We start from the raw sequence: 205172 nt of genomic DNA on the forward strand, positions 1-205172 counted from the left end.
TAATAATTTGCCAACACAGTGCTCTGCAAAGTATGGTAGCATGCTTCAATGCAGTTAACTATGGACATGCCCCTGTGCAGACATTCTAAGAATAGACACTCCCAGTAGAGAATGATCCTGTGCAGGACTCCCAGTACAGACACCTCCACTTGCACAGACCCCCAGTAAAAAAAAGCCTCACAGCAGACATCCCAGTACAGATGCCCCAAAATATAGACTCCCCTCAGTAAACACATTCCAGTGCAGACCCCACACTAAAGACTTCACTACAGACTCACCCAGTAAAGACAAGCCTCAGTAAACGCACATTCATTATACTGATGATGCTCTGGTCAAAAAGGTCCTGCTGTCTGTCCTCCGTAAAGGGGTATACCTTCTTCCCCGTTTTACAGTCGAGACAGCGCACACCGACGGGACAGCAGTACAGAGTTCCAACTCTTCCAGCCCACTAGAAGGATCGACCTCACTATGGAGATGATGCTCTGGTGAAAAAGGTCCTGCTGTCTGTCATCCGTAAAAGGGTATACCTTCTTCCCCGTTTTACAGTCGTGATAGTGCACACAGACGGGACAGCAGTAAGGGTGAGGGAACAGTATAAAAGCTCCGTAAGACTTTCACATCAAAGATATTAAATGCTTAATAATTTGCCAACACAGTGCTCTGCAAAGTATGGTAGCATGCTTCAATGCAGTTAACTATGGACATGCCCCTGTGCAGACATTCTAAGAATAGACACTCCCAGTAAAGAATGATCCTGTGCAGGACTCCCAGTACAGACACCTCCACTTGCACAGACCCCCAGTAAAAAAAAGCCTCATAGCAGACATCCCAGTACAGATGCCCCAAAATATAGACTCCCCTCAGTAAACACATTCCAGTGCAGACCCCACACTAAAGACTTCACTACAGACCCACCCAGTAAAGACAAGCCTCAGTAAACGCACATTCATTATACTGATGATGCTCTGGTCAAAAAGGTCCTGCTGTCTGTCCTCCGTAAAGGGGTATACCTTCTTCCCCGTTTTACAGTCGGGACAGCAGTACAGAGTTCCAACTCTTCCAGCCCACTAGAAGGATCGACCTCACTATGGAGATGATGCTCTGGTGAAAAAGGTCCTGCTGTCTGTCATCCATAAAAGGGTATACCTTCTTCCCCGTTTTACAGTCGTGATAGTGCACACAGACGGGACAGCAGTAAGGGTGAGGGAACAGTATAAAAGCTCCGTAAGACTTTCACATCAAAGATATTAAATGCTTAATAATTTACCAACACAGTGCTCTGCAAAGTATGGTAGCATGCTTCAATGCAGTTAACTATGGACATGCCCCTGTGCAGACATTCTAAGAATAGACACTACCAGTAGAGAATGATCCTGTGCAGGACTAACAGTACAGACACCTCCACTTGCACAGACCCCCAGTAAAAAAAAGCCTCATAGCAGACATCCCAGTACAGATGCCCCAAAATATAGACTCCCCTCAGTAAACACATTCCAGTGCAGACCCCCCTCAGTAAGGACTAGAAATTCTGAATGAACCCTGTGCCCACTGCTCTGCACCCTTTCTAAAAAACTTTCAACAACAGGGATTTTTAGTTCACATGTATTTCAATACATGTTTAAGCTGGCCAACTGCGTCAAAGTAATCCCTCTCTGGCCAGGCCCTACTCTACTCTGAAAAATAATAATGCTCTAGTAAATATAGGGCAGATTGGCACAAGCTGTAGAAGAGCTACAGGTGCACTTCTGGCTACCGACCTAGACTATGCAAAAAAGGCCCACCTTGTATAGATTCTTCCCAATCAGAGAACTCCTCCATTAGTATAGACCCCCAGTAACCACCACTACAAATACCCCTCAGTACTAATACCCCAGTAACCCCCCCCAAAGTATAGACACTCCTCAGTAAAGACATCCTTGCGCAGACCCTCCTCAGTAAGCACTCCCTCAGTACAGTCCCCTCTCAGTACACATCCACAATACAGATTTCCCAATACAAAAAAGCCAAGTAGAGCCCCCCTCAGTTTAAACCTCCACAGTACAGATCCACCCTGGGCAGTCCACTTCAGTACAGACCTTTCAATTGACATACCCAGTACAGACCCCACACTAAAGACTTCACTACAGACCCACCCAGTAAAGACAAGCCTCAGTAAACGCACATTCATTATACTGATGATGCTCTGGTCAAAAAGGTCCTGCTGTCTGTCCTCCGTAAAGGGGTATACCTTCTTCCCCGTTTTACAGTCGAGACAGCGCACACCGACGGGACAGCAGTACAGAGTTCCAACTCTTCCAGCCCACTAGAAGGATCGACCTCACTATGGAGATGATGCTCTGGTGAAAAAGGTCCTGCTGTCTGTCGTCCGTAAAAGGGTATACCTTCTTCCCCGTTTTACAGTCGTGATAGTGCACACAGACGGGACAGCAGTAAGGGTGAGGGAACAGTATAAAAGCTCCGTAAGACTTTCACATCAAAGATATTAAATGCTTAATAATTTGCCAACACAGTGCTCTGCAAAGTATGGTAGCATGCTTCAATGCAGTTTACTATGGACATGCCCCTGTGCGGACATTCTAAGAATAGACACTCCCAGTAGAGAATGATCCTGTGCAGGACTCCCAGTACAGACACCTCCACTTGCACAGACCCCCAGTAAAAAAAAGCCTCATAGCAGACATCCCAGTACAGATGCCCCAAAATATAGACTCCCCTCAGTAAACACATTCCAGTGCAGACCCCACACTAAAGACTTCACTACAGACTCACCCAGTAAAGACAAGCCTCAGTAAACGCACATTCATTATACTCATGATGCTCTGGTCAAAAAGGTCCTGCTGTCTGTCCTCCGTAAAGGGGTATACCTTCTTCCCCGTTTTACAGTCGAGACAGCGCACACCGACGGGACAGCAGTACAGAGTTCCAACTCTTCCAGCCCACTAGAAGGATCGACCTCACTATGGAGATGATGCTCTGGTGAAAAAGGTCCTGCTGTCTGTCGTCCGTAAAAGGGTATACCTTCTTCCCCGTTTTACAGTCGTGATAGTGCACACAGACGGGACAGCAGTAAGGGTGAGGGAACAGTATAAAAGCTCCGTAAGACTTTCACATCAAAGATATTAAATGCTTAATAATTTGCCAACACAGTGCTCTGCAAGGTATGGTAGCATGCTTCAATGCAGTTAACTATGGACATGCCCCTGTGCAGACATTCTAAGAATAGACACTCCCAGTAGAGAATGATCCTGTGCAGGACTCCCAGTACAGACACCTCCACTTGCACAGACCCCCAGTAAAAAAAAGCCTCATAGCAGACATCCCAGTACAGATGCCCCAAAATATAGACTCCCCTCAGTAAACACATTCCAATGCAGACCCCCCTCAGTAAGGACTAGAAATTCTGAATGAACCCTGTGCCCACTGCTCTGCACCCTTTCTAAAAAACTTTCAACAGGGATTTTTAGTTCACATGTATTTCAATACATGTTTAAGCTGGCCAACTGCGTCAAAGTAATCCCTCTCTGGCCAGGCCCTACTCTACTCTGAAAAATAATAATGCTCTAGTGGATATAGGGCAGATAGGCACAAGCTGTAGAAGAGCTACAGGTGCACTTCTGGCTACCGACCTAGACTATGCAAAAAAGGCCCACCTTGTATAGATTCTTCCCAATCAGAGAACTCCTCCATTAGTATAGACCCCCAGTAACCACCACTACAAATCCCCCTCAGTACTAATACCCCAGTAACCCCCCCCCCCAAAGTATAGACACTCCTCAGTAAAGACATCCTTGCACAGACCCTCCTCAGTAAGCACTCCCTCAGTACAGTCCCCTCTCAGTACACATCCACAATACAGATTTCCCAATACAAAAAAGCCAAGTAGAGCCCCCCTCAGTTTAAACCTCCACAGTACAGATCCACCCTGGGCAGTCCACTTCAGTACAGACCTTTCAATTGACATACCCAGTACAGACCCCACACTAAAGACTTCACTACGGACCCACCCAGTAAAGACAAGCCTCAGTAAACGCACATTCATTATACTGATGATGCTCTGGTCAAAAAGGTCCTGCTGTCTGTCCTCCGTAAAGGGGTATACCTTCTTCCCCGTTTTACAGTCGAGACAGCGCACACCGACGGGACAGCAGTACAGAGTTCCAACTCTTCCAGCCCACTAGAAGGATCGACCTCACTATGGAGATGATGCTCTGGTGAAAAAGGTCCTGCTGTCTGTCGTCCGTAAAAGGGTATACCTTCTTCCCCGTTTTACAGTCGTGATAGTGCACACAGACGGGACAGCAGTAAGGGTGAGGGAACAGTATAAAAGCTCCGTAAGACTTTCACATCAAAGATATTAAATGCTTAATAATTTGCCAACACAGTGCTCTGCAAAGTATGGTAGCATGCTTCAATGCAGTTAACTATGGACATGCCCCTGTGCAGATATTCTAAGAATAGACACTCCCAGTAGAGAATGATCCTGTGCAGGACTCCCAGTACAGACACCTCCACTTGCACAGACCCCCAGTAAAAAAAAGCCTCATAGCAGACATCCCAGTACAGATGCCCCAAAATATAGACTCCCCTCAGTAAACACATTCCAGTGCAGACCCCCCTCAGTAAGAACTAGAAATTCTGAATGAACCCTGTGCCCACTGCTCTGCACCCTTTCTAAAAAACTTTCAACAGGGATTTTTAGTTCACATGTATTTCAATACATGTTTAAGCTGGCCAACTGCGTCAAAGTAATCCCTCTCTGGCCAGGCCCTACTCTACTCTGAAAAATAATAATGCTCTAGTGGATATAGGGCAGATAGGCACAAGCTGTAGAAGAGCTACAGGTGCACTTCTGGCTACCGACCTAGACTATGCAAAAAAGGCCCACCTTGTATAGATTCTTCCCAATCAGAGAACTCCTCCATTAGTATAGACCCCCAGTAACCACCACTACAAATACCCCTCAGTACAGACATCCTTGCACAGACCCTCCTCAGTAAGCACTCCCTCAGTACAGTCCCCTCTCAGTACACATCCACAATACAGATTTCCCATACAAAAAAGCCAAGTAGAGCCCCCCTCAGTTTAAACCTCCACAGTACAGATCCACCCTGGGCAGTCCACTTCAGTACAGACCTTTCAATGACATACCCAGTACAGACCCCACACTAAAGACTTCACTACAGACCCACCCAGTAAAGACAAGCCTCAGTAAATGCACATTCATTATACTGATGATGCTCTGGTCAAAAAGGTCCTGCTGTCTGTCGTCCGTAAAAGGGTATACCTTCTTCCCCGTTTTACAGTCGTGATAGTGCACACAGACGGGACAGCAGTAAGGGTGAGGGAACAGTATAAAAGCTCCGTAAGACGTTCACATCAAAGATATTAAATGCTTAATAATTTGCCAACACAGTGCTCTGCAAAGTATGGTAGCAAGCTTCAATGCAGTTAACTATGGACATGCCCCTGTGCAGACATTCTAAGAATAGACACTCCCAGTAGAGAATGATCCTGTGCAGGACTCCCAGTACAGACACCTCCACTTGCACAGACCCCCAGTAAAAAAAAGCCTCACAGCAGACATCCCAGTACAGATGCCCCAAAATATAGACTCCCCTCAGTAAACACATTCCAGTGCAGACCCCACACTAAAGACTTCACTACAGACTCACCCAGTAAAGACAAGCCTCAGTAAACGCACATTCATTATACTGATGCTCTGGTCAAAAAGGTCCTGCTGTCTGTCCTCCGTAAAGGGGTATACCTTCTTCCCCGTTTTACAGTCGAGACAGCGCACACCGACGGGACAGCAGTACAGAGTTCCAACTCTTCCAGCCCACTAGAAGGATCGACCTCACTATGGAGATGATGCTCTGGTGAAAAAGGTCCTGCTGTCTGTCGTCCGTAAAAGGGTATACCTTCTTCCCCGTTTTACAGTCGTGATAGTGCACACAGACGGGACAGCAGTAAGGGTGAGGGAACAGTATAAAAGCTCCGTAAGACTTTCACATCAAAGATATTAAATGCTTAATAATTTGCCAACACAGTGCTCTGCAAAGTATGGTAGCATGCTTCAATGCAGTTAACTATGGACATGCCCCTGTGCAGACATTCTAAGAATAGACACTCCCAGTAGAGAATGATCCTGTGCAGGACTCCCAGTACAGACACCTCCACTTGCACAGACCCCCAGTAAAAAAAAGCCTCATAGCAGACATCCCAGTACAGATGCCCCAAAATATAGACTCCCCTCAGTAAACACATTCCAGTGCAGACCCCACACTAAAGACTTCACTACAGACTCACCCAGTAAAGACAAGCCTCAGTAAACGCACATTCATTATACTCATGATGCTCTGGTCAAAAAGGTCCTGCTGTCTGTCCTCCGTAAAGGGGTATACCTTCTTCCCCGTTTTACAGTCGAGACAGCGCACACCGACGGGACAGCAGTACAGAGTTCCAACTCTTCCAGCCCACTAGAAGGATCGACCTCACTATGGAGATGATGCTCTGGTGAAAAAGGTCCTGCTGTCTGTCGTCCGTAAAAGGGTATACCTTCTTCCCCGTTTTACAGTCGTGATAGTGCACACAGACGGGACAGCAGTAAGGGTGAGGGAACAGTATAAAAGCTCCGTAAGACTTTCACATCAAAGATATTAAATGCTTAATAATTTGCCAACACAGTGCTCTGCAAGGTATGGTAGCATGCTTCAATGCAGTTAACTATGGACATGCCCCTGTGCAGACATTCTAAGAATAGACACTCCCAGTAGAGAATGATCCTGTGCAGGACTCCCAGTACAGACACCTCCACTTGCACAGACCCCCAGTAAAAAAAAGCCTCATAGCAGACATCCCAGTACAGATGCCCCAAAATATAGACTCCCCTCAGTAAACACATTCCAATGCAGACCCCCCTCAGTAAGGACTAGAAATTCTGAATGAACCCTGTGCCCACTGCTCTGCACCCTTTCTAAAAAACTTTCAACAGGGATTTTTAGTTCACATGTATTTCAATACATGTTTAAGCTGGCCAACTGCGTCAAAGTAATCCCTCTCTGGCCAGGCCCTACTCTACTCTGAAAAATAATAATGCTCTAGTGGATATAGGGCAGATAGGCACAAGCTGTAGAAGAGCTACAGGTGCACTTCTGGCTACCGACCTAGACTATGCAAAAAAGGCCCACCTTGTATAGATTCTTCCCAATCAGAGAACTCCTCCATTAGTATAGACCCCCAGTAACCACCACTACAAATCCCCCTCAGTACTAATACCCCAGTAACCCCCCCCCCCAAAGTATAGACACTCCTCAGTAAAGACATCCTTGCACAGACCCTCCTCAGTAAGCACTCCCTCAGTACAGTCCCCTCTCAGTACACATCCACAATACAGATTTCCCAATACAAAAAAGCCAAGTAGAGCCCCCCTCAGTTTAAACCTCCACAGTACAGATCCACCCTGGGCAGTCCACTTCAGTACAGACCTTTCAATTGACATACCCAGTACAGACCCCACACTAAAGACTTCACTACGGACCCACCCAGTAAAGACAAGCCTCAGTAAACGCACATTCATTATACTGATGATGCTCTGGTCAAAAAGGTCCTGCTGTCTGTCCTCCGTAAAGGGGTATACCTTCTTCCCCGTTTTACAGTCGAGACAGCGCACACCGACGGGACAGCAGTACAGAGTTCCAACTCTTCCAGCCCACTAGAAGGATCGACCTCACTATGGAGATGATGCTCTGGTGAAAAAGGTCCTGCTGTCTGTCGTCCGTAAAAGGGTATACCTTCTTCCCCGTTTTACAGTCGTGATAGTGCACACAGACGGGACAGCAGTAAGGGTGAGGGAACAGTATAAAAGCTCCGTAAGACTTTCACATCAAAGATATTAAATGCTTAATAATTTGCCAACACAGTGCTCTGCAAAGTATGGTAGCATGCTTCAATGCAGTTAACTATGGACATGCCCCTGTGCAGATATTCTAAGAATAGACACTCCCAGTAGAGAATGATCCTGTGCAGAACTCCCAGTACAGACACCTCCACTTGCACAGACCCCCAGTAAAAAAAAGCCTCATAGCAGACATCCCAGTACAGATGCCCCAAAATATAGACTCCCCTCAGTAAACACATTCCAGTGCAGACCCCCCTCAGTAAGAACTAGAAATTCTGAATGAACCCTGTGCCCACTGCTCTGCACCCTTTCTAAAAAACTTTCAACAGGGATTTTTAGTTCACATGTATTTCAATACATGTTTAAGCTGGCCAACTGCGTCAAAGTAATCCCTCTCTGGCCAGGCCCTACTCTACTCTGAAAAATAATAATGCTCTAGTGGATATAGGGCAGATAGGCACAAGCTGTAGAAGAGCTACAGGTGCACTTCTGGCTACCGACCTAGACTATGCAAAAAAGGCCCACCTTGTATAGATTCTTCCCAATCAGAGAACTCCTCCATTAGTATAGACCCCCAGTAACCACCACTACAAATACCCCTCAGTACAGACATCCTTGCACAGACCCTCCTCAGTAAGCACTCCCTCAGTACAGTCCCCTCTCAGTACACATCCACAATACAGATTTCCCAATACAAAAAAGCCAAGTAGAGCCCCCCTCAGTTTAAACCTCCACAGTACAGATCCACCCTGGGCAGTCCACTTCAGTACAGACCTTTCAATTGACATACCCAGTACAGACCCCACACTAAAGACTTCACTACAGACCCACCCAGTAAAGACAAGCTTCAGTAAATGCACATTCATTATACTGATGATGCTCTGGTCAAAAAGGTCCTGCTGTCTTGTCCTCCGTAAAGGGGTATACCTTCTTCCCCGTTTTACAGTCGAGACAGCGCACACCGACGGGACAGCAGTACAGAGTTCCAACTCTTCCAGCCCACTAGAAGGATCGACCTCACTATGGAGATGATGCTCTGGTGAAAAAGGTCCTGCTGTCTGTCGTCCGTAAAAGGGTATACCTTCTTCCCCGTTTTACAGTCGTGATAGTGCACACAGACGGGACAGCAGTAAGGGTGAGGGAACAGTATAAAAGCTCCGTAAGACTTTCACATCAAAGATATTAAATGCTTAATAATTTGCCAACACAGTGCTCTGCAAAGTATGGTAGCATGCTTCAATGCAGTTAACTATGGACATGCCCCTGTGCAGACATTCTAAGAATAGACACTCCCAGTAGAGAATGATCCTGTGCAGGACTCCCAGTACAGACACCTCCACTTGCACAGACCCCCAGTAAAAAAAAGCCTCACAGCAGACATCCCAGTACAGATGCCCCAAAATATAGACTCCCCTCAGTAAACACATTCCAGTGCAGACCCCACACTAAAGACTTCACTACAGACTCACCCAGTAAAGACAAGCCTCAGTAAACGCACATTCATTATACTGATGATGCTCTGGTCAAAAAGGTCCTGCTGTCTGTCCTCCGTAAAGGGGTATACCTTCTTCCCCGTTTTACAGTCGAGACAGCGCACACCGACGGGACAGCAGTACAGAGTTCCAACTCTTCCAGCCCACTAGAAGGATCGACCTCACTATGGAGATGATGCTCTGGTGAAAAAGGTCCTGCTGTCTGTCGTCCGTAAAAGGGTATACCTTCTTCCCCGTTTTACAGTCGTGATAGTGCACACAGACGGGACAGCAGTAAGGGTGAGGGAACAGTATAAAAGCTCCGTAAGACTTTCACATCAAAGATATTAAATGCTTAATAATTTGCCAACACAGTGCTCTGCAAAGTATGGTAGCATGCTTCAATGCAGTTAACTATGGACATGCCCCTGTGCAGACATTCTAAGAATAGACACTCCCAGTAGAGAATGATCCTGTGCAGGACTCCCAGTACAGACACCTCCACTTGCACAGACCCCCAGTAAAAAAAAGCCTCATAGCAGACATCCCAGTACAGATGCCCCAAAATATAGACTCCCCTCAGTAAACACATTCCAGTGCAGACCCCCCTCAGTAAGGACTAGAAATTCTGAATGAACCCTGTGCCCACTGCTCTGCACCCTTTCTAAAAAACTTTCAACAGGGATTTTTAGTTCACATGTATTTCAATACATGTTTAAGCTGGCCAACTGCGTCAAAGTAATCCCTCTCTGGCCAGGCCCTACTCTACTCTGAAAAATAATAATGCTCTAGTGGATATAGGGCAGATAGGCACAAGCTGTAGAAGAGCTACAGGTGCACTTCTGGCTACCGACCTAGACTATGCAAAAAAGGACCTCCTTGTATAGATTCTTCCCAATCAGAGAACTCCTCCATTAGTATAGACCCCCAGTAACCACCACTACAAATACCCCTCAGTACTAATACCCCAGTAACCCCCCCCCAAAAGTATAGACACTCCTCAGTAAAGACATCCTTGCACAGACCCTCCTCAGTAAGCACTCCCTCAGTACAGTCCCCTCTCAGTACACATCCACAATACAGATTTCCCAATACAAAAAAGCCAAGTAGAGCCCCCCTCAGTTTAAACTTCCACAGTACAGATCCACCCTGGGCAGTCCACTTCAGTACAGACCTTTCAATTGACATACCCAGTACAGACCCCACATTAAAAACTTCACTACGGACCCACCCAGTAAAGACAAGCCTCAGTAAACGCACATTCATTATACTGATGATGCTCTGGTCAAAAAGGTCCTGCTGTCTGTCCTCCGTAAAGGGGTATACCTTCTTCCCCGTTTTACAGTCGAGACAGCGCACACCGACGGGACAGCAGTACAGAGTTCCAACTCTTCCAGCCCACTAGAAGGATCGACCTCACTATGGAGATGATGCTCTGGTGAAAAAGGTCCTGCTGTCTGTCGTCCGTAAAAGGGTATACCTTCTTCCCCGTTTTACAGTCGTGATAGTGCACACAGACGGGACAGCAGTAAGGGTGAGGGAACAGTATAAAAGCTCCGTAAGACTTTCACATCAAAGATATTAAATGCTTAATAATTTGCCAACACAGTGCTCTGCAAAGTATGGTAGCATGCTTCAATGCAGTTAACTATGGACATGCCCCTGTGCAGACATTCTAAGAATAGACACTCCCAGTAGAGAATGATCCTGTGCAGGACTCCCAGTACAGACACCTCCACTTGCACAGACCCCCAGTAAAAAAAAGCCTCATAGCAGACATCCCAGTACAGATGCCCCAAAATATAGACTCCCCTCAGTAAACCTTTTCCAGTGCAGACCCCCCTCAGTAAGGACTAGAAATTCTGAATGAACCCTGTGCCCACTGCTCTGCACCCTTTCTAAAAAACTTTCAACAGGGATTTTTAGTTCACATGTATTTCAATACATGTTTAAGCTGGCCAACTGCGTCAAAGTAATCCCTCTCTGGCCAGGCCCTACTCTACTCTGAAAAATAATAATGCTCTAGTGGATATAGGGCAGATAGGCACAAGCTGTAGAAGAGCTACAGGTGCACTTCTGGCTACCGACCTAGACTATGCAAAAAAGGCCCACCTTGTATAGATTCTTCCCAATCAGAGAACTCCTCCATTAGTATAGACCCCCAGTAACCACCACTACAAATACCCCTCAGTACTAATACCCCAGTAACCCGCCCCCCCAAAGTATAGACACTCCTCAGTAAAGACATCCTTGCACAGACCCTCCTCAGTAAGCACTCCCTCAGTACAGTCCCCTCTCAGTACACATCCACAATACAGATTTCCCAATACAAAAAAGCCAAGTAGAGCCCCCCTCAGTTTAAACCTCCACAGTACAGATCCACCCTGGGCAGTCCACTTCAGTACAGACCTTTCAATTGACATACCCAGTACAGACCCCACACTAAAGACTTCACTACGGACCCACCCAGTAAAGACAAGCCTCAGTAAACGCACATTCATTATACTGATGATGCTCTGGTCAAAAAGGTCCTGCTGTCTGTCCTCCGTAAAGGGGTATACCTTCTTCCCCGTTTTACAGTCGAGACAGCGCACACCGACGGGACAGCAGTACAGAGTTCCAACTCTTCCAGCCCACTAGAAGGATCGACCTCACTATGGAGATGACGCTCTGGTGAAAAAGGTCCTGCTGTCTGTCGTCCGTAAAAGGGTATACCTTCTTCCCCGTTTTACAGTCGTGATAGTGCACACAGACGGGACAGCAGTAAGGGTGAGGGAAAAGTATAAAAGCTCCGTAAGACTTTCACATCAAAGATATTAAATGCTTAATAATTTGCCAACACAGTGCTCTGCAAAGTATGGTAGCATGCTTCAATGCAGTTAACTATGGACATGCCCCTGTGCAGACATTCTAAGAATAGACACTACCAGTAGAGAATGATCCTGTGCAGGACTAACAGTACAGACACCTCCACTTGCACAGACCCCCAGTAAAAAAAAGCCTCATAGCAGACATCCCAGTACAGATGCCCCAAAATATAGACTTCCCTCAGTAAACACATTCCAGTGCAGACCCCACACTAAAGACTTCACTACAGACTCACCCAGTAAAGACAAGCCTCAGTAAACGCACATTCATTATACTGATGATGCTCTGGTCAAAAAGGTCCTGCTGTCTGTCCTCCGTAAAGGGGTATACCTTCTTCCCCGTTTTACAGTCGAGACAGCGCACACCGACGGGACAGCAGTACAGAGTTCCAACTCTTCCAGCCCACTAGAAGGATCGACCTCACTATGGAGATGATGCTCTGGTGAAAAAGGTCCTGCTGTCTGTCATCCGTAAAAGGGTATACCTTCTTCCCCGTTTTACAGTCGTGATAGTGCACACAGACGGGACAGCAGTAAGGGTGAGGGAACAGTATAAAAGCTCCGTAAGACTTTCACATCAAAGATATTAAATGCTTAATAATTTGCCAACACAGTGCTCTGCAAAGTATGGTAGCATGCTTCAATGCAGTTAACTATGGACATGCCCCTGTGCAAACATTCTAAGAATAGACACTCCCAGTAAAGAATGATCCTGTGCAGGACTCCCAGTACAGACACCTCCACTTGCACAGACCCCCAGTAAAAAAAAGCCTCATAGCAGACATCCCAGTACAGATGCCCCAAAATATAGACTCCCCTCAGTAAACACATTCCAGTGCAGACCCCCTACAGTAAGGACTAGAAATTCTGAATGAACCCTGTGCCCACTGCTCTGCACCCTTTCTAAAAAACTTTCAACAGGGATTTTTAGTTCACATGTATTTCAATACATGTTTAAGCTGGCCAACTGCGTCAAAGTAATCCCTCTCTGGCCAGGCCCTACTCTACTCTGAAAAATAATAATGCTCTAGTGGATATAGGGCAGATAGGCACAAGCTGTAGAAGAGCTACAGGTGCACTTCTGGCTACCGACCTAGACTATGCAAAAAAGGCCCACCTTGTATAGATTCTTCCCAATCAGAGAACTCCTCCATTAGTATAGACCCCCAGTAACCACCACTACAAATACCCCTCAGTACTAATACCCCAGTAACCCCCCCCAAAGTATAGACACTCCTCAGTAAAGACATCCTTGCACAGACCCTCCTCAGTAAGCACTCCCTCAGTACAGTCCCCTCTCAGTACACATTAACAATACAGATTTCCCAATACAAAAAAGCCAAGTAGAGCCCCCCTCAGTTTAAACCTCCACAGTACAGATCCACCCTGGGCAGTCCACTTCAGTACAGACCTTTCAATTGACATACCCAGTACAGACCCCACACTAAAGACTTCACTACAGACCCACCCAGTAAAGACAAGCCTCAGTAAACGCACATTCATTATACTGATGATGCTCTGGTCAAAAAGGTCCTGCTGTCTGTCCTCCGTAAAGGGGTATACCTTCTTCCCCGTTTTACAGTCGAGACAGCGCACACCGACAGGACAGCAGTACAGAGTTCCAACTCTTCCAGCCCACTAGAAGGATCGACCTCACTATGGAGATGATGCTCTGGTGAAAAAGGTCCTGCTGTCTGTCGTCCGTAAAAGGGTATACCTTCTTCCCCGTTTTACAGTCGTGATAGTGCACACAGACGGGACAGCAGTAAGGGTGAGGGAACAGTATAAAAGCTCCGTAAGACTTTCACATCAAAGATATTAAATGCTTAATAATTTGCCAACACAGTGCTCTGCAAAGTATGGTAGCATGCTTCAATGCAGTTAACTATGGACATGCCCCTGTGCAGACATTCTAAGAATAGACACTCCCAGTAGAGGATGATCCTGTGCAGGACTCCCAGTACAGACACCTCCACTTGCACAGACCCCCAGTAAAAAAAAGCCTCATAGCAGACATCCCAGTACAGATGCCCCAAAATATAGACTCCCCTCAGTAAACACATTCCAGTGCAGACCCCACACTAAAGACTTCACTACAGACCCACCCAGTAAAGACAAGCCTCAGTAAACGCACATTCATTATACTGATGATGCTCTGGTCAAAAAGGTCCTGCTGTCTGTCCTCCGTAAAGGGGTATACCTTCTTCCCCGTTTTACAGTCGGGACAGCAGTACAGAGTTCCAACTCTTCCAGCCCACTAGAAGGATCGACCTCACTATGGAGATGATGCTCTGGTGAAAAAGGTCCTGCTGTCTGTCATCCATAAAAGGGTATACCTTCTTCCCCGTTTTACAGTCGTGATAGTGCACACAGACGGGACAGCAGTAAGGGTGAGGGAACAGTATAAAAGCTCCGTAAGACTTTCACATCAAAGATATTAAATGCTTAATAATTTACCAACACAGTGCTCTGCAAAGTATGGTAGCATGCTTCAATGCAGTTAACTATGGACATGCCCCTGTGCAGACATTCTAAGAATAGACACTACCAGTAGAGAATGATCCTGTGCAGGACTAACAGTACAGACACCTCCACTTGCACAGACCCCCAGTAAAAAAAAGCCTCATAGCAGACATCCCAGTACAGATGCCCCAAAATATAGACTCCCCTCAGTAAACACATTCCAGTGCAGACCCCCCTCAGTAAGGACTAGAAATTCTGAATGAACCCTGTGCCCACTGCTCTGCACCCTTTCTAAAAAACTTTCAACAACAGGGATTTTTAGTTCACATGTATTTCAATACATGTTTAAGCTGGCCAACTGCGTCAAAGTAATCCCTCTCTGGCCAGGCCCTACTCTACTCTGAAAAATAATAATGCTCTAGTAAATATAGGGCAGATTGGCACAAGCTGTAGAAGAGCTACAGGTGCACTTCTGGCTACCGACCTAGACTATGCAAAAAAGGCCCACCTTGTATAGATTCTTCCCAATCAGAGAACTCCTCCATTAGTATAGACCCCCAGTAACCACCACTACAAATACCCCTCAGTACTAATACCCCAGTAACCCCCCCCAAAGTATAGACACTCCTCAGTAAAGACATCCTTGCGCAGACCCTCCTCAGTAAGCACTCCCTCAGTACAGTCCCCTCTCAGTACACATCCACAATACAGATTTCCCAATACAAAAAAGCCAAGTAGAGCCCCCCTCAGTTTAAACCTCCACAGTACAGATCCACCCTGGGCAGTCCACTTCAGTACAGACCTTTCAATTGACATACCCAGTACAGACCCCACACTAAAGACTTCACTACAGACCCACCCAGTAAAGACAAGCCTCAGTAAACGCACATTCATTATACTGATGATGCTCTGGTCAAAAAGGTCCTGCTGTCTGTCCTCCGTAAAGGGGTATACCTTCTTCCCCGTTTTACAGTCGAGACAGCGCACACCGACGGGACAGCAGTACAGAGTTCCAACTCTTCCAGCCCACTAGAAGGATCGACCTCACTATGGAGATGATGCTCTGGTGAAAAAGGTCCTGCTGTCTGTCGTCCGTAAAAGGGTATACCTTCTTCCCCGTTTTACAGTCGTGATAGTGCACACAGACGGGACAGCAGTAAGGGTGAGGGAACAGTATAAAAGCTCCGTAAGACTTTCACATCAAAGATATTAAATGCTTAATAATTTGCCAACACAGTGCTCTGCAAAGTATGGTAGCATGCTTCAATGCAGTTTACTATGGACATGCCCCTGTGCAGACATTCTAAGAATAGACACTCCCAGTAGAGAATGATCCTGTGCAGGACTCCCAGTACAGACACCTCCACTTGCACAGACCCCCAGTAAAAAAAAGCCTCATAGCAGACATCCCAGTACAGATGCCCCAAAATATAGACTCCCCTCAGTAAACACATTCCAATGCAGACCCCCCTCAGTAAGGACTAGAAATTCTGAATGAACCCTGTGCCCACTGCTCTGCACCCTTTCTAAAAAACTTTCAACAGGGATTTTTAGTTCACATGTATTTCAATACATGTTTAAGCTGGCCAACTGCGTCAAAGTAATCCCTCTCTGGCCAGGCCCTACTCTACTCTGAAAAATAATAATGCTCTAGTGGATATAGGGCAGATAGGCACAAGCTGTAGAAGAGCTACAGGTGCACTTCTGGCTACCGACCTAGACTATGCAAAAAAGGCCCACCTTGTATAGATTCTTCCCAATCAGAGAACTCCTCCATTAGTATAGACCCCCAGTAACCACCACTACAAATCCCCCTCAGTACTAATACCCCAGTAACCCCCCCCCCCCAAAGTATAGACACTCCTCAGTAAAGACATCCTTGCACAGACCCTCCTCAGTAAGCACTCCCTCAGTACAGTCCCCTCTCAGTACACATCCACAATACAGATTTCCCAATACAAAAAAGCCAAGTAGAGCCCCCCTCAGTTTAAACCTCCACAGTACAGATCCACCCTGGGCAGTCCACTTCAGTACAGACCTTTCAATTGACATACCCAGTACAGACCCCACACTAAAGACTTCACTACGGACCCACCCAGTAAAGACAAGCCTCAGTAAACGCACATTCATTATACTGATGATGCTCTGGTCAAAAAGGTCCTGCTGTCTGTCCTCCGTAAAGGGGTATACCTTCTTCCCCGTTTTACAGTCGAGACAGCGCACACCGACGGGACAGCAGTACAGAGTTCCAACTCTTCCAGCCCACTAGAAGGATCGACCTCACTATGGAGATGATGCTCTGGTGAAAAAGGTCCTGCTGTCTGTCGTCCGTAAAAGGGTATACCTTCTTCCCCGTTTTACAGTCGTGATAGTGCACACAGACGGGACAGCAGTAAGGGTGAGGGAACAGTATAAAAGCTCCGTAAGACTTTCACATCAAAGATATTAAATGCTTAATAATTTGCCAACACAGTGCTCTGCAAAGTATGGTAGCATGCTTCAATGCAGTTTACTATGGACATGCCCCTGTGCAGACATTCTAAGAATAGACACTCCCAGTAGAGAATGATCCTGTGCAGGACTCCCAGTACAGACACCTCCACTTGCACAGACCCCCAGTAAAAAAAAGCCTCATAGCAGACATCCCAGTACAGATGCCCCAAAATATAGACTCCCCTCAGTAAACACATTCCAGTGCAGACCCCACACTAAAGACTTCACTACAGACTCACCCAGTAAAGACAAGCCTCAGTAAACGCACATTCATTATACTCATGATGCTCTGGTCAAAAAGGTCCTGCTGTCTGTCCTCCGTAAAGGGGTATACCTTCTTCCCCGTTTTACAGTCGAGACAGCGCACACCGACGGGACAGCAGTACAGAGTTCCAACTCTTCCAGCCCACTAGAAGGATCGACCTCACTATGGAGATGATGCTCTGGTGAAAAAGGTCCTGCTGTCTGTCGTCCGTAAAAGGGTATACCTTCTTCCCCGTTTTACAGTCGTGATAGTGCACACAGACGGGACAGCAGTAAGGGTGAGGGAACAGTATAAAAGCTCCGTAAGACTTTCACATCAAAGATATTAAATTCTTAATAATTTGCCAACACAGTGCTCTGCAAGGTATGGTAGCATGCTTCAATGCAGTTAACTATGGACAAGCCCCTGTGCAGACATTCTAAGAATAGACACTCCCAGTAGAGAATGATCCTGTGCAGGACTCCCAGTACAGACACCTCCACTTGCACAGACCCCCAGTAAAAAAAAGCCTCATAGCAGACATCCCAGTACAGATGCCCCAAAATATAGACTCCCCTCAGTAAACACATTCCAATGCAGACCCCCCTCAGTAAGGACTAGAAATTCTGAATGAACCCTGTGCCCACTGCTCTGCACCCTTTCTAAAAAACTTTCAACAGGGATTTTTAGTTCACATGTATTTCAATACATGTTTAAGCTGGCCAACTGCGTCAAAGTAATCCCTCTCTGGCCAGGCCCTACTCTACTCTGAAAAATAATAATGCTCTAGTGGATATAGGGCAGATAGGCACAAGCTGTAGAAGAGCTACAGGTGCACTTCTGGCTACCGACCTAGACTATGCAAAAAAGGCCCACCTTGTATAGATTCTTCCCAATCAGAGAACTCCTCCATTAGTATAGACCCCCAGTAACCACCACTACAAATCCCCCTCAGTACTAATACCCCAGTAACCCCCCCCCAAAGTATAGACACTCCTCAGTAAAGACATCCTTGCACAGACCCTCCTCAGTAAGCACTCCCTCAGTACAGTCCCCTCTCAGTACACATCCACAATACAGATTTCCCAATACAAAAAAGCCAAGTAGAGCCCCCCTCAGTTTAAACCTCCACAGTACAGATCCACCCTGGGCAGTCCACTTCAGTACAGACCTTTCAATTGACATACCCAGTACAGACCCCACACTAAAGACTTCACTACAGACCCACCCAGTAAAGACAAGCTTCAGTAAATGCACATTCATTATACTGATGATGCTCTGGTCAAAAAGGTCCTGCTGTCTTGTCCTCCGTAAAGGGGTATACCTTCTTCCCCGTTTTACAGTCGAGACAGCGCACACCGACGGGACAGCAGTACAGAGTTCCAACTCTTCCAGCCCACTAGAAGGATCGACCTCACTATGGAGATGATGCTCTGGTGAAAAAGGTCCTGCTGTCTGTCGTCCGTAAAAGGGTATACCTTCTTCCCCGTTTTACAGTCGTGATAGTGCACACAGACGGGACAGCAGTAAGGGTGAGGGAACAGTATAAAAGCTCCGTAAGACTTTCACATCAAAGATATTAAATGCTTAATAATTTGCCAACACAGTGCTCTGCAAAGTATGGTAGCATGCTTCAATGCAGTTAACTATGGACATGCCCCTGTGCAGACATTCTAAGAATAGACACTCCCAGTAGAGAATGATCCTGTGCAGGACTCCCAGTACAGACACCTCCACTTGCACAGACCCCCAGTAAAAAAAAGCCTCACAGCAGACATCCCAGTACAGATGCCCCAAAATATAGACTCCCCTCAGTAAACACATTCCAGTGCAGACCCCACACTAAAGACTTCACTACAGACTCACCCAGTAAAGACAAGCCTCAGTAAACGCACATTCATTATACTGATGATGCTCTGGTCAAAAAGGTCCTGCTGTCTGTCCTCCGTAAAGGGGTATACCTTCTTCCCCGTTTTACAGTCGAGACAGCGCACACCGACGGGACAGCAGTACAGAGTTCCAACTCTTCCAGCCCACTAGAAGGATCGACCTCACTATGGAGATGATGCTCTGGTGAAAAAGGTCCTGCTGTCTGTCGTCCGTAAAAGGGTATACCTTCTTCCCCGTTTTACAGTCGTGATAGTGCACACAGACGGGACAGCAGTAAGGGTGAGGGAACAGTATAAAAGCTCCGTAAGACTTTCACATCAAAGATATTAAATGCTTAATAATTTGCCAACACAGTGCTCTGCAAAGTATGGTAGCATGCTTCAATGCAGTTAACTATGGACATGCCCCTGTGCAGACATTCTAAGAATAGACACTCCCAGTAGAGAATGATCCTGTGCAGGACTCCCAGTACAGACACCTCCACTTGCACAGACCCCCAGTAAAAAAAAGCCTCATAGCAGACATCCCAGTACAGATGCCCCAAAATATAGACTCCCCTCAGTAAACACATTCCAGTGCAGACCCCCCTCAGTAAGGACTAGAAATTCTGAATGAACCCTGTGCCCACTGCTCTGCACCCTTTCTAAAAAACTTTCAACAGGGATTTTTAGTTCACATGTATTTCAATACATGTTTAAGCTGGCCAACTGCGTCAAAGTAATCCCTCTCTGGCCAGGCCCTACTCTACTCTGAAAAATAATAATGCTCTAGTGGATATAGGGCAGATAGGCACAAGCTGTAGAAGAGCTACAGGTGCACTTCTGGCTACCGACCTAGACTATGCAAAAAAGGACCTCCTTGTATAGATTCTTCCCAATCAGAGAACTCCTCCATTAGTATAGACCCCCAGTAACCACCACTACAAATACCCCTCAGTACTAATACCCCAGTAACCCCCCCCCAAAAGTATAGACACTCCTCAGTAAAGACATCCTTGCACAGACCCTCCTCAGTAAGCACTCCCTCAGTACAGTCCCCTCTCAGTACACATCCACAATACAGATTTCCCAATACAAAAAAGCCAAGTAGAGCCCCCCTCAGTTTAAACTTCCACAGTACAGATCCACCCTGGGCAGTCCACTTCAGTACAGACCTTTCAATTGACATACCCAGTACAGACCCCACATTAAAAACTTCACTACGGACCCACCCAGTAAAGACAAGCCTCAGTAAACGCACATTCATTATACTGATGATGCTCTGGTCAAAAAGGTCCTGCTGTCTGTCCTCCGTAAAGGGGTATACCTTCTTCCCCGTTTTACAGTCGAGACAGCGCACACCGACGGGACAGCAGTACAGAGTTCCAACTCTTCCAGCCCACTAGAAGGATCGACCTCACTATGGAGATGATGCTCTGGTGAAAAAGGTCCTGCTGTCTGTCGTCCGTAAAAGGGTATACCTTCTTCCCCGTTTTACAGTCGTGATAGTGCACACAGACGGGACAGCAGTAAGGGTGAGGGAACAGTATAAAAGCTCCGTAAGACTTTCACATCAAAGATATTAAATGCTTAATAATTTGCCAACACAGTGCTCTGCAAAGTATGGTAGCATGCTTCAATGCAGTTAACTATGGACATGCCCCTGTGCAGACATTCTAAGAATAGACACTCCCAGTAGAGAATGATCCTGTGCAGGACTCCCAGTACAGACACCTCCACTTGCACAGACCCCCAGTAAAAAAAAGCCTCATAGCAGACATCCCAGTACAGATGCCCCAAAATATAGACTCCCCTCAGTAAACCTTTTCCAGTGCAGACCCCCCTCAGTAAGGACTAGAAATTCTGAATGAACCCTGTGCCCACTGCTCTGCACCCTTTCTAAAAAACTTTCAACAGGGATTTTTAGTTCACATGTATTTCAATACATGTTTAAGCTGGCCAACTGCGTCAAAGTAATCCCTCTCTGGCCAGGCCCTACTCTACTCTGAAAAATAATAATGCTCTAGTGGATATAGGGCAGATAGGCACAAGCTGTAGAAGAGCTACAGGTGCACTTCTGGCTACCGACCTAGACTATGCAAAAAAGGCCCACCTTGTATAGATTCTTCCCAATCAGAGAACTCCTCCATTAGTATAGACCCCCAGTAACCACCACTACAAATACCCCTCAGTACTAATACCCCAGTAACCCGCCCCCCCAAAGTATAGACACTCCTCAGTAAAGACATCCTTGCACAGACCCTCCTCAGTAAGCACTCCCTCAGTACAGTCCCCTCTCAGTACACATCCACAATACAGATTTCCCAATACAAAAAAGCCAAGTAGAGCCCCCCTCAGTTTAAACCTCCACAGTACAGATCCACCCTGGGCAGTCCACTTCAGTACAGACCTTTCAATTGACATACCCAGTACAGACCCCACACTAAAGACTTCACTACGGACCCACCCAGTAAAGACAAGCCTCAGTAAACGCACATTCATTATACTGATGATGCTCTGGTCAAAAAGGTCCTGCTGTCTGTCCTCCGTAAAGGGGTATACCTTCTTCCCCGTTTTACAGTCGAGACAGCGCACACCGACGGGACAGCAGTACAGAGTTCCAACTCTTCCAGCCCACTAGAAGGATCGACCTCACTATGGAGATGACGCTCTGGTGAAAAAGGTCCTGCTGTCTGTCGTCCGTAAAAGGGTATACCTTCTTCCCCGTTTTACAGTCGTGATAGTGCACACAGACGGGACAGCAGTAAGGGTGAGGGAAAAGTATAAAAGCTCCGTAAGACTTTCACATCAAAGATATTAAATGCTTAATAATTTGCCAACACAGTGCTCTGCAAAGTATGGTAGCATGCTTCAATGCAGTTAACTATGGACATGCCCCTGTGCAGACATTCTAAGAATAGACACTACCAGTAGAGAATGATCCTGTGCAGGACTAACAGTACAGACACCTCCACTTGCACAGACCCCCAGTAAAAAAAAGCCTCATAGCAGACATCCCAGTACAGATGCCCCAAAATATAGACTTCCCTCAGTAAACACATTCCAGTGCAGACCCCACACTAAAGACTTCACTACAGACTCACCCAGTAAAGACAAGCCTCAGTAAACGCACATTCATTATACTGATGATGCTCTGGTCAAAAAGGTCCTGCTGTCTGTCCTCCGTAAAGGGGTATACCTTCTTCCCCGTTTTACAGTCGAGACAGCGCACACCGACGGGACAGCAGTACAGAGTTCCAACTCTTCCAGCCCACTAGAAGGATCGACCTCACTATGGAGATGATGCTCTGGTGAAAAAGGTCCTGCTGTCTGTCATCCGTAAAAGGGTATACCTTCTTCCCCGTTTTACAGTCGTGATAGTGCACACAGACGGGACAGCAGTAAGGGTGAGGGAACAGTATAAAAGCTCCGTAAGACTTTCACATCAAAGATATTAAATGCTTAATAATTTGCCAACACAGTGCTCTGCAAAGTATGGTAGCATGCTTCAATGCAGTTAACTATGGACATGCCCCTGTGCAAACATTCTAAGAATAGACACTCCCAGTAAAGAATGATCCTGTGCAGGACTCCCAGTACAGACACCTCCACTTGCACAGACCCCCAGTAAAAAAAAGCCTCATAGCAGACATCCCAGTACAGATGCCCCAAAATATAGACTCCCCTCAGTAAACACATTCCAGTGCAGACCCCCTACAGTAAGGACTAGAAATTCTGAATGAACCCTGTGCCCACTGCTCTGCACCCTTTCTAAAAAACTTTCAACAGGGATTTTTAGTTCACATGTATTTCAATACATGTTTAAGCTGGCCAACTGCGTCAAAGTAATCCCTCTCTGGCCAGGCCCTACTCTACTCTGAAAAATAATAATGCTCTAGTGGATATAGGGCAGATAGGCACAAGCTGTAGAAGAGCTACAGGTGCACTTCTGGCTACCGACCTAGACTATGCAAAAAAGGCCCACCTTGTATAGATTCTTCCCAATCAGAGAACTCCTCCATTAGTATAGACCCCCAGTAACCACCACTACAAATACCCCTCAGTACTAATACCCCAGTAACCCCCCCCAAAGTATAGACACTCCTCAGTAAAGACATCCTTGCACAGACCCTCCTCAGTAAGCACTCCCTCAGTACAGTCCCCTCTCAGTACACATTAACAATACAGATTTCCCAATACAAAAAAGCCAAGTAGAGCCCCCCTCAGTTTAAACCTCCACAGTACAGATCCACCCTGGGCAGTCCACTTCAGTACAGACCTTTCAATTGACATACCCAGTACAGACCCCACACTAAAGACTTCACTACAGACCCACCCAGTAAAGACAAGCCTCAGTAAACGCACATTCATTATACTCATGATGCTCTGGTCAAAAAGGTCCTGCTGTCTGTCCTCCGTAAAGGGGTATACCTTCTTCCCCGTTTTACAGTCGAGACAGCGCACACCGACAGGACAGCAGTACAGAGTTCCAACTCTTCCAGCCCACTAGAAGGATCGACCTCACTATGGAGATGATGCTCTGGTGAAAAAGGTCCTGCTGTCTGTCGTCCGTAAAAGGGTATACCTTCTTCCCCGTTTTACAGTCGTGATAGTGCACACAGACGGGACAGCAGTAAGGGTGAGGGAACAGTATAAAAGCTCCGTAAGACTTTCACATCAAAGATATTAAATGCTTAATAATTTGCCAACACAGTGCTCTGCAAAGTATGGTAGCATGCTTCAATGCAGTTAACTATGGACATGCCCCTGTGCAGACATTCTAAGAATAGACACTCCCAGTAGAGGATGATCCTGTGCAGGACTCCCAGTACAGACACCTCCACTTGCACAGACCCCCAGTAAAAAAAAGCCTCATAGCAGACATCCCAGTACAGATGCCCCAAAATATAGACTCCCCTCAGTAAACACATTCCAGTGCAGACCCCACACTAAAGACTTCACTACAGACCCACCCAGTAAAGACAAGCCTCAGTAAACGCACATTCATTATACTGATGATGCTCTGGTCAAAAAGGTCCTGCTGTCTGTCCTCCGTAAAGGGGTATACCTTCTTCCCCGTTTTACAGTCGGGACAGCAGTACAGAGTTCCAACTCTTCCAGCCCACTAGAAGGATCGACCTCACTATGGAGATGATGCTCTGGTGAAAAAGGTCCTGCTGTCTGTCATCCATAAAAGGGTATACCTTCTTCCCCGTTTTACAGTCGTGATAGTGCACACAGACGGGACAGCAGTAAGGGTGAGGGAACAGTATAAAAGCTCCGTAAGACTTTCACATCAAAGATATTAAATGCTTAATAATTTACCAACACAGTGCTCTGCAAAGTATGGTAGCATGCTTCAATGCAGTTAACTATGGACATGCCCCTGTGCAGACATTCTAAGAATAGACACTACCAGTAGAGAATGATCCTGTGCAGGACTAACAGTACAGACACCTCCACTTGCACAGACCCCCAGTAAAAAAAAGCCTCATAGCAGACATCCCAGTACAGATGCCCCAAAATATAGACTCCCCTCAGTAAACACATTCCAGTGCAGACCCCCCTCAGTAAGGACTAGAAATTCTGAATGAACCCTGTGCCCACTGCTCTGCACCCTTTCTAAAAAACTTTCAACAACAGGGATTTTTAGTTCACATGTATTTCAATACATGTTTAAGCTGGCCAACTGCGTCAAAGTAATCCCTCTCTGGCCAGGCCCTACTCTACTCTGAAAAATAATAATGCTCTAGTAAATATAGGGCAGATTGGCACAAGCTGTAGAAGAGCTACAGGTGCACTTCTGGCTACCGACCTAGACTATGCAAAAAAGGCCCACCTTGTATAGATTCTTCCCAATCAGAGAACTCCTCCATTAGTATAGACCCCCAGTAACCACCACTACAAATACCCCTCAGTACTAATACCCCAGTAACCCCCCCCAAAGTATAGACACTCCTCAGTAAAGACATCCTTGCGCAGACCCTCCTCAGTAAGCACTCCCTCAGTACAGTCCCCTCTCAGTACACATCCACAATACAGATTTCCCAATACAAAAAAGCCAAGTAGAGCCCCCCTCAGTTTAAACCTCCACAGTACAGATCCACCCTGGGCAGTCCACTTCAGTACAGACCTTTCAATTGACATACCCAGTACAGACCCCACACTAAAGACTTCACTACAGACCCACCCAGTAAAGACAAGCCTCAGTAAACGCACATTCATTATACTGATGATGCTCTGGTCAAAAAGGTCCTGCTGTCTGTCCTCCGTAAAGGGGTATACCTTCTTCCCCGTTTTACAGTCGAGACAGCGCACACCGACGGGACAGCAGTACAGAGTTCCAACTCTTCCAGCCCACTAGAAGGATCGACCTCACTATGGAGATGATGCTCTGGTGAAAAAGGTCCTGCTGTCTGTCGTCCGTAAAAGGGTATACCTTCTTCCCCGTTTTACAGTCGTGATAGTGCACACAGACGGGACAGCAGTAAGGGTGAGGGAACAGTATAAAAGCTCCGTAAGACTTTCACATCAAAGATATTAAATGCTTAATAATTTGCCAACACAGTGCTCTGCAAAGTATGGTAGCATGCTTCAATGCAGTTTACTATGGACATGCCCCTGTGCAGACATTCTAAGAATAGACACTCCCAGTAGAGAATGATCCTGTGCAGGACTCCCAGTACAGACACCTCCACTTGCACAGACCCCCAGTAAAAAAAAGCCTCATAGCAGACATCCCAGTACAGATGCCCCAAAATATAGACTCCCCTCAGTAAACACATTCCAATGCAGACCCCCCTCAGTAAGGACTAGAAATTCTGAATGAACCCTGTGCCCACTGCTCTGCACCCTTTCTAAAAAACTTTCAACAGGGATTTTTAGTTCACATGTATTTCAATACATGTTTAAGCTGGCCAACTGCGTCAAAGTAATCCCTCTCTGGCCAGGCCCTACTCTACTCTGAAAAATAATAATGCTCTAGTGGATATAGGGCAGATAGGCACAAGCTGTAGAAGAGCTACAGGTGCACTTCTGGCTACCGACCTAGACTATGCAAAAAAGGCCCACCTTGTATAGATTCTTCCCAATCAGAGAACTCCTCCATTAGTATAGACCCCCAGTAACCACCACTACAAATCCCCCTCAGTACTAATACCCCAGTAACCCCCCCCCCCCCAAAGTATAGACACTCCTCAGTAAAGACATCCTTGCACAGACCCTCCTCAGTAAGCACTCCCTCAGTACAGTCCCCTCTCAGTACACATCCACAATACAGATTTCCCAATACAAAAAAGCCAAGTAGAGCCCCCCTCAGTTTAAACCTCCACAGTACAGATCCACCCTGGGCAGTCCACTTCAGTACAGACCTTTCAATTGACATACCCAGTACAGACCCCACACTAAAGACTTCACTACGGACCCACCCAGTAAAGACAAGCCTCAGTAAACGCACATTCATTATACTGATGATGCTCTGGTCAAAAAGGTCCTGCTGTCTGTCCTCCGTAAAGGGGTATACCTTCTTCCCCGTTTTACAGTCGAGACAGCGCACACCGACGGGACAGCAGTACAGAGTTCCAACTCTTCCAGCCCACTAGAAGGATCGACCTCACTATGGAGATGATGCTCTGGTGAAAAAGGTCCTGCTGTCTGTCGTCCGTAAAAGGGTATACCTTCTTCCCCGTTTTACAGTCGTGATAGTGCACACAGACGGGACAGCAGTAAGGGTGAGGGAACAGTATAAAAGCTCCGTAAGACTTTCACATCAAAGATATTAAATGCTTAATAATTTGCCAACACAGTGCTCTGCAAAGTATGGTAGCATGCTTCAATGCAGTTTACTATGGACATGCCCCTGTGCAGACATTCTAAGAATAGACACTCCCAGTAGAGAATGATCCTGTGCAGGACTCCCAGTACAGACACCTCCACTTGCACAGACCCCCAGTAAAAAAAAGCCTCATAGCAGACATCCCAGTACAGATGCCCCAAAATATAGACTCCCCTCAGTAAACACATTCCAGTGCAGACCCCACACTAAAGACTTCACTACAGACTCACCCAGTAAAGACAAGCCTCAGTAAACGCACATTCATTATACTCATGATGCTCTGGTCAAAAAGGTCCTGCTGTCTGTCCTCCGTAAAGGGGTATACCTTCTTCCCCGTTTTACAGTCGAGACAGCGCACACCGACGGGACAGCAGTACAGAGTTCCAACTCTTCCAGCCCACTAGAAGGATCGACCTCACTATGGAGATGATGCTCTGGTGAAAAAGGTCCTGCTGTCTGTCGTCCGTAAAAGGGTATACCTTCTTCCCCGTTTTACAGTCGTGATAGTGCACACAGACGGGACAGCAGTAAGGGTGAGGGAACAGTATAAAAGCTCCGTAAGACTTTCACATCAAAGATATTAAATTCTTAATAATTTGCCAACACAGTGCTCTGCAAGGTATGGTAGCATGCTTCAATGCAGTTAACTATGGACAAGCCCCTGTGCAGACATTCTAAGAATAGACACTCCCAGTAGAGAATGATCCTGTGCAGGACTCCCAGTACAGACACCTCCACTTGCACAGACCCCCAGTAAAAAAAAGCCTCATAGCAGACATCCCAGTACAGATGCCCCAAAATATAGACTCCCCTCAGTAAACACATTCCAATGCAGACCCCCCTCAGTAAGGACTAGAAATTCTGAATGAACCCTGTGCCCACTGCTCTGCACCCTTTCTAAAAAACTTTCAACAGGGATTTTTAGTTCACATGTATTTCAATACATGTTTAAGCTGGCCAACTGCGTCAAAGTAATCCCTCTCTGGCCAGGCCCTACTCTACTCTGAAAAATAATAATGCTCTAGTGGATATAGGGCAGATAGGCACAAGCTGTAGAAGAGCTACAGGTGCACTTCTGGCTACCGACCTAGACTATGCAAAAAAGGCCCACCTTGTATAGATTCTTCCCAATCAGAGAACTCCTCCATTAGTATAGACCCCCAGTAACCACCACTACAAATCCCCCTCAGTACTAATACCCCAGTAACCCCCCCCCCAAAGTATAGACACTCCTCAGTAAAGACATCCTTGCACAGACCCTCCTCAGTAAGCACTCCCTCAGTACAGTCCCCTCTCAGTACACATCCACAATACAGATTTCCCAATACAAAAAAGCCAAGTAGAGCCCCCCTCAGTTTAAACCTCCACAGTACAGATCCACCCTGGGCAGTCCACTTCAGTACAGACCTTTCAATTGACATACCCAGTACAGACCCCACACTAAAGACTTCACTACGGACCCACCCAGTAAAGACAAGCCTCAGTAAACGCACATTCATTATACTGATGATGCTCTGGTCAAAAAGGTCCTGCTGTCTGTCCTCCGTAAAGGGGTATACCTTCTTCCCCGTTTTACAGTCGAGACAGCGCACACCGACGGGACAGCAGTACAGAGTTCCAACTCTTCCAGCCCACTAGAAGGATCGACCTCACTATGGAGATGATGCTCTGGTGAAAAAGGTCCTGCTGTCTGTCGTCCGTAAAAGGGTATACCTTCTTCCCCGTTTTACAGTCGTGATAGTGCACACAGACGGGACAGCAGTAAGGGTGAGGGAACAGTATAAAAGCTCCGTAAGACTTTCACATCAAAGATATTAAATGCTTAATAATTTGCCAACACAGTGCTCTGCAAAGTATGGTAGCATGCTTCAATGCAGTTTACTATGGACATGCCCCTGTGCAGACATTCTAAGAATAGACACTCCCAGTAGAGAATGATCCTGTGCAGGACTCCCAGTACAGACACCTCCACTTGCACAGACCCCCAGTAAAAAAAAGCCTCATAGCAGACATCCCAGTACAGATGCCCCAAAATATAGACTCCCCTCAGTAAACACATTCCAGTGCAGACCCCACACTAAAGACTTCACTACAGACTCACCCAGTAAAGACAAGCCTCAGTAAACGCACATTCATTATACTCATGATGCTCTGGTCAAAAAGGTCCTGCTGTCTGTCCTCCGTAAAGGGGTATACCTTCTTCCCCGTTTTACAGTCGAGACAGCGCACACCGACGGGACAGCAGTACAGAGTTCCAACTCTTCCAGCCCACTAGAAGGATCGACCTCACTATGGAGATGATGCTCTGGTGAAAAAGGTCCTGCTGTCTGTCGTCCGTAAAAGGGTATACCTTCTTCCCCGTTTTACAGTCGTGATAGTGCACACAGACGGGACAGCAGTAAGGGTGAGGGAACAGTATAAAAGCTCCGTAAGACTTTCACATCAAAGATATTAAATGCTTAATAATTTGCCAACACAGTGCTCTGCAAGGTATGGTAGCATGCTTCAATGCAGTTAACTATGGACATGCCCCTGTGCAGACATTCTAAGAATAGACACTCCCAGTAGAGAATGATCCTGTGCAGGACTCCCAGTACAGACACCTCCACTTGCACAGACCCCCAGTAAAAAAAAGCCTCATAGCAGACATCCCAGTACAGATGCCCCAAAATATAGACTCCCCTCAGTAAACACATTCCAATGCAGACCCCCCTCAGTAAGGACTAGAAATTCTGAATGAACCCTGTGCCCACTGCTCTGCACCCTTTCTAAAAAACTTTCAACAGGGATTTTTAGTTCACATGTATTTCAATACATGTTTAAGCTGGCCAACTGCGTCAAAGTAATCCCTCTCTGGCCAGGCCCTACTCTACTCTGAAAAATAATAATGCTCTAGTGGATATAGGGCAGATAGGCACAAGCTGTAGAAGAGCTACAGGTGCACTTCTGGCTACCGACCTAGACTATGCAAAAAAGGCCCACCCTGTATAGATTCTTCCCAATCAGAGAACTCCTCCATTAGTATAGACCCCCAGTAACCACCACTACAAATCCCCCTCAGTACTAATACCCCAGTAACCCCCCCCCCAAAGTATAGACACTCCACAGTAAAGACATCCTTGCACAGACCCTCCTCAGTAAGCACTCCCTCAGTACAGTCCCCTCTCAGTACACATCCACAATACAGATTTCCCAATACAAAAAAGCCAAGTAGAGCCCCCCTCAGTTTAAACCTCCACAGTACAGATCCACCCTGGGCAGTCCACTTCAGTACAGACCTTTCAATTGACATACCCAGTACAGACCCCACACTAAAGACTTCACTACGGACCCACCCAGTAAAGACAAGCCTCAGTAAACGCACATTCATTATACTGATGATGCTCTGGTCAAAAAGGTCCTGCTGTCTGTCCTCCGTAAAGGGGTATACCTTCTTCCCCGTTTTACAGTCGAGACAGCGCACACCGACGGGACAGCAGTACAGAGTTCCAACTCTTCCAGCCCACTAGAAGGATCGACCTCACTATGGAGATGATGCTCTGGTGAAAAAGGTCCTGCTGTCTGTCGTCCGTAAAAGGGTATACCTTCTTCCCCGTTTTACAGTCGTGATAGTGCACACAGACGGGACAGCAGTAAGGGTGAGGGAACAGTATAAAAGCTCCGTAAGACTTTCACATCAAAGATATTAAATGCTTAATAATTTGCCAACACAGTGCTCTGCAAAGTATGGTAGCATGCTTCAATGCAGTTTACTATGGACATGCCCCTGTGCAGACATTCTAAGAATAGACACTCCCAGTAGAGAATGATCCTGTGCAGGACTCCCAGTACAGACACCTCCACTTGCACAGACCCCCAGTAAAAAAAAGCCTCATAGCAGACATCCCAGTACAGATGCCCCAAAATATAGACTCCCCTCAGTAAACACATTCCAGTGCAGACCCCACACTAAAGACTTCACTACAGACTCACCCAGTAAAGACAAGCCTCAGTAAACGCACATTCATTATACTCATGATGCTCTGGTCAAAAAGGTCCTGCTGTCTGTCCTCCATAAAGGGGTATACCTTCTTCCCCGTTTTACAGTCGAGACAGCGCACACCGACGGGACAGCAGTACAGAGTTCCAACTCTTCCAGCCCACTAGAAGGATCGACCTCACTATGGAGATGATGCTCTGGTGAAAAAGGTCCTGCTGTCTGTCGTCCGTAAAAGGGTATACCTTCTTCCCCGTTTTACAGTCGTGATAGTGCACACAGACGGGACAGCAGTAAGGGTGAGGGAACAGTATAAAAGCTCCGTAAGACTTTCACATCAAAGATATTAAATGCTTAATAATTTGCCAACACAGTGCTCTGCAAGGTATGGTAGCATGCTTCAATGCAGTTAACTATGGACATGCCCCTGTGCAGACATTCTAAGAATAGACACTCCCAGTAGAGAATGATCCTGTGCAGGACTCCCAGTACAGACACCTCCACTTGCACAGACCCCCAGTAAAAAAAAGCCTCATAGCAGACATCCCAGTACAGATGCCCCAAAATATAGACTCCCCTCAGTAAACACATTCCAATGCAGACCCCCCTCAGTAAGGACTAGAAATTCTGAATGAACCCTGTGCCCACTGCTCTGCACCCTTTCTAAAAAACTTTCAACAGGGATTTTTAGTTCACATGTATTTCAATACATGTTTAAGCTGGCCAACTGCGTCAAAGTAATCCCTCTCTGGCCAGGCCCTACTCTACTCTGAAAAATAATAATGCTCTAGTGGATATAGGGCAGATAGGCACAAGCTGTAGAAGAGCTACAGGTGCACTTCTGGCTACCGACCTAGACTATGCAAAAAAGGCCCACCCTGTATAGATTCTTCCCAATCAGAGAACTCCATTAGTATAGACCCCCAGTAACCACCACTACAAATCCCCCTCAGTACTAATACCCCAGTAACCCCCCCCCCAAAGTATAGACACTCCTCAGTAAAGACATCCTTGCACAGACCCTCCTCAGTAAGCACTCCCTCAGTACAGTCCCCTCTCAGTACACATCCACAATACAGATTTCCCAATACAAAAAAGCCAAGTAGAGCCCCCCTCAGTTTAAACCTCCACAGTACAGATCCACCCTGGGCAGTCCACTTCAGTACAGACCTTTCAATTGACATACCCAGTACAGACCCCACACTAAAGACTTCACTACGGACCCACCCAGTAAAGACAAGCCTCAGTAAACGCACATTCATTATACTGATGATGCTCTGGTCAAAAAGGTCCTGCTGTCTGTCCTCCGTAAAGGGGTATACCTTCTTCCCCGTTTTACAGTCGAGACAGCGCACACCGACGGGACAGCAGTACAGAGTTCCAACTCTTCCAGCCCACTAGAAGGATCGACCTCACTATGGAGAGGATGCTCTGGTGAAAAAGGTCCTGCTGTCTGTCGTCCGTAAAAGGGTATACCTTCTTCCCCGTTTTACAGTCGTGATAGTGCACACAGACGGGACAGCAGTAAGGGTGAGGGAACAGTATAAAAGCTCCGTAAGACTTTCACATCAAAGATATTAAATGCTTAATAATTTGCCAACACAGTGCTCTGCAAAGTATGGTAGCATGCTTCAATGCAGTTTACTATGGACATGCCCCTGTGCAGACATTCTAAGAATAGACACTCCCAGTAGAGAATGATCCTGTGCAGGACTCCCAGTACAGACACCTCCACTTGCACAGACCCCCAGTAAAAAAAAGCCTCATAGCAGACATCCCAGTACAGATGCCCCAAAATATAGACTCCCCTCAGTAAACACATTCCAGTGCAGACCCCACACTAAAGACTTCACTACAGACTCACCCAGTAAAGACAAGCCTCAGTAAACGCACATTCATTATACTCATGATGCTCTGGTCAAAAAGGTCCTGCTGTCTGTCCTCCGTAAAGGGGTATACCTTCTTCCCCGTTTTACAGTCGAGACAGCGCACACCGACGGGACAGCAGTACAGAGTTCCAACTCTTCCAGCCCACTAGAAGGATCGACCTCACTATGGAGATGATGCTCTGGTGAAAAAGGTCCTGCTGTCTGTCGTCCGTAAAAGGGTATACCTTCTTCCCCGTTTTACAGTCGTGATAGTGCACACAGACGGGACAGCAGTAAGGGTGAGGGAACAGTATAAAAGCTCCGTAAGACTTTCACATCAAAGATATTAAATGCTTAATAATTTGCCAACACAGTGCTCTGCAAAGTATGGTAGCATGCTTCAATGCAGTTAACTATGGACATGCCCCTGTGCAGACATTCTAAGAATAGACACTCCCAGTAGAGAATGATCCTGTGCAGGACTCCCAGTACAGACACCTCCACTTGCACAGACCCCCAGTAAAAAAAAGCCTCATAGCAGACATCCCAGTACAGATGCCCCAAAATATAGACTCCCCTCAGTAAACACATTCCAGTGCAGACCCCCCTCAGTAAGGACTAGAAATTCTGAATGAACCCTGTGCCCACTGCTCTGCACCCTTTCTAAAAAACTTTCAACAACAGGGATTTTTAGTTCACATGTATTTCAATACATGTTTAAGCTGGCCAACTGCGTCAAAGTAATCCCTCTCTGGCCAGGCCCTACTCTACTCTGAAAAATAATAATGCTCTAGTAAATATAGGGCAGATTGGCACAAGCTGTAGAAGAGCTACAGGTGCACTTCTGGCTACCGACCTAGACTATGCAAAAAAGGCCCACCTTGTATAGATTCTTCCCAATCAGAGAACTCCTCCATTAGTATAGACCCCCAGTAACCACCACTACAAATACCCCTCAGTACTAATACCCCAGTAACCCCCCCCAAAGTATAGACACTCCTCAGTAAAGACATCCTTGCGCAGACCCTCCTCAGTAAGCACTCCCTCAGTACAGTCCCCTCTCAGTACACATCCACAATACAGATTTCCCAATACAAAAAAGCCAAGTAGAGCCCCCCTCAGTTTAAACCTCCACAGTACAGATCCACCCTGGGCAGTCCACTTCAGTACAGACCTTTCAATTGACATACCCAGTACAGACCCCACACTAAAGACTTCACTACAGACCCACCCAGTAAAGACAAGCCTCAGTAAACGCACATTCATTATACTGATGATGCTCTGGTCAAAAAGGTCCTGCTGTCTGTCCTCCGTAAAGGGGTATACCTTCTTCCCCGTTTTACAGTCGAGACAGCGCACACCGACGGGACAGCAGTACAGAGTTCCAACTCTTCCAGCCCACTAGAAGGATCGACCTCACTATGGAGATGATGCTCTGGTGAAAAAGGTCCTGCTGTCTGTCGTCCGTAAAAGGGTATACCTTCTTCCCCGTTTTACAGTCGTGATAGTGCACACAGACGGGACAGCAGTAAGGGTGAGGGAACAGTATAAAAGCTCCGTAAGACTTTCACATCAAAGATATTAAATGCTTAATAATTTGCCAACACAGTGCTCTGCAAAGTATGGTAGCATGCTTCAATGCAGTTTACTATGGACATGCCCCTGTGCAGACATTCTAAGAATAGACACTCCCAGTAGAGAATGATCCTGTGCAGGACTCCCAGTACAGACACCTCCACTTGCACAGACCCCCAGTAAAAAAAAGCCTCATAGCAGACATCCCAGTACAGATGCCCCAAAATATAGACTCCCCTCAGTAAACACATTCCAGTGCAGACCCCACACTAAAGACTTCACTACAGACTCACCCAGTAAAGACAAGCCTCAGTAAACGCACATTCATTATACTCATGATGCTCTGGTCAAAAAGGTCCTGCTGTCTGTCCTCCGTAAAGGGGTATACCTTCTTCCCCGTTTTACAGTCGAGACAGCGCACACCGACGGGACAGCAGTACAGAGTTCCAACTCTTCCAGCCCACTAGAAGGATCGACCTCACTATGGAGATGATGCTCTGGTGAAAAAGGTCCTGCTGTCTGTCGTCCGTAAAAGGGTATACCTTCTTCCCCGTTTTACAGTCGTGATAGTGCACACAGACGGGACAGCAGTAAGGGTGAGGGAACAGTATAAAAGCTCCGTAAGACTTTCACATCAAAGATATTAAATGCTTAATAATTTGCCAACACAGTGCTCTGCAAGGTATGGTAGCATGCTTCAATGCAGTTAACTATGGACATGCCCCTGTGCAGACATTCTAAGAATAGACACTCCCAGTAGAGAATGATCCTGTGCAGGACTCCCAGTACAGACACCTCCACTTGCACAGACCCCCAGTAAAAAAAAGCCTCATAGCAGACATCCCAGTACAGATGCCCCAAAATATAGACTCCCCTCAGTAAACACATTCCAATGCAGACCCCCCTCAGTAAGGACTAGAAATTCTGAATGAACCCTGTGCCCACTGCTCTGCACCCTTTCTAAAAAACTTTCAACAGGGATTTTTAGTTCACATGTATTTCAATACATGTTTAAGCTGGCCAACTGCGTCAAAGTAATCCCTCTCTGGCCAGGCCCTACTCTACTCTGAAAAATAATAATGCTCTAGTGGATATAGGGCAGATAGGCACAAGCTGTAGAAGAGCTACAGGTGCACTTCTGGCTACCGACCTAGACTATGCAAAAAAGGCCCACCTTGTATAGATTCTTCCCAATCAGAGAACTCCTCCATTAGTATAGACCCCCAGTAACCACCACTACAAATCCCCCTCAGTACTAATACCCCAGTAACCCCCCCCCCAAAGTATAGACACTCCTCAGTAAAGACATCCTTGCACAGACCCTCCTCAGTAAGCACTCCCTCAGTACAGTCCCCTCTCAGTACACATCCACAATACAGATTTCCCAATACAAAAAAGCCAAGTAGAGCCCCCCTCAGTTTAAACCTCCACAGTACAGATCCACCCTGGGCAGTCCACTTCAGTACAGACCTTTCAATTGACATACCCAGTACAGACCCCACACTAAAGACTTCACTACGGACCCACCCAGTAAAGACAAGCCTCAGTAAACGCACATTCATTATACTGATGATGCTCTGGTCAAAAAGGTCCTGCTGTCTGTCCTCCGTAAAGGGGTATACCTTCTTCCCCGTTTTACAGTTGAGACAGCGCACACCGACGGGACAGCAGTACAGAGTTCCAACTCTTCCAGCCCACTAGAAGGATCGACCTCACTATGGAGATGATGCTCTGGTGAAAAAGGTCCTGCTGTCTGTCGTCCGTAAAAGGGTATACCTTCTTCCCCGTTTTACAGTCGTGATAGTGCACACAGACGGGACAGCAGTAAGGGTGAGGGAACAGTATAAAAGCTCCGTAAGACTTTCACATCAAAGATATTAAATGCTTAATAATTTGCCAACACAGTGCTCTGCAAAGTATGGTAGCATGCTTCAATGCAGTTTACTATGGACATGCCCCTGTGCAGACATTCTAAGAATAGACACTCCCAGTAGAGAATGATCCCGTGCAGGACTCCCAGTACAGACACCTCCACTTGCACAGACCCCCAGTAAAAAAAAGCCTCATAGCAGACATCCCAGTACAGATGCCCCAAAATATAGACTCCCCTCAGTAAACACATTCCAGTGCAGACCCCACACTAAAGACTTCACTACAGACTCACCCAGTAAAGACAAGCCTCAGTAAACGCACATTCATTATACTCATGATGCTCTGGTCAAAAAGGTCCTGCTGTCTGTCCTCCGTAAAGGGGTATACCTTCTTCCCCGTTTTACAGTCGAGACAGCGCACACCGACGGGACAGCAGTACAGAGTTCCAACTCTTCCAGCCCACTAGAAGGATCGACCTCACTATGGAGATGATGCTCTGGTGAAAAAGGTCCTGCTGTCTGTCGTCCGTAAAAGGGTATACCTTCTTCCCCGTTTTACAGTCGTGATAGTGCACACAGACGGGACAGCAGTAAGGGTGAGGGAACAGTATAAAAGCTCCGTAAGACTTTCACATCAAAGATATTAAATGCTTAATAATTTGCCAACACAGTGCTCTGCAAGGTATGGTAGCATGCTTCAATGCAGTTAACTATGGACATGCCCCTGTGCAGACATTCTAAGAATAGACACTCCCAGTAGAGAATGATCCTGTGCAGGACTCCCAGTACAGACACCTCCACTTGCACAGACCCCCAGTAAAAAAAGCCTCATAGCAGACATCCCAGTACAGATGCCCCAAAATATAGACTCCCCTCAGTAAACACATTCCAATGCAGACCCCCCTCAGTAAGGACTAGAAATTCTGAATGAACCCTGTGCCCACTGCTCTGCACCCTTTCTAAAAAACTTTCAACAGGGATTTTTAGTTCACATGTATTTCAATACATGTTTAAGCTGGCCAACTGCGTCAAAGTAATCCCTCTCTGGCCAGGCCCTACTCTACTCTGAAAAATAATAATGCTCTAGTGGATATAGGGCAGATAGGCACAAGCTGTAGAAGAGCTACAGCTGCACTTCTGGCTACCGACCTAGACTATGCAAAAAAGGCCCACCCTGTATAGATTCTTCCCAATCAGAGAACTCCTCCATTAGTATAGACCCCCAGTAACCACCACTACAAATCCCCCTCAGTACTAATACCCCAGTAACCCCCCCCCCCCCAAAGTATAGACACTCCTCAGTAAAGACATCCTTGCACAGACCCTCCTCAGTAAGCACTCCCTCAGTACAGTCCCCTCTCAGTACACATCCACAATACAGATTTCCCAATACAAAAAAGCCAAGTAGAGCCCCCCTCAGTTTAAACCTCCACAGTACAGATCCACCCTGGGCAGTCCACTTCAGTACAGACCTTTCAATTGACATACCCAGTACAGACCCCACACTAAAGACTTCACTACGGACCCACCCAGTAAAGACAAGCCTCAGTAAACGCACATTCATTATACTGATGATGCTCTGGTCAAAAAGGTCCTGCTGTCTGTCCTCCGTAAAGGGGTATACCTTCTTCCCCGTTTTACAGTCGAGACAGCGCACACCGACGGGACAGCAGTACAGAGTTCCAACTCTTCCAGCCCACTAGAAGGATCGACCTCACTATGGAGATGATGCTCTGGTGAAAAAGGTCCTGCTGTCTGTCGTCCGTAAAAGGGTATACCTTCTTCCCCGTTTTACAGTCGTGATAGTGCACACAGACGGGACAGCAGTAAGGGTGAGGGAACAGTATAAAAGCTCCGTAAGACTTTCACATCAAAGATATTAAATGCTTAATAATTTGCCAACACAGTGCTCTGCAAAGTATGGTAGCATGCTTCAATGCAGTTTACTATGGACATGCCCCTGTGCAGACATTCTAAGAATAGACACTCCCAGTAGAGAATGATCCTGTGCAGGACTCCCAGTACAGACACCTCCACTTGCACAGACCCCCAGTAAAAAAAAGCCTCATAGCAGACATCCCAGTACAGATGCCCCAAAATATAGACTCCCCTCAGTAAACACATTCCAGTGCAGACCCCACACTAAAGACTTCACTACAGACTCACCCAGTAAAGACAAGCCTCAGTAAACGCACATTCATTATACTCATGATGCTCTGGTCAAAAAGGTCCTGCTGTCTGTCCTCCGTAAAGGGGTATACCTTCTTCCCCGTTTTACAGTCGAGACAGCGCACACCGACGGGACAGCAGTACAGAGTTCCAACTCTTCCAGCCCACTAGAAGGATCGACCTCACTATGGAGATGATGCTCTGGTGAAAAAGGTCCTGCTGTCTGTCGTCCGTAAAAGGGTATACCTTCTTCCCCGTTTTACAGTCGTGATAGTGCACACAGACGGGACAGCAGTAAGGGTGAGGGAACAGTATAAAAGCTCCGTAAGACTTTCACATCAAAGATATTAAATGCTTAATAATTTGCCAACACAGTGCTCTGCAAGGTATGGTAGCATGCTTCAATGCAGTTAACTATGGACATGCCCCTGTGCAGACATTCTAAGAATAGACACTCCCAGTAGAGAATGATCCTGTGCAGGACTCCCAGTACAGACACCTCCACTTGCACAGACCCCCAGTAAAAAAAAGCCTCATAGCAGACATCCCAGTACAGATGCCCCAAAATATAGACTCCCCTCAGTAAACACATTCCAATGCAGACCCCCCTCAGTAAGGACTAGAAATTCTGAATGAACCCTGTGCCCACTGCTCTGCACCCTTTCTAAAAAACTTTCAACAGGGATTTTTAGTTCACATGTATTTCAATACATGTTTAAGCTGGCCAACTGCGTCAAAGTAATCCCTCTCTGGCCAGGCCCTACTCTACTCTGAAAAATAATAATGCTCTAGTGGATATAGGGCAGATAGGCACAAGCTGTAGAAGAGCTACAGGTGCACTTCTGGCTACCGACCTAGACTATGCAAAAAAGGCCCACCCTGTATAGATTCTTCCCAATCAGAGAACTCCTCCATTAGTATAGACCCCCAGTAACCACCACTACAAATCCCCCTCAGTACTAATACCCCAGTACCCCCCCCCCCCCCAAAGTATAGACACTCCTCAGTAAAGACATCCTTGCACAGACCCTCCTCAGTAAGCACTCCCTCAGTACAGTCCCCTCTCAGTACACATCCACAATACAGATTTCCCAATACAAAAAAGCCAAGTAGAGCCCCCCTCAGTTTAAACCTCCACAGTACAGATCCACCCTGGGCAGTCCACTTCAGTACAGACCTTTCAATTGACATACCCAGTACAGACCCCACACTAAAGACTTCACTACGGACCCACCCAGTAAAGACAAGCCTCAGTAAACGCACATTCATTATACTGATGATGCTCTGGTCAAAAAGGTCCTGCTGTCTGTCCTCCGTAAAGGGGTATACCTTCTTCCCCGTTTTACAGTCGAGACAGCGCACACCGACGGGACAGCAGTACAGAGTTCCAACTCTTCCAGCCCACTAGAAGGATCGACCTCACTATGGAGATGATGCTCTGGTGAAAAAGGTCCTGCTGTCTGTCGTCCGTAAAAGGGTATACCTTCTTCCCCGTTTTACAGTCGTGATAGTGCACACAGACGGGACAGCAGTAAGGGTGAGGGAACAGTATAAAAGCTCCGTAAGACTTTCACATCAAAGATATTAAATGCTTAATAATTTGCCAACACAGTGCTCTGCAAAGTATGGTAGCATGCTTCAATGCAGTTTACTATGGACATGCCCCTGTGCAGACATTCTAAGAATAGACACTCCCAGTAGAGAATGATCCTGTGCAGGACTCCCAGTACAGACACCTCCACTTGCACAGACCCCCAGTAAAAAAAAGCCTCATAGCAGACATCCCAGTACAGATGCCCCAAAATATAGACTCCCCTCAGTAAACACATTCCAGTGCAGACCCCACACTAAAGACTTCACTACAGACTCACCCAGTAAAGACAAGCCTCAGTAAACGCACATTCATTATACTCATGATGCTCTGGTCAAAAAGGTCCTGCTGTCTGTCCTCTGTAAAGGGGTATACCTTCTTCCCCGTATTACAGTCGAGACAGCGCACACCGACGGGACAGCAGTACAGAGTTCCAACTCTTCCAGCCCACTAGAAGGATCGACCTCACTATGGAGATGATGCTCTGGTGAAAAAGGTCCTGCTGTCTGTCGTCCGTAAAAGGGTATACCTTCTTCCCCGTTTTACAGTCGTGATAGTGCACACAGACGGGACAGCAGTAAGGGTGAGGGAACAGTATAAAAGCTCCGTAAGACTTTCACATCAAAGATATTAAATGCTTAATAATTTGCCAACACAGTGCTCTGCAAGGTATGGTAGCATGCTTCAATGCAGTTAACTATGGACATGCCCCTGTGCAGACATTCTAAGAATAGACACTCCCAGTAGAGAATGATCCTGTGCAGGACTCCCAGTACAGACACCTCCACTTGCACAGACCCCCAGTAAAAAAAAGCCTCACAGCAGACATCCCATTACAGATGCCCCAAAATATAGACTCCCCTCAGTAAACACATTCCAATGCAGACCCCCCTCAGTAAGGACTAGAAATTCTGAATGAACCCTGTGCCCACTGCTCTGCACCCTTTCTAAAAAACTTTCAACAGGGATTTTTAGTTCATATGTATTTCAATACATGTTTAAGCTGGCCAACTGCGTCAAAGTAATCCCTCTCTGGCCAGGCCCTACTCTACTCTGAAAAATAATAATGCTCTAGTGGATATAGGGCAGATAGGCACAAGCTGTAGAAGAGCTACAGGTGCACTTCTGGCTACCGACCTAGACTATGCAAAAAAGGCCCACCTTGTATAGATTCTTCCCAATCAGAGAACTCCTCCATTAGTATAGACCCCCAGTAACCACCACTACAAATCCCCCTCAGTACTAATACCCCAGTAACCCCCCCCCCCAAAGTATAGACACTCCTCAGTAAAGACATCCTTGCACAGACCCTCCTCAGTAAGCACTCCCTCAGTACAGTCCCCTCTCAGTACACATCCACAATACAGATTTCCCAATACAAAAAAGCCAAGTAGAGCCCCCCTCAGTTTAAACCTCCACAGTACAGATCCACCCTGGGCAGTCCACTTCAGTACAGACCTTTCAATTGACATACCCAGTACAGACCCCACACTAAAGACTTCACTACGGACCCACCCAGTAAAGACAAGCCTCAGTAAACGCACATTCATTATACTGATGATGCTCTGGTCAAAAAGGTCCTGCTGTCTGTCCTCCGTAAAGGGGTATACCTTCTTCCCCGTTTTACAGTCGAGACAGCGCACACCGACGGGACAGCAGTACAGAGTTCCAACTCTTCCAGCCCACTAGAAGGATCGACCTCACTATGGAGATGATGCTCTGGTGAAAAAGGTCCTGCTGTCTGTCGTCCGTAAAAGGGTATACCTTCTTCCCCGTTTTACAGTCGTGATAGTGCACACAGACGGGACAGCAGTAAGGGTGAGGGAACAGTATAAAAGCTCCGTAAGACTTTCACATCAAAGATATTAAATGCTTAATAATTTGCCAACACAGTGCTCTGCAAAGTATGGTAGCATGCTTCAATGCAGTTTACTATGGACATGCCCCTGTGCAGACATTCTAAGAATAGACACTCCCAGTAGAGAATGATCCTGTGCAGGACTCCCAGTACAGACACCTCCACTTGCACAGACCCCCAGTAAAAAAAAGCCTCATAGCAGACATCCCAGTACAGATGCCCCAAAATATAGACTCCCCTCAGTAAACACATTCCAGTGCAGACCCCACACTAAAGACTTCACTACAGACTCACCCAGTAAAGACAAGCCTCAGTAAACGCACATTCATTATACTCATGATGCTCTGGTCAAAAAGGTCCTGCTGTCTGTCCTCCGTAAAGGGGTATACCTTCTTCCCCGTTTTACAGTCGAGACAGCGCACACCGACGGGACAGCAGTACAGAGTTCCAACTCTTCCAGCCCACTAGAAGGATCGACCTCACTATGGAGATGATGCTCTGGTGAAAAAGGTCCTGCTGTCTGTCGTCCGTAAAAGGGTATACCTTCTTCCCCGTTTTACAGTCGTGATAGTGCACACAGACGGGACAGCAGTAAGGGTGAGGGAACAGTATAAAAGCTCCGTAAGACTTTCACATCAAAGATATTAAATGCTTAATAATTTGCCAACACAGTGCTCTGCAAGGTATGGTAGCATGCTTCAATGCAGTTAACTATGGACATGCCCCTGTGCAGACATTCTAAGAATAGACACTCCCAGTAGAGAATGATCCTGTGCAGGACTCCCAGTACAGACACCTCCACTTGCACAGACCCCCAGTAAAAAAAAGCCTCATAGCAGACATCCCAGTACAGATGCCCCAAAATATAGACTCCCCTCAGTAAACACATTCCAATGCAGACCCCCCTCAGTAAGGACTAGAAATTCTGAATGAACCCTGTGCCCACTGCTCTGCACCCTTTCTAAAAAACTTTCAACAGGGATTTTTAGTTCACATGTATTTCAATACATGTTTAAGCTGGCCAACTGCGTCAAAGTAATCCCTCTCTGGCCAGGCCCTACTCTACTCTGAAAAATAATAATGCTCTAGTGGATATAGGGCAGATAGGCACAAGCTGTAGAAGAGCTACAGGTGCACTTCTGGCTACCGACCTAGACTATGCAAAAAAGGCCCACCCTGTATAGATTCTTCCCAATCAGAGAACTCCTCCATTAGTATAGACCCCCAGTAACCACCACTACAAATCCCCCTCAGTACTAATACCCCAGTAACCCACCCCCCCCAAAGTATAGACACTCCTCAGTAAAGACATCCTTGCACAGACCCTCCTCAGTAAGCACTCCCTCAGTACAGTCCCCTCTCAGTACACATCCACAATACAGATTTCCCAATACAAAAAAGCCAAGTAGAGCCCCCCTCAGTTTAAACCTCCACAGTACAGATCCACCCTGGGCAGTCCACTTCAGTACAGACCTTTCAATTGACATACCCAGTACAGACCCCACACTAAAGACTTCACTACGGACCCACCCAGTAAAGACAAGCCTCAGTAAACGCACATTCATTATACTGATGATGCTCTGGTCAAAAAGGTCCTGCTGTCTGTCCTCCGTAAAGGGGTATACCTTCTTCCCCGTTTTACAGTCGAGACAGCGCACACCGACGGGACAGCAGTACAGAGTTCCAACTCTTCCAGCCCACTAGAAGGATCGACCTCACTATGGAGATGATGCTCTGGTGAAAAAGGTCCTGCTGTCTGTCGTCCGTAAAAGGGTATACCTTCTTCCCCGTTTTACAGTCGTGATAGTGCACACAGACGGGACAGCAGTAAGGGTGAGGGAACAGTATAAAAGCTCCGTAAGACTTTCACATCAAAGATATTAAATGCTTAATAATTTGCCAACACAGTGCTCTGCAAAGTATGGTAGCATGCTTCAATGCAGTTTACTATGGACATGCCCCTGTGCAGACATTCTAAGAATAGACACTCCCAGTAGAGAATGATCCTGTGCAGGACTCCCAGTACAGACACCTCCACTTGCACAGACCCCCAGTAAAAAAAAGCCTCATAGCAGACATCCCAGTACAGATGCCCCAAAATATAGACTCCCCTCAGTAAACACATTCCAGTGCAGACCCCACACTAAAGACTTCACTACAGACTCACCCAGTAAAGACAAGCCTCAGTAAACGCACATTCATTATACTCATGATGCTCTGGTCAAAAAGGTCCTGCTGTCTGTCCTCCGTAAAGGGGTATACCTTCTTCCCCGTTTTACAGTCGAGACAGCGCACACCGACGGGACAGCAGTACAGAGTTCCAACTCTTCCAGCCCACTAGAAGGATCGACCTCACTATGGAGATGATGCTCTGGTGAAAAAGGTCCTGCTGTCTGTCGTCCGTAAAAGGGTATACCTTCTTCCCCGTTTTACAGTCGTGATAGTGCACACAGACGGGACAGCAGTAAGGGTGAGGGAACAGTATAAAAGCTCCGTAAGACTTTCACATCAAAGATATTAAATGCTTAATAATTTGCCAACACAGTGCTCTGCAAGGTATGGTAGCATGCTTCAATGCAGTTAACTATGGACATGCCCCTGTGCAGACATTCTAAGAATAGACACTCCCAGTAGAGAATGATCCTGTGCAGGACTCCCAGTACAGACACCTCCACTTGCACAGACCCCCAGTAAAAAAAAGCCTCATAGCAGACATCCCAGTACAGATGCCCCAAAATATAGACTCCCCTCAGTAAACACATTCCAATGCAGACCCCCCTCAGTAAGGACTAGAAATTCTGAATGAACCCTGTGCCCACTGCTCTGCACCCTTTCTAAAAAACTTTCAACAGGGATTTTTAGTTCACATGTATTTCAATACATGTTTAAGCTGGCCAACTGCGTCAAAGTAATCCCTCTCTGGCCAGGCCCTACTCTACTCTGAAAAATAATAATGCTCTAGTGGATATAGGGCAGATAGGCACAAGCTGTAGAAGAGCTACAGGTGCACTTCTGGCTACCGACCTAGACTATGCAAAAAAGGCCCACCCTGTATAGATTCTTCCCAATCAGAGAACTCCTCCATTAGTATAGACCCCCAGTAACCACCACTACAAATCCCCCTCAGTACTAATACCCCAGTAACCCCCCCCCCCCCCCCAAAGTATAGACACTCCTCAGTAAAGACATCCTTGCACAGACCCTCCTCAGTAAGCACTCCCTCAGTACAGTCCCCTCTCAGTACACATCCACAATACAGATTTCCCAATACAAAAAAGCCAAGTAGAGCCCCCCTCAGTTTAAACCTCCACAGTACAGATCCACCCTGGGCAGTCCACTTCAGTACAGACCTTTCAATTGACATACCCAGTACAGACCCCACACTAAAGACTTCACTACGGACCCACCCAGTAAAGACAAGCCTCAGTAAACGCACATTCATTATACTGATGATGCTCTGGTCAAAAAGGTCCTGCTGTCTGTCCTCCGTAAAGGGGTATACCTTCTTCCCCGTTTTACAGTCGAGACAGCGCACACCGACGGGACAGCAGTACAGAGTTCCAACTCTTCCAGCCCACTAGAAGGATCGACCTCACTATGGAGATGATGCTCTGGTGAAAAAGGTCCTGCTGTCTGTCGTCCGTAAAAGGGTATACCTTCTTCCCCGTTTTACAGTCGTGATAGTGCACACAGACGGGACAGCAGTAAGGGTGAGGGAACAGTATAAAAGCTCCGTAAGACTTTCACATCAAAGATATTAAATGCTTAATAATTTGCCAACACAGTGCTCTGCAAAGTATGGTAGCATGCTTCAATGCAGTTTACTATGGACATGCCCCTGTGCAGACATTCTAAGAATAGACACTCCCAGTAGAGAATGATCCTGTGCAGGACTCCCAGTACAGACACCTCCACTTGCACAGACCCCCAGTAAAAAAAAGCCTCATAGCAGACATCCCAGTACAGATGCCCCAAAATATAGACTCCCCTCAGTAAACACATTCCAGTGCAGACCCCACACTAAAGACTTCACTACAGACTCACCCAGTAAAGACAAGCCTCAGTAAACGCACATTCATTATACTCATGATGCTCTGGTCAAAAAGGTCCTGCTGTCTGTCCTCCGTAAAGGGGTATACCTTCTTCCCCGTATTACAGTCGAGACAGCGCACACCGACGGGACAGCAGTACAGAGTTCCAACTCTTCCAGCCCACTAGAAGGATCGACCTCACTATGGAGATGATGCTCTGGTGAAAAAGGTCCTGCTGTCTGTCGTCCGTAAAAGGGTATACCTTCTTCCCCGTTTTACAGTCGTGATAGTGCACACAGACGGGACAGCAGTAAGGGTGAGGGAACAGTATAAAAGCTCCGTAAGACTTTCACATCAAAGATATTAAATGCTTAATAATTTGCCAACACAGTGTTCTGCAAGGTATGGTAGCATGCTTCAATGCAGTTAACTATGGACATGCCCCTGTGCAGACATTCTAAGAATAGACACTCCCAGTAGAGAATGATCCTGTGCAGGACTCCCAGTACAGACACCTCCACTTGCACAGACCCCCAGTAAAAAAAAGCCTCACAGCAGACATCCCATTACAGATGCCCCAAAATATAGACTCCCCTCAGTAAACACATTCCAATGCAGACCCCCCTCAGTAAGGACTAGAAATTCTGAATGAACCCTGTGCCCACTGCTCTGCACCCTTTCTAAAAAACTTTCAACAGGGATTTTTAGTTCACATGTATTTCAATACATGTTTAAGCTGGCCAACTGCGTCAAAGTAATCCCTCTCTGGCCAGGCCCTACTCTACTCTGAAAAATAATAATGCTCTAGTGGATATAGGGCAGATAGGCACAAGCTGTAGAAGAGCTACAGGTGCACTTCTGGCTACCGACCTAGACTATGCAAAAAAGGCCCACCTTGTATAGATTCTTCCCAATCAGAGAACTCCTCCATTAGTATAGACCCCCAGTAACCACCACTACAAATCCCCCTCAGTACTAATACCCCAGTAACCCCCCCCCCCAAAGTATAGACACTCCTCAGTAAAGACATCCTTGCACAGACCCTCCTCAGTAAGCACTCCCTCAGTACAGTCCCCTCTCAGTACACATCCACAATACAGATTTCCCAATACAAAAAAGCCAAGTAGAGCCCCCCTCAGTTTAAACCTCCACAGTACAGATCCACCCTGGGCAGTCCACTTCAGTACAGACCTTTCAATTGACATACCCAGTACAGACCCCACACTAAAGACTTCACTACGGACCCACCCAGTAAAGACAAGCCTCAGTAAACGCACATTCATTATACTGATGATGCTCTGGTCAAAAAGGTCCTGCTGTCTGTCCTCCGTAAAGGGGTATACCTTCTTCCCCGTTTTACAGTCGAGACAGCGCACACCGACGGGACAGCAGTACAGAGTTCCAACTCTTCCAGCCCACTAGAAGGATCGACCTCACTATGGAGATGATGCTCTGGTGAAAAAGGTCCTGCTGTCTGTCGTCCGTAAAAGGGTATACCTTCTTCCCCGTTTTACAGTCGTGATAGTGCACACAGACGGGACAGCAGTAAGGGTGAGGGAACAGTATAAAAGCTCCGTAAGACTTTCACATCAAAGATATTAAATGCTTAATAATTTGCCAACACAGTGCTCTGCAAAGTATGGTAGCATGCTTCAATGCAGTTTACTATGGACATGCCCCTGTGCAGACATTCTAAGAATAGACACTCCCAGTAGAGAATGATCCTGTGCAGGACTCCCAGTACAGACACTTCCACTTGCACAGACCCCCAGTAAAAAAAAGCCTCATAGCAGACATCCCAGTACAGATGCCCCAAAATATAGACTCCCCTCAGTAAACACATTCCAGTGCAGACCCCACACTAAAGACTTCACTACAGACTCACCCAGTAAAGACAAGCCTCAGTAAACGCACATTCATTATACTCATGATGCTCTGGTCAAAAAGGTCCTGCTGTCTGTCCTCCGTAAAGGGGTATACCTTCTTCCCCGTTTTACAGTCGAGACAGCGCACACCGACGGGACAGCAGTACAGAGTTCCAACTCTTCCAGCCCACTAGAAGGATCGACCTCACTATGGAGATGATGCTCTGGTGAAAAAGGTCCTGCTGTCTGTCGTCCGTAAAAGGGTATACCTTCTTCCCCGTTTTACAGTCGTGATAGTGCACACAGACGGGACAGCAGTAAGGGTGAGGGAACAGTATAAAAGCTCCGTAAGACTTTCACATCAAAGATATTAAATTCTTAATAATTTGCCAACACAGTGCTCTGCAAGGTATGGTAGCATGCTTCAATGCAGTTAACTATGGACATGCCCCTGTGCAGACATTCTAAGAATAGACACTCCCAGTAGAGAATGATCCTGTGCAGGACTCCCAGTACAGACACCTCCACTTGCACAGACCCCCAGTAAAAAAAAGCCTCATAGCAGACATCCCAGTACAGATGCCCCAAAATATAGACTCCCCTCAGTAAACACATTCCAATGCAGACCCCCCTCAGTAAGGACTAGAAATTCTGAATGAACCCTGTGCCCACTGCTCTGCACCCTTTCTAAAAAACTTTCAACAGGGATTTTTAGTTCACATGTATTTCAATACATGTTTAAGCTGGCCAACTGCGTCAAAGTAATCCCTCTCTGGCCAGGCCCTACTCTACTCTGAAAAATAATAATGCTCTAGTGGATATAGGGCAGATAGGCACAAGCTGTAGAAGAGCTACAGGTGCACTTCTGGCTACCGACCTAGACTATGCAAAAAAGGCCCACCTTGTATAGATTCTTCCCAATCAGAGAACTCCTCCATTAGTATAGACCCCCAGTAACCACCACTACAAATCCCCCTCAGTACTAATACCCCAGTAACCCCCCCCCCAAAGTATAGACACTCCTCAGTAAAGACATCCTTGCACAGACCCTCCTCAGTAAGCACTCCCTCAGTACAGTCCCCTCTCAGTACACATCCACAATACAGATTTCCCAATACAAAAAAGCCAAGTAGAGCCCCCCTCAGTTTAAACCTCCACAGTACAGATCCACCCTGGGCAGTCCACTTCAGTACAGACCTTTCAATTGACATACCCAGTACAGACCCCACACTAAAGACTTCACTACGGACCCACCCAGTAAAGACAAGCCTCAGTAAACGCACATTCATTATACTGATGATGCTCTGGTCAAAAAGGTCCTGCTGTCTGTCCTCCGTAAAGGGGTATACCTTCTTCCCCGTTTTACAGTCGAGACAGCGCACACCGACGGGACAGCAGTACAGAGTTCCAACTCTTCCAGCCCACTAGAAGGATCGACCTCACTATGGAGATGATGCTCTGGTGAAAAAGGTCCTGCTGTCTGTCGTCCGTAAAAGGGTATACCTTCTTCCCCGTTTTACAGTCGTGATAGTGCACACAGACGGGACAGCAGTAAGGGTGAGGGAACAGTATAAAAGCTCCGTAAGACTTTCACATCAAAGATATTAAATGCTTAATAATTTGCCAACACAGTGCTCTGCAAGGTATGGTAGCATGCTTCAATGCAGTTTACTATGGACATGCCCCTGTGCAGACATTCTAAGAATAGACACTCCCAGTAGAGAATGATCCTGTGCAGGACTCCCAGTACAGACACCTCCACTTGCACAGACCCCCAGTAAAAAAAAGCCTCATAGCAGACATCCCAGTACAGATGCCCCAAAATATAGACTCCCCTCAGTAAACACATTCCAGTGCAGACCCCACACTAAAGACTTCACTACAGACTCACCCAGTAAAGACAAGCCTCAGTAAACGCACATTCATTATACTCATGATGCTCTGGTCAAAAAGGTCCTGCTGTCTGTCCTCCGTAAAGGGGTATACCTTCTTCCCCGTTTTACAGTCGAGACAGCGCACACCGACGGGACAGCAGTACAGAGTTCCAACTCTTCCAGCCCACTAGAAGGATCGACCTCACTATGGAGATGATGCTCTGGTGAAAAAGGTCCTGCTGTCTGTCGTCCGTAAAAGGGTATACCTTCTTCCCCGTTTTACAGTCGTGATAGTGCACACAGACGGGACAGCAGTAAGGGTGAGGGAACAGTATAAAAGCTCCGTAAGACTTTCACATCAAAGATATTAAATGCTTAATTTGCCAACACAGTGCTCTGCAAGGTATGGTAGCATGCTTCAATGCAGTTTACTATGGACATGCCCCTGTGCAGACATTCTAAGAATAGACACTCCCAGTAGAGAATGATCCTGTGCAGGACTCCCAGTACAGACACCTCCACTTGCACAGACCCCCAGTAAAAAAAAGCCTCACAGCAGACATCCCAGTACAGATGCCCCAAAATATAGACTCCCCTCAGTAAACACATTCCAATGCAGACCCCCCTCAGTAAGGACTAGAAATTCTGAATGAACCCTGTGCCCACTGCTCTGCACCCTTTCTAAAAAACTTTCAACAGGGATTTTTAGTTCACATGTATTTCAATACATGTTTAAGCTGGCCAACTGCGTCAAAGTAATCCCTCTCTGGCCAGGCCCTACTCTACTCTGAAAAATAATAATGCTCTAGTGGATATAGGGCAGATAGGCACAAGCTGTAGAAGAGCTACAGGTGCACTTCTGGCTACCGACCTAGACTATGCAAAAAAGGCCCACCTTGTATAGATTCTTCCCAATCAGAGAACTCCTCCATTAGTATAGACCCCCAGTAACCACCACTACAAATCCCCCTCAGTACTAATACCCCAGTAACCCCCCCCCAAAGTATAGACACTCCTCAGTAAAGACATCCTTGCACAGACCCTCCTCAGTAAGCACTCCCTCAGTACAGTCCCCTCTCAGTACACATCCACAATACAGATTTCCCAATACAAAAAAGCCAAGTAGAGCCCCCCTCAGTTTAAACCTCCACAGTACAGATCCACCCTGGGCAGTCCACTTCAGTACAGACCTTTCAATTGACATACCCAGTACAGACCCCACACTAAAGACTTCACTACGGACCCACCCAGTAAAGACAAGCCTCAGTAAACGCACATTCATTATACTGATGATGCTCTGGTCAAAAAGGTCCTGCTGTCTGTCCTCCGTAAAGGGGTATACCTTCTTCCCCGTTTTACAGTCGAGACAGCGCACACCGACGGGACAGCAGTACAGAGTTCCAACTCTTCCAGCCCACTAGAAGGATCGACCTCACTATGGAGATGATGCTCTGGTGAAAAAGGTCCTGCTGTCTGTCGTCCGTAAAAGGGTATACCTTCTTCCCCGTTTTACAGTCGTGATAGTGCACACAGACGGGACAGCAGTAAGGGTGAGGGAACAGTATAAAAGCTCCGTAAGACTTTCACATCAAAGATATTAAATGCTTAATAATTTGCCAACACAGTGCTCTGCAAAGTATGGTAGCATGCTTCAATGCAGTTTACTATGGACATGCCCCTGTGCAGACATTCTAAGAATAGACACTCCCAGTAGAGAATGATCCTGTGCAGGACTCCCAGTACAGACACCTCCACTTGCACAGACCCCCAGTAAAAAAAAGCCTCATAGCAGACATCCCAGTACAGATGCCCCAAAATATAGACTCCCCTCAGTAAACACATTCCAGTGCAGACCCCACACTAAAGACTTCACTACAGACTCACCCAGTAAAGACAAGCCTCAGTAAACGCACATTCATTATACTCATGATGCTCTGGTCAAAAAGGTCCTGCTGTCTGTCCTCCGTAAAGGGGTATACCTTCTTCCCCGTTTTACAGTCGAGACAGCGCACACCGACGGGACAGCAGTACAGAGTTCCAACTCTTCCAGCCCACTAGAAGGATCGACCTCACTATGGAGATGATGCTCTGGTGAAAAAGGTCCTGCTGTCTGTCGTCCGTAAAAGGGTATACCTTCTTCCCCGTTTTACAGTCGTGATAGTGCACACAGACGGGACAGCAGTAAGGGTGAGGGAACAGTATAAAAGCTCCGTAAGACTTTCACATCAAAGATATTAAATGCTTAATAATTTGCCAACACAGTGCTCTGCAAGGTATGGTAGCATGCTTCAATGCAGTTAACTATGGACATGCCCCTGTGCAGACATTCTAAGAATAGACACTCCCAGTAGAGAATGATCCTGTGCAGGACTCCCAGTACAGACACCTCCACTTGCACAGACCCCCAGTAAAAAAAAGCCTCATAGCAGACATCCCAGTACAGATGCCCCAAAATATAGACTCCCCTCAGTAAACACATTCCAATGCAGACCCCCCTCAGTAAGGACTAGAAATTCTGAATGAACCCTGTGCCCACTGCTCTGCACCCTTTCTAAAAAACTTTCAACAGGGATTTTTAGTTCACATGTATTTCAATACATGTTTAAGCTGGCCAACTGCGTCAAAGTAATCCCTCTCTGGCCAGGCCCTACTCTACTCTGAAAAATAATAATGCTCTAGTGGATATAGGGCAGATAGGCACAAGCTGTAGAAGAGCTACAGGTGCACTTCTGGCTACCGACCTAGACTATGCAAAAAAGGCCCACCTTGTATAGATTCTTCCCAATCAGAGAACTCCTCCATTAGTATAGACCCCCAGTAACCACCACTACAAATCCCCCTCAGTACTAATACCCCAGTAACCCCCCCCCCAAAGTATAGACACTCCTCAGTAAAGACATCCTTGCACAGACCCTCCTCAGTAAGCACTCCCTCAGTACAGTCCCCTCTCAGTACACATCCACAATACAGATTTCCCAATACAAAAAAGCCAAGTAGAGCCCCCCTTAGTTTAAACCTCCACAGTACAGATCCACCCTGGGCAGTCCACTTCAGTACAGACCTTTCAATTGACATACCCAGTACAGACCCCACACTAAAGACTTCACTACGGACCCACCCAGTAAAGACAAGCCTCAGTAAACGCACATTCATTATACTGATGATGCTCTGGTCAAAAAGGTCCTGCTGTCTGTCCTCCGTAAAGGGGTATACCTTCTTCCCCGTTTTACAGTCGAGACAGCGCACACCGACGGGACAGCAGTACAGAGTTCCAACTCTTCCAGCCCACTAGAAGGATCGACCTCACTATGGAGATGATGCTCTGGTGAAAAAGGTCCTGCTGTCTGTCGTCCGTAAAAGGGTATACCTTCTTCCCCGTTTTACAGTCGTGATAGTGCACACAGACGGGACAGCAGTAAGGGTGAGGGAACAGTATAAAAGCTCCGTAAGACTTTCACATCAAAGATATTAAATGCTTAATAATTTGCCAACACAGTGCTCTGCAAAGTATGGTAGCATGCTTCAATGCAGTTTACTATGGACATGCCCCTGTGCAGACATTCTAAGAATAGACACTCCCAGTAGAGAATGATCCTGTGCAGGACTCCCAGTACAGACACCTCCACTTGCACAGACCCCCAGTAAAAAAAAGCCTCATAGCAGACATCCCAGTACAGATGCCCCAAAATATAGACTCCCCTCAGTAAACACATTCCAGTGCAGACCCCACACTAAAGACTTCACTACAGACTCACCCAGTAAAGACAAGCCTCAGTAAACGCACATTCATTATACTCATGATGCTCTGGTCAAAAAGGTCCTGCTGTCTGTCCTCCGTAAAGGGGTATACCTTCTTCCCCGTTTTACAGTCGAGACAGCGCACACCGACGGGACAGCAGTACAGAGTTCCAACTCTTCCAGCCCACTAGAAGGATCGACCTCACTATGGAGATGATGCTCTGGTGAAAAAGGTCCTGCTGTCTGTCGTCCGTAAAAGGGTATACCTTCTTCCCCGTTTTACAGTCGTGATAGTGCACACAGACGGGACAGCAGTAAGGGTGAGGGAACAGTATAAAAGCTCCGTAAGACTTTCACATCAAAGATATTAAATTCTTAATAATTTGCCAACACAGTGCTCTGCAAGGTATGGTAGCATGCTTCAATGCAGTTAACTATGGACATGCCCCTGTGCAGACATTCTAAGAATAGACACTCCCAGTAGAGAATGATCCTGTGCAGGACTCCCAGTACAGACACCTCCACTTGCACAGACCCCCAGTAAAAAAAAGCCTCATAGCAGACATCCCAGTACAGATGCCCCAAAATATAGACTCCCCTCAGTAAACACATTCCAATGCAGACCCCCCTCAGTAAGGACTAGAAATTCTGAATGAACCCTGTGCCCACTGCTCTGCACCCTTTCTAAAAAACTTTCAACAGGGATTTTTAGTTCACATGTATTTCAATACATGTTTAAGCTGGCCAACTGCGTCAAAGTAATCCCTCTCTGGCCAGGCCCTACTCTACTCTGAAAAATAATAATGCTCTAGTGGATATAGGGCAGATAGGCACAAGCTGTAGAAGAGCTACAGGTGCACTTCTGGCTACCGACCTAGACTATGCAAAAAAGGCCCACCTTGTATAGATTCTTCCCAATCAGAGAACTCCTCCATTAGTATAGACCCCCAGTAACCACCACTACAAATCCCCCTCAGTACTAATACCCCAGTAACCCCCCCCCCCCAAAGTATAGACACTCCTCAGTAAAGACATCCTTGCACAGACCCTCCTCAGTAAGCACTCCCTCAGTACAGTCCCCTCTCAGTACACATCCACAATACAGATTTCCCAATACAAAAAAGCCAAGTAGAGCCCCCCTCAGTTTAAACCTCCACAGTACAGATCCACCCTGGGCAGTCCACTTCAGTACAGACCTTTCAATTGACATACCCAGTACAGACCCCACACTAAAGACTTCACTACGGACCCACCCAGTAAAGACAAGCCTCAGTAAACGCACATTCATTATACTGATGATGCTCTGGTCAAAAAGGTCCTGCTGTCTGTCCTCCGTAAAGGGGTATACCTTCTTCCCCGTTTTACAGTCGAGACAGCGCACACCGACGGGACAGCAGTACAGAGTTCCAACTCTTCCAGCCCACTAGAAGGATCGACCTCACTATGGAGATGATGCTCTGGTGAAAAAGGTCCTGCTGTCTGTCGTCCGTAAAAGGGTATACCTTCTTCCCCGTTTTACAGTCGTGATAGTGCACACAGACGGGACAGCAGTAAGGGTGAGGGAACAGTATAAAAGCTCCGTAAGACTTTCACATCAAAGATATTAAATGCTTAATAATTTGCCAACACAGTGCTCTGCAAAGTATGGTAGCATGCTTCAATGCAGTTTACTATGGACATGCCCCTGTGCAGACATTCTAAGAATAGACACTCCCAGTAGAGAATGATCCTGTGCAGGACTCCCAGTACAGACACCTCCACTTGCACAGACCCCCAGTAAAAAAAAGCCTCATAGCAGACATCCCAGTACAGATGCCCCAAAATATAGACTCCCCTCAGTAAACACATTCCAGTGCAGACCCCACACTAAAGACTTCACTACAGACTCACCCAGTAAAGACAAGCCTCAGTAAACGCACATTCATTATACTCATGATGCTCTGGTCAAAAAGGTCCTGCTGTCTGTCCTCCGTAAAGGGGTATACCTTCTTCCCCGTTTTACAGTCGAGACAGCGCACACCGACGGGACAGCAGTACAGAGTTCCAACTCTTCCAGCCCACTAGAAGGATCGACCTCACTATGGAGATGATGCTCTGGTGAAAAAGGTCCTGCTGTCTGTCGTCCGTAAAAGGGTATACCTTCTTCCCCGTTTTACAGTCGTGATAGTGCACACAGACGGGACAGCAGTAAGGGTGAGGGAACAGTATAAAAGCTCCGTAAGACTTTCACATCAAAGATATTAAATGCTTAATAATTTGCCAACACAGTGCTCTGCAAAGGATGGTAGCATGCTTCAATGCAGTTAACTATGGACATGCCCCTGTGCAGACATTCTAAGAATAGACACTCCCAGTAGAGAATGATCCTGTGCAGGACTCCCAGTACAGACACCTCCACTTGCACAGACCCCCAGTAAAAAAAAGCCTCACAGCAGACATCCCAGTACAGATGCCCCAAAATATAGACTCCCCTCAGTAAACACATTCCAATGCAGACCAACCTCAGTAAGGACTAGAAATTCTGAATGAACCCTGTGCCCACTGCTCTGCACCCTTTCTAAAAAACTTTCAACAGGGATTTTTAGTTCACATGTATTTCAATACATGTTTAAGATGGCCAACTGCGTCAAAGTAATCCCTCTCTGGCCAGGCCCTACTCTACTCTGAAAAATAATAATGCTCTAGTGGATATAGGGCAGATAGGCACAAGCTGTAGAAGAGCTACAGGTGCACTTCTGGCTACCGACCTAGACTATGCAAAAAAGGCCCACCTTGTATAGATTCTTCCCAATCAGAGAACTCCTCCATTAGTATAGACCCCCAGTAACCACCACTACAAATCCCCCTCAGTACTAATACCCCAGTAACCCCCCCCCCAAAGTATAGACACTCCTCAGTAAAGACATCCTTGCACAGACCCTCCTCAGTAAGCACTCCCTCAGTACAGTCCCCTCTCAGTACACATCCACAATACAGATTTCCCAATACAAAAAAGCCAAGTAGAGCCCCCCTCAGTTTAAACCTCCACAGTACAGATCCACCCTGGGCAGTCCACTTCAGTACAGACCTTTCAATTGACATACCCAGTACAGACCCCACACTAAAGACTTCACTACGGACCCACCCAGTAAAGACAAGCCTCAGTAAACGCACATTCATTATACTGATGATGCTCTGGTCAAAAAGGTCCTGCTGTCTGTCCTCCGTAAAGGGGTATACCTTCTTCCCCGTTTTACAGTCGAGACAGCGCACACCGACGGGACAGCAGTACAGAGTTCCAACTCTTCCAGCCCACTAGAAGGATCGACCTCACTATGGAGATGATGCTCTGGTGAAAAAGGTCCTGCTGTCTGTCGTCCGTAAAAGGGTATACCTTCTTCCCCGTTTTACAGTCGTGATAGTGCACACAGACGGGACAGCAGTAAGGGTGAGGGAACAGTATAAAAGCTCCGTAAGACTTTCACATCAAAGATATTAAATGCTTAATAATTTGCCAACACAGTGCTCTGCAAAGTATGGTAGCATGCTTCAATGCAGTTTACTATGGACATGCCCCTGTGCAGACATTCTAAGAATAGACACTCCCAGTAGAGAATGATCCTGTGCAGGACTCCCAGTACAGACACCTCCACTTGCACAGACCCCCAGTAAAAAAAAGCCTCATAGCAGACATCCCAGTACAGATGCCCCAAAATATAGACTCCCCTCAGTAAACACATTCCAGTGCAGACCCCACACTAAAGACTTCACTACAGACTCACCCAGTAAAGACAAGCCTCAGTAAACGCACATTCATTATACTCATGATGCTCTGGTCAAAAAGGTCCTGCTGTCTGTCCTCCGTAAAGGGGTATACCTTCTTCCCCGTTTTACAGTCGAGACAGCGCACACCGACGGGACAGCAGTACAGAGTTCCAACTCTTCCAGCCCACTAGAAGGATCGACCTCACTATGGAGATGATGCTCTGGTGAAAAAGGTCCTGCTGTCTGTCGTCCGTAAAAGGGTATACCTTCTTCCCCGTTTTACAGTCGTGATAGTGCACACAGACGGGACAGCAGTAAGGGTGAGGGAACAGTATAAAAGCTCCGTAAGACTTTCACATCAAAGATATTAAATGCTTAATAATTTGCCAACACAGTGCTCTGCAAGGTATGGTAGCATGCTTCAATGCAGTTAACTATGGACATGCCCCTGTGCAGACATTCTAAGAATAGACACTCCCAGTAGAGAATGATCCTGTGCAGGACTCCCAGTACAGACACCTCCACTTGCACAGACCCCCAGTAAAAAAAAGCCTCATAGCAGACATCCCAGTACAGATGCCCCAAAATATAGACTCCCCTCAGTAAACACATTCCAATGCAGACCCCCCTCAGTAAGGACTAGAAATTCTGAATGAACCCTGTGCCCACTGCTCTGCACCCTTTCTAAAAAACTTTCAACAGGGATTTTTAGTTCACATGTATTTCAATACATGTTTAAGCTGGCCAACTGCGTCAAAGTAATCCCTCTCTGGCCAGGCCCTACTCTACTCTGAAAAATAATAATGCTCTAGTGGATATAGGGCAGATAGGCACAAGCTGTAGAAGAGCTACAGGTGCACTTCTGGCTACCGACCTAGACTATGCAAAAAAGGCCCACCTTGTATAGATTCTTCCCAATCAGAGAACTCCTCCATTAGTATAGACCCCCAGTAACCACCACTACAAATCCCCCTCAGTACTAATACCCCAGTAACCCCCCCCCCAAAGTATAGACACTCCTCAGTAAAGACATCCTTGCACAGACCCTCCTCAGTAAGCACTCCCTCAGTACAGTCCCCTCTCAGTACACATCCACAATACAGATTTCCCAATACAAAAAAGCCAAGTAGAGCCCCCCTCAGTTTAAACCTCCACAGTACAGATCCACCCTGGGCAGTCCACTTCAGTACAGACCTTTCAATTGACATACCCAGTACAGACCCCACACTAAAGACTTCACTACGGACCCACCCAGTAAAGACAAGCCTCAGTAAACGCACATTCATTATACTGATGATGCTCTGGTCAAAAAGGTCCTGCTGTCTGTCCTCCGTAAAGGGGTATACCTTCTTCCCCGTTTTACAGTCGAGACAGCGCACACCGACGGGACAGCAGTACAGAGTTCCAACTCTTCCAGCCCACTAGAAGGATCGACCTCACTATGGAGATGATGCTCTGGTGAAAAAGGTCCTGCTGTCTGTCGTCCGTAAAAGGGTATACCTTCTTCCCCGTTTTACAGTCGTGATAGTGCACACAGACGGGACAGCAGTAAGGGTGAGGGAACAGTATAAAAGCTCCGTAAGACTTTCACATCAAAGATATTAAATGCTTAATAATTTGCCAACACAGTGCTCTGCAAAGTATGGTAGCATGCTTCAATGCAGTTTACTATGGACATGCCCCTGTGCAGACATTCTAAGAATAGACACTCCCAGTAGAGAATGATCCTGTGCAGGACTCCCAGTACAGACACCTCCACTTGCACAGACCCCCAGTAAAAAAAAGCCTCATAGCAGACATCCCAGTACAGATGCCCCAAAATATAGACTCCCCTCAGTAAACACATTCCAGTGCAGACCCCACACTAAAGACTTCACTACAGACTCACCCAGTAAAGACAAGCCTCAGTAAACGCACATTCATTATACTCATGATGCTCTGGTCAAAAAGGTCCTGCTGTCTGTCCTCCGTAAAGGGGTATACCTTCTTCCCCGTTTTACAGTCGAGACAGCGCACACCGACGGGACAGCAGTACAGAGTTCCAACTCTTCCAGCCCACTAGAAGGATCGACCTCACTATGGAGATGATGCTCTGGTGAAAAAGGTCCTGCTGTCTGTTGTCCGTAAAAGGGTATACCTTCTTCCCCGTTTTACAGTCGTGATAGTGCACACAGACGGGACAGCAGTAAGGGTGAGGGAACAGTATAAAAGCTCCGTAAGACTTTCACATCAAAGATATTAAATGCTTAATAATTTGCCAACACAGTGCTCTGCAAGGTATGGTAGCATGCTTCAATGCAGTTAACTATGGACATGCCCCTGTGCAGACATTCTAAGAATAGACACTCCCAGTAGAGAATGATCCTGTGCAGGACTCCCAGTACAGACACCTCCACTTGCACAGACCCCCAGTAAAAAAAAGCCTCATAGCAGACATCCCAGTACAGATGCCCCAAAATATAGACTCCCCTCAGTAAACACATTCCAATGCAGACCCCCCTCAGTAAGGACTAGAAATTCTGAATGAACCCTGTGCCCACTGCTCTGCACCCTTTCTAAAAAAACTTTCAACAGGGATTTTTAGTTCACATGTATTTCAATACATGTTTAAGCTGGCCAACTGCGTCAAAGTAATCCCTCTCTGGCCAGGCCCTACTCTACTCTGAAAAATAATAATGCTCTAGTGGATATAGGGCAGATAGGCACAAGCTGTAGAAGAGCTACAGGTGCACTTCTGGCTACCGACCTAGACTATGCAAAAAAGGCCCACCCTGTATAGATTCTTCCCAATCAGAGAACTCCTCCATTAGTATAGACCCCCAGTAACCACCACTACAAATCCCCCTCAGTACTAATACCCCAGTAACCCCCCCCCCCCCAAAGTATAGACACTCCTCAGTAAAGACATCCTTGCACAGACCCTCCTCAGTAAGCACTCCCTCAGTACAGTCCCCTCTCAGTACACATCCACAATACAGATTTCCCAATACAAAAAAGCCAAGTAGAGCCCCCCTCAGTTTAAACCTCCACAGTACAGATCCACCCTGGGCAGTCCACTTCAGTACAGACCTTTCAATTGACATACCCAGTACAGACCCCACACTAAAGACTTCACTACGGACCCACCCAGTAAAGACAAGCCTCAGTAAACGCACATTCATTATACTGATGATGCTCTGGTCAAAAAGGTCCTGCTGTCTGTCCTCCGTAAAGGGGTATACCTTCTTCCCCGTTTTACAGTCGAGACAGCGCACACCGACGGGACAGCAGTACAGAGTTCCAACTCTTCCAGCCCACTAGAAGGATCGACCTCACTATGGAGATGATGCTCTGGTGAAAAAGGTCCTGCTGTCTGTCGTCCGTAAAAGGGTATACCTTCTTCCCCGTTTTACAGTCGTGATAGTGCACACAGACGGGACAGCAGTAAGGGTGAGGGAACAGTATAAAAGCTCCGTAAGACTTTCACATCAAAGATATTAAATGCTTAATAATTTGCCAACACAGTGCTCTGCAAAGTATGGTAGCATGCTTCAATGCAGTTTACTATGGACATGCCCCTGTGCAGACATTCTAAGAATAGACACTCCCAGTAGAGAATGATCCTGTGCAGGACTCCCAGTACAGACACCTCCACTTGCACAGACCCCCAGTAAAAAAAAGCCTCATAGCAGACATCCCAGTACAGATGCCCCAAAATATAGACTCCCCTCAGTAAACACATTCCAGTGCAGACCCCACACTAAAGACTTCACTACAGACTCACCCAGTAAAGACAAGCCTCAGTAAACGCACATTCATTATACTCATGATGCTCTGGTCAAAAAGGTCCTGCTGTCTGTCCTCCGTAAAGGGGTATACCTTCTTCCCCGTATTACAGTCGAGACAGCGCACACCGACGGGACAGCAGTACAGAGTTCCAACTCTTCCAGCCCACTAGAAGGATCGACCTCACTATGGAGATGATGCTCTGGTGAAAAAGGTCCTGCTGTCTGTCGTCCGTAAAAGGGTATACCTTCTTCCCCGTTTTACAGTCGTGATAGTGCACACAGACGGGACAGCAGTAAGGGTGAGGGAACAGTATAAAAGCTCCGTAAGACTTTCACATCAAAGATATTAAATGCTTAATAATTTGCCAACACAGTGCTCTGCAAGGTATGGTAGCATGCTTCAATGCAGTTAACTATGGACATGCCCCTGTGCAGACATTCTAAGAATAGACACTCCCAGTAGAGAATGATCCTGTGCAGGACTCCCAGTACAGACACCTCCACTTGCACAGACCCCCAGTAAAAAAAAGCCTCACAGCAGACATCCCATTACAGATGCCCCAAAATATAGACTCCCCTCAGTAAACACATTCCAATGCAGACCCCCCTCAGTAAGGACTAGAAATTCTGAATGAACCCTGTGCCCACTGCTCTGCACCCTTTCTAAAAAACTTTCAACAGGGATTTTTAGTTCACATGTATTTCAATACATGTTTAAGCTGGCCAACTGCGTCAAAGTAATCCCTCTCTGGCCAGGCCCTACTCTACTCTGAAAAATAATAATGCTCTAGTGGATATAGGGCAGATAGGCACAAGCTGTAGAAGAGCTACAGGTGCACTTCTGGCTACCGACCTAGACTATGCAAAAAAGGCCCACCTTGTATAGATTCTTCCCAATCAGAGAACTCCTCCATTAGTATAGACCCCCAGTAACCACCACTACAAATCCCCCTCAGTACTAATACCCCAGTAACCCCCCCCCCCCAAAGTATAGACACTCCTCAGTAAAGACATCCTTGCACAGACCCTCCTCAGTAAGCACTCCCTCAGTACAGTCCCCTCTCAGTACACATCCACAATACAGATTTCCCAATACAAAAAAGCCAAGTAGAGCCCCCCTCAGTTTAAACCTCCACAGTACAGATCCACCCTGGGCAGTCCACTTCAGTACAGACCTTTCAATTGACATACCCAGTACAGACCCCACACTAAAGACTTCACTACGGACCCACCCAGTAAAGACAAGCCTCAGTAAACGCACATTCATTATACTGATGATGCTCTGGTCAAAAAGGTCCTGCTGTCTGTCCTCCGTAAAGGGGTATACCTTCTTCCCCGTTTTACAGTCGAGACAGCGCACACCGACGGGACAGCAGTACAGAGTTCCAACTCTTCCAGCCCACTAGAAGGATCGACCTCACTATGGAGATGATGCTCTGGTGAAAAAGGTCCTGCTGTCTGTCGTCCGTAAAAGGGTATACCTTCTTCCCCGTTTTACAGTCGTGATAGTGCACACAGACGGGACAGCAGTAAGGGTGAGGGAACAGTATAAAAGCTCCGTAAGACTTTCACATCAAAGATATTAAATGCTTAATAATTTGCCAACACAGTGCTCTGCAAAGTATGGTAGCATGCTTCAATGCAGTTTACTATGGACATGCCCCTGTGCAGACATTCTAAGAATAGACACTCCCAGTAGAGAATGATCCTGTGCAGGACTCCCAGTACAGACACCTCCACTTGCACAGACCCCCAGTAAAAAAAAGCCTCATAGCAGACATCCCAGTACAGATGCCCCAAAATATAGACTCCCCTCAGTAAACACATTCCAGTGCAGACCCCACACTAAAGACTTCACTACAGACTCACCCAGTAAAGACAAGCCTCAGTAAACGCACATTCATTATACTCATGATGCTCTGGTCAAAAAGGTCCTGCTGTCTGTCCTCCGTAAAGGGGTATACCTTCTTCCCCGTTTTACAGTCGAGACAGCGCACACCGACGGGACAGCAGTACAGAGTTCCAACTCTTCCAGCCCACTAGAAGGATCGACCTCACTATGGAGATGATGCTCTGGTGAAAAAGGTCCTGCTGTCTGTCGTCCGTAAAAGGGTATACCTTCTTCCCCGTTTTACAGTCGTGATAGTGCACACAGACGGGACAGCAGTAAGGGTGAGGGAACAGTATAAAAGCTCCGTAAGACTTTCACATCAAAGATATTAAATGCTTAATAATTTGCCAACACAGTGCTCTGCAAGGTATGGTAGCATGCTTCAATGCAGTTAACTATGGACATGCCCCTGTGCAGACATTCTAAGAATAGACACTCCCAGTAGAGAATGATCCTGTGCAGGACTCCCAGTACAGACACCTCCACTTGCACAGACCCCCAGTAAAAAAAAGCCTCATAGCAGACATCCCAGTACAGATGCCCCAAAATATAGACTCCCCTCAGTAAACACATTCCAATGCAGACCCCCCTCAGTAAGGACTAGAAATTCTGAATGAACCCTGTGCCCACTGCTCTGCACCCTTTCTAAAAAAACTTTCAACAGGGATTTTTAGTTCACATGTATTTCAATACATGTTTAAGCTGGCCAACTGCGTCAAAGTAATCCCTCTCTGGCCAGGCCCTACTCTACTCTGAAAAATAATAATGCTCTAGTGGATATAGGGCAGATAGGCACAAGCTGTAGAAGAGCTACAGGTGCACTTCTGGCTACCGACCTAGACTATGCAAAAAAGGCCCACCCTGTATAGATTCTTCCCAATCAGAGAACTCCTCCATTAGTATAGACCCCCAGTAACCACCACTACAAATCCCCCTCAGTACTAATACCCCAGTAACCCCCCCCCCAAAGTATAGACACTCCTCAGTAAAGACATCCTTGCACAGACCCTCCTCAGTAAGCACTCCCTCAGTACAGTCCCCTCTCAGTACACATCCACAATACAGATTTCCCAATACAAAAAAGCCAAGTAGAGCCCCCCTCAGTTTAAACCTCCACAGTACAGATCCACCCTGGGCAGTCCACTTCAGTACAGACCTTTCAATTGACATACCCAGTACAGACCCCACACTAAAGACTTCACTACGGACCCACCCAGTAAAGACAAGCCTCAGTAAACGCACATTCATTATACTGATGATGCTCTGGTCAAAAAGGTCCTGCTGTCTGTCCTCCGTAAAGGGGTATACCTTCTTCCCCGTTTTACAGTCGAGACAGCGCACACCGACGGGACAGCAGTACAGAGTTCCAACTCTTCCAGCCCACTAGAAGGATCGACCTCACTATGGAGATGATGCTCTGGTGAAAAAGGTCCTGCTGTCTGTCGTCCGTAAAAGGGTATACCTTCTTCCCCGTTTTACAGTCGTGATAGTGCACACAGACGGGACAGCAGTAAGGGTGAGGGAACAGTATAAAAGCTCCGTAAGACTTTCACATCAAAGATATTAAATGCTTAATAATTTGCCAACACAGTGCTCTGCAAAGTATGGTAGCATGCTTCAATGCAGTTTACTATGGACATGCCCCTGTGCAGACATTCTAAGAATAGACACTCCCAGTAGAGAATGATCCTGTGCAGGACTCCCAGTACAGACACCTCCACTTGCACAGACCCCCAGTAAAAAAAAGCCTCATAGCAGACATCCCAGTACAGATGCCCCAAAATATAGACTCCCCTCAGTAAACACATTCCAGTGCAGACCCCACACTAAAGACTTCACTACAGACTCACCCAGTAAAGACAAGCCTCAGTAAACGCACATTCATTATACTCATGATGCTCTGGTCAAAAAGGTCCTGCTGTCTGTCCTCCGTAAAGGGGTATACCTTCTTCCCCGTTTTACAGTCGAGACAGCGCACACCGACGGGACAGCAGTACAGAGTTCCAACTCTTCCAGCCCACTAGAAGGATCGACCTCACTATGGAGATGATGCTCTGGTGAAAAAGGTCCTGCTGTCTGTCGTCCGTAAAAGGGTATACCTTCTTCCCCGTTTTACAGTCGTGATAGTGCACACAGACGGGACAGCAGTAAGGGTGAGGGAACAGTATAAAAGCTCCGTAAGACTTTCACATCAAAGATATTAAATGCTTAATTTGCCAACACAGTGCTCTGCAAGGTATGGTAGCATGCTTCAATGCAGTTTACTATGGACATGCCCCTGTGCAGACATTCTAAGAATAGACACTCCCAGTAGAGAATGATCCTGTGCAGGACTCCCAGTACAGACACCTCCACTTGCACAGACCCCCAGTAAAAAAAAGCCTCACAGCAGACATCCCAGTACAGATGCCCCAAAATATAGACTCCCCTCAGTAAACACATTCCAATGCAGACCCCCCTCAGTAAGGACTAGAAATTCTGAATGAACCCTGTGCCCACTGCTCTGCACCCTTTCTAAAAAACTTTCAACAGGGATTTTTAGTTCACATGTATTTCAATACATGTTTAAGCTGGCCAACTGCGTCAAAGTAATCCCTCTCTGGCCAGGCCCTACTCTACTCTGAAAAATAATAATGCTCTAGTGGATATAGGGCAGATAGGCACAAGCTGTAGAAGAGCTACAGGTGCACTTCTGGCTACCGACCTAGACTATGCAAAAAAGGCCCACCTTGTATAGATTCTTCCCAATCAGAGAACTCCTCCATTAGTATAGACCCCCAGTAACCACCACTACAAATCCCCCTCAGTACTAATACCCCAGTAACCCCCCCCCAAAGTATAGACACTCCTCAGTAAAGACATCCTTGCACAGACCCTCCTCAGTAAGCACTCCCTCAGTACAGTCCCCTCTCAGTACACATCCACAATACAGATTTCCCAATACAAAAAAGCCAAGTAGAGCCCCCCTCAGTTTAAACCTCCACAGTACAGATCCACCCTGGGCAGTCCACTTCAGTACAGACCTTTCAATTGACATACCCAGTACAGACCCCACACTAAAGACTTCACTACGGACCCACCCAGTAAAGACAAGCCTCAGTAAACGCACATTCATTATACTGATGATGCTCTGGTCAAAAAGGTCCTGCTGTCTGTCCTCCGTAAAGGGGTATACCTTCTTCCCCGTTTTACAGTCGAGACAGCGCACACCGACGGGACAGCAGTACAGAGTTCCAACTCTTCCAGCCCACTAGAAGGATCGACCTCACTATGGAGATGATGCTCTGGTGAAAAAGGTCCTGCTGTCTGTCGTCCGTAAAAGGGTATACCTTCTTCCCCGTTTTACAGTCGTGATAGTGCACACAGACGGGACAGCAGTAAGGGTGAGGGAACAGTATAAAAGCTCCGTAAGACTTTCACATCAAAGATATTAAATGCTTAATAATTTGCCAACACAGTGCTCTGCAAAGTATGGTAGCATGCTTCAATGCAGTTTACTATGGACATGCCCCTGTGCAGACATTCTAAGAATAGACACTCCCAGTAGAGAATGATCCTGTGCAGGACTCCCAGTACAGACACCTCCACTTGCACAGACCCCCAGTAAAAAAAAGCCTCATAGCAGACATCCCAGTACAGATGCCCCAAAATATAGACTCCCCTCAGTAAACACATTCCAGTGCAGACCCCACACTAAAGACTTCACTACAGACTCACCCAGTAAAGACAAGCCTCAGTAAACGCACATTCATTATACTCATGATGCTCTGGTCAAAAAGGTCCTGCTGTCTGTCCTCCGTAAAGGGGTATACCTTCTTCCCCGTTTTACAGTCGAGACAGCGCACACCGACGGGACAGCAGTACAGAGTTCCAACTCTTCCAGCCCACTAGAAGGATCGACCTCACTATGGAGATGATGCTCTGGTGAAAAAGGTCCTGCTGTCTGTCGTCCGTAAAAGGGTATACCTTCTTCCCCGTTTTACAGTCGTGATAGTGCACACAGACGGGACAGCAGTAAGGGTGAGGGAACAGTATAAAAGCTCCGTAAGACTTTCACATCAAAGATATTAAATTCTTAATAATTTGCCAACACAGTGCTCTGCAAGGTATGGTAGCATGCTTCAATGCAGTTAACTATGGACATGCCCCTGTGCAGACATTCTAAGAATAGACACTCCCAGTAGAGAATGATCCTGTGCAGGACTCCCAGTACAGACACCTCCACTTGCACAGACCCCCAGTAAAAAAAAGCCTCATAGCAGACATCCCAGTACAGATGCCCCAAAATATAGACTCCCCTCAGTAAACACATTCCAATGCAGACCCCCCTCAGTAAGGACTAGAAATTCTGAATGAACCCTGTGCCCACTGCTCTGCACCCTTTCTAAAAAAACTTTCAACAGGGATTTTTAGTTCACATGTATTTCAATACATGTTTAAGCTGGCCAACTGCGTCAAAGTAATCCCTCTCTGGCCAGGCCCTACTCTACTCTGAAAAATAATAATGCTCTAGTGGATATAGGGCAGATAGGCACAAGCTGTAGAAGAGCTACAGGTGCACTTCTGGCTACCGACCTAGACTATGCAAAAAAGGCCCACCCTGTATAGATTCTTCCCAATCAGAGAACTCCTCCATTAGTATAGACCCCCAGTAACCACCACTACAAATCCCCCTCAGTACTAATACCCCAGTAACCCCCCCCCCAAAGTATAGACACTCCTCAGTAAAGACATCCTTGCACAGACCCTCCTCAGTAAGCACTCCCTCAGTACAGTCCCCTCTCAGTACACATCCACAATACAGATTTCCCAATACAAAAAAGCCAAGTAGAGCCCCCCTCAGTTTAAACCTCCACAGTACAGATCCACCCTGGGCAGTCCACTTCAGTACAGACCTTTCAATTGACATACCCAGTACAGACCCCACACTAAAGACTTCACTACGGACCCACCCAGTAAAGACAAGCCTCAGTAAACGCACATTCATTATACTGATGATGCTCTGGTCAAAAAGGTCCTGCTGTCTGTCCTCCGTAAAGGGGTATACCTTCTTCCCCGTTTTACAGTCGAGACAGCGCACACCGACGGGACAGCAGTACAGAGTTCCAACTCTTCCAGCCCACTAGAAGGATCGACCTCACTATGGAGATGATGCTCTGGTGAAAAAGGTCCTGCTGTCTGTCGTCCGTAAAAGGGTATACCTTCTTCCCCGTTTTACAGTCGTGATAGTGCACACAGACGGGACAGCAGTAAGGGTGAGGGAACAGTATAAAAGCTCCGTAAGACTTTCACATCAAAGATATTAAATGCTTAATAATTTGCCAACACAGTGCTCTGCAAAGTATGGTAGCATGCTTCAATGCAGTTTACTATGGACATGCCCCTGTGCAGACATTCTAAGAATAGACACTCCCAGTAGAGAATGATCCTGTGCAGGACTCCCAGTACAGACACCTCCACTTGCACAGACCCCCAGTAAAAAAAAGCCTCATAGCAGACATCCCAGTACAGATGCCCCAAAATATAGACTCCCCTCAGTAAACACATTCCAGTGCAGACCCCACACTAAAGACTTCACTACAGACTCACCCAGTAAAGACAAGCCTCAGTAAACGCACATTCATTATACTCATGATGCTCTGGTCAAAAAGGTCCTGCTGTCTGTCCTCCGTAAAGGGGTATACCTTCTTCCCCGTTTTACAGTCGAGACAGCGCACACCGACGGGACAGCAGTACAGAGTTCCAACTCTTCCAGCCCACTAGAAGGATCGACCTCACTATGGAGATGATGCTCTGGTGAAAAAGGTCCTGCTGTCTGTCGTCCGTAAAAGGGTATACCTTCTTCCCCGTTTTACAGTCGTGATAGTGCACACAGACGGGACAGCAGTAAGGGTGAGGGAACAGTATAAAAGCTCCGTAAGACTTTCACATCAAAGATATTAAATGCTTAATTTGCCAACACAGTGCTCTGCAAGGTATGGTAGCATGCTTCAATGCAGTTTACTACGGACATGCCCCTGTGCAGACATTCTAAGAATAGACACTCCCAGTAGAGAATGATCCTGTGCAGGACTCCCAGTACAGACACCTCCACTTGCACAGACCCCCAGTAAAAAAAAGCCTCACAGCAGACATCCCAGTACAGATGCCCCAAAATATAGACTCCCCTCAGTAAACACATTCCAATGCAGACCCCCCTCAGTAAGGACTAGAAATTCTGAATGAACCCTGTGCCCACTGCTCTGCACCCTTTCTAAAAAACTTTCAACAGGGATTTTTAGTTCACATGTATTTCAATACATGTTTAAGCTGGCCAACTGCGTCAAAGTAATCCCTCTCTGGCCAGGCCCTACTCTACTCTGAAAAATAATAATGCTCTAGTGGATATAGGGCAGATAGGCACAAGCTGTAGAAGAGCTACAGGTGCACTTCTGGCTACCGACCTAGACTATGCAAAAAAGGCCCACCTTGTATAGATTCTTCCCAATCAGAGAACTCCTCCATTAGTATAGACCCCCAGTAACCACCACTACAAATCCCCCTCAGTACTAATACCCCAGTAACCCCCCCCCAAAGTATAGACACTCCTCAGTAAAGACATCCTTGCACAGACCCTCCTCAGTAAGCACTCCCTCAGTACAGTCCCCTCTCAGTACACATCCACAATACAGATTTCCCAATACAAAAAAGCCAAGTAGAGCCCCCCTCAGTTTAAACCTCCACAGTACAGATCCACCCTGGGCAGTCCACTTCAGTACAGACCTTTCAATTGACATACCCAGTACAGACCCCACACTAAAGACTTCACTACGGACCCACCCAGTAAAGACAAGCCTCAGTAAACGCACATTCATTATACTGATGATGCTCTGGTCAAAAAGGTCCTGCTGTCTGTCCTCCGTAAAGGGGTATACCTTCTTCCCCGTTTTACAGTCGAGACAGCGCACACCGACGGGACAGCAGTACAGAGTTCCAACTCTTCCAGCCCACTAGAAGGATCGACCTCACTATGGAGATGATGCTCTGGTGAAAAAGGTCCTGCTGTCTGTCGTCCGTAAAAGGGTATACCTTCTTCCCCGTTTTACAGTCGTGATAGTGCACACAGACGGGACAGCAGTAAGGGTGAGGGAACAGTATAAAAGCTCCGTAAGACTTTCACATCAAAGATATTAAATGCTTAATAATTTGCCAACACAGTGCTCTGCAAAGTATGGTAGCATGCTTCAATGCAGTTTACTATGGACATGCCCCTGTGCAGACATTCTAAGAATAGACACTCCCAGTAGAGAATGATCCTGTGCAGGACTCCCAGTACAGACACCTCCACTTGCACAGACCCCCAGTAAAAAAAAGCCTCATAGCAGACATCCCAGTACAGATGCCCCAAAATATAGACTCCCCTCAGTAAACACATTCCAGTGCAGACCCCACACTAAAGACTTCACTACAGACTCACCCAGTAAAGACAAGCCTCAGTAAACGCACATTCATTATACTCATGATGCTCTGGTCAAAAAGGTCCTGCTGTCTGTCCTCCGTAAAGGGGTATACCTTCTTCCCCGTTTTACAGTCGAGACAGCGCACACCGACGGGACAGCAGTACAGAGTTCCAACTCTTCCAGCCCACTAGAAGGATCGACCTCACTATGGAGATGATGCTCTGGTGAAAAAGGTCCTGCTGTCTGTCGTCCGTAAAAGGGTATACCTTCTTCCCCGTTTTACAGTCGTGATAGTGCACACAGACGGGACAGCAGTAAGGGTGAGGGAACAGTATAAAAGCTCCGTAAGACTTTCACATCAAAGATATTAAATTCTTAATTTGCCAACACAGTGCTCTGCAAGGTATGGTAGCATGCTTCAATGCAGTTAACTATGGACATGCCCCTGTGCAGACATTCTAAGAATAGACACTCCCAGTAGAGAATGATCCTGTGCAGGACTCCCAGTACAGACACCTCCACTTGCACAGACCCCCAGTAAAAAAAGCCTCATAGCAGACATCCCAGTACAGATGCCCCAAAATATAGACTCCCCTCAGTAAACACATTCCAATGCAGACCCCCCTCAGTAAGGACTAGAAATTCTGAATGAACCCTGTGCCCACTGCTCTGCACCCTTTCTAAAAAACTTATAACAGGGATTTTTAGTTCACATGTATTTCAATACATGTTTAAGCTGGCCAACTGCGTCAAAGTAATCCCTCTCTGGCCAGGCCCTACTCTACTCTGAAAAATAATAATGCTCTAGTGGATATAGGGCAGATAGGCACAAGCTGTAGAAGAGCTACAGGTGCACTTCTGGCTACCGACCTAGACTATGCAAAAAAGGCCCACCTTGTATAGATTCTTCCCAATCAGAGAACTCCTCCATTAGTATAGACCCCCAGTAACCACCACTACAAATACCCCTCAGTACTAATACCCCAGTAACCCCCCCCCCCAAAGTATAGACACTCCTCAGTAAAGACATCCTTGCACAGACCCTCCTCAGTAAGCACTCCCTCAGTACAGTCCCCTCTCAGTACACATCCACAATACAGATTTCCCAATACAAAAAAGCCAAGTAGAGCCCCCCTCAGTTTAAACCTCCACAGTACAGATCCACCCTGGGCAGTCCACTTCAGTACAGACCTTTCAATTGACATACCCAGTACAGACCCCACACTAAAGACTTCACTACGGACCCACCCAGTAAAGACAAGCCTCAGTAAACGCACATTCATTATACTGATGATGCTCTGGTCAAAAAGGTCCTGCTGTCTGTCCTCCGTAAAGGGGTATACCTTCTTCCCCGTTTTACAGTCGAGACAGCGCACACCGACGGGACAGCAGTACAGAGTTCCAACTCTTCCAGCCCACTAGAAGGATCGACCTCACTATGGAGATGATGCTCTGGTGAAAAAGGTCCTGCTGTCTGTCGTCCGTAAAAGGGTATACCTTCTTCCCCGTTTTACAGTCGTGATAGTGCACACAGACGGGACAGCAGTAAGGGTGAGGGAACAGTATAAAAGCTCCGTAAGACTTTCACATCAAAGATATTAAATGCTTAATAATTTGCCAACACAGTGCTCTGCAAAGTATGGTAGCATGCTTCAATGCAGTTTACTATGGACATGCCCCTGTGCAGACATTCTAAGAATAGACACTCCCAGTAGAGAATGATCCTGTGCAGGACTCCCAGTACAGACACCTCCACTTGCACAGACCCCCAGTAAAAAAAAGCCTCATAGCAGACAAAATATAGACTCCCCTCAGTAAACACATTCCAGTGCAGACCCCACACTAAAGACTTCACTACAGACTCACCCAGTAAAGACAAGCCTCAGTAAACGCACATTCATTATACTCATGATGCTCTGGTCAAAAAGGTCCTGCTGTCTGTCCTCCGTAAAGGGGTATACCTTCTTCCCCGTTTTACAGTCGAGACAGCGCACACCGACGGGACAGCAGTACAGAGTTCCAACTCTTCCAGCCCACTAGAAGGATCGACCTCACTATGGAGATGATGCTCTGGTGAAAAAGGTCCTGCTGTCTGTCGTCCGTAAAAGGGTATACCTTCTTCCCCGTTTTACAGTCGTGATAGTGCACACAGACGGGACAGCAGTAAGGGTGAGGGAACAGTATAAAAGCTCCGTAAGACTTTCACATCAAAGATATTAAATGCTTAATAATTTGCCAACACAGTGCTCTGCAAGGTATGGTAGCATGCTTCAATGCAGTTAACTATGGACATGCCCCTGTGCAGACATTCTAAGAATAGACACTCCCAGTAGAGAATGATCCTGTGCAGGACTCCCAGTACAGACACCTCCACTTGCACAGACCCCCAGTAAAAAAAAGCCTCATAGCAGACATCCCAGTACAGATGCCCCAAAATATAGACTCCCCTCAGTAAACACATTCCAATGCAGACCCCCCTCAGTAAGGACTAGAAATTCTGAATGAACCCTGTGCCCACTGCTCTGCACCCTTTCTAAAAAACTTTCAACAGGGATTTTTAGTTCACATGTATTTCAATACATGTTTAAGCTGGCCAACTGCGTCAAAGTAATCCCTCTCTGGCCAGGCCCGACTCTACTCTACAAAATAATAATGCTCTAGTGGATATAGGGCAGATAGGCACAAGCTGTAGAAGAGCTACAGGTGCACTTCTGGCTACCGACCTAGACTATGCAAAAAAGGCCCACCTTGTATAGATTCTTCCCAATCAGAGAACTCCTCCATTAGTATAGACCCCCAGTAACCACCACTACAAATCCCCCTCAGTACTAATACCCCAGTAACCCCCCCCCCAAAGTATAGACACTCCTCAGTAAAGACATCCTTGCACAGACCCTCCTCAGTAAGCACTCCCTCAGTACAGTCCCCTCTCAGTACACATCCACAATACAGATTTCCCAATACAAAAAAGCCAAGTAGAGCCCCCCTCAGTTTAAACCTCCACAGTACAGATCCACCCTGGGCAGTCCACTTCAGTACAGACCTTTCAATTGACATACCCAGTACAGACCCCACACTAAAGACTTCACTACGGACCCACCCAGTAAAGACAAGCCTCAGTAAACGCACATTCATTATACTGATGATGCTCTGGTCAAAAAGGTCCTGCTGTCTGTCCTCCGTAAAGGGGTATACCTTCTTCCCCGTTTTACAGTCGAGACAGCGCACACCGACGGGACAGCAGTACAGAGTTCCAACTCTTCCAGCCCACTAGAAGGATCGACCTCACTATGGAGATGATGCTCTGGTGAAAAAGGTCCTGCTGTCTGTCGTCCGTAAAAGGGTATACCTTCTTCCCCGTTTTACAGTCGTGATAGTGCACACAGACGGGACAGCAGTAAGGGTGAGGGAACAGTATAAAAGCTCCGTAAGACTTTCACATCAAAGATATTAAATGCTTAATAATTTGCCAACACAGTGCTCTGCAAAGTATGGTAGCATGCTTCAATGCAGTTTACTATGGACATGCCCCTGTGCAGACATTCTAAGAATAGACACTCCCAGTAGAGAATGATCCTGTGCAGGACTCCCAGTACAGACACCTCCACTTGCACAGACCCCCAGTAAAAAAAAGCCTCATAGCAGACATCCCAGTACAGATGCCCCAAAATATAGACTCCCCTCAGTAAACACATTCCAATGCAGACCCCCCTCAGTAAGGACTAGAAATTCTGAATGAACCCTGTGCCCACTGCTCTGCACCCTTTCTAAAAAACTTTCAACAGGGATTTTTAGTTCACATGTATTTCAATACATGTTTAAGCTGGCCAACTGCGTCAAAGTAATCCCTCTCTGGCCAGGCCCTACTCTACTCTGAAAAATAGTAATGCTCTAGTGGATATAGGGCAGATAGGCACAAGCTGTAGAAGAGCTACAGGTGCACTTCTGGCTACTGACCTAGACTATGCAAAAAAGGCCCACCTTGTATAGATTCTTCCCAATCAGAGAACTCCTCCATTAGTATAGACCCCCAGTAACCACCACTACAAATACCCCTCAGTACTAATACCCCAGTAACCCCCCCCCCCCAAAGTATAGACACTCCTCAGTAAAGACATCCTTGCACAGACCCTCCTCAGTAAGCACTCCCTCAGTATAGTCCCCTCTCAGTACATATCCACAATACAGATTTCCCAATACAAAAAAGCCAAGTGGAGCCCCCCTCAGTTTAAAACTCCACAGTACAGATCCCAGCAAGGTACGCGCCCGTACAACGTGCGACAGGCAGTCGCTGCACTACAAGTCCCGGCATGGCCCGCTGTCGTAAAATGTGCAACAGGCAGTCGCTGCAATACAAGTCCCAGCATTGACGGCGCCCGTACAACAGGGAGTCTCTGCACTACAAGTCCCAGCATGGCCCGAGCCCGTAAAACCTGCGACAGGCATTCGCTGCACAAGTCCCAGCATGGCCCTCCCGTAAAATGTGCGACAGGCATTCGCTGCACAAGCTCCAGCATGGCCCGCCCGTAAAATATGCAACAGGCATTCGCTGCACTACAAGTCCCAGCATGGCCCGCCCGTACGTGCGTCAGGCATTCGCTGCACTACAAGTCCCAGCATGGCCCGCGCCCTCACGTGCGACAGGAAGTCGCTGCACTACAAGTCCCGGCATGGCCGGCCCCCTACAACGTGCGACAGCAGTCGCTGCACTACAAGTCCCAGCATGGCCCTCCCGTACTAAAGCTAAACCCAAAACAGTAAAAATCAGTCTGTATATGCAGTAAAGCATGTTTGTACTACTCACTGTGATTTCTAATGTTTCTTCCATTTGCTGCGGTTTCCACCTATCTCTCGGCAAGTGCCCGCTCCTTCTCTGACCACCTTCTCTTCGCCTGCCATTGGCAGGGACGCCTGTGCTGCATAATCACATAAACGGTGAACGTGACCTGTGACTCCACCTGGAGCTCACTCGAACCCTACCGCACTCTACGCTGCCCAGCTCTAGACTGAACTTCCTCTCCTCCGGCCCCGCCCATCCCCACCCCTGGCTCCGCCCCTCCCCACGCTCCAGGTCCGCCCCTCCCCACGCTCCAGGTCCGCCCCTCCCCACGCTCCAGGTCCGCCCCTCCCCACGCTCCAGGTCCGCCCCTCCCCACGCTCCAGGTCCGCCCCTCCCCACCCCCTAGCTCCGCCCCTCCCTACCCACTACTTGTTTACCAACTTATCAGAAACCTTACGCGTGCTCAGCTAGACTCGGCCCCTCCCCTCATTGCATTTGTTTAACATTTTATCGAGTCTGAGCTCTCGGCCCCGCCTCTCTTTAGACCCCGGCCCCGCCCCTTCGGTACTACGATCCATTGCCAGCCCCCTCCCTTCGTCCTATCGTATACCTGTGGCCACAGATTAAGATATCGTGTCATGGCCCGCCCGTACAACATGCGACAGGCAGTCGCTGCACTACAAGTCCCAGCATGGCCCGCGCCCGTACAACAGGCAGTCACTGCACTAGAAGTCCCAGCATGGCCCCGCCCGTACAACGTGCGACAGGCAGTCGCTGCACTACAAGTCCCAGCATGGCCCGCTCCCGAACAACAGGCAGCTGCCCATGCACGTAAAATGTACGACAGGCAGTCACTGCACTACAAGTCCCAGCATGGCCCGCGCCTGTAAAACGTGCGACAGGCAGTCGCTGATCTACAGGTCCCAACATGGCCCACCCGTACAACGAGCGACAGGCAGTCGCTGCACTACAAGTCCCAGCATGGCCCGCGCCCGTAACACGTGCGACAGGCAGTCGCTGCACTACAGGTCCCAACATGGCCCACCCGTACGAGCGACAGGCAGTCGCTGCACTACAAGTCCCAGCATGGCACGCCCGTACAACAAGCAGTCGCTGCACTACAAGTCCCAGCATAGCCCGCCCGTACAACGTGCGACAGGCAGTCGCTGCACTACAAGTCCCAGCATGGCCCGCCCGTACAACGTGCGACAGGCAGTCGCTGCACTAAAAGTCCTAGCACTACAAGTCCCAGCATGGCCCGCCCGTAAAACGTGCGATAGGAAGTCGCTGCACTACAAGTTCCAGCATGGCCCGCCTACAACGTGCGACACGCAGTCGCTGCACTACAAGTCCCAGCATGGCCCGCCCGTAAACCGTGCGACAGGCAGTTGCTGTACTACAAGTCCCAGCATGGCCCGCGCCCGTAAAACGTGCGACAGGCAGTCGCTGCACTACAAGTCCTAGCATGGCCCGCCCGTACAACAAGCAGTCGCTGCACTACAAGTCCCAGCATGGCCCGCGCCCGTGCGACAGGCAGTTGCTGTACTACAAGTCCCAGCATGGCCCGCGCCCGTACAACAGGCAGGCGCTGCACTATAAGTCCCAGCATTGCCCGCGCCCGTACAACAGGCAGGCGCTGCACTATAAGTCCCAGCATGGCCCGCGCCCGTACAACAGGCAGGCGCTGCACTATAAGTCCCAGCATTGCCCGCGCCCGTACAACAGGCAATCGCTGCACTACAAGTCCCAGCATGGCCCGCGCTCGTACAACGTGCCACAGGCAGTCGCTGCACTACAAGTCCGCCGTCTAGTATTGCGTGATGGACTACAACAAAACTGACAAAATGGCCAGCGCCCGTACAACAGGCAGTCGCTGCACTACAACTCCCAGCATTGCCCACCTGTACAAAAGGCAGACGCTGCACTACAACTCCCAGCATGGCCCACCCGTACAACGTGTGACAGGCAGTCGCTACACTATAGATCCCAGCATGGCCCACGCCCGTAAAACGTGCGACAGGCAGTCACTGCACTACAAGTCCCAGCATGGCACGCGCCCGTAAACCGTGCGACAGGCAGTCGCTGCACTACAAGTCCTAAGCATAGCCCGCCCGTACAACGTGCGGCAGGCAGTCGCTGCACTACAAGTCCCAGCATGGCCCGCGCCCGTAAAACGTGCGACAGGCAGTCGCTGCACTACAAGTCCCAGCATGGCCCATCCATACGTGCGACAGGCAGTCGCTGCACTACAAGTCCCATCATGGCCCACCCGTACGACAGGCAGTCGCTGCACTACAAGTCCCAACACTACAAGTCCTAGCATGTCCCGCCCGTAAAACGTGCGACAGGCAGTCGCTGCACTACAAGTCCCAGCATTGCCCTCCCGTACTAAAGCTAAACCCAAAACAGTAAAAATCAGTCTGTATATGCAGTAAAGCATGTTTGTTCTACTCACTGTGATTTCTAATGTTTCTTCCATTCGCTCCGGTTTCCACCCATCTCTCGGCAAGTGCCCGATCCATCTCTGACCACCTTCTCTTCGCCTGCCATTGGCAGGGACGCCTGTGCTGCATAATCACATAAACGGTGAACGTGACCTGAGACTCCACCTGGAGCTCACTCGAACCCTACCGCACTCTACGCTGCCCAGCTCTAGACTGAACTTCCTCTCCTCCGGCCCCGCCCATCCCCACCCCTGGCTCCGCCCCTCCCCAACCCCTGGCTCCGCCCCTCCCCACTACTTGTTTACCAACTTATCAGAAAACTTACGCGTGCTCAGCCAGCTCCCCTCATTGCATTTGTTTAACATTTTATCGAGTCTGAGCTCTCGGCCCCGCCTCTCTTTAGACCCCGGCCCCGCCCCTACGGTACTACGATTTATTGTCAGCCCCCTCCCTTCGTCCTATCGTATACCTGTGGCCATAGATTAAGATATCGTGTCACGGCCCGCCCGTACACATGCGGCAGGCATTCGCTGCACTACAAGTCCCAGCATGGCCCGCCCGTACAAGGAGTGACAGGCGGTCGCTGCACTACAAGTCCCAGCATGGCCCTCCCGTACAACGTGCGACAGGCTGTTGCTGTACTACAGGTCCAAGCATGGCCCGCCCATACAACGTGCAACAGGCAGTCGCTGCACTACAAGTCTCAGCATGGCCCGCCCATACGTGCGACAGGCAATCGCTGCACTACAAGTTCCAGCATGGACCGCCCGTAAAATGTGCGACAGGCATTCGCTGCACTACAAATCCCAGCATGGCTCGCCCCCATACGTGCGACAGGCAGTCGCTGCACTACAAGTCCCAGCATGGCCCACCCCCGTACAACGTGCGACAGGCATTCGCTGCACTACAAGTTCCAGCATGGACCGCCCGTAAAATGTGCGACAGGCATTCGCTGCACTACAAGTCCCAGCATGGCCCGCGCCCGTACAACAGGCAGTCGCTGCACTACAAGTCCCACCATGGCCCGCCCGTACAACGTGCGACAGGCAATCGCTGCACTACAAGTCCCAGCATGGCCCGCGCCCGTACAACAGGCAGTCGCTGCACTACAAGTCCCAGCATGGCCCGCCCGTACAACGTGCGACAGGCAATCGCTGCACTACAAGTCCCAGCATGGCCCGCCCGTACAAGGAGCGACAGGCAGTCGCTGCACTACAAGTCCCAGCATGGCCCGCCGGTACAACATGCAGTCGCTGCACTACAAGTCCCAGCATGGCTCGCCCCCATACGTGCGACAGGCAGTCGCTGCACTACAAGTCCCAGCATGGCCCACCCTCGTACAACGTGCGACAGGCATTCGCTGCACTACAAGTTCCAGCATGGACCGCCCGTAAAATGTGCGACAGGCATTCGCTGCACTACAAGTCGCAGCACGGCCCTCCCGTAAAACGTGCGACAGGCAGTCGCTGCACTACAAATCCCAGCATGGCACGCCCGTACGTGCGACAGGCAATCGCTGCACTACAAGTCCCAGCATGGCCCGCGCCCGTACAACGTGCGACAGGCAGTCGCTGCACTACAAGTCCCAGTATGGCCCGCGCCCGTACAACGTGCGTCAGGCAGTCACTGCACTACAAGTCCCAGCATGGCCCGCCCGTACGTGCGACAGGCAGTCGCTGCACTACAAGTCCCAGCATGGCCCGTTCGTACAACGTGCGACAGGCAGTCACTGCACTACAAGTCCCAGCACGGCCCGCTCCCGAAAAACGTGCGACAGGCAGTCGCTGCACTACAAGTCCCAGCATGGCCTGCGCCCGTACAACAGGCAGTCGCTGCACTACAAGTCCCAGCATGGCCTGCGCCCGTACAACAGGCAGTCGCTGCACTACAAGTCCCAGCATGGCCCGCCCGTACAACAGGCAGTCGCTGCACTACAAGTCCCAGCATGGCCCGCCCAACAGGCAGTCGCTGCACTACAAGTCCCAGCATGGCCCACCCATAAACCGTGCGACAGGCAGTCGCTACACTACAAGTCCCAGCATAGCCCGCCCGTACAACGTGCGACAGGCAGTCACTGCACTACAAGTCCCAGCATGGCCCGCCCGTAAAACGTGCGACAGGCAGTCGCTGCACTACAAGTCCCAGCATGGCCCTCCCGTACTAAAGCTAAACCCAAAACAGTAAAAATCAGTCTGTATATGCAGTAAAGCATGTTTGTTCTACTCACTGTGATTTCTAATGTTTCTTCCATTCGCTCCGGTTTCCACCCATCTCTCGGCAAGTGCCCGATCCATCTCTGACCACCTTCTCTTCGCCTGCCATTGGCAGGGACGCCTGTGCTGCATAATCACATAAACGGTGAACGTGACCTGTGACTCCACCTGGAGCTCACTCGAACCCTACCGCACTCTACGCTGCCCAGCTCTAGACTGAACTTCCTCTCCTCCCGCCCCGCCCATCCCCACGCTCTGGCTCCGCCCATCACCACCTCTGGCTCTGCCCCTCCCACGCTCTGCCTCCGCCCCTCCCCACGCTTTGGCTCCGCCCCTCCCCACTACTTGTTTGCCAACTTATTAGAAACCTTACGCGAGCTCAGCCAGACTCGGCCCCTCCCCTCATTGCATTTGTTTTACATTTTATCGAGTCTGAGCCCGCCCCTTCGGTACTGCGATCCATTGCCAGCCCCCTCCCTTCGTCCAATCGTATACCTGTGGTCATAGATTAAGATATCGTGTCATGGCCTGCCCATACAACAGGCAGTCACTGCACTACAAGTCCCAGCATGGCCCGCCTGTACAACGTGCGACAGGCAGTCGCTGCACTACAAGTCCCAGCATGGCCCGCTTGTACAACGTGCGACAGGCATTCACCGCACTACAAGTTCTAGCATGGCCGGCCCATAAAACGTACGACAGGCATTCGCTGGACTACAAGTCCCAGCATGGCAGGCCCAAAAAACATGCGACAAGCATTCGCTGCACTACAAGTCCTAGCATGGCCGGCCCCCTACAACGTGCGTCAGGCAGCCGCTGCACTACAAGTCCCAGCATAGCCCGCCCGTAAACCGCGCGACAGGCAGTCGCTGCACTACAAGTCCCAGCATGGCCCGCCCGTAAACCGCGCGACAGGCAGTCACTGCCCTACAAGTCCCAGCATGGCCTGCGCCCGTAAAACGTGCGACAGTCACTGCACTACAAGACCCAGCATGGCCCGCGCCAGTAAAACGTGCGACAGGCAGTCGCTGCACTACAAGTCCCAGCATGGCCCGCGCCCGTAAACCGCGCGACAGGCAGTCACTGCACTACAAGTCCCAGCATGGCCCGCGTCCGTAAAACGAGTGACAGGCAGTCGCTGCACTACAAGTCCCAGCATGGCCGGCCCCCTACAACGTGCGACAGGCAGTCGCTGCACTACAAGTCCCAGCATAGCCCGCCCGTACAACAGGCAATCGCTGCACTACAAGTCCCAGCATGGCCCGCCCGTACAACAGGCAGTCGCTGCACTACAAGGCCTAGCATGGACCGCCCAACAGGCAGTCGATGCACTACAAGTCCCAGCATGGCCCGCCCATAAACCGTGCGACAGGCAGTCGCTGCACTACAAGTCCCAGCATAGCCCGCCCAACGTGCGACAGGCAGTCACTGCACTACAAGTCACAGCATGGCCCGCGCCCGTAAACCGTGCGACAGGCAGTCGCTGCACTACAAGTCCCAGCATTGCCCGCGCCCGTAAAACGTGCGACAGGCAGTCGCTGCACTACAAGTCCCAGCATGGCCGGCCCCCTACAACGTGCGACAGGCAGTCGCTGCACTACAAGTCCCAGCATGGCCCGCGCCCGTACAACAAGCAGTCGCTGCACTACAAGTCCCAGCATAGCCCGCGCCCGAAAAACGTGCGACAGGCAGTCGCTGCACTACAAGTACCAGCATAGCCCGCGCCAGTAAAACGTGCGACAGGCAGTCGCTGCACTACAAGTCCCAGCATGGCCGGCCCCCTACAACGTGCGACAGGCAGCCGCTGCACTACAAGTCCCAGCATGGCCCACGCCCGTACAACAGGCAGTCGCTGCACTACAAGTCCCAGCATAGACCGCCCAACGTGCGACAGGCAGTCACTGCACTACAAGTCACAGCATGGCCCGCGCCAGACTCGGCCCCTCCCCTGTCTGAGCCCGCCCCTTCGGTACTGCGATCCATTGTCAGCCCCCTCCCTTTGTCCTATCGTATACCTGTGGTCATAGATTAAGATATCGTGTCATGGCCTGCCCATACAACAGGCAGTCACTGCACTACAAGTCCCAGCATGGCCCGCCCGTACAACAGGCAGTCGCTGCACTACAAGTCCCAGCATGGCCCGCCTGTACAACGTGCGACAGGCAGTCGCTGCACTACAAGTCCCAGCATGGCCCGCCAGTACAACAAGCAGTCGCTGCACTACAAGTCCCGGCATGGCCCTCCCATACGACAGGCATTCGCTGCACTACAAGTCCCAGCATAGCCCGCGCCCGTACAACGTGCGACAGTAAGTCGCTGCACTACAAGTCCCAGCATGGCCCACCTGTACAACGTGCGACAGGCATTCACTGCACTACAAGTTCTAGCATGGCCGGCCCATAAAACGTGCGACAGGCATTCGCTGCACTACAAGTCCCAGCATGGCCCGCGCCCGTACAACGTGCGACAGGCAGCCGCTGCACTACAAGTCCCAGCATAGCCCGCCCCGTAAAATGTGTGGCAGGCAGTCGCTGCACTACAAGTCCCAGCATGGCCCATGCCCTTATAACGTGCAACAGGCAGTCGCTGCACTACAGGTCCAAGCATGGCCCGCCCCTGTAAACCGTGCGACAGGCAGTCGCTGCACTACAAGTCCCAGCATGGCCCGCCTGTACAACGTGCGACAGGCATTCACTGCACTACAAGTTCTAGCATGGCCGGCCCATAAAACGTGCGACAGGCATTCGCTGCACTACAAGTCCCAGCATGGCCCGCGCCCGTACAACGTGCGACAGGCAGCCGCTGCACTACAAGTCCCAGCATAGCCCGCCCCGTAAAATGTGTGGCAGGCAGTCGCTGCACTACAAGTCCCAACATGGCCCATGCCCTTATAACGTGCAATAGGCAGTCGCTGCACTACAGGTCCAAGCATGGCCCGCCCGTACAACAGGCAGTCGCTGCACTAAAAGTCCCAGCATGGCCCGCCCCTGTAAACCGTGCAACAGGCAGTCGCTGCACTACAAGTCCCAGCATGGCCGCCCGTACAACGTGCGACAGGCAGTCGCTGCACTACATGTCCCAGCATGGCCCGCCCGTAAACCGTGCGACATGCAGTCGCTGTACTACTAGTCCCAGCATGGCCCGCTATCGTAAAACATGCGACAGGCAGCCGCTGCACTACAAGACCCAGCATAGCCCGCCCGTACAACGTGCGACAGTCACTGCACTAAAAGTTCCAGCATGGCCCGCACCCGTAAAACGTGCAACAGGCAGTCACTGCACTACAAGTCCCAGCATAGCCCGCGCCCGAAAAACGTGCGACAGGCAGTCGCTGCACTACAAGTACCAGCATAGCCCGCGCCAGTAAAACGTGCGACAGGCAGTCGCTGCACTACAAGTCCCAGCATGGCCGGCCCCCTACAACGTGCGACAGGCAGCCGCTGCACTACAAGTCCCAGCATGGCCCACGCCCGTACAACAGGCAGTCGCTGCACTACAAGTCCCAGCATAGCCCGCCCGTACAACAGGCAATCGCTGCACTACAAATCCCAGCATGGCCCGCCCGTACAACAGGCAATCGCTGCACTACAAGTCCCAGCATGGCCCGCCCAACAGGCAGTCGCTGCACTACAAGTCCCAGCATGGCTGGCGCCAGTAAAACTTGCGACAGGCAGTCGCTGCACTACAAGTCCCAGCACGGCTGGCGCCCGTAAATCGTGCGACAGGCAGTCGCTGCACTACAAGTCCCAGCATAGCCCGCGCCCGTAAAACGAGCGACAGGCAGTCGCTGCACTACAAATTCCAGCATGGCCGGCCCCCTACAACGTGCGACAGGCAGCCGCTGCACTATAAGTCCCAGCATGGCCCGCCCCCTACAACGTGCGACAGGCAGCCGCTGCACTACAAGTCCCAGCATGGCCCGCCCGTACAAGGTGCGACAGGCAGTTGCTGCACTACAAGTCCCAGCATGGCCCGCCCGTACAACGTGCGACAGGCTGTCGCTGTACTACAGTTCCAAGCATGGCCCGCCCATACAACGTGCGACAGGCAGTCGCTGCACTACAAGTCCCAGCATGGCCCGCACCCGTAAAACGTGCGACAGGCAGTCGCTGCACTACAAGTCCCAGCATGGCCCGCCCGTAAACCGCGCGACAGGCAGTCACTGCACTACAAGTCCCAGCATGGCCGGCCCCCTACAACGTGCGACAGGCAGTCGCTGCACTACAAGTCCCAGCATAGCCCGCGCCAGTAAAACGTGCGACAGGCAGTCGCTGCACTACAAGTCCCAGCATGGCCGGCCCCCTACAACGTGCGACAGGCAATCGCTGCACTACAAGTCCCAGCATGGCCCGCCCAACAGGCAGTCGCTGCACTACAAGTCCCAGCATGGACCGCCCCCATAGAACGTGCGACAGGCATTCGCTGCACTACAAGTCTCAGTATGGCCCGCCCATAAACCGTGCGACAGGCAGTCGCTGCACTACAAGTCCCAGCATAGTCCGCCCAACGTGCGACAGGCAGTCACTGCACTACAAGTCACAGCATGGCCCGCGCCCGTAAACCGTGCGACAGGCAGTCGCTGCACTACAAGTACCAGCATGGCCGGCCCCCTACAACGTGCGACAGGCAGTCGCTGCACTACAAGTCCCAGCATGGCCCGCGCCCGTACCACAAGCAGTCGCTGCACTACAAGTCCCAGCATAGGCCGCCCGTACAACAGGCAATCGCTGCACTACAAGTCCCAGCATGGCCCGCCCGTACAATAGGAAGGCGCTGCACTACAAGTCCCAGCATGGCCCGCGCCAGTAAAACGTGCGACAGGCAGTCGCACTACAAGTCCCAGCATGGCAGGCCTCCTACAACGTGCGACAGGCAGTCGCTGCACTACAAGTCCCAGCAAGGACGGCCCCCTACAACGTGCGATAGGCAGCCGCTGCACTACAAGTCCCAGCATGGCCGACCCCCGTAAAATGTGCGGCAGGCAGTCGCTGCACTACAAGTCCCAGCATGGCCCGCGCCCGTACAACAGGCAGTCGCTGCACTACAAGTCCCAGCAAGGCTGGCCCCCTACAACGTGCGACAGGCAGCCGCTGCACTACAAGTCCCAGCATGGCCCGCGCCCGTAAAACGTGCGACAGGCAGTCGCTGCACTACAAGTCCCAGCATAGCCCGACCGTGCGACAGGCAGTCACTGCACTACAAGTCCCAGCATGGCCTGCGCCCGTTAAACGTGCGACAGGCAGTCACTGCACTACAAGTCCCAGCATGGCCCGCACGTACAACAGGCAATCGCTGCACTACAAGTCCCAGCATGGCCCGCCCCCGTACAACGTGCGACAGGCAGTCGATGCACTACAAATCCCAGCATGGCCCATGCCCTTGCAACGTGCAACAGGCAATCGCTGCACTACAAGTCCCAGCATGGCCCGCCCATACAACAGGCAATCGCTGCACTACAAGTCACAGCATGGCCCGCCCATACAACAGGCAGTCGCTGCACTAAAGTCACAGCATGGCCCGCCCATACAACAGGCAGTCGCTGCACTACAAATCCCAGCATGGCTCGCCCAACAGGCAGTCGCTGCACTACAAGTCCCAGCATGGCCCGCCCGTACAACGTGCGACAGGCAGTAACTGCCCTACAAGTCCCAGCATGGCCCGCGCCCGTAAAACATGCGACAGGCAGTCACTGCACTACAAGTCCCAGCATGGCCCGCCCGTACGTGCGACGGGCAGTCGCTGCACTACAAGTCCCAGCATGGCCCGCCCGTACAAGGAGCGGCAGGCGGTTGCTGCACTACAAGTCCCAGCATGGCCCGACCGTACAAAAGGCAGTCGCTGCACTACAAGTCCCAGCATGGCCCGCCTGTACGTGCGACAGGCAGTCGCTGCACTACTAGTCCCAGCATGGCCCGCGCCCGTACAACAGGCAGTCTCTGCACTACAAGTCCCAGCATGGCCCGCGCCCGTACAACGGGCGACAGGCAGTCGCTGCACTACAAATCTGCCGTCTAGTATTGTGTGATGTACTACAACAAAATGGCTGCTGTAGTTATCCACCAAAACATGGCCTCCGTATACTAGTGTAAGACGAACTACAACAAAATGGACAAAATGGCCCGCGCCCGTACAACAGGCAGTCGCTGCACTACAAGTCAAAGCATGGCCCGCCCGTACAAGGTGCGACAGGCAGTTGCTGCACTACAAGTCCCAGCATGGCCCGCCCGTACAACGTGCGACAGGCTGTCGCTGTACTACAGTTCCAAGCATGGCCCGCCCATACAACGTGCGACAGGCAGTCGCTGCACTACAAGTCCCAGCATGGCCCGCACCCGTAAAACGTGCGACAGGAAGTCGCTGCACTACAAGTCCCAGCATGGCCCGCCCGTATAACAGGCAGTCGCTGCACTACAATTCCCAGCATGGCCCGCCCGTACAAAGTGCGACAGGCAGACGCTGCACTACAAGTCCCAGCATGGCCCGCCCGTATAACAGGCAGTCGCTGCACTACAAGTCCCAGCATGGCCCGCGCCCGTAAAACGTGCGACAGGAAGTCGCTGCACTACAAGTCCCAGCATGGCCCGCCCGTATAACAGGCAGTCGCTGCACTACAATTCCCAGCATGGCCCGCCCGTACAAAGTGCGACAGGCAGACGCTGCACTACAAGTCCCAGCATGACCCGCCCGTATAACGTGCGACAGGCAGTCGCTGCACTACAAGTCCCAGCATGGGCCTCCCGTACAATGTGCGACAGGCAGTCGCTGCACTACAAGTCCCAGCATGGCCCGCACAACGTGCGACACGCAGTCGCTGCACTACAAGTCCCAGCATGGCCCGCGCCCATACAACAGGGAGTCGCTGCACTACAAGTCCAAGCATGGCCCGCCCGTAAAACGTGCGACAGGCAGTCGCTGCACTACAAGTCCCAGCATGGCCCGCGCCAGTAAAACGTGTGACAGGCAGTCGCTGCACTACAAGTCCCAGCATGGCCCTCCCGTACTAAAGCTAAACCCAAAACAGTAAAAATCAGTCTGTATATGCAGTAAAGCAGGTTTGTTCTACTCACTGTGATTTCTAATGTTTCTTCCATTCGCTCCGGTTTCCACCTATCTCTCGGCAAGTGCCCGATCCATCTCTGACCACCTTCTCTTCGCCTGCCATTGGCAGGGACGCCTGTGCTGCATAATCACATAAACGGTGAACGTGACCTGTGACTCCACCTGGAGCTCACTCGAACCCTACCGCACTCTACGCTGCCCAGCTCTAGACTGAACTTCCTCTGCTCCGGCCCCGCCCATCCCCACGCTCTGGCTCCGCCCATCCCCACCCTTTGACTCCGCCCATCACCACCTCTGGCTCTGCCCCTCCCACGTTCTGGCTCCGCCCCTCCCCACTACTTGTTTGCCAACTTATTAGAAACCTTACGCGTGCTCAGCCAGACTCGGCCCCTCCCCTGTCTGAGCCCGCCCCTTCGGTACTGCGATCCATTGTCAGCCCCCTCCCTTCGTCCTATCGTATACCTGTGGTCATAGATTAAGATATCGTGTCATGGCCCGCCCATACAACAGGCAGTCACTGCACTACAAGTCCCAGCATGGCCCGCCCGTACAACAGGCAGTCGCTGCACTACAAGTCCCAGCATGGCCCGCCAGTACAACAAGCAGTCGCTGCACTACAAGTCCCAGCATGGCCCTCCCATACGACAGGGATTCACTGCACTACAAGTTCTAGCATGGCCGGCCCATAAAACGTGCGACAGGCATTCGCTGCACTACAAGTCCCAGCATGGCCCGCGCCCGTACAACGTGCGACAGGCAGCCGCTGCACTACAAGTCCCAGCATAGCCCGCCCCGTAAAATGTGTGGCAGGCAGTCGCTGCACTACAAGTCCCACCATGGCCCGCCCGTAAACCGTGCGACATGCAGTCGCTGTACTACTAGTCCCAGCATGGCCCGCTCCCGTAAAACGTGCGACAGGCAGCCGCTGCACTACAACTCCCAGCATGGCCCGCACCCGTAAAACGTGCGACAGGCAGTCGCTGCACTACAAGACCCAGCATGGCCCGCCCGTAAACCGTGCGACAGGAAGTCGCTGCACTACAAGTCCCAGCATAGCCCGCCCGTACAACGTGCGACAGTCACTGCACTAAAAGTTCCAGCATGGCCCGCACCCGTAAAACGTGCAACAGGCAGTCACTGCACTACAAGTCCCAGCATGGCCCGCGCCAGTAAAACGTGCGACAGGCAGTCGCTGCACTACAAGTCCCAGCATGGCCGGCCCCCTACAACGTGCGACAGGCAGTCGCTGCACTACAAGTCCCAGCATGGCCCACGCCCGTTCAACAGGCAGTCGCTGCACTACAAGTCCCAGCATAGCCCGCCCGTACAACAGGCAATCGCTGCACTACAAATCCCAGCATGGCCCGCCCGTACAACAGGCAATCGCTGCACTACAAGTCCCAGCATGGCCCGCCCAACAGGCAGTCGCTGCACTACAAGTCCCAGCATGGACCGCCCCCATACAACGTGCGACAGGAAGTCGCTGCACTACAAGTCCCAGCATGGCTGGCGCCAGTAAAACGTGCGACAGGCAGTCGCTGCACTACAAGTCCCAGCATGGCTGGCGCCAGTAAAACGTGCGACAGGCAGTCGCTGCACTACAAGTCCCATCATAGCCCGCGCCCGTAAAACGAGCGACAGGCAGTCGCTGCACTACAAATTCCAGCATGGCCGGCCCCCTACAACGTGCGACAGGCAGCCGCTGCACTACAAGTCCCAGCATGGCCCGCCCCCTACAACGTGCGACAGGCAGCCGCTGCACTACAAGTCCCAGCATGGCCCGCCCCCGTAAAATGTGCGGCAGGCAGTCGCTGCATGTCAAGTCCCAACATGGCCCGCGCCCGTACAACAGGCAGTCGCTGCACTACAAGTCCCAGCATGGCCCGCGCCCATAAACCATGCGACAGGCAGTCGCTGCACTACAAGTCCCAGCATGGCCCGCCCGTAAACCGCGCGACAGGCAGTCGCTGCACTACAAGTCCCAGCATGGCCCGCCCGTAAACCGCGCGACAGGCAGTCACTGCCCTACAAGTCCCAGCATGGCCTGCGCCCGTAAACCGTGCGACAGGCAGTCACTGCACTACAAGTCCCAGCATGGCCCGCGCCAGTAAAACGTGCGACAGGCAGTCGCTGCACTACAAGTCCCAGCATGGCCCGCGCCCGTAAACCGCGCGACAGGCAGTCACTGCACTACAAGACCCAGCATGGCCCGCGTCCGTAAAACGTGTGACAGGCAGTCGCTGCACTACAAGTCCCAGCATGGCCGGCCCCCTACAACGTGCGACAGGCAGTCGCTGCACTACAAGTCCCAGCATAGCCCGCCCGTACAACAGGCAATCGCTGCACTACAAGTCCCAGCATGGCCCGCCCGTACAACAGGCAGTCGCTGCACTACAAGTCCCAGCATGGACCGCCCAACAGGCAGTCGCTGCACTACAAGTCCCAGCATGGACCGCCCCCATAGAACGTGCGACAGGCATTCGCTGCACTACAAGTCCCAGCATGGCCCGCCCATAAACCGTGCGACAGGCAGTCGCTGCACTACAAGTCCCAGCATAGCCCGCCCAACGTGCGACAGGCAGTCACTGCACTACAAGTCACAGCATGGCCCGCGCCCGTAAACCGTGCGACAGGCAGGCGCTGCACTACAAGTCCCAGCATGGCCCGCGCCCGTAAAACGTGCGACAGGCAGTCGCTGCACTACAAGTCCCAGCATAGGCCGCCCGTACAACAGGCAATCGCTGCACTACAAGTCCCAGCATGGCCCGCCCGTACAACAGGCAGTCGCTGCACTACAAGTCCCAGCATGGACCGCCCCCATACAACGTGCGACAGGCATTCGCTGCACTACAAGTCCCAGCATGGCCCGCCCATAAACCGTGCGACAGGCAGTCGCTGCACTACAAGTCCCAGCATAGCCCACCCGTACAACGTGCGACAGGCAGTCGCTGCACTACAAGTCCCAGCATGGCAGGCCCCCTACAACGTGCGACAGGCAGTCGCTGCACTACAAGTCCCAGCATAGCCCGACCGTACAACGTGCGACAGGCAGTCACTGCACTACAAGTCCCAGCATGGCCCGCACGTACAACAGGCAATCGCTGCACTACAAGTCCCAGCATGGCCCGCCCCCGTACAACAGGCAGTCGATGCACTACAAGTCCCAGCATGGCCCGCGCCCGTACAACGTGCGACAGGCAGTCGCTGCACTACAAGTCGCAGCATGGCCCGTCGCTGCAGTACAAGTCCCAGCATGGCCCGCCCGTACAAGGAGCGGCAGGCAGTCGCTGCACTACAAGTCCCAGCATGGCCCGCCCCCGTAAAATGTGCAGCAGGCAGTCGCTGCACTACAAGTCCCAGCATGGTCCGCGCCCGTACAACAGGCAGTCGCTGCACTACAAATCCCAGCATGGCCCATGCCCTTGCAACGTGCAACAGGCAGTTGCTGCACTACAGTTCCAAGCATGGCCTTCCCGTACAACAGGCAATCGCTGCACTACAAGTCCCAGCATGGCCCGCCCATACAACAGGCAGTCGCTGCACTACAAGTCACAGCATGGCCCGCCCATACAACAGGCAGTCGCTGCACTACAAGTCACAGCATGGCCCGCCCATACAACAGGCAGTCGCTGCACTACAAGTCCCAGCATGGCCCGCCCGTACAACGTGCGACAGGCAGTAACTGCCCTACAAGTCCCAGCATGGCCCGCGCCCGTAAAACGTGCGACAGGCAGTCACTGCACTACAAGTCCCAGCATGGCCCGTCCGTACGTGCGACAGGCAGTCGCTGCACTACAAGTCCCAGCATGGCCGGCCCGTACAAGGAGCGGCAGGCGGACGCTGCACTACAAGTCCCAGCATGGCCCGACCCCGTACAACAGGCTGTCGCTGCACTAGAAGTCCCAGCATGGCCCGCCTGTACGTGCGACAGGCAGTCGCTGCACTACTAGTCCCAGCATGGCCCGCGCCCGTACAACAGGCAGTCTCTGCACTACAAGTCCCAGCATGGCCCGCGCCCGTACAACGTGCGACAGGCAGTCGCTGCACTACAAATCCGCCGTCTAGTATTGTGTGATGTACTACAACAAAATGGCTGCTGTAGTTATCCACCAAATCATGGCCTCCGTATACTAGTGTAAGACGAACTACAACAAAATGGACAAAATGGCCCGCGCCCGTACAACAGGCAGTTGCTGCACTACAAGTCCCAGCATGGCCCGCCCGTACAACGTGCGACAGGCTGTCGCTGTACTACAGGTCCAAGCATGGCCCGCCCATACAACGTGCGACAGGCAGTCGCTGCACTACAAGTCCCAGCATAGCCCGCCCAACGTGCGACAGGCAGTCACTGCACTACAAGTCCCAGCATGGCCCGCGCCCGTAAACCGCGCGACAAGCAGTCGCTGCACTACAAGTCCCAGCATGGCCCGCGTCCGTAAAACGTGTGACAGGCAGTCGCTGCACTACAAGTCCCAGCATGGCCGGCCCCCTACAACGTGCGACAGGCAGTCGCTGCACTACAAGTCCCAGCATGGCCCGCACCCGTACAACAGGCAATCGCTGCACTACAAGTCCCAGCATGGCCCGCCCGTACAACAGGCAGTCGCTGCACTACAAGTCCCAGCATGGCCTGCCCAATAGGCAGTCGCTGCACTACAAGTCCCAGCATGGCCCGCCCATAAACCGTGCGACAGGCAGTCGCTGCACTACAAGTCCCAGCATAGCACGTCCGTACAACGTGCGACAGGCAGTCACTGCACTACAAGTCCCAGCATGGCCCGCCCGTACAACGTGCGACAGGCAGTCGCTGCACTACAAGTCCCAGCATGGCAGGCCCCCTACAACGTGCGACAGGCAGTCGCTCCACTACAAGTCCCAGCATGGCTGGCCCCGTACAACGTGCGACAGGCAGTCGCTGCACTACAAGTCCCAGCATGGCTGGCCCCGTACAACGTGCGACAGGCAGCCGCTGCACTACAAGTCCCAGCATGGCCCGCCCCCGTAAAACGTGCGGCAGGCAGTCGCTGCACTACAAGTCCCAGCATGGCCCGCCCATAAACCGTGCGACAGGCAGTCGCTGCACTACAAGTTCCAGCATAGCCCGCCCGTACAACGTGCGACAGGCAGTCACTGCACTACAAGTCCCAGCATGGCCCGCGCCCGTAAAACGTGCGACAGGCATTCGCTGCACTACAAGTCCCAGCATGGCCCGCCCGTAAACCGTGCGACAGGCAGTCGCTCCACTACAAGTCCCAGCATGGCTGGCCCCGTACAACGTGCGACAGGCAGTCGCTGCACTACAAGTCCCAGCATGGCTGGCCCCGTACAACGTGCGACAGGCAGCTGCTGCACTACAAGTCCCAGCATGGCCCGCCCCCGTAAAACGTGCGGCAGGCAGTCGCTGCACTACAAGTCTCAGCATGGCCTCGTACAACAGGCAGTCGCTGCACTACAAGTCCCAGCATGGCCCGCCCATAAACCGTGCGACAGGCAGTCGCTGCACTACAAGTCCCAGCATAGCCCGCCCGTACAACGTGCGACAGGCAGTCACTGCACTACAAGTCTCAGCATGGCCCGCGCCCGTAAAACGTGCGACAGGCATTCGCTGCACTACAAGTCCCAGCATGGCCCGCCCGTAAACCGTGCGACAGGCAGTCGCTGCACTACAAGTCCCAGCATGGCCCGCGCCCGTAAAACGTGCGACAGGCAGTGGCTGCACTACAGGTCCCAGCATGGCCCGCCCGTACAACAGGCAATCGTTGCACTACAAGTCCCAGCATGGTCCGCCCAACAGGCAGCCGCTGCACTACAAGTTCCAGCATGGCCCGCCCGTAAACCGTGCGACAGGCAGTCGCTGCACTACAAGTCCCAGCATGGCCCGCGCCCGTAAACCGTGCGACAGGCAGTCGCTGCACTACAAGTCCCAGCATGGCCCGCGCCCGTAAATCGTGCGACAGACAGTCGCTGCACTACAAGTCCCAGCATGGCAGGCCCCCTACAACGTGCGACAGGCAGCCGCTGCACTACAAGTCCCAGCATTGCCCGCCCCCGTAAAATGTGCGGCAGGCAGTCGCTGCACTACAAGTCCCAACATTGTCCGCGCCCGTACAACAGGCAGTCGCTGCACTACAAGTCCCAGCAGGGCCCATGCCCTTACAACGTGCAACAGGCAGTCACTGCACTACAAGTCCCAGCATGGCCCGCCCGCCCAACAGGCAGTCGCTGCACTACAAGTCCCAGCATGGCCGCCCGTAAACCGTGCGACAGGCAGTCGCTGCACTACAAGTCCCAGCATAGCCCACCCGTACAACGTGCGACAGTCAGTCACTGCACTACAAGTCCCAGCATGGCCCGCGCCAGTAAAACGTGCGACAGGCAGTCGCTGCACTACAAGTCCCAGCATGGCCCGCGCCCGTAAACCGTGCGACAGTCGCTGCACTACAAGTCCCAGCATGGCCGGCCCCCTACAACGTGCGACAGGCAGCCGCTGCACTACAAGTCCCAGCATGGCCGGCCCCCTACAACGTGCGACAGGCAGTCACTGCACTACAAGTCCCAGCATAGCCCGCGCCCGTAAAATGTGCGGCAGGCAGTCGCTGCACTACAAGTCCCAGCATAGCCCGCCTGTACAACGTGCAACAGGCAGTCATTGCACTACAAGTCCCAGCATGGCCCGCGCCCGTACAACGTGCAACAGGCAGTCACTGCACTACAAGTCCCAGCATGGCCCGCGCCAGTAAAACGTGCGTCAGGCAGTCACTGCACTACAAGTCCCAGCATGGCCGGCCCCCTACAACGTGCGACAGGCAGTTGCTGCACTACAAGTCCCAGCATGGCCGGCCCCCTACAACGTGCGACAGGCAGTCGCTGCACTACAAGTCCCTGCATGGCCCGCGCCCGTAAAACGTGCGACAGGCAGTCGCTGCACTACAAGTCCCAGCATGGCCCGTACAACGTGCAACAGGCAGTCACTGCACTACAAGTCCCAGCATGGCCCGCGCCAGTAAAACGTGCGTCAGGCAGTCACTGCACTACAAGTCCCAGCATGGCCCGCGCCCGTAAACCGTGCGACAGGCAGTCGCTGCACTACAAGTCCCAGCATGGCCCGCGCCCGTAAAACGTGCGACAGGCAGTCGCTGCACTACAAGTCCCAGCATGGCAGGCCCCCTACAACGTGCGACAGGCAGTCGCTGCACTACAAGTCCCAGCATGGCTGGCTCCGTACAACGTGCGACAGGCAGCCGCTGCACTACAAGTCCCAGCATGGCCCGCCCCCTACAACGTGCGACAGGCAGTCGCTGCACTACAAGTCCCAGCATGGCCGGCCCCCTACAACGTGCGGCAGGCAGTCGCTGCACTACAAGTCCCAGCATGGCCTCGTACAACAGGCAGTCGCTGCACTACAAGTCCCAGCATGGCCCGCCCATAAACCGTGCGACAGGCAGTCGCTGCACTACAAGTCCCAGCATAGCCCGCCCGTACAACGTGCGACAGGCAGTCACTGCACTACAAGTCCCAGCATGGCCCGCGCCCGTAAAACGTGCGACAGGCAGTCGCTGCACTACAAGTCCCAGCATGGACCGCGCCCGTAAAACGTGCGGCAGGCAGTCGCTGCACTACAAGTCCCAGCATGGCCCGCGCCAGTAAAACGTGCGTCAGGCAGTCGCTGCACTACAAGTCCCAGCATGGCAGGCCCCCTACAACGTGCGACAGGCAGTCGCTGCACTACAAGTCCCAGCATGGCCTGCGCCCGTAAAACGTGCGACAGGCAGTCGCACTACCAAGTCCCAGCATGGCCCGCGCCCGTAAACCGTGCAACAGGCAGTCGCTGCACTACAAGTCCCAGCATGGCCGGCCCCCTACAACGTGCGACAGGCAGCCGCTGTACTACAAGTCCCAGCATGGCCGGCCCCCTACAACGTGCGACAGGCAGTCGCTGCACTACAAGTCCCAGCATGGCCGGCGCCCGTAAAACGTGCGACAGGCAGTCGCTGCACTACAAGTCCCAGCATGGCCGGCGCCCGTAAACCGTGGGACAGGCAGTCGCTGCACTACAAGTCCCAGCATGGCCCGCGCCCGTAAAACGTGCCACAGGCAGTCGCTGCACTACAAGTCCCAGCATGGTCGGCCCCCTACAACGTGCGACAGGCAGTCGCTGCACTACAAGTCCCAGCATGGCCCGGCCCCGTACAACGTGCGACAGGCAGCCGCTGCACTACAAGTCCCTGCATGGCCCGCCCCCGTAAAACGTGCGTCAGGCAGTCGCTGCACTACAAGTCCCAGCATGGCAGGCCCCCTACAACGTGCGACAGGCAGTCGCTGCACTACAAGTCCCAGCATGGCCCGCGCCCGTAAAACGTGCGACAGGCAGTCGCTGCACTACAAGTCCCAGCATGGCCCGCGCCCGTAAACCGTGCGACAGGCAGTCGCTGCACTACAAGTCCCAGCATGGCCCGCGCCAGTAAAACGTGCGACAGGCAGTCACTGCACTACAAGTCCCAGCATGGCCCGCGCCCGTAAACCGTGGGACAGGCAGTCGCTGCACTACAAGTCCCAGCATGGCCCGCGCCCGTAAACGTGGGACAGGCAGTCGCTGCACTACAAGTCCCAGCATGGCCGGCCCCCTACAACGTGCGACAGGCAGCCGCTGCACTACAAGTCCCAGCATGGCCCGCCCCCGTAAAATGTGCGGCAGGCAGTCGCTGCACTACAAGTCCCAGCATGGCCTCGTACAACAGGCAGTCGCTGCACTACAAGTCCCAGCATGGCCCGCCCATAAACCGTGCGACAGGCAGTCGCTGCACTACAAGTCCCAGCATAGCCCGCCCGTACAACGTGCAACAGGCAGTCACTGCACTACAAGTCCCAGCATGGCCCGCGCCCGTGAAACGTGCGACAGGCAGTCACTGCACTACAAGTCCCAGCATGGCCGGCCCCCTACAACGTGCGACAGGCAGTCGCTGCACTACAAGTCCCAGCGTGGCCCGCGCCCGTAAAACGTGCGACAGGCAGTCGCTGCACTACAAGTCCCAGCATGGTCCGCCCGTAAAACGTGCGACAGGCAGTCGCTGCACTACAAGTCCCAGCATGGCCGGCCCCCTACAACGTGCGACAGGCAGCCACTGCACTACAAGTCCCAGCATGGCCGGCCCCCTACAACGTGCGACAGGCAGCCGCTGCACTACAAGTCCCAGCATGGCCCGCCCCCGTAAAATGTGCGGCAGGCAGGCGCTGCACTACAAGTCCCAGCATGGCCCATGCCCTTACAACGTGCAACAGGCAGTCGCTGCACTACAGGTCCAAGCATGGCCCATGCCCTTACAACGTGCGATAGGCAATCGCTGCACTACAAGTCCCAGCATGGCCCGCCCATACAACAGGCAATCGCTGCACTACAAGTCCCAGCATGGCCCACCCATACAACAGGCAATCGCTGCACTACAAGTCCCAGCATGGCCCGCCCGTACTAAAGCTAAACCCAAAACAGTAAAAATCAGTCTGTATATGCAGTAAAGCAGGTTTGTTCTACTCACTGTGATTTCTAATGTTTCTTCCATTCGCTCCGGTTTCCACCTATCTCTCGGCAAGTGCCCGATCCATCTCTGACCACCTTCTCTTCGCCTGCCATTGGCAGGGACGCCTGTGCTGCATAATCACATAAACGGTGAACGTGACCTGTGACTCCACCTGGAGCTCACTCGAACCCTACCGCACTCTACGCTGCCCAGCTCTAGACTGAACTTCCTCTCCTCCGGCCCCGCCCATCCCCATGCTGTGGCTCCGCCCATCCCTACGCTCTGGCTCCGCCCATCCCCACCCTTTGGCTCCGCCCATCACCACCTCTGTTTCTGCCCCTCCCACGCTTTGGCTCCGCCCCTCCTCACGATCTGGCTCCGCCCCTCCCCACTACTTGTTTACCAACTTATCAGAAACCTTATGCGTGCTCAGCCAGACTGGCTCCGCCCCTCATTGAATTTGTTTTACATTTTATCGAGTCTGAGCTCTCGGGCCCCGCCTCTCTTTAGACCCTGGCCCCGCCCCTTCAGTAGTACGATCCATTGCCAGCCCCCTCCCTTCATTCTATCGAATACCTGTGGCCATAGATTAAGATAACTTGTCATCTAATCACCGCCTGACATGGAGTAAACGCGATGACATGGTTCTAGTCTGGATTTGTAGTGTTTCTGAAAGGTTTCCGCCTGTTTCCTTATCTGAAATGGCTGACTGGGCTTCGAAGTTCCCGCCCCCTCCTCTGAATCCCCTAGCAGACATCTCTGCACCCCTCCCAGCAGGCTGGACGCGTTGCTGTAGAAACACATTGGTGGGCGTGACCTACTTGTGCCCCTGCCTTACAGCCTCGGTGTCCCGCTTGCTGCCCTGCACTCTGGCTGGCAGGAAGAAGCGATCGTGGTTGTACCTGGCGGGGAGGATTCTCTGTATCCCATCGCCATCCTCATGGTGGAGGTGAGGAGGAGGAGTGCGGGACACAAAGAAGGGAGGAAGAGTGCAGTTACAGTATATACTGCTCCCCCGAGGATAGCATGCAGTGAGGGGGATACTCACCCACAGGAAGATGGGGGCCACTGACTCTTCAAGCTTGAAAAAAAGCTAGGGCTGGCTCCTGACAGCTTAGTATGGGGAGGGGTGTCGTCAGACCAGGGGTCTTTACTGGGTGATTTCTCCTCACTTCCTGTCGTGGTGACAACTCTAACCGTTATGTTTCCTCCCACACTAGCATGAAGCCTTACCTGTACATCCTGTTTGGTAAAACTGTTGTCACTAAAACAGGAAGTGAGGGAGGAATGCCTCCAGCAGCCCCCTGGATAGAATATCTACTGTATCCAAGTATGAAAAAAACGAAGAATTTTTCGGCTAGACACACTGCTTGCAGACAAATTGAAGGCCTTGTTCACTCCATACGTGCATGAAAACTGATGAGAAAAGAGCGCAGATTTCACTTGCAGAGGCATCGGCTTACCTCAGTTCTCATACATGTCTGCTGTGCACAGACTGACATCACATCCTGGGTCATCACCCCCTCATTGGTGATCCTCATATCAGAGACTCCTCATCAGGTTCTCATCATCATCACCCCCCCATCATCATCATCGATTCCTTCATCAGAGAATCCTCATCGGGGACCCCCACCATAAATATCCTATTCATCTGTCCCCCGCCAGCAGTATCCCCCACCCTCAGTGTCCCCCTCATCTGTTCCCAACCATCATTGCCCGCCACCATTAGTGCCCCCTTTGTCTGCCATCTGCCATCAGTGTCCGTCATCTGTCCCCCACCATTAGTGTCCCCTCACCTGTCCCCTCCATCATTGTCCCCTTCACCTGTTCCCCGCCATTAGTGCCCCCTTATTTGTTTTCAGCCATCAGTGCCCCCTTATCTGTCCCCTGCCAGCAGTGTCCCCCTCGTCTGTACCCGACCATCATTGTCCGCCACCATTAGTGCCCTTATGTCTGCCCGCCGCCATCGGTGTCCCCTTCATCTGTTCCCCACCACTAGTGCCCCCTTATTTGTTCTCTGCCATCAGTGTCCCCTTCATCTGTCTTCTACCATTAGTGCCCCCTCATCTGTCCCTACCATCAGTGTCAGCAACATCCTCCTTCCTTCCACCATCACTGACCCGAGCAGCAGCATAATCCCAGCCAGCATCTGACAGGAGGGAAGGTAGGCGTGCAGTACAGACATAGAGCACTGCTCTGCTTCCCCTCCCAGTTCCTATCACATGGGAGGCATGCAGAGCGGTGCTGTCCATTTTGCCTGTGATCCAGTGCGGAGCTGTGAAGAAAAACTGCAGACACGATGCATAATCCCACATTGGACATCACACCTCTGTTTTAGTGTGAACGAGACACATAGGAAACCCCAGCATGGCCCGCCCATACAATGTGTGCCAGGCAGTCCCTGCACTACAAGTCACAGAATGGCCTGCCCGTACAATGTGTGATAGGCAGTCCCTGCACTACAAGTCACAGAATGGCCCGCCCGTACAATGTGTGATAGGCAGTCGCTGCACTACAAGTCCCAGCATGGTCTGCCCGTAAAACGTGCGGTAGGCAGTCGCTGCACTACAAGTCCCAGCATGGCCCGCCCGTAAAACGTGCGGTAGGCAGTCGCTGCACTACAAGTCCCAGCATGGCCCGGCCGTACAACGTGCGATAGGCAGTCGCTGCACTACAAATCCCAGCATGGCCCGCCCGTACGTACGATAGGCAGTCGCTGCACTACAAGTCCCAGCATGGCCCGCCTGTACGTGCGATAGGCAGTCGCTGCACTACAAGTCCCAGCATGGCCCGCCCGTACAACGTGCAATAGGCAGCCGCTGCACTACAGGTCCCAGCATGGCCCGCCTGTACGTACGATAGGCAGTCGCTGCACTACAAGTCCCAGCATGGCCCTCCCGTACAATGTGCGATAGGCAGTCGCTGAACTACAGGTCCCAGCATGGCCCGCCCGTACAACGTGCGACAGGCAGTCGCTGCACTACAAGTTCCAGCATGGCCCGCCCGTACAACGTGTGACAGGCAGTCGCTGCACTACAAGTCCCAGCATGGCCCGCCCGTACAACAGGCAGTTGCTGCACTACAAGTCCCAGCAAGGCCCGCCCGTACAACGTGCGACAGGCAGTCGCTGCACTTCAAGTCCGCCGTCTAGTATTGTGTGATGGACTACAACAAAATGGCTGCTGTAGTTATCCACCAAACCATAGCCGCCTTATAGTATTCCAAGATGGACTACAACAAAATGCCTACTGTAGTTATCCACCAAATCATGGCCTCCGTATAGTAGTGTAAGATGAACTACAACAAAATGGACGACGTTATCCACCAAACCGTGGCCGCCGTATATTATGATGGACTACAACACAATGGCCGCCGCTATTGAAAGACATTGTTGTATTAATATGTATACTTTACACCCCTCTCATTTCCCCGATGAAGCCACGAGGGATGTGATGCAATGTATGGGAGGAGCTGAATTTAGGACTGCTGACTGATTGTATAGTTTTAAGATGTACGATTCGTGGCTCCAGCCAGCCCCCTCCCTTATTCCTATGGCGATAGAATATGTTAAGATATAGTATCACGTTACCGCTTTCTGACATGGACTAATATGATGACATGGATTTTATCCTGATTTCTAAGGTTTCTTCCATTCGCTCCGGTTTCCACCTATCTCTCGGCAAGTGCCCGCTCCTTCTCTTCGCCTGCCATTGGCAGGGACGCCTGTGCTGCATAATCACATAAACGGTGAACGTGAGCTGTGACTCCACCTGGAGCTCACTCGAACCCTACCGCACTCTACGCTGCCCAGCTCCAGACTGAACTTCCTCTCCTCCGGCCCCGCCCCTCCTCACTACTTGTTTACCAACTTATCAGAAACCTTACGCGTGCTCAGCCAGACTCGGCCCCGCCCCTCATTGTATTGTTTTACATTTTATCGAGTCTGAGCTCTCGGCCCCGCCTCTCTTTAGACCCCGGCCCCGCCCCCTCGGTAGTACGATCCATTGCCAGCCCCCTCCCTTCGTCCTATCGTATACCTGTGGCCATAGATTAAGATATCGTGTCATCTAATCACCACCTGACATGGAATAAACGCGATGACATGGTTCTAGTCTGGATTTGTAGTGTTTCTGAAAGGTTTCCGCCTGTTTCCTTATCTGAAATGGCTGACCGGGCTTCGAAAAGTTTCCGCCCCCTCCTCTGAATCCCCTAGCAGACAGCTCTGCACCCCTCCCAGCGGGCTGGACGCGTTGCTGTAGAAACACATTGGTGGGCGTGACGTACTTGTGCCCCTGCCTTTTATCTTTCTGCAGTACCAGGTAAACAGTTGTGTTTTGTGGTTCAGTTTACATTTTCCAGCCCTTTTCTGTGTTGAGAAATGGAAGGGTGTTTCAGTAACTGGGCAGTCTACTTAGCTGTGAATGGCAGTAGTTGTGCTCCACACTGATATGGTAGGTAGACAAGCCAGAGAACAGTCATCACCTATGCCAGCGGTCACTATATGACGGACCGTGGTCCACAAACGGTGCCAGCAGCACTGCCGCCCGGACCACCATGACAGATCCACCGCTGAGCAGGGTGGTTGTTACAGCAACATGACATCACGTGTGCGCCATGCCCCTTTCAGCTCTCTGTCTCTCCGGCTCCCGCTCCCCACCTGTACACAAGCATCCAGCAAGGATCCCGGCACAGCTCCTGTCTGCCCGCAAGGTAGGGTGTAGTCTTACATGGGCATATTGAAGGTTAAAGGGTACTCTGGTGGGTACAACATAGAATGTGCCCATCAGAGTGCCCCTTAAAATGAATGTGCTCATCAGAGTGCCCCTTAAAATGAATGTGCTCATCAGAGTGCCCCATAATATAAATGTGCTCATCAGAGTGCCCCATAATATAAATGTGCTCATCAGAGTGCCCTTTAACGTAATGTGCCCATCAGAGTGCCCCATAATATAAATGTGCTCATCAGAGTGCCCCTTAACGTAATGTGCCCATCAGAGTGCCCCATAATGTAAATGTGCCCATCAGAGTGCCTCTTAATGTAAATGTGCCCATCAGAGTGCCCCATAATATAAATGTGCTCATCAGAGTGCCCCATAATATAAATGTGCTCATCAGAGTGCCCCATAATATAAATGTGCTCATCAGAGTGCCCCTTAACATAAAGTGTGCCCATCAGCATGCTCCTTATTTTATGTTAAGGGGCACTCTGATGAGCACATTTTATGTTAAGGGGTACTCTGATGAGCACACTTTATGTTAAGGTGCACTCTGATGGGCACATGTTATGTTAAGGGGCACTCTGATGAGCACATTTTATGTTAAGGGGCACTCTGATGGACACATTTTATGTTAAGGGGCACCCTGGTGAGCACATTTTATGTTAAGGGGCACTCTGATGGGCACATGTTATGTTAAAGGGCACTCTGATGGGCACATTTAATGTTAAGGGGCACTCTGATGGGCACAATGTATGTTAAGGGGCACTCTGATGAGCACATTTTATGTTAAGGGGCACTCTGATGGGCACATTTTATGTTAAGGGGCACTCTGATGGGCACAATTTATTATAAGGGGCACTCTGATGGGCACAATGTATGTTAAGGGGCACTCTGATGAGCACATTTTATGTTAAGGGGCACTCTGATGGGCACAATTTATTATAAGGGGCACTGTGATGGGCACAATGTATGTTAAGGGGCACTCTGATGAGCACATTTTATGTTAAGGGGCACTCTGATGGGCACAATTTATTATAAGGGGCACTCTGATGGGCACAATGTATGTTAAGGGGCACTCTGATGAGCACATTTTATGTTAAGGGGCACTCTGATGGGCACATTTTATGTTAAGGGGCACTCTGATGGACACATTTTATGTTAAGGGGCACTCTGATGGGCACATTTTATGTTAAGGGGCACTCTGATGGGTACATGTTATGTTAAGGCGCACTCTGATGAGCACATTTTATGTTAAGGGAAACTTTGATGAGCACATTTTATGTTAAGGGGCACTCTGATGGGTACATTTAATGTTAAGGGAAACTTTGATGAGCACATTTTATGTTAAGGGGCACTCTGATGAGTACATTTTATGTTAAGGGGCACTCTGATGAGTATATTTTATGTTAAGGGGTACTCTGATGAGCACATTTTATGTTAAGGGGGCACATATGGGCACATATTGTGGAAAGGGGCACTCTGATGGGCACATGTGATGGAAAAGGGCACTCTGATGGGGAATATGATGTAAAGGGGCACTCTGATGGGGAAATACAATACAAAGGGGTACTCTGATGGGGAATATGATGTAAGGGGGCACTCTGATGGGAATACCTGATGTAAGGTGACAATGTGATGGGGATACCTGATGTAAAGGGGCACTCTGATGGGGACAACTGATGTAAAGGCGCACTCTGGGCACACCTGATGTGATGGGAATACATGATGCAATGTTGCACTCTGATGGTGACACCTAATGTAAGGGGGCACACTGATGGGCACACCCTATTCGGACCTCGGCCAGAGGATAATTTTAGTGACCAGACCTCCTTGAATTTTAATTAATTACCCCTGACCTATACTGTCCTCAGCATGATCTAAAACTTTGACTCGGAAAATGTGTATCAACATGAATGTTCATGAGTGTTCTCACAACACACAGAACTGCACTTCCATTTTGTAGATTCGCAACAGTGACATTAAAGTAGAACTATAACACAGTGGCTAAGTGGTTGGCACTTCCCCCTGGCAGCACTAGGGTTGTTGGTTAAAATTCCAGCCATGGCACTAGCTGCATGGAGTTTGCATGTTCTCCCTGGGCCTTTTCTTCTGGGTACTCCGGCTTCCTCCCACACTCCAAACATGTGCTGGTAGGTTAATTGGATCCTGTTTAAATTGTCCCTAGTATGTGTATGTATGAATGTAAATTAGGGACATTAGATTGTACGTCCCTTGAGGGTTAGGGACTGATGTAAATGTACAATATATGTAAAGTGTTGCGTAAATTGACGGTGCTGTAAAAGTACCTGTAATAAATACCTATAGGCAAAATACATTTTTTTCATTTTAAATAGTGTAAGGGAGGGTTATAACCCATGTCAGGTTTTATTTGTCACCTGTGTCCCATTGGGGAGATATACCTTAACTTCCTGTCCCATAACCAAAACAGGAAGTGAGAGGAAATTTGTATAAATTAAGGGAATTCCATGGAGATCCTCAGGTCACATGAACTAGTGTTCCCTTTGGAAAAATTTCCCCTCTGTTACTTTTCTGGGGACAACCCAAAATGTGGGGTTTTCTTAAAGTGGATTTCCAGTCAAACTGTAAAAAAAATAAAAGTCAGCAGATACAAAAATTGTAGCTGCTGACTTTTAAAAAACAGCCACTTACCTGTCCCTCCATTCCGCAGTGTCCTCCCCGCAGCCCGTCCCATGTTCCCTGCACCAGCATCTTCAGTGTGGGCACCCAGCTGTGACAACTTGCAGCTTCACAACCAGGTGCCCACTGCGCATGCATGAGTAGCGCTGCGCTTCTTGCATGGTCTCATAGTCTTCTGCTGGGACCTGTCACATGTCCCAGAAGACTAGGGGGGACAACTTCTGCTTCTGACCACCTAGGTGATTGCAGTGGGAGCAGGTCCCTGTCAATTTCAGGTACCAGCTCCCCAAAGGTGCCAATCCTTAACAGGGAGCAGGGGACCAGTCCTTATAGCGGAACTTCCCCTTTTGGGCGGAGCTCCGCTTTAACTTTCAGTTAAAGTGGTAAACAGGACAAATAGAGAGGGTGAATCTCCTCCTTAACGGGGGCAAATTAAAGTAGAACTATAGGCAAAACTCTTTTTCATTTTGGATAGAGTAAGGGAGGGTTATAACCCCTGCCAGTTTATTCTTTGCCATCTGTGTACCATTGGGGAGATTTCTCTCACTTCCTGTTCCATAGCCAAAACAGGAAGTAAGAGACAATCCCTCCAATGTGAGAGAATCCCAGGATGTTACCAGAGCTAGTGTCCCCATTGGAAGATTTCCCCTCTATTACTGTTTTGGTGTCAACCCAAAATTTGAGATTTTCTTTTACTTTTGACGATCATAGTAAACAGGACAAATCAAGAAGGTGCATCTCCCTAATGGGTACACAGCCAGCAATAACAAGCGGACAAGAGTAGTAATCCCTGTCCAGAATTAAAAAAATAATACGTTTTGACTTTAGTTATACTTTTTTTCTCAATGCTACCCCACACACCTGGCTAATGAGTGCACCAAAATACTAACAAAGTTGATTTTTGGTGTGGCACAATTTTAAAAAGGGTCATGCATGATTACAGACAATGGATTCCTGGGGCAAGACTAAGCATATGAGGTGGGACTGGGGAAGCAAATGTAGGGACCATGAGAAAAGGTTGCTATTTTCATATCAAAGCACCATAGTATTCAAGCTCTTGGGATTGAAATTGATTGGCAGGGAACTGAATGTAACTGCAATGGGAATTTAAAGGGGAACTAAACCCATAGATTTAACTGTTTTCCAAAATCAATACATTTAAAGGATAAGTTCACCTTTTTGACAAAAATTATAAATGCACATTTTTTTGCAGGTAAAAAAATGTGCATTTATTATTTTTGTCTGCAGGAGCCTGGAAAGCATTACACCAGAAATCAATAAATCGCTGATGCCATGTAGGTCTCCTGCAGACCTGTCAGAATACCTGCTTGCCGCACGAAATGAACGAGCAAGCAGATATATATATATATATATATATATATATATATATATATATGTATGTACAGTATATATCAGGGGCGGACTGACAACTCATGGGGCCCCCGGACAATAAGGGATCATGGGGCCCCTGTGTCCTTGCCTAAACTCAAAAAAGCCTAAGAAAAAGGTACCAGGGGCATCTCATGGGGCCCCCTACTGACCCTGGGGCAGTGCCTGAGTTTCCAAATGGTCAGTCCGCCCCTGGTATATATATATATCTTCAATGAACCACCACGGTGCTCCACAGCGGTGTGGTAGTTCATGTTCACTGAAAACACTAAGGCTGCTGGGACTTGTAGGCACTAATTCACAGAACTTTGTGAATGAGTGATGTGGGCATGTGGGCAGAGCCCTTCACAGCCACACTTTTTTCAAATCTGACAGACAGTACGGGGAAACGTCTATACTGCCATTTGTAGACGCTATAAATTTCATGTAAACCAATTAATTTACGCATATTGGGAATTTTTTTTAGCAAAGACATGTAGCAGAATACATTTTGGCCTAAATTTACAAAGAAATTAGATTTTTTTATTGGATATGTTTTATAGCAAATGTCAAAAATATATATATAGTTTTTCAAAATTGTCAGTCTTAATTTGTTTATAGCGCAAAAAAAACGCAGAGGTTATCAAATGCCACCAAAAGAAATCTGTATTTGTGGGGAAAAAAGACATAAATTTCATTTGGGTGCAGCGTTGCATGACTGCGCAATTGTCAGTTAAAGTAACACAGCGCTGTATGATGAAAAATGGCCCGGTCAGCAAGGGGGGTAAATCCTCTGGAGAGCAAGTGGTTAATTCAAAGCAGAAAGCAGAAAATGGATTGTCTTCTTGAGTTGTTAGAATGGCACAGAGCAGGAGCAAGTCCATTTTTAAGTGCTAACTATAGGCAATACTGTCACAACCCACAAAAATGCGCTTCCCTTTTGCAGATATGCTGCAGTGACATTAAAGTAGAACTATAGGCAAAACTATTTTTTTAATCCTTCTGGATAGAGTATGGGAGGGTTATAGCCCATGTTAATTTTTTTGCCACCTGTATCACACTGAGGAAATTTCCCTTCACTTCCTGTCCCTTGGCCCCAACAGGAATCCCTCCAAAGTAAGGGTCACCAGAACTAGCATTCCCATTGGAAGGGTTCCCCCCCCCCCCCCCCCCCCCGGTTTCTGTCCTGGGGAGAATAGAAATGTGGGATTATCTTTCACCACAATACATATGCAGTAAATAATTGATGGCCCTGACCTCTTAACTGAACACACAATATTACTTTATCATATCAAGAAAGGCTTCAAGAGTGCTAAACATGTGTGATTGAACACCCTTTAATCCTGGTATACAGTTTCTAGTGTGACCTTTCTGTCTCCAGACTGCTCATTGGGCCATGTATCAGCATATTTACACTGTGATTTGTTGTGTGATGAATGGAGGTAACACTGGAAACTGTAAAGCTGGTCCAGGAAATAGTGTCGTTGTCTTCCTGGATATGCAGTGTGGCAGATTTCTGTAGGTCATAAGGATGGCAAAGCAGAATTCCAAATTCTTTGTGTTTTTATTTAAAATGGAACTAAACCCTCTTATCCATTACAGCCAAGGAAGCTGCCATCTTAGACTCTGTTTGATCTGCAGTTGTTATGTCAGCTCTCAACCAAAATTTCAAGCTCTCACATGCCTGGTGTTAAGCTGATGCTGTCTTCATCTGCAAAAGCATAGGAGCGTTTGGTTCTGCTCAATACCTGTAAACGTCAGAGAAGTATGGGGGCTATCATTGTAGGTTTCTATCTGAAAGTGTGCAGTAAATGAGTGCCAGAATTAAATACAAAGCATTCGAATGACAGCCAGGGAACAACAGTATTCATACCCCTTGACATTTTCCACATTTTGTCATGTTACAACCAAAAACGTAAATGTATTTTATTGGGATTTTATGTGATAGACCAACACAAAGTGGCACATAATTGTGAAGTGGAAGGGAAAATGATAAATGGTTTTCAAAATTTAAAAAAAATAAATATCTGAAAAGTGTGTCATGCATTTGTATTCAGCCCCCCCCCCCAATTCAATACTTTGTAGAATCCCCTTTCACTGCAATTACATCTGCAAGTCTTTTGGGGGATGCCTGCACCAGCTTTGCACATAGAGAGAGTGACATTTCTACCCATTCTTCTTTGTAAATTAGCTCAAGCTCTGTCAGATTGGATGGAGAGCGTCTGTGAACAGCAAGTTTCAAATATTGCCACAGATCCTTAATTGGATTTAGGTCTGGACTTTGACTGGGTCATTCTAACACATGAATATGTTTTGATCTAAATAATTGCATTGTAGCTCTGGCTGTATGTTTATGGTCGTTGTCCTGTTGGAATGTGAACCTCCACCCCAGTCTGTTTTTTGCAGACTAACAGGTTTTTTTCTAAGATTACCCTGTATTTGGCTCCATCCATCTTCCCATCAACTCTGACCAGCTTCCCTGTCCCTGCAGAAGAAAAGTATCCCTGCAACATGATGCAGCCACCACCATGTTTCACAATGGGGATGGTTTGTTCAGGGTGATGTGCAGTGTTAGTTTTCCGCCACACATAGTGTTTTGCTTTTAGTCATCTGACCAGAGCACCTTCTTCCACGTTTGCTGTGTCCCTCACATGGCTTCTCGTAAACTGCAAACAGGACTTCTTATGGCTTTCTTTCAACGATGGCTTTCTTCTTGCCACTCTTCCATAAAGGCCAGATTTGTGGAGTGCACAACTAATAGTTGTCCTGTGGACAGATTCTCCCACCATGGTCCTCTTGGCTGCTTCTCTGATTAACCACTTGGTAACTGCTCTATAGCTGAAGGACAGCTACAGCGCAGTTATCCAGTTCTGGGAATGCGTCATATGACATCCTCCCAGAACGCGCCCTCCCGCGCGCCCCCAGCGGTGTGCACTCAGCAATCTCCATGATCGCTGTGTCCTACAGACAGAGCTGATCACGTGATCAGCTAAAAGGCCAATCACAGCAGCCTTTTACCACTTGATCAGCTGTGTCCAATGACACAGCAGATCACGAAGTAAATACAGTTGCTGGTTATCGGCAGCACTTTCCTCACGCTGTTACAGTGTGAGGAAGGTACTGCCGATACCCAGCAGCTGTCACAGAGCAGATCGACACTGATCAGCAGGGCACTGATAATCAGTGTGCCCTGCAGTGCCACCCACCAGTGCCCATCAGTGCCTCCCACCAGTGCCCGTCAGTGCCGCCCATCAGTGTTGCCCAGCAGTTGCACCCATCAGTGCCATCAGTCATTGCTGCCAGTCAGTGCTGTCAGTCAATGCCGTCAGTCAGTGCCACTCGTCAGTGCCCATCAGTGCTGCCTATCAATGCATCATTAGTGCCTCCTCATTAATGCCCATCAGTGCTGCCTATCAGTGCAGCCTCATCAATGCACATCCGTGAAGGAGTACAATTACCTGTTTGCAAAATGTTATGATAGAAACAAAAGAAAAACTTTTTTTTTCAAATTTTTGTTTTTTTTTTTATAGTGCAAAAAATAAAAAACCCAGTGGTGAATAAATACCACCAAAAGAAAGCTCTATGTGTGTGAAAAAAATGATACAAATTTCATATTGGTACAATGTTGCATGACCGTGTAATTGTCATTCAGAATGCGACAGTGCTGAAAGCTGAAAATTGGCCTTGGCACAAAGGGGGTATAAGTGCGCAAGTGGTTAATGCTCTCCTTGCCCGGCCTGTCAGTTTAGGAGGACGGCCATGTCTTGGTAGATATGCAGTTGTGCCAAACTCTTTCCGTTTTTGGATGATAGATTGAACAGTGCTCCGAAGAGATGTTAAAAACTTGGGATATTTTTTCATAACCTAAGCCTGCTTTAAACCTTTCCACAACTTTATACCTGACCTGTCTGGTGTGTTCCTTGGCCTTCATGATGCTGCTTGTTCACTAATGTTCTCTAACAAACCTCTGAGGGCTTCATAGAACAGTTGTATTTACACTGAGATTAGTAGATCGCTGATGTCATGCAGGTCTCCTGCAGATCTGTCAGTATATCTGCTTCTCCGTATGGGATGCACAAGCAAGCAGATATACTGACAGGAAGATTTCATTAACTACCACGGCGCTCCACAAAAACTCCATGGTTGTTCATAGAAAACTACAAGCCGACAGCTGCCAGGTTTGTCAGGACTTTTAGTGCATTCATTCACAGAACTCTGTGAATGAATGATGTGGCCATGTGGATGAAGCCCTGCACAGCCGCTCTATTTTCAAATCTGACAGAATACATTCAAATCTGGCAGAATACATTTTGGCCTAAATTTATTAAAAAATTAGATTTGTTAAAATTTTTAAGTGAATATGTTTTATAGCAGAAAGTAAAAAAAATTGGGTGTTTTTTTCAAAATGTTCAGTCATTTTTTGGTTATATAATAATAATAATAATTAGGAAAAAAAACAGTGGTGATCAAATACCACCAAACGAAAGCTCTATTTTGTGTGAAAAAATTAAATAAATTTAATTTAGGTACAGCTTTGCATGACCAAGCAATTACCAGTTAAAGTAGCGTAGCAAAAAATAGTCTGGTCATGAAGGGGGTAAAACCTTCTGGAGCTCAAGTGGAAAAGTTTTACAATTATAAATTTAGCATTGTTTTAACATGAAATATATTTTTTCATGTTCATCATTTAGTTTGGAACAGTTCTGTCATTGACTTTATCTTCCTTTTAGCTAAACACACTCAGGTACACAGTCTCCAGCAGCATCAGTTTTCACCAGGATCCTTATTAGTACAAGGCTGTATAGATCAGAATGTACAATTCTTCCAGATCTTATCGTATGTAATAAAAAAGCTAGAACATTAGAGGCAAGTCTATATCCATGTAGAAGATGAATCTATAGACTATATGTGTGTTTCAAAGCAATTAAGCAATTGATTTTACCATGCATTAGAAAACTACACCTATTCTATAGTAATTTATTGGAAGCATTTTGAGGCTATATCCTCTATGTAGGCTTAACGTGAGTGGACATTTAAGTATTCATTCCTATAGCATTTCCATAGTAATCACATACAAGTGCCTCTTACGTAACAATTAAAACCCCTCATAGGGGGAGAAGTTAATCAGTGGAAGCCAGTAGGTGGGGTGGCCTAACTACTGCCCAATATTTTTTTATTGAAGATGAACAAGTTTGCAGTGTTACATGTCTGTTCTGCAAGTGCCCGTTATGGGGCAGAATGCAGTTGTCACTCTTTCAAAGCATAACCTCAGTCAGCAGTTGTATCTTACTCATTTGTTTCAGTTCCCGATGGTATTACCACCTTGCTGAGGTGGAATGGCTTGCATGCCTGAATGCATGCCCTTGGATTTACTGTATACTGGCAGCAGCCCTTGCTTCTAGTGGGGACACCCCAGGTATTATAGTGATGGGCTAGACTAAAAGTGATACCAAAATTCTCCAGGACGGGAGTGATTACAAACTAATCCTGTTGTGCTCATGATTTGACTATCCAGAGCCATGGGTACTACAGAACAGAGATGAGAAAAAAATTACCGTGTTGACCTCACTAAAATTTGAGAAAAAATTGTGTCATTTCCCCCAAATACATTTGAGTCAATAAGTAAGTTCCAGGATTGTTTAAAAGAGCACCCATAATCCTCAGGAACCATTTAAAGGCCTGTGTATGATAAAAACAAAAGCACCAAATTTTTTCTTCATTAACTCCAATGTATTTCAGTGAAAATGTCCCAATCATTGCCACCTTTTAGTAAAGTGAAAATGGCAATTTTCACTCATCCCTAGTTCTGGAAAGCTTAGGGCTCAGGTTGGCCAAACCATGAGTATTAAAGGATGAAGGCTGTAAGTTCCCTGACCAAATCCCTCCTGGAAAACAAGGTACTTGGCCTGATATAATTCACAAAACTCAATCTAGACACCTAGTGCAGTGTTCCCTCTTGTTCTGCCACAAAGTATGCTCCAATAGACATGCTATAAATAATATGATGCAGCCACAATGTTTGTTACAGTCTGACAATCCCCAATTTGTCCAAGAGAAAAAAAATTTTGCCCAGCAAATCCTAGCTGTCAAAATGAGATCACCTACAGCTGCTGTGGTGAAAAAGTTTCTAAACAGTGTCCATATGCTTCATTGAGAAATATGACATGACATAATATTATTGTTACATCATATTTACTCTGTTTCATTGGTATGCAGATCAAAGGGGTTCCCTTTGATCTGCAAATGATGACAGTTAAAGCAACCTTACAAGTTTAAAAAAAAAGTTAAATAAAATGTATTCTTATTTTACCCTAAGTTAAACATCCCTAATTATTTCAGACCTCCATCCTAAAGGAGCATGTTGTGATGCCTTTCCTTATCCCTCTCTTATAACATTTTTTTCTTTTTTTTTTTTAAGTGCTTTATTTGTGCTGCAAAGTAGCACTTCCACAATTCTCGCCTAGGTAAGCACATCCCTGCCCAGATGTGCCACCAGGCTTGGGTCCCGCGAGAGCGCTGCAGCACATCTCTGCGTGAGTTAGTTTCCCCGGCCATCAGCACACGCTCTCGGGGTTTCCACATGCACAAACAGTGCTACCAAGGAGGTCTGAAACCTTCCCTGTGTTTGCGTACGCAAGGAAATTCATCTGCTTGTGTGCAGATGTGCTGACAAGCTCTGCCAGGACCCAAAGGCCAGGCAATGCCATTGGCATAGCTGCGCATGGCCATAAAGATGGCACCAGGGGAGAGGCAGAGCCACTCCCTAGGTGGACTTAAGTTCCTCTTCTTAATTCCCTTAGCTAGTATTTCTCAGCTAATTATTTTAAATTAATATTTCAACCTTTTTAAACTGTGCTTTAATGTTTTAGTGTTGCGTTAAAAAATATACAAAAATATAAAAAAAAAACCTTTATTTCTTTCGTACACTTTGCAATGTTTTGTACCATGCTCTTATTTTTAGTGTCATTTTAAAAAGGAAAAATAATCAATCTAGACTTACTATCTACAGTAAGACTAGTTATAATAAACAAAAAAGGTTTTTTTTTCTTTAGTTTTGTTACATCTTTTAGTCCAAGGATTGAAAAGAGAATAATATATTGTAAGACAATATCACAATTAATCAAATAAAAGCTTTGTTTGCCCCCCCCCCAAAAAAAATACATGTAATTACTTTTGTTATCTTAAAGTGGTTCTAAAGTCTTTTTTGCCTTAATTCATTCCCTACATTAAGGTAAAAAATGTTTAGGCATCAGTATTACCCCCTCCCCTCCCATACTTTTCTAAATCCACACTCGATCCCGTGCTGTGCCCATCTGCAGCAGCTCTGTTTTCTCTCCCTGCTCTCACAGGACAGACTGAGAGCAGCAGGAGGCATAGCCTTCCACTGCTTGCAGTCAAATCCTGTGGTGGGGCAAGGTCGAACCATGCTGTGTGTGTCAATGGACGCAGGCAGCGTGGCTCAGGATTGAGCCCGCATGAATGCTCCTATAGCAAGTATCTTTCTATAGGGCACTTGGAGTAGAGGAGGAGCCAGGAGTGCTGGGGCGGAACTCCACAAGAGGAGCTTTAGGCTGTTTTGGGAAATTCCATTGCAACAGAGCAGGAAAGTATACACCTATTTATTTATTTATTTATTAAACGTAGACTTTGGTAGGGAGTACAAGTATAAGAGTTAAAGTGGTTAATGTTTAGTGAAATAAGTAAATGCACTTACAGTTTTACACATGTACTTAAGTAAAGGTGGTGCTGGAAAAATGAGTGTACGTGTTTTTTTTGTAGTACAACTATTTCAGAAACTTATGATGTCAATTAATTTCACAACAAAAAGGGAAAAGAACACTAGGACATTCCTCATAATCATAGGCAGTAAGGGCAACTTTAAAAGTAAAAAAAAACCTGTGTGCAATCATTATATATAACACTAATCAGATACAAAGGAATGGACACAAAACTGAAAATGTTGCTGCTATGTCCTCATATGTCCACACCACATATACAATAAACAATATACTTGTCAGGACAGTGCTACAATGTTGCAATACAAAAGATTCCTGTCAAAGACCTCACAACACTGAGAGGCAATGTATCCCTTTGTGTGACTGAAATCCTAATAAAATCAAATGTCCGTACATAAAGTCCTCATTGCAGAGCTAAAGAAATAAAATCTAAGTCACATACTTATCAATTTTCATCCAGATAAGATCCCTCATATCCGAGTGCATGAAGTAATAATACATAGAATCACCACTTGTGGAGTACTATCACCATCTGCCTCTCACCTGATGGAAAGACTTACTGAATTTTGGTCTAATAACGCCTTTAACCCTATTATCCCTGGGTTATGGTGATATCCTTCATCTTATAGTACTCAGAGCCTCCGATGCAGATGAATCATGGGGATATGTATAGATAAAAATGCTGACATAGTGTGTACCCATATACACAATTTATTAAAACATTTTAAAAATAAATACACTCACAAATAGGGTGCACTATCCTGGTGCACTACAGATACCAACAGATATTCCATATACCCGCTGCACATGGTAGGAATTCTGTGAGCGGAATCAGCGTTCTCCCTCCCTTGCTCTCATCCTCTGATTTTCTCCTGTAGCGATCTACCTTGTGAGTACTGATAAGGTTTAAAATGTTACTCTCCACACCCTTACGAGTTACGCCTGCGTGGCTCATTCCACTCACAGAATTCCCACCAGGTACCGCAGGTATATGGAATATCTGTTCTGACCACTGTTGGTATCTGTAGTGCACCAGGACAGTGCACCCTATTTGTGAGTGTATTTATTTTTAACATTTTTTAATAGTGTATACAGGTACACACTATTTTAGCATTTTTTCCCATACATATCCCCATGATTCAACTGCACCGGAGGCTCTCAGTACTATAAGATGAAGGATATCACCATAACCCAGGGATAATAGGGTTAAAGGCATTATTAGACCGAAATTCAGTAAGCCTTTCCATCAGGTGAGAGGTAGATGGTGATGGTACTCCACAAGTGGTGATTCTATTTATTATTACTTCATGCACTCGGATATGAGGGATCTTATCTGGATGAAACTTGATAAGGATGTGACTTAGATTTTATTTCTTTAGCTCTGCAATGAGGACTTTATGTACGGACATTTGATTTTATTAGGATTTTAGTCACATAAAGGGATACATTGCCTCTCAGTGTTGTGAGGTCGTTGACAGGAATCTTTTATAAGGCCATGCATTAAATAGTGAAGCGCTCCCAAATTATCTAAACAAATTCCCTCTGTGCATACCATAAATACCCACTGAACTTAAAAATAATTGATACTATAAGGTGATAAAAACCATATAAACTAAATCAATTAGTGAAAAAATAAAATGCATAAACACCTCTCATATATACCAATTATTATTGCCTCTTAATAGATCTGTGATGGAAAATAACGAATATAAAATCCATGATGAATACTCAAATATCAGTGATAGAATCAATTATAATAATACTAATTCATAATAAAAAATGTGACAAATCGTGATAATTGTGACAAACCTATAGATCAAAAATAGTGATTCTGCAATAAATTATGTAATACATATATCTTGTGATAAACCCTATAACAGAATAAAATAAAAATAAATTGCTACTTAATTCAGTGATAAAAATGAATGAACTCAGTGTTCAAAATAAACTCAAATAGTCCATGCAAAATGTGAAAACACTCTGTGATCTTCACTTCTAGTGCTCAAAAAGGAATCCTCCAATGGCAGCAATGCCTGCTCACCTCCCCTCCTCGACCCACACAGGGCCACAAGGCAAAAAACTCTCCTCAAAGGCAATCCTTTCCTCCAGGCAACTCAGCAAGGGACCTCAGGACTTCCACTCCACCTCCTCTCAACACGTCATATAGGACACAAACAAAAGCTTCCCATAGTGTAATACCGTTTATTAGGAGTAATTTGGCATAACAAATTTTTCCCACTCACATGTAATCCTTGAATACAGCGCTTTTCCACCTCACATCATGGGTGTATTCTCATACAGGGAGGGAAACAAATATGGCCGCTGCGTCCGGACAAACGTCCCCACGTGACCGGAAGTGACAAAATCTCGAACTGGGAATGGCGTTCCGACACGTTGCGTCACGTGCGTCGTGACTTCATCAGGGTCCTTATGGTCAGGTGTTTATGCATTTTATTTTTTCACTAATTGATTTAGTTTATATGGTTTTTATCACCTTATAGTATCAATTATTTTTAATTTCAGTGGGTATTTATGGTATGCACAGAGGGAATTTGTTTAGATAATTTGGGAGCGCTTCACTATTTAATGCATGGTATTTATGACTTATTGGTTGAGGTTGAGTGATTGCAGCTAGTAGATAGGGACTTACCCATATCAAGTGCAGGAGGATATCCCCCCCGAATCTTTTATAAGGCAATTTTTCTGTAACCTGTAGCAACCGGAAAAGTCCATGCATGGAAGTGGCTTAGCACATTTACCAAATTCATCAATACAAAAATGTTTACACAAGTGATATTTATTTATTTTTCTAATAAAAAAGGCCTGCCTATAATGCAGATAATATATCCTGCTGCATCATAACACCTCATAAGACAAGAATCATTACAGATTACTTATATTTTTTCATAAAGAAAACGGCATGTAAAAGATTGATGCTATATGAAATAGGAAATAGTTTGGTGGTATCCTTAATACATCCATATTAAATGGTGCTCTATTTTCTTTAGAGATGTGAAAATTATCTGATTACAAAAATAAATCCTGTGGGTATTTGGATTCAGTTGACAAGTCTAGTATTCCACAGTAATTGCTTTAGTTCTGAGGTATTCATGGAGAGCCTCTTCACCTGTGTGACAAAACAAGACTTTAGAAGCTACACGTAAGCAATGTTCATAGTGTATTCATAGTGAACACCTTATTTGCCTTATATTCAGTTTAAATTCAAGGTATATTACTGGATTATGTGCATCAACTGTGGGTGCAGGGTTCTGAGAACGCATCTTGATGTGGTTGAAATTAATGGACATGTGTCATCTTGAAACTGTCATTAAATAATATCCTACTTTCCAAAAATAATACATACATATCTACTGCCTAATAGCCCTGTGATCTATTCTTGTGTTTTTATACCTACTTGTAACACCCTTTGTGAGCTCCCGAATCTCTCATTTACCTCCTTGCTTCCATTTGTTTGAAACTAGTAGCATGCATTAATTATGGGCATGTGCACTGCTCTATGCACGCTACACATGCCATAGTCTCTGGTCCACCTTGCAAGTGAGAAAGAAAAAGGTGTCTTCATTGCTACATACAGTGGGACCATAGGGAAATAACCTTGCCACCCTCTAACAGGAAGTCAGATCATAGCAGCTAACAAAAAAAATGGAATTTAGAGTTTTGGAGGCAGCTGAGAACAATAGAATGTACATATTTTAAGTTAAGAATGCATATTTTATTAGAATATTTTTCTTTCAAACCTGGGTTTAATTTCACGTTCATCCATGAAACTTCAGTGGGCAGCCTTTCGTTATACACTGGGTATAGGCAGCTAGTTGGTCTATAGTTAAAACGGAACATTACCCTAAAGGGCACATTCCACTTTATGCCCCCCCCTTCACTTTTTTGAGGGGGGCGGCGGGTACCTGGTTATTGACAAGTATCCATGCCTACTTCTGGTGGGATCTCTGTGGCAATACACCAGCATCCCCCCCCCACATCACAGGTCCCAGAAGACTGGGACCATGCAGAAGGAGCAGCGTGGCTCACGCATGCGCAGTGGGCAGGTGGCTGTGCAGCTGCAAGAAATCACAGCTGCCTGCCCACAGTAAACATGCCAGTGACAGAGACCCAAAGACCAGCGAAGAAGCGGGTGAGTGCAGAGCTGGATCCCTGGACAGGTGAGTGTCATGTTATTAAAATTTTATTTTTTAGAGTGAAGCATCGCTTTACCAATGAAACTTCACCGGTCAGCCTTTCATTGTACACTAGATATAAACAACTAGATGGTCCATGCTTAAGGCTGGATTTACACAATATCCATTGCATGTAGCTCACATTGGCACACAGATCAATCAAAATTCACTTTGAAAGTGAACATGCTCTACTGCTTTAGTAAACCAGAGTCAGAGTGTCACTTATAAGCCCTTAGCTGAGACAGGTCATCTTCCACTGTGGCCTACAAGCTACATAGTGATCAACCATTTCTACTCTGACAGTAAAATCAACAGTTTGTTTAGTTAAAAAAAAGAGTGTAAGGGGTAGGGACAAGGTAGAACTGTGACATCAGAACTAGAGGTTGCCTTGTGTATATTGAGCACCTAGGGTCAGGAAGACGTACTTTAACAGTACCTGCATGCAACTGTTACATTTAAATTGATATTAAAGTGACATGTTTACTTTATATTTATATGGATAAACCTATTCAAACTGATCATTTGGCAACTGTACTGCATTCTATGACTATGGGCGTTGAGGAAAATAGCAAATGATATTCATATAACACGTAGAAATAGTCATCATGTGACTACTATTTCCTCAACCCCATTTAGCATCTAAGAACACAGAATCAGAGTGAATGAATGTACAGGCAAATTATCTGCAGATTACTGTTAATCTAATTGGTCAATTAACTGTCAAATATATTCTTAGTCTGAGCAAAGTCTATGGATGTTTTTCCCTTTCTATATAATTTAACATACACAGATGTTCATAATAAACCAAATTATTACCCAAGTCCTTGCCAAAGCCTGATTGTTTGAATCCTCCAAATGGTGCAGCAACGTCTGTTTTGTTGTAGGTGTTGATAAACACGGTTCCGGCTTCCAGCTTCTCAGTCACATACATTGCTTTACTGATATCTTTTGTGAAGACTCCAGATGCTAGCCCATATTCTGTGCTATTGGCTCGTGCCAGAACACCTTCAATATCACTGCATGAGCAAAAACAAAAGAAATGGAAATGACAGCAATAAATTCTACTATGACAATAATATTCAGAATTAGTGTTTAAAGTGCTTTGTACTGCAAGCTACACTATGTTGCCAAAAGTATTGGGACGCCTGCCTTTATAAGCACATGAACGTTAATGGCATCCCAGTCTTAGTCCGGATGGCTCGATATTGAGTTGGCCCACCCTTTGCAGCTATAACAGCTTCAACTCTTCTGGGAAGACTGTCCACAAGGTTTAGGAGTGTGTCTATGTGAATGTTTGCCCATTCTTCTAGGAGAGCATTTGTGAGGTCAGGCACTGTCGGACAAGAAGGCCTGCCTTGGAGTCTCCGCTCTAATTCATCTCAAAGGTGTTCTATCGGGTTGAGGTCAGGACACTCAAGTTCCTCCACCCCAAACTCGCTCATCCATGTCTTTATGGATCTTACTTTGTGCACTGGTGTGCAGTCATGATGGAACAGGAAGGAGCCATCCACAAACTGTTCCCACAAATTTGGGAGCATGAAATTGTCCAAAATGTCTTGGTATGCTGACGCATTAGGAGTCCCTTTCACTGGAACTAAGAGGCCTAGACCAACCCCTCGAGAAACAACCCCACACCATAATCCCCCCTCCACCAAACTTTATACTTGGCACAATACAGTCAGGTAAGTACCATTCTTCTGGCAACCACCAAACCCGGACACGTCCATTGGATTGTTAGACAGAGTAGCGTGATTCGTCACTCCAGCGAACACATCTCCACTGTTCTACAGTCCAGTGATGGCATGCTTTAAACCACTGCATCCAATGCTTTGCATTGGACTTGGTGATGTAAGGCTTGGATGCAGCTGCTTGGCCATGGAAACCCTTTCCATGAAGCTCTCTATGCATTGTTGTGCTAATCTGAAGGCCACACCAGTGATGTATTTAGGTTTTGTTGTGCCCTAGGCAACACAAAAATCTGACCCCCCCCCCCCCACACAGAGAAAGCCTAACATTGACCAACAACACCCCTGCCCCCCACCCGAGAGAGCCTTCCACTAACACACAGCCCATCCCCCTGGACAGAAAGTCACTCACCTTCACAGCTCCAGACAACCCTGAGAATGAGAGTCGGGCTCTGCATACACAACCATGCACTCTGCAGCCTCTCTCGACTCCCACCCGGTCCTCATGCTGCAAGTGTACTTCCTTCCAGGGGGTGGTGCTGCCCCCCTGAAAAGTGGCGCCCTAGGCAAACGCCTTGTTTGCCTTGTGGTAAATACAGCCCTGGGCCACACAAAGTTTTGAGGTCTTTAGCTATTAACTCTGCAGACAGTTGGCGACTTCTGTGCATTTCAGCATGCGCTGACCCTGCTCTGTCATTTTACGTGGCCTACCACTTCATTGCCAAGTTGCTGTTGTTCCCAGTTGCTTCCACTTTGTTATAATACCACTAACACTTGACCGTGGAATGTTTAGTAGCAAGGAAATTTCATGGATGGACTTATTACACAGGTCGCAACCAGGTTGTATCATAGTACCGCGCTTGAATTCACTGAACTCCTGAGAGCAACCTATTCTTTCACAAATGTTTGTAGAAGCAATCTGCAGGCCTAGGTGCTTGATTTTATACGCCTGTGGCCATGGAGGTGATTGGAGCTTTTAGCAATATAGTGTATATTTAAAAACACTGGAGAATGTGTACTTGGACCATACCGGGAGCCAGGAGCCAACTGAAGTATAGCCCCAGAGGGGGCAAATATCGATAAAGGTCCAATCCAGGAGGTGAGTGCTTATTGTTCACTGGGTGTTGTGCATGTGACATGTGGGTGTCCTGTAAAATTGGAGACTTAGATATTTGGAATTCACTGGTGGCTGGCCACATATATATTGATGGACTTTCTTTGTTTCATTATTTGGCGCTGCATCATTGTTTGTATCATGTTTAGGAGGAGTGGAGTGAAAATGCCTAACGGTGCTGGGCAGCAGCTAGCAATTCACAGATTTTTAGCATGTTTATTTGTTAATTATTTATATATATTAGATTTCATATGTTACAGATAGCTTATGGTATTTTGCACTAATATTGACAACGCTAATTGTCTTTTGCTATTTGTGTAGAGTACTTGGACATTGTTCCTTTTCTCTGTGGGAAATTGGGACAAGGGCAAGTGGGTTTCTCCAATGCCCAGCTATATCAAGCAATCAGGAATCATTTTCAATTTTTAAATTGCTCTAAGCTTATAAAAGCTGATCCCTTTATGGTCTAGAAAATGTGCTATCCTATAGAGACCCTTGTTGATCCACCATGTAAATTGTTGAGGGTTTTGCCCAGGAGGAAAATGAGGGTTACCCTGTTCTCAAATGTTAATATAGAATTTTCTTAGCAGTCTTGCTAGGATAGTCATAGAAGTGTTAAATTGTTAACTTTCTTGGAGTCATTTGGTCACATGATCTCAAGTCAGTAGGACTACAGATGTGCACAAACAGTTCAGCCCCTTTTATTGCTTTGTATCCATTCCAGCAAAACCAATAAAACATTACTTCATTTACTGTATAATTTTTATAGGTATGCTTACATTTTTGTTCTGTCACAGAAAAACGACAAACAAACAAGAAACAATCAGCGTATGTTTTCATAAACATCAAAATTTAAATATAAAACATTACCCATCCTTGAACTTGGAAATAACCATTACTGGCCCAAAGGATTCTTCCTGGGCAACATACATGTGGTCTTCTACATTTGTAAATACGGTTGGCTCCATAAAAAAACCTAAAAAATATTAAAGGGTATCTTTTTTTTAACATTTACTGTATGTCGATGATTATATTCAAAGCAACATTCATATCAATGCTAGTTTATTATACAGTATATATTGGTGCATTAAAGTGTACTGTATGTAAAGCCAAAGCTTTTCAGTTTTTGATAAGCTAGGATAAAAATAAAACCCCCGACCAGTTTATTCTTTTCTCTTTATGTATCACTGGGGAAATTCCCTTCATTTTCTGTCCCAGGGACGCAACAGGAAATTAGAGGAAGTCTCCCTAAAGTAGGGGAGTTCCCCTCTTAGACAGTTGTCCCTGGAATAGGTGTTCCCATTGGAAGAGTTCTCTTTATCTCATGCTCTGGGGACAATGGATCCAGGATGGTAAAACTTTGGGGGCTGTACCCGTACCACACAATATGTGGACGGCCTGTAGTGTTGCTTTAGACACTGGATCCTACACGGGAACTCAGGTCCAGGGCTGTGCTTCATCCCTATGGAACCCATACACTGAAGACCCCTTCAGGGGTGTGATGGATGAAGCCCAATATAGGGTCCAGCGTCATGGACAGGTAAGACAGAATAAACTTGGAATGTATTCACTTTACAGTGCAAACATTTCCAACTTGCCACTAATATTTAAACAACTCAGAGATCATTCTTAGGTGAATGACCAGGTGTTACATCACACCACTAGTTGCACACTTTACCAACACTTTTGCCTAGAACCTTTACAAAGTGCCCAGATGCTTCCTCCCACCCTTTCACCATGAGGACTTTGCTACATCTAGTAGGACGCTTGTTGCTACAGGACAGTCTGCACCTGGGTTGCTGCATACTCCTTCCAGACATGGTTACCCTATATTCTGCATTCTACTGCGTGAGTAACCTACAGGGACTACCTCACCTATGGCTATGATGGAAACCAACTGAAAAGGAGCCATGGCAAAAGCTCCGGTGAACATTCGCTCTGCCAAAGGCCCGAACAACACTTAACGACGACATTTCTTGTACTGGACCCAATTTTAACATCAGTCTCTGCATCCAACTCTACTTCCATGAACTAAAAGCTTTAATATTGCCATTTCTGTCCAAGGCTCCAAAATGCCTAGCCCTTTTTCCAACTCCTCTGTCGCCAGAGCCGGGGTCAGAAGCCAGGAAGGATGGTCGCCAGAGCCGGAGTCAGAAGCCAGGAAGGATGGTTGCCAGAGCTGGGGTCAGAAGCCAGGAAGGAGTCTTCCCAAAGCCGAGTCGGTATTTAGGAGAGCAACGAGAAACTAAACAGGAGCTTGCTGCTGTGCAACAGACAGGACACGAATGCAATGGACAGCTACAACCAGCAGACTTATATGTGATAAGCCTGCCACCTCCTGGGGGAGGAGCCACAGAGGGCTGAAAGCATAAAGGATCCCACAATGCTTTGCAGACACCTAAGATGGATGCCAGCACATGGAGCAGCACAAGCCCTGAGGAAAGGTAGGACCTTGACACATAGCATGTATAAAAATATTTTGCATAATGGAGATGGCTGCAACAACAGGCATGGTGTTCCAACTGTCGGTGTAGTCAGGAGGCTGAAGTGTTTCGGGGGTAGCTCTTTCCTCAGAGCTACCAGTAAAGGGACTCGTCCGCGAAACGTGTCAGCCTCCTGACTACACTGACAGTTGGAACACCTTGCCCGTTGCTGCGGCCATCTCCATTATGCAAAAGATTTTTATACATGCTATGTCTGTGAGTATGTTTTTGTCTTTTACACCTTTGGATAAATCTTGGATAATGCACTAGGTGTTTGCGCAGCCTGTCTTCTCTTTTTCCAGTGGTTGATCTCCCCCGTCTGAGGAGGGCTGCACCCCTGAAGCATTATCTTTAGGCCACTTCTGTCCTGGTCTCCTTGGCCTCCCTTTGGCAATTAATTTCCTGAAGCACTGGAGAGTACACACGGTTATCCAGTCTGCTCCTAGAGTATTCATAAAGGTCCTAGTACCTCTTCTTGCCCTTCTCAGAACTCAGGGCAACAGGTTAAATGGATGACCCTCTCCTGAAGGACTCATGTCCCTTCCAGCTGTCTGCAAATGTCCACAGTACAATTCAGATGCTCCAGGCTTTTCTTTGGATGATCAATTTCCAAAAATCTTCTCTCCAGCCTTTTCTGCCCCGAGAATACATTAGTCTGTAAATGTTTTCCTTCCAGAAAAGAAAATCCTCTCTTTTTCAGAGCTCATGCTTGAGAATTAAGGTCAAAGAGACATTCCACAATGAGAGTTTCTATGAGAATTCTAGGCCTCATGGTAGCCTCATTTGAGGCTGTGCCTTTCCCCAATTTAATTTGGGACATTTCCATAGTGCTCTCTATTGTGTTAATTTATTAAAATATAAATGATCAGAACATTCACATGTAAAACATCAAGGTTAACACAAGTAAAAACAAAGTCACTGGTCTCCGGAACATCTGCCTGACCCGATTCCCCTGCAGCCTGGGATCAGCAGTCTCCAAGAACTCTGAACAGCATGATGATGTCCCGGAGACTCCCACCTAATGTGTTGCCTCCTGATTTGATTTCCTCAGAGTCATGCAGTCCTAAGGCACACCACACTACATATACACACCCTTCCTGATGGTTACCATGGATGCGCAGAAACAATTAACGGGAACACAGGAACTGCTATGCAGAACTCACAGCAATGGACTTAGTGAACTAGCGCCATTGAACAGCCTATGCCGATCAACGGCACTACTCATACAAATAAAATAAAAACAACTCCCCGGACACATACATACATTCTTAAAAGTATATATCTCTGAATCTACCCCAATCCATAAATTACAATTTAAATTTCAATAAAACTTAGACATGCACACACAAATAGAGTAGGTAAAACCCCACAGAACCTAATCTATCAATAAAAACAGCAGGACCAAGGCACCCTAGTGCTAGCATTGGATGCCTTGATAATCCCCTGGTCTCAGTTCAGGCTAATCTAGGCCTTTTCCCCCCTAAGTGAATTCTACCTCATCTGATCCACAAGACAGAGCAAGAGAAGATGGTGATTCTCATTGCACGAAACTGGACAAGAAGAACCTGGTAAACAGACATACTCCTAGGACATGACACCTGGCCTCTTTCCAACAGGCCAGATTTGTCTCAGGGCCTTATGTATTTATCCTGCTTCAATAGTATGGCTGTTAAAGCCCAGGTCTTAAGAGATAAAGGAGTCTCTGAGTCTGTCATACCTTGCTAAAAGCAAGAAGAGCCACTTCCAGAAAGTACCTGGAAATCCTTCTTTTCCTGGTGTGAACAAAAGCACCTCAGTCCCAGAGATGTCTGTGTGCCTTTCATTCTGGCCTTCCTACAATCAGGTTTTGACCGGAACTTGTCCTTAAAAACTCTGAAAGAACATGTTTTGGGCTTGTCCATTCTTTTACAAAAACCTTTGGCCTTTTCCTTAATAAAACTTTGGATCAAGATCCCATTTGTAGCATTCTGTGTCCTTCCTTGGAAATGAACTTGATTCTCTCTGCCCAAGGATATTCCCTTAGATTACCTTTCCTGCAAGGTGGCTTTTCTGGTCACTATCACATGTGTCAGACGTGTCTTGGATTTGGCAGCTCTCTCTTGTAAAGGGGCATTCCTCATTCTTCACAATGACATGTCTTAGGCCCAAGACCATCTTTTCTGCCTAAGGCAGCATCAATCTTCCACCTTATTTAAGCATAGTCCTACCATATTTACACCTTGCTCCAAGGGACCCAAAGAAAATTGCTCTCAACTGCCTAGATGTAGTCAGAGCCACAAGAGTCTACCTAAAAGCAACAGCTTCAATCAGGAAGACAGATTCCCTATTGTCCTTTCCTCAAGACCTTGAAGTGACATCCTGCTTCCAAGCTCACCATCACTTGATGAATAAGACACGATTGCTAGAGCTTGTACACTCTCAAAGACAAAGCTCCTCCTGCACTTTTACACACCCAATCCACCAGGTCAGTTGGAGTTTCTTTGCCCAGCTTTGTAAGACCACCACCTGCTGCTCTTTTTATACCTTTTCAAAGCTCTACCAGGTGGATATCCAGTCTTCTGCAGATGCTGTTTTTCAGGCGCAACTTTCTTGTAGTAGAACTCTGAAATTGGGTTTATTGACCCTTGTTGCCTAGTTGTTGCCCACCTTTCTCATTTATTGCTTGGGGATGCCAAGGGATATGAATATTCAATTTGTGTCCTGTACTGCACAAATAAGTTAACAGGAATTTTGATTTACCTGTAAATTCCATATATTGGAGTACAGTACAGGACACAGGACACCCTTCCCTCTATACCTTGGTTAATCTGCACTGCTTTCTACAAAACTGAGGACTCGTGAAGAGGAGTAGGGTTAAAGGGAAAGGGCCCATGGGGTTTGTCCTCTAACTTCCTATCACCTGAAGGTACAAGCCTTCTAAAACCCAGGGTCTATGAATACTCAGCTTGTGTCCTGTACTGTAATCCAAGATATGAAATTTACAGGCAAATCAAAATTCCTTTTTTTTCTCTTGAAGTCCATTGAGGGACACGGGAATATATTAAATTAGTAGACATTTGGATTATACTACCACCTTAAGGAAGTTATGACAATGGAAAACAAAAATGTTAGGCTGACCCCTGTATAAACCCAGCTTCAATCTTCATGCCTGTGAGCAAGCAGTGCATTAGGCCAGCAAAAAACAGGAATGAGACCTGTGTCCTCTAGTGGCTGCAAGAAAAACATTTTACGGTAAGTACATTTTTTTTCTTTATTGTCTTTTAAGGAACACAGGAATGTAGTGAATTAATTTGGAATGTCCAAAAGCAGTCCAACTATGGGTGGGCAGTAGTCACAGACTTCTCACAGACCCAGAAATCATAATACAAGGGGCACCTGAGAGGGTTAAACACTTGAATGAAGGCTAAACAAAGCAGGTTCTATAAAATATGAAAAACTGCCATGACCCCAAGGGGAGGGCATTAAAGATCAATCCAGTGCTACAGTCCAGGACAGGAAACAGCCAGTAAGAGGAAACTGTTACCTGAAGAATGATGGACCTCAAATAGGGGATGGGGAAGACAACCAACCATCCGCTATAAAGAAAACAGGTGGAATAACAAACTAGCTGAGGAGGGAATGAAAACATGGACCAACATTGCAGGTGGTCCACAACAAAGAATATATATTTGATTAAAGGCCTAAGACTAGAATACCTAGCCCTTGATATCAGGGAAAGAAATTTGGATAGACAACATATGTATAGAAAAAAGACCAACCAAATTACATCACAGGCTAGAATAGAAGCCCTTTAACCCTTCACTTCAGGGAGAGGGAAATCAAAATTAGCAGGATGTCACGGTATCTCTTAGGGAGACATGCATGGATGTGAATTATCAGTAATGACAATGTCAAGGGCAGAACTAAACAGACACCTACCCTTAAATGCTCCTTAAGTGTATCCTCAGCAGGTCAGATGCAAAGTCAATGAACGCTATGCATCTGAATGACCATACACCCATGCAAGATACAAGCTTGAATGCTTGAAAGAAACCATCAGAGCTCCAGATATTTGTTCAAAAAGCTTCAGGACAAGAGGGAATGTAAGTGAGATGGAGTGAGTGAGAGATCTGATCCACAAAGACATGCATTCACAAATCTGAGACAAAGCCAACAGGGAGAGGTATTCCAGAGAACTCAAACTAAGACCTAAGTAGGGAATCCAACTGTCTGTCGATGAAATCCCTGAAGGTAAGATCACTAACTTGTTTGGTGGTATGTTTGTTAAGGTGGATGACAAGTACCACTTATCAATAGACACATTTCAAAGGAAAAACTCCTTCGCCTTATCAAAAGACCCTATGCATGGAACAGTAGGCTGATCCTCCAACTGCAAGACTAAACATACTGCAAAAATCATATTATTAAGAACTCTTTGTCAATCTGAGTCATGTGGTTTTGCAGAAATACAGTCTCCTCAGTAAAAGACTGTAAGGATTCTGAATGTGAATCATAGATGGTAGTACGGACCTCAGGCACACCCAGAGGCAGAAGTTCAATAAGGTTGAAATTAGATTCTGTCCTGGATGGTGCCAGAGCACGATTAGAGCCTCTGTGAGCAGTTTGCTACATTAATTGTTCACATGAATACTAAAGATCTTGTGGACATATGGCTGGTCTCAGTCTTACGCTGCCAAGCAATTTAGGATTTTGATGAGGATGGCCCTATATATGTATAGGATCTAGGTTACAGGTGTAACCTTCTGGAGATACCAAGTCGCTCCTAGGAACAATGGAGAAGTATAGGCTGAGATTGCTGCACTGAGACTGCCTTCTGTTTGTCTTTTGCTTATTGCACAGTAAAGTGGAAAACAACTAGGCCCAAAGTGAGGAATGGCCTTGCTTAGTAGTAAATCTAAGCATCTGATGCTGAAATGGGTCACTGGCCACCATAGGTGACAAAGTTACAGTAGATGGGCAGTGGAATGATACTGGAGAGTGGTTGATCCATGAGCAGCAGCAGGCGGGAAGTGACTTCCTTTAGACTAGTTGAATGGTGTCACACGCACAACTCCACCTAGCAGGTGATGTCAACACTCAGTTCCCTCACCCTTAACAATTACCACTGTAAGATGGCAGTATGAGAATTTTTAAAATAGTGTACCAACTGTGAGCTAGCCCTCAGTGTTTCAGTCCGACCAGCTTCATTTACTTTGTGAATCCATAAAGACTGACTCATATCAGAGGTGTTGCCACAGCTCTGGGCTTGGAGAACACGCTGCTACTTAACCAATGCACAGTGGTCTGTAAAAATGCCATAATGCAGAGCCCAAAAGAGAAAGTTGCAAGGTGGTAGAGATCAGTAAAAGAATATCTAATTTATTGGTAAAAAAAATAGCATGCTTACATTAAGGTTTACTTCTGCACTAAGAGCTGGATGCAGGCAAATTTGATGTAAGTGTGCTATTTTTAGGGCGGCACAGTGGCTTAGTGGTTAGCATGTCTGCTGTGCAGTAAATGGGTCATGGGTTCAATTCCCAACCATGGCGCCTCCTGCATGGAGTTTGCATGTTCTCTCTGTGCTCGCGTGGGTTTCCTCCAGGTACTCCGGTTTCCTCCCACACTCCAAAGACAAGCTGGTAGGTTAATTGGCTTCTGTCTCAATTGTCCCTAGTTTCATCCCTGGCCATGCAGGATCTCCTGCATGGTAGGGATTGGGGAAAGACCTGGCAACCTACCCTGTAAAATAATTGCTAAGAGAATTCATGAAAAAAGTCACTTACGAGTGACAGTCCATGCAATCGCCAAGGGTTGGATACGACTAGATAGTGCTATTTTACCAATAAATGTGATACTCTTTTACTGATCTCTTGCAATTTTGTTCTCTTTAATGTACCTGGACTGGATCGGTCCCAGATCTGGAACTAGGAGCTGCAGGATCACTCTTTCCACTTGGCTATAACAACAGAGACTTTGGGAGGCTTTGTTTTATGTGAGCATTTACATTAAGCACTAAATATTTGAACATAAACAAGTGTTTGGTTGTTTTTCACAATGCAGAGCCCAGTGCCCAAAAGTCAAAATTTCAGATTAGCTCTGCAATCTTCCAGTCCAGTGGAGTCCCACTAAGGCCTCCAAAACCATTGCTGTTGTGTAGAAACTAGCTCAAGTAGCATTTTTTAAGTCACCAAAAATATCTACGGTGTACGGAGCATCTTGAGCTGTAGCAAAGGTGCCTAAGAATTGACTACATTGCTGTGTTCCTTAATAAAATACAAAGATTTTAGCTAGAGATCAGGGGCAGACTGAAAACTCATGGGGCCCCTGGGCAATAGGGGATCATGGGGCCCCTGTGTCCTTGCCCAAACTCAAAAAAGCCTATGAAAAAGGTATCCGAGGCATCTCATGGGGCCCCCTATTGACCCCGGGCCCTCGGGCAGTGCCCGAGTTTCCAGATGGTCAGTCCGCCCCTGCTAGAGATACACCTTAATGATTGTTTTCAGCATCATCTAGAATTTATTTCACGGCTTTTCTCTGTAAGTACCTGGACGAGGCACCTGTCTGGCTCCATAAATCAGGGTGGCTCCTTCCTTCATTCCAGTTTCACAGTACTCCAGCAGTTTGTCCAGATGGGCCTTGTGGTTTTGTGGACCATGATCTGTAGATCTGTCCAGAGGGTCACCGATCTTCATCTTTTTAATTTCTTCTACCTACACAATTAGCATAGGCTTGGTAATATGTTCCATACATTCCCTTTTACTTCTTAAGTGCCCTCGATAATTTACATATAAGATAAACATAAGATAATTTACATATAAGATAAACTTGTTAGATAAACTCTTCTAGGTTAGAAATAAAGATTAGAGCTAAGACATTCTTTCAAGTAAAATAGTGCAACTGGAAATGATGGCATGCACAGCACTACAACCCATCAGATTTTATATAACAAAACGTATCAGTGAATGATGCAGTTTCACAAGCCGCTATTGATCACAAAACTCTACTCACCAATGCCCCGTATAGTGTTTTGGTTATTTTTGCAAATGAGACCAGGTAGGTTTAAATAAACATTTTATGCAATTCATTATTTGGGTGGTTCAAGTATATGAATGTTTCCTGAATAAATTATACTGTAAATAAATTATACTGTACGTTGTATATGAGAATGCAGTTTACTAAACTTTACATACTGTAAGACCTTATGACATGCAACTGACTTACCACGCGTTTTACAAATTCATCATGTATAGATTCTTCAACAAACAGTCTGCCTGCTGCAATGCAGTTTTCACCCTTGTTGAAAAACACAGCTCCCATACCCTACAAACACAAGAGTAAAGTACTAAATAATAAAGGCTAAACATTGTCTATGCAATTGATATAGATGGATATTTTTCTGTTATTTGTATTTCTTGAGCATTACAACTTTAGTTCCAACATAAAGAATAAATATACAGTGTATGTAATGCATCAAAATACTTGAAAGTGAATAGACAGACCAATACTGTTATTTATGTGCTTATTAAACATTTAGCACATAGATACCTTTTTGTTCCTCATTTAATGTGTATTTCTACATGGCAGCTAGGCAAGCACTTGTGGGTGCACAGGTCACTCCTCCATGCTAGAGCTAGATCCCGTTGCCGGACTGTGGCTTTTGTGAACACCAACGTGTTTATATCATGCAGCAGGCTTCTGTGAAGGTGCTGCAAGGGGAGGGTGACAACTCTGCTACAAATTAGGAAAGACTTTTGTTGCTTTCCAGCTCTCCAAAGAAAGTGCTGCAGAAAGGGCCAAACTTGCAGAATCAACAGATGTTAGGGTTGGGAGTTAAAAGCCTCATTATTATACTATATACCAGGGATATTGAATTAAAATTCATGGAGATCTGATTATTAAAACTTTCATCCAGCAGAGGTCCGAGTCTTATGTTTGTGCTATGATTCGGGTTCTTCATATCACTGCCCCACCCTCTTACATTACAGATTCCCCTTTACATCACAGCCCTCTTCGCATAACAGCCCCACTTTATACCACAGTACCACCTTTAAGATAGCTGAACCACGTCTTTACATCAAAGCCCTTCTTTGCATTCAAATCCCCCCATATTACATCACACTGCCTCCTTTATTTAATTATCCTTTGTCTCCCCTTCACATCACAACCCCCCCCCCCCACCTTTACATCAGTGTCCTCAGCCACCACCTCACATCACAGTCCCCCTCCCCTTCACATGAGCGCCCTCTGTCACCCCTTTACATCACAGCCCCCTTACCTAAATCCCAGTCCCCATCACAGCCCCCCTTCCTTGAACCCCAGTCCCCTTTACAGCCCCCTTACTTGCATCTCAGTCCCCTTCACAGCCCCCCTTTCCTTGTATCCTAGTCCCCTTCACAGCCACCCTTCTTTGCAGCCTAGTCCCCTTTACAGCCCCCCCTTCCCCCTTACTTACATCTCAGTCCCCTTCACAGCCCCCAATTCTTGCAACCCAGTCCTCTTTACAACCTTACTTGCATCTCAGTCCCCTTCACAGCCCCCCTTTGCATCTCAGCCCCCCTTTCTTGCACCCCAGTCCTCACAACCCCCCTTCCTTGCTCCCCAGTTCACTTCACAGCCCCACTTCCTTGCACCCAGTCCTCTTAACAGCCTCCCTTCCTTGCACCGAAGTCCTCTTCACAGCCCCCCTTTTTTTGCACCCCAGTCCCCTTGACAGTTCCTCCCTTCCTTGCACCCCAGTCCCCTTTACAACCCCCCTTCCTTGCACCCCAGTCCACTTCACAGCACCCCTTCCTTGTACCCCAGTCCTCTTTACAATGTTACTTGCATCTCAGTCCCCTTCATAGCCCCCCCCCACATACACCCAAGTCCCTTTCACAGCCCCCCTTTCTTGCACCCCATTCCCCTTTACAGGCCCCCTTACTTACATCTCAGCCCCCTTCACAGCCCCTTCTTCCTGGCACCCGGGTCCTCACAACCCCCCTTCCTTGCACCAAAGTCCTCTTCTCAGCCCCCCTTTTTTGTACCCCAGCCCCTTTACAGCCGCTCCTTACTTACATCTCAGTCTCCTTTACATTTCCTCCCTTCCTTGCACCCCTGCCGCCTTTACAACCCCCCTTCCTTGTACTCCAGTCCACCTCACAGCCCCCCTTCCTTGTACTCCAGTCCACTTCACAGCCCCCCTTACTTGCACCCAGTACCCTTTGCAGACCCCCCTTACTTGCATCTCAGCCTGCTCTTGCACACCCAGTCCCCTTTAAAACTCTCCTTTTTTGTATACTGTTACCCCTTCACAGCTCCCACCTTCCTTCCTTGCAGCCAAGTCCCCTTTATATGAATGCCCCCGCCCTTATATTTCCCCCCTGCCATTCACAACCTTCCTTTTCGATCCTACTTTACACAGCAGGTAGAAGGCACGGCATGCCTGGACAGAGGGTGGGACATGTGGGACATGCTTTTCATGTTAACAGGCAGGTGAATGCTTGCTAGGAATGCCTAGCAACCAATCACCGGCTTGTTAACTTGAAAAGTTGGATAGCTCCCGCCCGCTGGCTGGACATGCTGTGCCTTCTGCCTTCTATAATGAATGTTGTGGCGGAAGCGGTAGCTCAGCTGCGGCGGGGGTGGGGATATCAGCTGCAGAGTACATCCAGGCTGCTAAGTGTCGGAGCGGAGGTCCGTATAGGATTGTCATTCGGTTCGTTTGCGGACCGTGGTCCGCCACTTAGTGATGCCTGCTATATACTGTATGAACTGTATATTTCTCAGAGAAATACAAGTTAAGTGCCAAAAGTCTGCCATTATATGATACATATAGTCAAGGTCCTGCTATCCTTTACCGTATTTGACATGTTTTCATTTTAAAGGAAATCTGGGCTGGATCTAGCCAGTATGATGTGGGGGTGCAGTAAAACATGTCGGCGGCAATGTACAAAAACAGGAATCAATAGCAGAGTGCACTGGAGGTACTGGGGGTCAGCAAGTCAGAGGATAGGGGTTAGTAGAGCAGAGAGGGATCAGCAGTTTGTAGGGCAGTGTACCGATCGACTTCTGTACAACCAGCCTTTAGGAAAATGTCCACATGAGTTAAAGGTGGCAGCACTTATCAGCATATTTTGGCAGCAGAGAAGTCTCTCTGCTGTCAGAACACAATACCTCAATAGGAGTGATTCCTCCATCCACGTCGAATGCCGTGGATGTGGGAATCTAGATTTTTTTTTTCAACCTGCTGTTGTACAAATAAAAAATTACTAATGTTTAGACTGCCTTACTGAGCCTACTATAAAGAAGAATTTCATTAAAACTAGCAACTGTTGAGACAATGAACATCTTGGTCAGGTCTATTTACTGTATATCAATGCAAAATGTACAGAGCACATGGGTCAGGTGTACGCAATAAACAAAACAACATATGGAGTGTAGCAGTTGGGATGAGTGCCATGTTCACATCAGTGTCCACTACCTTACATCAGAGTATGGCAGAGTGTCCCCTTACATCAGAATCTGCAGAGTAGCCCTTACTTCAGAGTCTGGTAGAGTCCCTCCTTACATCATCATAAATGATCATAAATTAGTTATTGCTTCCAATGTAGTATAATACTGATCCTTCCAGATACATTACCCAAAGTAGAATCAAACCTCTTTCCCCTACAGCTCTAAATTATTTACTTTTTCCACCATTACCCTCTTAACTTTTCCGCTCTGCTCTGAAAGAATAAAATGTTAATTTCTTTCTAGAAAACGTTGAAAAAAATTACCAATTTTGAGCAGCCACTACCTTTCTGTATTACTGATCACAGTTCTGACTTGTTAAAGATTTCAAAATCCATGTTAATGTCTCTTTCGTGATAATTTCAATAACAATTAATGAAAGAGAGAGAAAAGCTCTTTTCCTGCATGCTTGTTTTAGCCCAGTGATTCACTAGGTACTAAACAAGAATCAGGTTAATGTACCTTTAAATCAAAGTCAGGATGGAGTTTTCATATTTTATATTTACAGGTTTCCAATACATACTCTCAAAAAGGGACTCTCTACTAGTACTCATTGCTGCTGCCATAAAAGCATGGTGGTCCTACTTCCTTTGAGATATTTAGTGCTCTGATTGACTGTTTGCTCGCTGCTATTTCCATCTCTCAACTGAGGGTTATCTCTGTCTGCAGTGGAAACACTAATTAGCTACTTGACTTCACCAATCACTACTTTTGCCTCACACAGAACCTGCACTTTGCCGTAAATGCAAGTTGAAAGTAGCAGTGCAGATGTAGCTGATCAGACTCCACAAGGTGCTGGTCTATTTTAGTGGCAGCGGCAAAAGTGGTTGATCTAGGTTCACTGTAACAAATAACCAAACATATTTTTATTTCATATTTAGTTTCTTCTCTTTACAGATTGCAAATTTCTCAGTCTAATATCTGGAACAAGAACATACTGTTTCATTAGTAAATCTTCTCACCATTCTTACAGCCTTGTCAAGATCACAGTCGTTAAAGATGATTAGAGGAGATTTCCCACCAAGTTCCAGTGAAACCTTTTTTAGATTGCTGACAGCACAACTGTATAGACACAAGAGTAACTGTACATGAATACACTAATATATAACATATAAATTGTGTAATATAGGGTTTTAATAGTTAAACCTAGTAGTAGTTTATATTTATACAGTATGGTTTGATTACTCTTGTTACCTATGACTTCTGACCTTACTATATGCTTACATTCCTTGTCTCCTGATACCATTATTTGGTAAAACTAGTTATACCTAGTTTCCAGCAGGAGACAAGGAGGCCCCAGAATAGGAAAGGTATATACAGCATATGGGAGGAAGACAAAGATTACGGTAGTTGAGTTTACTCAAAGTGCCTGGGAAAAGAGGACTGCTGCTTCCAGGAATTTTAAATTAAATTACAGGCTCCCCTGGACTACAATGATGCTCTATTTATGTATTTTATCATATATATATATATATATATATATATCTTTAAACCAAACTAAGTAAATTCCTGTTATTATAATATTATTTTTTACTTGTTTGATTTATCACACTATGCTCATAAATCTGAGGTTAGGCATAGGAACCTGTTAACAAGCTAATAATAAATAATAAAGATTGACTGTTACAAACTTGTATGAAAAAAAGAAAATTCACAAAAAATACCTTTTCATAATCTGTTTGCCAATTGGTGTGGACCCAGTAAAGCCAAGTTTGCGAATATCCGGGTGCTCAGACAACCGCTGTCCTACCAAACCACCTTTAAATAGAAAAATAAGTTAATCTATATGTCAAACGGAGGCCTTTTGACCAAAAAGTATTGTGAATATTAAATAAAGATGTGTGCAAATGCGTGTCCTTAGCTAAGCTGCTTAATTATGTATTCCATGGTGCTATTCCCATATGTTTTCGCAATAGCTGGAGTAGGTAAACCAATACTGTAGTCTTCAAATAATAGAACCTGAAAAAGAGTGTTTAAACATTTTGGCACACAATGTTTAAATGTAATCATATTTAAATTAAAAGGGACTCCGTGAATTTAAGATTTCTGTCCTTCTAGATCTGAATGATCAGTATCATTTAAATACTAAACATTTTCCAAACCCAAGTGCTGCAACACCTTTCCAAACACTATTTCAATGGCAGTGCAATCTCCCCTTCCCATCATCTACATTCTGCCCCCGGGGCTGCATAGGCTAAACCCTGCCTCTTCCTACTAAGCTCTACCCTTTTGTCTAACACTTGTTAGAAATGTGTGATGACTGGCAGCACATGGACTTTACATGTCAAGGGAAACTGCACTTTATAGGTGACCCCCTCCCCCCATTCCAGTCCATAGTCAGCTTTGTCTATACATCCTATCTTCAATCTCGTTTCCATGACTAGGTCCTCTATTTCTATTGGAACATGATCAGCTGCTGTTTCTACTGTATATCACTCTACCCCTCAGTAACAATAATTTCTCTGTCTACTGAAAATTGATATTTCAGTTATGACAGGACACTGGTGTTAAGAATTAGCCGCTACCTTCTGCCTTCTAACATCTATACACTGTGGGCCTTATTTACCAATGTCAAACATGCACTTTATGGATGAACGTGAAGTCATCTCTAAGAACTGGCAATGTAGATATTAATATAAATGAGATTTAGACCCAATTACTAAAATCTATTTCAAACTACAGATACCCAACAAATGATATTACACTGTTTTCAATATACCCATTTTTTTCAAACCAGACTGTTAACCAGTGACCCTTCAATTGACATCCTACCCTCCAATTAAAATTAAAATTTATTTTATGCTTTAACAGCTAAAGCCTCTCCTCTTTCCATCATCTGCTAGTTGTTAGACTGACCGCCATCCATCTTTTCATTTCTTAATGTTCATCATTTGACCAGGCACTGACACCTAGTTCTTAAACTATACTGACAACATATGCTTTCAATTTTGTATTGTACTGGTCAGATGTTGTGACTTTTTTCATTGTTAACTGCATTATCACATCATCAAAAAAACAAATGTATCACAAATTTTAACATATACATTTAATTTCATGAGCTGTTTTCAATTTTTTTTAAATATGCAGCTTTCAGGAATCCTGCCATGAGCATGAGATAAAAAAATGTGAAAACAGTATTAAAAAAAAAAAACTTATGGCATATCATTATGACACAAAATATTTTATTTGACTAAATGTGATATATTGAGGGTTTAGATCTAATTTAGGCTCCCAACTAAATGTGTTAAACATAGGAATCTTTAAAAAAAGTCTTGTGATCAGTGAAGAAGCAATACATCATAATACGTACAGCATGTACCATGTGAACAAATAGGAGGAGTGTAATTTCTGTTTGTAAAGATTGATTGTGATAGTCATGGTTCTTTGGAGTAGGATTTGTTGAGTAGGAAAGCACCTTTTATAGCATAGTATCTAATATCTAATTTTAATTTTTTTTGTGTTATGAATGTAAGTTTTAAAATATTACCTGACCCTGGCAGGATATTGATGACTCCTTTGGGTACACCTGCTTTTACAGACAACTCAGCAAATTTTAAAGCTGTAAGAGGAGTAACCTAAAAAAAAAAGATAATAGAAATGTCATAAGGACATAACCACAAAAAAATAGATTATGCTGAAATGCAAAAAAATCATATTGTACTGTTTCCACAAAGTTGGGAGCATGAAATTGTCCAAAATGTCTTGGTATGCTGACGCCTTAAGAGTTCACTTCACTGGAACTAAGGGGCCAAGCCCAACCCCTAAAAAACAACCCTACACCATAATCCCCCTCCACCAAACATTACACTTGGCACAATGCAGTCAGGCAAGTACCATTCCCCTGGCCAAACCCAGACACATCCATCAGATTGCCAGATAGAGAAACGTGATTTGTCACACCAGTGAACATGTCTCTACTGCTCTAGAGTCCAGTGGCAACATGCTTTACAACACTGCATCCGACGCTTTGCATTGCACTTGGTGATGTAAGGCTTGGATGCAGTTGCTCGGCCATGGAAACCCATTCCATTAAGCTCTATACGCACTATTGTTGTGCTAATCTGAACGCCACATGAAGTTTGGAGGTCTTTAGCTAATGACTCTAGCTGACCCCGCTTTGTCATTTTACGTGGCCTACCACTTCGTGGCTGAGTTTCTGTCATTCCCAGTTGCTTCCACTTTGTTACAATACCACTAACAGTTGACCATTAAATATTTAGTAGCAAGGAAATTTCACGGATGGACTTATTGCACAGGTGGCAACCTATCACAGTACCACGCTTGAATTCACTGAGTTCCCGAGAGCGACCCATTCTTTCACAAATGCTTGTAGAAGCAGTCTGCATTCCTAGGTGCTTGATTTTATACACCTGTGGCCATGGAGGTAATTAGAACACCTGAATCCAATGATTTGGAGGGGTGTCCCAATACTTTTTACAATATAGTGTATATAATACACTATTTATCTTTCAAAAAGGGTTTCACAGTGCTAAAACATTCATCCAGTTTCTAAATTTCAAAAACCAGGAAAAAAAGTGGTTAAAAAAAGCACTTGTGGGTTTAACTAATCATTTTTTTGTATAATTCTCCATTAAAGGTGTATGGCAGGGGGGTGTTCTATGCCTACATACTTTTTCTAATATGTGTCCCTCATTCCTATCACAATTGGTGTTTGTACCCCAAAGGCATTGGTACTGCATTGGTATCACAACCTGAAAAAGTCCGATAGGATATCACAGCCTCAAAAAAATAGCATAAGTTTAGAGGAAATCGCTAAAAAGTGAGTGTATTGAAAGTTCATTCCAATGCATTCCTCCGAAAATCTTATAGAAAGCCTTCCCAGAACAATGCAGGCTATTAAAGGTCATGTAGGTGTGATGGCCAGATGTCTATAAACACTTGGCCATATAGTGTATGATAATTACAGAAAGCAACAATGTGAACAACTAACACACGGGGTTATTTGCTAAAACTGGAGAGTGCAAAATCTGGTGCAACTGTGTACAGAATACCAGTCAGCTTTGAGGTTTTATTGCCAAAGCTTAATTGCACAAGCTGAAGTTAGAAGTTGTTTGGCTACCATGCACAGCTGCACCAGATTCAGAATGCACCATTTTTAGTAAATCTACCCAACAGTGTTTATTTCAGCAGTCACAGTAGCTGGACACTGCAACCCAGTGATGTAGCTGCCTAAAAATATGCTCATCAAGCAGTTGGAATGCTAATGGTCACTTGTATTTGGAGAATATTGGAAAAAATGTACCTGTGCAGGTTTCAAAACAAGTGTATTTCCTGCAGCCAGACATGCTGCACTCTTCCATGCGAGCATCATCAATGGATAGTTCCAAGGAATAACAATAGCACAGACACTGAGGAAAGAACATAATCCATCTAGATTAGATGTTGAACGAAATCTGAGCTGAAAGCCATCTTCAGAAAGGTGGAAATACTGTTGATTAGTTTTAAAGTGGGTAATGTTCAGAAATAACATACAGTATGTTGATATTACTAAGAGTGTCAGAAGAATTATGCTCTTGCTGGATCAACATGGGACAGAATCGCCATCTTCCTAGGCTTAATGAGCAGGTTACCTATAACATGAACCATTTAACATCTCCATGTTCAACTCTGTTCTAAGGCCTCATACACATGGGCACTGCACACTGTACACTGGATTCAGTAAGTGTTTTAACAAGTTTTTACCAGATTTCTTCAGGCCCTAAATCCCTCTTCATCTCCAGTTTGGGACTTCTCAATACAGGTATTAATTGGATGTGCTGGCAGTAGTTTCAAACAAGCTTTAAAGGATAAATTCACCTTTTAGAACATGTTACATCAACATTCAGGGTGTAACATGTAACATGTTATGAATAGACCGACCCTCCCCCCCTTTGGCAGCTAGCAGGAGATCTTCTCCTCCTAGCTGTCAAACTTTTAAAAAAGCACGGCCGATCGGGGCTCCGCCCACCCATCTGTGTCAGCCTTAGTGGCTGTTGGCTTGTAGTTTTCAATGAACTACCACAGCGCTGTGGAGCACTGTGGTAGTTCACCGATTCTTCCTGTCAGTATATCCGCTTACCTGTACATCCAGTATGCGCAAACAGATGTACTGACAAGTCTGCAGGAGACCTGCATGGCACCAGCAATCTGTTGATCACTAGTGCAATGCTTTAAAGTCTCCTGCAACAAAAAATAATAAATGCACATTTTTTTACCTGCAAACAAAATGTGCATTTATTGTTTTTTAGCAAAAGAAGAACTTATCCTTTAAGGAAGCTTGTGAGCTAAATGGTTCTTTAAGGACTTCAAGCAAGCTTGCCAAATGATTCTCAGACTAATGTTTAAAAGCCGTCGATGGAAATAAAAATATGGAAAATGTTATTACTGACTTGTATTTGAAGGTGCAAATTCCAAGGCTGGCTCCCCTGTCATTCCTTCACTACCTGACGAGTCATCGAACCAGAAGAAGTATTCAGTAAGTCTCTGATTTACGAACATTTGAGTTGCGAACTTTCACAGATACAAATGGACCTCGCATTACGAACATTCGTAGATGCGAAAAAAATGCAGAAGTAGCACACATATCTGCTGGACATTGTCAGTTATGCTGCTGTGTGCTTACTGTACAGTGTGATAGTGTACTGTACAGAGCCCATGATGTCCGGAAGCAAGAGGAGAAGCAGTTGTGATGTGGAGGGGACTGCTAGGAAGCGTAAAGCAATAACCATGGAAACAAAAGTGAAAATAATTGAGAAATTGGACCGAGGCAAAAAGATGGTAGACATCATTCGTTCTTATAACATGAATCGTTCAACCATTGGCACAATTCTAAAGAACAAGGCCAAGATCATGGAACATGTGAAGTCTGCTGTGCCTATGAAGTCAACAATAATATCCAAAAACCGTGGTAAAGTGATAGACGAGATATAGAAACTTCTCAGTGTGTGGATGCAGGACCAGCATTAACGTTGAGTCCCACTCAGCTTAATGCTTATTCAAGAAAAAGCTAAAAGCCTGTTTGAAGACTTGAAAAAAAAACGGGGTGAACAGTGTACATCTTTTACTGCCAGCCATGGCTTGTTTAACAGATTCAAGGCTAGAGCCAACCTTCACAACGTAAAACTAAGTGGTGAGGCTGCTATTGCAGATGCCATAGCTGCCCAAGAATTTCCAGCAACACTTAGAGAAATTATTGACGAAGGTGCTTATTTACCCCCACAGGTTTTTAACATCGATGAGACAGGACTGTACTGGAAGAGGATGCCAGAAAAAAAAGTTACATCAGTAAAGAGGAAAAGGTGATGCCAGGCTTCAAAGCAGCAAAGGACAGATTTATTCTGTTTGGTGGCAATGCTTCCGGTGATATGAAACTAAAGCCTCTCTTAGTTTACCATTCAGAGAACCCAAGAGCCTTCAAAAACATAGCCAAGGGTTCTCTACCTGTTGTGGGGAAGAGTAACTCCAAAGCCCGGGTTACACAGGCCATTTTCCAGGACTGGTCTTTCCACCACTTTATCCCAGAGATACAGAAATATTGTTTGGAGAAAGATATCCCACTCAACATTTTTTTTTCTGCATGACAATGCAACAGGTCACCCCCAATTCATGGATGACTTTCATCCCAACGGCAAAGTAGTACATCTGGCAGATTTTCGTCACACTTTTCATCAGGCAGTGAAGACTATTGATGAAACAGGAACAACCTTGCAACAATTTTGGAAGGACTATAACATCTACAAGGCCATAAAAAACATCAACTTTCCTTGGAAGGAGGTTTCGGCTGTCACCATGAATGGAGTTTGGAAGAACCTTTGTCCGCAGTTTGTTCATTAAGTTCACAGACATGAGAAGATGGGTAAGGAGTCCAAAGAGGTCTTCAACAATTTAGTGACCCTTAGCATGAAGCTGGAGCTAGATCTGCAACAGGACTTCAATGAACTCCTTGCTGTGCAACATGAGGAGCTTACTAATGAGGACCTCATGGAATTAGAAGCCCAGCAAAAAGACGAAGAGAGCCAAGAGGAAGATGTAACTGAAGAACCAAAGAGATTCACAACACAGGAAATGGCAAGGGGATGTTCTTTACTTGAAGAGGCATTGTTAGTTTTTGAGGCAAAGGTCCCCAACGTAGAATGATACACAAAAGTTGCAGCAGCCGTTCAAAATCCCATCCAGTGCTACAGAGTCATCTATGATGAGTAAAAAAGAGCTACTACTCAGACATCACTGGATAATTTTTTCCAGAGGGTAGACAGAATTGAATCCATCAAAAAATATGTGTCATCAACATCAGGTGTGAGTGAAATTTAATCTTGCCCTCCATCTCCTATTGTTGATGATCTTTCAGCTCCATCAACATCAGGTGTGGGCCAAATTCCATCTTGCCCTCCATCTCCTATTGCTGATGATCTTTCAGCTCCCCCATCTCACACCTACCTTCTCTCCTCCAGTTAGTAACTCTCTTCCACTATATGCCAGTTGTGGTACTGTACTGTACCACCATTTTAAGGTAACTGTAAAAGTAGAAATAGTTTATTTACAGTATTTTTGTGTGCATTTGTTTTTTTTTATGCTTTACATTGTATATTTGTGTCAAAGATGTACAAGACTCACTTTGTCGAACTTATAAATGAATCCGATTTATGAACGTTCTCCCGCAACGGAACTGGTTCGTAAGTCGGGGACTTACTGTATTTGGCATCCCAACACTTCACTGGCTGTTTGCTTTTTCCAGGTCAGTGACTCAGCACAGCAAGAATGACAGCCCTGGAACCTGTTCCTAGAACAAAGGTTAGCTTTGGCAGTTTCCAATTTTACCTCTCTCACAGGTTTCCTTTAGAGATGTGTACATATCATTAGTGCAGGTTTATATACTCACCCTAGTGGCTCCTTTTTAGTGAATGTTAAATTGCGATTTGGACGTGCTTGGTTTATTGGAATTGTAGATCCCTATTAGAAAAACAAATGTTAAAATTATTTTAATATGCAACAGAAATACATTCTGCTGTAGTGGCAAGAAGCCCTAAATTACAAAAATTTCAATGGCTGAAATAAGGCAGTGTCCTGAAAACAAAAAGCAGGTATACAGTTTACTGCTGATTTGTATTCAAGGGTGTATTTTCCAGGGCTGGCATCCTTACCCTTCCTTAAGTTTTTTTTTTTACTAAATTATACCAAGTAACTACATATAAGTATTAGCAAGGGCCAGGCTGAGGCAGGAGAGTCTCACTCCAGGGCACTGTGGTTTGGGGGAGGGGTGCAAATGGGTCAGGGGCCTCATCTGCACCTGCCTCACCTTGGCTCTACTCTGGCACTCTGCAAGACCAGATAGTCAAAATGACAGCACTGGTTTACAGATTACACTGGTAGTGTGGAACTCCCAGTGTAATCAGTGAAGCCCCACTGTCAGTGTGACAGCCACCCCCAAAATGCATCATCTGCACTGACAGCTCGGTTTATTTATAAATCATGGCTGCAGTTGTGTTATTCATTCACAAAATACTATAATATGTTTTTTTAAATAAAGGTGAAACCTCCTATTAGCTCTTAAGTTAACCATAATTCATTTTAAGAACCAACTAATCTTTTTCTTCCCTTAGCTGTGTTTTTTGTTGATTTTTTAAACATTTACAATTAGTATTTGTTTGATTTTGTAGCACTGCATTAACAATTGTACCAGAAACATATTCTTAGTGCCTTTATAAAAGGATTAAATGGTAGATACAGTATATCATAGCTATAAGTTTAGTTACCAGATGGAAGAACAAATCTCAATTACAATAATTAAAGAAAAAACCTGGCTGTGTTTCAATGTGTTAATTTTTAATAAATCATGCAATTTTAAGCATGCTGCAATACCCCCTCCCTTCCATACTTTTCAGTTTTCAGTGAACCAACAGAGGACCGATATAGAGCAGCTGTCATTGTATACACTGGCCTGACAACTGTACATGGATTTACAAGCTTTATAGAAAGAGAAAGGCTATCGCACTTTCCACTGGGGGCTAAAAAACCTTTTCCCATCATTGTCTGTCAGGCACACTATATGGACATGCTTGTTCCAGGGTAACAACAGCCCTGGAGCAAGAACCATAAAAAATAAATCAACAAGCAACCACTTATATTTCTATCTCTACAACTTCCTTTTAAGACAAGTTAATACAAAGTGTTGTTTTGTATTTTTCATATAATATGCCTTCACTCTCTGCAAAAGAAAAAAAAATTTATTTTTCTCTTTTTTACTTCTCAGTCAATCAACCCTTTCACTGCCGTGTGGGCAAAGGAGCGATTTTGGGTTCCGAAACATGTTACCACCCATCACGCTTTGACGTCAATACGTCCAGACGTCACTTCTGATTCTGGTCCTAGCGCTGGCTTGTGTTCCAGTGTGGCTATATTTGCTGCTGGAGGAAGACACAGCCTGATATATGGACTTGATCTGCATTCTGACAGAGTCCAACTTTATTCCACCTATCCTGCAGAGCTGTTTTAAGGATACATCTCATCCATCCACCCGCTGCCCACCAAGGCTTGCCAGCGAATAAGGACTGATGATCTGCTCATTTACTCTCATCCTTGTGAGTGCATTTTAACCCTTCCCTTTACTTGTTTTTAATGACATTGTTACACTTAGGCTGGCCATTGATGAGATGAAAACGACTGAACAATAAAAAAATCGTCCGATTTTCGGATCATTAGTGCGGTAATCGGTCGGCCGTTTGTCGTGATTTTTGCCCTTTTAGATTATCGGTCCTGATGGAAAATAATCGGCCAAATTTGTCGTTCTGCCGATTTTCGCAGCAATGATGGACAAATTTGCTGATCTTTTTCCGATATTTAAAAATGCGCATGAGCAGTGACATGAAAGAAGAAGGAAAAGAAGAAAAGGAAAAAAATAGAATATGAATGAGATGCAGAAATAGAATATGAAGAAGCAGAAAAAGAAGAAATAGAATATGAAGAAGAAGGAGAAAAAGAAGAAATAGAATATGAAGAAGCAGAAAAAGAAGAAATAGAATATGAAGAAGTAGAAGAAGGAAAAAAAGAAATTCAGTCCGATATTATATTTGACATTTAAAAGTATAGCAACATTGTATCTATTTTTATCCGAATAGAAACATCTGTATCCGAAATGGATACAAATAGATTCAATGTTGCAACTTTTTCTTCTTCTTTTGCATATTCTATTTCTTCTTTTTATTCAAGGTGATTGTAGCCGTATTAGTGCATTTGCGACAGAAACAATTGAGTACTGTCCGTGATACATTTTTAATTTGCACTAACATACAATTTTGAGGACAAGCTTTCGAGGAGTGTCCCCTTCTTCAAGGTATAGTACTGCTTGGACCTTAAAGAAGGGGACACTCCCCGAAAGCTTGTCCTCAAAATTGTATGTTAGTGCAAATAAAAAAAGTATCACGGACAGTACTCAATTGTTTCTTTTTATTCGTATTCTATTTCTTCTTCTTCATATTCTATTTCTTCTTCTTCTGCATATTCTATTTCTTCTTTTTATTCGTATTCTATTTCTTCTTCTTCATATTCTATTTCTTCTTTTTATTCGTATTCTATTTCTTCTTCTTCTGCATATTCTATTTCTTCTTTTTATTCGTATTCTATTTCTTCTGCTTCTGCATATTCTATTTCTTCTTCTTCTGCATATTCTATTTCTTCATTTTATTCGTATTCTATTTCTTCTTCTTCTTCATATTCTATTTCTTTTTCTTCATATTCTATTTTTTCTTTTTATTCGTATTCTATTTCTACTTCTTCTTCGTATTCTATTTCTTTTTCTTCATATTCTATTTCTTCTTTTTATTCGTATTCTATTTCTTCCTCTTCTGCATATTCTATTTCTTCTTTTTATTCGTATTCTATTTCTTCTTCTTCTGCATATTCTATTTCTTCTTCTTCTGCATATATTCTACATAATTGCCGGCTGTAGACGGGATGAAAATCAGCCGACCTTTTTTTTACCAATAGTGGTAATGTCGGCTGATTGAACGACCGATTTTCCATTTTAAAAAAAAAAAAAAAACGCCCGGTTTTCTCCCCATTTATGGCCTGCTTTAGATGTTGGTGCCTTCTGTTTGTTTATTGTTTTGGTGCACATGGGCATCCAATACCCTGTTAGAAGAGCTGCAGCCATTATAGAGGTGGATCAACACAGCTTGATCTACCATACAGAGACTACGGCTTCTTGCTTGGGACCTAATCACTCTTTCTCCCTTTGCACTATAGAGTTTCTTATTCTTTTATTAAAAAATGTACCTAACCTTTTAATGTCAATCTTTTACCAACAAATGATTACACCTCACGTGCACAAGGTAGACAACCCACAGGTTAGTAAAGCTATTAAAGCAGCACTAATACTGTAACTAAACAGAGTATAAATTACCAGGTAAGAATGTTCTTGCCTGAATTTTGTCGCACCATCCAGCGAAGTACCTGAAAGTCTGCACAGACATCCCCACGTGAGTTTTCAGTGCCAATGTGTAGACAGCTCCTGAGTCTAATGCTTCGATAGTTGCCAGCTCTTCTTGATGTTCTTCCATAAGATCTGCAAGTCTTAAATGGAAGTTCCAACTTATACCTTGCTCTTTGCAAACAATAAAAAGGTGCCAGAACTACCATATTGTAATTTACAGTAAATTTGCATCAGGATAAAGATGCCTTGCACACCATGGACACTTTTGTTATTGTTATCAGCTGCTTCTGCAGTCTAATGAACTATTTCTCAATCCAGTTCCTTAATAGGAGCAGAATTATGGATTTTAAAGCAACACACCTCACTCATTTTAAAGTAGAACAATAGGCAAAACATTTTTTTTCATTTTGGATAGAGCAAGGGAGGGTTATAACCTGTGTCAGATTTTTTTCACTGTCTGTGTCCCATTGTGGGAATTTCCCTTCGCTTGGAATCCCATAGCCAAATTAGATTTACGGGATTTAATTTAATTGAAAATTATGGGAATTCCTTGAGGACCCCAGTTCACCAGATCTAGATTTCCCCTCTATTACTTTTCTTGGAACATCCCAAAATTTAAGATTTTAATGTACTTTCACTTTCAATGATAATGGTAAACAGGACAAATACTGTGGTTGAATCTTGCTAATGGGGGTAGAGACAGCAATAAAAACTGACAAGTGTTCTAATCCCTCTCCACTCTATCCAAAATTAAAAAAAAGCTTTGTCTTTAGTTAAAATGTAGTGCCTGTAAAGGATCACATGGCAGAAAATAGTAATATTAACAAAAGAATTGCCATTATCTGTGGTATTCTACATGACACTATACAAGAAGGGTGAGTGACCTTGTACAGTGTGCAGGTTTACTGCAAATGTGTTCATGTGTAATGAAAGGCTTAATGAAAATGTGAAGGAATACATTATTAGGCTCCATACACACAGGGCATTTTAATAAAGCTGGTAATGTTAGCTGTGTAATGTCACATTAAAAACTTGAGTTTTTCAGAGTTTTGTAGCCTTTTTGCATTAGTGTTTAGCGACGTTTTTTCGTATTTGCATTTTTAGTGTTTTTTAGCTTTTTTTTACCAAAAACAAAAATTTTTTTTCGGTCAAAAACACATCCAAAAACGCCGGTTTGCAAAATTAACTTATGTAGAGAAATGGGGAAAAGATATGGGCAGGGAGATAGATGAGGAACAGCAGAGGAAAATGTTTAGATTAACTCACGAAAATATTAGTATGAGAGAAGTAGAATTAAATTATAAGTGTTTAGTTAGATGGCACATTACACCGAGTGTGGAGCACAATATGAACAGGGAGAACTCTTCACTATGTTGGAGAGGTTGTGGAGAAGTGGGTACACTATATCACATATGGTGGGAATGCTCAAAGATACAGGTGTTCTGGGGGAAAATCGTACATTTAATGAGGAAAATTACTAAGATCGATATTAGATTGGATCCAGAGTTATGTCTTCTTCATATCTCTGAGCTTACAGTGAGATCATATAAGGATTCAGGGATTTGGTATTTTCTGAGTGCAGCCAAAAGCTTGATCCCTAGGTTTTGGAAAAAAAGTGAGGTGCTGACGGAAGAAGATTGGTTTATCAGAATGAATCAGTTATGTGAGATGGAAAGACTTTATTACACACACATAGACGGGATGGAGAAGTACTATAAAAAGTGGGGAAAATGGGAAGAATTTAGACAGAAAGTGAAATATACTTGATTTATACCTATTGAAACGAATAAGGTATTTTAGAAATGAGTTTTAGAAAGAAAAGGATAGTGTTATATATTTTTTTTTTTCTTTCTCTCTCAGATTAGAAAAGAAAAGGCAGAGTGAGCTGGAGGGGGGAGGGGGGATACGAGGATGGGCGTGGGAGGGGGGGGGGTTCAGGAGGGAATTAGGGTTGTGGGAATTAAATAGATTATGAGAAATATAATGATCTTTTCATGAAGAAAATGTTTGTTAATTATATTTGATTGAAAACCAATAAATATTTATAAAGAAAAAAAAAACACCAGTTTGCAACGATTTACAGCATTTTACCACGTTTTGCTGCATTAGACCGTTTGTACAGCTAAAAAACTCCTCTAGAAATCCAATATTCTTTTTTTTTTTTTTTGAGGCAAAAGACACCCCTGCCAAAAAACATTGATTACCACTGTTAGAGCGTTTTTACAACTAAAGAACACTTCTTGAAACCCACTAGTTCTGGGGTTTTTTCCAGCCAGAAAACGCCCCTGCCAAAAAACTGATTACAGCCTATTTGGACACATAGGATAACATGCTGGGGGGTTTACTGGCTGTAGAAAAAAACGTTAAAAGCCAAAAAGAGCCGCTGTAAAAACGTTCAGTGTGCATGATGAATTGTAGTTATTAATTGTTTATATAGTGGTAACATATTCCATAGAACTTTACAATTTTAGAAAACACAGATTAATTATGCACACATTAGCATAGACTGGGGCTTCTCAACCAGGGTTCCATGCAACCTCAAGAGGTTGCTAGGGGTTCCTTGAGCAATGAGCAGTTTCTGCCTCTCAGATAAGTTCCCACTGACTTTTTAGCTATCTGTAAGAGGGTAATTCTTCCCAATGAACACAAGGGTGAGGAGCATTATTCCTACTGTTCATCACACTCATCACACTAATGTATTATTAGTTGTAGATATAGTAATTTTTGGCAGGTGTTCCCTAAGGATGGAAAGTTATTTCAAGGGATTCTCTGTGTTGAGGTTGAGAAAGACTGGCACAGACAAAGCAACAAATTGTCTAGGAGGAGTCCTACTTGCTAGAACAAACACTACAAAACTGATATTCTATCAGTGTTCGCTATACACCGCTTGAATTTCATCAGATTCCTGCCAACACCACCAGGTCTGAAAAATCAAAGATGCTGGATGGAACATTTGCAGCTGAACAGTGACTGCATCCAATCAGATGCAGTCATGGTTCGGGTAATCAGACAGCTGCAGGTGATGTGGCCATCTGAATATAATAGCTGGCAGGGGAAATTCCTTCATCCACACTATTACCTACACATTTCTCATGGGATTTCTAAAACATACAGTAAACGCGTGTTTTAACCAGAATATCTGGTGGATATCCATGCATACTCTGGGAGCACAAACATCACGCATACAAGTAACAATACTAAACACTTTTTTTATCTTCTCTTCTCTGTGGGCTGAGATAAATCATTTTTAGCTGATTTATGAAAGCATATACAAAATTAACCTACCGTATTTGCCGGTGTATAAGACGACTGGGCGTATAAGACGACCCCCTACCTTTCCTGTTAAAATATAGGGTTTGGGCTATACTCGCCGTATAAGACTAATCCTCTTCCAACGCACACCAAAAATTAAAAAACATCAGATTTGATTTCAATATGGTATGGTATTCCAATGATGGGGTATGCTTCCTCCCAATGACACCAATGATGGGGCACTATTCCTCCCACTAACACCAATGATTGGGCACTATTCCTCCCACTGACACCAATGATGGGGCACTATTCCTCCCACTAACACCAATGATGGGGCACTATTCCTCCCACGAGCACCAATGATAGGGCACTATTCCTCCCACTGACACTATTGATGGGACACTATTCCTCCCATTGACACCATTGATGGTGACCCATCATTAGTGTCAGTGTGTGAGGAATAGTGTCCCATCATTAGTGTCAGTGGGAGGAATAGTGCCCCATCATTGGTGTCAGAGCAATAAATTGTGCCCTATCATTGGTGTCAGTGGCAGGAATAGCACCCCATCATTGGTGTCCGTGAGAGGAATAGCGCCCCATCATTGGTGTCAGTGGGAGGAATCGTGCCCCATCATTGGTGTCAGAGCAACAAATCGTGCCCCATCATTGGTGTCAGTGGGAGGAATAGCACCCCATAATTGGTATCAGTGGGAAGAATCGTGCCCCATCATTGGTGTCAGTGGGAGGAATAGCGCTCCATCATTGGTGTCAGTGGGAGGAATAGCGCCCCATCATTGGTGTCAGTGGGAGGAATAGCGCCCCATCATTGGTGTCAGTGGGAGGAATAGCGCCCCATCATTGGTGTCAGTGGGAGGAATAGCGCCCCATCATTGGTGTCAGTGGGAGGAATAGCGCCCCATCATTGGTGTCAGTGGAAGGAATAGCGCCCCATCATTGGTGTCAGTGGGAGGAATAGCGCCCCATCATTAGTGTCAGTGGGAGGAATAGCGCCCCATCATTGGTGTCAGTGGGAGGAATAGCGCCCCATCATTGGTGTCAGCGGGAGGAATAGCGCCCCATCATTGGTGTCAGCGGGAGGAATAGCGCCCCATCATTGGTGTCAGCGGGAGGAATAGCGCCCCATCATTGGTGTCAGTGGGAGGAATAGCGCCCCATCATTGGTGTCAGTGGGAGGAATAGCGCCCCATCATTGGTGTCAGTGGGAGGAATAGCGTCCCAACATTGGTGTCAGTGGGAGGAATAGTGCCCCATCATTGGTGTCAGTGGGAGGAATAGTACTCCGCCAGTGGGGAGAGGAATAGTGCCCCATCGTTGGTGTCAGTGGGGGGAGGAATAGTGCCCCATCGTTGGTGTCAGTGGGAGGAATAGTGCCCCATCGTTGGTGTCAGTGGGAGGAATAGTGCCCCATCATTGGTGTCAGTGGGAGGAATAGTGCCCCATCATTGGTGTCAGTGGGAGGAATAGTGCCCCATCATTGGTGTCAGTGGAAGGAATAGTGCCCCATCATTGGTGTCAGTGGGAGGAATAATGCCCCATCATTAGTATCAGTGACATCAATGACAGGGCACTATTCTTTCCACTGACACCAATGACACTTGCTGACTCCTGTTCTTGTATGGTACTGCTGCAGCCAGCATATGTGGTTGCAGCAGCACCTCTGCACTGCACACTTCCCCTTACTCGATTTTCGCCTCCTCGCCCGTGATTGGCCGCCTGTGTGCCTTTCCTGAGCTACAGCTCTGGCGGCCAATCACCGGTGAGGAGGAGGAGCCGAGCGGCAGGAGTGAGGGAGTGGCCGGAGTGACTGAAGGAGCAGTGCTTCCTGGATGGATCGTCATGGGAGCCAGGTAAGAGATTGCAGCCCTCTGCCCTCCCCTGTACTTGGTGTCCCTTCAGTCGGAAGGGGGGGACGGCGGCAGCACCGCGCCGCCCCCCCTAAAAAGTGCCCCCTGACGTGTACCGGCGTATAAGACGACCCCCAACTTTTGAGAAGATTTTCAGGGGTCAAAAAGTCGTCTTATACGCCGGAAAATACGGTAAACCTTTTCAAACTATATACTCAGCCCATAAAGCTTGACACAAGTGACTGTAAATCTCATTTTGCGGTATTTTTTTTTATTATATGTTGTTTCTTGGTGTCTTGGCTTTATAAACTGGGCCCTTAGCAGCATGTTACATGCATTACGTACCTGTATAATATTCTCCCTCTGTCTCTTGCATTCATTTTTCCCCATTCTCCATTTTCAAAGGCATCTTTTGCTGCAGCCACAGCTTTATCTACATCAGCTACAGAGCAATATGAGACTTTGCACAGCACCTGCAGGCAAACATAATTCCACATAATGTTTTTTCAAGTCATAAACTAATAAGCTACTCAGCAATTCTTCAAACGTTTTGGGACTCCAGAGGGACATCACCTCTCCCCATCCTGCTCAAAACCATTTTCCCCATTTATGTGTAGAAACTGCATTTAAAATTATGCAAGTAATTATATTTCACTGAGAGTGAAAGTAAAAGAAAATCCCAAATTTTTCTGTCACCAGAACAGGACATTTGGCATTTTGTGAATGGTGGAGGTGCCAATTGAGCAGCCCTTGTAGTCACATATGCATAAGGGAAGCCATTCAGCACAAAAACGGCAATCACTGTAGTAGTAGCAACAACTACAGTAATTGTCACTTTCCTCAGTGGCCTTTCAGGTATGACATATGCCTACTTATATTGTACCATACTGGACCAATGTAAGCATGCAATAAAGATCATAGGTAGGCTTCAGCTTTAAGATTACTTTGATTTTATAATTACTCAGAGTGGAAAATATGCTTGTTAAATATTTCAGGCATTATGTATTACAATGAAAGCCAATACTTAAAGGAGTATTAAACCCCAGATCAAAAATTACATTTAAAAACAAACTGTATTATATTACAGCTTACCAATCCTTAAATACGGTGGTTGCACTAATTTTATTTTTAGGCTTTTTTGCTTAATTTTTGCCTGCTCATCTTGCCATTAAGTCTGCTACTTTTCAGCTTCCTTTAACAGACCAAGCTGTCCAGCAAAAGTGTTAGTTAGAGGGTAATACTGACAGGGGTGCTTACAATAATCAACTTGTATTCAAACATGTACTGTAAAACCTTTATCCCAAAAGGAAAAAGCTGTTTATGACAATTCAAATTAACCACTTCAAGTCCAGACACTTTCACCCCCTTCCTGTCCAGGTCAATTTTCAGCTTTCAGTGCTATCACACTTTGAATGACAATTGTGTGGTCATGCAATACTGTACCCATATGACTTTTTTAGCATTTTTTTGAGACAGATAAATCTTTATTTTAATGGTATTCACCGCTGGGATTTTTATTTTTTTTTGCTATATAAATGAAAGTCCAAAATTTTAGAAAAAAAGTGTTTTTCTTAGAGAATTTTGCAAATAAATAATATTTCATCATAAATCTTGGCCAAAATGTATTCAGTTACAGCTTGTCACATAGTACAAGGCTGTTGTGAATAGCCTTGTACCATGTGACCTCTGTGATCATTCACAGATTTCACACGTAGTAAGCAATGATGTCAGAAGTAACATCTTGCTTACTACTCTGCATGTGATCGCTGATTGGCCAATCAGCGATCACATGATTGGGACCTCGCATAGAGGTCCCATACAACAATCGTTGTTCCACTGTTTCCGGAGGACACAGCAGGCACCGGATCAAGGTGCTGCATACTCCCAGGGAGCGCACACTAGCAGGGGGTGGAGAGGCCGTTTATAAATGGCCACCCGCCCCTGCACTGCCACCGTCCGGCCGTTTATATACAACGGCCGGACAGGACGTGGTTAACAGAACAGATGATATTCGTTTAAGCAGTACAGTATTCTTATGTAACAAATTCAGTGACCAAGACCGAGCAAGCTCGGAAATGAATGAATACATTACAATACAATACATTACATCATTGCAGGATGTTGTATTCTGTCTTACAAGAATTTTCGTAACTTTAGCAACCTTTTCCTTTTCGATGTGAGACTAGCATTCAATGAAAACGGTGATCATTCGTCCAATACTCTCATCCTGTATATGAGGCTTAGCATTTGACTATACTTCCACTTTAAACAAAAGATAGTATAATAATGGTGCTGTCCTGGTCTACAGCATTTATCAATATTAATTTTCAAGTGCAGGTTAGTATGTTGAAGAAAATAATTGGCTTTTTGCCATTGGAAATGCCAAAGTGTTTCCATTGTTTTAGAATGTATAGCTGATCCTCAGTGGATTGTACCATAATTTTTTTTAGTAGCACAGGATTTACACAAAATTATATAAAAATAAAATAATATAGACTTCCCTCTTTTGGAAGGGTGGTGTGTTATTTGAAACCTCTGTCCCTCTTCCATAGCTGTGCAGTTCAGTGCACTATTTACCTAACAAACCTACTTACAGTAGCTTGGTTTGCTTATCCTGTAGCACTAAAGGATGCTGCCAACAGCAACAAGCCACATGTCAGTTGTCTTTCCCTGTCTCCAGAAACACAATAGCATCATAGGGGTTAATAAATGCAAGAAAATGTCATGTCTGTTATGCTTGAAACACTGAGGGTCTGAGTGTTTTGCCTTACTTTATGAAAAGTGTAATATCAAAAAGTGTCTTTTTTATACACTTTTACTTGAAAGGGTGTTCATCTTTCTCATCTTAGAAAACAGTCATACTCACCGAACCATCGGTTGGATTAATAGTATCATACATTTTCCCACTGTCCGCATCCACAAACTGTCCATTTATAAAACACTGGTATGGCATCTTCACAGTCATGTTGTTCACATTTAATGTAGCCTGTTGTTAAAAACGCTATGTAAATTATTCAAGAAAGCTTTGTAAAAATGTATAATGGGCCAAAAAACAATATGCAATTGTAAGCAGAATTTCTGGGTTTGTATTCTAAGCCTATGCACATACAGTATATTGCTAAAGCCTATATACTTAGGATGACAAGACATGTTACAATCTGGTTGTACACTCATCCATTTTTTTAATTTTCCAAAACCTTTAGATAGGACAAATCTAAACAATCCATTCATTTTGGATTCAACTGCACAGGTCCTTACAATATGTGGTAGAATCTAAAGAAGATTGTACAGACTGTATAGTGCAGCAATGGGCAAACTACGGCCCGCGGGCCGTATACGGCCCGGCGGACCTTTTAATCCGGCCCGTGGAGCTAGGCTCCCGCTAGGCTCCTCTTACAGTCCGCCCTGAAGATCGGTGTAGCATGAAAATCTGTTTCCTATGAGGATCTGTCCCCCCTCGACGTATCTGCGCATGTGCCGGAGATCGCCGATCGGCTGCTAATGCCTGAAACTGGCACATGCGCAGATACGTCGAGGGGGACAGATCCTCATAGGAGACAGATTTTCATGCTACACCGAACGGCGCGGGAACAAGAGGAACGTGTGGAGCAAAGGTAAGTGAATTGACACAGGGGGGACTTGGGGACTTAATATGGGGGATGAATTAATATAGGGAATGAATTACTATGGGGGATGAATTACTATATGGGGGATTAATTACTATGGGGGATTAATTACTATGGGGGATGAATTACTATATGAGGGATGAATTACTATATGGGGGATGAATTACTATGGGGGATTAATTACTATATGGGGGATTAATTACTATGTGGGGGATGAATTACTATGGGGGATGAATTACTATGGGGGATGAATTACTATATGGGGGATGAATTACTATGGGGGATGAATTACTATATGGGGGGATGAATTGCTATATGGGGGATGAATTACTATGGGGGATGAATTACTATATGTCGGACGAATTACTATATGGGGGATGAATTACTATATGGGGGATGAATTACTATGGGGGATGAATTACTATGGGGGATGAATTACTATATGGGGGATTAATTACTATGCTTACTATGGGGGAATATTACTATACTTACTATGGATGACACATACACATCATTCATCTACTCTTGGTCCGGCCCCCGGGTCCAATATATGAACCAATTGCGGCCCTCAAGTCAAAAAGTTTGCCCACCCCTGGTATAGTGTATGGAAGCCTTTCTCAACCTTTTTACCATAGAGCAACACTTGCAATAACATTCAGGATATGATGTTATATTTAAATTGTGGTATGTAATTGTGGTATGTAAGCCACACCACATTGGTGAGAGGTGGTCCCCTTATGCTAGTGGTCTTTGAAAAGAATCTGGTTGTACACTCACACTGACAGAACCAAAGACTGGCTATATTGAAACCAATTTGCTTGTAGACAGATGGCACTATAAGCTCATACATGTTTTTATGTTTTATTTTTTTCTACAAATGGATATTCAGCACTCACATAATCTATAACTAGCTCTTCTTTATCTTCTCCTCTGAATTTCCTCACAACCATTTGTATGAAGTCTTGAAATGTAGTGGCCATATAGACATCTTCATTCTGTAGTTCTAACCCACCATATTTCTGTTTGATCTCCTCAACCAACCTGTGAAAGTATATGATTCAGAGTGGAAAATATATAATGACATATAAAAGTTACCTTCAGCTGCCCTTCATTAAATGCTATCTGTTCCTCAGGCAAGGGCACTTGGGCCACAGTCTCTATTTAAAGTGACTGTGTTGCTTAAAAAAAAATCATCAAAGTAACTGCCCCCTGCAAAGAAGACATTGAGATTGATTTACTAAAGGCAAATAGGCTGCTTACTTTGCAGGGAAAGCTGAACTTTGCAGAGTTTAGTGAATGAGGTGAAGTTTCACTTTGCAAAGAATGCCCAACCATGTGCCAGGAAAGCATAAAAACAGCATTTTTTAGCCACTGGGGGCAGCACAGTGGCTAACTGGTTAGCACTTCCACCTGGCAGCACTCGGGTCATTGGTTTGAATCCCAACCACGGCACCACCTGCCTGGAGTTTGCATGTTCTTCCTGTGCCTGCAAGGGTTTCCTCCTGGTACTTCGATTTCCTCCTACACTCCAAAGACATGCTGGTAGGATCATTGGCTTTTGTATAAATTGGCCCTAGTAAGTGCATGTATGAATGTGCGTTAGGGACCCCAGATTGTATGTTCCTCAAGGGTTAGGGACTGTATTGTGAATGTACAATATATATATTTATACATATATGTAAAGTGCTGTGTAAACCTGATGGCACTAAGTACCTGTAATAAATAAAGAAATATTTTTGCTTGCACATAATTGGACGATAGAAGTCATCTTTATCACATTCACTAAACTCTCGGGCAACTTTGCTTGCAAAATAAACAGTCTATTTGCCTTTACTAAATCAACCCCCTAGAATGCTCACCTCTCTTTTTGCCAGCACTGCCAGGCTCTGCAATATTGACAATTCTTCAGAATCTGACACTATCAGGGGTGACCCCCCACGTCACTGCAGAGCAGAGTAATGATGTAGAGGCAGGCGGATCAAAGTTTTGGGTGCAGCGGGAAGCAAGAAATCAAACTTTTACCAGAAGTATCAGATTCTGCAGGATCTTCAGTATTTGCTTTTATCCATTGTACACACTGAAGTAAGCTGTGGACCACTTTGCATATGTAGGTACTACTTGTGTTCCCGCTGTTCACAATTTAAAGCACCATTTTAGCCAATTCCATGTACCAGCTACATATACTGTGTTAGCCATGTAATTTAGCTATACTTGCTGATACTTTAATGAGAACAAAAGGCAAGAGGTTTTTTTTTTTAATTTTGGATAGAGTAAGCCTAGGTTCACATATGTGCAGTTGGTGCTGCTGCGGATCCGCACAAAAATCCGTGCAGCCGCACCACCCACACAGAAGAATGCGGACCCGCGAATGGGTGCCGTTAATTATAATGGCACGCCGCCCGCACTGGAAATCGCAACCGCACTGGGAACCGAGGTTCCCGTGCGGGCTGCGTTTTCAGAAAAAGTGCAGGGACTCTTCCCTGCGTGTCCCAAGAGTCACTTCAAATGAATGGGCTCTTGTGCCCACGCAAAACACGGCCCCCAGGAACGCGCATATGTGAACCAGGAGTAAGGGAGGGTTATAACCCTCATCAGATTATTTTTTGTCATCTGTGTCCCATTTCTGAGATTTCCCTTCCCATAGCCAAACAGGAAGCGAGAGGAAATCCCTCCAAATTTCTTGGGGACCCACAGGTCACCAGAACTAGTGCCCTCATTGGAAAACTTCCCCTCTATTACATTTCTGGGAACAACCCAAAATTTGGGATTTCTCTTTACTTTCACTTTTAATGATAATGGTAAACAGAACAAATAGAGAGGGTGAATCTCCTTAACAGGGACACAAACAACATTAAAAACTGACAGGGGTTTTAACCCATCTCCAAAATTAAAAAAACGTTTTGCCTTTAGCTCTTTAGTTATACTTTAAATATCCGCATAGTCTCCCTTGCATATTTCCTGGGCTAGTGGGACTATAATTATTTGCTTCTGAGAGATCCAGAACCTATTCAAAACTCCAGCTTCAGGCGCTAACACCAGTGTGTAATTCAGTTCTGTGGTTTAAATTAGTTTAATACTCACTGTAAAGATAGCTGTTAGAACTGTGGGCCAGTCCACATTTTAGATTCAAAGCCCTTTTATACTACCAAGAGTATGGACTTTGCCAAGATTGGCACAAATCCCACAATTTGGAAAACACTGCTGCAGGTTATAAATATTACAACAGGGCTATGTTAATGGTAAGGAAAAATATGCTTTAATTCATATGATATTTTTAAATACTACTGACCTGACAACATCCATGGATGCAGCTCCAGATTTAAAAAAATCTGTTGTGTCTTCTATTATAGCAACATTAGTTAGAATTCCCTTCCAAATGTCCTAGGTATATAAAATAAAATAATGCCTGTCAATGATGGCTACATTTTCAAAAACATTACTTGACATTTTTATAGATCAGTCTGGCATCTGCACTGTTTTCTTTTCAAATCAGACAGTGGAAAGCATATTCACTGCAGAATTCTTCTTGTAGGGAACTCGTGGTTAGGGAAATGTGTGTTGTGCTTATGGTAAGTCTCACCCTGATATTAGACTCCATAATTTTTTCCTCTTCGGTTAGCTCCAAGGTGGTAACATCCCCTCTTGAAAAGTAATTAGATGCAGGGATCATTTTCCCATCTTCAAACTGAAGATTCTTGACAATTAACTGTAACAAAAATGTTTATCAAAATACAGTCTATGGTGATATTTATAATAAGTAGCAGATATTGATAATGGGGTTGATTTACGAAAACTGAAGAGTGCAAAATCAGCTTCTAACTTCAGCTTGTTCAATTAATCTTTGATTTAAAAAATGGAAGCTGATTGGTTTCTATACAGAGCTGCACAAAATTATGCATACTCCATTTTTAGTAAATCAACCCCAACGTTTACTCTACATTGTGCTCTGCATTTTACAAGGAATTCATAAAATTCAGGGCATGGTGTGAAGACTGCAGTATCCCACAAAGTTCTCTCTGTATTACCGGTACATATGCTGCAAAAAGCTTGGTAATTGAAAGAGAGGGCAGTAGAATGACTCCGACTGGACATACAACTGGGTTGTCCTTTTTCCAGCTTTTTTTTTTTTAACAGTTAGCTGAAATAAATGGCACTTGCTTGTTTTGGGACTCTGCAAAGCATGGTGCTGTGCTTTATAATTAGACTGTTTTTTATTATTTCTTAAACAATGGTATGGCTGTGGTAAGGCCTTGCTGATGCTTTATATGTCAGTCCCATATGGCATAATATATATATCAGATATTTGCCATACATTTCTTGGGGAAGCAATTGCCCATATTTATAAAAAAAAGTTTGAAAGTCATATTTGCCTGCATATTCACCCCATCAAATAACCTTTACCAACACATTTTCCAAGCGGAGTTGGCGAATCACTGCATTTTTCAATGAAAATAAAATGGTTCTAAATGTAGGAGGGGTGAAGCTAGCGAGTCATCCTAGTGCTGAACCTGTGAAAAAACATAGCTTTTGAGGCCTACAGCCTACACTGGCCAGGCTCACATGCAGCTAACACCACGGCTTCTGCTGCATCTGTACCCTAGACATTTGTCAGGATGAACACAAACATCACATTTTCCACATTATGAATGCAGGGAATGTGTAGCGACTTCTCCATAATGATACTTTATATAAAATCGCATAATTGGAAGTACTTTTCAATGTCAAAACTGGTAATCTTATATATTCACATACATCATTGTGTGTTCTTTTCATACTTGTTGTCATCAGTAGATTACATATTGGCTGGCAAAAGGTCTGATCAATCTCATCATGCCTTTTACCTGTATACAAAGTTATTGTAGTTTACAACATGAGTCCTAAATTTTCACTAATTTTTAGAATGTACTGAAGATTTAAATGGATGTGCATTTGGATCAATATTTAATAAATAGAAATAAAAATGAATCAAAAGTAAATGCTGCTGTTCGAAGAAATGACTAAACATCAAATAAACTCATAAAGTGAGCGCAAAAAATAATAATTTTGATCAATATAATGCACAGATGATAAAGAAAATACATTCCTTGCTGTAATGAAATGTTCATAATTGAAGAAAGATTTACACTCTAGTTATCATTGTTCAGGACATTAATTCATGTTTTTCTGCCTACCATTTTTCCATCTTTACCAAAAAGAACTAATCCATTTTTTGTAACAAGTCCTGGCCTTGGTGCTCCATCAATGGGCAATGGTTCTCCAGCAGGCACTGTTCCCTCCAGTAAAGATGATCCATAAAGCGTTACCATCTGGTGGAACAGAAAATCCTCATAAATCCCAATAAAACATCTTCTTTACATGTATGGTATACAGGTGACAGGAGTGTGAAGCAGAGAGCTGGGAGGAGGCACAGGATGCGCTCTCCAGCTTCACACTCCTGTCACTGTAGCACTCTTGCATTGGGATTTTACAGTTTGCTTACCCGCCTCCATCTCCTCCCAGCAAAGAATGATGGTAGGGGGCAGGTAAAAAAAACTCTGTAAAGTCCCGATCTGACATCCAGCGGTATTTCCCATACCCCTTCAGCAGCGGCATCTCTCCCACTAGCTGCCTGTGCAAAGGTTTAAAAATCTGCCTCTCTTAGGCTCCTCCTGAGCTCTGACATGTCCAGATGAGAAGGAGCCTAGATTGAAGGGCATCAGACAACCGTGTGCCATGCTGTATCTGAGGTCTGTGTTTGTGAGGGAAAGGAGAATTTCACTGGGGACAGGTGGGGGGCAGGGGGTAGAGTAATAAATATTTATGCTGGGAAGGGGGGAGAGGATTACTTTTAAGTCAGGGGTATTTGTGCTGTTGTGCCCAGAGGGAAAATTTGGGGGGGGGGGGGGGTTATGCTGGGAGGGGGAATTTTTTTTGGGGGTGACAGGTAAGATTTGTTCTAGTAGGGGTAATTTGGGGGGGGAGGTGCTAGAAGGGGTGATTTGGGTGGGGGGATTTATACTAGGATGGGAAAGTTTGGGAGTTAGAAAAAGGGGGTTGGGGGGGAATTTGTGCTAGTAGGGATGATCGGGGTATTTGTGCTGGGGGGAGGATTTGTCCTTGGAGGGGGAATTTGGGGGGTGACGGGGTAAGATTTGTTCTAGGAGGGGGCATTTTTTTGGGGGGGGGACTTTGCTGGAAAGGGGGCATTTGAAGGGGATGATTTGTACCTGGAGAGGAAATTTGAGGGGTGCTCGATTTTTTTTTGGGGGGGGGATTTCTCATACAACTTTGGGGGTGGTGCAGTTTGGCATCTTCACCCCGGGGCGCTAGATGACCTTGTCCCGGCACTGATGGTATATCTTCTCACACTCTAGAGAGCACTCTTGGCACATCAACCTCTACAAAACCTAAAAGGACATTGGATGTCTACATTTTTGCACTCTAGCCAAACTGCTATAAACATCTTTCCTACTTCTTTCTGTGGTTCAGGCAAAAACAGATAACTTAATAGTGTCTGTTGATCCTAGTGGCTCTGATTTAGTACTGGAAGTTTGAAACCCAGAAGATGAAATAGGATTTAAGTTAACCTTCAGTGGGGATCTGCACATAATGCAATGGTGCTGCAAAGCCCTGGTAATCAAGACACGTGCCTGGGTCTTTTCCTGCGTGCCCAGGGTAAAGGACTAGTGATCACCATGACGATTACTTTTTTGTGTGGAGCCTCTGTATAAATTGTCATTTTTTACTGCACTGGCAAGCCCAGTGCAAATGTATGTATCTATAATATTACCTAAACGAATGCTTGCTGGATTTTGCCCAGCCTTTCAGGAACTCCAAAAATGAGGTTGAATGGTTGGGGCTCTTTCTTTGAATTTCTGGCCCCAATCCTGTTGCCTGAGAGAAAATAGAAGAAAGCTTCAAGCAGGTTATATTCTCTCCACTTTCAATTCAGAAGAATGTGCTAAAAGCAGGTAGGGTTCCCCAAAGTAACAATGGTTCAGCAATAGTGCACTGGGAGACTACACCAGTGCTGCTGGGGAATATAATATCACAACGATACTTCTGTTAATAGATATGATTACAAAGGTGGTGAAAACATGTAGAATCTGAAATTCCACTGGAGTTTAAAATGACTCCTACCTTTGTGCACTCTTAACTTTCTTGTGGTACACCATGCACTTCATTATTTTTCCCTTCAATGTTGTCACAGGTCCTACCAGTACCTCTGACAGACTGGCAGCCAAGCTGTATTACCAGGTATTTATAACAATTATACTGAAACAATGTGAAAAAGTCATCACTACCAAATAAATTAAATACAAAGCTGCGTGCAATGGGCATAGATATACAGATACATAGATACAGACATACAAACCCTCAGAACATATATACAAAAAATTGCAGCGCTGCAATTTTTTGACACATATATATATATATATAACAATTATACTGTTGTTGTCCCCCTATTTCCTCTTCCTGACCTATCTCTCCCTTTCCTACTCTGTTCTATTTTACTAACAGAACATTATCATATAGCCTGCATATATAAACCACCCCACTTTTACACTAGGGAAATGTCATACATCCATTAACTTTTATAACTTTGTAACAAAATAGCTTTAAATGAACACTAAAATGAGAGAAAAATGTTTTGTATATCTTCAGGACTCACACCTGGTCATTTATGACAGTCCAAGCTCCTGGCACTTTATCATGTCCACGGATCCAGTTATGGATAGCCTCTGCAGAGTTGTCCCAGGAAATCTGCAAAAAATATCCCACATTTGGGTTATTTTTTAGTACAACTATTGTAAATTTTGGACATAAAATCTGTAACCTCAAAAAGTTATCAAACGTACAGTATCAGACAGCACTTGCTAGACCAACATTCGGAACATTAGCCTTGTAAAGAATTTGGATTTTAAATAAATGTCCGGTTAATTGTCTTCGTTACACTCCATAGAATGTATGAGCGATAACCAAATATATGGGTACTTGTACTTGTACTGGACAACCGAATGGTGCTATCACAAATCCAAATATGAAAATTTTACCAGTACTCCAAAAGCTGTAGCTTTTGACTTAAAAGAGAAGTGTGGGATTTAAAAGAAACAAAAAACATAATCATGCTCACCTAGGTGGATGCAGCATGGGCCTGATGCTGCATCTGTCCACCGCCACCTCTAAGACCTGGCTGGCTCAGGCTCTTAGCAGTGTGCTGAGAGGCTGAGCCAACTGCCGGCTCGGAATCTGGGTGCATTCTGACACTAAAATTGGGATCCCTCCAGAGTCTGGGTTGTGACATCAGTTGGCTGAATAAGAGTGACAACAGTGCAGAACTAAGTGCACTCCTATGACCCAGAGGAGAAAGTGGGACCAAAAAAGCTTTGGCCCTACTTCTCCTTTAATATGAAGGACATCAGATACACTGGGATTTTGTAGACAAGCAATGTACCTTTTATAAGGTAACAGAAGCCATATAATGTGACTATTATGATTTCACATTCAAGTACAGTTGACATGTTTACTGATTAAACAGTTCTAAAACCTCTTCAGAAATGTTCTGTGCTCCAATTACTATTCCCAGCTAGACTCTAGCCCCCTCTAGCCCAGTAGTTGTCATCTCTGTGAATCTCAGTGTAAAATGACAGAAACAATTGAGTACTGCCCGTGATACTTTTTTTATTTGCACTAACAAACAATTGTTTGTTAGTGCAAATAAAAAAAGTATCACGGACAGTACCCAATTGTTTCTGTCGCAAATACACTAATACGGCTACAATCACCTCAAGTGTAAAATGAAAAACTACGAAGTTTCCAATTTCTTTTATACAAATGTTATCTAGCATTGAAGCTATCTAGTCAAGAAAACCTTTGTTATGCTTACTTATTCAAGAAGCTCAGGAGTAACTATTGCTCCTTTCATAAACTTCTGGTCTTGAAACTGCTGTAGATGGCAAAGATTCCCAGGATATTATTTTTACAAGATCTGCTCCAAGTATACTAAATACATTTTTTCAGATCTAGTAACACAACTTCAATGAACACCTGTATTTAATTACCACTATTAACAAACCTTTACGCCTCGGTTCACACTACTGCTACCTGAAAGTTGCGCTACTTGCAGTGTGACTTTGCCAGGCGACTTGAGTACTACTTTACAGCGACTCTGAAGCAACTTTTAGTGAATGCCTGGGTAATCTTCCTGTAATGTCGGATCCAAATCACATCAATATAGAAGGGGATCCAACTTGGAGGTGACTTTTATTAAAGTCTATGGACACAAGTCGGATAGAAGTCGCCTTGAAGCAGTACAGGAACCTTTTCTAAAGTCATAGCGCCTTCAGTAGTGCTAATCAAGATGGCTCTCATTGACTGACATGGGATTTCACATGTCATGTGACTTGGGGTTTCAGAAGTCCGATCCCAAGTCTCGGCAGTGTGAACCTGTCCTTACATGTTTTGAAGGACAGCTTCATTAACACCTTCCCACCCGGCCTATAGCAGATTGACAGCCGGGCGAGACACTCGCCGTTGTGACTGGGCGTCATATGACATCCTGTCAAAACGAGCCGCTCGCGTGGCCGTGCAGCGGGGCTAGCTGTCACCAGCTGTGTCCACGGAACACAGCCAATGACATATCACTACACCGGCCCATTGCCCGTGTCATGTGACCGCTGTGACCAATCACAGCAGATCACATATCAATTGTATACAATGGATGGCTTCCTGTCATGCCATCCATTATATACAATTATGTTGTTAGCTGTGCCTGGTCAAGGGAGTCACATGATACAGACAGGGCCAATCACAGCCCATCTGAATCATGTGATCAGCTTTGCCAAAACACAGCTAATCACAACAAAAGACTGAATGAATCAGTTTCATTCAGTAACAATGATTGCAAATATCAATGAAATGCACTGGTATTAGCAATCATAATGTGTTTAAAAAACATTGTATTTATTTGGTCACAGTGTGCTGAAAAATAAAATAGTAAAAAAAATATTAATAATTATTATTAGAAATTAATATTAATATTTTCACCAAAGAACTGTAGCAGAATACATTTTGACCTAAATTTATGAAGAAATGTTATTTATTTGCAAAACTGTAAAATAGAAATGAAGAAAAGTGCATTTTTTTTCAAAAGTTTCAGGTGTTTTTGTTTTATTTAGCAAAAAATAAACAACTCAGTGGTGATTAAATACCACCAAAAGAAAGCTCTATTTGTGTGAAAAAAATGATAAAACTCTCATATGGGTACAGTGTTGCATGACCGCGCAATTGTCATTCAAAGTACGACAGCGCTGAAAGCTGAAAATTGGCCTGGGCAGGAAGGGGGTATAAGTGCCCGGTATTGAAGTGGTTAATCACCTTAGCATTTTCTTTTTTCTGGATTCCCTCATACGTGGCCCCATCTTCTGGTTGGTCTATACGAGGTGCTTTACCATCAGCAATTAACTGTACAGCTTCCAGCTAGAAAAGCAAAATAATTAGTATTGTATGTCACATACTGTACATATTATTTACATATCAAGATTACAGAGGCAGACTAATGTCAACTGCGTTAGTCATGCAAGTAGTGTCACTCCAGTGCATAAAAAAAAAATTCAGTCTTCTTGTGGAAAAAACATGGTTGCTGACCTTTGCAGAATCGTGCAGTAAAGGAATGTTGTATGAAGAGTGATTTATTTAAAAAATAAAAACAAGGAAACAATACAAATACACAATGTAATATATTATATAATCAATTATAGAATATATAATTGTTGATTTCTCCTTCTATAAAGTTTTACATATTGGCTGCTATGTTCATCCACTCTACTTTCACAGAGAACAATGCATCAAGCATTGGACAAATATGTACAGTAGATCAGGAATTCTGCTCTAATTCTGACTATACATAATGCATGCTTATTCCCCATTTTTTCAGAATAGAAGCCAGTCAGGAAATTGGCATTTTCTGAAGGAAGTCAGCAATGTCAGCCTATACATTTATCCCACTAAAGGTGTCCTTTCACGTTACAATTATTAGAATACGATAGCTCAGTGAGAGAGATCCCCACATCACACATTGTTCTCTTGATGCAGGGATCTCTCCCGGCTTTAGGGTTTAGATTACTGTAGTCTGATGCTCTTTAACTGATAAAGTCCTTGTGATAACTGTCATCGTACCTGACTGATGTTTTTTTTTTTTTTCAACCTGACCAAACAGTATGTAACTACTATAACTATATGTACGTTTTTAGAACCAGAAACATTTCCTGTGTCAAAAATCTATGATAGATTATATAATATATTACATTGTGTACTGGATAATAAAAAATTTTTTAAAAATACAATACATCCCAATAACATATTTACAACATAATTATCATTGCCTTACAATTGTTTATGCTTTTTATTTGAATAACTCCTAATACTGTATTTTACATATTCTTCAACAATATGATGACAAAAAAGAAGGCGCTTACTCAAAGACACAGTTAAAAACACTCAGAGAATCAACTTAAACAGCATGCTCATTAATCCCATGTAACATGTCATTTATTTATTTCAGGTACTTATATAGCACCGTCAATTTACACAGCGCTTTACACATGTATATTGTACATTCACATCAGTCCCTAACCCTCAAGGGGTGTACAATCTAAGGTCTCTAACTTACATTCATACATAAACATACTAGGGCCAATTTAGACAGGATCCAATTAACCTACCAGCATGTCTTTGGAGTAAACTGGAGTACCCGGAAGAATCCCATGCAGGTACAGGGAGACCATGCAAACTCCAGGCAGGTGGTGCCGTGGCTGGGATTTGAACCAACGACCCTAGTACTGCCAGGCGGAAGTGCTAACCATTTAGCCACTGTGCTGCCACATCATGGCAGTCTACTGTCAAACATTTTCCTGTGCTCTCCTAGCCTCCTTTGACGTCACGTCTGCTCATGCTGCATTCCACGCTGACTCTGGAAGTCGGACAGCCATCTTGCTGGTTACCTTCTGTTGCTCCACACTGCTGGTTGGCTAGGAGAGCTTGGGAGAGTGTTTGACAGGAGACATCCATGACGTGTTACATGGGATTGATGAGCTTGCTGTTCACCATGAGTCTTTTAAATTTTGTCTTTGAATAAATCAATGCTGCATTGCACTTAGAAGCACCTTCTTTTTTGTCTTCTTACCTGCCAGAGCCTTGCTTCTCTCTATTGGAGTGCTGCTGTAGTGCATTACCGAGTATCATGCCTGCTGTTTACTAAGTCTCTCCCAGTCTACCTTTTGGACTTCTATGCTAACGGACTTCTTTTACCAGAGTGCCCTATTCTCTCACATATCCATTATAGCAATATGACCACACTGGATAATACAGACACATTAGAAAACTTTAAAACATAAGTAAAACTGTTTTCAATACCCATACAAACTGGGATGATAACATACAGTATGTCTTTGTAATTTTCCATGGCTAAAAATTCCTTATATAAGACAGAAAAAGGGGGAAAAAAGCAGAGCTTTCTGTGACGTCACCTCATTCTAGCCGGTGGTCTGACACCACAGGAACTTTACATGTTTACACTGCCTTTATGCACCTTATCTATGTAAGTGCAATACTTTAATAAATTCTTTGCTGGTTTATCAGGTCCCACTAAGAAGTTTTCTTCTTCTGTTTTAAACCTTTCCTTGCATGATGTGGAGAGTTGTCTGATGTGATCGATTCGTTCAAGTGAACCTGTAGTTGTCCATTCATCTCCTATTCATCTTCTTGATACGGCTAACTAGGGTGTCAGTGTGGGATCTGAACACCGTCTGCTAGTTTGATCTCTCGATTGGAGATTAAAGTCTCTGGTAAGAGGCTGATTTTTTCTTTTGTGTGAAGCATTGTGGGCACCTATGCACTTTCCATTGGAGGATTTCTTTAGCACTGTGTTATTGGATTTTGGGACTTTTAATTATTTAATATATGAATGTGGACTTATATCATTTCAATTAATTTATGCACATTTTTTATGTAGCAGCATTTATTTGATTGATTATTGTTTATGGTTGTTAGTGTACAGCGCACTCATCTTTTATATAAATATTCTTTATGGCATCAAATATTTCTGGATACTGGTCATTTTGACCCAAAGCAGCAAAATAAAGTGATTTTTGTGACGAGATGTGCAAATGTTGCCTATTCGATGTATGCTATTCAGTGATGCATACTATAACTTTTTAGTATGTTTTTCTTTTTAGAGGTAACAAACGTAGGTCACTCACCATGGCCTTAACACCTTCAGGAAAGAGGAACCGATTGTAAAGAGAATCCACTGTATCATTGGGCTCCACGTTACATACTTTCTGGAGTAAAATTGGACCTGTATCCAACCCTTCATCAGCCCAGAAAACAGAAAAGCCAGCCTTTTTATCTCCATCTATCAAAGTCCTGCAAATAGATCAAAATAATGCATATAAGACACAGCTACTATTGTAGATCTGTGACACTGAAAAATCTCTATCCAACCATGGCCAACATTGATAGTACATTTAATTAGGTAAAGTACAAATTACATAAAAATAATTTATTCAGGGCTTGTTCACAACAGGAATTAATTTGGTGCTGGAATGCATACAAAATTGCATGTTTTCCCATACTGCACAAATATGAGCTGCTTTTTGCAGACGCACTCAGGTGCCATTAATTCCTAATGGCACCCTTAAGCATCTAGCAAAGGAGCGAGCGATCATGACCCCTAAAACTCATTGCACCCTATGTTCACGGCCCTCAAAACTTTATACTACACGTTATGGTGTGTTACAATTTTATGATACAGCACCTTTATTTGTGTGTTTCACATGCTTTGAAATGAATAGGCTGCCCTAAAATGCAATATGTGGTAATACACGGTAACGCACAAAAAAGCATGCACACTGAGATGTACAGTTAGGTCCATATATATTTGGACACAAGCACAATTTTAGTTTTTTTCAGGTATTTACCAAAACATATTCAAGCTATAGTTATATAATGGATACGGGCTGAAAGTGCACACTCTCAGGCTTAATTTGAGGGTATGTACATCCAAATTGAAGGAAGGGTTTAGGAATTACATCTCATATGAATAGCCATCCCACCTTTTTCAAAGGGCCAGTAATTGGACAATTGAATTAAAAGCTGTTTCATGGCCAGGTGTGGGCTACTCCTTTGTTATTTCTTCATCAGTTAAGCAGGTAAAAGGTCTGGAGTTGATTCTAAGCGTGGCATTTGCATTTGGAATCTGTTGTTCAAAGGAGCTGTCCATGCAAGTGAAACCGGCCATTGTAAGGCTTCAAAAATGAAACAAATCCATCAGAGAGATAGCAGCAACATTAGGAGTGGCCAAATCAACAGTTTGGTACATTCTGAGGTAGGAAGAACTCACTGGTGAGCTCAGCAACATAAAAAGGCATGGACGTCCACAGAAGACAACAGTGGTGGATGATCGCAGGATCCTCTCTATGGTAAAGAAAAACCCATTCACAACATCCAGACAAGTGAAGGACACTCTCCAGGAGGTGGGCGTATCATTGTCAAAGTCTACAATCAAGAGAAGGCTTCACCAGAGCAAATACAGAGGGTTCACCACAAGGTGCATAAGCCTGAAGAATACAAAAGCCAGATTAGACTTTGCAAAAACAAAATCTAAAAAAGCCAGACCAGTTCTGGAAAAGCATTCTTTGGATGGATGAAACTAAGATTAATCTGTACCAGAATGACAGGAAGAAAAAAGTGTGGAGAAGACCTGGAACAGCTCCTGATCCAAAGCACACAACGTCATCTGTAAAACATGGCGGAGGCAGTGTGATGGCATGGGCATGCATGGCTTCCAGTGGCACTGGGTCATTGGTGTTTATTGATGATCTGACAGTAGATAGAAGCAGCCGGAGGAATTCTGCAGTGTTTAGAGATATACTGTCAGTCCAGATTCAGCCAAATCCAGCAAAGTTGATTGGACGGCACCTCACAATACAGATGGACAATGATCCAAAACACACTGCAAAAGCAACTCAGGAACTTTTGAAGGAAAATAAGTGGAATATTCTGCAATGGCCGAGTCAATCACCTGATCTCAACCCAATTGAGCATGTATTTCATTTGCTAAAGGCAAAACTAAAGGCAGAAAGACCCACAAACAAAGAACAGCCGAAGACAGCTGCAGTTATAGCCTGGCAAAGCATCAGAAAGGAGGAAACCCAGTCTTTGGTAGTGTCCATGGGTTTCAGACTTCAGGCAGTCATTGCCACTAAAGAATTCTCAACAAAATATTAAAAATTAACATTTTATTTATTATTATATTCATTTGTCCAATTACATTTGAGCCCCTGAAAATGGGACTGTGTATAAAAATGGTTGCAGTTCCTAAAATTTGTACTTGATATTTATGTTCAACCCCTTGAATTAAAGCTGAAAGTCGGCACTTCAAATTAATTTGGATTGTTTCGTTTTAATTTATTCTGGTGGCACACAGATCCAAAACTATGAAAATTGTGCCTGTGTCCAAATATATATGGACCTAACTGTACCTCCTGGTGTGAATGAACTGTTAAAGTATAACTAAAGGCAAAACATTTTTTTTTAGTTTTGCATAGAATGAAGATGGATTAGAACACCTATTGGGTTTTTATTGCTGTCTGTGCCACTGTTAGGGAGGTTCACCTTCTATTTGTTTTGTTTACCATTATCATGAAAAGTGAAGTAACTGAAAATCCCACATTTTTGGCTGCCCCCAGAAAAGTAACAAAGGGGAAATCTTCCAGTGTGAATACTGGTTCTGATGACCTAGGAGCTCCCCAGGGGATTCCCTTAATTTGAAGGGATTTCCTCTCTTCCTGTTTTGGCTATGGGACAGGACGTGAGAGCTATCTCCCGAGTGTGACACAGATGACAAAAAACTGACAGTCATTATAACCCTCCCTTACTCTATCCAGAATGAAAAAAAACAAATTACTATAATGTCACAAGTGCAGTACAGCATGGTGTGGCGGTGATCAGCGATACTGACTGGTGACAGTATGTAAAAATTAAATACATTATTTTTTAATTTAATGTTTTAACTTTTTATTTTTTACATACGGTCAACAGAGTAGTAAGAGTAGTGACATGGGGGGGGGGGGTGAGCAGGGATTTTTTTTTTGTACACTGCTATTGTTTATAACAGTGATGATCACTATTACTGTAACTGTGATGAATGGCTTTCCATTCATGACAGCTTGCTTACTGTTGACATGCTGTGATTGGCTACTGCTAATCACATGGTACAGTGTACCAGGTACCATGTGATAGCTGTGGGTCAATCATAGCTTAACAATACTAAGCAAGCAGTCATGAATGGAAGCCATTCATAACTTTTTTTTACATTATAATCATGTGATTGCTATGATTGGTCATAGCAATCACATTATACCCCAGCCACTCGCAGCGGCCAGGTACCAAGCAACGGGATATTGCCGCAGCTGCCCGCTTGCAGTAAAACTACTGTGGGCAGGCGGCAAGTAGTTAAAGTGTATACGTAGCCAAAGCTTTTCTTTTTAGGCTCTGTTGACACTAATGCAATGTCAGATGTGACTTGAGTCACATAGAATCACATGACAATGAAAATCACATGGTTTTCAATAGTGCCCATTCACATCAATGTAACTCAGCACAGCGCGATTTTGGAAAAAGTTCCTGTACTACTTTGGTGCAATTCCAGTGTAATTTTTGCCCCATAGAATATTCAAATCCCATCCAAGTTGCACTTCATAATCACACTGAAAGTTAGATCAAAATTGGATTGCAGCAGTGTGAACCTCGCCTAAATTTTAAATAGAGTAGGGATTGGATAAAACCAAAACCAAAAAAAATCTTTTTAGAGTGAGAAAATTTCCTCTCTTAACCCCTTTCTGTTACCGCCTCCTGACCCTTTAAGAGGTTCTAAATGCCGGGAGGCAGAGAAGGACATTCCGTTCATTTGACCGCTGTGATTGCTAGTCACAGCGGTCACATGATCGGAAAGCTCCCGATCACAAGTTTGCATTGAGAGCTTTCAGGTACCAGCCATTAACTGTGCTGAGAGCATGCAGGGTGAGCACTCTCAGCACAGAAAATGTTTACATAGGGACGCATATATGCAGCCTCTCGGCATTGATACTCACCCGCCGAGAGGCCACATATATACGTACAGCCAGAGGAAACTAGTTAAAGCAGTAGTAAACTCTTTAGATTAATGTTTGCACATTATGACATTAACTTGCATGTAATGTCATAGTGTGCTAGTATGCACCACATACTAGCACATTGTGACAGACTTACCTGTAAAGTGGATCCTTCCAGCAGTGCGCTGTCAGTGCTGACAGGGCGTCCAACTTCACGTGATCTTCCTTCTGGGTTCACACAATCTGGTCATTTGAATGGCCGAGCACTGATAATGTCACTACCACACATGCACACAGGAGTCAATGCCACAGCACAGCACTCTGAATGGATGGCATGCTTGAAATTGGCATCCATTCAGAGCGCAGTGCGCCTGCGCCGGTGATCTCCCTGACTGCTACAGATGTGAATATCTCCTAAGCAGTGCACGTTTAGGAGATATTCACTGTACCTACCGGAAAGCCTTATTATAGGCTTACCTGTAGGCAGGGTTTGACAAATCTGTTTTGAATGTAGGAGCCAGCTAAAAACGTTAGGTGTCAGTTTTTTAAATCGGCTGCATGGCGCCCAAAACTGCATGTCCGGGGCATTGGGAAATAGGAATTGCTTAGGCCTGGTGACAAACAAAAAAAGTTTTTTTAGGTTCTGTTTAAAATTTTGCAAATATGTATTTTTTCTCCTTTACTGATGTGCTCTGATGAGGCTGCACTGAAGGGCACTAATTGGCAGCACTGATCAGGAGGCACTGTCAGGAGGCCCTGATGAACACTGATAGGTGGCCCTGATGGGCACTGATAGGCGGCCCTGATGGACACTTATAGACGGCCCTGATGGGGGGCCATAATGGGTGGCCCTGATAGGTGGCCCAATGGGGGGCCCTGATGAGGGGGCACTGATGGGGGGCCCCGATGAGGCTGCACTGATGGGCACTGATCAGGAGGCACTGTCAGGAGGCCCTGATGGATATTGATAGGCAGTCCTGATGGACACTGATAGGTGGCCCTGATAGGCGGCCCTGATGGACACTTATAGGCGGTCCTGATGGGGGGCTGTGATAGGTGGCCCTGATAGGTGGTCCTGAGGGGGGGCCCTGAGGGGGCACTGATGGGGAAGGAGGTGGGAGGGCGGTGAGAGCAAGCAAGGGGAAGACTTCAGTCAGAATGGCAGGCACACTGCGCTCATCACAGCTCTGCCCAGCAGAAGAGGGGGCTGGTTCCCACAAATGAGTGCTGTATCCCGCTCCAGCAGGTCGCAAAGCCGCACCCTCAATTACCGGACTGCCCGATTGCTGCACCCATGGGGGAGACCAAATCCAGACCACTGCTACAGTGTAGCCCAGGTGCCACAATGCAATTTCCAGTTGCCATGGCGACCTGGCGCCTGGGGATTTGTTGAGCCCTGCCTGTAGGTACAACTGAAATAGCAGACTTTACTAACGTTTTAAGGCTGGTTCACACTAGCCCATACATTAAAATGCAGCATTATACCATGTGGACAGCTAACAATGTGAGGATCGTAGGGAGCAGTGCAATGTGCTTTCCACAATTCGCACTGTGATTCTCCTCAGTGGACACACAGAAAGCAATGAAAACCTTTCAAAAAACAACCTGTACCACATTATCATCGAATTGATGATAATAGGTGCTTGGCTTTGTCGGTGCCTCTTGAAAATCCATAGTAATTCCATGAAAACAAGGTTTCAGATGCAAGCAGGTCTCCTTTATCAAGGTAACCAGACATAGCTGAAACATGGTTTTCTTATGGGACTACAGTAAACACGCCACATTTACGCTTCTTTTGCACAATAGTGTGCTGGCTTTCTTATGGAGGAATAAAATATTGATAGTGGTCTTAACCATTTCTTAGTCCATTCATAACTAAAAAAAAGTTTTGCGCATACAAACCCTTACAGAGCTCCAATAGGCAGAGTTTTTAAATAAAAATCTACAAGCACAGAGGAACCAATCAGAAATTCTTTTTCATTGTATTATTAATGCCTATAATTTATAACTGCTCTAAACTGATAGAATATGAACTTTGATTTTAGCAGTAGGTAACTTGACATCTCGGCTTCTTGCACTCATGAAAGCCATTTTATGTGTTCTGTTCATAGAATGAATACAGTGAATCAGCACCAAGAAGCACTGGGAATCGTCTGTAGAACTTTCAACACAAAACATTCCGTTCCTGAGTGGCCTTCCAACTTTTCCTTTCTTGTTTGTATAATAACATACAGTAAGTTGCACTAGTAGAAAACTCTGTCTGTGAAAATTGCAAAAACTCTAAATCCAGATTTCATGTGTCAAAGAAATTACATATGCATAAAATTAAAAAGCAACACTAAAACAAATCAACAAAACCATGAAATAAATATCTATATAAATATGGTGACTGAAATAATCATAAAACATCCACAATTGGATAATCCCATTTGCAAAAAGAAAAAGTGTCCATCAAAACATCCATAAATAAAGTGTTATCCACCAGACAAATAGACACCATGTCTAATCTTGGATCTACAGTTATCAGTATTCAGCTTACCAGCTCTACCTCATGGACAGAGGCAGGCACAAAAACAAGCCCAGGGATAGATGGATCTCTCCCTCTGTTTTTCAGTCACATTGCAGCCTGGATCACAACAGCTCTTGTCTAGGGGTCCTTTGCCAGAGTCCTTGTCTTGCCGGTTATGTGTCACTCAGTAATGTGATAACCAAACAGGACTCTCATAGTGCAGGACATTTCTAAAAAGCTTTATCAAAAAGTATATACATGCGTCACCAAATCAAACAGCTAAAAACACTTACAAGCTGCCGCTGCCTGGCTAGACAGCAGCATGTCTCGTCAATAGGCTCAAAATCCCGCCCTACATGCGTTTCGTCCAAGGGACTTCATCAGAGGTTCCCTGATAATGTCCCATTGAACGAAAAACACATGTAGGGCATTTTGTTTGCTGGGCATGTTTTGTTGATTCATTTACACCTTATTTCTAGTGTTATTTTTTAATTGTTTGGATGCAGTATATAATTTATTTGACACATGAAATCTGGATTGAGAGTTTTGACACAGCAATTTTCTCAGAGGTCTTTGGAATTAACATATATTGGTTCCTTTGCTAACTGCTCAGTTATCCATTAGCACAGACAACAGGAGTTTGACATTTACTACATTTGACAGGATCGTGTTCTAGATCATACAGGCCTGAGACCATGAGACCTTCCTAAAATTTTATGCTTGATATTACAGTATCTGAAGTATTAAAGCTAATATATTAAAAAATAAAATCAAAAACCACTCTCTTAATAAATAAATCCAATTCCCCACAGCACCATCAACACCTTCACCCCAAAAGATGTACAAAAATTAACAGACAGAAGATGCTATACAATAAATCCTCAAAAACTATGTGCAGTCCAAACCCTATAAGTCCAATCTTTAAATCAAATTCTTCTCGTGGTCAAAAAATTCCTCCGATAATATACCTCAAAAAGAAAAAATATTCACGTAGTGCATTATCTTTTTTTATAGCTAAATAAATAATAGTGACTTCATTCAAGTGAATACCCAATCACATTAATAATCCGTGAAAAAGTGAACAAAGTGAAAAAAACTGTGAAGCCAAAACAATAAAAACCCTTGTGAATGTGAATCACTCTTCAGTGCTCTATTCCAACCAGCACTGTGACACTTCTAAGTGTAGTAAGGAATGCATACCCTTACCAATATTCAGAAAAACAGCCGTTTTTTTATATCTTTCCAAAAGGAAGGTGGGAGACAGTCCTCCTATTGATCTTTACCCAATATAGTCTGCCTTCATATTATCATCAGGATCCACCAGCCTTGAGACTCCATATATCCACATCAAGCATGTTTCATATAAATATAAATATATAGGAAACACAATAGTATAATACCGCCAGAATCAATCTTAAAATCAACTTTAATTAGGATGCTCACATTTTATCAGCATAAAAACGCTTAAAAAGTACTCAGAAGTGGTTTACTGTTATCCAGGAAGTGCCCAGGGGAAATCAGATGATCGTTTCCCTCATCCAAGATGGCCGCCGGACAACTCCTGGTTCCCGTGTGCGCGTTGACGTCACTTCCCCTTGACGCGTTTCGTCATCGACTTAATCATAAGGGATTAAGTCGATGACGAACAAGAGATCCCTGTGCTCAAATCCATACAGCTAGTGCATGCATTTATCCATCAGGTGCTAAAGGGGTGTAACCACATTAACTCTAGAAATTCTGAAGGACCCTCTGCACACTGGAAGTGGATGACGAAACGCGTCAAGGGGAAGTGACGTCAACGCGCACACGGGAACCGGAAGTTGACCGGCGGCCATCTTGGATGAGGGAAACGATCATCTGATTTCCCCTGGGCACTTCCTGGATAACAGTAAACCACTTCTGAGTACTTTTTAAGCGTTTTTATGCTGAAAAAATGTGAGCAACCTAATTAAAGTTGATTTTAAGATTGATTCTGGCGGTATTATACTATTGTGTTTCCTATATATTTATATTTATATGAAACATGCTTGATGTGGATATATGGAGTCTCAAGGCTGGTGGATCCTGATGCTAATATGAAGGCAGACTATATTGGGTAAAGATCAATAGGACTGTCTCCCACCTTCCTTTTGGAAAGATATAAAAAAGCGGCTGTTTTTCTGAATATTGGTAAGGGTATGCATTCCTTACTACACTTAGAAGTGTCACAGTGCTGGTTGGAATAGAGCACTGAAGAGTGATTCACATTCACAAGGGTTTTTATTGTTTTGGCTTCACAGTTTTTTTCACTTTGTTCACTTTTTCACGGATTATTAATGTGATTGGGTATTCACTTGAATGAAGTCACTATTATTTATTTAGCTATAAAAAAAGATAATGCACTACGTGAATATTTTTTCTTTTTGAGGTATATTATCGGAGGAATTTTTTGACCACGAGAAGAATTTGATTTAAAGATTGGACTTATAGGGTTTGGACTGCACATAGTTTTTGAGGATTTATTGTATAGCATCTTCTGTCTGTTGATTTTTGTAAAGCTAATATATTGCATATAACATAAAAATAGTGCAGCGCTAAAAGTAGTGACAATAAGACAGATATAAGTCCACTAAAAGTCTTGGTCATATGGATGTGTCCAGTGACAAATTAGGATTCAGAATTGGTGATCCGTGTGGAAACGGCTGAAAAACGCACTCACCAGAAGTAAGACACATAAACGCAGTGTGCATCTAGAGCTCATGGATCCTCAATCCAGAGGGGAGTAAAGCTGGTCCGGTTACAGGAATGGTGGATCCCTCCTCTGTGGATGCAGCAACAGATCCTCCTTCTCTCGATTAGGTGTAGAATTCCAAGATCAAGATTCTGCAAGCAAAAGCTCCTCAAGGGAGTTTTAGGGAAGGACACCCATAGTGTAGTAGGTTATAAAAAGCAGCTTTATTAAAATAATGATATCCAATTCAAAGTAGGCAGGTATCATAAAGATGTGTCAGCAAGACAAACTAACCCTGACACTCTGAATAATGGCCGCCGGGCCTCCACGTGGCTCCGGCGGCGTAGCGTCTCGACGTCCAGGCTCCTCCTATATAGGAGGCTTTATATAGGAGACGCTACGCCGCCGGAGCCACGTGGAGGCCCGGTGGCCATTATTCAGAGTGTCAGGGTTAGTTTGTCTTGCTGACACATCTTTATGATACCTGCCTACTTTGAATTGGATATCATTATTTTAATAAAGCTGCTTTTTATAACCTACTACACTATGGGTGTCCTTCCCTAAAACTCCCTTGAGGAGCTTTTGCTTGCAGAATCTTGATCTTGGAATTCTACACCTAATCGAGAAAAGGAGGATCTGTTGCTGCATCCACAGAGGAGGGATCCACCATTCCTGTAACCGGACCAGCTTTACTCCCCTCTGGATTGAGGATCCATGAGCTCTAGATGCACACTGCGTTTATGTGTCTTACTTCTGGTGAGTGCGTTTTTCAGCCGTTTCCACACGGATCACCAATTCTGAATCCTCATTTGTCACTGGACACATCCATATGACCAAGACTTTTAGTGGACTTATATCTGTCTTATTGTCACTACTTTTAGCGCTGCACTATTTTTATGTTATTTCATTTAAGTTTATATTGGTTGCTTAGAGTGCTTAGCCGCTTTCAGGATTAGCGCTCACTGCTGTTTTTTTCTATTAGATAATATATTGCATATGTTTTTGTTACATTTCTTCCTAAAAAAAACTGTCAAATCCTTGCCAGTTTAAACCAAGCATATTAAAACAACTATAAACAGCAAAAGTACATGGTATTTTAGTAATTAGATCCAGTGATACAGGCATACAGAAGGTAAAGTATATGCAATAGTGGTGTGACCCTCCTGCGCTCCAAATGTGTGTTTAAAACAAACTAAATTAATATATGAACCCCAAACAGCTGCTAGCATTAAATCATATACCAGTGATCAAGTAAATATAAACCATATAAATGCTGCGCTACATTCAAACTTATTTAAGTGAATGTGGAATCCAATAACTCAAATCAAAAATAGTGACAATAATAATGAAAATAAATAATATGTGCTTAATGATAACAAAATTACCAAATAAACCACCCAAACTAATGAAAAAGCACAAACTTAAATCTATACGTATGTGCATGAGAAATACACATACATATATTACATCACACGTGCACAATGTGAAGTGAAATGATGACTAAATAATAAACGCAAACTCAAAGTCCAATAATGAAATGTTGAAGGTGAACAAAACTGTAAACGGTGTTTCCAATAATACTGTAAGGTGACCACAAGTGAAACAAATCTTGCAGATATCTGGGTGTAGATAGAGCTTATGAATCCAACCACCTTCTGGATTAGCCTCTCACCTCATCACTTCGACCCTTGCGGGTCAAAGAGCAGTAATGGATCCCTCTCACAGATCCTCCAGGCACCACAGCACTCCAAAACCACTTTTCAGGATTTAGTATTCCCACTCAGGCTCTTCTCCAAGTATAGTATGTTACCAGGACATAGAAGGTGAATCTCCCCAGGGGAAACACAGATCGCAATAACAATTTCATAGGGAATCTAACCCGCAAGGGTCGAAGTGATGAGGTGAGAGGCTAATCCAGAAGGTGGTTGGATTCATAAGCTCTATCTACACCCAGATATCTGCAAGATTTGTTTCACTTGTGGTCACCTTACAGTATTATTGGAAACACCGTTTACAGTTTTGTTCACCTTCAACATTTCATTATTGGACTTTGAGTTTGCGTTTATTATTTAGTCATCATTTCACTTCACATTGTGCACGTGTGATGTAATATATGTATGTGTATTTCTCATGCACATACGTATAGATTTAAGTTTGTGCTTTTTCATTAGTTTGGGTGGTTTATTTGGTAATTTTGTTATCATTAAGCACATATTATTTATTTTCATTATTATTGTCACTATTTTTGATTTGAGTTATTGGATTCCACATTCACTTAAATAAGGTTGAATGTAGCGCAGCATTTATATGGTTTATAAAGTATATGCAAACATTCACTTTTTCAGCACATTTCTACAAAAAAAAAACCCAAGAAAAGAAAGGATACAGCACCTCAATGGCTAATGAACAGGATATATTTATTGGACGTAAAAAAACATAACAATGCACATCCCATACATTTCCTCCTCCCCACCGCCTGCCCCCACCCAAAAAAGTATGGCATAAGCTGGTGTACCACTCCCAACACAGGCTGTATAGCCATTGGGGGGTTTCTTTACTCACCCATTTCTGCCTCCTAAACTCCATATTGGACCTTGAATGTGATGAGTAGGAGCGAATCAACCAAAATTCAGCTTTTACATTTAAACTCAAGATTTGGAAATAAACTTTCTAAATGCATTTTCTGGTTGTGTTCTTGCATGCCTAACAGCTGTCCAAAAATGACTTTATATGACACTCAGGTTATACTATCACATTTCCCCAACCAAAGCCAAACTTCAGGCACTAAACAAGCATAACATATTTTAATCCTGTCCACCAATTTTTGAGATTTACATAGTACTCCATATAGCACAGCCAGTTGGAGGACAATACTTAAATTATGGGAATACAGTTGTCTCCCCTCTCCACCCCCAGCCTCCTGATTGGACAGTGAAAGAGCAACAGTAAACTAATGAGGTTATCCCTTTGTCTACTCTGCTGTCTTTTTCTAATGCAGTGTAAACAGGCCCAGGAAGAGAGGTTATCACCCTTCTTGTAATGCTTCATGAGTCCAAGTTCTCATTTCACACAGTTTGAGAAGGATTAACGTAAAGTAAGCACCACTGACACAATCCATGTTCACATGCTGAAGTCAGATCACTATAACAATGTTTCTGATTGGTTGTATGGATTCCTACATAACATAACTACAGCACTTTGTACTGTTTACCTAAGTATACATTTTACACCCCTTATAACAAATAACTAATTGTTTCCTTTCTGAATTTTTTGTATTTTTTTTCTGAACCCACGCACAGCACTATGTTCTCACAAAGATGTTCTCACCAGTTTATAGCAGAGGCTCCTCTGTGACGGGGAAGAATAGAAGGGTGATAGATAATAGAGCCATTTTTAGGATGATCAATTACATCCATGGGAATAAACTGTGAGCAAAAAGGAAGAACATTGAGCTCAGCTCCAACAGATTTGTAGGCATCTACTACCTCCGAAAGAGACTTTCCCTTCAGCCGCCATCGGGGAAATTTAAACACCGGTGTGCCATCTTTCTCTGCTGCCACCGCTGAAAGAGATAAAGAGACCAATGTCACCTAACCAGTGTCAAAACAAACTGAAACAGAACACCACAGGACTATTAAAGAAAACTGATGTGGGCCCCACAACCCATTAAACGTCCCTGAGGTGTTGTGCTGGACAACAAGGACAGGTAGTGCAGCAGTTTAGTGACTGTATTGCCAATCCCTATGAAATTATAAGTGAGGCAGCTGCTCTGTTAGGGACAAGCGTTAATGAGCTTTAGTATGGGCGTTAGACAGGCGTTAATGAGCTTTAGTATGGGTGTCAGACAGGCGTTAATGAGCTTTAGTATGGGTGTCAGACAGGCGTTAATGAGCTTTAGTATGGGGTTAGACAGGTGTTAATGAGCTTTAGTATGGGTGTCAGACAGGCGTTAATGAGCTTTAGTATGGGTGTCAGACAGGCGTTAATGAGCTTTAGTATGGGCATTAGACAGGCGTTAATGAGCTTTAGTATGGCCGTTAGACAGGCGTTAATGAGCTTTAGTATGGGTGTTTTCCAAACGTTAAAAATGTTCCCCAAACGCCCTATGCGCTGTTTTATAAGCGTTAACACCACACTACAAACACCTATAATAAATTATAATGGTATTAATGAACTGCAAGCACCTGCCAGGGCATTTGAGGAGCGTCACCATAGACATAGGCTTTGAAAGGCTTCAACTCCTCCTGACTAGACATGAGGCTTCAATTTTGAAGTGACGCGACGCTAACACTTAATGTTTTGTTAATGTGAACAGAACTGTGTGCTGCCCACAGCCATTTCCGTAGGCGCTTGAGGAGTGTTAAAAAAGCCCATCAAACACCTGCTTTCAAAGCCAGTGTGAACTAGACCTTAGTATATATCAGCATTAAATGAGCCCCAGAACCTGTGTAATTAATATGTGTTCAGTTTTAAAGGGATGAGGTGGCAACCCTATTTCACACAGGTACGACATAAACAGCTTGTAGCTTTTCCTGCTCCAGAAGTGGGAAAAAAGAAAAGATGAACATATGCTGCTGGTGCAGAGGGGCCCAAGGTTAACCTGTTGATTTGTACTTTGCATGCTGTCAGGTACTTTCAAGGAAAAAGATTTGTTTATGAGATCAGTTTGCATTACTTCTGAGTTGCTTTTGTTTGCACAGTCATTAAAGTATATGTGAGCCCTCACCTTGTAAAACAACCCATTCAGTTTAAAATAGAAATGAAAGACAAAAGATTTGTGTATAGATATAAAGAAAACATTCCTAGTTCCACTTGTTGTTACATCTTGGGAATCTGTATGTTTTATTGTTATCTACCCCGCATGGGGACATTTGACTGTACATTGTATGATTCTGTTGTAATTAAGTGTTCTTGCATGGCAAGACCACTTACTGTTATCTCACATATATATTCTTATTATTATAGCCAAATTTACCACCCTAACTCCTCCCACAGTTTTTACACTACATAGACAGTAATATACCGAAACGTGCGGATTGTTCCCGATTGGTGTGCTATTACTTTGTGGAATGTTTCACCGAATGGTTCACGAAATATCGCCGTTTTTGTGGTGAAATTGGTCCCATAGGAATGAATGGCGGAATGTTCAAAACTAGAGTGGGAGCTGACATAAGCTAGAGTGTGAGCTGAAAAATCAGGACATGATTTCTAAACTGCCATCACTCCCTCATTTTCAAGCCCACCTACACAAATCTTATATCAAAACGTTCAGCTATCCCTGCTACCACTAAAAATGTCCACGGCTAAGCCATAGTCCTGATAGTTTTCACAATATGACCATTTGTTTGCAACTCAAGCCGCCCATTGACATTCATTGAAACTGCACTCTAGCCACCTCAAATTTGAAGGGCAATTTTTAAACTGCGACTGTGCCTTCATTTTTAATATTTCAGAGACATACTATGTACTGAAATGTAGGTCTGGGTCGTGTGATTCTCACAATATAAAGCTCTTCACTGTAGGATTTATAATTTTTAAAACTACGACCATTTGAAGACGCCAGTGAAGTGAGCAGTTTGGAACAGTTTGTTTTTAACCGCTCTTCTCTGCCCTATTTGAAATCTAATTTTGAATTCGTGACAGTTTGGCCAGCTTCTGGTTAAAGGTTTAGAAATAAGTTTTCTACAGTAGAGAGTATTTGAGGTGATAATGCTGCTAATATTTTTATAAATGTATGTTTTAATGTAACTGTGAAGCACTTTGGGCAACAACATTGCAATTAAATGTGCTATATAAATCAAATTTGAAATAAATAAAATAAATAAAAGTTGAAATGCATTTCTCACTCTATCAAGCTTGCCATGTGCACTTTTTAAATTTGATCAATCAATTGGTTAGTGTAATGTTTACTATCTTTACTTTACTCTGCCCACTCCATAAAGTTACTCTGCCCAGTCCAACCTTTTCACAGTTACTCCAGCCACTCCAACCACACAACAGTTACTCAAGCCACTCCACCCAGTTACTCCGCCCACTCCAGTTGTAGACTACTGGTGGAGGCAAGAACACATCACACAATTTCCCCAGAAATTGTAACTTTTCTAGTTTGTACATATTTTTCTTTCCATAAAACTGTGGAAAGAAAGAAAGAAAGAAAGAAAGAAAGAAAGAAAACATTCTAAATACCTTTTTTTACCTTTTATATAAGTGATCACAAACCCTCTGTTCCCAGCTGCATAAGGATCTTAGAGAGGAGGGGGAGGAGAAATAGCATACACTGATGTTTCCAGTGAATAGCTGTGGTGTGTGTGTGTGTGTGTGTGTGTGTGTGTGTGCGTGCGTGCGTGCGTGCGTGCGTGCGTGCGTGCGTGCGTGCGCAGGGGGGGGGGTTCGTGTCAGGACAGTGAGTTCCCACCACAGCTAGAGAACTGACCATTCTATGCTCCCTGCCTAGTGTGCTCAGTTTTTAATAGGAAAGCAGAGGGACAGGCAGGAGCACCAGGGATTCCACACAAAGGGAGCAATACAAAGAGAACAGGATACTTTTTCATACAAATACTTTGTACAGCAGCCACATATCAGGAATATGAAATGTTGTTTTTTGTTATATATTTAACTTTGAGGAGAAAACAGCAGAATATGGTATGCTGCATTTACTGGAAAACAAAGCAATCACAGCAATAAATGCAAGTATATGTCTTGGAGATCTCCCTCCTCATTGACTGAGACACAGCAACGAGAGCAATTTACTCCCACTGCTGTCAATCACAGCCAGTGAGCCAATGAGGAAGAGAGCGATGGTTGAGTGGGTGGGGTGGATCCGCGGCTCTATGTGTCTTATGGACACATACAGTGGGGGCTCAGGAGCAAGCATGAACTACTGCCCCCATACCAAGTGACTTGCTACTGGAGGCACTGGTCAAGGGGAAGAGCCAGGAGTGCTGGCAGGGGACTTGAGAAAAAGAGGAATGGGGTTGCTTAGTGCAAAACCACTGCATAGAACAGGTAAGTATAAACATGTTTGTTATTCAAAAAAATTAAAAAACAAACCTTTAGAATCACTTTATTATCTTCCTGTCCAGCTCATGCCGATAAATGGCCAGACAGGAGCACTGCCGATGCGGTTGAACGTTTCGAAATGTCCCCCCGCATCCATTGCCTGTGCATGCTCCTCCGGACACAGCGGAACACAGACCACTTTACGGAACCTCTGTGTGTCCCGATCATGTGATCAGTAATTGGCCAATCAGTGATCACATGCAGAGTAGTAAGCAAGATGTCACTTCCTGACATCAGTGCTTACTACTAGTGAAATCTGTGAAAGATCAAAGAGGTCACATGGTACAAGGCTATTCACAACAGCCTTGTACCATGTGACAAGCTGTGACCAATCACAGCTCTCACAGTACTTCTCAATGGCTGCAGGAATGCAGCCAGAGAGAAGGAGAAATGATTGCTTTTACAGCCTTTATGGGTATAAAAGCAATCAGTGTAAAAAAAGAAAATAATAATAATATAAAAAAAAAATAAAATGTAAAAAAAAAATTAGAAAAATTATAATTTTTGGTTATAAACTAATTTGGGCTATTTTTTTTACTAAAAGATAATGAATACATTTTGGCCAAGATTTATGAAGAAAGATTATTTATTTGCAAAATTTTATAAGAAAAACACTTTTTTTTTCCAAAATGTTTGGTCTTTTTAATTTATATAGCAAAAACATAAAAATCCCAGTGGTGAACAAATACCACCAAAATAAAGTTTTATCTGTCTCAAAAAATGCTACAAAATTCATATGGGTACAGTGTTGCATGACCGCGCAATTGTCATTCAAAATGTGATAGCACTGAAAGCAGAAAATTGGCCTGGACTGGAGGGGGGTGAAAGTGTCCGGAACTGAAGTGGTTAAACTTCAAATGCTGTGTTCCCAGACCTTTTAAACCTGCTTCATAAGAGTAGGTCAGAAGCGAAAAAACATCTGCCTATTTACATGAGCCCTAAGCAAAATATGTGAAACTATTGTATATCTGATTCGCTTGGATGATTAGGAGGAGGAGGTAGAAGGAAAAAATATTTTGTTAGCTCTCATATATCATATGTTAGCTCTCATATACCATTTGTTAGCTCTCATATATCTCATATATGTCGAAGGTTGAGATTCTAAGAAACGCATGAATGACATGATGAATGACACATATAACACAGCACCATCAGAGTCTGCTTCATGCACAGCTTTCTGAAAACTTACCAAGAGGATCCGCCTTTCCATCCTTGTCTGGGACTGTGAAGACCCCCACTATTTTATGTCCTTCTTTGCGCAAATTGTTATATACTTCTTGGCCAAATACGCTCTGACCAATGAGAGCCAGCCTTAGTTTATTCTGATAGTAGATCTGTAAAAAAAGCAACACTGTTACCATCACAAGTTCAGGCAACAAAAAGAGTGCCAAACACTTTACACTCTTAGGCTCCATTTACTCTTGTGCGACTTCAAAATCATGCGATTTTCATTGCGACTTTACAGTGTGACTTGATGCAACATTAATGCAACTTTGGCACGACTTTGATGCGAGTTTGGATGAGTGCAACTTTGGCGCAACTTTGGCTTTGACCAAGGATAATTGTTTCTGCTGTACAAAGTCACATACAAGTTGCATGTGCAACATCCAGGTGCGACTTTCATGCGACTTTGGAGGGTTTACATGAGGTCTATGACCCTCAAGTCGCATGAAAGTCGGACCAAAGTAGTGCAGGAACTACTTTGAAGTACACTGCGACTTGAAGTCGCACAGATATGAATGGTAACCATGGGGAAACATGGGGGGCGACTTGTCATGCGACTTTGAACCCCAAAGTTGCATAAGTGTGAATGGAGCCTTAATGCACAAGCTCTGTACAAACTACTTTAGGCTCCATTCACACTTGTGCAACTTCAAAATTGTGTGATTTTACAGTGCGACTTGATGGAGACTTTAAGATAACTTTGATGTGACTTTGGCACAACTTTGATGCAACTTTGGTGCGACTTTGGCTTTGACCAAGGATAATTGTTTCTGCTGTACAAAGCCGCACACAAGGATTATAAATATTTGAAGATTTGAGGATAATACACTATATCTAGTTTTATTTTTTTTGAGGCACTTTGGATCTGGATTGGCGAATTGAATTGGATATTTCATGCAATATTTGGACGATATAGTTTGGACATATTTTGGACAATATTGTGGAGTGAGGACTATTAGGGTATTGGGATAAAGGTATTTGAGAAAAGGTTTATGTTGACCTCAGTGCACTGTTTAATTGGGCAACTATGTGGCAAATGAGGTTCAAGGTACAACAGATCCCCAGCAGCCCATGTTAATAGACTCTTCAGCAGGCAGCAAAAAATAGACCCCTCCCTCAACAGTAGATCCCTTCCAGCAACAATAGATCCTCCACCAGAAACATTGGACCAGTGACAACAGCAGCCAGTATCAATAGACCGTCCAGCACACCCCTGCAACCCTTGCCATTACATACATTAAGTTCTGGAGGTGCCGAAACTGTATTCCCCCAAAATCCCACTGAAAAAAAGCCCTGAATAGAGGTATGTGAATGATACTTAGCTAATGCCCCAATATTGTTTAAGCCTAGAGCTCAGCTTTAGGGGGGCGCCACCGGAGCACTCCTCACTCACATACAATGATGTAGAAAATGTCAATGACCTCATCAGACCAGCACCACTAGAGGTCTGCCCAGCACTGGAGAAAAGGGAGAGGACCCTGCACACCCACATGGTAGAAAAATATATTTGAAATATATTTGAAAAATATTCTTCCCAAATCTATTGCCATATATTTGAACTGCTACAATTTTGGCCATATTCAATATATATACAGTCAGGTCCATAAATATTGGGACATCGACACAATTCTAACATTTTTGGCTCTATACACCACCACAATAGATTTGAAATGAAACGAACAAGATGTGCTTTAACTGCAGAATGTCAGCTTTAATTTGAGGGTATTTACATCCAAATCAGGTGAACGGTGTAGGAATTACAACAGTTTGCATATGTGCCTCCCACTTGTTAATAGACCAAAAGTAATGGGACAATTGGCTTCTCAGCTGTTCCATGGCCAGGTGTGTGTTATTCCCTCATTATCCCAATTACAATGAGCAGATAAAAGGTCCAGAGTTCATTTCAAGTGTGCTATTTGCATTTGGAATCTGTTGCTGTCAACTCTCAAGATGAGATCCAAAGAGCTGTCACTATCAGTGAAGCGAGCCATCATTAGGCTGAAAAAACAAAACAAACCCATCAGAGAGATAGCAAAAACATTAGGCGTGGCCAAAACAACTGTTTGGAACATTCCTAAAAAGAAGGAACGCACCGGTGAGCTCAGCAACACCAACAGACCCGGAAGACCACGGAAAACAACTGTGGTGGATGACAGAAGAATTCTTTCCCTGGTGAAGAAAACACCCTTCACAACAGTTGGCCAGATCAAGAACACTCTCCAGGAGGTAGGTGTATGTGTGTCAAAGTCAACAATCAAGAGAAGACTTCACCAGAGTGAATACAGAGGGTTCACCACAAGATGGAAACCATTGGTGAGCCTAAAAAACAGGAAGGCCAGATTAGAGTTTGCCAAACAACATCTAAAAAAGCCTTCACAGTTCTGGAACAACATCCTATGGACAGCTGAGACCAAGATCAACTTGTACCAGAGTGATGGGAAGAGAAGAGTATGGAGAAGGAAAGGAACTGCTCATGATCCTAAGCATACCACCTCATCAGTGAAGCACGGTGGTGGTAGTGTCATGGCGTGGGCATGTATGGCTGCCAATGGAACTGGTTCTGTTGAATTTATTGATGATGTGACTGCTGACAAAAGCAGCAGGTTGAATTCTGAAGTGTTTCGGGAATATTATCTGCTCATTTTCAGCCAAATGCTTCAGAACTCATTGGACGCTGCTTCACAGTGCAGATGGACAATGACCCAAAGCATACTGCAAAAGCAACCAAAGAGTTTTTTAAGAGAAAGAAGTGGAATGTTATGCAATGGCCAAGTCAATCACCTGACCTGAATCCGATTGAGCATGCATTTCACTTGCTGAAGACAAAACTGAAGGGAAAATGCCCCAAGAACAAGCAGGAACTGAAGACAGTTGCAGTAGAGGCCTGGCAGAGCATCACCAGGGATGAAACCCAGCGTCTGGTGATGTCTATGCGTTCCAGACTTCAGGCTGTAATTGACTGCAAAGGATTTGCAACCAAGTATTAAAAAGTGAAAGTTTGATTTATGATTATTATTCTGTCCCATTACTTTTGGTCCCTTAACAAGTGGGAGGCACATATGCAAACTGTTGTAATTCCTACACTGTTCACCTGATTTGGATGTAAATACCCTCAAATTAAAGCTGACAGTCTGTAGTTAAAGCACATCTTGTTCGTTTAATTTCAAATCCATTGTGGTGGTGTATAGAGCCAAAAATGTTAGAATTGTGTCCATGTCCCAATATTTATGGACCTGACTGTATATGTATATATATATATATATATATATATATATATATATATATATATATATATATATATACACACATACACTGCATGTTGAAATGCGTTTTTATTACAAAATATAAGAAAAATATTTTTAAAAATACATTTCAAATATACTGTATGTCTTTAAAACTACAGATCTACATTTTTTGGAATGCATTTACAAATATATGTAAAAATATATCTTAAAATTACTTTTATATGTAAAAAAAAATTGAAAAATATATATTTTTTAAATATATTCTTCAGATTTTTTTAAAAGTCATTTTAACATATATTTTTACATATATTTGTAAATGCATTCCAAAAATGTAGATTTCTATTTTTAAAGACATACAGTATATTTGAAAATGTATTTTAAAAAATATTTTGCATATACCGTATTTTCCGGCGTATAAAACGACTGGGCATATAAGACGACCCCCTACTTTTCCTGTTTAAAATGTAGTGTTTGGGCTATACTCGCCGTATAAGACTACCCCTCTTCCAGTGCACACCAGTGGGAAGAATCGTGCCCCATCATTGGTGTCAGTGGGAGGAATAGTGCCCCATCATTGGTATCAGTGGGAGGAATAGTGCCCCATCATTGGTATTAGTGGGAGGAATAGTGCCCCATCATTGGTGTCAGTGGGAGGAATAGTGCCCCATCATTGGTATCAGTGGGAGGAATAGTGCCCCATCATTGGTATTACTGGGAGGAATAGTGCCCCATCATTGGTATTAGTGGGAGGAATAGCACCCCATTATTAGTATCAGTGGCAGGAATAGTGCCCCATCATTGGTGTCAGTGGAAGGAATAGTGTCCCATCATTGGTATCAGTGGGAGGAATAGTGCCCCATCATTGGTATCAGTAGGAGGAATAGTGTCCCATCATTGGTGTCAGTGGGAGGAATAGTGCCCCATCATTGGTATCAGTGGCAGGAATAGTGCCCCATCATTAGTATCATTGGGGGGAATAGCACCCCATCATTGGTGTCAGTGGAATAGTGCCCCATCTTTGGTGTCAGTGGGAGGAATAGTATCCCATCATTGGTGACAGTGGGGGGGGGGGGAATAGTGCCCCATTGTTGGTGTCAGTGGGGGGGGAGGAATAGTATCCCATTATTGGTGTCAGTGGGGGGTGGAATAGTGCCCCATCATTGGTATCAGTGGGGGGGGAGGAATAGTGCCCAATCGTTGGTGTCAGTGGGGGGGGGGGAATAGTGCCCCATCATTGGTATCAGGGGGAGGAAAAGTGCCCCATTGTTGGTGTCAGTGGGAGGAATAATGCCCCATCATTGGTATCAGTGACACCAACGATGGGGCACTATTCCTCCCACTGACATTTGCTGACCCCTGTTCCAGTACGGTGCTGCTGCAGCCAGCATATGTGGTTGCAGCAGCACCTAAGCACGGCACACTTACCTGCATCTCCACTCAATTTTCGCGGGGCCGCTCAGCTCCGCTTCCTTGCCGGTGATTGGCCGCCTGTGTGCCTTTCCTGAGCTACAGTTCTGGCGGCCAATCACCGGTGAGGAGGCGGAGCCGAGCAGCCACGCGAACATCCAGTGGACGAACCGAAGGAAGGAGCAACCGCGCTTCCTGGACCGGATCGTCGTGGGACCGGAGCCAGGTAAGAGACAGCAGCCCCTGCCCACCCCTGTACTTAGTTTCCCTTCTGTTGGAAGGGGGGGGGCGGCGGCGGCACCTCGCCGCCCCCCTAAAAAGTGTCAGCATGCCGTTACCGGCGTATAAGACGACCCCCGACTTTTGAGAAGATTTTCAAGGGGTAAAAAGTCATCTTATACGCTGGAAAATACGGTATTTTGTAATAAAAATGCATTTCAACATGCAGTACATATATATATATATATTTATTGAAATATATTTTTAAATATTTTGAATATGGCCAAAATTGTAGCATTTCAAATATATGGAAATATATTTGGGAAGAATATTTTTAAAATATATTTCAAATATATTTTTCTTCCATATGGGCACCACCTGACTGGCTTGAATATCTCTGAAAAACGTATAGATAAAAAAAATATTAATAAAATACATATAACTCTATATTTACCATTAACAATGACACAGTGATGCTGAAGTTAGGCTTTATTTCCTGTACAGAAAAAACACTCAGCGACACATTACAGATTGTTTCACATAGTTCATTAAATAACTGAACCAGATGCAGAAATCATGTTATTCTGCATGACCTATTTAGCCGCACCTGATACAGCACACTGACACAGTATCAGCCAGGGCTCCCCAATAAGGAAATTAATTCGATCACAAGGGCGCTTTGAATAATCAAGAACAACAGTACCTATCTGGGAAGGGCTGCCTTTCTAGCTCCACACCAATACTGGATATACCACTGAGCCAAGGAGTACAGCCCTGACCAAAAGTTTTGAGAATTACGCAAATATTCATTTTCACAAAGTCTGCTGTTTCAGTGTTTTTAGATCTTTTTTTCAGGTATTACTATGGTATACTGATGTATAATTATTATTATTATAATACAGGATTTATATAGCGCCAACAGTTTGCTCAGCGCTTTACAATATAACGGGAGACAATACAACAATGATACAGTTCAATACAAGAGGGATTTGATAATTACAAGCATTCCATAAGTGTCAAAGGCTTTAATTACCAATTAAAGTAAGTTTATGCAGAGCCGATATTTGCAGGGTTGACCCTTCTTTTTCTTTGTCAATCAACTTCTGGGCCACATCCTGACTGATGGCAGCCCATTCCTGTATAATCAATGCTTGGAGTTTGTCAGAATTTGTGGGGGGGGGGTTGTTTAAACACCTCTTGAGGATTGCCTACAAATTCTCAATGGGATTAAGGCCTGGGGAGTTTCCTGGCCATGGACAAGAAATTTTGATGTTTTGTTCCCCAAGCCACTTAGTTATCACTTTTGCCTTATGGCAAGGTGCTCCATCATGCTGGAAAAGGCATTGTTCATCACCAAATGGATGGTTGGGAAAAGTTGCTCTCGGAGGATGTTTTTGTACCATTCTTTATTCATGGCTGTATTCTTAGGTAAAATTGTGAGTGAGCCCACTCCCTTGGCTGAGAAGTAACTCCACACATGAATGGTCTCAGGATGCTTGACACAGGACTGATGGTAGCGCTCACCTATTCTTCTCCGGACAAATTTTTTTCCAGATGCCCCAAACAATCAGAAAGGGGATTCATCAGAGAAAATGACTTTACCCCAGTCCTCAGCAGTCCAATAACTGTACCTTTTTGTAGACTATCAGTCTGTCCCTGATGTTTTTCCTGGAGAGAAGTGGCTTCTTTGCTGCTCTTCTTGACACCAGGCCATCCTCCAAAAGTCTTTGCCTCACTGTGCATGCCAATGCACTCACATCTGTCTGATGCCAATCCTGAGAAAGCTCTGCACTGGTGGTGCCCTCCTGCAGCTGAATCAACTTTACGAGACGGTCCTGGCGCTTGCAGGACTTTCTTGGGTGCCCTGTAGCCTTCTTCACAACAATTGAACCTCAAAGTTTTTGATGATCTGATAAATGGTTGATTAAATGCAATCCTAGTAGCAGCAATATCCTTGCCTGCAAATCCCTTTTTGTGCAAAACAAAGATGACTGCATGTGTTTCCTTGCAGGTAACCTTGGTTAACAGAGGAAGAACAATGATTTCAAGCACCACCCTCCTTTTAAAGCTTCCAGTCTGTTATTCTAACTCAACCAGCATGACAGAGTGACCTCCAGTCTTGTCCTCTTCAACACCAACACCTGTGTTAATGAAAGAATCACTGACATGATGTCAGCTAGTCCTTTTGTGGCAGGGCTGAAATGCAGTGGCAATTTTTTTGGGGGGATTAAATTTATTTTTGTGGCAAAGAGGAACTTTGCAATAAACTGCAATTCATCTGATCACTCTTCATAACATTCTGGAGTATATGCAAATTGCCATCATAAAATATGAGGCATCAGACTTTGTGAAAATTAATAATTGTGTCATTCTTTAAACTTTGGCCACCGCTGTACATGCATAATACATACAAAATCACTTCCAGTTCAAGTCGCCACTTTTTGGAAATTTGATAAACTCATGAAGTTTTTCTTTAAATAAAAATGGCATATTTAGGTATTCGAGATGACATAAGAAAGGAAAGGCTTGCATCTAGAGATGCCTGGATACACTTTTTCTATAGTGCTGGGCACCTAGGTAAATCTTCATTTCCACCTGTGAACCTGAGCACTGGCATGCCCCTCTCCCATAGTGTCATCTTCTCTGCGGGTCATATTATGGCTTGGCCATTGCATTAGTGATGTGGTGGGGAAACCAAAGCTATGACTATGGAGCTGGAGGCTGCCGTGTCAATAACTCTGGTCATCTTAAATACTTTAGCTATATAACAGGTTTACATTAACATAAACCTGTCACAAACGTGGCCAATTCATACATTATAAAAAAAAGCATAATTGCATATGCAGAGGCCACTTGAGTGAAAATGACATCTCACAACAATTAAAGGAATCCTGTTATGACAGATACATGGTAGTACCACTGCTAACCTTTTCTTGAAATGCTAGTTGCCTCTCTGCCATGTTAATCCAATGGCTTAAAGCCTATCTCCACGGAAAACAAAAATCATCCCTTGTAGTGGGGTTGCTCTCAACACTGCTTGGGTTAAATGCTCAAAAGATGTTTTACTTACCTGATCCCACCACTTCCTTTTTCTCCTCTGTGCTCAAGTGGGGGGCTGTCCATTTGCACCCTCAACTCCAATGCAGAGCTATGGGTTCTGCATTGTACTTGATGATGTCAGAGGTCAGGAAACCACTGGAATGTAGCGAAGAAAAGGCTATGACCACCAGTCTTGCAGCCTAGAGGGAGCTGGAGGTGCAAGAGAATCAACTAAAAAAAAGTTAAGGTCTATGGGGCCACAAAAAGCAGTTTTACTTATTTAAACCATCTCTTAATGGCTTCCTCTACAATGCTAGACTGGCCCCTGAAGCCTCTTCTCCCCTATGCACCAGTGCTCGCAGGTTGAAGTCATCAAGTACAATGTAGAGCTCATATCTCTGCACTGGATGCAAGGACATAAAGGGACCAGAGTGTAGGGGAGAAAAGGAGAATGGCGGCAGCCAGTGGAGCGGGTATAAAAAACTTCTTTTTGCAGTCCACTAAACCTTAACAAGCATTTAACTTTTGCAATGGGGAGAAGTGGGGCAGCCTCACTAAAAGGAAACATTTTACCCTTTCCTGGATAAGGGCTTTAAGAAGTTTCTGTGTCACTAACACTAAAACATGTATCAAGAGTTCTGATTCCACTCTAATGAACAAGAGCAAAGATGCAGTCCAGGATTTCTAGCTCTGAGGAAGGGAGCACGTTCCCGAAACGCGTCAGCGGGCCCACATCACCAATAGTCAGGATCCCTGCTACCACATTGGATGTTCATAGGTGGTTTTTATATGCATCATTCCATTTGTCATTTGTGAGTATGTTATTGGCTTTTATTTTCTCTCAATAAATCTTGGGTAATTTGCTAAGCGTTTGTGCCCCCTGTGTGTTCTTTACCAACTCAGGATTTCTGCCTGTGCTAGCTGCCTGTCCATTCCAGGTCAGTGATTCAGGAAATACTACACCCAGAAACAGCTAAGCAACTAGCATTTTCAGAAGGAATTTAGCAATAGCAGCTAACAGTTCTTTATTAAGGTGTCCCTTAATAAGGCTAGGTTCACATTTGCCGGCAGGGTTGGTTCTCACCCGATGCAATAACACTTGGTGTCACCCCTCTGTGGATCGGATCTGCATATTGGGGAGCATAATGGATCGGACGGGGATCGTCGGCTTGCAACCCTTGGTTAACTGATCTCTCCACGAGCTCCACGAAAAGGAAAGTTTTAAAGCAAGCCGACAATCCCCGCAAGATGGATCAGATCTGCGGATTGAGGAGCATAATGGATCAGACTCTGATCCATTATGCTCAATCCGCACCTCCCTCCCTCCCCCCCCCCTCACCTGCCTAGGGACGCCACCGGCCTGCATTCTGGGGGCTGGTGGTGTGTGCAGGAATCGCATCGGTTCCCGCACCCACAACCAAATCGTGCTGCTCTTATGAGATGGGCTGCCATTTATTTATTCCACACATCTCTGCACGCAGCGCGTTTGTGGGTGCAGGAACCACGTGGTCAAAAAGAACATGCAGTTTCCCTGTGGCCATATTTTTAAAAAGGTGCGTGCACCTTTTTACTTACGGGAAACGTGGGCACAGCAGCCCATTCAAATGAATGGGTTACCATGCCTGAGCAAACGCGGGCTGTACATCCCACAATAGTGTGAACCTAGGCTCAAACCAGAACTATAAACAGCTGAACCGATATTTATAGCTCATACAGTAAAAGCTGATCTGGATTCCCCCACCACCTGCTCCCAGTCTCAAACATCCCTTTTGGTCAGTGAGGTTCCTATCACATCAAAGAGGCCTGGCTCTGTGCAGTATGTTTTAAGACCTTTGCGTTTTACATGCGTTCGTTTTTTTTTTTACTATTGAACTCTGTATAATGTGCATTTTCACGAAAGCACAAGTTTTATGTCTTACTGCAGTTTATATAATGCTACAAGTGATAAGAAAGTACCATAAATATTTATTAAAATATAATAAAACCAGCCCTAACACGCACCTAATTAAGTAGAATAAAGCTAGACATACACTGTTAGATTTTCATGTGAACATTCCCACAAAGTTCATTCTTTAGAACAGTCAATAATACTGTCAATAACTGCATAAATTGTGTATCAAAGTCCTTAAAAACCTGATTCCATCGCCAAGACAAAGTTAACATTCAATTTTTGGATCAACAGCACTGAATGTGATTCGGATAAAGAATCACTTTCATTGTTAGAATTTCAATCGATCAGATAAGAGGCAAAACAACTTTTTCACTCTTCTCCTTCAATTTTTCTCTTCACTGCTGTTGAAAATAATCATCTATTTATTCAAACTCACCATTAGAAAATCATTTTTTTTAAATGGACAGCTTTTGAACAATTCTACCAGTGTATAGCTAGCTTTAGACAGCACCCAGTATAACAGGGTCCTCCTACCTGAGGCTGTTCTATGGTGGAGCAGATCACTCTCAGATATGATGATGAAGTCTTCCCACCATATGGAAGAACATGCTGATCTACTGTTCTCTAAAGATCTTCCTTCTGTATCCAAACCTTCTGGACCCTATTGGACATTTCCATTAAGGTCATGGTGGACTCTACTTCTAAGACTCACTATCCACGTCACATTCTGAACTCACAATCTTTGTCTAATAAACTTTAGATCTACCAAAACCATGTAATACGAGGAACTACCTAAACAATCCAATCAGTTTGCATCTACAGCCAGGCCCTTCCACTACACACTTGTCGGTCGATTTAATGGTGGCCATACACACTTTGATTTTATTATCTGAACAATCTCTTAGATTGTAAGCTCCGAGGAGCAGGGCCCTCCTATCCCTCTTGTTTTTGAACTGTATTGTTGCTGTATTATCTCCTGTTATATTGTAAAGCATTGAGCAAACTGTTGGCGCTATATAAATCCTGTATAATAATAATGTGCAATTTAATCAGAATGATCAAACTGGCAAATAATCAAAACAGCCATAACTTTCCTTGAGATCGAGTCAGACTCAAATGTAGATTGGAGCCAATCAAACTGAGTCAATCAGCCAGGGCAGAGCTGAGATGCTTTGTTTATAAAAACGATTGTATTGCTCTTGATCAGATCATGAGATTGGATGGTGGAAATAAAGATGCGATCGATATGTGACGACCAAATCTTCCAACTATTGATCAAGATCCACTTCCCCGTGTGTGGCATATCAATTGAAAGACACGTATACCATGGATTGATTATTAGAGATCAGAAAAGAAATTGATCATTTATTGAAGTGTGTACAACTGCCATAAAGGAGACTGTACAATCTGCTTGTGTATGGTGAGTAATATCACCTTCTACCCCATTGTATCATCTGCTTTCCTCTGTTACTATAAACCTATCACTGTGCATGACTCTTTTTTGGATTAAAAATGCTCCTGTTTACCCAAAATATAACATGTATCATCCTGCCAGGAATATGATATATGGGGCTAATTCCAATGTACAGTAAAGATCTATTGTTCTCCCCAGCAGGCAGACACACTAGAGAGGAGTAAGCAGTTAGCTTTGTGCTGATGCAATCTACATGGGACTTTACAGCCCTGGGACGTGACTATGGCCAACATCCAGGCAGCAATGCCATGGCAACCCATGGTGGTCTACTATTGTGGAATCCTCATGCCACGCTGGATCCTATTAACCCCTTGTGTGACGAGCCTGTAGGTGGGCTCAGATGACATCACCGATTATTATCGCTGCACACACACTCAATGCCAATACTGAGTTATAGCAAATGTACTTTCCACCCAGCCGTCTGTGGTGATCAGTCACTCTGCAATCACCCATTGCATGCTGAGTCTTCCATGCCAGGCAAGATCGCTCTGAGTCAGCCACATGGCACAGCGGATTAGTCTGAACCCAGTGCCAGCGAGTGATCATGTGCCAGGTTACTCACTGTTGTGCTGGAGAAGCTCCTGATGAACTGATTGGCAGCCCACAGCATATTTTACAAGTGTCAGCACAGCGTCCCACAATGACACGTAACTAGGAGAGGAGACAGAGCACACAGCACCACTGTAACACTGCAGCAAACATGAACCAAATCCAGCTAAACACCGCCCTCAAGACACGGGCCACGCCCACCTGTCATCTTTCAACGTGAGTAACGGACTAGGTACCGCCCGATCGGTATTGTGATGACCGTAAACCACGCCCCTTCAGCTTGCCTGCTAGTGTCAGCCCAGTGGCCACGCCCATGTGTCATTCACGCTCCCTACCAAGGAATCTGCGGCAGCTTGGATGCGGCTCTGCTACAGGCTGGCGGAGGGGGCGTGTGCACGTGTGATTCTGGGCATGCTCCCTGCACCCTGGCAAGGAATCGCTTCTCTGTTTTAGGGCTCATGTACACTGCAGCTGATAAACTCACGTTTAGGAGCTGTTCTGCGTTTTCTTCAGCAGCCCCTGAACTCTCCCTAATGTTTTCCAATATGTCCATGTACACATCTTCATTTACAGGCAGTTGAGTTTACATTTGTTTTTTTTTAACACAGAAAACGTACGTTTAGCAGATTTTATCAGCGTTTCAAACGCAAAATGCGTGCAAGCGCGGCTAACCGCGTTTATAGGCATTTGCGTTTGATTTTTTTTAACTCTTCCATTTCCAGATTCTGTCTGGAACCTTTTTTCATCATGAAAAATGCATGCAAAGTGTTTTCCCGGTATTCAAATGGACCTGGTACATCATACTTTGAGGTTTTGCATGAAAGAAAATATGTTAGACACTGCTGCAATAATTTCTGCACAGAAATGAGCTGAAACACATCCAAACACCACAAAAAAAAGCAGCTAATCTCAACAAATACTGCTCTCTCTGCTTCTGCTCTCTATTTCTCTCACAATGTCTGAAATAGTTCATTTGTTACTGTTTTTCAGTGCATTCTGGGCATTTTGGAAGGTTTCCTGAGCTTCTAAACTCAAACGCGCATAAACGCAGAGTGCAAATGTGGCTAAAAGACTTTTTTTAACCTATGTTTTCCAGCAGTCAGTTACCATCATTCAGAAGTGTCCCGTGTACATGGGGCCTTAGTAATGCACCTTTATATGTAATGCAATGATAGCCAAACATATAAAGAACAAAGCAAAAAAAAAAAGGAATGAGAGACTGAAAAAAGAAAATGCAGCCACCACATCTAAGAATTGTAAAATGCAATATCTTACATTTGTGCATATGTGTTGACTGACTGACTTGTGTTGAGTTAATAAACTGGAGAGTGCAAAATCTGGTGCAGCTCTGCATGGCAGCCAATCAACTTCCAATTTCAGTTTGTTCAATTAAAGCAGAGTTCCACTCAAAAGTGGAAGCTCTACTTGTTTGACTCCTCCCCCCTCCATTGCCATATTTGGCACCTTTTGGGGGGGAGCATCCAATATATGTTTAATGGTTAAATACTTAAATAGCACTACTATGATGTATGTTTTTGAATATTATTTATGAATTAAGTGACACGCGTGAAGAGCACTTAGTGTATTACAGGCATTGTGAGGTTTCTCACAAGGTCAATAGATTTATTTTACTATTCACATAAAGATTATTTAGATTATGTTTTTTAGCGCTACACTAAGGTAACACTTATTTGAGCACTGTTTTTGGTGTCAGTTGGAGTGTAAGCAGCTTAAATTAGGAAAAGGGGGGTGGTCCATAGAAGCGCAGGAGGACTTACAATACATACAGTAATCATACCTGAATTAGCAGCAAGTTCATAAGAAGTCCTTTAAAGGCAAGAGTCAAATTAGGTAATTAATCCACAGAGGTAGTAAGGGTCCTTATAGTCCATGACTGGCAATAATTCTTAAAGGCAGTAAGCCCATAACTGGTAACTGAAAGCTCATAAGAGTTCTCAGGCTCAGGATCCCAGCCCCTCAGGGAACCCCAACTGGCTCCCCTAACTGGGGCACATTCCAGAAGCAGCAGCAGCATCAGTGGCTGTTAGAAGGAGCTAGAGGCTCCGAGCACGTAGCCTGGTCTGTGTTCCTGAGATCTTCCCACTGATTCTCGGATACTTTCGGTGACATCACTTCCGCAGGTGCATTCCACGCTGGTTGTGTGGCCTCTTCTGGGTTACAGACACCGTTGACCAGCTCCATTACATCCTCATACCCAAGGAAGATCCTCTCTACTGCACCCATGGCTCCAGCTGTCATTCTGGCATGTCTGGCGGTACCCTACAGGACGAAGAAGAGTGACTTTCTTCCTTGTCATTTGTTACAATGATTTGCAGGCTTATGTACCCTCTGCAGCATTGTTGCTGCATTATGCATGTTCAGTTTAGTATGCAAAAAAATCACATGACAGGTGATTGATTTGACCATTCTGGGCTCTGCACTGTCCCAGGGGGCTGGCGGGACCAAGCGACCACACGTCACATGTCATCCTACAATGGATAACAGCATCGATTGACAGTGGCTTCTCTGTAGAGCCATGCTGTCATTACCATTGACGCTTGACTGGCTAGAAAGAAGGACTCTCCATAAAGAAGAGGGTCCTTCCACTTCTACTCCAACCCATTAAAATCAAAGCCCTATGCCAAGATCAAAACAATCCACCAGGCACAGCCCTTGCCAGTGAGGGGTCCTGCATTTCTTTATGGAGGTGAGGAAACAAGAAAAAAGGCCTAATTATTATCTTACAATACTTAATATCCTTCTCCTTGACAAAGCCTTGGAAGAACGAATGGTGGCATTGTGCCTCAATATGTTACATCTTATAACATCCTACCAACAAGAAGCACTTCCAAGACACCTCCATTCCTTTTTTGCCTGCTATACCACCAAGCTACCATTACTATACACAAGACTATTAACCCTACCCACAGCCCTAACCTCCGCAACCTGCAAGCTATTTGTGCTTCACTCCCCCTTCCCTCTTGACATAACCGAGCACTTTCCTATACTCCTCTGTGGCCACCTTTCCAGTACCACCTGCTCACAACATCTTGCCACGGGCAAGCAAAGGAGCATAGCAAGGGGATGGAGACAAAGAGGCCTGGGCCTTAATCCCTTTTTTTCATTGAATCAGTTTTGGTTTTGGTTTCTTTGTTTAAGTAAATCTATAGAGGACACAGATGGCAACAAACACTTGACAGTGCATCTAACAACTCACCACTCAATCCAAAACAAAATAAATAAAAGTTTATAGTATGATCTTTCTTATTTTTAAGCTGCTTCACAAGTTATGGCCAATTCAAAATAGGAGTTTGCCCAACAGAAAATGTTTTTGAACCTCATTTTTTTTCTTTGTTGATTTAATTTTATTTATCAGAAATTTGTCACTGAATGCAGATTCCCACAAGAATCAGACTTTTTTTCAAATAAATTTACATTTGAAAACTGTGTCAATTTTTGTTTGAAACTAGGGATTCATTACTCAGCTTTTGCACAATTTTAGGAGGAGCAGGTCTATTTTTGTGGTAATAGATATCTTCATGCTGACACACGGCATCATTCCACCAGGGAGTCTAAGGGCATACTATGTATGACAGACATTGAAAAGGAGGTAGGTAAAAATTCCATAAATATGAAACATGAAACATGTGACTAGAGAAGTATCAACTTACAATAGTGTAAAAGCTGGATATTCAATGGGGGACTGCTTTCCTGTAAGCTGTCCTGACAGTGATGGCATGAATGTGCATTTCAAGAAGATGGTCAAAGCTATAAAAGAAAAACACTTAAACTCTTTAATCAAACATGCAACACATACCCATACTACCCCCTTGCCGCCTTCCATATGCATATACAGTATTTGGCAGTACAAAGGAGAACTTTCTTATGTGTCATTGAAAAAAAGCCTACCAATGTGCTTGTGGGTAGGTGCTGCATAGTGCGGCGGTAATGATAACACAGTTGCCTGGTTGCAGGTAACCCAAAACTTGTATTGAAAAGAATGCCCAACTTACAAATCGCCCAGCAGAAGAACACCCTGATGGGAAACACTCACAGTTCTGTGCAATTCGGAAATGCAGCAGGTAAGATGCACCGACAGCATCTGTCTCAGAGGTCAGAAGGTGTCCTGGTCAGTCCGTTTTCAATGGGGAGGCTTCCGATAAAGGATGGCATGTCCCTAGCTTGTCCCTACTCATCAGGAACCTCTTTGTACCGCTAATACTTTTTCCTACTCTATCCTCTTCGTAAATGCACACCAAAACCTTGGGCAGGGACTTAAAAATACTCTGCTGACCCAAGATGGCCACCAGGGGTCACCTGATTGCAGCGTAGCCAATCATAACTCTGCCGCAGGGGTCTGTAAACCATAGAGAAACCAGGTTTCTCTTGACTTCCACTCCGGCTTCGGTACCACTCTGGTTGAGTGCCACCTACAGTGCAGGAAGCAGACTGCACTTGCCTACATGCTATCACATAAATGTGTGCAGGAGGCGGGCACCTGATCTCCATCTCTAGGTTGTCTCTCATATACAGGTCTACCTCTGCTATCTTTAATTTAGTAAGGGGTTGAAACACCAAAACACAGTTTTGAATAGTCCTCAGGAACTTGGCAAATTTCTATGAAAACATTCCTAACGGCAATACACCTTTCAATTCCACATGCTTGATGAACTTTGCTTTAGGTATTCATAGCACTCGGGTGAAAATATGGTTAGGGTGATTAAATAGTATCATTGAGTATTATACAGTTTTGTTACCCATATGAAAAAAACAATCTGATTTACCATGTGTTGCAAAGTATGTCTTATCCTTTTATTGACTTCCAGGCCTAAAACTAGAATAGGTTGAAAGTTGTCTCTTGCTTTCTCTTTCCCTTTCAGTTAGAAGTGGATGCATCAAGAAATGGACTGATATATCCATTTTGTTTCGTTCTGTGACACAAATTTAACCATATCACCCCCCCCCCCTCCATGGGGTTTTGACTTTATCTATGCCACAAAGCATCAACGATGATGGATCTCGATTATGAAATATTCTATAATGATGCGATAGACTATGATATTTATAACCCTTTTTTATGTTTCTAATGTGTCCCCTTATCTTGTGGATAAATTTCTTGTGCTCCTACCAGACTTAAAATTCATTGGGCCTCCGAGCAATAGGAGATCATGGGGCCCCTGTATCCTCATCCACACTCAAACCACACCCAAAAAAGCCTATGATAGATACTAGGGGCATCTCATGGGGCCCCTACTGACCCTGGGCCCTCACGCAGTGCCCGAGAGCCTGAATGGTCAGTCCGCCCCTGGGTCCTACCTATATACTGGAGATGACAAGGACATTCCAGTAAATATGTGACATAAGCACTATCACATGAAATTCATTCTCTAATCTTATGAGACACCCCATTAGTTTGTGACTGAAAATGCGTGTAACTCTTATTTTTATTCCCCTTCATACTTCTACATGCTAAGCATCTCCCACATTTGAAAAAACCAGCTCTATCCAAAAAAGTTAGCTTTTTCAAGGGTGCATCTGGAACATTTTTTACCAACTTGTTCCTCAGGGTTGGTGGTTTCCTATAAATGAATTTTGGTTTATTGGGCAATAAATCCTTTAACACATCATCTCTTTTTAGAATAGGCCAGTGGTTGCTAATAATATTTTCGATTAGTTTATATAGGTTAGAAAAACCTGTACTGAAGGCTACGTCACCATTAGTATTTTCCTTTCTTTTTTTATGTAATAAATCATCTCTATTTATCTTATTAACTTGTTCTAATGCGTTGACTAGAGTTTCTCTCTTATAACCTTTTTCTTCAAATCTTTGTAGCACTATTTTTGATTATGCCTCAAAACCCTTTATGTCATCACAATTACGTTTTATTCTTATTAGTTGACTTTTTGGAATAGCCCAATTTCTGTGATGACAACTATGATTAGGGATATACCCATTCCTATCTACCTCTTTGAAATGGGTCCTAGTACAAAATGTATCCTTATGTCTGAAAATAGTTAAATCCAGAAAATTAATAGCTACAGAGCTAATATTATTAGTAAAGGAGATATTATAGGTATTACATCCCATTCCCTGAATGTATTCCTGCAAAGTTTCTTGGGTTCCATTCCATATTATTAACCACTTTCTGTTGGGACACTTTTACCCCCTTCCTGTCCAGGGCAATTTTCAGCTTTCAGCGCTATCACACTTTGAATGACAATTGCGCGGTCATGCAACACTGTACCCGTATGAATTTTTTACCATTTTTTTGAGACAGATAAAGCTTTATTTTGGTGGTATTTTTTCACTGCTGGGATTTTTATTTTTTTTGCTATGTAAATTAAAATGTCCAAAAATTTTGAAAAAAAGTGTTTTTCTTATAAAATTTTGCAAATAAATAATCTTTCATCATAAATCTTGGCCAAAATGTATTCTGTTATATTTTTAGTACAAAAAAATAAGCCAAATTAGTTTATAACCAAAAATTATAATTTTTAAAAATTGGTTTTACATTTTTATTTTATTTTTTATATTATTATTTATGTTTTTTTTGTTTCTACATACTATGGTGACACCACTACCATGGTGACACTGTACTACTTGTGGGGGGGTGATAAAGATTTTTTTTTTTTTTTTTACAGTGAGTGCTTTTACACCCATATAGGATGTAAATGCAATCATTTCTCTTTCTCTCTGTCTGCATTCTTGCAGCCATTGAGAACTACTGAGTGAGCTGTGATTGGTCACAGCTGGTCACATGGTACAAGGCTGTTGTGAATTGCCTTGTACCATGTGACCTCTGTGATCATTCACAGATTTCACACGTAGTAAGCAATGATGTCACAAGTGACATCTTGCTTACTATTTTGCATGTAATCACTGATTGGCCAATCAGTGATCACATGATTGGGACCTCGTACAGAGGTCCTGTCCGACGATCGGTGTTTCGCTGTGTCCGGAGGACACAACGCTCCCAGGGAGCGTGCACAGCTAGACATGGCGGGTTCCGTTTATGAACGGCAACCCGCCCCTGGAGTGCCATTTATAAACAGCAGGCGGATGGCAAGTGGTTAAGATATCATCTATAAATCTCCTATACAATACCAGTTCTGACTTTTTGTTTTTACATATAGCCTCACTCTCCCATCGACTCATGAACAAGTTTGCTACAGAAGGGGCATACTTTGCCCCCATAGCTACTCCCATTAGCTGTCTATAGAACTTTTTATTATGCCAAAAGAAATTATGTGACATAGCCAAATCCAAACTTCTAAGTAGAAATTTCCTCTGATTAGATTTTACTTCAGATACAGTTCTCAATGCCCACTCTACTGAACCGAAAGCATCCTTATGTCTTATATTGGTGTATAATGAGTTAACATCAATACTGGCCATTAGACAGTCCGCACCCCCTTTTATTTTCTTCAATATATTGATCAAATCTCCACTGTTACGCAAATATGCTGCAAACTTAGGGACCAAAGGTTGTAGAAATTTGTCAATATATTCCACCAACCTTGAGAACAGGGAATTAATCCCACTCACAATAGGTCTTCTTGGAGTTTTTTTTATATTTTTGTGGATCTTTGGTAATTGGTAAATTGACAGGTATTACTGGGGCACCAGGTATTAAATATTTTGCTCCCTGTTTGTTCAGAAAACCTTCTTTTTTCCTTCTTTTACTAATTTTACTAGCTTAATTTTATACTTTTTAGTAGGGTTATCTGTCAAGACCTCATAAGTATTAACATCACTAACTAGCCTATTTAATTCACTATAATAATCACTTTTATTTAATATTACGACCCCTCCCCCCTTATCTGCTGGCCTAATTACAATATATTTTTTCTTTTCTAATTGTTGTAGACCATCAATTATATCTTTTTTAGTTCTCTGCCAAGGAATGGATATGTTTTCCAAATCATGTTCTACCATTTTTCTAAACTCATCAACACAACAATTATTCCCTATTTTTGGATTGAACACAGATTTATTCCTTAACTCAGTATGTATATAAGGATTAGCATCAGTACCTGGGTTACTATTTATATTATTGCTAACTTGAGCTTTTTTATCCCAAAATTTCTTTAAATTTAATGTTCTAATAAATTTATGTAGATCCACATATACTTCCAATTTGTGTGATTTTGCAGTTCCGGGTAGAAGGCGGGTGCACGCCCTACCCGCACCGCCATTCGCAGCAGCTGTCAATCACCGATTCCTGGCCAATGATTACTTGCTGGTGCCTAGTGATTGGTGAGCATCTCCGACATACAAAGCAGTGTGCTTACAGTGAAGTACAAACACAGCACACTATGTAAAACAGCACACAGTCAGCCCTTTGATTGCCCCATATGTTAACCCCTTCCTACCCAGTGCCATTAGTACAGTGTTAGTGCTTTTCATTAGCACTGATCACTGTATTGGTGTCACTGGGGATGTCAGTGACACCAAGTAAGTTCCCCCAGTGTCAGAATGCCCGCCACAGTCCCGCTATAAGTCGCTGATCGCCGGCATTACGAGTAAAAATTTTTAAAAAATTTAAAAATCCTAGTATATGTATCGCCATTTGTAAAAGCTATAGCTATCACGTAAACCAATTAATTTACACGTATTGGGATTTTTTTAGCAAAGACATGTAGCAGAATACATTTTGGTCTAAATGTATGATAAAATTGAATTTTTTTAATTTTTTCACTGGACATGTTTAATAGC

The 205172-nt window shown here is 45.3% G+C and overlaps 1 protein-coding gene and 2 long non-coding RNA genes across 3 annotated transcripts; 1 reads left to right on the forward strand and 2 right to left on the reverse strand.

Moving 5' to 3' along the window:
• Positions 1-75205: 75205 nt before the first annotated feature.
• LOC149471938 (uncharacterized) lies at positions 75206-96608 on the reverse strand. The gene is made up of 5 exons (XR_016306215.1): positions 96425-96608; positions 86900-87011; positions 79847-79958; positions 77631-77742; positions 75206-75311 (listed from the first exon to the last, which is right to left on the reverse strand). It is a non-coding gene; the product is annotated as an uncharacterized LOC149471938 (long non-coding RNA).
• A 637-nt stretch (positions 96609-97245) lies between these two features.
• On the forward strand, positions 97246-143534 carry LOC149471939 (uncharacterized). Its single transcript, XR_016305807.1, has 3 exons — positions 97246-97355; positions 141563-141618; positions 143078-143534. It is a non-coding gene; the product is annotated as an uncharacterized LOC149471939 (long non-coding RNA).
• On the reverse strand, positions 115668-196630 carry ALDH1L2 (aldehyde dehydrogenase 1 family member L2). Its single transcript, XM_089651844.1, has 23 exons — positions 196470-196630; positions 184598-184742; positions 179677-179911; positions 167237-167402; positions 164355-164456; positions 161652-161741; positions 159170-159304; positions 157579-157704; positions 157288-157379; positions 154895-155039; positions 153239-153358; positions 150718-150845; positions 145245-145395; positions 141707-141777; positions 138092-138197; positions 136316-136403; positions 134493-134586; positions 133791-133890; positions 129562-129660; positions 128885-129050; positions 120749-120854; positions 117896-118095; positions 115668-116013 (listed from the first exon to the last, which is right to left on the reverse strand). Exons 1-23 carry the CDS (start codon positions 196515-196517, stop codon positions 115958-115960), a joined length of 2769 nt encoding a protein of 922 aa, XP_089507970.1. The 5' UTR covers positions 196518-196630; the 3' UTR covers positions 115668-115957.
• Positions 196631-205172: the final 8542 nt, after the last annotated feature.

This window comes from Staurois parvus, unplaced genomic scaffold, assembly GCF_062004578.1.
Source record: "Staurois parvus isolate SC_StPar_1 unplaced genomic scaffold, SC_StPar_1.0 ptg000025l, whole genome shotgun sequence".
NCBI lineage: Eukaryota > Metazoa > Chordata > Amphibia > Anura > Ranidae > Staurois > Staurois parvus.

What these genes read in the sequence shown, in the direction of transcription:
- ALDH1L2 (XM_089651844.1), bottom strand. Translation starts at nt 196,517, where the DNA reads ATGCTGTGGGCTGCCAATCAGTTCATCAGGAGCTTCTCCAGCACAACA. An exon ending in GGAGCCTCTGCTATAAACTG is followed by an intron (nt 167,403 to 179,676) that starts GTGAGAACATCT and finishes ATCTATTTGCAG; the next exon opens with GACTTTGATAGATGGAGATA. An exon ending in TTATGGAGTCTAATATCAGG is followed by an intron (nt 157,380 to 157,578) that starts GTGAGACTTACC and finishes TTATATACCTAG; the next exon opens with GACATTTGGAAGGGAATTCT.